We start from the raw sequence: 288,358 nt of genomic DNA, 5'->3' as shown, positions 1-288,358 counted from the left end.
CTTGGATTGGACACAACAAGCTTTACCCTTCAGGATTTGAGGATTTTCTGCCCTCTGCAGATCCTCTCAAGCTCAGTCAGGTTGTGAGGAGACCACTAGTAGTCGGCTTTTTCAGGTCTCACAAGTTGGGGTCCAGGCTGGGCAAGTCAAGGACATTCCCAGAGTTTGAGCCTAAGCTTCTCCTAGGCTGCCTTTGCTTTGTGTCCTTTGCCTGAGGTCCAGAGAGTTCTGAGCAGCCTTTCATTAAGGAAGTCTCTGGACTTGAGTCTCTTCATCAATGTTGACTAGTCGTCCAGTCCCTACTGCTGAAAAACAACCTCACGACATAATGACACCACCACGGTTCACCACAGGAATGGCTATGCTCTTGTGATGAGTGGTGCCTGCTTTCCTCCAGACCTGGCACTTTGAATTGATAACAGATGGTGCCATCTTGGTTTTGTAACACCACAGAATCTTTTTTTCTGCCAGTCTGTGAGTTCTTCAGTGTCTTTTTGCAAACTCCAAGTGGGCTTTCTGCCATAAAGTCCAATTCGAGGGAGGGTCCCAGTGATGGTCATCTTTCTGGAAGTTTCTTCCATTTCCAATTGTGCAAGTAATCAGGGTCAATGGCAGTAGTTATCGCTGGACATTGACCTATAGGGAAAAGCAGAAGGGCTAAACTGGACCAAAACCAGCAGGCCTGGAGTCTGCAAGAACCCAAACATCATGTAAATGGTTTTGAAAAGACGGGCCAATCGTTGAACACAGTTGTCAGCATTTAGGGTGGACGTTACTTAGATCACCTAGCAGCTCTACACAATGCAGAAAAACTCCTCCTTTTAAGATGTGAAAACAATTTCAATTTTCCACAGACACCATGTTAAAAAAAACTTTTCTTAACATTTTGAAGATTGTGGATTCAGAATCTGAACTTAACTTGATTGAGCCCATCATCGCGTTTCTGTTTACATCAGTGGTTCTCAACCTGTGGGGTGCCTAGGGGGGCGTGAAGTAACAAAACGGGGGGCGCGAAGATGTGAATAAAAGAAAACAAGAATCAAAAATATGAAAAAAAAAAAAACATCTGTCGAAACCAAAACAAATGAACGTAAACTACATTCTGATACTAGAAAAATAAATACAGAGTTAGATAAATGTCGATAAAAGTTAAGTAGGTATAATAAAATATGAACCTACATTTCAAAAAAATGTTAGGGGGGGGGCGCAATTAAAACTGTTATGAAAACTCGGCTCGCAGATACTTAAAGGTTGAGAAACGCTGATCTTCATAGAAGTAAATACAAAGCCAAGAAACAGGAATCACTACCAGAAAGCACAAAGCCAAAGCCCCCCTTTAGGTAGTAGCTGGGGTCAGAAGTCCAAGTGTATGATGAGGGGGGTCCCGCCTCCTTAGGCTCTACAGCAAGGACACACGGCAGATGATGGAATAAACCATATAAATTAGTAACACACCACAAAAGTACACCATAATTAATAAAGATCGCAATATTATAAACTCAATAAAGACAAATAACAAATCCAAAAGCAGAATTAACAACTAAATATTCAAAGACAAAAGAAACTTTGTATGAAAGAAAGACACGAGAAGCCGAGCAGAGCAGCAACTTGTCGTTCATTTGGACTAAGCTTGTACACGGTTACTAGACACGTTGCTATGCAGCACAAGCACAACCTGTGATGTCACTGAATTGAGGGTGTAAAGGTCAAGGGGCGTGCACTTTGTGATCGACACCTAAAACCACGGAGTGTGTTCGTATTGGTGGTCTTCTTGGTTAGCCGTACTTTGACTGCATCTCCACTTAGTGACTGACTGTGTAAATTTCCTAAGAGAGCGAGCTCTGGTTATAATGGTGTCGGTTAATCGGATGCATCAGAAGTGCTTTTCGGTGTATGATATTTTCTATTTTATTTATTTTTACCAGGGGCTTATGTATTATTTGCTCAGAGGAACTCTTTAATCTTGACTATGCTGCATACAATTGCACAAGTAAAACATTCCTCCCACAGGTCAATTCCTGCTTTTCCTAAGGATTTTACTTTTGTTGATGGTCACCGGAAAACACCAAAGGGCGCTGTGTTCTCTTGAAGTCAAACAGGGAGTTAGTAGGAATAATGGGAATTTTGGATATCAATATAATGTGGGGTTTTTGACCTCTTTTGAGACCCTCGCCAACTGGGCTGCACACCAAAACTCAATTGAGCGTCTGTTGAGGGTTGCTTGGCCATTGCCAAGGCAGCCACAGGTTTGTAGCGCCACCAAGGCAAGTACAAGTTCACAGCCTCGCCGTGTAACACGTCTGTCATCCAATGGGTGATAAGGAGACATTCTAACCCTTCCCTGTGCCCATCCCTGCTTGTCTGTGTGTATTGGAGTGGCAGCTCCCGTCTGCATAAATAGCCTGACTGTTCCTGTTTTGATTGGAATAAAGTTGGCCCTCTTGATGCCTTTGGACTCAGCGTCTGCTCTCGGGTGCAGGACAGCGACTCACACGGCACAGCAATTTCTCATGTAAAAATGGCTGCTTCAGTCAGATTTGAGTGTTACGCTGTAAAGATCTGTAATCTTGTTCTGTTATTGGAGGATTCCGATGCACACTGACTGGTGGTTTCCTTCAGCTCATCACATAGAGAATTGATGGTTCCAGGCTGCAGACATGGAACGACCTGAACGTTTTAACCACTGAACAGATAAGAAAACAAGTAATGTGGTGAACTACGTGCAATGTCCACCTCCTCTAGGGTGTGTTTGTGGAGGACAATACAATACCATTTCTTTTTGTGTAGCCCAAAATCACACAAGGGGAACTGCAATGGCCTTTAACAGGCCCTGTCTGTTGTCAGCCCCCAGCCTTGACTCTCTAAGATGACAAGGAAGACACCTTGGGAAGGGCAGTTCAAAGAGAGACCCCTTTCCAGGTAGGTCGTCACAGAAAGACCAGAAATGTGTAACAACAACAACTTTTGTTTCTACAGTATAGCACATTTTCATACAAATAATGTCGCTTTATATGATGAAGAAAAGAGAAATTAAAGAAAAACTAAGAATTAGAATTATAGACAACACTAATTAACATAGAATAGGAGTAAGGTGGTCCAATGGCCATGGAGGACAGAAAAAACAAAAAGAAAAACTCTAGATGGCTGGAGAGAAAAAATAAAATCTGTAGGGGGTCCAGGCCACGAGACCACCCAGTCCCCTCTGGGCATTCTACCTAACATAAATGAAACAGTCCTCTTTGTAGTTAGGGAGCTCTTGGAAGGACTTGAAGAAGACTTCTGACTTTTAATCCATCAATGTAGGACATCACGGTGCTTTGATTAGGTGGTGATGGTCGCCACCACAGAAAACCGGAAAAAGAAACAGAAGAGAGAGTGGGGGTCCGTACGGATTTTAGAGCCACCATGAATAGTTATGATGATGAATTGAACATACAGAGTATCAGGATTAAGTTAAAGTGAAGTTATGAGAAGGCCATGTTACAGTAATGAGTTCTTATTAGTGTTTTAAAGTGCTCTACTGTATCAGCCTGGTGAATTCCTATTGGCAGGCAATTCCAGATTTGAGGTGCATAGCAGCAGAAGGCCACCCACCTGCCTCACCACTTCTTTTAAGTTTAGCTCTTGGAATTTGAGGATCTGAGGTTACAGTTTGGAATATAAGGTGTCAGACATTCCGATATATAAGATGGAGCAGATTATTTAAGGCTTTGAAAACCATAAGCAGGATTTTAAAGTCAATTCTGAATGACACCGGCAACCAGTGTAGTGACGCTAAGACTGGCGTGATGTGCTCGGATTTTCTTTTTCTTAGTTAAGATTCTAGCAGCTCCATTCTGCACTCGTTGTAACTGATTGATGTCTTTTTTAGGTGGTCCTGAGAGGAGTGCATTACAGTAATCTAGTCGACTGAAAACAAACGCGTGAACTCATTTCTCAGCATCTTTCAGTGATATAAGAGGTCTAACTTTACTTATGTTTCTTATGTGAAAAATGCTGTCCTAGTGATCTGATGAATATGCGATTTAAAATTCAGGTTACAGTCAACAGTTACCCCTAAGTTCTTCACCTCCGTCTTGAGTTTTAATCCTAATGCATCAAGTTTATTTCTGATAACCTCATTGTCTTCATTATTGCCAATCAGTAAAATGTCAGTTTTCTCTTTATTTAGGTTGAGAAAATTACTATTCATCCAATTTGAAACACAAGTCAGACATTGTGTTAGTGAATCGAGAGAGTCGGGGTCATCAGGTGCTATTGGTAAGTACAGCTGTGTGTCATCAGCATAGCTGTGGTAGCTCACGTTGTGGTTCGAGATAATCTGACCTAACAGAGGCATGTAAATCAGAAGAGAGCAGCGGACCCAGCCTTGTGGACCACCATATAGAATATCAGGGGTCTTTGAGTTATAATTACCACAACTCACAAAGAATTTTCTCCCTGCCAGGTAGGATTCAAACCAATTTAAGACCCTGCCAGAGAGGCCCACCCATTGACTAAGGTGATTTCTATGAATATTGTGATCAATGGTGTCAAATGCAGCACTCAGATCAAGGAGGATGAGAACGGATAGACGGCCTCTGTCTGCATTGACCCGCAAGTCATTGACGACTTTAACAAGTGCAGTTTCTGTGCTGTGATTTGTTCTGAAACTTATCAAGAACAGCAGGTTTATTGAGGTGGTCATTTAACTGCATAATGACTGCCTTCTCTAGAATTTTACTTAAGAAGGGCAGGTTAGAGATGGGTCTAAAATTTTCAAAAGCAGAGGAGTCGAGATTATATTTCTTGAGCTGGGGTTTAACTATAGCAGTCTTAAGACAGGCAGGAAGACCCCCGTATCTAATGACGAATTTACTATGTCCAGAATATTATCAATTAGCACGCCTGATACTACTTTGAAAAAACTGGTTGATATTGGGTGAAGGATGCAAGTGGAGGGTTTCAGTTGAGAAATTATTTTATGTAAATCGGGTAAATCTATCCTGGTGAAAGAATTGAATTTGTTTATAACGGAGTACTGGGGCTCAGGAGGATCCGCAGTGTTGGGGAGATATACTATATTATCTCTAATATCATTGATTTTTGATTGAAAAATACAGCAATAGCCTTACAGTTTAGGAGGCATTCCTTTGAGTTACCTGGTTTAGCAGACGATCAGTCGTCGAGAATAAGACTCTGGGATTCCTAGCATTGTTATTTCTAATCGTAGAGAAATAGCAGTGCCTCTCAAGACGGACTGTGTTGTTGTATTCTGTTATTTTAACCTTCGATATCTCATACTGGATAGTTTAGTCTTCCTCCATTGACGCTCAGCTCTACGGCATGTTCTCTTTAAATCAGACACTCTTTGGGTCTTCCATGGTATAACAATGCTAGAAGATTTTTTAACTGTCTTTTCAGGTGCGACTCTGTCAGCAGCAGCTCTCACTTTAGTATTAAATCTTTCCACCTTACTATTTACATTATCCTCACTATTGTAGTTGGCACTATACACGGACTGATTACTTAAAATGTTTGTAAGTTTTAAAGCTGCTGATGAATCAAAGAAGCGTTTTTTTAACAATATGCTTCTCACGAATGTTTTCTATCATTATTTCAATTTTAAATAGTAAAAGAAAATGGTCTGATAGACGAAAATCAATGATCTGCTTCACATCAACTTTTAGTCCTTTGGTAATTACTAAGTTCAACGAATGACCTGCTTTATGTGTGTAAATCTCTGCTATGGGATGTAAACAGTTTGGCAGCCATAGGCGATGTGTGTTTAAATAGGAAATGGGAAGTAAACCGAGACACGAGGAGGAAAGAGAGAGCCTGAAGGAAACAGTAAACTGGGTATCTCTATGGGCTATTAGGTGGAGGTGGTCGCCCGAGTGTCCTGCCTGTGTCAGTGCATTGGCCGATGTGTGCTGTGATTCTGGCCTTGACTTACACCCCAATCCTTCTTCCACCTTCGTCTGCTATCTGCAGCTCTGTTCAAGGCCTATGGTGTCTCCCTTGCGACGCCTTCTCTCTATGCTCCTCATTTCTCTAAGAATGTGTTTTCTTGTGAAATTGTTTTATCGTGACCTACTGTTACTTCTTCACAAAAAGCACCCCTTTAAGCCTCTTAGGTTCTTCTGTGTTAACCCCTAAACAGAAACCTCAGCCTTTTAACCCCGTGTTAATGCAAACCCTGCAATGCTCATCCCTCTGAACCTCAACGTGCGTCTGAGGCTACGACTTACAATCATTCACCCCGTTGTCCACCACTGTGAGGACTGCCCCAAAGCGTCCCCTTGTATCCCTGTGGGACCTAGATTAACTACGAAAGTGACCCCTAACTCCTCGGCGATTGCAATTGTCAGTGAACCTAAGGTTGTCTCTGTTATTCAATTTATTAATTTCTGTGTAGCCCAAAATCACACAAGGAGAGCCGCAGTGGGCTTTAACAGGCCCTGCCTTTTGACAGCCCCCCAGCCTTGACTCTCTAAGAAGACAAGGAAAAAACACCCAAAAATAATGGATGAAAACTTGGGAAAGGCAGTTCAAAGAGAGACCCCTTTCCAGGTAGGTTGGGCATGCAGTGGGTGCCAAAAATAACGGGGTCAATACAACACAATACAATACACAGAAGAGAACACAAGTCAACCTCAATACAATATTACAAGTACAGAGCAGAATTCAGCAGTAGATGATATCCCATAATACAATGTGGATTTGTGCAGGACGTCTTTAGTGAGCTGTGCCAGCGTTTAAGCTGCTCAGGACGTGCCGTCTCTCCTGGCTGGCATTGCACCCGGGGCTTAGACTGGACTGATATGCCATACCGGCAGTTCTCTGTTTCTGACCTCCAAGTGGGCACCCCAGTTCACTGCAGTATTGCGTGTGTTTAACTGCCAACTCTTTACCCTTCTTTGAAGTTTATATACATAAGACCACTCGACAATGCTGTCCATCCAACCAACTGGTATGTGTTTTAGCACTTTGTGTGGAGTAAGAAGAAGCCAACATAACAGCAGGGAGGCCACACGTCTTCTTTGAGTTTCACGTGACTTTTCTTTGTCCCTTCACATCTCATTATGCACACAGTTTGCCATCCCGTCTCTTTTTCCTGTGCGGGGCGGTTGCCCTTCTTCACTCGCCGCCAGCTCCGTTTCTCTGCATGATTGCAGCATCAGCTTGTAGAGCGGCACATGAACTGAGACAAAGAAGGACGCGGGGCCTAAGAATACCCCGCTTGTTACAGCTTTATTATCGACAGATATCGAGAAATAATCTAAAAAAAGCACCAGATCCATCAAAGTGTTTTTGACGTTTTTGGGGTATTTTGTGTTTCTCTTGTAGAGGCGTTTTACCCAAAATATTAATATATCAAAATGTCCCAACTTAGTGGATATCTACTGACCTAATTGTGCCATCCTGCCAAATTTCAGCTTTTTAACTAAACAGGAAATGAGTGAGTAGAGATTTGACTGGAACAACAAATAAGACGGATTCCCAGCTGTGACCTTCGCTCATTCTGTGTGCTGTTTAAAAATCTCATTGCCTCTTCCCTGTTATGGCATCACAGGATTGGCCCACCTTACTCAGTCTGACTTTCATTATATTTGAACAAAGGAGTGAATGATGCTAACCTTATGGTGGGCTGGCAGCAAATCCAGGGACGGCTTCAACCCTGAGCTCCAGTCCTCAGTGATTTCATATTGCAATATTCAGGTTGAGAAATGAGCGAGTGAAGACCTGAATATGTGAATTAGTGAACTCGGTACCTGCTCAGTGTTTGGTTAGTAACTCTTTAACATGGCGACGCTCCTGCTTGGTGTCTCATGCTGGGGGGGTTGGCTCCAGCCCCCGGCCATTCTGTATTGGAACAGGCAAGTCCAGATGAAGGAATGAAGCACAGTTCTCACCACTGCAGCCTCACAGCTCCAGCATCCTGGGTTTCAGTCTTGGCCACTGGGGTATTATGGGAGATCATTTATAAATCTTTGCATGGATTTAAGCATAAACATTATGTATATACCAGGAAAAAAAAAGAAATCTGATTCATAGAACGTGGTGTGTTCACATTTGTACACAAGTTGCCCTTTGAAAATCACAATCATATTGCAAATATGCACACATGGACGTGCCTTGCTCTGTTGCCACCCTGAAATGGCCATATATGGACTATGCTAATCAACCTCATACATATGCAATTACGACACTGCAGACCTTCATTGGCTGGTAGTGCAGCCATCACAGACCCCCGTCACTAAGTCACCTGCCAACACGACTTTGCCTCAAATTAGATACACGATTCATGAGTTGACTCAGGCCACTGGGCCATGACGTTTGTCTGCCTCGTCCCGGCACCACGGGTGACTTGTGTGTCATTGCTTAAGGTTAACAGTGGGACTCTCGCTAGGTGCCCATATTGCTATGAGTGTGGCCAGGCGCCCCTAATTATGGTAGGAAATTCAGACACTGAATGTGAAGGTAGCACCTCGTCAGTCAGTTGAAGGCTTCCAGCACAGCGGGCATGATGGAGCTGCAGCTGGGCCTGTGATATTCTTGACCTGTCTGGCAGTTTCCTCTGGTGGGTTCCTGTTGTCAGAAAGCCAACCATTTTTAAGACCTACATATGATTTGGGGCAGTCAGGCTTTCTGATGCCGGGGCCAACTCAGTACAAAGTTCACACAGCAGATCTCTTGAAAGTCTAAATTGTCTTATCATCATGGGCAAAAAATCTGACTGGTCCCTAAAAGCTCGTTCCCTTCGCATGTGGCCATTTGTCTTCATGTAACGTCAAACATGCTGTGCTGCGGCAAACCATCAGCATATGAAGAGGCCTTTAGGACAAGAGGGTTAGAACCTTCAGTATGCCAGGAGTGACTTGCGCCCGTGTTTTTATTGCGCTTGAGAAGTGACAACAGGTACAGCTGGCACCACAGCCAGGTCCATGCTCTTTGACTTTACCAGCACCTTTAACACCATTCTGCCTCATTGGCTGGGGACGAAGCTCAAGGTTTTAAATCTTAATGTCCTCACGATTCTCTGCATCATAGACCACCTGACCAACAGACAGCAGGTTGTGAGGCTGAGGGACTGTGCGTAGCAGAAATGGTGGTGTGTGATTCTGGAGCACCTCAAGGAACTCTCCTGTCTCCCTTCTTGTTCTCCCTCCACACAATGGACCTCCAGCACAATACCAGCACCTGCCATCTGCAGGAATTCTCAGACAACTCATCCTTCATCGGCAAGCATTATTGATTTAGACGAGTCGGAGTACAGGAGGCTTGTGGTGCAGGGAGAGCCACCAGAACTCAACATCAGCAAGACAGTAGAGCTGGTGGTGGACTTCTGATGTGACAAGGAGCCTCTGAGACCAGGGAGGATGTGGAAGTGGTGCAGCGCTACAAGGACCTGGGGGTCCAGAGGAACGACAAACTGGTCTGGTCTGAGCACACACTGGGTCAGAGCAGACTGGACTTGCTGAGGAGACCCTCAGCTCTTTGGATGTGTGCAGCAAGCTGCTGGAAATGTTCTACCAGTCCGTAGTAGCCAGTGTGGTGCTCAATGCTGTTGTCTCCTCTGGAAGCAACCTGAGCTCAAAAGAAGCACAATGTCTGAACAAACGTAACAAGAAAGTCTGCACCGGCACTGGGTGAGCATTGGACACACTGGAAGCTGTAGTGGAAAAGAAGATGATGGCAACGTTTAATGCCATCATGAAAAATCCCCTCCATCTCTTGCAGGAGGCGCACTCTCGGTGCACTTTCAGTCCTGGGTTTATTTCACCACCATGGGCTAAGAAGAACATCTAGGGGTCTTTTCTGCCCTCTGCTATCAGTCATTTTACAGTAATGCTTCTAACCGATGTACTCATTAAGTTTACTTATTTATTTACAGCATCGATTGATTCATTGATTGATTGTCTGTATTATCTGTCCAGTGAGTCTGTATTCTTGTTTTTATGTTTCTGCTGCTGTATGCATTTCAGTTTCCTCCTGGCATTAATAAAGTTTATCTAATCTCACCTAAAATACTCTTTGGTGTAAAGACGCAGCCTTGGCCCTCTTCACAGACTTTGTCCGTCACATTCATCCCTTTGGACGTTTGTCACATCAAAACACGTGATCGTGACAGCTCGGTGACAGCTCGGTTGGCTGCATTTCCCTACGGGATCGAGGGTGACGTCATTTCCCAGAGTCTCTGAAATGCTGCATAGAGATGGGTCACAGAAGTTCTACCTTCACGTTTTCTTCTTATAAATCCCGACTTTTGTGTGTGGAGTTGCATACGGACATCTCAGGCCTCTTTTTGCGTCTTCTAAATCCGTCCCCAGGTCTCTGCCTGTGCCCACGTGTCCCTTTTCTGCAGTTTCCCACTCGAAGACACACCAGTAATGAGGTTAGCTGGTGGGCCCAGTATGCCCTGTCTAGGGTCAGGTCCTGATCTGTGTGGTCAGAATGAGCCCCAGTCCTCGTCACCCTGAACAACATTCTCCAAGCTGGGCAGTAAAGTGATGTCTGAATGGATGATCCCCATACCAGTGTGGCTCTGAACTTGTGCCTCATGCTACTGTGGTTTGACGGATGCCCACACAAGCTCAGATAAATGAGACATGGCAGAGTTGTTGCCCAGGGTTGGTTCCTGCCTGGTGCTCAATGCTGCCATTTCAGGTTCTGCTGCTGGTATTCAATATGGCAGTATGAGTGCATGACGTTCTTGACTAGTGATGGACTGCCTCTCGATGTCTTTGGTGTCTTTGGTTTTCCTCCCACATCCATAAAGATGTTCTAATCTGGTTAACTGGCAAATGTAAATTATATGCCATGTGAAGGACTGGCACCCCATCCAGTGCTGTTTCCTGTCTGCCAATAAGCCACTTTAGAAAATGACCAGGTGAGTGTCATTCTTGATGGCTGGCATCTATTCAGGATTGGCTCCTGCTTTGTGCCCGATGTTGCCAGGGTACATGCAAACTTTTATTGGTCAGATAACAACCAGATGGATGGATGCCCCAGCACTTCCAACTTTACATTCAAGATGGCGTTCTTTCCTTCACATCAGAATAATTCCCATTTTTGTTTCACTGCTGAGTTTTGCTCTTACACTTCCAGCTGTTGTTGGCTGTCCAGCCCGCAAACTAAGAGACCCCAGTGTGGGCTTCAATATCCAGCCAGGCAGCCAGCCGCACCAGTTGATTTAGTGGGCGCTGCGCTAGTTGGCACAATGCCGCCCTTGAAAGTTGTGCTCTCCGGAGGGAAGCCACATTACTGCTCGCTCAGTAAAAACCGCATCATTAAGCACGGTGGCATTTGAAATAAATAGCTCGCGGTCATTTTCATTAGTGCTCTGCCATTAATATTTCATGTGTTGTGGTAGGCATTTGGCAGACGCGGACATCGTGAGGTTTGCTTCTCTGGTGTGGCTCTGGCTGAACTGGCCTGTCAGTGCCAACTGCCGGTAAGGTGGCACACAGTCACAAACTGTGATTAAAACATGCGCCCGCACCTAGGAGATTCACTCGACTAATCTTTGAGATCAGCATGCATTAGGATTAAAAAGATAAAAGACAAGAACATGTCGAATCCGCATGCCGTGGTACGAAGGAGGCCGACTGTAGTAATCCTCAGAGGCGGCGTGTTTGAGGATGGAGGACTGAATAATGAATAAGGTGGCGGCACATCGCAGGAGTGCCGGGGGAGCCGTAAACACCATGACTGGCACGGCGAGGAGTTGGGAGGGCCGCGTGAAGACTGCATGTCCCCTCTTTAGCTGTTAATGTGGAACGAGATTTGAAGAAAGACGGGGAAAACTGGTAAGGGGGTGAGAATAAGACGAGGTAACGGGAGCTTCAGCGCGTAATCAGGATCTCAAGTTCCTTGGAACTGACATTCACTTCACTTTACTTTTTATGGCGTCCTTCAGTGAGTGCAGGCTGTGAAAAGAACACAAGACAGAAATAAAGTATTGGCGCACCGCAGGGTGAACCCCGGCTATTTGGCTGCTTGATGATGCCAAAGATAATCTCGTATTCATAGTCGCTTGTAGCGATTACCCAAAGCTCATTAATGATAAACTTGTTGAGCTCTTATTAGCACACTGGACCCGCTTGTTCTGCCGCTTCTCCTCTCAGGCAAAGACAGAAAACAAAAGGAAACAGTTATGGAGCAACGCAAGAGAAACATTTACATATGCAATACGTATATTGTAATGAACCAATGACACAACAGCACCAGCAAAATAAAGCCCCCTGTAACTGTCTCTCAGGCCCATCCCATATCCATAGACACGCCCACTTCCCGTTAGAAAGGACGGCCAGTCCCAACAAAGCCCACATACCGTGTATACGTATGTTTATATATATTGTCGCACACACACACACGATTAGGAAGTGGCCATCAAATCCTAAGGTGAGGTGTTGGTTGTGTGCACTGATGTCTCTTTCTCTTTCTCTTTCTCTAGAAAACTAAGAATTCACCTGCCTTGCTTCCAGGTTCACAAAATGGCTGGGACATCACCACACTTCTGGCCATTCCTGATGACATCACTTCTGGCTCGGCCACAATGATGTCACTTCCGGCCATTCCCGATGACATCATTTCCTTCCACCATTTTGTTTGATTGCACATAAAAATGCCATAAAAACAAATGTATTTTGTCTTCTGTGATCCAATCTTTGATCATTTTGACCTCAATGTTCATCTTTGTCTGTCGGACGATATACGGGGATACTCTGTTTTGAGCATTTTGTGGCTCATTTTACCACAATAAATACACACAAATATCCCCAAAGCTAACCCTAACCCTAACCCTAACCCTGTTCAGGTGAGGCACATGGAGACAGACAGTGCTGTGCAAGTTCACACCTCCCAAGAACTCGCTCAAAGTTCACTTCACGCAGACTCGAATGAATGAATTCTTTCACGTTCGTAGTTCACCATTTCGATTTTGAACTAGTAGTTCATGTTCAGTTTATTTTGTATTTTTTTTACGGAGCCGTGAGTTTACTTTTGTCAATAGAAGCAGCAGCCCGTCACTACCATTTACCTTTTAGCAAAGGCCTAACTGTTGTGGATATCGGGTACAAAGTTATGTGTTGTACAAGTGGAAGTAAAAGAATGGCGTACATAGTTATTAGGTCAAGTTTAATGTATTCGTTTTCACATGGAGCCCATATGTGCGTCAATTCAAACAGACAACGACAGCAACAACAACATTTATTTATTTAGCACATCTTCATACAAACAGTCGCTCAAAGACTACTAGCTACTCATATATGGAAAAGGCAGCTAATTACAGGTAGGCCTGTTCTGCCTTGCAATGAAATGAATTTAATTCAAATAGAATATTGAATAAAATAGTTTCCTCCACATATGGAAACAATATGTAGACAGAAGGCACAAAAGAAGAATTGTTTCATTTTGTTTTATTTGTCTGTTGCGTCGATACTGCTCATCTTGAAAATTATTTTATTTTAGAAACGTATCATAAAACCCTAAGCAATACTGTCAGTGTAACAGGTGGCCATACACTCTATTTACCAACCATGTGGCACAAATGGTGAGAGTGGACCCCATGTGTAGATGAACTGACCTAATACTCAAAACCACATGTCCAACGTGGCCTGGCAAAGTCCAACATTTTCCTAAAAGCGAAAAGCGGAGCTTCACCGCGTGCTCGTGTCATTGAGGGTGCAGCTTAAGCACAAGCAGGCAGACACAGACAGACAGGGCCGATTTGATGTTACGTTATTTTTTCCGAATTCAAATAAATTGCAAAAAATACCTACAGAATGAATATTGGTAAAACTCCCCTATTTGTGCTTATCTGAATACTGTATTGGGATTTGACTCCACTCCTACATGACGTTTCATGTGGACCTAAAGCACATCCAGAATGTCTCCTAAAACTGAACAAGCTCACGTTCAAGTTCTTCACTTGCAAATATGTTACATTCTTAGGAAAACGAGCTCGTTCAATGAAGGCGCCTCTTTTGAACTCGTTCATGCACTGAAACACTGGAGACAGATATAAATAGTAATACGGCCGACCTTGAAATAGTCTAAACCGACATCCCCCATGCTTGTGCTTCACTCTCAGCGAGTGGTTCATAGAGCGCTAGGACCACCGGTACAAACTCAAATATCCAAAACATGAGCATATTCATCATCAGGAACCTCACAATAGCATCAAATGATACTCTGCATGGCAACAGGGCCAGTCCCCACTTTTAGGACGTTTTGTGACCACTCATATCTCATTATGGGGTGAACCCCTGGCTTTCACAACTTCAAGTCCTTCTGGTCAGTTTTGCTGAAGACGCCTGCTGATTTGCTTTTTGTCATAAGGGTGTCATTCCATGCACAGCATATGGCCTACAAATAAGGGATTGTGTTTAGGTCTAGAGGGGCAAAAAAGAGGAGAACCCCCCCCAAATGTTCAACAAAACTAAACGTCAAGACGAGTCAGGTAGCATGTCACATGTTGGGTTCTCAGAGCCAGGAGGCTCCAGAAAAAAAATGTAAAATGGAAGTTGAGAAGCCATTCTTATGAAGACAATGGATACTGGCTTCAGCAGCATGCTGGTCTTTCCAGTAACATCCTAAGCAGACTCGAGTCATGGACTGACTACAGATTTCCAGCAGTGTTGGTTTTTATATTACTATTATTAAACTACTGCGGTGGGCTGGCGCCCTGCCCGGGGTTGGTTTCCTGCCTTGCGCCCTGTGTTGGCTGGGATTGGCTCCAGCAGACCCCCGTGACCCTGTAGTGAGGATATAGCGGGTTGAATGATGGATGGATGGATAGATGGATATTATTAAACTAGGTTCAGATTTCTCGTTCATGTCTGTTTTATTTGTTTTCATGTTAATATTGTTCATTATTTACATTCTACATGTTGATGTATCTTCTGCTTTCACTTATTTTGTACTTGAAATGCTTTTAAAATTGTTCACCGGGGTTACATCCGCCTACAGTAAGTTCTTCACATTCCAAAACTGAATACATTAACACCAGAAAAAACAGCCAGGGCTGATGATGGTCCCCATTCTGGCATGGCATTTTTACAGAGGCCCAAACTGTGCACATTTATGGGGGGCACAGTTGGTAGCACTGCGACGTCACCTCTTCAAGGACCTTTTGGGCCGATTCCTATCTGGTTTGTCATCTAAATGGAGTTTGAATGTCCACATTGGACTCTTCTACACTTTTAAAATGGGGGTGCTAGTTTGACTGGTAGCAGCAACCTGGCTTTGTCTGGGAGAAGGTGCCCGGCAGGGGACTGCAGATACAATCACAACTGTCTGAAAGCGTCTGAGAGTGAACTGCAGATACGAACAACCTACTGAGATCAGTCTGCGAGGTCACATACTACTGGTGTGGCGTGGACGTTTGGATAAATATGTTGTGTGTCTTTATTTGTAACTAATTACAAACTATTGTAATATTAGTGTTATATCATTGATAAGAACAGCAATGGTTTGATGCTGAAGAAGGCCAGTCTATAGGACTGAGTCTTTGTAATTTTAGAACAGGGCCAGTGGAGGGCCTCAAACCAGTCTGGCCAGTGATTCTCTGCAGGACCCTCTCAATCAGCCCCTGCATGGAGGCCAACTCCCTAGCTGGCAAGCTTCACCTTAACAAATGGTATTGGGGGCAGGTGTGAAGTTGGTCTGATGCTGCCCGTTTGCTTTTAAATCAGAAGTCGTTAAGTACCACGACGCCCAATTGGCTGTAGGGTTTGGACGGAGGGTCTGTGAGTGGGCTTGCTCTACCCCTCCCTCTCTCTCTCTCTCTCTCACACCATGAGCTGAAAAGGACAACACAGTGAAGAGCACAGCTCGGCAGCCATATTGAGACAGGCATGCGGCCTGTTCTGAAGAAAAAAAGATGAACCCCCCCACCACCCAGTCTTTGTAATTTCGGGACAGGGAAGGGCCTCAAACCAGTTTGGCCAGTGATTCTCTGCCGGAACCCCTCAATCAACAACCCCCACAGGAAAGCCAGACTCCCTAGCTAGCATGCGTTACCTTAACAAATGGTATTGGGGGGGCTGGTGTTGAAACCATTGTGTCGCACCAGAGTTCTATTGGTCTAAAGTTGCCTGTTTGGTTTTAAATCAGACTCCATTAAATACCATGGTGCCCTTTTGGATTAGGCTTCAGACAGAGGGTCTATAAGTTTACCCCTCCTTCTCTCTCTCACACCATCACCATGAAGGGGCATCTCACACAGAAGACACACTGAGGAGCACAACTTGGCAGCCATATTGAGGCAGGCATGCGGCCTGTTCTAAAGAAAGCCATAAAATGAGGACTTAACTCGAGACAATAAAGTAACAGCAAGTCTGTCTGCCACCTGAAACTACACATCAGCGTTTATCAGGTTTTATGGTTGCTGATATTCACTTGTACTTTGCTTATTGTTTATGAATATTATCAATAATACATTCATATTTAAAGTGTAACTTAACTCCTGCTTGTCTTTTACTACACCTAATTACCTGAGGTTAGAAATTGTAAGAAATGGCCGGCAGCTCATCCCAGCCAGAACGCCCCATGATGGAAGGATGAGGGAAGACGCCAGCTCCCCTGGACTGCAGCGGTACCCATGGTACCCAGCAGGGCCGTGGTATTACCTGACCAGTCCAGGGGAGCTGCCATCTAGCATTTTGGGGAGGCAGTGTCCCTGAAAAGCTTCCTTTCCCCCATCCTTACATCACAGGGGCGTCTCTTACAAAATGTAGAAGGGAAGGTGAGGAGACATTATAGAGTAGAATACGTTATAAACAGTGCTAAGTCTGGGAGATCTGAGTCATTCTGACAAAGGCTACACATTAATAATATAAAAGGGGGAAAGTAGAGGAATAGAGAAAACAACTACAACATGGAGTCTGTGACCGTGGTCTAAAAACGAACTGGCGCTAAGGAACTTGAGGAGACCAGAAAGGTAATGAAAGATCGTTTCAAAAAAAGCCACAAGCAAGGAGACGTTTCTTAGCAGTTCTGGTCATCACACTACAAGTAAGACAGAGCAGCACTTGAGGCTGTGCCGAGGACAGCAACCAGGTGCATCCCAGGGGCTTAGGGACATGTCCTACCGGGGCAGGCTCAGAGAATTCAATGTGTTTATTTCTGAGCAGAGGAGACTGCATGGGGACGTCATCCAGGTCTTCAGTATTCTCAAAGGTATCAATCTCTGGCTGAGTTCTTTCATTGTTACGGTCGAGGACACCAGTGGAAGTTAAGGAGTTGTGTGTTTAAGACTGGAGCCAGGAAGCTCTTCTTTGTGCAAAGAGTGGTGGGAATCTGAAACAAACTACTGAGTCGTGGAGTTGAAGCAGGAACCTGGACAACCTTTCAGAAGGATCTGGAGGGGATACAGGAACAAACTTAGCTATGAGCTAAACAGACTGAATGGTCTCCTCTCGTTTCTCAAATTTCTTATGTTCTGGGAAGATCATGTAGAGTGCCCACCCGACTTCTGACGTGGTTTTCTTCTCCCCGACTTCCAAGGCCCTGTTTTCTGTAATTCCGGGGCTCCTCTTCTCTTCTTCTTTGCCGGATGAGGTTCTGCATGTACTTCTCTCCCGACTTTAAGCTCTTCTGACCAAGGAGATGAAGCTGATTCTGGTGCCAAGTTCATCTCTACTCCCACAGAAGAGTCAGAGACAAGTCACGGCCTACGGATGTTCTGGTCCAACACTGAGGGTGGTCCTTTATGGAAAATCTTCTACTGAGGACTGGCACCTTGGGTCACAGATTCTAATTCTGACATTTGTTTTTAATTTGTTCGTTTACTTTAATTGTGGTCAAATATTTTGGGCTTCCTTAGCTACCATTTTGTTTTCTCACAATTGCCGCCATTTTGAGCTGCCGTCATTATTTCAGAATGCCGCATTGTCAGGCTCATATTCTGTGTGTGATGCCACATCTTTCTTAGAAGGTTGTTAAAGGAGCCGTCAGATCTCAAAACCCTTAACAATAAATAATCCTTTGTTAACGCTTTGACGATGCACTGATCTTCCCCTCTGACAACCCATAGGTTTCCTCCTAGCTCTCCAGATGACTCACTGCCATCTCATCCACTGGAGTGAGGCTCATCACCTTAAACGTAACCCTTCAAAGTCAGATGTTGTGCACTTGCCTTCTGTTTCTCCTTCCTCAGATCCAGAGAAGTGATGCGTGCTTCTCAATGTTCTGCGCCCACTGGCACAGTACTTGGCTTGGCAGGCTGGACCTCCGCTTTCAGGTCCACAAAGAGAAGACACTGTCAGAGCTTTCAGCCCACCAAAGAGGGAACGGCTCTTCAGCTACCGATTTCAGAGAGAGGTTTTTACAGAGTGAGTCTCTAGGGAGTTTATTGTGAGGAGGGTCCCGCTCTCCCTCTCTTTGAGACTCTCAATAGGATTATGGGTGCTGCTAGTTTACTGTATGAGGAATGTCTCCCCTCTCGTGACTGGATTTAAAGTCACTTGCAGTTACAAGGTCAGTGTCATCACAGGGCTGTCCATCACTGTTGTCATTCATTGCTCTTTGCTTTGGCTTGAGTCCATTTTGGTTCCCAAAGTTTGATGAGGGGCCTCTGCAAAGACGTCTTTCTTGTCAACTCTGATTGACACCTTTGTGGGCAGATGGTGGCACATGGGGTGGGGGTTTTGTGCAGCTTGGCAGGCCTGGTGTGCCCCTGAATGACAAGCAGAATGGCCACTTTGTCCTGCGAGGCTTGTCTGCAGCGATGGACCGACTCACTTCACATCATCGAGCAGATGAAAGTCCTCCTGGTGCCCGGAGAAATGTCTAGCGCTCTGAATGTTCCTCACTTCTCTGTTTACTGTTTGGGTGCTAAGATTTGCTGCACCTCAAAGTCCTGCCCTGGCACGCATCCCATTTACTCCAATCTAAACACACACGTCCAGGAATTGTCAGCACAGCAAGCAGCCACTTCACGCATGAGCAGAGGGGAGCGCACGCATTCCAGAGCTCCTCGCAGGTTTCATTTCCGAACGTGTGCGTGATAATCAATCTGCATTATTACACAGCTTGTCAGCGCTGGAGTATCAAACGTTTCCTGCAAACAGGATGACAATAAAGGTCAAATGTTGTCAAAAAATAAGTATTTTGACCTTTTCGTACATCAGGCATTTAACAGATAGATGATATTTGCATTCACTGGACACGTCAAAGAGGGTCTCCTGTGAATCAGAAAATGTTATTGAGGCAACCCGAGCAGCTTGTTGTTTCTAATGAACATTTTGTGGCTTGTTTCAAAGTAAATACACAAATGAAACCACCGGCTGCTTCCGCTGTGGGCACCGAGCGGTGGACCGATCGAGGAACGGCGTCAGATCTGACAGAACCCGCCAGAGTGAAGCATATTAGATTTTTCGATTCCCTCTATAATTCTTAGCCTCTCCTTCTCCTTTCTCGTGTAAATTCACACGTTGTGTGTGCGCGAGGACAAACTTACGTCACCGGTAATTAATGCCTAGCCTTGATTGGTTCACATTTTACAAAGCATTTTGAATTTGCTGGGTTCGCCCACCAATGACCTCGTTTAATCAATTTTTCATTTTAAACTCGCCATGCAGTAAGCTTAGACAATTTTTTTTTTCCCCAGCACCCCATGACTAACAGAGATGGAGATGCCCGATCTGCACTTCCTGCCTTATTGATGTCGCACATGCGCCAGTGTATCGCAGGTGTCCTCCACCCCACACGTTACAATCTCCTCCACTGGAGTGAGGCTCACCACCTTAAAGGTAACCCTTCAAAGCCAGATATCGCCCACTGGCCTTCTGTTTCTCCTTCCTCAGATCCAGAGAAGCGGCGCCTGCATCTCAATGTTCAGCGCCCACTGGCACAGTGCTTGGCTTGACAGGTCCACAAAGAGAAGACACTGTCAGAGCTTTCAGCCCCCAAAGAGGGAACGGCTCCTCAGCGTCCTGATTTCAGAGAGAGGATTTTAAGACAGTGAGTGCCCAATTTTTCCCAAAGATGGAGTCTCAGGGAAGTTTATTGTGAGGAGGGTCCCACTGCCCCTCTCTTAGAGTCCCTCAGTAGGATTATGGGTGCAGTTAGGTTACTTTATGAGGAATGTCTCTCCTCTTTTGACTGAGATAAAGTCACTTCCGGTTACAAGATCAGCGTCACCCACCAGTGTCTTGTTGTGTCCATCACAGTTGTCACTCATTGATGTTCAGCGAGATGTTGGAACTCCAACTGGGTTTGCAGACAAGACCAAAATCTTCACTCAAGATGACACTTCATGGCGCAGTCCGACCAGAACTGGGCATGCAGGCACACGCAAGGTAATGAGAACATCATGAAGTAGCCTGACGCCTCTGCATTGATTCATTGCTGGATTAAGTGTGTTATGCTCATCACTATGTAGCGCAGATCAGGTGGTGACATGGACAGCCCCCCCGAGTGGGGAACGCTGATCTCATAGGCTTGGTGGGTGATAGTCAACCGTGGTGACAGGAGCTCAGGAGACGTAAGAGAGAGAGAGAACTCGGAGGATTGTGGGGGTGTCTCAGTGTGATTTTACCTCGGGGTGGGACACAGTGGTTCACAAAGCTCCGGTCACATTGGTGGCCCAAATAATCGGAGTTGGCAGACCCTGCCCCAGCCCACAGGGACACTTACAAGACAACTTCATTACAGTCCTCTTCAAAACTTGTTCAGCTTCTCCTTCCCCATCAGCTTCAAGTCGAGTCTACAAATCTGATGAAACTCCTAAAGGTTTTTATGTTTTAGCTGAACTTGAGGTGAAGCAAATTCAGTTGGAGCGAAACGATTTATGGCGAAACTCGGTGATTCCCTTTGCAAAATAAAAATCAGGAAATAACTAGCGGTGGCTAACAGGAATGGTCCCCAATGCCACCCACCTCATGGTTTGACATGTTGTGCATTCTGAGATGTTCTTCTGAGTGGTCAGCTCAGCCTGTCTGTCAGCTCTGGCCGTTCGACTCTGACGTCTGTCATCAATAAGGAGCTTCCATCTGCAGAACTGCCTGCTGGTGGAGGCTTTTTGTGTTTCGCACCATTCGTGTGAGAAGATCCCAGGAGATCATCATGTACAGAAATACTCAAAGCAGCCCAACAGTCCTGTCATTGTCAAAATGACCAAGGTGACATTTTCCTCATTCTGGTGATTAATGTGTGGACACGAACTGAAGCTCCTGACCTGATCCTGATCTGCCCGCTTTCATGCATTACGCTGCTGCCATGTGATTGGACACGCAGGTGTACAGGTGTTCCTGATCATTTGCTTGGTGAGTGTACACACACACACACACACACTCACACACTCATATGTATAGCGCCTTTTCCCCACTTTTTTAAGTAGCTTGGTCACAAACTTTATCATTTGTGTTCTACCTGTAAACGTGTGGCCATGCTGTAGAAATGTAAATTGAATTCAGTTGAACTGAATCAGACTCACAGACCACTTTGACCAGTGACGGCAGGAGTCGTCCCCTCAAGACCATATAAGACTTGACAGCACTTGGAAGAGTTTGAAGTCGTCTCCAGCTAGTCGGCCACTGGACGTCTTGAGATGCGAGGAGATCTGAGGAAAAGGCTCCATGGCTGGAAGGAGAAATGCCAGCGTCACCCAAGGGAGTAGCACTGATGGCAACAGCCGAGCCACTGGAGGGACAGGGGTCTCCACAGGCCAGCACAGTTCAGCTCTTCCTCTTTTTATGTCCTCCCTGTTGTGGAACAGAGTGACTTGCGAGGTCCTAAAAATAGCTGGGGGGCCAACCTGTCAACCCTGTTTATCTGCAACAACAAAAAGACAATAAACTTTAAAGAAATGAAGAGACACTGGGGTGGGGGGGAGGCTCAATAATGCACAACAAAGGTACCACCGGCCAGCCTGCCTCTGTTTCAGTGGGTCTGACCTGTCAGAGGCTCGATCACAAGTGACGTGCCTCATTCTGATAGGCTACAGACCGGGAGGGGCGGGACCTTATGGAGTGACGGGGCGTGGCCAGTCACGCTGCAGAGGGAAGAGACAAGACAGTTAGTGACGGCGCCCCCTCTCGTCCTGGGGTGGTATCGCATACCTGATCAGAGCCAGCCAGGTGACCCTCAGACGTGCACGCGTGACACTGTGATGAGTGCGTATTTTACCTTCAAATAAATCACTTGGGCTTTGGCATCATTCCAGCCAGAAAGGGGTCTTCCAGGGTGCCGTTTGCGTGCTGCTCTTTTTGTGCCTTCCGCGTCAGGCCTGGTGGGTCGACTTTGTGGTGTCAGTCCTTGAGGAAGGAAGAGCCGGCAGCAGGCCGGAGATAAAGAGAATGAAGCCGGAGGGGCCCATAAAGAGTTAAGCTCATACGGTTTAACGTTTATGTAAAAAGTAGATTTGTATATTCATCAGCCTTGGCTTGATTGTATTTATTTGTTTCTTTTCTATTTATTTGTTTAGCTCTTGCAGTCTCAGTGCGTTGCTTTTAAGCCATAACTATTGGCAGCTAGAAAAATAATTCTGCTTTTCTTCTATGCAGAAAATTGGCAAGCTCGACTTCCTCCCGGGCTTCTTGGCTCTTTGTTAAGTGGAGCTCAATAAGAAAATCGTTGTGTTCAGCCAAGGGTTTTGTCAAGATAGAAAAATGCAACACACCACGGGCATTCGGCGGACACGAGTCTTATTAGCAGCTCATTCTCCACGGCCAGAGCTGCTTTCAGGATGGCAGCTTTTCACGTCCACTTGGCGCTCAGTCCAAAATGAATCTTCACGTCACTCGAGTCCCGCCGGTCCTGAGTCCTCTTCAGACGCCCCTCCCCCCAGTCCACGGGTCGCTCACCCCCCTCTGTGGTGACGCCGTCCACTCAGTAAGTGATCTCTGGTGGCCATCTGAAGCCCTTTGTCATTCCAGTCCGTGGCTTTGGTGGGAATGCCACCTACACGACTCTGCACAAAGACACAGAAAGTACAAGCTGCAAGAAGGCCGCTGTCCCCGTTCCATTAAGAGCTGAAGGAAATGGCCTCTAATGGCTTCAACGCATGGCTGACTAGCAGATAAGAGCCGAGACGAGCCTGGCGTTAGTAGAGGGAAACGAGATTGACATTTCAGTTTAGTAATTAACATCTAACCAAGTGTGCATGCCATTCAGAGGCAGGAGACTGAGAAACAAGATGGCCCCCCACCATACACGACATCCAAAAATCGAGCTTTTAACTGGAACAAAGAAGAACAACAATGTTGGGGCACCTGGGTAAAGCTGCATGTGTCGTAAAACCAGGGAGAAGCACATGTGAACATGCAGCGCTGCGTGAAATACCTCGTGGAAATCAGGTGGCGCCGTGTGGACTGCACACTCAAATCGTACTCTGGTGCTCTCAGAAGATCTTAGAGAAGCTGAGTCTGCTCGGCCACCACACACTGATCTACAACTGGACCTGAACCCCCGACATCAGAAGGACCATCTCCAGCACCATCATGCCAGGTACTGAGCTCGCCTCTGCTCAGTCTGCTGACTCCCCTCAAACACCATCATTAAGTCTGGTGAGTCAGCTCACGGAATGGAGGTCCGGCGAGTGGTGGACTAGCGCAGGTGCAACCATCTGTCCCTTGAAAGAGACGATCGTAAGGCCCATGCTGCCCACATGCCGCGGTACATTGAGGACTCTGTGGTGGAACGGGTCAAGAGCACTCTTGGTGTGCACCTGCCAGCTGACCTCACCTGGACAATTAACTTCACCGCCACAGCCAAGAAGGCACAACAGAGTCTCCACTTCCATCACGTGCCCAATGGAAGGCAAGCCTGTCTCCCCTCCATCCTCACCACTTTCTACAGGGGCACCACAGAGAGCATCCTGACCTGGGAATGGCAGCGTCTGTGACCACAAGATCCCAGGTCATTAGAACCTCTCTGCCCCCATTAAAGACGTCTTTATTAAGCACTGAGGAGGACCACTACCTCTGGTCCCTTTGGCTGTTTGTCCCACTTCCACCTGGCAGAAGCTACCATAGCATCTGAACCTGATCTGCCAGCTTCTGCAGCAGCTTCTCCCCCATGGTGGTCCAGACTCTGAACTTCCCTCAGATCTGCTGCTCGGGGCTTATTTACATGCAGCACATTTGTTACACTTGTCACTGCTGTTGTGATCCTTGTGATTTATTTATGTATTAATTTTTTATCACTATATATTCATTACCGATTAGGTATTTATTTATCCTTGATCTGTTCTACCACATAAGACGGCTTGAAGTCTGAGTACTCAAAGTAGACGTTGACCACCGCGTTAAACGTATGCCGCGCGCTGTGTCCGCCCAGCTGTAATGTCTCTGCTATGCACCATTTGGTACAGGATTTGTAAAATCAGGCTAATGTTTGTGATGCGCCATCTGTTGGAAAGCAGAGACATAGCAACCAGACAGACGTACAGACACTTGTCCTTTTATTAAGGTGGATAGTTGGCCCTTTGTCCTGTATTTATGTATAGACTGCACGTTATTTCGTGTCACTGTACGGTGCAATGTGGTGTACAGACGGTGTGACAATAAAGCCATTTGACTTAACTTCACTTGAATTGTAATGTAATAAATAATACTATAATTACATAAATGATCTATTCAGTTACTTAGGATGAGCCTGTCTTAGGCCAATGAATTGCTTCACACAAGGATATGCCCCCTGCAAGTGCAAACTACGCCACCTTGGACTTGTGACCAGCCTCAGGTAGAGCAGCCACTTGCAGCAATGTGCCACATACACACCTGACCCCTGTGTGTTGTGTGTGACAGACTGGTGAAGTGTGAAGTCTTCTCAGATCAGCCCATTTACGTGCCTACTGACTGCTGCCCTCTCCGTAGCCCCACTGCAGGGTCTTCACAATGACAGGCTTGTCTACCGAACAACGATTAACAGCCACACAATACTGTCAGAGCTAACGAGACCTTAATGACAATGGTGACACTACAGTCCTGCCTTGGTAGGTCATGGGAGACAACACAGCCAGAAACAAGCCAGCCCAGCCTGAGCTCTGTTGGTGTCACAGTTGTCATCGTCACCGAGGTGGGCACTAACACCTGAGTGCGGCTCCCATTTAAGTGTCTGCCATGAAATTCTTAGGCCTTAACCCTAACCCTAACCCTAACCCTCGATGTTGCCACTCGATCATCTCAGCCCACAGACGCGTCACACTCCGTGTTTCACGAGTCCACACTTGTCACGCTGCCACACATTTCCTGTGTTAAGTCAATCTGGGGGTCCACTTCATCGTCATTTCTTCAGCCTTTAATCACTCCATCAGATTTCCAGTGGGTTTCCACTCACATTGCTGGCATTTGGTGACCCTTAGGGTCACCTTCCAGAAGCTTCTCTCAATACGTGCCAGGACTTTTTGCCCATTCCTCCTGACAGAACTGGTGTACATCAGTTAAGTTTGCTCGGACGTACTTTGTAAGCTTGTGATGGCCACTCCAACACGCCCACCTTATTGTCTTTAAGACATCTTGTTAGAACTTTGGAGGTAAGCTCAGCGTCATCGCCCAGCTGGAAGTTAAGATTCTTACTTAACTTACTTACTTAAATGCTTTACACTTTGCTTTGAGGGTCTTTGAGACCCAGGACTCCAGTGGGCACATTCTTTATCTGCATGTACCTTTATGTAAAAATGATTTGTGTTCTCCTGCAGTGCCCTTTTGATTTTTTTTGGGTTCCACCACCCCAGCGGCTGCTAAGCAGGATGATCGAGAGCAAGTCATGTGATCCACCCATCTAAGTGATGCCCAGATAATCAGAAATGAAAGGCGCTATATAACGGATAGATTGGATCTGCAATTAAAGGGGCTGTCTGGTCATATGTGTGGGCCGTCTATTAACCCAATGACCCCTGTCATGCCCTGCACCTGCTCTGGTGCCACCTTAGTGCCCATTTTGGCCCGGGCGCCCCCTCCCTACAGCTGGCGCGACTCACACATTTCTTCTCTATGTGAAAATTCCTGCTGTGCTTGGGCTTTATAACCATTTTCCTGTTCAGCTGGTCACGTCTTTGGCTCTGTGTGTGGAAATATTAAATAAAGTCAAAGCTGGTAAAAGCAAGGCATGAAAAAGCTGGGGGTTCAAGAGGTGACGCCCACCTGAGCACATAATTCAAGGACGAGTAATTCACGGCGAGTAAGTTTATTACCCTGAGTGCCGATGTCAGCTGGTGATGGACGATTTCAAGCCGATCTGCAGAAAGTGCGCACTTCGAACTACGGGTGACTGCCTGGCACTGTGCAGAATGTGCAACTCCTGCCAAGGAGTTGGCAAGAAAACACAATGACATAGTGGGCGCTCTGAGGTTCGATTAAATCATGGGAATGACGGGAGGCAAGGGCTCACATTACAGCGCTGATGAATATGGCTGAGCGGATCTAAACACAACCGCGTGGTGGGCAGATGAACATCAACATCCAAAACTAGAACAGGACTTCGCTTTAACTAACGACAACCCAGACCTGGGAGCACCGTGAAGCATTCACTCCAGTCGCCAGATGACGTCACTCCAGTCTCACAGGCAGCCATTTTCTGAACTTGTTCTTTTTTTGTTGGTTTTAAGTCACAGGGAGTCGAAGTCAATCCCAGTAGAAGCAAAGCGTTGGGCGGGATGCCAGTTTATCAGGAGGTACACTCAGCCACACACGGCCAAATGAGAGCTAAATGCCAACCTAGTGCCACCATCTTTGGGAAGAAACTCATGTGGACACTGGGAGAAGTGGACTTGAACTGGGGGCCTTGGAGCTGTGAGGCAGAAGTGCTAACCACTGTGCCACCTCACAGTCCTAATGCCAACCAAGATTATGGATTTAAAAAACAGCTGCTTGGGAATGCCAATGGCTTATCTTAATTATCCTTTATTGTTTGGACCATTGCCCATCATAACATTTAATGATGAGCTCACCCACCCATCTGTCCAACCATTTTAGGAATTCATCCATTCCTTTCAGGAATCCATTTGTTCCCAGATTTGGTCCCATGTGGTAGGTGGCCATTTTAGCAACATCCGTCCATCCATCCATCAATCCATCCCTCCTTATCCTGAGGAGGGATGCAGGGCAGCTGGAGCCCATCCACCAATCAGCAAGTGTGAGGGAGGAAGAACACCTGGAGGGGGCGCCAGTCCATGACAGGATGAAATGCGCACACACACGACTCACCTAACCAGCAGGTCTTTGGACTGTGGGACCTGTCAGGTACAAAATGTAAGACGGAGAGCACGTCATGCTATCAGCAAAAACCAAAACCTGGCGGGATGAGACACAAGATCGAGGGCCAGCCCTGGATAGGACACTGGACTGTGACAGGGCCCACTCACTCGGTCCCCCCCACCGGCGCTGAGCCCATTTAAAGCCTCAGTGGATCCTCTATGGAGAAACAAGAGCAGCTATTCAAAGGCAGGGAGGCCATTTTAAGATATGATACCCATCGATCCCTTCGTCATTCCAGCCATCCACTGTCTAACCAATCTGTCCAGGCAAAGGTGGTGGGCAAGTCTGTTACGTAAAACGACACTAGCTGCGCTAAATCTTCCTCAGGTGGGGCGCTCTGGCGGCAGAGCATTCCCGATTGTCTCCAAACATATGAGCTGGCACTCCATCATTCAAATGAGCAGCTTCAGTGCCAGCTTCAGGGGAGCTCATAAAAACCGCAAGCCTGCCAATCCGGCACAACTTCCAGCTAGCGTGGCAATGGCGCGCCGTCCTTCTCAGGATGGCAAGCAAAACCTCAAAGTGTGAGAAGCCATTGGGCGAGCATCAGCCGGGTACCACCATATCCTAGAAGGTCATCCAGCCACCCATCTTCTAACCCACCTAAGCGGTTCATGGAAGGGTTGGGGTCTGGGAGTAAAGGGTGAGCCGTCAAGTCCACCAGAGTGCGTACTCGCCCACAGGGAGCTCTTGTCAGAATTCAGATTTAAGTGAATGCTGGGTGTTCATCTGTGGCCTGGTGAAGCTACATGGAGTTTTGCTTCTACCGTTTAACTTGAGTTTGTTGATTCCATGTTCTACTTCTGCCCCCCATTCCACTGCGTCTCATAAAAACCTGACCTGCTAGACTGAGTGGAACGTATGGAGACGGTTATGACCGGTGTGCTCTGTCAGAGGCGCCGTATAAAATCATGAGACGCTGAAGGTGATTGGCATTGCCATGGCTAGCTAGATCGAGCCTTTGGTTGTGACTGAGTTCTATTCCAGTTCTTATCCTCTTTAGCTGGGAAGTGGACTGGAATTGATGGCGCATTCCCAGTTCAATTCATGAATGGCCCTAATCCTGGTGCCAAGGGTACCTAAGCTTGAGACGAGGGGACCCCCTCATCTGGGGGGAGTGAGGTGGTGAGGGTAGAGAACTGGAAGTGGACAGATTCTTGTGCTCGTCCCCACTCTACCCTCTGCACCCTGCTGACCCCGCTGACGCTGACATTTTCACACCACCATCTAATCAGCACAACGCTCGGCTCTGAGCTTCTCCTGCTCCTCACGTGAATCTAGAAAATGAAAGGTTCAGAAATGAAGCCGAAACACTCCATGGGAATCTATTTTTTCCCATAACATTGGCAAGAAGAGGAACAAATGCAATTCTCAAACGTTATTTCCATTTACTGTTTCTGTAGCCCACCACACAGCTGTGCTCCCCATCTGCTCTTCAATGAGGAAAGAAACACAAATTGTCTTTTCTTTTTTTTTTTTTTAGATACAAGGATTGGATTCTGGAAAGTGGAAAGCATTCCGAGGACGCCATCCAAAACGCTCCACGCGCTCCTGTTCTGTGGACTGATGAGGGGGACATGTTCATACATTTACTATTACGTCATTTAGGAACATTAACATCGTAATGGAGATTTAAGAAGCATGTAACAAGGCACCACTCTGACACCTTCATTCTACAACTAAAAATCAGTCTCTGCCCCCAACTACAGTACATACAGACTTAGGGGGCCGCAGCGCCTCGGGGCGTCCATGTGGAGCGACACGGGGTACACTGGAGAGAGCAGCACGCAGGCAGGTGGCCTTTACAAGGGGTCTGCCAGGAGGGTCACTGATGTCACTTGGCCAATGGACACTCAAATTCCTACTTGTGTGTGCAAATCCACAGGCAACACATCACTAGTGCCCAGTGCCAGGATTAGTGAGATAGAGATGTGAAAGGCGCTATAAGAAGATGAGATAAGAGGGGAGCAGAAATGCCATCTCAATGAAAGGAGCCCCAAGGCGCCTGCTAATAGCTACCAGAGTGGGCAAACGGAGCTTTACAAGGGACTCTGACGCGTCTCGAGTTCAAGTCTCAAACGCGGCTCTTCTTCTGTTCTGCTAACCATTTAGAAACCATAGATAGATAGATAGATAGATAGATAGATAGATAGATAGATAGATGAAAGGCAGAATAAAATAGATAGATAGATAGATAGATAGATAGATAGATAGATAGATAGATATGTGAAAGGCACTATATAATAGATAGATAGATAGATAGATAGATAGATAGATAGATAGATAGATAGATAGATAGATAGATAGATAGATAGATAGATAGATAGATAGATAGATAGATGTGGGACAGGCACTATATAACAGATAGATAGATAGATACTGTTGTTGAGCCCCCTTTCATTTGTAGTAAGCCTAGTCTCCTTCTGCAGGTGGTCCGGCGGCAGGCTCAGGATCCCTCGATGGATTTTTTTTCCTGTTAGCTATAAGTCCACGGTGTCCCCGGGTGAGGAGTCTGCCGTCGTTTTGACCCCGAGACTTTGGTGTTCACTCCTGCTTGCCGTTTTGTTTTTGTCACCTGAATGGACTTTTGTGACTCTGCTGATTTTGGATTCTGTGCGTTCCTGACGAGATATCAGCCTCCTGCCCCATGTCCTGGTTACCCTTTAGAGTGCCCTTTATGTCGTATTTGTCTGTGTTGGCGTTTGTAATGCTGAGGATTCCATTTCTGTTATTATTTTCACATTTTGCTTTGTAATTTCTAAGTGAGCTTTCCTTACCGTCTTCGTTTTCTTTGTTGGCGTGACACCACAGTGAAGGTCATGTGACTTGTGCATTGATGACTTCTTCAGAAACATGGTGCTGTTCCTCAGTGGATGAATAACCCGGTCATCTTCATCTCAGTAGATACTTTTAATTCCAAGGAGGACGTAGCGTTGGGGTTTTGTATTTTGGTGTTGCCCTTCTTCTGAACCTGACTTTCAATTTTTGTTTTGCCTTTCGATTCTGGACTCTTCCTTCCATGTTGGCTTCTCACTGTCTTTTTGACCCTGACTTCTCAACTCTCCGTCATCTCCTGGTTGTCTTATGCTCATGATAATCCTCGGCGCTAAGCCTCTTGTAATATCTTAACATTTCTATTGGATTTCAAGTCTGCTTTGCTTTATCTCGACTATTTTGGACAATCTCGCCGAACAGGATGGTTGGGCTGAATGGCCTCTTCTCCTCACCTTTTTTCTGATGTCGGCTCGAATACGTTTGGACTCGGACCTGTTGCCGTTGCTTTGGTTGAACTTCTTGGCCCTTTTAGTCCCCCCCCGCCTTTTTAAAACGACTGTCCCTTGGTTTGTCCTTCTGATTTTTCACCTCCTTGTCTTCCTGCTCCGGTCCATCTGGACTGGCCCTTTTCCTGTCTATCCCGGCCATAACGCCTGAGACCTGTATTGTGACATTCCATGGATTTCCTGCCACCTAATCTGCGGGGCCGTGATGTTCTTCTTGTCCTGTCCGTGATCCCCCGTTGCTGGGGCAGCTGCTAACGCCGGATCTTTGTTAATCAAAATGAAGTCCCAGCGTGTGATTTGGCCTCGCTGTTTTCTGCTCTGCTCTCGTCTCTTTCTGCTCACGCATTCGTTTTCGCCGCGCACTTTTCAATTTCGCCTTTACAGTAATCTCTTTCTATTGGTTTTTGATATCCACTGAGCCTGAGCGCTGAAGTGATTTGCTTGAAATCAAAGCCTCGGGACTCTCACTGAGTTACCCGACTTCATCATTTGTTTTATACTGACTTCTCATGGTGGGCATCAATAAATGATTAAAGCCATGGTATATTAATTCAATACCAGAAAAATAAAAATAATAATAATAATACCTCAGATGGAATATCGAATGGGTTGAGTTTAATAACCAGACAGACTACACTGAGAGCAGGGGCTCCCATACTGTGTGCTTCCTGAGTTAATGAAACAATTACCAGCCCAGCATGGGTCAGCTCTGAGGATACAAGAGGCGCCCGGCCACACGAGTGTGGCAACAGAACGAGGACAAGGAGACCTCAGTGGCCTTGAAAGAGGGCCGAGCCATCACGAGAAACTGGGAAGAGGACTCGGTGACAGTGTTGACAGCGACATCTGCAGCTCTTTCACGACATCTACGGTTAGGGCAGCCATGTTGAATACGGAGAGAGAAGCAAATCATCAGCCGTGTGGCCACAAGGCCAAGCACATGGGTCATCGTGATGCCCACGCGTCATCTTAACGGGATTTTCATTAGAGGGCTTCACGAGGAAGTGCAGTCCATCGGGAGCTTCACAGAGGAGTCGGCGCCCACTTGTCACTTCTGATGACAAACCGAGGAGGTCTGGAGTGACAACAGCACTAACCGTGACCGTGATTGTGCCATCACTATAGACATTCACTAGAAATGAGAAGGGGGGCAGGTCAAGGTTACCTGTGTGACCTGCGATGGCCACAAGAAGAAAAGAAATGGCTTTTTAAGAAGAAGAGGCAAAGAGTGAAACTGGGAATTGGGAATGGAAATCGACAAAAGGATGGACGGACGGGCGACTGCTGGTGTGCCTTTACTGTAATTGATGCCTGTCTCGTTCGTTCTTACTGTCGAAGTTTAGGGGCCAACTGACTCACAGGAGATGTTAAAAGAATGAAATGAAAAATGACCAGCAGAGTCAAAGACAGAAAACCGGGGAGAGAACCCAATCGAACGCCAAAGCCAAATCTCAAGAGTAGAAATTCAGCAACCGAGAAAACAAAGTTCATTAGCAAAGCGAAACTAGGGTCAACATACACCAAAAAGTGGCTGAGGGTGACCTCCGATGACGACACCAACAAGTGTGCCAACAGGAAAACAGCAAATACAAAAGCTCTAAAATGGCGGCGCTCTTTGGGAAAACAAAATGGTGGCACGGTAAAACAAACCAAACTCCTATAAAATATGTCAGATTGGCAGTTTGGACGTGGATTGTCTGGACTGCACTCACCAATGGCGTCAATCACTTATGAACCCCATGCGTCTGAACCAGTCCTGATTGGGTAGTGCCCACTGTCATAATCGATGTCCTTGGGTCGTTTGTTGTTTCTCTCGGACTTTTGACATTTTTCAGACCCAAGGATTTCAGTCCATGAAGTCTAATCGCTTCTTAATACCGTTTTCTGTTCTGGCTGCAGACATCATTTGCATTGTTGTAACCGTGGCGATTTATCCCATGATGCCTTCCCAGGTCATCAGAGGTTGGTTAAACTTTGTGGTGCTGCAGCTCTTATTAATGTGACTCCAGGTGAAAGAATTCAGTTCTGGAGTTTGACTTTGACGACAACGATGTGGTCAAAGAACAAAGTGAGGGTCAAACGTACTCTTCAGTCTGGCGTTTCCTTACAGAAGTTCTTATCGATTGTATCGTCGTGATCATCTGATGCCAACCTCCAGAGGGCAGTCGGCGAGCAGGACGAGCTTCCACTTCTGTCTGTCCTCCATTCTTCTGCCAGTTGTCCATTCTCTGATGTCATCTGTCCTTCTCCTTCTCCATCTTGCCCTACTTCTCCTTTCGTCCCAGGATCCCTGAATAATGTCCTTCTCTAAACACAATTATGTCCTCGTCCCATGACCCTGATGCTCTACTGTCACTCTCTGCCTCTTCGGCTGCTGCTGTCTGCCCTGCTGTCCTCATTTGAAAGCCCACCCATTTGTTTTGTGTTCCATCCAAGGAGCCCCCAGGCCCCTCCAATAGTACAGCACATCTCAAAAGCCTCTCGCCACCCTTGGACATCCTTCCGTTTGACTCGACCGATTTGCAGTCATTACTAAACTCCATTGTCTGTTTCGGATTTTCTTCATTGGCGTCTAATCGAAGTTCTCTGCAGCCGCCTGTGATGTCAGAATGAATGTGGACGCTCCAGCGATTGATGAGACCTCAGTGAAGAATGACTTGAGAGCTTTGGCGGGCTGGCCGATCATTTAGCCCTCGAACCCGTGCGGGTTTATTTTCAACATCTTCATCTCGCCGGCTGGAGGTTTTCATTTTTGTTACCTCCCTGGCCATCTGACCAGAGCAGTGGTCTCATCGTTATAATCTTTAGAGACCTAAAAAACGAGTTTAGCAATTTAATTCGTGATTAAGGACTCCACCATTTCTGTTGCTTACTTGCTTGCTCCATCCATCCCTTTTCCAACCCGCTGAATCCAAACACAGGGTCACGGGGGTCTGCTGGAGCCAATCCCAGCCAACACAGGGCACAAGGCAGGAACGAATCCTGGGCAGGGTGCCAACCAAACGCAGGACACACACAAACACACCCACACACCCACACACCAAGCACACACTAGGGCCAATCTAGAATCGCCAATCCACCTAACCTGCATGTCTTTTTGGATGGTGGAAGGAAACCGGAGTGCCCGGAAGAAACCCATGCAGACACGGGGAGAACATGCAAACTCCACGCAGGGAGGACCCGGGAAGCGAACCCGGGTCTCCTAACTGCGAGGCAGCAGCGCTACCACTGCGCCACCGTGCTGCCCTATCTGTATTATGCACGTTTTAATTTATTCATGTATTTATTATGTTTTGTCATTTATTTATTTATGTTCATTTATTCTTTGTTGTGGTCATTTTTTTCTTTAAGTTCTTGCAAAGCAGCTGAAGCAACTTGTTTCATATTAAATGCGCTATAGAAATTGTGTCCTGTAGGGGGCGTCACATAAACATTTTATTAAATAAAATAACTTATCAAAGGTTTCCTTTGCAGTTCCTCACAAGCACCAATCTTTTCCTTTCTGTCCTTTCCTTCTTTCCTCCTCCTCTCCTTCCAAGGTAAGCGCCATCCTTCTCCTCTCCGGGGAGACTTCCAGGTCAGGTGGGACTGTTATAAAGTAAAGGGGTCCTCCCTCAGCAGTGCCCCCTGGTGGCACCTGAGGAGCCCCGAGGGACTGCATTGGATCTGTTGTCTTGGACGGCAGCCCTGTTGGGTTCCTCAGGTGCCACTAGGGGGTACTGCAGTTATCCAAAGCAAAGAGCCACTCCAGAAGAGCACTGGCACCTAGTGTATGGGGGGAATAACTCTAAACGGCAGGCAGCCAATCTCGTCCATTATATGTTATAAGAAGCATCCCAATCAGGATACACATCCATGTGCCCCGTCCATCCATGATGGCATCCTTCTCATTCAGAATGCCAGCCAATCTGTTATGTCCACCACAACATAAATGTCATTGATTTCTGTGCCTTGGCTAGTCATTGACTGTGCCGAGTCTGCCGTGACCCCTTGGGCTTTTCATGAGATATACTTTCCATTGTCAGACCCCTCCGTCATGTAATTATATTTAATACGTTCTGTTGTCACACACTCGAGATTTCTCTGTGTCTTCTGGTGTCCCATACAAAGAGTACATGGAGGAAGGATCTGAGGGCTGCATCACGACTGTCCTGCAGTTCCACCCACAGCCAGGAACATCTGAACCAACCAGAAGACACCTGGTATCATCCAAGCCCCACCCCTCACACACTTACCAGTTTGTACCGGTGTCACAGCAGCTTAGACGAGCAAAGCTCACACGTGTCCATCTACCACGACCACTGCAGCCGAGACACTTCTACAGAACTGCAGTTTCGATGTACCCTCATAAATTAGTTTCATCATCAGATGGTTATTCTAAATGACCAGCCGACGCACTACCAGCAGAGTGCGAGTGTGGAGGGGCTGCAGCGTTTCGTGAGCTTCCTTCTCCATCCTGACAGGCAGTAGAATCCCAAAATGAAATTGTTTCAAGTTGAACTGAAGCAGGCGGCCTTACCTCCTCCTGACGGGCTGGGAATCGACAGCTGAAGGCATTAAATTTGTTTTGCTTATTATTTGTACAGGGAGCGATAAAGCAAAGTTCATTTAGAAGCTGACTTTTCTGTGTTTTTAAAAAAGTGATTTAGCAAAGGTTCTGACAGCTCCAGCTTTCTCTGGCTTAATGACTGATTTAAATTGGAGCAGGGAGATGAAAGAAATTCTTTAGTGATGCCTCAGTTGTCAGCGATTGCTATGAGCAATTTCAACAAAGTTCAAGATTTGAATTACCAGTTCTGTGCTAAAAAGGAGCGTAAGAGAGGAGAGGAGAAGATGAGATAAGAGGGGAGCAGAAATGCCATCTCAATGAAAGGAGCCCCAAGGCGCCTGCTAATAGCTACCAGAGTGGGCAAACGGGGCTTTACAAGGGACTCTGACGCGTCTTGAGTTCAAGTCTCAAACGCGGCTCTTCTTCTGTTCTGCTAACCATTTAGAAACCATAGATAGATAGATAGATAGATAGATAGATAGATAGATAGATAGATAGATAGATAGATAGATAGATAGATAGATAGATAGATAGATAGATAGATAGACATAAATGAGAGGCACTATATAATAAATCTGTTTTAAAAATATATTAAGCTGTCATTGAAGATATCGTTCAGTAGATAATCTCTCTGGTGTTTGTGATATTGAGGTACACCAAATCACAGCACAAATAATACGCCTAATAAATTAAAAAATATATTGTAATACTTTTCTAAATTGTATCTTATAGTAAATGTTTCCCAGTATTTTAAAATGTGTATTAGGAAATACATTTTTATATTTTGAGAAACATTCTGCAATACAGTATACAAAAATGCCAATAATTCAGAGAATGTACTGCCCATTTCAGTCCACTGCAGGCTATTGTAATATTCTGTATTTACCATATCCTTTGATCAATTTCATATCTCTATCTACAGTATATTAATGTAAGATACATTAATATAGATAGTAATCTATTTTTAAAATACATTTCAGATGATTTTTATTTTTGTATCGGTAAAAGGATAAGCCATGAATGATCTGCCATGGACGTACAAACCACTGCATATCAATATGTTTGTAAATGTGTTTGTTTCGGTATATTAAGTGATGTCTGCGTTTTCATTTGTTTCAGATTTCATCTTAAAATGATGCATTTGAACTCCATGTATGTTACTTGAGGGTTCTTGGCGTTGAGTGCTTCACCTTCTCTCCATCGTTGTTCCATCTGGCCAAATAGTTTCCTCCAGAAAACGTTTCCTTTGTGGATGTGATCAGCCATGAACTTACGTCGAAGTTGAAGGTGTTCCTTTTGGAGCAGGGGTCTCTTCCTTGGACAGCAGCCTCTCTTCACTTTGGACGGTGACACCGGTGGTCCAGCAGCTCCCAGTTTATGGCAGACCCATTTCTTGATGGTTCTTGGATTGCATTTGACCATCTGCAGCACTTTCTTCTTAGCTGAAGGATGGCAGTTTGGGTCTTCTTTTGGGCCATGGCAAAGTGCTTAGAGTGCCACCGAGCTTGCACTTAGGAACACTTGTTTGAACGGATGATCATTTAGAAATGGCTGCAAGAGACATTCCTGACTTGTGTCAGTCTACGGTCCCCTTGGTCATGTCTGCACTCCTTTCTCATTGTATTGTTGGTTGGCCAGTAGTGTGGGGGGTCAAACGAGTGTCATGGAGAAGTGACCTGCCTGGTGGGGGTCAGTCCTGGTCTCTAACAGGCAGTTATGAGGCTCCAAGTTCAAGCTCATTTTGGAACTTCTAGCACCACCACCTCATTCATGATCTTAGTGGAGGGATGGACATATCTGCCCCTTTTTGTGTCATTTGTGTCACCTTATGCACTAGATCTCTCTTTTTTATTGTAATAAAGAAGTACGAGGTGTGACATATTAAGTGCTGTAGTGGCCGTGTCACAGTGCAGGAGGAATCAGGTGGTCCTACGTGTGTCTCAGCTAGCGCATGTGTGAACCGCAGAGCAGCAGCCTCAACAGCGACAACAACAACGAGGATGACGATTTACTTTTGTAGCCCAAAGGAAGGCCTCAATGGGATTTAACAGGCCCTGTTTTTTGACAGCCCCCCAGCTGTGACTCCCTAAGAAGACAAGAAAAAAACTCCTTGCAGGAAAAACTGGAAGAAATCTTGGGAAGACAATGGGTGTAAAAAAAAAACCCAAAACCATTAGAACAATCTCAACGAGAAGAGGCCATTCAGACCAACTAGGGGCAAATCCAACACACCAGCCAGAATGCAAGTCACCCTCCTCTCCGAGTCTCGGTGGGTGCGCTTAGGCATAAAGATGAGTAACACAACTATCGAGTAGCGCATTAACATCCAGCTCTGTGTGAAGATCGGTAAAAGTGCCATGGAAACGCTGGAGCTCTTCAAAGTGGTGCACGCTGAGGGTGCTGTGAGAAAGTCAAGAGCGTCTGAGTGCCATAAGAAGTTCAACGAAGGGCTGAGAAGATGTGAACCACAATGCCACAAGTGGACAGCCACAAACACAAAAGGCACACATGAAGAATACGGGATTCTGTTCAACTGACAAGTGCATCATCCGTCATGGCAGCCCCCAAGTCATGATGTGCTAAGTCTTAAGAACTCAATGACCAAGATGGACCATCCATGCTCTTCACTTGACTTCGCCCCTTGTGATTTCTGGCTCTTCTCAAACATACAAACTACCAAAAGTTTTCAGACATTTCTGACATCCTGTGCAAAGTGACAAAGGGACTTTGAGGTGCTTCTGGAAGCAGAGTGTCCACGTGTGTGTCCAGCAATAGCAGCGTCGTCTGAGTAAATGCATAGCTATGGAAGAAAATGACTTTGAAGGTGACGCTGGCCGCTAGCACACGGGTACGCACATGCGTTTCTTCTACAGGCTCCTTCCTGGTTTTAAATGGTCCCACCTCACATGTTGTTCAATCTTTCTGAAGCCACAGAGAAAGTAGAGTTGTAGAAATCAAATGACATTCATGGCCGTCTGATGAGGAGATGGAGACTTTCCACCACGCCAGCTACCTCTGACCTCTAAAGGAGATGGCAGGTCTGGCTTTTCGTGTGATTTTGGAGGTTTCTATTCCTCTTTTTGTGTTTTTGAGGGGTGGGATAGCCAGTGACAAAACTCACCACCACACCTGCAGGTTCAAATGTGCGGCTTGTGGCCACCAGGGGGTGCTTCAGCTGCCCAAACCCCGACACAGACAGACGCAGACACAAGTCTCGCCACACAACACGGCTCTGTTACTGGGGCGCTTTGTCTCATTCCTCAGCACATGGCACAGTTCAAGCACCAATAACGCATGGCACCACAGTCCTTCTTTCTTCCTTTCTCTTCCTCATTCCACCTCCACTCCTCCTCTGGCAAGCGTCGTCCCTCTTCCTCCCGACTCTGACTCCCCGAGTGAAGTGCTGATCCTGGGACTCTCCGGGTGGACTCACTCCCAGGTGGGGTGGAAGCCCGATGTAGGGCTCTGCAGCTCCCCCTGGTGGCCCCCACAGAACCCAGCAGGGCTGTCCTGAACTCCAACTCCCATGAAGCCCTGCAGGAATCCATGGAGCCACAGCAAACCAGGGGGGCCTGCCCTCTAGCACTCGGGGGAGGGAGTGTCCTATGTACATCTGCCCCCCAGTTCCTTCCGGAATATCGGCCTCCCGACTGGGCAGGGGCCACGGTCGTCTGTCACAGGCTGCCTTTCTGCCGTCAGTTCGGTGAAACTCAAATGATTATTCTTCCAAGAGCCACACGCTCAGAACAAACGCCTGTCGATGGAGGAGTGAAGCACTGCAATGATATCCTCAGCTTTGAATTTCAGTCACCGTGTTGCAGCCGGAGTTTCTGCTCGCTGCTCTGCAGCTCGGCGTCTCTGTTTATGCCAGCGTCAGGTGTAATCCCTTTACACCTCCCACGCACAATGGCAGATCACCAGAGATACGGCGTCAGTGCCAGACCCTGGGCAAAAATTACGAATGAAATGCAGAGATGCAGCCCTCGTAGTTCCATAAATAAATAAGTGAAATTCAATCATCAGTCGCTTACAAGTCATAAACATCAAGAAGATAATCAAATCCTGAGAGGCGAGATAATAACAAAATAAAATAAAAAGAGAGAGTCCATCGAGGCAGCTGATCAGATTGGAGTTAATTACGAGCAATAATTAAAGACCCAAATCTTTCGACCAGCACTGACTGAGCGTTTATAGCTGAAGGGTAACCTCCTGTGACTCACAGTCCACACGTCGTGACGTCGTGATTATAACTGGACTCCCTGGTAGACCTTCTCACCTTCTCTGAGTGGCTTTCTCACTGCCTGCCCTCCAAGGTGCCCTCTGGACTTTCTCTAGTGCTGCTTTGTCATTTTTCTAATATGGAAACCGAAACTGAAGAGAGATCTCCAGATGACACCCCATTAGTGAATTACCTCCAGTATGGCTTGGAACAATAATAAGTAACAGCTGGGATTCAATGTGCTCATTTGCTTCATCATATTGAGACCATCATGGCGTTAATGTCCCCTCTTGATCTCTGTTAAACTGTAAAAGGTTTGACTCCTCAAGCGCTCCTCACCTCCTCTCCATGGTCCTCAATCAGTTGCCCAGTTGCTCTTCTCTGGACTTCCTCACGTGTTGCTGTGTCTTTTTGTGTCATGGAGATCATACAGGATACTTTGCGAGCTCTCACTAGTTGTTATATTGTTATATGGCACAAGTGCTGTCTCCATTATATCTTGCAACATTAAGTAACCGCTGACATCCACCACCCTCGTTCCCCTAGTAATGTTAAACACGTCAGTCCTGTCACCTCCACCTTCAGTCGAGCTTACAACATTAAGTAACATTAGAACACTCTAGACGAGAACAGGCCATTCAGCCCAATAAAGCTCGCCAGGTGACATCCATGTCAGTCCTGTCACCTCTTAAGGCTCCTTCAGTCTTAGCTCCTTGCTTGCCCTCCATGGTCCTCAATCAGTTGCCCAGTTGCTCTTCTCTGGACTTCCTCACGTGTTGCTGTGTCCTCAGCAGTGTGATATAAAGCTTAAGCATAACCTACTTTGACTTGTAGTCCACACATTCATGACGCCATATAAACAGCTCCTAATGACTTCCTCACGGCCTGTTCTTCGTATTCCTGAATGGGCCCATTTGCCCTAATAAGTAACAGCTGGGACCCCCTGCACTAATTCCATTCATGGTGTCAAGAACGCCACATCAGTCACGTCCCCCGTTTATCTCTGTTTGCTTAAATTGTTTAAGGTTCAGCCCTTTCATTCGGTCCTCCTTGTTTGCTCTCCGTGGTTCTGAATCCACCCAGTTGCTCTCCACTGGACTCTCTTCTGCTCTGCTGTGTCTTTCTTGTAAAATATGGCAACCAAAACAGCCTGCAGGAAATGACCATTCCAAGCAATCCTTCTCCACAGCAGACACAAGTTTCAGGGAATGGACATATTTACGTGGCACTTTCTTTAAATTCGCAACATGTAGAATGTCTGGAGCGGCCCCTTCTTGGCAGACGCTCCCCTCGGGTCCTTTCTGATTCACACTAAGCAGCAGCTCAGTTTCAATCAGAATGGCCGCTCTGGCAGTTTCTAAAATTACAACTTAAAAAATGACAAATATTTGAATCTGGACAAAAGTGACTGAATAGGTCCACTTTGCTATTTGTAGATGAGCCCACCACAAACCCCCCATCACTATATGGTGAATATAAGAGCAGCTCGGGGGCCACTGGCGGTGGCACAAGGTGCCCCAAAGCCTCTGTAGGAAGTAAGCGAGTGGCACAGAGGGCCTTCTGTTGTGGTCCGCCGCTTCATTAAGAGCCACAGTGACGCCCCCTTCATTCAGCTCCATTTTTTTTCCCTCTGCGTTTTTGTTATTTACTCTGAAAGAAAGGTTGTGGTTGTCATGGTAACACATGCTATATATCACCTCCGGCTTTCTTTGACTCGCACGCTCGTGTGCCCAGCAGACGAGAAACCTTTAGAGCTATTATTAGTATTATTATGATTATGATTATGATTATTATAGACGGAGCTGTAACATCACTTAATAGGGGGAGAAAAAAATACTCGGGTCACAACGAGGCCCCTCCGGACAATCGCTGCCTTCACGTCCTCCTTTCTTTGCCTGCATGTTCAGGCCCATTTAAGCGGTTAAATCGAGCAGCTCGTACCCGACTGCATGAGACAACAAATCCTACACGACATTTTCAGCTGCCACGTCACTTAAGTGCATTTCATGTGAAGCTGAAAGGGCTTAGCAACAGTTTAGCAACCAGTTGAAAGCGCAGGAAAATCACAGCCTGGCACACCGGGCGGCTCGGCGAATTACGATGCTGCATGGGGTGCAGACGTCTGCTTTTAGAAGACGCCACTTTACACCAAATGGCTTCCATTAAAGGACAGAAGCCGGGGTGCGTTTCTCACATTGCCTCTCCTGATCAGGTCCATCGATTTTCATGGTCGGCTGTCTCTTAGCTGTCCAGCCATATTCTGAAGCACCTCATTCCAAAATAAAAATGTCCAGGGCCTTGCCTCCATTTGCATGTGTGCCTCCCTCCCTCAGTCCCTCAGTGGTGTTTATCTGATGAATATCCTCACACTGACTGTATTTTGGCTTCCCTGTCCGGCAGGTCTGGGTGGCACACAGTGGTGTGACACACGTCTACACATTGGACATCGTGCGTCTCTGTCAGGTTTGCTGATGGCACAGCTCTAACAGCAATGAGCAGGCTCACCGGGATGGGGTGCAGAGGATGTCACCCCGGTGTCTACTCCTGAATGTCAGCAAGGCAAAGGAGCTGACTGTGGACTTTGGGAGAAGACACCAGGGGTCCACCACCCCCTCAATATTAACAGCACTCAGGTGGAGAAGGTGGAGAGCTTCGGGAGCCTCAGTGTCCACATCAGAGAGGACCTGACCCGGTCCAAACACATGAGCACCCTGGTGAAGAAGGCACAACAAGGTTCTTTCCCAACTCTGAAGCCTCAGGGATGCCAGGCTGCCCTCCCACTTACTAAAGAACTTTGATATATCCACCATGACAGGAAGCAGCACCACCTGGTATGGAAACCTCAAGGCTCTGCAGAGAGTGGCGTAGTCGGGGAGCCATTACTGAGTACACACTCTATAACCTCAAAGCGATGTCGGATCAGGGCAAAGAAAATGATCAGAGACACCAGGCACCCCATCAATGGCCATAAATATTCTTAAGCAGAATAAAAACAACAATACATTCAACAAATCAACTAAATATTAGCGTCTGGACAGGACACTGCGAGCGGAAACGATTGTAACAAAGACACAGGACTGTCTCTGAGTAGAACAGCCGGTGTGACCTCTTGGATTGGACTCCATTTGGTTTTCTCACTCAGTCTTTTGCTTTTTTGGGCCTTTAAATTCCCTCAACACTCGACATTCCACAATGGCAAAGCAAAGACTGGAGTTTAGGAATTTTTGCAAATGTATTAAAACTAAAAAGCTGAAATATCCCGTTGGCACAATGATTTAGAGCCCTTCACTCAGCAGTTCACTGAAGCCCCCTTAACAGCCATTCCTGCCTGGACTCTCGGTGGGATAGATGTGACAAGCTTCACACACCTGGATTTGAGGCTCTTCTGCAGGTTCTCTCAAGTCCGGTCAGATTGGACAGAGACCATCAGTGGTCGGCTGTGTTCAGGTCTCTCCAGAGATGTTTGATTGGGTTCAAGTCTGGGCCACACGAGGACATTCCCAGAGTTGTCCCAAAACCCCTCCTGTGCTGTCTTTGCTTTGGGGACCTTCAGCCCACTCTGATTAGGTCTTCATTAAGGACGTCTCTCTGTTCAGCTTACCCTCAACCCTGAGTGGTCTCCCGGTCTCTGATGATACCACCACCATGCCCCACCACTGGAATGCCATTGTGCAGATGATGAGCGGACCCTTGTTAGAATTTGGGTCAAACAGCTCAATCTTGGTTTCAGCAGACCCCAGATTCTTGTTTCTTATAGTCTGAGAATCCTTGAGGACCTTTTTGCAAACTCTAAGCAGACATTCATGTGGCCACTCTGCCAGATTAGTGGAGTGCTGCAGTGATGGTTGTCCCTTCTGGAAGTTTCTCCCATATCCACACAGACTGTCTGGAGCTCAGCCACAGTGACAGATAGCTTTTTGGTCACCTGTCTTACCAAGGACCTTCATTCATGATTGCTCACTTTGGCCGGGTGGCCGCTGCTCCAAACTTACTCCATTTAAGAATTGTGGAGGCCACTGCGCTCTTGGGATCCGTCAACATTGCAGCCTTCCCCAGATCTGCGCCCGACACAATCGTGTCTGTAATACTCGTGCCATTCTGACTTTTCAGGGTTTTTTGTTTTAATCATCAGGTACAAACTCCTAAATTCTTATTTTATTTTGCTCATTCTGGGGTATTGAGTGTTGTTTGATGAGGAAAAAACGAATTTAAATGATTTTAGCACAAAAGATACAACTTCAAAAATGTGTAAAAAAAGTGCAAAGGGGGCTAAAGACTTTGTGAAGGTGCTGTGCGCCTTCTACTTCATATCTAAGCCCCCCATTTCTTATTTTGCAGTCACTTCAGCTTGTTGACAGCTGGAGCTGCGGCCCTCAGTGAAAGTTTAGCGAAGTGCACTATGAGATGAGTAAAGGAATCCATGGGAATGTAAGAGAACGCCATTTCAGGGTCACCAGCTGGGAAGAGTGGGCATAACACAGGAAGCAGCCCAGGAGCGGGTACCTATGCAGTCCCAGAGTATTCAACCCAATAATACCCTGTAGGCGGTTTGTGAAACTGAGAGACTCAACCACCGCTTATGTACGTGGGTGCTGGACTTCCTCACTGGCACAACACAGGCAGTGACGGTTGGTAACTGTGTTTCCAACACCATCACCATCAACACAGGAGCTCCACAGGGGTGTGTTCTTAGCCCCCTGCTGTACTCCCTCTACACCCACCACTGCACGGCTACGTATTCCTTCAACACTATCGTGAAGTTTGCAGATGACATGGTGGTACTGGGCTTCATCGCGAACAACGATGAGACGGCCTACATGGATGAAGCTGCGAACCTGACGTTGTGGTGTCAGGAAAACTGCCTCCAGTTCAACGTCAGCAAAACCAAGGAGCTAGTGGTGGACTTCAGCAGGAGACAGCAGCAGGACTATAAACAGTTTTAAATACCTGGGGGTTCACATCTCTGAGGACCTGACACATCCAAGTTCAGACCAAAAGGGCAAAGCAGAGACTCTACCATCTCAGACAGCTTAGGAACTTGGGGCTTTCTTCAGGGATTCTAAAGACTTTCTATTCTGGTGCTGTGGAAAGTATCCTGACACAGAACATCACATCCTGGTTTGGAAACTGCTGTGTTCAGGACCGTAAAGCACCTACAGAGAGTGATCTGTCCAGCGATACGCTTCTGCAGGTCAGCTCTATCATCTCTGCAGGGCATTTACACCAGAAGACACAGGACCAGAGCTCTCAGGATTATCAAAGACTCCTCTCATCCCAGCAAGAGTCTGTTTCATCTGTTAAAATCAGGCCAAAGGTTTTGTAGCATCCAGGCCAGGACAGAGAGACTCAGAAGGAGATTCTATCCTCAAGCCATAAGGCTGTTAAATCAGAAGATGCCATCTCATCCATGACCCTCCTCATACCTAGACTGGACTGGAAGTTGTACCCTGATGTCTACCCTTAACTTGGTTTGGAATTGGTCAGTCATTTAACTATGACACCTGTCTAACTTTGGTTTTGTTCAATAATCACTGCACTATTGCACCTTGACATTTAATTCACATCATTTTACTTATTTATTATGCTCCACTATACTGTTATCTCTCAATCTAGGACTTTTTGTTGATCTAACCGATATCCTTCAGTTTTTGATAAGCGGATTAGGATGCATTTCACTGCGTGTTGTCCTGTATAACTATGCATATGACAAATAAAGAATCTTGAACTCTTGAATCTTGGAGTGGGCACCTGTGTAGTCCTGGAGTGGGCACCTGTGCAGCTCTGGAGTGGGCACCTGTGTAGTCCCTGAGTGGGCACCTGTGCACTCCCGGAATGAGCACCTGTGTAGTCCCTGTGTAGTCTGGGCACCTGTGTAGTCCTGGAGTGAGCGCCTGTGTAGTCCTGGAGTGGGCACCTGTGTAGTCCCGGACTGAGTGCCTGTGTAGTCCCGGAGTGGGCATCTGTGTAGTCTGGGCACCTTTGTAGTCCCGGAGTGGGCACCTGTGTAGTCCCAGAGTGAGCACCTGTGTAGTCCTGGAGTGAGCGCCTGTGTAGTCCCGGAGTGGGCACCTGTGTAGTCCCAGAGTGGGCACCTGTGTAGTCCCGGAGTGGGCACCTGTGTAGTCCCGGAGTGGGCACCTGTGTAGTCTCGGAGTGAGCGCCTGTGTAGTCTGGGCACCTGTGTAGTCCTGGAGTGGGCACCTGTGTAGTCCTGGTTTGAGCGCCTGTGCACTGCAGGGCCTAATTCAGAACCCAACCAGCACATCTTTGGGGGGCATGGAAGGGGACAGTAAAGGAAAGAAAGTGCCTGCCTGTTAAACCAGGACATCCTGACTTCATTTGCACCTGCGTGTTTTTCTTTATAAAACGCGTTTATAATTAACACTTGATTCTGTTTTTAATAGCACTTTACAATTGGATAGCACTTTACAAACAAGAGGTCTTATTTCTTGTACTTTGGTCTTTTAGCGTGTTTAACTAGTTTGGGACTTAACGCAGTACTTAATGCAGAGGTGGGCATTTACCATTTGCCTAAAGCTGATTGGTGGAATTTAAGATATATTCAAATGTGATATGTAAATGAACCCAGCTGACAAAAGGAAGCGCTCTGTCGATTTCTTCAGCCTGCCAGGCTGCATTAACAGGAGCGCATGGGACTCCACCTGTAGGTGTTAATAGAGGACATCCATGTTTGGCGGTCATTTATAACGATGACTCAAGTCTCTTGTTCATTTACTAAGTATTTTCCATAATAGGAAGCTACAGAAACACAGGGAGGACGTGTATCCGTCACGCAGACATTGAGAAGGTGTAAGATTTGAACCCGGGGGCCTGCATCTGCGAGGCTTTGGCCCTAACTACTGTGCTCCTATAATAGCAGCAGCCTCCTTTTGAATGTATGAGTTTGGAACAGACATCCACACGTCCATTTGTGATGCCGCTCTGATCACCTCATGATAATATGTGGTACATACTTGAAGCAGAATGAAAACTTTGATGTTATTAAACTTAATTTATTAGAGCGCCTTCAATTCTAAATTCTAAAAACAGGATACTGAGACTCTGATAGGAAGCCATGAGCCACATGAGACTGGGCCTTGGCACCACAGTAGGCATCACCATCTTTAACGAACATCTGTTGAGTTATAACTCCTGCCGTCAGAGATTCCTCCAGCCAAGTGTTACACTGAAGCCTTCAAAGACATGAAGCGTCTGCTGGCAATGGACGTGGCAAATGTTAACTTCACTTTAGCGGTGATCAGCCAAAGGCCTGCAGCTCCACAACACTTGCAGCATGTAACTGAAGCTTTGAAATCCATGAAACGCTGCTGTATGTAATCTTCATTTCGTGCAGGATGGTGCTTAGGCTCGAGTCGCACGGCTCTTAGACGCTCTTCAGATGGCGTTCAGACTGTCACAGGATCTCGGGTTACACTGGGGGACGTTCTGCACGGTACAACAGCCGGCCACGCATTCTTATTTTTGATTTCTGTCACTCCTTTGGCCAATGAATTCCAAACACTGGGATTAATAACCCAAGGAAACAATTCATCTTTATTTTATATAGTCCCACTGAGAAGAACCTTCAAAAGATGGCTTACTAGCCAAGTAGTGGCGCTGCACTAGAAGAGCAAGCAGGGACTAAGAGCACATCATCTCCCAGATATGTGAGCGCCCAGAATTGAACAAAGCACTAAGACCAGGCCCCGTATTCATCAAGCGCCTCGGAGTGACTCCTGGGACCTGCACCAGACATCACACTAGGATGAATATGCGTCCTACCTCAGTGTAGAACATGACAAGTGAGGCGAGGAGGAGAAATTTATAATTAATAACGTCAACCCTTTCCATGAGTTGACAATAATGATGGAGTTTCGTAGTTTCCTGGTATTAATGTAGAGGCTTCACCACAAAGACGATAAGAATAATCATAATAATCATCATCATCATCATCATCATCATCATCATCATCCAAGTGGTAATAGAAGAAGAAGGAAAACATAATAAAGAAGGATATCATGCTAAGCTGCCCAGAATTGTTGCCACATTTCAAAATCGACCTCAATTAAAGGACAAGTGTCTGTGTGTCTGTCCGGCTGCTGTCATTCCAACAGATGGCATATCACAAACACTCGTGGTAATGCTTTTTATTCCTGTTAAAGTCTGTGATGTGTTGTGACTAAAAATGGCATGCTGTACGGCCACCCTAAAACCTCTCGCCCTTGGAATGTCCTCTCAGCAGCTCTGACAAGCTGGCCGGCCCCCTGGATGTGACGTGTGGTACCAACAGGAGAAGGTGCCATCTTTCAACCCCAAGTGCCGTTGATTGGTGTGCGCTGCCTCTGCTCTCCCTCTGTTTAAACTCGTCTTATAGTAAATTTAAGAAGTCAGTCTGGTTTGGTGTGAACTTGGTCCATGGGGGTCTGGTTTCATTTGGGCTTTAGACAGCACCATTCAAGGGCAGCGCCTCCAGAACGTCTTCAGTCCCCTTCGCTTTTGTCACATTTTGTTCTCTTCCAGCCTTGTACTAAAGTCATTTCCATTCATTTTTTTCCCTCATCCAAAAACACTCAGCACTCCACAATGACAAAGCGAAGACAGGATTTGAGGAATTTTTGCAAATATCTAAAAAATAAAAAAAACTGGAATATCTGATTGACAGAAACATTCAGTGCCTTCCCCTCATTATGTGGTTGAAGGACCTTTGGTGGCCACTTCAGCCTGAAGTCTTCTTGTTGTTTCACATGGCAAACTCCACACACCTGCATTTGGGGATTTCCTGCCATTCTTCTCTGCAGATCCTCTGTCAGCGGAGATGTTTGACTGGTTTCACGTCTCAGTTCTGGTTTTGCCACACAAGAACATTCACAGAGTTCCCTGTAAGGCACTCCTGTGTTGTCTTTGTGATCCATCTGCGCAATGTGAGGTGCAGAGCATTCTGGGGAAGGTTTCCATTAAGGGGGTCTCTGTACTTTCGCTCCATTGAGCTTTCCCTCGATTCTGACTAGCCTCCCAGTCCCTGATGCCGCCACCACCGTACTTCACCGTTGGACTGGTACTGCACAGGTGATGACGTGTGCCTCGTTTCCACCAGACATGATGCTAACCTTGGATTCAACGGACTGTCTTTCTGTGTTTCTCACAGTCTGAGAGTCTTTTAGGTGCCTTTTTGCAAACTCCAAGTGAGCTTTCATGAGCTGTCTGGCCATAAAGCCTGGACTGGTGGAGTGTTGTCCTTCTGGAAGTTTCTGCCCATCTCCACGCAGGTTCTCTGTAGCTCAGGCAGAGTGACCTTTTGGTTCTTCATCAACTCTCTTATCAGGGCCTTCTCTCCAGATCTGTTAGTTTGGCTGGTGGTTTTCTCTTGAATAAGTTGTGATTATTATTATAACGTATTCCATTTAAAAAGACGGAGGCCACTGTACTCTCGGGAGACTTTGATGTGGCAGCCTTCCCCAGACCTGAGCCTCTTCACAACGCTGTCTCCAAGCTGTGCAGGCAATTCCTCGGACCTCTTGGCTTTGGCTTTTGGTCAGCTTTGGGCACCTTGACTAAACAGCCCCGTCAAGTGAATTGACCAAACAAGGTTTCCAGGCATCTCAATGATGACCAAAAGAACTTGAGCCAAACTCCAAGAAACGCTCTAAAGATGCGTTTCAAGCGGAGAATTCAGGTTTTTATTTTTCATAGATTTACAATATTTTCCTAATATCCTCTTCTCGCTTGGTCATTCAGGGGTAACGAGTCTTGGCTCAAGATGGAGCCAACAAATCGAAAAGGATTTTAGCACAAGGCTGCTTAACTTAACAAGATGCAGAAGACGAGAAGGAGTCTGAAGACTTCGTGAATCCACCGCATGCCGGTAAACTCCACGAAATGAAACCCAACCAGGAAAACAAAGCAAAGCATTTCAAATTACTCAAAGAAAAAACAAAGCTAAAAAACGACTCCGTCCGCCATCCACGCACACCTTCAGTCCTTTATTTAATAAACGCAGCCTGGGCCGATGTTTTCTGGATGTTTCTGCCCGCGCTCTCTAATTAAAGGCGGCGACATATTACTGTAGCCATCCTCCATCTTTGCACTTGTCAATAACTGTAAGCTACAGTGTGGACTGTTAGAGGAGCAGAACGTCCGCCAGATTCTTCACTAACAGATAATTAGATGCTGCTGACGTTAAATGAAAGCTCATCTCAAAAAGGTGACGTGGCCGCAATGTCTGTATTGCCAGGGGACATCAAATTCAAAGGGGTATTCAACTTTCAGATGATCTGCCGTGAAACTGCACCGAACGTGACCTCAAAAAGCCGCTTGTCTCGTGTCTTGAAGAAGGAGGGCCTTTCAGCCCAGCCAGCCTCACCTTTCTTACTTATTTTGGGTATAACTGCAGATTGAGGGTCTGCCAGTGACAGGGCAGGACAACAGCATTGCTTGGAGACGTAATGTCCTGAAGGCTCACAGGGTGCAGTCGGCTTGGAGTGAGAAGAAGCCTCCTCGTGTGTTGATTCTGGAGGCCCCCCTTAAGGGGTTTGTGTTGCACATTTTCAATATTCCCAATAGTGTCTGTGTGGCACGAAATGAACCATGAAAGTTTAAACAGGGTAATAAACTCATCAGGGAATTTCTTATGTCATAGAAGACGCGTCACAGACGTGGGAGTGGGAGACAACTTGAGGGCTCTGATATTGGTCATTCCACCCCAAACCATGGGTTGGCGCCATCACTTACCGTCCCTCCTGAGGTCTGAATATCGACAGAGTGATGACGTCACTTCAGCCCCCAGGGACTTGGACCCGCCCCTTCATTCTCAAATGTCACCACACGTCCATCCAGTCAGCCTGGCTCACGTCTCTGATTGTCTAACTGCTGTTGATGTTCTCTTCTTCTTTTGGCAGTGTTACGGGATTCGCCTCCCCAATGCTTTATCTTGTACACCGTTTCTCGTCACAGACTCTAGCACCTGATTCAGATGAGTAAATGGTTTATCAGAAGAAATGAAAGAAGAACGTGCAAAGTTTGATTTCCAAGAGCTGTGTACCGTGAGGAAGGCCGGTACAACGTGTGAGGAACACGGGAAACGGGAAGCGAGAGAGTCGTCAATAAATAATCCCACGTTTACCTCTTCAGTGTCAGAACAGCAAGAACCAAAGGAGACTGGGAAACGTAGCCTAAGTGGCCAGGAACATCACCATAAAGCAAACCCAGAACTTTATCGTGATGGAGCGGGGCATTTAGTAGCTGCCTGTCCTGACTGGCACTTAAGGATTACCAGTGGGACAAGTGCTTGTAAGCAAACCTATTTAATAAAGAATCGCCTTTTCCTGCTTTACTAAATAATACGGAGACTACGGTGGAGTCTTTGTTGGTTCTGATGCTGCCCACAGAAAGTTATCGATGTCTCTTCATATTGTGGGGATTGATGGCGGTCCGATGGGAGAAGGCCTGACTAAGTCCATTACGTCTTACACTAAACTGATGATGAGAAGTCTTCACAAGGGACCGGTTTCGAACTTCCTGCTACCAACTTGTTATCTGCTTATTGCTTTGGGTGTTCCTTGACTGATGGGGAGAAGTAAGAAGTCGTGGCACGGAGTCCTCATCGTTTTGGGGTATTTCTAATCTTAATTGTTTATTGGGAGTTTTTCTTTAGAATAAGACAAGTAAAAGTAAGTAAGTAAAAAATGAATTTATAAAGACAAAACTAACAAAACGCTGAACGATAAAATGGAGAACAAAATGAAATATCAAAACTACATAAGACACAAGGACAACAGGAAAGTCACCAGCAGACGGCAGAGCTCCCCAAAGGCCTGTCTTGACACTCGAACGCCTCGGCGTCCGTCAGTGGTAGACCAGACCGTAACCTCGGAGCCGTCTGGACGATGATCTGAAAGGAGATGTGACTGAGCAGACCTCAGTGCATGGCCAGTGGTGCGATGCCAAAGGAGGTCCGTGATATATTGGGGCGCTCGACCATGCAGAGCTCTGTTAGTGAGTACCAGAATTTCGAAACTGGTTCCTAAATTGCACTGGGATCCAATGTAAGGAGAATAAAAGTGGGGAGATGTGAGTCCATTTGAGTGAACTTGTGAAAAGCCTGTGAGCGGGCAACAAGGGGGCTTGACTTGGCACTCGCACGATGGGCACACAAACCTGACAATCACCCAGTGAGAGGGTCTTCTTGTCTATCTGAGAATGACATAAACAGCTGTGAATCTGCTGTAACTAAGAAATGAGCTGCCTGGACAGGGAATGAGGGTATGGTGAAGTGCGTTATGGGGTCCGTGGTGTTGTGCAGTTTTTATTAAAAACACAGGCTTGTGGTACCATGGCGCTCCGCTGTCAAGCTGCTGGGTGTTCAGTGGCAGAGGTGAGCTGCTTGATCAGCTGTTCCTCATTGACATTCTGCAGGTCATCAGGTGAAGAAGGTAGAAGAGGAGCCTGAGTAGGACGATCGAGAGATCCAGGAGAAAGCAAGGCGAGAAAGAATGAGCCAGAGGTTAAAATGGAAAGAAAGGAGAGGCGGGATGGAAGCAGGCAGTGGAGTGGAGAAATTTGGAAGTGGCCCCTGGTGGAGTAGGTGGATAGCATGCATGGTTGCTCCTGTCGAACACCCAAGGAGTGACCAGCCGGTCCAAGTGACTCCCGCTGAGTACCGAGGGATGACGGCAGGGACACAAGCCAGATTGAAGGGTGGCTTGTCTCCTCTTCCTGAAGAGACCTGAAAGGGTGAGCAGAGCAGACGTTTGAAGAACTCATGACGGTTTTTAATGGCTGGATCCTGACTGCGTTTTATACTGAGGGTCTTCACAGCACTTTGTGATTGGATTTTAACGTCACATTCACTCCGTTCTTATGGACTATTTATTGATGAAGTCACTTTGAACTCTGTTTGGACTGTTTTAATAAAAGAAGAAGGTTCTTCTACACCAATGTCCTCATTGCACTGCCTCATCCTAGGCACATGACTACCGAGCACCCTGGTTGAAGCGGGTGATGGCAGCTGGGGCCAACCTGGGCATCACTGAAGGTCATCTTAAAGCTGCTGCAGCTACAAGAGTGCAGGGTGTACACTTTCTGTAGTGTTTCTGCGTATGGTATCACACTTGGCGACGATTTGTTAATCTGCTGTGCTCAGCAGCTTCTAATTCCAGGTCAGTGGAGGTCAGAGGAGATGCTCCCAATAGACAGTCAGCACCGTTTGAGCAAGGAGGCACCTTACTGGCTATAAGTGACAATGGTGAGTCCGGGTCAAAGTGTTTTGAGTGCCTGCTCTGGCATAACAAGGGGTTAAGGCCAATGTGAAAGGCATTATGACTAACGTCCTCTGTCCGCTGTCTGAAGGTAGGCAGTGACCAGTCCACTACGACTCAATAGGTGGGCCACTTGTCTGCTCAAATCTAACCTTTTTACTTTCCGCGTGTAACATTTTATATTCACTTTAAATTGGTGCACGTGTGTCCAGGTTCACCCTTGTGATGTGCCAGGTTGGCTCCGTAGTCCTTGGCAGTTTGAACCTGGGACCGTTGATAACTAAACTGAGGATGAGCTGGGCAAATTGGGGCACATAGAGTCAGCAAGAGTTGGTGTAAAGTGTTTCAAGTGCTTTTATTAAATCAAACAAAGTGTTCAAAAAGTGCAGTGCAACGATCCTCAGTAAATAAATAATCCCCTTAAAAACAAGAGTACAAGTGGAGGTTAAAATGTCCAATAAATGATCCATAAAAATGAGGTTCAAACTCCAGGCAGGTCTTCTTTTATCAAAACACGAGCTCCAGTGCCTCATCTCCTCTGCTTATCCTGTCACGGCCTTGACACCCCGAGGAGATGCCCACCGACGGGTGCAGTCAACCATGACAACCCCGACTTTGCTGCCATTCCCTGACTTTACATGGAGGTCTCCGACAGCTCTGCTCCCACTCCCACCTCCATTCCCAATGTGTGAGCGCATAGGTTGCTCCCGCTCGGTGAGGTGCTCAGCAGGAGCGACCCTATCAAGCCCTGGCCACGCGCTCCTCTCTCCGAGGCTCAAACCCGACCATCCTGCGTCTCCGTCTCTCTTTCCTTTAACCTCCGATCCTTTTGAAATCCTCCATTGTCCTCCCCCTTTGACGCCATGCAGGCTCCCTTTTTAAACTGCGTCTGGGTGCAGGTGCTGCAATCATCCGCTCCGAGGTGTGAATGAAGCACTTGGCCGATCCGCTTGCGTTTGCATGTGGATGTGCGATCAGCCTCAGGATGGCACCTGCACATTCCCACGTGTACCTGCACCCGCATGGAGCCTCCACTTTCATGTATTTCATTAAAATGTGCAGTGCCACAAAGCTCTGTCTTCACAACCTGAGGTGGCCAGAATTTGAGCACAATGTGATAGACACAGTAAACTAACACATCATTTGAAAAACACAAAGAGAGCGTTTCGTGACTTGTAAGTGGCTGTCATGATGGACCTGCATTTGAAATTTCTCCTCTCTTTTTTTTTTTCTATTCATTTCTCCTGGTTTTGGAGGTTTTGTTTTGTCAGAACATTTTCACACTCTTTTTAACTCTGTTTATTAAGAATTTCAAAAACAAATGACATCACTCTTCTACATAGTCGACTTCATTTGCGATACAATTTTCCCAGCGTCGTACCAACTTTTTAATGCCTCCTCCCACCGTCACGGCTTCCAAAAAAAATATCAAAGTGAGGAAGCTTTTTGAAGGTCCCTCGTATGTAGAATTAGTTTCTGTCCTTCTTGTTTTTATTTGCATAAGAGTGAAGTACGTTGATTTTGCTTTGTGCCTTTTCTCTGGACATTGCGATGTCGGATTTCTAGGGAGCTTATTCCAGCAGTAATGCATTACGCCATCAGTAGAGTGATGGTTTATATACAGGAACATCTCTGTCTGATAAACTAAACAGACAGACAGCCCTCCAGGCGTGTGGTGGGTGTAGTGGTGTTATTTAGAGTTCCCAGTCCTGACTTGTGACTCTCTTTCCCACTTTGACTTTCATTGGGAGTTTCCACTTACTGGTGAGTTTAACGTTTCCTCTCCTGGTCATTCCCTTTTGCTCTGTTTGGCTTTCCTAGCGTCAGGCATGACACAGATTTACATTTCTGACCCTGCTCGCTGCGTAATGGTTAGTGTGTATGATATGGCAGCACGACAGAGTTATTATTTAGGACCACAGGCCTATATACACACAAAATAAATGCCTGAATAGTTAAAACCCAAAAACCGAAAGGAGAACTGCCAAAATAAGCAAGGAAAAACAATAGATTAATTAAAGAAAGGAAAAAAATGCAACAAAATATTCCAAAATGTAAAAATTTTAAAGAAAGCAAATAAAACAACTCGAATGGGTCAATAGTACGGGAGTAGGTTGTAGTCCTCGACTTTAAAATTCTGCTTATGGTTTATAAAGCCTTAAACAATCTGCTCCATCTTATATATCGGAATGTCTGACATCTTATATTCCAAACCATAACCTTAGATCTTCAAATGAGTGTCTCCTTAGAATTCCAAGAACAAAACTTAAAAGAAGTGGTGAGGCGGGCAGGCGGCCTTCTGCTGTTATGCACCTCAAATCTGGAATAGCCTGCCAATAGGAATTCACCAGGCTGATACAGCAGAGCACTTTAAAACACTGCTGAGAACACATTACTGTAACATGGCCTTCTCCTAACTTCACTTTAACTTAATCCTGATACTCTGTATGTTCAAATCATCATAATAACTATTCATGGTGGCTCTAACATCCGTACGGACTCCAACTCTCTCTTCTGTTTCTTTTTCCTGCGCCACCTCCACCTACTCAAAGCATCCTGATGCCCAACATTGATGGACTGAAAGCCAGAAGTCTACGTGACCATCATCATCATCATCATCAAGTCCTTCCGTGAGAACCCTAACTACAAACAGGACTGTTTCATTTATGTGAGGTTGAATGCCCAGAGGGTTCTGGGTGGTCTCATCGTCTGGACCCCCTACAGATTTTATTTTTTTTTCTCCAGCCATCTGGAGTTTTTTTGTTTTTTCTGTCCACCCTGGCCATTGGACCTTACTTATTCTATGTTAATTAATGTTGACTTATTTTATTTTCTTACTGTGTCTTTTATTTTTCTATTCTTCATTTTGTAAAGCACTTTGAGCTACTGTTTGTATGAAAATGTGCTATAGAAATAAATGTTGTTGTTGTTGTTGTATACGCCGCTCAGTCTGGTTAATCAATCCGCTGAGTGCCAATCGTGCTGAGATAATCGAGTGTGTGTCCCTGCCATTGACTCTACAATCATACAGGTGACTTCAGAGATTTTTATTTTCTCCCAGCCACCATGTCAGATTTTCAAGAGGCAACGATGATCACATTTTTTGATACTGATGGACTTGTTCAAAGTGAGTTTGTTCCCCATGGACAGCCTGTTAGTCTGCGACATCATTGCAAACTCCTGAGGTCTAGAGAAGTGGGGCACCATAAACTGGATCTCACACCACAGCCGTACATCTTGTCAGCTGAAGACCTTTTGACCAAAAACGACATGCTTGGTGCTTTGGTTCCTCACCAGATCTCCCTCCCCGGGACTTCTTTTTGTTCCTAAAATTAAAATGGAGACTAAAGGGAAGAAGATTTGCTACTGTGGAAGGCTCTAGACATGCTAACAAAAGAGGAGTACAGGAAATGGGAGGAGTGGACTGCAGCGCAAGGAGAGGACTTTGAAGGTGACTAAAAGGGAATCCCTCTACGTTTTAAAATAAGTTTGTTTTTGTAACAATTTCTGAAGCTTTTGGATCCCCACTTGTATTCTTCAAAAATAACAAATGTAAATAATTAATATTAAACCAACAATAAAAGGCAATCAGAAAATAACCAAGACAAGTCTGCAACAGAAGAGAAAATCAAAAAGTCGAGAGCTGAAGAGCAAATGAAAATGGCCAAAAGACCAACGAAACTTACAAGAGGAGCAGGAAGACCAAAATGGAACCAAAGACAAGAGTCAAAATGGCCGAATAAAGTGACAGTGAGGGGCTGCCACAATTGGGAGGTTTATAAAGTTACTCGAGGTGACACCTGAAGGCCTCAATTGAACAGCAGTGGAGGAGAAAGAACAAACATTACAAGAAACATGAAGAGAGAACAGACAAGGGAGAGGTCGAAATTTATAAAACTGAGTTAAAATGCCATGAAACAAAGATGGCACCTCAGCATTGTATCATGGAACTGGGAAGCGGTGCTGCAGTGCCATTATTTGTATACTCTTCAATAAATTTTTGTATGGTTGTTACAATTTTTTCTACATTCTGGGTATTATGGAGTTCTTAGCTTCCCTTTTGCTTTGACTGACAGTTTCTCTAAGGGAAAGTATTGCTCATTTAGTAAAAGCTGAACGCAAAGACAAATACTCGGCCATCAGTCACAATGGTGTTCCATCTTCAGATGTTGCTCAAAGTTGACTCCATCTTGCTGGTCAGAGGTGGTCTCACAAGTCCTCTGTGTCTGTGTGAAAACTGTCACAATGCAGTGGACCCTCAGTATCCTCCTCTGGTGAAAAAAGGGCAGAGAATGTTAAAAAAAAAAAAAAGGGACCAGGAATTGTTTTATTCAAAATAAAATGAAGAAGTCAAAACCTGGAAGTTGTTGGGCGCAGCCACCACTAGAATTATTTTGAGAAGGCTGGCATCAAGGAAAGAGGAGTCCTTTTTTTTTGTTTTTGATCTTTTATTGATTTTATTAAACGCATATAACATTGAATACAATCAAGTCAAACTTAACAAAACTAAAATCAAATCAAAGTAAACCCCCTCCATGAAAAAGAGAGGAAGGCCAAGAACCAGAGCAAAACTACTGAGAGTAGTAGAGAGAGAAAGGCGTCTTTGTCCGCAACTGTAAAATATTATCGATGAGATCCTGCCAGCTTTCATAAACGTTTTGCACAGATCCTCGGAGTGAGAATCTGATTTTTTCCAATTTCAAATAGTAAAGAACATCAGTTACCCACGGACTTAAGAATGGTGGTTTAGGATTCTTCCAGTTGAGCAAGACAAGCCTACGTGCTAATAGTGAAGTAAAGGCAATGGCAGTTTGTTTGTCCTTAATAATAATAAATAATACATTTTATTGATATAGCGCCTTTCCTTCACAGAGCCTTAGAAAAGAAAACAGCAGGGTATATGTAACACTGGATACAAATGTTTTCCTGAATAGAACAATGAAACAGATAACAAAGCATTAGCATTAAATAGAATAAAGCACAATAAACCGGAATAAAAGAGTAAATTCAATCCTAAAAGAAAAGCCTAACAAATCACCTCATCTGTGATATAACAGACACACAAATGATCCTGAGCACCTGGACAGAGAGGTGAACTGAAAGAAAGGGCAGACGGAATGTTAAGTGAAGTCCTAAACAGATGAGTTTGAAGTTGTTTTTTAAAAGAATCCATGGAGTCCGCTGATCTCATTAATTTCGGGATGTCATTCCAAAGTCTGGGTGCTATGGAGCTGAAGGCCCAGCTGTCACCCATGGAGTGCAGGTTAGTGTGAGGCACAACAAGATTACCAGAATCAGAGGACCTTAGCAGGTGGACAGGAGCAGAGTGATGGAGAAGGTCACTGATGTAGTCCGGTGTGAGGCCATTTAAAGCTTTGTAGATCATTAGTAGAATTTGATATTCAATCCTGTATGACACAGGGGGACACTGAAGACGGAGCAGGATGGTTGTGATGTGCTCGCTGCTGCTGGTTCGTGTCAGGGCTCTTGCAGCAGAGTTTTGAATCAACTGGAGCTGTGATAGAAGATCAGAAGGGGGACCTGCCAGCAGCGAGTTACAGTAATCGATGTGGGATGCGATAAAAGCAGGACGAGTGCCTCAGTGTTAGAAAAGGAGAGGAAGGAGCGAACACGGGATACGTGACGGAGGTGAAAGTAAGAAAGTTTCTTAATGTGATTTATGTGGGCGGAATAAGAAAGGGAGGAATCACAAATGACACTGAGACAGTAGAGGCAGGTCTGATGAGATCACCGCCAAGATGGACTCAGAAGGAGCTCATTTTATTAAGTAGCGCTTCAGTCCCGATTTGCAGGAGTTCAGTTTTGTTGCAATTTAATTTTAAAGAGTTCTGCTCCATCCAGGTTTTAATTTCACTGAGGCAGGTTGTGAGCTGAGAAAGCTCTGATGAAGTTCCACTTTTAACACTGAACTAGAGTTGAGTGTCATCTGCATAAAAATGATAACCCAGTCCATAGCTACGAATAATATGGCTGAGGGGAAGCACATAAATACAGGAGAGAAGAGGGCCGAGGACAGAGCCCTGAGGAGCTCCTTGTGTGACTGGCGCCGAGCTGGACTTGCTGTTGCCAAGACTAACGAACTCTTGCCTATCAGTCAGATAGGACTTGAACCACTGGTGGGCAGTGCCAGAGATACCCAGCATGTTCTCCGTTCTGGATATTCTGGTCCTTCTCCACTTGAAGCCCCTCTGTGAGCCCACCAAACACAGCTGTCAGTGGATTAGGAAGGATTGTGACACTAAGGCTGTCTGCTAAGCTTGCAAAAATTTTGGTTCAGAATGATGTCAACTTGTTACGCACCCAGAACATGTGGCCCAGTGAGGCTGGGGCTCGATTGCAACGTTCACAGGTTGGATTTTATTCTAGAAACATTTTAGACAATTTTAATCGAGATAACAGATTTTAAGTTGAATGACTGAATGCTTTGCACATATGGAAGTCAAGTGTATTCTGTGCATGGCTGCCTTCCACTCCTTTTCTGAGATGTTGAGTCAGAGATCCTTTTCCCACCGTCTTCTGAGATCTTTAAAAGGAAGGGACTTTAAAATATTTATATATTATAGAGATGCTGTCTGAGTCCCCCACACTGATCAGTATCTCTTCTGGAATAGAACTAGCTGGGAGGTGAGGAAAACTGGGCCGATTGTGTTTAGCAAAGTTTCTGATTTGGAGATAGTGGAAAAATTGCGTTGATGGGAGATTACATTTAGAGTGTAATTGTTCATAGGATGATGCAGAGACATTATTTATATACAAATCTCTAAATGGTTTAATCCCGTATGTTTTCTAAACATTAAAAACTGTGTATGTTTGAGAGGGTGGAAAAAAAGTGCTCATCATGTAGTGGTGCCACCGATAAAAGCTTCTCTAACTTGAAGTGCTTCCAACATATTCGGAGTGAATGAAAGACATCTGCTTTGTCAGTATATTGGTTATGACTTGCGTTTATTGGGGTACAAAACAAGGAATATAATGAAGTGCTGCAGGATTTTCCTTCTATTGCAGACCAAGCTTGTGTCTGCCCGTCTATTGGTGTCAATGTCCAGGTTTTAATAGCTTTGTATGTTTGCCGCCCAGTAATAAAATTGAAAATTAGGTAGTGCCATGCCACCCTCTGATTTAGGTCTTTAAAGGGAGAAGGAAAATTCAAGAAGAGGTGCAGAACAACAGGTCAAAAATCAAAGTCATAGGATGAGAAGAATTCATAACCAGGGAACAGAGCAGGACTAGTGATGACTCAAAAGAACCCAAAGAAAACGTAAAGAGTTAGAAAGTATTAAAAAGTAAGACACCCAGGCTGCCATGAGACCACCTTACATAGTTAAGGCATGGGTCACATCAACACCAGCCCCATGGTGGCCACCATAATCTAATGACCAGTGCACAGCATGGCCTCCAGAAAACATGGCGTAATAGCATCAGAAATGGCAAAACGGGCTCATGAAACAGCAATGAAATGACTTCACCGCCATTACCATGAAATTGAAGTGCACGGAATGAATATTAGCGACAAAAAAACACACGCAAACCAGATAGAATACCAAAATGATATGATTGTGACAAAGGCACCAAACATTAAACAAACTGAAAGTTAAAACATTCCTTCAACCCGACTCCCTTTTTATGTGAAATAATAACCTTGAATATCTGATGCAGTGGGCCGCCATTTGGAAAATGACGTCACATGGTGCCGCTTCCGAGGGTCACATGGTGTCCTGATTGGTGTTTTTCCTAATTATTTTCTGCCTTATCCTGAATGAATTCTGCCTAATTACGTGTAGGACTCTTCTTGAAGTTTGTGGATTCAGTTTCAGGTTTAATGTGCTGTTCAGAACTTGTCATGTGTTACCGTTTGGCCGCTACGTTGTTTTGTTTTTTTTATTAGGTGCTGCCATTTTGTGGATTCTGTTGTCATCATGCAGGGTCAGCACTTTGAGGGGTGAATTAGTGAAAAGTTCAAATGTTTTTTCATTGGCCATTTTGTAGCCGAGTATGCAGATAACAAGACTTCTTTTGCAATTTTAACTTTTGATTTCCTGGTTCTCAGATTTCTTGCTCTTTATGTTAGCTCTCGTTTTGACTACGTTAATAGATCAGGAGCTCATGTATAAACAGTGTGTATGCACAGAAATGTTGCGTAAGAACTTTTCCACGTTTAAATCGCGATGTATAAAACCTACACTTGGCGTAAAGCCACGCACTTTTCCACGGTACCTCATACCTTGTCGTACGCAAGTTCTCCGCTCGGTTTTACAGACTGGCGGCACCCAGCGTCAAAGCAGTGCTACTCTTCCTGTGTGGTTACTCTTTTATTTTCATGACGCGGCTTTATAAATACACAGAAACTAACCGCATATTGTTTATTAGTGTAATGCATCTGATTGTAATGAACTCGTAACAATATAATGGTCCAGGGAACAGCCATAGTAGTCCAAATACCAGACGTGCTTTAGCGTTGTTACTCTCACGTCTTCTTCTTCTTCTTCTTCTTCTTCTTTCAGCTCCACCTGTTAGGAGTTGCCACAGCGGATCATCTTTTTCCATATTACTCTCACTGCACCACTCAGAGTATTTATATCACTGTATCTGAGTGTGAATCACAGCAGCAGCTGATCGGAAAGAGAATTATCAGTATACAGCATTAAGGACATGCTGTCTCAGCCACTGCAAAATGTTTTAAAGCCTTTCCTGTACGGACCTTGTGGCTCAGAAACAGTTTCATCCCAAGAACTTTAAATGCACTCAATCAAGTGCTCCTTGTAGAACTGTTAGGACTTATAAGTACAATCACCTCACTGTAAACTTGCACTATAGTTATAATATTACACAACCTGAGCCACTTTATAAAGCGCGTATTTACATATGATGACGATATCATTTTTAAGATGAAATGCAGCAAAATATGTTTATTATATTATACAGATAAAACTTTAACTTCATTTAAATAATCTATATTCTTCACTGGGAGTGTCGTGAAGGATAGAATAATTAAACATGTACTACGAAGATATTTCAATGTTCTTTAAACGTTTTGAAGAATCGGCGCTAAGCTTACAGATGGCTTAACGTCTATTACAGAGCTGATTGTGTGGCGATCGGTTACTTGGGGAAAGAAAAGCAAGGACTCTTGGGGCGGCCACGCCAATATATATTCAATATAAAACAGAAAGAGAAAATAACAACACAGCTAAAAACACAGCAACAAATTTCGGCAAAAGATAAATGCTTGTGTCATGAGCACGAGGCGGCTATGCAGTGACTGCAACGGACGTGGCCATCCACCCTGATAAGCTACTTTACTGACATTGGAGGGCGAAGGAGCCACCAGTTCTTCCTCTGCCCAGTGCCACCACAAGCTTAGAGCCGCCCCTGAGTACTGCTGCAATAAATTATTTCATCGAAGTGAAACTCATGTTTAATAACGTGCTTTAACTCCTTCATCATGAAAATGACATCACGTATACATCTCAGTATTTTAGTTATTCAGAGAGCTGTAATATCACGAATGTCATGGACTCTGTGACCAGTTGGAGGAAGAGAGCCGGTTTAAGAAGCAAGTAGTGATTCACACACACAGATCACATACGAGTAGAAGATCAAATACAAAACAAAGCATTTAATGTGCTACTTTAATTACGATGTGATTTGAGAAACTGGTTAATTAAACAATTTTAAGATGAAGTTTATGATGTTCTACTTTAATGACAAAATAAACTACGTGATTAAAGTGGAAATGTCGAGATTGAAGTTGACATTTCGTGCTTTTTCCCCACCGTGTGCCTTTTTTCTCTGTACCCTAATAAACTTTCATATGACACTCAGACAGTGGCTTACAACTCTTCTTTTCACGGCGACTTTGATATGCGACTTCTTTTTTATTTCCGGCACTGTGCAATTTTGTGAATGTGAGCTTTCAAGTTTCTCCAACACGCTATGTCACTCGATCAACTTCCTTTTGTTGATTACACCACAGTTTAATTAAACAATCAGTACGTTTTTCCTTTGCCTCCACTTGGTATTCACTGAAATTCTTCTATTTTCCCCCGTGCTTTTCCCATTGTCTTTTCACAGAAGGCGGAGCTTAAGGGCGGTTTATATTGATTTGCATATTCAAATAGGCGTAATTCTGGGAAGAGTTGGGCGTTACATAAAGCGCGTGCACGAGCGTTAGTTTTCACGGTGATTGGAATTTATGTAGCGGAAGAATGTAGAAGTTGGAGAACATTTCGGCTTTTGTGCTTACGCCATGTTATAGTGCGAGTTCTACGCACGCCGTTATACATGAGGCCCCTGGTGGACTTTCAGTTTTGAGTCCAGTTATCTTTGGACTTCTTAAATCTCCTGCTCTTGTTTGTAAAAAAAAATGGAACGTGCTTCTTTAACTCAGTAGGCAATGGGTCCCTGTTGCTAGCTATAGAGCAGACATAATGACTGCCGCATAGTGTCAGTCCCCAAAGCAAACACAAAGAGTAGGCCTGAAGGCTCCTGGATTAAAGTAGACCTTAGCCCAACTCAAGAGGCAGACTTTGTGGCCTGGTTTAGAGTATCCTTCTATCTGTAATGTAAGGAAGACGACAAACACTTACCAAGAGTCAGGACATTGATGACTTAACAAAACTGAGTTGCCCAAACTATTCGATAACATTTTAGTAATTATTCACCACTCTGATGCTGATCTTTCTGATCCTAAAACAGATCATTATGATAGCAACTGATGAGAAGAATTCCTAATGAATTACAGAATTCTGGTATTTGTGGGTTCCTCTTTCTCTCGCATGATTTGGCTCAAAAAACAACCAGCACATCATCATCATCTCATGACAGGCTGAAGTTTCGACTTTGGTCATTTTCCTTCCAGCTATTTTAGCCCTCGAAACTGTGACACACACACAGACAGACAGACAGACAGACAGACACAGACTGACAGACACGCACACACACCCATCATCGAGATATCAATGTTTTTGGTATCATTGAACCCTAAAATGTTGAGATCCGCCAAAAATTGGAGACCAAAATGTTTGACGAAGCTGAAGCGTTCACTCCTCCCCCGTTAGACGATAGGTGGGGGAGGGTGCAAAGCGAAAATGAAGAAAAACAAAGAAAAAATGTTACATGCAACAACAACAACAACAACAACAAAAACAACAACAACAACAACATTTATTTCTATAGCACATTTTCATACAAACAGTAGCTCAAAGTTCTTTACATAATAAAGAATAGAAAAATAAAAGACACAATAAGAAGATAAAATAAATCAACATTAAATAACATCGAATAAGAGTAAGGTCCAATGGCCAGGGGGGACAGAAAAAACAAAAAAACTCCAGACGGCTGGAGAAAAATAAAATCTGTAGGGATTCCAGACCATGAGACCACCTGACCAGTCCCCTCTGGGCATTCTACCTAACATAAATGAAACAGTCCTCTTTGGATTTAGGGTTCATGCGTTACGAGTATCCAAATACGGTGAATATACGTACGTAAATAAAATCGAAATATTATATATCCACTCATGTGATAACTGTCAAGTATAGAAAAAGAAAAGATAGAAAGGTATTTTGGCTTAGTTAACACTGAAACACAAAAACAACGCACACACACACACGCACACACACTCGCGCACACACACACGCGCACAGTCCGTGGGTTTTTTTCCAATCATCTTGGTTTAGCCAGAGTGTCCTTTGAATGGCCAACATCCACCGTTCTCCTGTGTAATGAGGCGCTCTTCCCGTATAACTTGTATCATACACGTCTCCCCGCTACGGAGTAGAATCCGGTATTTAAAGCAGCTGACTGTTGGTGAGGTTCAACAAGCAGCTGAAGTTGAATTCCGCATCTCTCACTTTCAGCAGTGGCAGATTTTTGCTTTATTTAGAGATCTGCAGTAGCAACACAAAATGGACGACATCCAGCAGTCTACCACACCACACCAACAGCTTCAAACTGCACGTGTTACCAAGCCTGATGGCTTCAGCACTCTCGTTTCTTTAAGTTGGGTTCTTTAAACACAACCTGATGTTGCTCTCCCTGTTTCTTCTCCATCTAAATTAGCACGCCATTCTTTGAAAGAGGAGGCAGCCCCTCTCGGGCCCACAGGCACAGAAGTGGCAGTGTAACGACTCAGGTCGAGAAAGTCTGTTTTTTTATGACGAGAAAGGGATCAGGAGACAGAAACGTAGTTGCGAGTTTGTGGCAGACTCGTTATCAAGGAACGCAGGCCAATCATTCGTGAAGTACAAATTGCACCAGCATAGGGTCTGACAATGGGTCCAAGGATTTCATCCTGAAACCTAATGGCAGCCAAGGTGCCTTTGTCAAGCCTGTAGCGGTCTGTGTGACCCTCCATGGATATGCCTCCCCAGACAATCATTAACCCACCACCAAACTGCTCATGCTGAATGATGTTACAGGCAGCATAATGTTCTCCATGGCTTCTCCAGACCCTTTCACTTCTGTCACGTGCTCAGGGTGAACCTGCTGTCATCTGTAAAAAGCACAGGGCACCAGTGGTGCATCTGCCAATTCTGGTATTCTATGGCGAATGCCAATTGAGCTGCATGCTGCTGGGCAGTGAGCTCAGGGCCCATTAGAGGACATGGGGCCCTTGGGTCACCCTCATGAAGTCTTTCTGGTTGTTTGGTCAGAGACATTCACACCAGTGGCCTGCTGGAGGTCATTTTGTAGGGCTCTGGCAGTGCTCATCCTGTTCCTCCTTGCCCAAAGGAGCAGATACTGGTCCTGCTGATGGGTTATGGACCTTCTATGGCCCTCTCCAGCTCTCCTAGAGTAACTGCTTGTCTCCTAGAATCTCCTCAATGCCCTTGAGACTGTGCAGGGACACACAGCAAACCTCTGGCAATGACACGTATTGATGTGCCATCCTGGAGAAGTTGGACTACCTGTGCCACCAACCTCTGTAGGGTCCAGGTATCACCTCATGCTACCAGTAGTGACACTGACTGTAGCCAAATGCAAAACTAGTGAAGAAACAGTCAGAAAAGATGAGGAGGGAAAAATGTCAGTGGCCTCCACCTGTTAAACCCTTCATTCCTGTTTTGGGGGTCATCTCATTGTTGCCCCTCTAGTGCATCTGTTGTTGATTTCATTAACACCACAGCAGCTGAAACTGATTAACAACCCCCTCTGCTACTTAACTGACCAGATTAACATCCCAGAAGTTTCATTGACTTTATGCTATACTCTCATTAAAAAGTGTTCCTTTAATTCTTTTGGGCAGTATATTTGCAAATATTGTGAATATTTTCTACTTTTTCGCTTCACCATAAAATTAAAAATCAATGTTATATTTAGATTCCTTAATGTTCAAAACAATAAACTACCAAAGACAGCTAATCGTAACAACTGAAGATGCTAAATACCAAAACACTGGAAATTCCTTTTAAAGAGTAAAGGTGACAGGGACAGAAAAAACAGATGAAGTACGTGGAATCTGCTCCACTGCCAAGGCCAAACAAAAAGGCTTTGAGAGATCAAAAACTTGGAATGGGCGAGGAGAACCATAAAAGCCCTGGCTCATGATAACACACCAATGTCCTGTGTTGGTAGAGAACGTCTTTACAGAATGAATGTTCACACAAAAAGCAAGAAAGCAGCAAAAGAGGTCACAGCTGTTAGGATTTGGATTCCCTTCTTCTTTAATCAGACTTCATTTTGCATCTTTTTCCATCTTTTTAATGACAGGGTTTTGACAAATTCAGAATCCATTTCTGCCCTTTACATTTTTTGAAGCGTATTTAATGATGTTAATATATTTTCATTTCTTTTCCGCCACCATGTTTTGGTCACTATTGTTTTCAGTGCCCTTTCGCTCTTAGACATTTTTCATTTTGATCTGAGATTTTGGTGTAAGGAGTGAAATCGATTGGGATGTCGGGAGATGGCAGGTGGAGGTGGAAGACACCTATAAAAGATGGCGACACCACCAGTCACGACACCCTTACAGCTGCTTGTGGAGGAGCTGGACAATATAAAGCAGAGATTCATTAATGTGCCCGATGCCCAGTCCACCACCAGACCCGTCGCTTTAATACACTGACTGCTAAATAAACGAGTAACATTCTCGTAACAGGCGATCAACAGACAGTCACAGAATATTTCACTTACTGTTCATTTTTTTCTTATTAGCCACATTTTGTTTTTCACAAACTGAATGTACCTACTGTGTGTAGAAACACAACCATATGAATATTAGCGTCTCAACACGATGAAGTTGAAATGGAAACTGTGACATTCACATTGGCTACAGTAGACATGACACTAAATGTACTTGTGACAATGTAGTGAGTAGTGACAATGTACTCAGTCTTCATAGGCTAGTGGGTTTAAAAGGAGGATGAAATCGCTGACTCAGGAGACGCAACTCCCTTCCTGAATGTTGGGAATAATAACAGAAAATTTGACCGGAGTAATATGGACATATTTATGGCAACTCTGACCCACCCATGCAGCAGATTTTGGGCAAACCGGGAAATTATGAGACCCATGATAAGGTAGAGAAATGCAATCAAATCAGCTAAACGACGACTCGCACACATAATTCTTATAATAAAATGACAAACATATTATACCGTAAAAACGATGACTACGATGTACCGCTGTATTTCTGTTCCCTTTTCAGAGGGCCAATGTTGTGTCTTTCTACTAAGAACAAACAAGCACACTGCAGGCACTTCTGGGAAGGACCTCCTTGGAGATGTTCATAACAACAGATTGTCACAATGAAATGTAGACAAACGTAGTAAGATACAAAAAACAGACCTTCAATGCAGGTTCTCCATCTATCAAACCCCCATATTCCATATATAACCAACCTAAAGTTCCATCAGGAGTTGTACAGAAAATGTCACATTTCCAAAGATCATAACAACAGATGATGGCAACGGCCTATGAAGGCATGCATATGATGATTTCTGGTCACAGCTCAAGCAACCATAAAAAAGTCTTATCAACGACACGCCATACGCACCGTGAAAGGCTGTGGGAGCGCGTCTCTGCAGCAGGCCCCCAAAGGCTTATGAGGGGAAAAGTGAATGCAGCAGAATACGGAGAAATCCTGGAAGGAAACCTGATGAGAAACCTGTGCCTGGAGAGAAGACAACCAGTTTAAGCATAAAGGCAAAGCTACACAGGAATGGCTTCAAAACAACAATGTGAATGTCCTGGCGTGGCCGAGTCAGAGCCCACATCTCAATCTGATGGAGGATTTGTGGCCGGGCTTGACAAAGGCTGTTCACTCTGGACCACCGTGATACCTGAGAGAGCAAAGACAAATGATAGAGAGAGACCTGAGCACACTGACACGAGGCTCTCATTTCTGCCATCTCCACAATACTGACCTGAAGGGGGTGAATACTCATTAGAACATTAGAACCATCTCGACAAGAGCAGGCCATTCAGCCCAACAAAGCTCACCAGTCCTCTCCACTTATTTCTTCCAAAAAGACATCAAGTCGAGTTTTGAAAGTCCCTAACGTCTTACTGTCCACCACACGACTTGGTCACTTATTCCAAGTGTCTGTCATTCCTTGTGTAAAGAAAAACTTCCTAATGTTGGTGTGAAATTTCCCCTTCACAAGTTTCCAACTGTGTCCCTGTGTTCTTGATGAACTCATTTTAATGTCACCCTCTTGATCCACTGCACTAACTCTCTTCATCATTTTAAACACTTCAGTCAAGTCTCCTCTTCATCGCTGTAAACGCTCTTCACTCCTAACTCATCCCCTGTAGCCCTGAATCAGCCTCGTCGCTCTTCTCTGGACCTTCTCTTGTGCTGTTATGTCTTTATGGAGACCCAAACTACACCCAGGACTCCAGATGAGTACTGTTACAAATCTCCCCAGTGAGCAGTGACATCCTAAAATATGTGTCAAGGGTTTATATCTGAACTCACTGGCCTCCTTAAGAAATCTGTGATAAGTATTATCTGATCCTGGTGATTTGTGTGATTTCATCTTATTTAATCTGAGCAGCACTTCTCTCTCTACAGTCCCTCAGTACCTCCTTAGTAGTCCCTGTTACTGCTCTGAGGTTATCCACGTGCTCACTTGTAAACACCTCAGAATGATGTAAGTTTAGGGGGTCCGCTGTTTCCCTGTCTGTATCTTTTAATCCTCCTTTACTATTTCTGATGTACTTCACCTCCTCCTTGACTGTTCTCTTACTATTTAAAGAATCTCTTGGGTCGTCTTTCACCTTTTCTGTTCTATTCCTCTTCAACTGTCTTTTAGCCTCCCTGATATCTTCCTTAATGGTTGCCCTCATGTTCTCATACGCTCTACGATTCACCTTGCAGTCTGTTTGTCTGTTTTTTCCTTTGCAGCTTCTTTTTTAGTACTAGGGTGTTGTACCGTGTCAGCCATTATGAATGTGGACAAAAGTCAAGCAAAATGACACCTTTTATCGGCTAACTAAAAAGATTACAATAAGCAAGCTTTCGAGGCAACTCAGGCCCCTTCTTCAGGCAAAATGAAAACCAGGGACCTGAGATGCCTTGAAAGCTTGCATATTGTAATCTTTTTAGTTAGCCGATAAAAGGTGTCATTTTGCTTGACTTTTCTCTCGCTTCTTTTTTAAATCTTTATTAATCCACTGTGGAGTTTTTTTAAATTTCCTATTAATTCCAATTTTAGGTACGTACCTGTCCTGTATTACATGTAAAACAATGTTATGTGATGCGTCATTTTGTGTTTTATATTTGGAATTAGCTTAGACCACTTTGCAGAGATCTGTTTTCACTTTGACATTAAAGAGTCTTGTCCCATTGATTGGTGTTAATAAAGTCAAGTTAAACCCACACGGAGAGGAGGTGAATACGTTTTAGATGAACTTGCACTTCCAAATCATCAATTCAATTCACTAGGCTCAAAGGATATTTAAGAAAATGGTCCTCAAGCATAAAGGGTTGGGAGATGGTGGTCCACTCTGATAAACCGAGTGTTGAGATGAAGGCTTGTTGCTGCTTTACACAAAGAGAACGGCTTTGCTGAGGGCCAAGAGACCACGGAAGAAACAAGAAAGAGCAGATGATGGAGCTTCACATCTTCAGGATGACCACGGGTGGAGGTAAAAGAAGGAAGAAGAGAAACTCCGGAACTCAGCAGCAGGAGAATTACGGATTTCCCTATTAAATCTTTTGTTTAAATTGTGTTCATTCAAGGAAAAAATGAGACATCCTCCTTAATGTGTGGGACATGTAACCAAAACCCCTAGTGGCCTCACTTTTACTCCATGCAGAAACTGATGACACATTATTATTAAACTGTTCGTCCATTGAAAGAAACTGCCTAATGAAAATGGCCATAATAGCATGTAAATGAGATCTTTAGGGAGGTTTATAGGAAGTGAAGAGTCCTCTGATGAAACGGCAAAATCCACACATTTACAGAGAACACCAGCTGGGCACACGAGACCAAAGAGGACAGTGTTTGTCAAGCATGGCCTGCAGTGATGACAATGTGGCCATTTCAAGGATCAAAGTCACCATGTAATAACAAGGGCCTGGCCCCTCCTTCATTATCTGTTGCTAGGCAACACAGATTATACTGCAGTCACATAATATTGGAGGGGCCAGGACCTGTTGTGGTACAGCCAGGGTCCCCATGGACTGGCGTTCAAATTCACGTTTTAGGTGTCTTTTGTTCATTTCTGTTTTTTGTATTTTTGTTAATATTACTTTTGTTGATTGTTTTCTTCTTAATTTTTGATTGTTTTTATGTTTGTAATCTTCTTAGGTTATGCCCTGTGTGTTGTGTGGGTATCCCCCCAAGGGGTGGGGCCACCTGTCAATCACCATCAGGAACTGCCCTCCACCCACTAAATCTGACGGGTCTGCCACAGTTCCTGGCAGCTCATTTTGATGGCGTTAAGTGTGGTGCTAAGTTCTTGTGTTTTTCCTGTGCTTCTGCGGTTTCATTTCTCTGGATTTGTCCCCTCTGTGCTCTGTGTGTTTTGGGGCTTAACCTGGGAATTACCATATTGGGACTCTGCTTGCCTGGGATTGCCTTGCAATTTTTGGCAACTCCATTTTGCCAATGTGCTCTATTCCCCTCTAGTGGGCATTATTGGAAGTGCAACTTTTAGGGACTTGCGTGTTTTGGGACTCCTTAGTCAAAACAGGTTAGAAGCCCCTTTCCAAAATAGTTGGGATGCAGTGTAAAATGTGAATAAAAATAGAATGTAATGATCTGCAAAGCCCTCTAATAACTGAAAGCAGAACAAAAACAACACATCAAAGGCTGAAACTGAAAAATTAGATAGATAGATAGATAGATAGATAGATAGATAGATAGATAGATAGATAGATAGATAGATAGATAGATAGATGTGAAAGGCACTATATAATAGATAGATAGATATGAAAGGCACTGTATAATAGATAGATAGATAGATAGATAGATAGATATGAAAGGCACTATATAATAGATAGATAGATATGAAAGGCACTATATAATAGATAGATAGATAGATAGATAGATAGATAGATAGAAAGGCACTATATAATAGATAGATAGATATGAAAGGCAGATAGATAGATAGATAGATAGATAGATAGATAGATAGATAGATTTGTGTCCAGAGGGAAGTTTGGCTTTTTACAGAATCTCTTTCAATCTATAACTAGGTAGATAAGTAATTGCATTATTTCCTCTCATTTTGAAGTTGATGCCATAGCCTACCCTGGCAGATGTTGGAGCAAACGGAGCCACCTCTGGGTCAGAAGAGCAGTCAGTCAGTCGCTCACACAGTCTGGGATCCTCAGCAGGCTTGTGAACAATTTGCGGCCTGAAGGAGGATCTGCACCTCCTGGTTGGAGGCCTTGGCTCTTTCTCAGGCCAACAACAGACTGGAGATCTTGTGTAATGCTAAAAGAACACCACCTGGTGGAACATCTCATGACCAGTAAGGTTAACTGGCCAGAGGTCAGCACTCTGTGAAAGGCAAACAGTGCAGCCATTTCAGAAGAGCAATCCTGAATGTAAAATTAGAAAGAATTTGTGGATTTCATCATCTACGGTACATAACATCATTAAAAGATTCTGAGAATCTGGAGAAATCTCTGTACACAAGGGACAAGGCTGAAAAGCAATACTCGATGGCGGTGACCTTTGGGTCCTCAGGTGGCCCTGCATTAAAAACAAACTCCATTCTGTAGTGGAAATCACTGCTTGGGCTCAGGTCAACAAGTCATGGCTGCCATCTACTAAATGCTGACTTGAAGGGGTGACTGCTTATTAAAATCAATTCTTTTGCGTTTCATGCTGTATTTTAAATGTGTCTTGGTCACTTTGCAGAGGTCTCTAATCTGTTGGACAGTAAAGAGCCTTTTTCTGTTGATGGGTGTCAGAAAAGCCAACTTAAACAACAACAACAACATTTCTCGCTTTAGCACATTTTCATACAAGCAATGAAGCTCAAAGTGCTTTACAGAACAACAAAAAGGACGTTATATGAAATGAAAAACAAATAAGATTAGGCAATAATATTAAAGAATAAGTAACAAAGGTGAAAGGTACGGTCAGATGAGCAGGAGGACAGAAACAAAACAAACCAACAACACTCCAATTAGAAAAAACAAAATCTGCAGGGGTTCAAGGGGGCAAAAAACCAGCCAGCCGGCCCCCACTGGACATTCCACCTAAGATAAACGTTCCCACCTCAGTCCTCTGATAGTAATTAATGATGTTAGTCTCATGGACAGCTGAGACCCCCGCCTTTGTTCCACCATCTCGGGGGGCTGCACGGTGCCTTGATCAGATGGTGGTGGTGCAGATTTTCACCACAGAAGAACCGGAAAAGGCAGCCGAGAATAGTGGGGATTAGTGGAGATTGCAGACCCCTGAAGAATACGAGAATTCTACCTACCTATACCCATATAATCTATCAGGAGGACAACTAAAATGCAGCCACGTAAACGGCATATTAAAATGATGAGGTTTTCAACAGCTTTTTAAAATGATCCACAGTACCAGCCTGGTGAAATTGCCTTGTAAAGTACTCCAGATTTGGGGTTCATAACAGCGTAAAAGCCTCCTCACCACTTCTATTATGCTTGGCTCTTGGAATTATAAGCAGACCACCATTATAAAAAGGTCCGAGGTTATGACTTGGAGTGTAGGGGGGCACAGACATCCCTAAACAAAGGAAGGGGCAGATTATTTTAACCATTCGCAGTATTTTAATGTCAATTCTGAACGACACCGGTAACCAGTGTAATGATGCCAAGACTGGTGTGATGGGCTCGGATTTCCTTTTCCTAGTTAAGATTCTGGCTGCTGCAGTCGATTGATGTCTTTCTTAGGTGTCCACTGATATTCAGTGCTATATAACAAAAGCTTCTTAAACTGGGGGTCACAACCTATTTTCAATCGCACGTTGTCCGAATTTGGGTCACGCAAAGTTGTGACTCACAATATTACTGAAGAGAAAAAGTCGTGAATGGTGCGCAGAATGTCTTGCGACGGGTCGCCGGGGCAGCTAAAACAAACGTCATAGCTCGGCTCCGACTCGCATCTGTGATTCTCCACGGGGGGGAAATGGGATGATGATCACTGGTGATTCTCTAAGGAGGACACAGGGAAGATGATTAGCGACGATTCTGGGGGACTTCATCCTCCAAGGATGGCGATGATTTTCGATTTTTCCCTGGTATTTCAGTCTGTGGCAAAACTGACTTGAGAGAAAAAAAAGTTTTAAGAGGCGCTGGTGTGGAACAAGACGTATATGGACCCTTCCACAGGGCGAGTAGATTTTACACTGGGGGGACTGTGGGGACTGTGGGTCTGCGTACAGGTGAAGGTCACCTGGGTGTCTCCCATAAGGCATCCCGAGGGTGTAGGCCGGGAGATCTTAGGGAGCCACAGACAGAGGAAAGCACTGCAGGGGACTCGTATTCAGTCCAAAATAAAAGTGAAGAAATTTCAAATCAATATATCGACCCACCAATTACTGAATTATTCCCAGTTGTTACGATCGACAAAATATCCTCTGGTACCAGAGTCCTGACATGGACCAAGCGTAGTGGACGGCGTTCTGTGTGTGTGTGTGTGTCTGTGTGGTGTTGAAAGAAAGGCAGAGATCCGACGGACGCTTTGTTTATGGCACTTCATTTCTGGTGTAGAACAAAGAAACAAAGAGGAGCTTCTCACCAGAACACCAACATCCTCTCCAGCTTCCCTTCAGGGTTCACACTGCAGGCCTCACTTCTGTAAAGTACACCTTACACTTTATTCTGACACCGACTGCACTCCTCTACAGCTTTGTGGACGGATGAACAACAAACAGACCCACTTTGTCCAGAATATTTCCTACAGGGTATCATGTCAGCCATGAACAAGAAGCAGAAGAACGCACTGCTCTGCAGCTCCTACTGAAATACATCTCCACTTGTCTTCCGAGACCACTTTTCCTAGGGAGGATTGCGGTGGCAGTAGGCCAAGCAGGGAAGCCCAGAGTTCCCTGTCTCCAGACACAGATCCCTGCTCTTCTTGCCAAATTCACAGGCGTTCCCAAGCCAGCCGAGACATATAATCCCTCCAGTGTGCCCTGGGTCTGTTGAAGGGTCTCCTCCACCCAGTTGGACGTGTCTGGAGCAACTCCAGGTGCAGACACCAGTGAGGCGTCCTCATGACGTGCCCAAACTACCCCAAATGGCTCCTCTTGATCTGGAGGAGCCGCGACTCTACTCTGAGGTTCTCCCAAATCACCGACCCTCTCAGCCTATCAGGGGGTTCAACCAGAACCCTGCAAAGAAACCTCAGATATGCTGCTAGTACTTGTGATCTCCTGCTTTCCATCGTTACCCAGAGCTTCTGACCACAGGTGAGGACAAGGATGATGGATTGACCGGTAAACCGTGAGTTTTGTCTTCACCACTGCAGAAGAACTGCTACAGCCACCCCAATCCACTTGTCAATCTCACATTCTCTTCTTGTGTCACTTGTGAACAAACTCCCGAGATACTTGAACTCTCCGCAATGGGCAGTTGTCACTACCGTCACCTGGAGAGAGACATCCACTCTTTTCTGATAGAGACTTGGAGGTACTGACCCTCGTCCCTGCAGCAAATCGCCCTAATGTGTCCCAAAGGTCACAGTCAATGAGGGAAAAGAGGACAACATCATCCACATAACTACACCCTCACGTCCTTGGCTGTGCCCTGAAAGCCACAAACAGGAGCGGTGACAAGACATGACCCTGACAGAGGCCGACACCTGCAACCAATGAACTTAACGCCGAGTAGTCAAACACAACAAAGAGAGGCCCAGTTACACCATATACCTGCTGCGCCATCCACAACACATGCCGAGGGACACGCCTGGACTCTTTATCCAAATCTACAAAACACACGTTGACCGGGTTATCAGACTCCTATGCACCCTCCAGCAACTGTGTCAGGGAGAAGAAGGAGCTGGTCTGTTGTTCAATGGCCAGGAACGGAATCCACGTTGTTCCTCCTGTATCTCAGGCTGAACAATCGGATGGAGTCTCCCACCTTGCACCCTGGCATAGGTCTTACCTAGGAAGCAGAGGAGTTCAAACCCTGTGTGGTGGGAATACGCCTTCTGGTCACCTTTCTGAAATATGGGGACCACCACACCAATTGGAAATTCCATAGATTCTTTACCTGACCTCCATGCAACACTGAATAGACACGTTAACTTTGCTATCCCAACGATGTCCAGTGCTTCCAGTGACATCTCTGTTCAGATCTCATTGACCACATTAGCATCACCACTATGGAGTCCCACTGGAGTACGATTGGGGCCATTAGGGGGTGTCACTGAGACACAATTGGAGGAACAACAAAGTTCTGGGTGCAGCAAAGAGAGAGCTTTATTAACGGAGCTCCTTTACGGGGGGCCCTTCACGTGCCACTGTCTCACTATTTCTCTCTCTTTTGTTTTCCCCTACATCTCCCAGGTGAGCGTCGTTCAGGTCCCCCTCCCGACTCTGACTCCCTGGGTGAATGGAGGTGACCCCTTTTAATGCTGGACCCAGGAGTACTTCTGGTGTTAGGACATTACAATACAATACAATACAATACAATACAATTTATTTTTTTATAGCCCAAAATCACACAAGAAGTGCCACAATGGGCAGCCCCCCAGCCTTGACTCTCTAAGAAGACAAAGAAAAACTACCAAAAAAAAAAAAAAACTTGCAAGGAAAAAATGGAAGAAATCTCTGGAAAGGCAGTTCAAAGAGAGACCCCTCACCAGGTAGGTTGGGCGTGCAGTGGGGGTCAAAAAGAAAAAGTTAGCCAATAAAATACAATACAGTACAATACACAGAACAGAACAAATCCTCAATACAGTATTAAAATAAAAATTGTAGAAGTATGGAGTAGAATTTAACAGTAGATGACATCCCATAATATGATTTGGATCTGTTTAGAGTCCTGGAGACCTCAGCCATCAAGCTGCCTTCCCCTGTTGGCCAATCCACAGCTGAGTTGGCACTGGGCCAGCCAATCCGATGAAAGGACCCCTCTACCCCACGATTCCTGTGATCCTCCATCAGGGATGACTTTACCATAGGCAGGCAAAACAACTTGGCAGGTGGGCCGTGGCACGAGTGGCACATTTGAGTACCGAGAAGAGAAACAGAACAGGTGAGGGTTAGTGTCAAATTAGAACTATCATGTTACTAATGTTTTAGTGCTAATGACTGACAACAGAGATGCAGTCTGTACAGTAAATCAGCAGCTCTAGTCAGGGTGAGCTAAACTGAAGTAGTGAGTCTTCAGCCGGGATTTGAAAGCTGAGACCGAAGGGGCATCTCTTATAGTAGCAGGAAGACCAGTCCACAGTTTAGGGGGTCCTGTAACTAAAAGCTCGACCTCCCACTGTTATTTTATTAATCCTTGGAATCCTAAGCAGACCGGCATCTTGAGATCTTAATGTGCGCTCAGGTTTGTAAGTCATGATAAGTTCAGACAAGTAAGCCACACCTTGGCCATTTAATGCTTTATATGTTAGAAGGAGGATTTTGAAATCTGCCCTAAACTTAACTGGGAGCCAGTGTAAAGATTTAAGAACTGGAGTTATGTGTTCGTATTTTCTAGTTCTTGTAATAATTCTTGCAGCAGCATTACAGGGAGGAAGCATGCCCAGGTCAGGTAGGAGCTCCCCTATAGGACTGCAACTCCCAGCATGCCCTGCAGGCACATGAACAGGCATACCAAAATGAGAGTGTTGGGGAGCATGCACTCGAGAGGATGTCTGCCCCTGTCCATCCACTATCCCGAGACAGACGCCAGTCTGTCCCCACCCCCGTCCATCACACAATTCAAATTAAATATTTCACATCGAAAGAATTAAAATAGAAGACCATAGAGAGATGTGAGGCTACGCCGTTAACCCAAGTCATGTCCATCAAGACGCCGTGGAGTAACAAATAATGCACAGACTTGATGAAAATCACCATGTAAATTAAATACCGTGTGCCTCTTTAATAAAATTACAGAAATGCTCCAATGAAACAGAAAGTGTATAAAGTTTGAGAGAACCGCGACTTACCTCTTCAGCATTGACAGCGCATCTGCCGCCTTAAAAGAGCATTAGAACAAGTGTGGGGAGAACAAGCCATTGAACCTGACGAGCCCACCACGGCTCACGACGTGAAATGGAGACCACGCAAATAAAAAAAAGAACAAACAAACAAAAAGTCGAAACTTCACAAACATGAGGAGCCCATCAATGGGCCGGGCTGTGAAGGCTCGCCTTTGCTGTCTTGACTTTGGATTGTGTGAGTGTGTCTGTGTGTGGGGGTCCTCTGTTGGCTCCTACTACCTTATCCCCAATGTTGTGTTGGGTAAGTGGATTACAAGATGGAGGGGTCTACGCTGTGCTGATCCCGATTCTGTCCCACTGTAAAATCTCCTAAATCTGGTCGATTCGTCTTTGTTCATGAAGGCTCCTTTAAGGTGCACTGTAGCCTGTCCCTGTGAATCGTGTGGTTTGCTTTGTGAAGGAAGGACATGCACAGAATGTATAAAGAGGTGTGCCACGTGGCACGACTGGCTGGTCACTTACCGAGCTGCTCTGAAGTTTCAGCCTCTGCTCAGATCGCTTTCCTATCACATGAATAGAGGCAGGAGTGACTGATCAAGTATTCAGTTGCCAGCACTTGGCTTTACCATGGAGGTGCTGTGCCATGCCAGCCTGCCCAGGATTGCTGCTTCTCTTAAACTGACCACTACGGCGCCCCCTCAGAATGCTTGGCACAGAGGCCCATGTTTCTTCGATTTGCCCCTCTGCTCCACAGTTGAAAATTACAAATCCAACAATTCAAACACCGTCATTAAAGTGCACATCGCAGACTCGGATTTAAGGCCATTCGCAGACATTTTGGTCACAGTGTGCAGACATCCCACAAACACTGGATCACAACATGACCCCCTAGTAGTGTACCTGACTCTTCATCCAGGCATTTCAAAGCAGGGGCACAAGGCAGAAACCAAACATGCCAACGAGCAGACAACATCAGCGAGTGAGCAGGGGTTCAAAGCCAAAGCTGCGAGGTGGCGACCCGCCAGCCCTGTGACCACTCGAGCGCTCAATGGACCCTTCAGGGTTAAACCCGAGCCGATGCAAAGCCCCTCGTTGTGGAAATGCATTGTGGTGCGTGGGGTCTTCACAGCAGGGTGGGCCTCACCGCCTTCATGCACTTTACCACACCAGTATCACAATATCGTGGTTATTAGAAAGAAACGACGACTCCAAAGTCACCCCACTTGGGTTTAAATACAATAAAAACCAATACAATACATAAAGGAAAATAAAACAGAATTGTGATCTCTTTAAATACAAAAAAGAAAAAAGAGAACAGTTTATTATAGACCAAAATAAAAAATGGTTTTGTTCTGTTCTTTAAGATAACAAACCCAATAAAGTATGACATATACTATCAAAGAAGATCCAACAATGAGCACAGCAAACGGACCTAAAGGCCTCTTGAAATCCTGGAGAGCAACGCCATTGATTTCTGCAGCGCATTCCATACACAGGATGGGCGTCAAAAGACGGCAAAGAAAAGAAACACAAGTTGAACAAATCACAAAAATAAATCAATACAACCTTACATAACCTAAACGTACACAGTAATTAATAGAAACGTATCTAATCAAGTCTAGAAAACACAAAGAAGTTTAATAAAAAGAGAACTTTTATTATGAAACAAAATCACAAAAGAAGAATTTAAAATTCACCCGCTAACTTTTTAAATACAGCAAAACGACAAAGATACTCAATTCTATCGCACATTTTCATACGCAGGACGAGCTCAAAGGGCTTTACAAGATGTCCGAAAAGAAAGAAAATAGTTATAAAGAAAAAGAAAAGAAACACAAGTGAAACCTGGCAAGTATAACAAAAAATATATCATTATAAATATAGTGTATAATTAGCAATAGGCAGAGTCTAATGAAAGATAACTTATTATAAAAGAAAATGAAAGCCGTGAATTTCAAATGAAATACCACAAAACCGAGAATATGTCACATTTATAATAAACGCATTTCAAAAGGGGGCCGATACGAAGACCCCCACGCTAGTGAATACGACACGGGCGCCCGTGCCGGACAAGCAAAATTGGAAAATGGAGAATTTCAAATGCAAACACCGGCTCCTTCAGATTTGATTAGACACACTTTATTAACTGGTATTCAACTAAACCAATAAAATGCAACTTTTACTCTAAACGAACATTGAAAAACTGACCGTTCAAAATGTACCCCCGGCTCCTTCAAACTCCACAAAACCAAGACAATGTTCATTCTTATTCTAAAACTGAAATTCAAAATTCTCCCCACTGGCTTTTTCTAAAACAGCCACACCAGGCCACGTAATGTGGGCCGCCAGCCAGCGTTATGGCTGCCATGCCCTGGCTAAGCAAATTAAGAAAAGGGATGGAAAAGATGGCAGGGTAGGCTTAACATATAACAAAAGAAACATTTATATTAATATATACTATATATATATATATATAACCCTATATATTATATATATGATATATTATATATAGAATAATAGCCATATAATATAAAATAATAACCAACTGACCTTCCCCATACCTGCAAACCTGACCTAAGTGACACACGCTGCCCAGAGGGGCTGTCAGAAGGAATGGTGCCATGTGGACAGGTCATCCAGGAAAGGAGCCCATTCACAGTGCGGCGGAGGTGGGCTGCATTGGGGACGCCCACCGGGGATACAGCAGCGCCCCTTGTCATTCACTAAACTTCTTGGCACAAGGTCCCTGTGGGTTCCTGAAGGTGGCGGGGAGGAAGAGACGGCCGTTATGTGCGGGCAGTTGGTGAGAGCGAGGCTGGGTTTGCCCACAGAACAGCCAACAGTCCTCGTACAGACCACCCAGAAATAACATTATCGGAGTGCCAGTCCGTTCCCCAGTCCCATCCTCCATCGTTACACAATAAAATGTGCTTGGCAGTGTGGCGTACTGGTTAAAGGTTGGCATTGTGTACTTCAGAGGTTGTGGGTTCAAATCCCAGCAGCCATAGCACTTGCACTTGATAAGTGAACCCTAAAAGTCGACTCTTTCAGTAAGTAACTGCGTCCATTTTCATTTAAGCAGGCTTTTGAACATAGCTGAGTAGTCTCTGCTTGGACTTCTTGTTTATTTTTAGTTTGTATGTTCTTGTTATTCTCTTTTCTTTTTTCCCGTTTTGTTATTTTTGGATGGCACTTTTAGGTGTGTGTTTGGTATTTTTTTTTTGTGATGTCATGTCTGTGAAAGGCGCTTTATAAATGAATTAAAAAAACAATCCTGTTTGGACCCAACCAGCACTTAGATGAGATACCATTTAGGAAAAGCTTGGGCTGGAGGAGGCATTGGCGAGGCCATCAGGGGGCACCTAAAATGTGCTCTGTGTGTGGGTCCTAATGCCACAGTTCAGTGACACTGTGACACTCTTCGGATGAGACAAAGTCGAGGTCCTGACTCTCTGGTGTCATCAAAGATCCATTGAAAAGTGTAGGGTGTATCGTGATGGCCACTCTAAAATGCCCACCTCAGCCTTGTCCTTTCTGCTCCCCACCGTGTCTGACTGGCTACTGTCTCTGTCACCCCTTCATCCCTTAATGGCTAATGTGTGGTGAGCTCACTGGCACAAGAATGGCTGTCCTCCCATCATGCAGGTTGGTGGTCTACATTGGTGGTGGTTGACGTGGCCCCCCACTCTTGATGCAAAGCACTTTGAGTGGTCAGAAAACCGCGCAACATGAATTGAATGAATTACTATTATTACTGACACTGTGTGACCATGAGCAAGTCACTTCACCTGCCTGTACTCCCATTGGAAACACAAAAGAAATGTAACTAATAAACGAATGGAATCTTAAAAGCTTTAAAGGCGTCAGCCAAATAAGTAAATATGACAAGATGTCATTTTAATGGTCAAACAAAAATCAAAAAGTTGAAAATTCGCCACACCGGGTTCTGCAGCTAAACCAATAAATTCTTATTTGTATGTTAAGAGAAAATTCAAAAGGCACCGCCACAGGTCCAGAGGTGCTCCCGAGTATCAGACTGAGTGCCATGAAACTCCTGCTGCCCACTGCTGCCCACCTGGCCAACAAAGGGAACCAGGTGCCCTTGCGCACATCTGGACTTCTCTCTTTTCACATTTGCACGATCGCATTGTGACCCGTTTGCTAAAAGCCGCTGACGAGTCGTGTTACTTCGGACCTTCCGAATCTCTCGCCCCACGAATGAAAGTACCTGCCACCTCCAAGGTGTTCAGCGAGAGGATGCCATGAAGTTCCTGCCCAGGCTCGCGGCTTTTTTTTTTTTTTAGACTAGCCCCGCCTCCGCCCTCGTTCATTCGCACTCACCCTCACGTCAGCCCGCTCCCTGCCGCTGCACTGGCTATCCCCGCTGTCCCTCAGGCCCCGGCCACGCCCCCTTCCTCGCTCGCCATTCTCTCCTGTTTTCGGTGACAGCGCGCATGCTGGGTTGAGCCGTGTTGCTGGGCTATGTGACCTTTGACTCGCCGACTGGCGTGTGCGAGGCGATCGGCTCCCAGGAATTGTCCGGAATGATGAGAAAGCAGGAGCGGCCGCCGTCGCTGTTCCCAGAAAAGCGCACAAAGCCGCCCGAGCCGTAGCGAGCCAGCCGCCAGACACAGGCGTGCTCGAGAAGCCGTAACACACGCCGAAACAACTCTCGTCTGTCCCACTTCTCTGCCTCCCCCCTCCCTCCTCTTGTTTTCTCCCCCTCAGCCCCCCACCTTCCCCACTATCTCTGACACATTCAGCTTTCCCCAGCACCATCCACCTACATATCGGATTAAGAGCTGCTCCTGCTGCTTTTGCATTATTATTTTGATACCCGGTTCGCGCAAAAAAAAAAAAAAATCAAGCCAAATATTTTTTTAATAAATCTAGCAAACATGATGGCGGCAGCTCCCATCCAGCAGAACGGGACTCACACGGGGGTGCCCATAGACCTGGACCCGCCGGATTCCAGAAAGAGACCGCTGGAAGCCCCTCCTGAAGCAGGCAGCACCAAGAGGACAAACACTGGTGGTGGGTACTTCGAGTTTATCGCTGCGAGACTCGTGCGATGCCAGGAGGAGCAGTGAGCGAAATTAAAGAAACACAAAAGGCGAATGGAACATGGCGACCAATAAAATATATCGATATACTTACATTTATTAGGACACTTTATTCTAAAACAAAAGCGGGCTCTTGGACGTGATGGCTAGCGAAATGAGGTGTTACGGCTCGGTCAAGTCGCACCGGCGTGCCCGTCCGCGCTCGTTATATAGCGTCCGGTCATATGCGCCATCACTTGTCAAAGCGTGCAAGTAAACTTCGCATTCGTGGATCCGCTCCATTGTCTGCTTGGATAGTCGTTAATAAAAAAAAAAGTCTCGAGCCCGGCAACGGCGTTTTTCCTTTCCTTTCGGTTTACGTACAGCACGTCTGTTTTTGGTGGTCGCTCGAGCAGATGCGCGATCGGCGAGCGAGGAGACTGGCCGAGGGTGTCTGTCGTTTACTCGTCTTGTCCATCTCCGCTGGGCTCGTGCTCGCTGCTGTTGTCGCCGTCGCCAGTGCTGGTGGCAGGTCCGCGATGCTTAGGCGAGATAACCTGCGGAGGGGCTGCTCACTCCGCTTCACGGCCACCTGAGATGGGCGCCCTTCTCTGACGAGCTCAAGTGCATTCGCTAACCGCTATCGTCGGATGCTCCATGTCGCACTCGCTGCACACTTGTTTCCTCGTACCTGCCTGGCACACCTGCATGCGTCTGTCATCATGCTGAACGGTAACTCTTAATGCTCTTAATGATAATACTAATAATAATAATAATAAATGAAAAACCACGCGGGTCCTTCAGGCTTTATGTATTAGAAGATCGTTTCATTATAATGAGCTTTGATGTGATCACCGCCGCCGCCGCCTAAGAAGAAGAAGGAAAAAAAGAGAGAGAGTGAGAGAGCGAGAGAGAGAGAGAGAGACACGGCATGACTCGGACGGTGCGCTTGAACCTAACGTGACTTGTGGGTCTGGTGATGGGGGGCACGACTGAGCATTTTGGGTTGCCGAGCCGCAGCGGCTGCGGGGAGCGTGCCGGTGGAGCCCAGGCTTGTCTTACACTTGGTGGACGTTCACGTGTGTTTGCTAATTGAACTTATTGTTTGTACTGTAACGGTAAACGGCCATTTCCTGCGATGATCACCTTCAGACAGGACCCTCGGTGTTAACGTTGTTCATTTGTTGCATTTTGCCGGCGATTGTCTCTCTCTCGGCGTGAAGGCGTTGTTGTTGCTGCTGCTGTCCGTGGCACAACATTGCATCAATTAGAAATTCATGACAAATCACGGGGACCTCAGTTGTCATCTGCTTCCACTTTAGACTCCGGCGACAATGCTCCCTACCAAGGAAACGGGAATACAGTATCCAAGTAAAGGAAGACGAATACCGGTTTCTGTCGGGGGGCTTCTTTTGCGGATCATTCCATTCACGACTTGGCCGATACATTTGCAGCCCCTTTTCTCCCTCTTTTCAGTAACCTTCCCTCATTCCCCCGACTGCGGTGTATTCACTGAACGCGCGGGCCATCATCGTTCTTTTTTTTTTTTTTAGAACCACTTGTTTGTTTGTTTGTTTTCTTTTTTTCATTTTATAATAATGACACACTTTGAACGTTTTCATTCTTTCTCTTTCTCCCTCTCTTTTTGCAGAAGACGGTCAGTTTTTCCTAAAAGTCCTCATACCAAGTTATGCTGCTGGATCTATCATTGGGAAAGGGGGGCAGACGATTGTCCAGTTACAGAAGGAAACTGGGGCCACCATCAAACTGTCCAAATCCAAAGATTTTTACCCAGGTAGGTGCCGTTTCTATTTTTGGGTGCTTTTCTCGCTGACGTGGAGGAGCGGGCTCTTGCTCAGGCTTGACGCTCATTCATTGCCGTTCTCATTCCGAGGGGGTCTTCAGCGCCTGCCTGTCTGCCTTCGCGTCCGTTTGCATCAAATGGGGGGGGCGCAAGTCGGCCTGACGAGAACTCGGCGAGCGACGGACGCGGGCACGCTTGGGGCTCGCTCGGGTTCACTCCAAGGCGGCCGCCGTGATTCGGGGACTGGGGAGGGGGCGGCACCGCCGACCCTCGGGTGGACTTGTGAGGCGTCTGCGGAAAAGAAGCTTTGGAGACTGAAGATGCGCTGTCTCGTTTGTTCACGTCTTGTCAAAGTGCTGGCAAAACTTTGGGTTAGCGAAGGTGTTTGGTGCCATTGGATGGGCTCTCGAGAAGACGCTTAAGATATGGACGCTGTGTATCCGTGCTTGCCAGGCAGGTGGTCGTCGGGTGGTTAGGTTTTTAATTCTGGCCACGCTGAGAAAAAAAAAAAAAATGAATTGTCGGTTAATCGAGGATATGGCTGATGATCGGCAATCGTGTGTTTGTTTATTTGTGTTATTATTATTATTATTATTATTATTATTATTATTATTATTATTATTATTGTAGCTATTTTACTTGTCACATACACACACATATGTATATATATATATATATATATATATATATATATATATATATACATGTACACACACACATATGATAAATATATGTATGTGTCCGTATATATATATATATATATATATATATGTGTGTGTGTGTGTGTGTAATTCAGTGTTTATTTGTATCTGTCGGTGTGTATATATATATATATATATATATATAATGGATGCGTGTACACATGGTATTGTTATTTCATTTGCATATATATAATGATACCGACTGATATCTCTGAAATGCTGGACTAAATCAACAGTTTAGCGATTGGACATTTAGACAGTCACTGTGCACGTAGACATCCCGCAGTCCTCCTGGAAACAGGTAGCTTTGTAAGCTGAAATCCATAGCCAGTTTAAGCCCAGTTGTGTGTACATCTGCACATAATTCACATGCACTTCTATACGTATGTGTGCTCAGGTGTACACTTATATTTTGTGTGTATATATATATATATATATTGTGCTAAACAAACATGTCTAGAGAGTTCCATGCATATGCTGTATACAGGTAGATATGCATACCATACAGTATATAATAATTGATGTATTCAGCACACATGTGTATATATATGTTTATCTTTATATTTGATTGCACTTCTACATGTGTATGTACACAGATGTATTGATATATATTTTATATGCTTTTGTATATATGTGTTTGTTTCTGGATTTAGTAAATGTACGTATAAAGAGAAAGAGTATATTATTACACACTTTAAACAGAGAGAGAGAGGCAGGTACAGATATGTAGGTAAATCTGTATGGAGGCAGAGACGCGTGAAAGTTATGTATGGACTCGTATATAAATGTACATATATAGGAATTTACAGATAGAGACATTGATTTCTTGGTAAATATGTAGACATTCTCCAATATATATATATATATAAAATATGCTGTATAATATGCTATAAATGTATTTCTGTGTATATACAGTATATATAGACACCCCGCGCGTAGACTGATTCCCGTTGTGTCTGCCTGTCTGCCTGTCTGTCTGTCTGTCTGTCTCTGCACAGTATATTCCTGATTTAGATTTACTTGTGCCGTGATTCCGAATACATACAAGTGTCTGCGTGATGATCTTTGTGTCTCTTGCTCGTGAGTGTACGTCCATTAAGATGTGCCGTAGCGTTCATCGTGTCTCTTCAGGCGGTTCACGCACACACGCACACACACACACACACACACACGTGCACACACATATTCAATCCCGATTCATTCCGATTCCCACTGGCCTCTGCGCTGCTTTTCCCAGTCCAGTTGGTGTCTGGGAGTCTCCCTGTAATGGAGCAGATGGGTTTTCGACTTTGGAGGTTAAGTACGTCGACTTGAGCGAGTTCCGTGGAGCGGCCTGAGCAGCTGTTGTGTCAGGCAGACATTTGGAATATTTCATTTTCATATCCACAGTGAATTGTGGTGGGGTGCGTGTTTGGGAGCTTCAAACGGTTGATTAAAGAGAAAGGGGAGAAGAGCCCCCCGATGGAGCGTCAGGTGAATAAGCGCCAGCCACGTGTGGAAGGCAGTGGCGCTCGAGTGTAAAGTCTTGGCCCAAGTTGTCCTCGTTGCGTGTGCAGTTTGGACCCCGACGTTCTCCTCGCTCCACCATCCTTTGGTCGTCACTGCGCGCCAGTCAGCTGTCCTGCCGTAGGTGGCATGTGGCTGAGCGGCTCAATTTCTCGCTCTGCTCGGGCCTTCAGGAGAACACGACGTGGCTTTTCAAGGGGCAGTAAATCTTGCTGCATATCAGGGATGTCGTGCAGTTAACTGGATGCGTGTCTGCTGTGGCTTTGACATCTGGAATGTGGCGCTGGAGAACCTGAAATGCTTTGAAGAGTTTGAGTTTCAAGCAAATCATCCCCAGTATTCCTAACTTTAGAAGTTAAACAAACAAAGCACCCGGCAGAGACGGCCCGCTGGTCCTCCCCAACACAGAGGTGTCCTCCGCTGGCCTGTGTGGTTTAATTTTTTTCTTTTTCACCATGAGCCTGTGGAATTTTCGGAGGTCCTGGCATTCTCCGTGCTGCTGACTTTTGGGCTCCTTCCAGCCCTCGGCTCATTCACGCTACACGCAGGATGTGAACGTTTCGCTTCTCATAGTTAGCAGCAGAAACGAGAGGACATCGGTCTCCCGCTTTCTGAAGGCTTTGCCCTTTTGGTCTTATTGTTGATGGCTCTCGATCGTCTCCATCGTTATCGTTGTCTTTCCTCCGCACATTTCAGCGTCTTCCACGGTCGGCGCACAGGCCGGCTGAATGTCGAACCTGCACGCCTTTGGGCCTCCACATCCGTACTGAAAGGACTGGTTTGTATTGAACTCCACATCCATACTGGAAGGACTGGTTTGTATTGAACTCGGCTGGGCCTCCTTTCCACTTCTCTTGGCATGACTTTGAAAAGCAGAAAGCAAAGGCAAAGCTGCCAAGCCTTCGAAGAGGAAGACGATGGACATTCGGTCCAAAGATGTGAGATGGAGAGAGTTGTGCAGGGCTGGGCACCCAGATGTGTATGGGCATCAGACGGCACTCTTTACCTGCACGTGGTGAGCAACACGCAGGCCGTGGACACTCGACGACGCCTCACCTTGACACTTGTGTCGTCTGCCATGGAGGGTCATCTGTGGTCTTAATGAATGATAGACAGATAGTGAGAGAGAAGGAGCGGTAGATTTAATAGAACTACTGGACTGGAAGGGCACTTCACGTTCTTGTCAGGTGTGGACATGTCCGGCCAACACAGCACACCTTAGTCCCCTCTGACGCCGGGATTATCGAGCAGAAGTAGCAGACCACCAAATGCCTGTTTCCCTCACCTGAAGAATCTCACAACACATTTGGAATTTAAGAACTCCCTATATAAGAGATAGAGGAGTAGCTTGGAACGGCGCTATATAATAGGTTCTTTACTGTCATGTGTTGGCGTCCGCTGGCATTCTTACCTGCACGTGGTAAGCAACACGCAACCCGTCGACACTCGGCAGTGCCAGGATTAGGGAGCAGAGGAGCGGCACCTGCCCCTGAAGGACCTCCGACCACAACTGTCATGGGGGGTCATCAGATGTGGCTGCTAATTATGGTTAGATGGCTCAGTGGCTAGACGAGTCGCTATGTAAGACACAGACAGATAAGAATGGTACCACGCGGTGGGTTTGTAAGTCCACTACTGTCGTGTGTCCCCACTTGATTGTCCGGCCGACATGCAGCACCATTTTCATCGAGCAGAGCTCCCTGAGCGCCAGGCGTCTTGTGTCTCCCTCCCTTCCCTGGAGAATCTTACGGGGCTAACGATGCATCTGTCCATCCGTCCGTTCTGAAACCCGCGTGTCCTGAGCTGGGCCAGTGGAGCCTGTCGCAGCATGCTTCAGGCAGGACAGGGCGCCAGTCCATCGCTTCCACTGAAACGCTCACTGGGACCAGCTTAGTGACGACGACTTGCCTAACCTGCATGTCCTGGGGCTGTGGGAGGAAACCCAGGAGGGTTAATGACAGGTGACAGTTAATAAGAGTTATTTAGATGGATCAGCTGGACACCCGCCGTGTGACTCGTAGACAGAGAGAGAGAGAGACAGTGACAGTGACAGTGACAGACAGCTTGGCATGGGCCTGTACAACAGTAGCACCACACAAGAGACTGATAGACTGGAATGGCACTATAAAGAAGAGTCATTATTGTCACAGGTTCAGTGGCTTTCTTCCTGGCAGGTGCTAATCGACACCCAGCACATTGTCACCCTCTGATGTCATCATTAGTGAGTGGGACAACCTGACCTCCAAACTACTGATAATGTCCCCTGGCCTGTGCCACCTCTGGTCCTCGCATTGGTGTGTGTGTGTTCTCGTATGTGAAATGTGTGAGCTTCACTGATGGCGTAAAGCCACTTTGAGTTTGTTCATCCCAGCCAGACTGGACTTTGGTTAAGGACGTGCATGGACCTCCAGGCCCAGTCACAGTCGCTGAGTCTTTCTTTACAGAGTTGACCCTCGATGACCTGGCATCTTCGAGCTGGTGGAGGTGCCCAAGTATTTTAGACTCTTGAAGGGCCTCACTTGCAATGCAGCCATCTCTGTTTATCTCGAGAAGATCGCGATCTTTAGAGAATCACATTTGTTTGCTTAGGACATTAGAAGAACTGAGATGATACCAGACCCTTCGGGCTAACAGAGCTTGCCAGTCGTATCCACTTACACACGCGGCCAACATAATCGAGTGACATCAGTCTGGGGGCTGTTTGGGAACAGGTGTGACAGGACAAGGGGACAAAACTGAGTACCACAGGTGATGAGCTCAAAACAGAAGATGTCAGAGTGACAAACCCTAACAACAGAAATTCCCCAAGCAAGCCAAACACGAGGGGCTTCCGACACCTCAGTACACTTCTGAAGGGAGGTGGGCAGCCAGGAGCCACACATGCCAAGAGTCTGGACTGAGACTTGATAGCACGCAGAGCTTTAGTGTATAAAAATGAATGATAATATTGATAAGAGTCAAAGCGTCACCAGCGTCCTGTGACCGTCCACTAATGGCCTCCATTTGTGACTACCTTATGTGCCGGAGGGTCTGCTGAGTGCACCTTCTCCGTCAAGCTTTACCGTACAGCCTCCGTCATTTGTGCCGTTTATTAAACGCTCAGCTTAGCTCACGGCTGATCTCTCAATTTTGAAAACAAGACCCCGGCCGACCTCGGTGGTGTCGAGTTTCAAGCGCCCCTCTGTGTAAAATACCAAAGAATGCTTGGTGGAGCCCACTTGTCAAATTCTTGGCCTACAAAAAAGCATGAGACGGGCGGCGTGTTTGTCCGATTAGCAGGACGCATTGAACGAGGGTCTCCTCTGGGTTTATTTTTATCTGTCCACTTTCCATCGGTCAGGTCACCGGGGAGCAGTTTATTTTTGGGTAGAGATGGAGTGGAAAAGCTGCTTCTTCCAGCATTGGGGCAACACGAACCTGCCTGCCCCCTGGTACTGCCCGCCCGTGAGCCGCGTGTCTCTCTCGGCTGGCCGTCCGTGTTGTCCCTAAAGTGTCGAGTGCCTCGTACTGGTACATGCAGACGATGCCGGCTCATTTTATTACGATAAGCTAAAAGTGGAGGTTCTCCAGTAATAATTCTAGCTGCGGCTTGCTTCATTCACTGGACACTCCCCCGCGTAAATCTTGGTTTGCTTTTAGACCTGCCCACAAAAATCACAAAGTTCTCGGCGGTCCTCGGGAAGAAGGCCAAGAAACCTCGCGTGGCTCCAACTTTGTGCTCCCGCTATTTCTACCTTTTTTTTTTTTTGAGCTTTAGGTGTGTTGGAAAAAAAATATCAAAGGGGATTCTCTGCGTGGAGTTGCAGTTGTGATGCCTAGCATGATTGAACCGGTTGCTACGGTAACGGGCCCTGAAGATGATATCGTTTGGCGCAGTGTACATGATGTCTGTACTAAACAGCGCGCCGCCGAGTCAGGAGCGTCCCAGATAATCGCCTGCCTCCCCGCCGCCTTCAGAGCCCCCACTTGCTTCTGTGTTACCCTCAGACGGCAAAAGAAGGGGACCTTCGGGGACGAACGTCAGACACCCGGCGGGGATCGCAAAAGTTGTGTTGAGATGCAGGCGGGGTGGGGGGTTTGGGGGGCAAGGCTTATTAATAAAAAAAAAAAGCTATGCTAAAGATATGGAACACGAGTTTAATATCTGACACCACCGTACGGCCGTCGTTAGGGAATGGCGATTTAATTTTATATCACTGATAGGCAACAGGAGTGCACGTGTGTGTGTGTGTGTGTGTGTGTGTGTGTGTGTACAGTATGTCTATGCACGAATATGTGCGAAAATGTGAGTGTGCATACGTGTAAAGCGGCGTGTGGATTAATATGCGCAGTCCTCGTATTGCCGTTCTCATCTCGGGTCCTCCCTGTGTGGACTCTGCGTGGTCTCCCTCTGCCTGAGTGGGATTCCTCTGGCTGCTCTAAAGACATGCAGCTTAGGTGAGGTGGCCCTAGTGACAGTGTGTGTGTGTGTGCGCTGACCCTGCGGTGGACTGCCGTCCTGTCCAGCTGTTCTTCCTTCCTTGCGTCTGATGATTGCTGCCATAGGCTTCAGCTGCCCTGGATAAAAATGGATGGGGTGGCAATTTGTATTTTTTACTGTATATTTATGGGAATATCTCTGTGTATATGTGTGTAATTTCTGGGCACAGCCAAGGGGTGCAGGGGGTCCTGTTTGGTCAGCACAGGTTGGCCTTTCTGTAGATGCTGGGGTCCTCTTGGCTTCAGCAGGTGCACACCGTGGTGGTTTGTGGCTGGGCTGAGGGTCAGAACCTTCAAGTCCAACGTTGAAGTTCTCAGCCGTAAAAGGGAGGGGGAGGGGGTGGGGGTGAGTGCCCTCTCCAGGTCTGGGATGAGGTGCCACCTCAGTATCTCAGGGTCTTCTTCACAAGTGAGGCCGGAAGGGAGTGGGAGATCTATGGCAGTATTGTGACTGTTGTACCACCCTGTCATGATGAAGAGGGGGGCAGAGCTCTCGATCTACCAGTTGGTCTGCGTTCCTCCACTCACCTATGGCCACGAGAGCTGGGTGGTGACTGAAGGAGTTGATGACAGGTAGGAGTGGCAGACATGAGCTCCTTTGTCGGGTGTCTGGGCTCAGCATCTTGAAGTGAGGCCGCTGCTTCTTCTCATCGTAAGGAGCCAGTGGTTATTGAGCTGGTTCAGGCCTCTGGTTTGGACGTCTCCCTCTGGAGGTGTTTTTGACGTGTCCAACCGGGGGAGACCCAAATCACACTGGGGGAACTTCTCTCTATCCCCCCCCAACGGAGCTGGATGAGGAGGCAGGGAAAAGTAACACCAGGGCTGTACCTGTGACCCGGACCCCGATAGGTGGCAGAAAATTGATGGAATATATATATGTACGTGTGTGTGTGTGTGTGTGTGTGTGTTAGGAGCACTCACTGATACAGTGCTTTGCTGCACCCACCGCATGACAAACCAACTCAGGATCCCAGATTGGGACCCGCGTGTGCCATGCAATGGGTGACACCTCAGCACCACACAAGTTCAGATGGAATGGAACCAGTGGGTTGTTTTTTTTGCAGTGGCTGGAGTGCCAATTCTGCCACCAACACCCAGGCTTTCCCTGCAGATTGGAGGGCCCACGTCATCCCCAGGACGGAGCAATTGCAGGTTAAGGGCCTTGCTGAAGGGCCCAACGAAGTAGAGTCACTTTTGGCAACCTTCCGATTACCATTGCAGATCCCTAGCGTCAGAGCCACCACTCCGCCCGTGTGTGTGTATTTATATGTAAATATCATAACAGAGGAGCCGCAGAGAACGTCTGTGCGTTGGGGTGCCAACTGACTGAATTCCAACAATGGCTCATTTGTCAGTTTGAAAGGTGCATTTAAGTGAGGCGAGCTGCCCTCTGCAGGGTCAGGTCAAGGTGCGGACTGAATGCCGACTTCCTTTGGCTTCTCTGTTCGTATAGTGGAAGGGGCGGAGCTTCGGGCTGCGAGGTGGAAGTGACGTCGTGATTCGCCGGAGTCGTCATGCTCCGTTCAGTGGCCATGAGTGACTGTGCTTCGCCGTTAGCCTTCCCCGTCTGTGCGTGTGACAGCATTGATGTGTGTATTTGTGTGCGTATGTTAAGAGTTTGGTCCTTGTCTCTAATTTAAAACGAGTTCCTCTATCAGTTCAGTTTTTTTACACTCATTTTGTGTTTTTGGCCCATTGATTCGAATTCCTTTTCATTTTAAATATCAAATATTTTTTTGGACCATTTCATCCTCCATTTTGTCATTTCCTAATCGCTGCCATTTTGGCTTCCCGTTGTTAGGGCTAATGCACCGGTTGTTAGGGGCGTGTCCTCTAAGGTGTGATTAACTTCCTCGTCTGAGCTGCGGATACAAAACCTGAATCTCTCATCACTTTTGCTCTCTTTTTTGATTTTTGATATTTTTGTCCTTTTGCTTCAGCTTTTTGTCCCTGAATTTTGTCTCTTGCTTGGGCTTAGTCGCGTGCTCTTTTGGATCTCCTGGTTGGGATCCTTTCTCCTGGCTTACTCTCAGCCGTAACGGCTTATGTGAGAACGTATCTGTCGTAAGAGAACCAGACCGGACAAGGTAAATGGTGGGGGCAGCCCGTGTAATGGGCCCGCCAATTAAATGAAATGTAAGTGAGGTGACGCTGGGCCTCGGAGGTCCATTCTTCTCAAAATGATTCGCTCGTGGAGTCCGAGGCCTGTTCTGCCAGTTGTGGCTCCCTAACTGAACTCCAGCATCTGCTGGCGGCTCTTCTTATATTCAGTTCTGGGCAGAAGAGGCGGGAGCTTTCTGATGTCACAGGAAATGATGTCAATGCTGAATGTTTCGTTCTGAGGGTATATGGGGAGAAGGAGTTAGTGAGAGCGCCGAGCCTCTTGGTCAGGAGGTGAATGGCCGCTCCTCTGACGTGTCTGACACTGTAGGTATAAATGCATTTATTTAGCACACGTGTACAGTAGGTGTGTGTGTTTAGATTTATAGGGGTAAATTAACGTACCCCTTTAGTACGATCTCTCTGCATGTGAGTGAATACAAGTGAATGCACAGTAAACGTTCATGCGAGTGTATCCTGAGTGTGTGTACTGTGGAGTTTGGGAGACCCTCAAGAGATCCTCCAACATTCAGGCAACTTGAAAGTTACAACAAAAATAAGAAGAGGAACTGTACTCAGAAACAAAGGGACAACTACAGGCAGCACACAAAGGGTGGGGACCACTGTGGGACGAAGCCATCGGGGCCAAAGTGAGCAGAGAAGGACCCGGCCTGCTCCGTAGAGGGCCACTCAAGTAACCCTTCCAGCTTCTCACGTCTGAGCTCCTCCCGTGAGTTGAGTTGTTGTCCAACTGCTACCTCCCTGGACTGAGGTAAAGAAGGTGGTCCCACAGTCAGGACTTCCAGGGTCCTTCCATGGTGTCCTTCTATCTGTACTACGAGTAGAGAGTTCTGGAAAAGATCAGATTGTCTGCCCTCTAGCAGCCTGGAGAACCTCCAACACACTCCTACTGGTAAAATAGGCTCCTGTGGTCACCCATTAATGTCCCTTAAGGACTAAACTGTCCTCTTTTTTTACACACATATTCAGATCACGTCCATCAATCCGTCCACCCATTTTCCATTTTTTTTCCAGCAAGCTTTGTTGGTTCAGAGCTGCAAGGAAACTGGGTCTAACCTGGCAGTATTGGGGGGCACAAGACCATCACAGCATGCAACATGTGGCACATGTAAGATCAAATTGATAATGCCCCAAATGTCCTCTTTGATGACACTTGGTGGGTCACCCGTGGTAGTTTGGGAGGCTGGCATTGTGTTGCGTGTTTTCTAATAACGTCACTTGAACGTTTGGGACCAGAATGTCCTCCTTGACTCAAGGATGAGTACTCCCGGACGGCAGAAGAGTTTACTTGACGCTCATCGTACTTACATGTGAGTGACCCCCTGCTTGGTGTTCGCCCAAACCCCCGTTGAACTCTAAGGCTGTTGCTACCCAGATAAGCTTTACAGGATACGTATATAAATAAGCACAGCATATGCGTATTCACACGCAGGCACAAACACATTGACATAAACATCAAATCGGTTCTGAAGAGAAGAATCGGAGAGGACCAGCTGGGCAGCCCATTTAATGAAGGTAAAATAAGCAAAACCGTCAATGAGAAATCACCGATGTCTCACCTCCAGGACAGCCTGGGCTCGCCATTGCCTAGTCAGCCACTCAGTCTGCTCCTCACATTCTTCAGACGCAGCTTCCCAAGTGAACGCTGACTTCTAGCGCCATTGATTTTAAAATCGTCCCTGGGGCGGAAGGGGTGAGGCCTTCAGTTGTCAGGGTCCATCTTGGGACTCGTCCTCCAGTCTGCGGAGAAAGGAGAAGAAGGAGTTAGTGGCTCTGCATCCTCAGGTTCTGGGGACGGGTGGCTTACCTCTATAGAGCTCTGCAGATGTCCCCTGTGCACACACATGTGACACAATATATTTATATACTGTACATGTACACATGGACCATATACAGTATATATTTGTCTGTGTGTATATATGTATGTGAAATATCAAAATGTGTGTATTGAATATGTGCGTTTATTGGTGTAATTGATGTCTGACAAGCTGGACTTTATATTGTAGTCCCGTCCCATAACTCCAGATTTAAAACACAGTGGTTACCTGTCAGCGGCCTACGTGAGGGCTACATGTTCTCCCCGTGTCTGTTTGGTTTTTTCCTTCAGGTCCTTTTACTTTTCCTCGCACGTCATTAGGTCGTCGATTCTAAAGTGGCCCGATGTGAGAGGATGTCCCCTCCTGTAGGCCGGAGTCCCAGCCTTGCCTTCAATGTTACTGACCGCTGAGTGAAGACAGCAGAGTGTAAAGTGTCTGCTTAGGGTAAACCCCAGTCAACCTGAGCTCTTGTACTTATGAACTAGCTGTCAGGCTGACATTTCAGAAATCAATGTAGACCTCAGTGTTAACCATGTCATGCGTACGTCTCTGTTATGTGGCATTTGGCATGCGGCTCGTAAAAGCAGTGCTAATGTTTGTGATGCGCCATCTGTTGAAATGATAAGAGACATACAGTAGCAACCGGACAGACAGACAGACAGACAGACAGACAGACAGACACTTCTCTTTTTATTAAGAAGGATTCCTCAGGACTGAACCCGTGGCTTTGTAGATCCAACCCAAATCATTCTTGTTAAACGTAGAGAAGCTAAAAGGGATTGTAAATAGACAGCCGTCAAGTAAAGCCAGTTCAGTGAAATGCGTCCCGGAGTCCCCGTCCATTCCCCACACCCCAAACTGGCCCACTGCAGCACAGCAAACCCACGGCTAGCAAGTGAGCAGCAGTTGTAAAATCAAGCCAAGGAGACAAATGTAATGTTAGGCGAGATGTGTGACCGAGCAGAGCTCATTGTGTTTCGGTGAACGGAAGGAGTCCGGTGTCGGGTGTCTGACCGTCGATTAGCCTCCCTTAAAGTCTAAACCTTCCCTTCATACTTAAAGAGGACTGATGGTGCAGACTTCACGTTGGCTGAGGAGAGCTCTTACGGTGTGCTACGACAAGGCTCTTGGGTGTCTTCAGGGCTCAACATGGGATGTCACACGGCTGGTCCGGAGTGATTGTCTCCTCAGACCTAAACCTTCCGAATTGTCGACATCGGTCACTCCATTTTCTTTTTGTTTTTCTGGTTGGCTTTGTCAGTTCCAAGCTGTAAGGTGTCCTGCTGGGCCAGGCAGGAGACGATTCTGGATGACCATCACAGCATGTGACATGTGGAGTTGTGTGTCTCATATGTCCTGCTTGGGGACCCCTGGTGGCTCACCCGGGGTGGGTTGGGAGGCTGGCATTGTGTTCCGTGTTTTCTGTTAACATCACGTAAGTGTCAAGGACGTGTAACACCAGAGGACAGAAGCGTTTACTTGACGGTCATTGAACACTTCCCAGTATTCATAACTAAATCCAAAGTTTTTGAATGGCATACTTTTTAAAGAAATTTGTCCAATATAATAACAGCAGGGCGGGACGGTTAGGAGTTAGGAGACCCGTCTGGGTTTGCTTCCCAGGTCCTCCCTGCGTGGAGTTTGTATGTTCTCCCTGTGTTTGTGTGGGTTTCCTCCCACATTCCTGAGACATGCAGGTTAGGTGACTTGGTGATCTTAAATTGTCCCTGGTGTGTGCTTGGTGTGTGTGGGTGCCCTGCAGTGGGCTGGCACCCTGCCCGGGGTTTGTTTCCTGCCTTGCGCCCTGTGTTGGCTGAGATTGGCTCCAGCAGACCCCCGCGACCCTGTAGTTAGGATATAGTGGGTTGACAAATGGATGGATGGATAATAGCAGCAAGTTTACACACACACAACAATTTTAATAGACTTGTCCTCTTGACGTCCTGAACCCGTGGGAGAAACATCTCCATTCAAAGCGCTGGTAGTGTTAGGCTGTCATTCCCTGTTTGATAGGCGTACATTTTCTTTTCTTCTTTTTGTTTTGGCCAAAGAAATTGGAGGTGACTGTGTGAATAAAAATATTGGAGGACTGTGGGTGTCGTGTCGTGTCTGCTATTTAACATGCAAGGGATGTCTACACCTTTGCAAGGTTAAAGTCTAAAGCCCGAAGTGATGATGTTTTATTACTCGCTGACAAGTAATTGAATTCACACGCTGGGTCGCCAACGCCGCCTCAGTGTGTGGTAAAATCACAAGGCCCGAGTCCATACTGTTGGCGCGGGTGCGGTCAAGGGGCTCACCATCATCCAGCCCCTCATCTTCTGTTCTGGTCAAAGCCATCAGGTGTCTGTTGCCCCTCACAGGGGCTTATGCCCACCTTTTCTGCTTTGAATACTTCATTTCAAATAAAAAGAATAAGAAGACATTGTCAGCCATTCAGGGTCACTGCGAACCACAGCTAGGAACGTCAGGCGCAGTTCCAGAACTGGCCCTGCAGGAAGCGCTCACACACAATTTGGAATACCTGGGATGTGAGTGTGGGGCAAAACATGGAGACCACCAAGCTCATGATTTGACCCCAGGACTCTGGATTGGCGAGGCCTCAGTGCTATCCATTATGGCGCTGTGCTCCTTCCCTTTCTAATACAATGCAGCATATGAGAGAAGTTTAATGCAGCGCAGTGTTGGGGGTCCAGCGGTGCTGGGTGCAAGGCCGGGAGAGACGCTCAGTTTGAATCCCACGTCTGCTTGTTTTCTGGGTTTTGCTTGTCCTCCATTCTCCCCCTTGCTTGTCTTTTAGGAGGGTTGGTGAGTTCTAAATTGCCCCTAAAGGTGACGCTAGCCACTGTGCCACCCTGCTGTCCCACAATCAGAAAGCTCATTACAGGATCAGCCATGCAGTTGAAGAACAAGCATCATGGCGCCTTTGCCTCACTCAGTCTTGGACTCTGTGGTCCTTAAGGATATGTGTTGATGTACAACAATCCACCTTCTTCTCCGTCTGAGATCACAACCCTGAAGCTTTAGGTGGAAGGCCGAGTGGGCAGCAGACACCCTGCCACAAACACGGACTGACTCTGCTTTATGAACTCTGGCCTGTCTTGGTGGCACGAGGCACAAGACAGAAGACAAGTGTGGCCAGGCTGTCACTCCATCACGGTGTCCTCTCACTCACATCAGGCTGGAAACCCACCGGTGGGCCACAGAAGCACTGAACACTGTGCTGCTTGTCATTTTGAGACCCACTTCATCTAAGTTGGGGTTGTGAGGTGCTGAGTTCTGGGTTTTGTGGCTGTGTGACACAGAGGTGGACATAATTTGTATCTGGTCGCCTGGAATCCTGTATTATGAGAAACTGAAAAGGTGGGCCCTCTGACTGCCAGGGACTCTGAATTCACCCGAGCGTCCACCCATTTGTTTTTAGGCCCTCCTGCCGTCCCTGCAGTGTCAGTCAGAAGGACAGAAGCCCACTGGGTGTGTTATCAGTCTGTCATTTATGGACCCTCTTTGAGTGACTGGTAACCTAACCAATCAGTTAGCGCCGGCGTCACTGCTGTCACGTTACAAAGTGCAAAGCGCTGAGAGAGAAGATCAATCATGAGGTCTCAATAGAAGACAATGGACTGAGAGAGAGAGTCCATTGAAGTTGGCTTAGACCACTCAGACAAAGGCTTCTGCTGAGAGGTTCATCTTCAAAATCCGGTGACAATAAAAGGCTCAGTGCAGGGGCGGCTGCTCCTTTAATATTTAGAAATGGTTCTGGGTGAGAATATAAAGAACTGGCAGGTTCAGTCTGACCGAGATACCACATGAGATGGACTGGCAGATCACGCAGAGTCACTGCAGATGGACCTGGACAGCACTGTGAATAAATGTGAACTATTACACCCAGGAAATGCAAATGTGAGATTGGAACACACAAAGCATGGCGCCGTAGTGGACTGGTCACTCTCCACGTCAAGGCAGTGGACAGAAGTGGTAGATTATATAGCACCTTTCACGTGTGCAGTAGAGTGTAAATCACACTTAAGTAGCAGCAGCAGCAGCAAATGAAAGACAAGAAAAAGACAACGCAGCACGAGAGAAAGTCCAGGGGAGAGCAAGTGGGCAACGTTGGTCAGTGAGGAGCAGCAAAACGAGATTTGGCAGTGAAAGTGTTTAAAAGGGATTTAGGCCTGGAAAAACTCCTCAACAGGAGCCCAGAGATGAACGCCCATTGAGTGTGAACGTGGCACACACGGAGAGCCACAAGCACCTGGAATAAGCGCAGTGGTGGAGCGTTAGAGACGTGATGATGTTTTGGCCAATGGCATTGCAGGGCTCTGCTGGGCTGAGTGGCTCGTAGTCTGCTGTTCGAGGAGCTTCTCCCAACATGCACTTTGTGCATATACAATGTGTGTGTGTGTGTGTGTGTGTCTGGGGCTCAGAGTTGCACAAATCAAACGGGATTCTCTTTTCAATCACACTTTCTTCTTGAACTTGTACAAACAATATTGACGTCTTTGAAAAGCAAACCGCTAACTTAATAAACTTCAAGAGACGTTTGACTCCATTTCAGTCTTCCTGGAATTAAAAGACCTCCAGGCCGTCATCCTTCTGAGCTGTCGAGCTGCAGTGTGCCGAGTCCCCAAGCTCCATGAGTGGCTTGCGTGCCACAAGATCCCCAGCCCAGGGCAGGACCGCTGGCTTTAGGTGCGCCGGGCACCCGTAAAATGTCCAGAGCTGCAGGTGGTCCAGGGATACTGGCCTGTATGGGAGTGGGGGGGATAGGGCTCTGTGACTGAAGTGGCACAGCCAGATACATAGCACTGTGTGTGTGTGTGTGTGTGTGTGTGTGTGTGATTGACAGTCTGCAGTACAGAAAGACCCCTAAAGAACAAGGGATGAATGGAGAAATTACCAAAGTGAAGGTCAGCTTAACAGTTCCTCCTCCTCCTCCTTATATCTAAATTTGTATTTTTGTCCTTTTTATTCATTTTTCAGTTTTGTTCCTTTCTTCTGATTCTTTCTATTATTATTTTTCTATGATTTATTAGTTTTGGTATTTTTGGTACCCTCTGTTAATCCAAGTGGTCTTTTTGGGTGGCAGATGACTTCATGTAGGATTGTTTTTGTTCTGCCCCGTATTGTCAAATGTCATTGTGTTCTCTGTGTTTTGGGGGAGGTAGAAGCCAAGAGACGGGACCACCCTGTCCATCCCTGATAGCCCTGCACCCATAAGAGAGTCCCATGCAGTTCATGTGGAGGCACGCTGATGAGGTTTGGTGGTCTTATTGTAAGTTTTGTATTTAGTTTCTGGCTTTGGATTTTTTCCGATTTTTCTTCTGGATTGGGTTTTTGAGGAGTGAGGTGTGTCTGTGGTGCGTGTGTGTCTGTGTGTGTGTCTGTCTGTGTGGTGTCTGTGTGTGTCTGTGGTGTGTCTGTGGTGCGTGTGCGCAGGCCGGAGGGTACGAAGCAGCAGATGAGCCGGTCGGGGGTGGGGAGTGCTCCGCTATCGAGATGTTTCGGTTGTCATCGATGACAAAATGAAAAGTGTAGAGTGGAGGCGACAGCGGTCGTAGATGATAACGACGGCATGATAAAGCGCTCCATGCCTAACTGAGCTCCTCTCGTGGACCCTTCGCTATTCCCTCGCCATTAGCGTGAGGTAGACGCGGCCCTCATAGAGGGGTTCACATCGAGGATGAAGGCTTTTGAACTTGAGGCGAGTGTTTCGTTTCATTTTCATGTGTTTTCTCTCGTTTCTAACTTGTGTAGTTTGGTTTTTTCTTGCTTTGTGTAGTTCATGAGCTTTTATATCGTAAGGCGCCGTCGACACTCACTATGTAAATGAACGCTGCAATCCTCTGTGAATTCACATTCATTATCCTTTTTAAGTTGCACTGTGAATTATCGTGTTTTCATTTTTTAAAATTCTGTGAAGTCATTTGTTTTCCAATTACGGTTGCCACCATTTTGTGACTTCCTAACTATAACGTGATGGCTGCCTGCTCGGAGTTGAATCAGATGCTAAGCCGCTCCGCTGCGTCCTCACGTCTCCTAACCGACGATTGAGTAGAAGCAAACTGTCTGCGCAACGATGAATACGTGGGTGCCCCGTCAATGTTTTCATCCAAGATTGCGGACCCTCTCCTGGGACAGCGTGTATAAAACAAGATTACACTTGGAGATGTGTGCGAGCCGTTTCTTTACCAAACGTTGGGATTTATAAAACACAAACTTGCCATGGAGATTGGCCTAAAGTGATAGGAAGTTTCCACCACCCGTAAATCCTACACAAACTTTTGGTGTTGACATTTTAGCGACTCCTGGTGGCAGGAAAATGAAGTCAGCTGAAGATCTCGTGTTTCAATGGCGTGTCAGTTACATTCTGATGTCCGTCCATCTGGCGCTCCATCGATTTTTCTCTTTCTGCTTGTTCTAAGCCTGTGGCCAACGCGGGCGTTGTGTGTTTTCGGTGTGATGGTCTCCGTAATGTCGGCTCCAGTTCAGCACACAACTTCTAGAGGGCGGCACAGACGTCTCAATTTTGTATAAGTCAGTCGTCATCACGAGAAAAGACACAAAATACCATTTGTGATATTTAAATGACAGAAACTGTTGTGTTTTTTAGTTTGTTGGTCTATGAATTTTGATTGCGGCAAGATAATCCCCTTCTTACTTTAAGGAGTTATCAAATGTACCCATAGAGTACGTCATATTTGGGTGGGATTGACGTAACCGATCTGACACTTGGGGTTTGTTGTTTATTTACTTCATCAGAGTGACGGATGTCACGTTTTTATTTGAAATTGTTTTGTCACAGTTTGGCGTGTAAAGATTTGCTCAGACCGCCGCGCCGCGCTCAGTACAGACGGACACACACGCCGGGCACTCACCCTACCACTTCAGTCGCTCATGCCACCTACTGGTGACCAGTTTGCTGACAGGAACGTCCGTCGGGCTTCTAAATGAGGAAGATACTGGAGAGAAAGTTGAAATCACCGCATGAGCCAAATCGGAAACAGCAACTGAAACTCTTCCGAGGATTTCTCAGACTCTTTTAAGGATTGGCGACGTGCAGCTAAGAGTTGCTTTGGGCAGAACAGATTATGGAATTCGTTATCTAGGGCAGGATCAGGGGGCAGCTGGAGCAAAGAACAGGCACTGTTGGGACCTCTGGATGTGGCGCCAGCATATGATTGAGTGAGCGGGCACACACGCACACGCACACGCACACTCACACACACTCACTCACACACACACACTCACGCACACACACACACTCTCGTACATCAGACGACGATGTAGCGTTGCCAGTTCACCTAAACCATTTTGGATTGAGGGAGGAGAGTGACCTGAGCAAACCCATGTGACCTGAGACGTGACCCCCAGACTCCTTACTACGAGGCCGCATTGCATTAAGTCCCCTTTTTTTAAGACTTATTTTAGCGACATGAGGGAGAGCAGGCCCCCCAGCAACTCTTTAAAATCCCCCAATTGTCGGTAAGACCTCAAGTTCACATTCGCTGAAGCTTCTGTGTTCCCCTAAGACGTCACTCAGGAATCCGGCCAGGTGTGTATGGTGATTAGGTCATGCATATTCAAGAGGGGCGTCAGGTGACTGGGAGTGGCTAAAAGCGCACACACGGCCGCATAGTCGCAACTTCTTCTTAACGGAGCTTGGCGTACGCGCGCTTTTGTCAATACGACTTTATTGTTTGTGTGCAGGCTGCGCTTGCCTTTCTAGACGAACCAATATTTTAGCATGGAGTCTACGTGAGGTTTTCAAAGTGAGGCCCCCAGGACCGACGTCTTGCTTTTGATTTTGGATTGTCATCTTGGCTTTGTTTGTCTTTTTAGTAGCAACTGCCTCGTTTCTTTCTGGCTCCGTTACGTCTTCTCTTATTGGCTGCTAAATTTTCCCCCAGTGGTCGTGCTCCAGCATTTGAAGTTGCCAGTCCTGAGTGTGACTTACGTGACGTCACCGTCATGGCCGGCGTGACCTGTCTGTTTGTGTGACCCGTCATTCCTCTCCATTACCCAGCTGTATGGTCTCAGGGGGGTGTTGAGTGACCGTCATGGGGTGTGTGTCCTCACATCTTGGTTTGAATGGTTCTCTGTTGATTTGCACCAACTCCGCACTGGCGTATACGAGTATGTAGTCAACTCAAACAACAAAACGGAGTGTCTTGCTAGTTGCCTAAACTGGTAAATTGACCCCCCTTGTCTTTTTGACCCCCACTGCACACCCAGCCTACCTGGGAAGGGGTCTCTCTTTGAACTGCCTTTCCCGAGGTTTCTTCCGTTTTTTTGGGAGTTTTTCTTGTCTTCTCAGAGAGCCGAGGCTGGGGGGCTGTCGAGGGGCAGGGCCTGTTAAAGCCCATTGAGGCCCTCCTTGGGTGATTTTGGGCTACACAAAAATAAACAGTATTGTATTGTATTGTATTGCATTGTAAAGCGCACATATGAAGGGGTCGTCCCGGGTATCTCGATCGGTGAGCGGAGGGTCTGCTACCCCCACCTGAGCGCCTGCTACTTTTTCGTGAGTAGAAGAGCACATGTCGGAGTTCACCTTTTACTTGATTGATTTACTTTGCACTTGAACCACAAGGACACCATCAGAAAACACTTCTGTCACTTCACGAGTTCGGCGGGACATTCCCAGGGAACAAATGAACGTGTGATTGGCACCGATTGTAGAAGTTTAGGGGACTGGCAGAAGAAGAGTAGAAGATGCTGCTAGGAATGAAATCTTTCCCGGCGGTATGCAAGTCATCGAGGTGTCGTTTCCGGGACTTTGTACTCGGGACATTCAATGCCGTTGTTATTTTCTCCATTGGAGCCTAGTTTACAAGTTGAGTTTCATTTAACGTCTTTTCACACACAATTTTTTGTTTATTTTTGATGATTTTAATATGCAAATTCCATCGTCATGATGCAGGTCCTTGTTGCTAGGGGAGTGGCCTCTAGGGTCACAATATCACAGGGACATTGGCATATGGGTAAAAAATCGTCTTGACAGCCATTTATTATCTGAAATTTGGGTAGAATTTTATGATTTCAGGTTGTGCTTCACCTGTGGCTCTTGAAACTCCTTAACATTGATGACTGGTGTGATGCCAGGTGTAATCCAGAGTCTCTTTGACTTCTGGTCTTCACCTTTGCTTTGTTGTTCCTCACTTTACCTTCTTCTTTGACTGCTTTGTTCGGCCATTATGGATGTTAGCAGAGCTGACACGTGGTCTTCACTAGATACCCTCTTTCTTACTATTAAGGTGGTCACAAATTGAAAGGGGAGACAAAACGAGTGAAGATCACATCAGGCTGTTGATCTACTGGTGCCAGTAGATCACGTTGGTGTCACCAAAATCTGGAACTGTTTTAATACACTTGCAGCTAATAAGAAATGTGTAGGCGTAGGTTCTGAAAGACATAATTGCTAATTTTCCTTTTGCACGTTCAAACTTGTCCTTTTGATACTCCGTGAGAATCTAAAGATAAGCCAGAGATCAAAGTTCATCCAATGGGACACAGTGAGGCCACATAAACATCAGAAAGGTTACGTTAACATCAGCACGGTGCGGTGTCAAGAAATACAAAGGGTGTAGCAACGCAGTCTGTTCTGACTCCACTTTAAGACACGCAGAGGGTTTGCAAGTAATCAGCAGGAGTTGGGACACCTGAGCAAACTGTTTACTTCAATTTGCGAGGCTTCATTTGCTTGAACTGCTGCAGAAGATCTGTACCTTCTAGCCCATTAGTTGTTCCCTGAAGAAGGCCCATTTGTCAGATTCTGAAATGTCCTTTTGTCAGTTTTTGCTAAACTGAACTTTAGATTTAAACCTCTGGTGGTTTACTGCTTAGCTTTTCACCATTTTAGGTCATTGATTGATTACATCTGAAGAAAAACTGGAAACCGGAGGTGTTGTAAAACCTTTGACGGGTCGTATCTGTATGTCTGTCTGTATGTGTGTGTGTGTAGTGATCAGTGGACAGACTGGCCCACCAGAAGAGCCGGGTCATTGGGTGGGCTAGCTCCTTAAATCTTTGTGTCAAGGCCAGCTCCTTGTTTTTTAGAGCAATCTGGACGAGAACAGGCCGTTCAGCTCAACGAAGCTCGCCAGACGTGTCCACATAAATCTCCCAACATAACATCAATCCTACTGTTGAATATTCTACAGTCCACCACGCTACGTGTGTATGGGTCTCTGTGCGAAGTAAAACTTCTTAATGTTTGTGTGACATGTCCCCTTCACACGTGTCCAGTTGTGTCCCCTGTGTGTTCCTGATGAACTCATTTTCAAGTCACCGTCTCAATCCACTCGACTAACTCCGTTCATCATTCTAATATTTAATACTCACTGCGGGCAAACTGCCCCCCCACACACCAAGGTACCCCCAGAGTCTAAATGTTGGCTTCACCAGTTGGCATGGGGGTCTCTTCCTGACAAACGTGTGTAAAACAGAGTACAGGAAAGTTCTGACTTGAATGACTGACTATATGATAGATAGATGAAAGACGCTATATAATAGATAGATAGATAGATAGATATGAAAGGCACTATATAATAGATAGGAGTAGAAGGTGCTATATAATAGACGTGAAGTGAATTGAATAGACTGGTAGAAGTGAATGGAGCTATATGATAGATGGATAGACAAATAGAAATGGAGGGCGCTATATAATAGATAGAAGAGGTCAATAAGATAGATAGATGTAAAAGAAGGGCACTATATAAGAGATAGATATGAAAGGTGCTATGAATTAGGTATTATTGATGAATTTCATAGATAGATAGATGGTAAAGGAATTATATACTAGTTAGATATAAATGAAGGGCACTATATACTAGTTAAATATGTAATAAATGATATGAATGGCACTATAGAATAGACAGCTTGAAAGACTCTATCTATCAGACAGATAAAAAACACACTACACTATACTATATTACAAATAGATAAGAAAGGCAGTATAGTGTAGATACATAAATGGGAAAGGTACTTACTATACTACTCAAGAGATGGATAGAGAGATGTGAAAGGCGCTATATAGAAATCTAAGGTGCTATGTAAGAGAAGAATCTGATTGATAAACAGACCGCCCCTAAACCTGCAACATTTCCAAGTGCCCTTTTCGGGGTCGCCCCGGCTCAGTGCGAGGCTCGGAGTCTTACCCACGGAAGGCTGGCACAGGGGCCTCTCCCTGCCAGTTTTCTGTTTTCCCCCAGTGCTGTAATTTTTCCATTAGGTCTCCTCTAAATAAGACGGCTTTAATTACTGTGCTGCACGCTAATAGCAGCCTCTCTGCTTTTTCTCGGCACAGTGGAGACGGCTTTGTTTTCCGTGCTGCTCGTGGCTCTGAGTGGCGGTCCGAGGAAGGGCCTGGCACGGCTAGCGGGGAGACGGCAGCACATTTAATGGCTGAGCCGCAGTGGCAGCAGGGCCTTCTTCTTGTGTTGCCGAGTGCGCTCAGTGTCCATTTTCAGAGCAGGATGAGACGGTGGTATTTAAGAGCGGGATGAAGGCCGGGGGTCTTTTTCGAAGGTGTTATCAAGCCTGTGTGTGTGTGTGTGTGTGTCCGTTTGAAGGCCCGCTCCTTCATGTCCATGTTTGGGTACGGCTCTCACTTTAACTAGAGCAACATCTGCAGAGATCTGACTGACAAACATCTCTCTGGGACTCATCAACGGCAGCCACAGCAGGTGCACCGGCCTCTCCGGACCCCCACACACACCCCCCACCCCCCTCCATTTGTATTTTTTCCACTTGAAAGACGCTGAAGTCTGATTCAAAAAATCCATCAAGGGACTGTTGCAGCTCTGGCACGAGGAGCGGAGAGAAGATGTCAGTTGTCCAGTGCCGGAATGCCGCAGGTAATTGGGCAAGACGGGTGGGACCCGTGGTGTGTGTGTGTCTCACGTTGCACTGCAGCTGCCGCGGAGCTTACTTAATGAATGTGACCCTCGGAGGCTGCGGCGTCACGGTACACGACACACACAAATGGACAGGCTGAGAGCGTCTGAGGCACGGCTTCGTTACGCGGCTCCTCTTTTAACTTCCACGTGTGTGTCGGCCTGCGCTCGCCCAGCTGCCGTTCTGTGACAACGGGGAGACCCGGCAGAATAAAGGAAAGGCGAGGAGAGCGGGGTGACACTTCGAAAGGCCGCGTCTGGAGTGTTGAAACCGGAGCGGCCCTGGCACTGGACTGCTAAATAAATGTAAGGCTGCTGCCGAGAAGAACCCCAAGTGAGACGTGATTCGAAAATCACTTTGGATAGAAAACGCAGGGTGTGCCATCTGCTAAAAAGCCGTCGTCGACCTCACTCCGTTTGCTGCTGCCAGTTGGCCCCCATGCAGCGTCCCAAAGCAAACAGAGTTTAGTCACGGCGGTTCAAGTTTCAGGCCACAGTGTGTGTGCGTGGGTGGCTGGGTGTGTGTGTGTCCTCAACAGCTGAGCTGACATCAGGTACCAGCTGGGAAAATCAAAGTCGAGGCATTCAGCGCCTCCGCCATCACCCCCTGCAATTAAGTGTCGTGATTTCACAATGATGACCCCACGAACAAGGTCAAATGGCGGCTAAAGGAGCGCAAGTGGGGCCTCCGTGCAGGGCGGCGGGGGGCAACCTGCTCCAATGTCACTTTACTCAAGTTTGGAACTGTTAGGTGACATCTCGGGCGTGAGCCCACCTGCCGACGCCTGCACGGGGCAATTGACTTGTTTTGAGTTCACTGGCTTCATTTGATTTGTTTGTAGAATGAACTGGAAATGGAAACCTTTCTGGACTTCCGCAGTTGATCCTCAATAGCCGAGAAAATAATTTAATATGAAACTTCAGAGCTGAGCAGACATCTGTGGCCGACTGAGCGCCTTGGACATCTGGCCAGTGAGCGTTGTTTGCTCATAAAAACACAAAATGACTTTCAAATGAGCGCAAATGAGCACACGTCGGAGAGGCGCACACATGTCTTGTGTTCCCCAACACTTCCCGATACCTCATGAGACGGCAACAGCAACGCGGGTCTCGTTTCCCAAACTTCTCCTCGAGTCGCCCCGGCCAGTCCACGGATTTGTTCAGTTCCACAAAGCTGAATTAGGTACGGCTGTCAGAAGGTCAGTACCCGAGCATCCCGCCAACATGCAATATGTCACCATGACAGACAGAAAAGGCGCTATATACAGAATAGGCTGATGAGAATGGCACTGGAAGGGGCACTATAGACGTACGTCGACGGACGTAAAAGGCACTAAACAGACAACCAGCAGCACTCTTTGTATCCTCACATCACCGAGTCCAGGGCAATTCTTATTAACATGGCTGACCAACGTATTACTGGGCTGCTGTGCCTTCATAGACAATACAGAGGAAGATAGAAAAAGACACAATATAATAAATAGAAAGGCCCTGTGTAGTAGACAGAGAACAATGAAAGGCGCTATATAGACAACGTAGTGTTATCTTATTACAGTGCACTGTGTAGTTCTATCTATCTATCTATCTATCTATCTATCTATCTATCTATCTATCTATCTATCTAATTTGGGCTGTAAATGATGTTTTATGCTCCTTGGAAGATGAATGTCTGGTACTAAAGTATGAGTAGGAAAAGTGTGTTATTAAATGTTGTTCTAATATTTGCCTTTCACTCTATCTATCTATCTAGCTATCTATCTATCTATCTATCTATCTATCTATCTATCTAATCTATAAATGCAAATATCTGTTATAATTGTTAATGAAGGTCTGTTTAAAATTAAAAAAAATTATCTATCTATCTATCTATCTATCTATCTATCTATAGTGCCTTTCACTCTATCTATCGATCTATCTATCTCTCTATCTATCTATCTATCTATCTATCTATCTATCTATCTATTATCATATAGTGCCTTTCACTCTATCTATCTATCTATCTATCTATCTATCTATCTATCTATCTATCTATCTATCTATCTTATATAGTGCCTTTCAATCTTCCTGTTTACCTCTCTGTCTATTCTATGGTTGTATACTTCTTTGTATACACAGTGAATATTGTAAGGAAAATGTCAACAGGAGATGACAAAGTGTTGGGGACCAGCCAGGCCCCCGTTCATTGTGTATAAAAATGATTTGAAAGAAGGCATTAAAGTGACAAAGTAGCCGTGGCCATTGGTTGCCCCAGTTTCTGTGTCTCTCTCTGCTGTGGAGCTGCAGTCTCTTCTGTCTCTGGTTCAGAAATGAATGCCAACCGGCGGCCATGTTGTTCTTTAAATAGCCTGTGGGTCTAAAGGGGTGGGACCTCGGGGGTGTCATCGTGGCACCTGCCCTCAGGTCCACAGGTGAGGGAGGAGCCTCCTCAGGTGACCCCACCACATCGATTATGGCACCCAGATATCTCTCCCTGTTTTTACAGCGGGTTCGTTTGTATCTGTAAGGATGAGTTGAAGTTGCGCCGTCTGCCACTCGCCTGTCGGAGTCTCATTGGCCAGGACACAGCAGAATGTTCCAGAAACAGACAAAGCAGCACAAGAGAAGGTCCAGAGAGGAGCAGGCAGGCTGAAGAACGGAGATCTGTGAGGGAGTCGCACGTTTCCGGTTCAGAGCTTAAGAGGGGACCTGAAAGGCGCGAGGGCCGTGGATGCGGTAAAGCTGTTACTTTACAAATAAATTCTACGGTAGGGCAGACTTGACACAAATGAGAGGAACCGACACGTGGAGTGTGGTGGGCAGCAGGACTGGTGATTAGGGTGGGGCAGCACGTTTTGGCTAACACAGCTTTTGTAATAAACCTGAATGTGAAATGACGTTAACGGGTTTAATTATTAATGACTTGCCGTGTCAAATGGCAACTCACAGTTGCCGTCCTTTGTCAGACACACAGCCAGGTCACCTCTCGTTGTTTTTCAGTATTTGCCTAATTTGATGGCTTAGAAACCTTTTGGTTACCTCAGCTGAGTAATTAATTAATTGCGTTCCTTTGAGTGGGCCCGGCTATTTCTGAAAGTGTGATTAATTTATTATCAGGATTACAAGATGCTGACTTTAAATGACGATTCATGTTAAACTAAAAACTTGAATTAATGCTGAAGAACTACAATTTGATGTCAGTGTCACACACAGCCATGGCAGTTTGATTTCGATGGCACGGCGGCACACTGGTGCCCGCTGCGTGGAGTTTGTATGTTCTCTGCGTGAGTTTCCCCCCACTGTTTTGGTGGATCGGCGATGCCACATTGGGCCTACTGAGTGTGCGTTGGCATGTAACACGGCCTGCTGGCATAGGCTCCCGCTGCCCCGCGCCTCTGCTCCGAATAAGCAGATTTGGAGAATGGATTGCCGTTTCCAGTCTTTAAATGTGCGCTCCAAAATGACGCCACGTTTGCTTGTAATTTGAGTCGGCTTATCAAATTGTTCTTTTGGCTCAAGGAGTCCGACTTAATGTCTTCAAGACGACCTGAGCCTCGCTTTGCAGATCCTGTTGGGAGAGGAGACGTCTCCAGTGAAGGTGCAGCAGGCAGGCCCGAGTGTGCGACGTCCGCGCCATCGCCATGTTGTGTGAATCACACGGATCAGGCGCTCCTGGCAGAGCTCGACTGCACACGTCGGACAGAGTGGGCTTTGGGTCCGTCGCTTTGCACGTTTGGGTTGGTTGTGCTATTGAGATTTCACACAGTTCCCGACTTTTACTTTCGTTTCTCTTACGACGACTCTCGGGGATCGTGTCGAGTATTGACGTTCAGTTGGACTCATCTTGGGTTCCATCGTTCGGGTTGGTTGTGTGTCCTCCCTAAATCTGGTGGCCTTTGACTTCAGCTGTCAGACTCGATGCTGATCTCGTCACCTGAGCGTGGCGTATTAAACGACTTGAAATCGGAGGGTGTGTCAAGTTAGATGACTGAGGACGACTCTCTGGCACGGAGTATCGGTGCCCCGCCCCTTTCTCTGACAGCCAATAGCGTGCTGCCTGATGGAGTGAAGACTTTACCGGTAGGGCGAGTTCAGCCGCAGTCTCGGCCCTCTTTTGTGTTTTCTTTATTCATTCTGTGGTGGTTAGTAAAACGTGAAACGTCAGTCAGACGAGCCTCTCCTGCGTATTTCGTGGTCACCTCAGTCCTCATATTTGCATGATACCGTATCGTCCCATTGTCACACGCACACCCGTGAGCCCACCATGATGACAACAGCGGGCGATTCACAGACTGGTCTGTCAGACTACATGACTAGGGGGTCACTGGGGGAGCCGCACGACTGTCTCCGAATCACTAAGTTTAGGAAAATGAAATCCATGGCTGAAAATCACTGGAAGAGTCGTGTCATGTGACTGAGCCCTTAGCCTACCACAAACACCAATGAGCGTCCGGTGAGGCCGTCCTTAAAGGGTCACACTGGCGACCTTCCGGGACCCTTCAGCAACCCCCATTGTGTTGCGTCATCGTCCTCATTCATCTAACTTGACACACCCTAGGATTTCGGGTCATTTAATGCGCCATGTTGAGGTGACGAGATCAGTGACACAAGCAGGATGATCATGAAGATGATGTCAAAGATCTTCAAATAAAAAATGAAAACAGCACACAAATCAGATTTTCAAAACCCGTAACAGGATTTAACGATTAACAAAAGAATAGAAGAGCAGAGCAGAAAAGCATGGGGTCCTGACGGATGCGCCCCCATTTACTGTCCACCTTGATAATAATGGAAACAAAAAGCCATAGTGCCGTCTTGAGGCCCGACCTCTCGGGAAGCTGAATGGCCACCTCCGATTGGCAGGTGGTTTAAATAGCAAAAGGGGCGGAGCTATGGTCAGGTCCCCAGAAGTGACGTCACGGTACTTCCTGTGATCAAACAGAACGGAGGTCGGGGACGGTGTGGTGCCACCTTAACCTTAGTCTTCTCTTTTTGTTTCGCTTGACACAAGCCCGTGTGACACTCCCGCGTGTGACAGAAATTTATGGGGGTCATAACAGAGCCAAAGTATGCGCTCCATTTGTCACCTCCCATCCCTTTCTCTCCTTCTGTCTGTCTCTCTGTGTTATTCTGGCTTGTCCTCCTTCCTCCAGTTGAACCAGTTGAACCAGTGCTTTTGACTTTACTCCCAACTCTGAGCTCAGTGAACTGCTGGGACAAGGGTGGCATTAGAACTCAAGCAGGGGCAACTCCTGGCACAGCTTCTGGGGTCACAAGGGCTGTGCAGAAATCCTGCCACTGTATGCCTAGAGTGGCACACCTACAGTGCCAAGGCCAACCAATGCTTACAGCGAGGGGCACAGTCTGTCCTCCTTACTGACAGGTCAGGGTCCATAAATAATATAAAGGACCCACACAGTGCCCCTTACTGGCACCCTGCCCAGGTGTTGTGCCTGTCTCATGCCCTGTTCCTGCTGGGGTCGACTCCAGCTTCCCTATGACTCTGCTCAGGATAAAGCAAGTTTAGGAAATGGATGATGCCCCATGCCCATCTGATTGGCAGCTGCCCCTCTCTGCCATTCATTAGGACCTTGTCATGTTCCAAGTCTGCCAGGGTGTGCCTCCTAGTGGACGTCATGCTGGTCACTTCCATTCCTTCCAGTAACCTTGTAAATGAATGAAAATATAAAACAGCAGGCTGCCTTAACATTAAAGCAAGAAACAAATGAAGGGGAGAAGGACAAGCGGCCAGCCAAACAACTTCTGTGTCGTCGACCTGGCATGCCAACGCCCAACATGTGACAGTCAAGGCAGCGATGGCACTTAACAGATGGGCTGTGCAAGCAGACTTGCCAGTTTCAGCTCCAGAAGAATGCCGCCTGTACCAGCTGCCTGTTGGTCGGCGCCTTTGGAGCTGCGATGAGAAAGAGGTGCCCTTTGATGCCAGATGTGCTGTGTGAACAATGGGCCGTCACAACCCGCTCATGACTGGGGACATTCAACAGCCCAGCTCTCTTTTTATTTTGTTCTTCTTGGGTAGGTGTTGAGGGCACCACTTTTAGAATTTGGTGAACTAGGAGTGAGTTACAAAGGAAGGGGGCACGGGAGTCTGAAGGGCCATGTCTGAAAATGTCGTCAGGAGGGCAGTGAGAGTCCTGAAAGTCGTGCCAATCTGTGAGAGCTACACGGGTGGAACTGTGTGTGCGTGTGTGAGTATTTGTGTGAGTGTGTGTGTGTGTGTGTGCGAGTGTGTGATTGGCACATGTGTGTGCGCGAGTGTGTGTGTGTGAGTGTGTGTATGCGTGTGCATGTTTGTGATTGTGTGTGCGAGTGTGTGTGTGTGTGTGCGTGTGCACTCATGTGCAACGTTAACTGATCACAAGGGCTGTTAAATGTCAGCTTGCAGTAATACAGTGTAGACAACAGCAGCAGTCAAAGTGACCGTCGCCATATCGTCCTGCTCTTACTTGAACGTCCGGCCAGCACGCAGCACCCTGATGCTCCGCAGAGCCACGATACTCAAGAATGGACTAAAATCCGGAGCTTCATCTTAATTAAAAGGAAGCACACATCAGCTTACCTGATGTAAAGTGTTATACAGTATAGTGTAGTGCCTTTCATATCTGTCACTCTGTGTTGCCAGTGAGTTTCGTTTATGTGTTATTAAGATCCTTTCACATCTGTCATGTTTAATCCATCCATCCATCCTTTCATCTTCCTAACCCACTTATCCATGGAAGTGTCACAAGAATGTATGATATAGCGCCTTTGGTCTCTAACTAGCACCGTGTCTTTCACAGTTACTCCCACACTGTTTGCATTGTCTATAACAGCAGTACTACTGTCACGTGTAGGATTACAGGCGTCCCCAGATTATGAGCACCCGCGTCCCCAAAGGAGTCTTTTCGTGGCCTTTCTTGAAGGTGAATTTTCATGGCGACGAAGACCGAGCCTGCGACGTTTCAAACGCACACCACGAGCGCCAACATCGGCACATCTTCACTGACATTCCAAGGACACCTGACTGCAGCAATGAGGAAATGGGGTGTGGCTTAATGTTTGAGGCGGGGCTGGATGCTGGTGATGCGTAATCGCTGTCTCAGTCCCCCTCCGAGCCGATGCTGCGCTCAGAGAGCGTCCTCACGGTGTGAAGGTTTCCCTGCTCATTACTGGTGACGCTCAGACCTCCGGTCCTTGAAGAAAGGCGGAAGCTCGGCCCCTCTTTTCTTTTCCTAAGATTGTGTTTTTCTGTCAGACGTGTCACATGGCCACACCGCTGCGTGCCATCTGAAGGACTCTGAGCCCAATGCCGTGGTGGAGTTAGCCCACAAGTCCAGTTGTTTGGTCGTGTTTGACTTTCTGCTGTGCCCAGAATGTAAGACTAGCACCTGTGAGCCTAACGGTCAGTCGTCTTGTGCAGTGTGCTTCACCGTCAGCTGAGTCTGCCGCGGTCCTTTTTCTGTCAGTAATGGCGCATCCTCCCGCCGCCGTGTGTGATCGCGGTGCCGCTTGCTGTGTGGAGGACCGCACGTCCAGTTTGTGGGTCATGTTACGGATATCACGGCATAAGCCCTCGGGGTTCAAGGCCCAGAGTCTTATGAGTGTTTGTGTCACAGACTGAGTTTTTAGCCTTTTAGATAAACAGATGAGTTTCTGAAGTACGGAGAACCTGAGGTCTGGTTTTGAGTTTTTGGCCATCTGAAAAAGGTGACACCGTGACACCATTTTGCTTTCATCACCCCCCTAAGAAAATGGTGTTGACGGTTTTTATGGAACCTCGTCTCAGCGTGCCATCAAATGAGCGACGTTATGGAGGTCATTCCCTTCAGTTCCAGGGTATCTGAACTCTTTACAGATCATCTCCACCTACGTTTGAAGTTCTCAATTGTGACCTCATTCACTCTGAGTTTTTGATTTGATTTTTAAAAGATCTTTCTGATTCCCTCTCCTCTGACTTTACCCTCAGCCCGTTCCTTGTCTCCTGGTCTTTTTCATTTTTCTCTCCTCTGTCTCACTTTAGATGGAACATTCATGGAAGCCCAACAGAGTAGAGTTGCAGTCCACAGGACACAGTCACTCGTGTCACTCTTACACACTTTGACGTCAGTCACGTTATGCCTAAAAAGTCGGTCGCAACCCACCAGTCAACACACACAATGCCGAGGCTCATCTCGCATAACGTTCTGGTGTGTTTTGGATCAGTCAGGGTCTTCTCTCAAGCTCCAGTGTATCTTAGGTTTCTTTGAACGTTTAATATTTTTGAATTTGATTTGATATTTTATGTTCCATCTGGTTTATTCATTTATTCGAGTCTAGCCCGGTGTGTCCTGTATGCTGAACCTGGAGGGGAGGGGCCACTTGATGCTTCAGCTCAGGCCCCACCCCCAGCAGTAGCATTAAGGATGACGGACTTCAGTGGCTCCTCCCACAGGGAGCTTATGCTGCTGCTCTTTGCATTTTGGCTTTGCAGTTCCGGCAGGTGCTTTTGTTGAATTTCTGGTTGGTTTTGTTCATTTTTAGCTTTGCTCTTTCCCTTTTTCTGTGCTCTTGCCTTTGCTTTTTCTTGTCAGACTTTGAACATTTATAATAAATCTGTAAACAGTAATGGAGCATTGGTTACTTTTCATGGGCTGATGGTTTCCCCCTCTCACACTTTTGAGTATTTTGTTTTTTTCATTTTAAAGCCTTTGCTCCTTTATTTGGGCCTGTCGGGCCTACAAGCCTGCACTCTTGAGTTTAGGCCTAGGCCCTGTGGACTGGTGAGGCCTACAGTTTTGGTTCAGGTCTGTGGTGGATTGTTGGTCTGGATTTCATTTTTTAGGCCTGTCTCCCCTTTTGAGTTTTGTTAACAGGTGGAATCACAACCTCTAACGCTGTGCCCAGAGTGTGGATACAATTACACAATTACAACTGGGGTTTGGGTTGAGAGCTGATCTTACTCGGTCTGCAGGTCAGATGTGTTGATCGTTTTTTAAATAAATTAACTGTTCTTAACTCGAGTTCTGATAATGATGATGTTAGCATTATTGTGTGTGACGTCGGCGGACATGTTGGACTCTCCTCGCGGCAGCTTACCGAGGAGGCCGAGCGAGATCCGCAGGCTGTGGCATGTTGCATCTGTGCCTTCACAAGCTGTGCTTCACTCCACCTGTCCTGTCACCTCTGAGCAGCAGGGCGTCATTGCAGAAAGAATGAAATGACTGGGAGATAAATGAGAGGCAGAAAACTGGGTGATCAAAAATGGAATCAAACGACAAAACCCAACTGTGTAGTAAAACTCGTAGTCGAAAAAATCAGAAATGAGTGAGAAAGTTCAGAAATGTAAATCAACAAAAGAATCGCAAACAACCTTTGTATTTCTTTGTGAAATCCTCAAAATGGACGAGGAAATGACCCCAGAGAGTGACCTTTACACCCTGTGACCCCTACAATCACTTGATTCATGACTTCTGATGTTGCTGTTAGCAACCACATGGCAACCGTCAAATAAAGCCCTCAAAATAGCATCTTGGGAAGAAAACCAAAATCTTAATTATAACCACAAGACATAAAATGACCCTCAAGATGGCAAAGTGGTATAAGGATACTCTCTCAAAGCGTCTAACGTCACCACACGTGGATCCATAAATAAATCATGAAGAACATTAGAGGCTTTGAAGGTAAAACTTGAAGTGATGAAGCGAAGGTGGAAAGCTTTATTACAGTAAAGGGCATTGGATAAAGGGCAGGGTCTTATCGGGGTCTTTATTCAACTAACTCTGTCCACTCTCGTGCATTTTGATGTTATTTGAACAAAAATGGGGGTCGCTGTTTGGGACCAGGGAATTCTTGAAAATGTTTTCCATTTACATTATGGAAATTCAGGAATGGCTTACTTTTAATGAAGCAGGGGAAGAGCCATACCGTGCGACTCTGACTTGGATGTCCAAGGAACTCACAACACATTTCTGGCGTTAAACGGCAGACTTCATTCTAAGAAAGAGACACGCACATCAGCTGATCTACCGGCGTGCGCCACTTCGTATTGACGCAGTTACGTGATGTTACAGACGGACACGCAACACTCAGAAAATGTGGATTAGCGGGTGGCACTGGATGCTGACCCTGGGGGTCTTTGGGTTGGGTCCATCTTAGAGAGATGGCACTGATCAACAACAAAATAACAAGAGCAACGACCAATTCAATAACGTGCCAAGTTTGAACTGAGCCACCGTAGGCTGACGTCAGGTGGCTGTCACCCACGGCTGGCGTGAGGGTACATTGTGCCCTTAGATAGATCCAGTTGTGAGTGCCCAAAAAGTGACTTGCAAAACAGAGCTCTTCTGTTAGTTCTGAACGTTCGTATCTGTAACTGAAGGGTGGGGGGTCCTCCTTGGCGATCGTCGCCCTGTGATTTGATGCCAGCTCTGCCCTCCGCCACCGCACTGTAGCAGGACTGAACATTCAGTTAAATTGAAAGCTTTTTCTGTTCGGCCTGGAACTGTCTGGTGGCATAGAGGACTGGAGTCCTGACCAATGAGGGCATCAGTTTAGAGGACAATCCCGTGGGAATTGTGTTCCCTGTTTATGATGTACGGTGATTTTTCCGGAGTGTGTATTTAACAAGATGTGTGCAAAAAGTGTACGTGTTTTCACGTTTTCTGCTTACGATCGGATGACGGACACGTGGATTATGCAAATGAGCGATGTAAGATTTTTCTTTTCCTATTCTTCCGTGGATGTTTTTCCCATCATTTGCCATATTATATCATAAACGTTTTTTTCATCTCCATTCTGCACAGTAAAATGAGATTAAACATTTTTTTTCGGACATGAAGGGTCATTTCTGATTGGTGGATCCTTTTAAGCTGCGGCCTCCTTGGCTCACGACTGCACCGACAAGCCCCTTGGCACAACTCCTTGGTACAGAAGGATCCCGACACGCTCGATGGTCTTATCTATAAAAGGATGTTCTGTTCTGAGCTGACGCAGGACTTGATTTTTAAATTTTAACGTTGACAGTAAAAAGAAAACGCTGGGATTTGATGAACCGCGTATTTGGCAGTCCTGCGTTTCTTAAGCCCTATTAGAATCGGAGGTGAGATGAAGACAGAGCTTGAAGTGGATCGGTGGGCACTGCCACCCCTTCCTTGTGCATCGTCACTCCATCCTTATACCGCATGAAACAGCAGGAGCCCCGAGTGCAACATACGGGGGAGTCAAACACAGGACAGGTGAAGATGAAAAACAGTGAATAGATGGCACTAATTAGAAAGAGATGGCAATAAATACTAAAGAACAACAGTAGTCCCAAATGTAAATCAGGTCTGAGGGCAGGGGGCAGCACAGAGTCCGGACCACCAGGGGCTAGAAGCTGTGGCACAGCATGGCAGAACAGCTTAAGGGGCTACAGTACCTTCTGCCAGTTGGAAGTGGCACAAAGAGACGCAGGGGTGGTGCGAGTGGTCTTGTCACAGTGCCGTAGGCTTTGTAGGTGCAGAGCTTGAGAACGAGGTCTTGAATGGAGGGGGGTGCGTCCGCCCTGCCCACACCATCATTCGTAGGACATTCTGGTCAGAGGCAGCGCAGATCCCAAACCAGACGCCGATGCAGCTGGTCAGGACACATGAAAGGCGCCGCTGCACAATGTGGTGACAATGCATTCTTCAGCCACCAAAGGAAGTGACTATGGAGGTGGTGTTTGGTGACCAGCTAAGGAATTGGGTGGTCTTTAGCTAATGTATGTGCACCGTCAGTTCAGGCCATATTAGAAACCCTTATTTATAACAACGTGTCCATTCGCACCTCCAAGGGGGTCCCACCGTCCACCCAATTTCTGATTTAATTGTGCGTATCAACTCACCTTTGGACCACCAAGAAGAAAACATCCCCGACATTCAGCACCCACCACGAGGAGTACGGCGGCAGTGGGCATGGAGTGAAGTTTTATAAAATGTTTAACCTTTACTGAGACGTGAATGTGCAGTCCATGAAAAGGCAGTGGCGGGAGTGAAATCAGAGAGCTCTGCTGGTAGTGACCACGTGGCCCTGTGCGATGAGGGCCTCATTCTAGTTTCTCTTACCGTGCAGTTGACCACAATTTCATGGACTTCATATATCGTCTGGGCTCATGGAAGTAAGCAGTGGCACTCCAGGACAGGAGGGGGCGCCGTCACTTGTCCCACAGCCCTGAGAAGCCGCCCACTGAAGGTAACTGACTCCTCCCCTTCTGGTCCCTCCACTGTAAAGCTCAGGTGCTCCTGGCATTCTGGAGAGAGCAGACCCCCAGAACGGAGCTCCAGTCTACCGAGCCTTGAACCAGCCCGATGACTTCACGTTCTTATTTGACATTTTGCCATGTTTAGCTTGTTTGGACTTGACAAAAGATGAAAAAGGGGCGACCCCCGGTGGTGCCGCCACATTCCCTCGGCCAACAATGATATATATTGTGTGACACCCAGGGCACGTACAGCCACCATGTCCCCGACACACACAGACTTTGCCACGCCGCACACGGTTTATTTATTTCAACACTGTTCTGACAGCCCAAGCCCACGCCACAGTCTTTCTGCCTCCACCTTCCTCCAGACTCCGGGTTGAGCCTCCATTCCCACAACTCGTGGCCCTGCTGCAAGCCAATGGGGCTGCCCTCTGTCAGTCCGGTCTCGAAAATACTCTCTCCCATCCTCGGGGCGTCCCAGCCGGGTAAGGGCTCCGCCACATTTGTGATAAATGAGCAGAAACCATAAGACATGTCGGGGCACCCGTTGGCAAACTCCATACAATGAAAATCTCAAAAAAGAGAAAATCAAAAACACGGGTATGAGCGTTAAGGGACGTCTTTTAAGATGGTAGTTTGGTTTCGACTGGCGGTTCTTCTAGTTATGAGGTTTCCTGGCAGGAAGAGGCGGGTCCTGGTAGATGTACACGGGAAGTGATGTCAGAGGTGGAAAAAACTGTCAATCCCTGCAGAGGGAGGAAAGGCGTCATCATAGAGCGGCAACCCCTGGAGCCCCGGAGAATTGCTGTCCCCAGAGCCCTTAAACTGTCCCCTGTGTGCACACACGTGACAAAATATACAGTATGTGTGTATACTTGTATATATAAAATGACTCTGTAGATGTAATTAGTAGGTTCTTATTTTTGATTTTTATTATTTCTACACGCATTGGCGCAGATCGGATCCGTCGGCCAGAGAGCACTTAATCATCGTAGAGACGGAGGACGGAGCTAGAAAGTTAAAGTACACAGCCTGTCACACGTTTTAGGTGAGGCTGGCAGCAGTTCTGTCCCCTCTCATAGTAACATACACTGTAGGGGTGTGCATCCAGTATGTGTAAAAATGGAGATATATCTAAAAATCACTGTCTTCACAGCATCTGTTCCTGCCATGCCACACATCTCAGATGATGTGCCAGTCAATCACAGGGCCCTGTCACCCGTGCTGGAGCCACAATTTAACTGTAACCTGTATGTCTTTGGGATGTGGGAGACGAACCGCAGACCACACGGGCACGTGGAGAACACGCAAGGTCCCCACAGGCAGAGGCCGGGTGCAGGATGCTGGGCAGTGCTAATCTGTGCGCCACCGGGCTGCCCCCTGCCTGCCTTTGGCCTTCTCTGTTGTAAGCACAGTGTGTGCCGCTGTGCCAAACGATCCCGTGAGGCCATTTCTGCTTTGCCCTCACAGAGATTGCGGTCTCCATTAATAAATAATTACATCTAAATTTTAAATGTTCTTTGGATGTTATTTTATTATTCGAAGAATACATATTTATTAAAACAGTATGTGCACGGCTTATGTATATTAAACATATGCGGTAACTTGATTATTCCCGTACCTTTAATTTGTCTGCCTCTTTCCACTGCTCCCAGTCCTGTGCTGACGTTTTATCTCCTCTGTCTGCCATTGTCGTGACGAGTAACACGCCTGTTCTTTTTCTTAATTCAATTTGAATGCAAAGGCTTTTACACGAACTCCATCTCTTAGAGGAACCTGCTTGAAACAAATGTCTGATGAACGTCAGCACAGGTGGCACAATGGCTGCCTGCCAGCTCCAGAGCCCGACATTGATGTTGTGGACTTTTCACTTCCTCTCCTCGCGTTTTCCTCTCGTGCAGCGTCTTAGTGCCAACACACGAGGAAATGGAGATCTGCTTGATTGCAAAGATGACAAAGGCGTTAGGCTGCTACCTCAGACCTTTACGATTTGGGAAAGAGATGGAGATAAATGGCGGACATGGCAGAACATCCGTTTGGCTTCACGTGGGCTGCTAGATGCCGTCGTTGTATTGTGTAGCGTCACAAAGCAGTGCTTGTCAAGGTGTGGACCAGGGGCTGACCTCGTCATGATGAGGGCACACAAAGTGGCAGTAAGACGCTGGCCACAGAGCACCCCGTCTGACCTTCTTGCAGATGATAACATGACTCCTTCACGCTCCAGTATGGCCGCTCATAGACTTTAGCTTGCAAAGCAGAAGGAGACTGAGGAGACGTGCCAGTTTAAGAGAGTCTGTGCCAGGCTTCTGTCCCCTTTCCTAGGGTGCCCTCCAAAGGCAGTACAGACACAGTCACATCGAGGAGGTGCCCAGCACGGGCGTACTAACCTGCTGGTTGAGTTTATATGCCAACTCTTCTTCTTCGTACCTCGAGTTGTTACAATGAAGTTCACCAGTACGTGTGGAAAACGGAAGCTGATAATCGTCACACAGAATTGACAGTAATGAGCGGCAGTTGGCCATTGATGGTCATCCATACCTTTGACCAAGTGCTTCAAAGCCCCAAAAAAATTTTTCAGAACAACTGTCCTTGAGGACACGGGTTGGCTGGCATTTATAATGGAAGGCTAGAAAGAGACTGCCTCTCAGGACTATGTGTCCCCCAACACCATAGGTGGCAGTAAACTCTGGCGGATCTCCCATTTGCAGTCCCGCACGGCTTTGTGGGAGCTGTAGTCACAACGGGTGGTCCTGTTGGGATGAGAGGCCTTTGGTTTAGGAAGGTTCTGTCTGCCCCAGGAGTGCTCCCCAGGTTCATTATGGTGGCATCAGAAGTACTCCCATGTCCAGCATAAAGGTAGCTGCTCTGCCTCACCCGGGCACATTGGAGTCGGGAGAGGAGGAGGAGGAGGAGAACACTCACCTGGGAAGGAGTGGAGTAGAAAAGAAGAATTGTGTTTTGTGATGAAGAAAGAAATAAACGTGTGATAAGGTATTTTGTTCATTTGAACCCGGAACTTGTGGGTTGTGGAGTTGTGTGTCTGGGATTTGGGATCTGAGGTACCCCCTGCTGGCCACAGTACCATAATAGAGAAGTACAGAGAAGAAAGGAAAGATCTGGCGACGGCCAACGACAGAGTAGCAGGACGGGAGATCTGGTGGAGACAGAAAAGTTCAACTACATGAGACCACCAAAAATGTGATAGGAGTGAGTGTGGGGGGGCACATCAGGGGTCTGCCACGAGCCCTTTAGGGTTAATTCTAATAGTAAATGAGGGCAGTAAGGATGTGAAGGGAGCGCCTCATGAGCAGTGCTATTTGAAGATCATCTTGAGTCGTGTGAAAGTACGAGGTGGAGCTGGAAATGTAACGAGAGGGACGGAGAGGGGATCTTGGGGGACAAGCAGATTCAAACTCCAGATATGTGTTTTGTAGTTTCATTGGAGAGGAGGACAGTGGAAAAGTGAAGGTAGGAGCAGATGAGTTAGAAGGTGAGAAGTCCATTGGGTCAAAGGGACAGACGGTTAGAGGTGGACATCAAGTAAAGAGTCGCAGCAGAATGGGAACAGTAGAGAAGATGTCCCAGAATACAGAAGGACAGCGGTCAGGATAACAAAGAAAATGTACAAGAGTCCAGCGAGTCCAGCAATGTTCTGTTGTACAGCAACTGTCCATAGAGCAGGTCCACAGGCCACAGCCCAGCCGACCTCCGTCAGTGACAGTGTAGAAAGTCAGGAATGGCGCGGCTGGTTAATGTGAAAAAGGACAGGAAATGCAAGCGTTTCAGAAATTGTAACAAAATTCAATATATAAAAGTTCAAGGGCCAAAGTTGTCAAAACGAGAATTGCCAGGAGTCGTTAACAAAAGGACGAGACGAGAATGTGAGCCAAACTGAGAAGTGGAGTACCGTGAATTGTTAACTAAACGCTAAGAGCTCAAGACTGACGTCGTTCAAGGTTTCAGTCCGCGATCTCGGACAAAGAGCCCGAGCACTGGGCTGAGTCCCACAGCGGAGTCTTCGTGACGTGGCACATGGTGCCCTCTGGGAGGAAGCCTTTAGCAGCTGGGCAGGGCATCCTTACTAGCAAACACTGGCGCAGCAAAATGGTGGTGTGATGTACTCAAATTAGATAACAAAAATATTGAGATCTTTATTAAACAAAATCATTTATACCAAACCCATACTGTCGGGTATGTGGGCTTCATCTTTGAGGCTGTAGCTTTCCTAATATCCGTTACACAAGAACAGTCCCAATTATAGCAGGGGCAGCTACAAGGGGGGCTGCTTCTCGTAATCCACAAGCGTCCGAAGTCCACGTGCCAGTCGTGTGGTCGAAGGGAGGGGAGGTGACACTCTGAGTGAGACTTAGTGGGGGTTCTCATGCCATCATTATGTGGTCTCCAACTCTTTGAGGTCCTGTGTCATTTTCAAATCGGCAAACTGCACACTCTCGTGGTTCATGACGTTTACTGGCACTGCCTGGTTGGCATTTTATCAATAAACCTGCAAAAATGAGCAATAACATTTTTTTTTTTCTTTAATGGAAATTTTTATTGCAAGCACCGACTTGCACGCAAAAAAACGAGTTACAAATGTCCACGTGAATGAACTGGAATGGAACCTGAGGCTGGTCTGTTTGTGGGTTTCATTTTATTATTAATAAATCAAGTTTATTTAAAAAAAAGAGAGAGAAGAAAAATACTCCGATGGATGTGCACGGAGAACAACAAGGAGAGGGGAGATGAGGGGAGCTTCATGATGAAAGTGGTGCAGTGGGAAGTGATGGGCAGACGAGGCTGGGCAGGGACAGAGACAAGCAGACAACACGCTGAGGAGGACATTGTTAACGCTGGGGAAGGAGACCACAAAACAGGAGATGGTCGGCGACCGAATGAGGCCACGTCCACACTACTGTGGTGTCGTTTTGAAATGAACACGAGGTCTGCCCACACTGGCATTGTCACCTCATTTACGACAGCAGCTCCACCCGCACTAAAGCAACTGGAAATGTTGTAATAACCACAAACCAATCAGAGCGTGAGGAGAGTCCGCCTCTTCAAAACTCCACACGGCAATGCTGGGACTTCATTGTCACAACTCGACGGCTCTCGAGAGAATTTTCAAAAGTCTCCGTTTTTGAGGGTTAAAGACGCGGATGTTGTGCGCATGAAGGGCGAAAGCAGACACCAAAGACATTGTGCTGTGTGTTCAGAACATTCTGTCTATCTATCTATTATATAGTGCCTTTCACTCTATCTATCTATCTATCTATCTATCTATCTATCTATCTATCTATCTATCTATCTATCTATCTATCTGTCTGTCTGTCTGTCGATCTAAATCTTCGTTGGTCTTCAAATCAGGTGTGTCGTCCCAGAGCCGCCATCTTTGAGTGTGTCACTCGTGTGATGACGTCACCCTGCACATGCACAGTTTGGCCCTGATTTATCGGGTAACACATAAAGCGCCAGTATGGAGCGTCACTTTGGTGTTAAATAGATTCCGATTTGTCGCGCACTTTGAGTCGATCCTCTCTGTTGTTTGCACTCTTCGATTTATTCAAATTGTTTTAAACGAGTTTCAAAATGACCAGAAACAGAGCGCCGCTCATAGTTTGTCCTTCCTGTTGGGTTCAAGTTTGAATTCTTTTGTTATTTTTGATATTTTTTATTAAATATATTTTTATATAAAGTGTTATGAGATATGTTGGGGTGATAAATGTGTTAAAGTGTCTCATACTTGTTTTATATTTTCTTTTCAATTCAAGTTTTTCTAATCGAGGCATTAATTGTAATTGTTTGAATCAATGATGTGTTAAAATTTGTCGTAATTGGATTACAAATGGAGTTTTTTCCATTTTTTTTTTCTTCTATTTCCAAATGACATTTTCCCAAATGAGGCATCAAGTTGTGTGACTGTGGAGCTCCGCTTGGCTTATAAATCCACTTCAACTTGTTCAGCTGATTCTCTTCAATTTGGGCCGCTGTTTCTCATGTCGGGCTGATTGTTTCGGTGTTTTCTGCGCCGCCTTTGCTCAAGTGTGGCACCGTCATTGGGGTTTTTGTTGCTGCAGATTACGAATCGTTTGAAATTTCCTTTAGTTTTTTTAATTTTACCAACGTCACTGCCATTTTGTTTGGTGATGATCTGCGCCATCTTGTTCATACGTTGTTAGGGTAGCTCCTGTGTTTCTAGGGGTGTGTCTTTGGAGGTCGTGACCTCTGGGTCATCACCCAACTGTCCTGCCTCCCATTTGACGGGTGAACGTTTTCACAGAAGGTACAGGAGATTCGTGTAAAAACAAAATGAAAACAAAAATAAACAATAAAAATAGTAACGGAAACCCAGGCAAGAGGAAAGACTCAAAGTCAAAAATCTGACAAGAAGTCAAAGCCAACAAAGACGCAAAGAGAAGAGCGGATGGGTGCCGACTCCTCCCGTAGCCCTAATGGTGCCTGATGTTACCGATTCCAGATTTTTCATTTATTTATTACGGTATCTGCATATCAAATCCAGAAATGAGGACCTTTTATCCTGTCACCCGATGAACCAGAGGTCACGACCCCGTAGGCCACACCCCTACAAACACGGGACGGGACCCAAAGATTGGCAGTGAAGACAGTAAAATATATCAGCTTTAATTAGAAGTGAGCACAACCCCAAAAAACAAACCTGCTGATGACACCAACGGGTTACAAGCGCTCAGAAGGCTCACATCTTCATCCGAGTCTGCGGATTCCATAACCCTTTGTGTCACGCGGGCTTATCCTTGGCGTCAACTCTTTCAGTCCTCTTTTTTATCATTTTTGACCCTCGGTTACTTTAATAAAAGTTCTCCTGCTAATATTTCCAGCGTAACACAAATTCAATGAAGTTCTTCATCCTTTCCAGCTTCTGTATTTTCCTTATAATTTGAATTTTTCTGTTTGGGGCATCAAATGTCACTGGTTGGATTATTCATGAATTCAGAGTTTTCACACTTGTTAACGTTGCACTATTTTTTCATTACAATTTTTATATTTCAACCAACCCGCTATATCCTAACTACAGGGTCCCATCCAACACAGGGCGCAAGGCAGGAAACAAACCCCGGGCAGGGCGCCAGCCCACCGCAGGGCACTCACCCTCACACATCAAGCACACGCTAGGGACAGTTTAGGATCGCCAATACACCTGACCTGCATGTCTTTGGACTGTGGAAGGAAACCCACGCAGACACGGGGAGAACATGCAAACTCCACGCAGGGAGGACCCGGAAGCGAACCCAGATGGGTCTCCAAACTGCGAGGCAGCAGCGCTACCCACTGCGCCACCGTGCCGCCCCATACTTCTTATCCCAATTTTCTAAATAAGGTGCCACGTGTAACCAGAAATGGAAGACCCCCCAGGGCTTTAAACGCATTCAAATTTCTCATATGTTATCGTGCTTCTTTGTGAGCGGGTCGTCACTGAGAGCCTAGTGAAGTGATCACGTGCCGGTGTTGTCGTCGTGCCCCTGCTACCCGGTGGGCCGGAGGTGAGTGAGGGGTCCGGCTGGCGTGGAGCTGTTGCTGCGAGCCCCGTGGATGGGTGCCGACTCCTCCTGCAGCGCTAATGGTGCCTGATGTTACCGATCGCTCTGTTCTTTCTAGGCCAGTCGGTGTCTTCAGGGATTTTCTTTCACTCCAAAGGAGGCGCGTGCAGATTCTTAATGCTTTCTTTTTTGGGATTCCTCTCTTTAGCTTCTGGCTGTCCCAGTTTGTTCAGATTGTTAACGTCTTGCGAGCTACGCAAATAGATTTAGCCTTCGGTGAAGTAGTTTTGCATTTTAACACTTCTGCAGACTTGGGATTAATTATTCTCTTGAAGTTTTGTCTTGCAGATGCACAGACAGCATGCAGGGAAGGGAAGGGAAGGGAAGGGAAGTAATTAGGAGGCTTCAGGAGTCCAAAAGCTTTGCATCTCGAAATCATCGCCACGATAAGAAATGAGTCACAGCGAGGCCTTTTGGAGTTCTCGTCTGCTGGGTGTTGAGTTTATATACCCAAGAGCTTACAACTTAGCAAGAGTTACGAGAAAAAGAGCTTCGATTGATTACAGAGGCCCGGACGCCTTGGCTTAGTCTCTATATAGCGCCTTCTGTAGTGGGCGCCGTCACGCGGCCTTCGAAGAGCAAACTTGAATACAGCGTCAGGCAGAATAACAGAGACGGGTCCAAATACCCAGAGGAACAGCGAGACCCTGGCAAGAGCCTAAAACTCGGAGTGAATGTGCTGAGGGCAGGTGGGGCAGTGCCCTCGTCCCCCATCAGGTGGCAGGCACCAGGTGGTGTGCGTGAATTTAAGTGGTAAACCTGTCTTGGGAATTGAATGTTTCGCTTACAATGTTTAACATTCAGACGCCATTAGTGTTACATCAATAAAGTCATCCGCTGTGATTGTAGTCCCATCCGAATCGCTCAGGTCAGTAGCTTCGTAGCGGCTGCGCGTTCATGTGGCACTGCAACAAGTCACCGCTTGGACTCTTTACTCTTGGTTTGTTTAGGCTTTGTCCCCTTGTTTTAATAAATTGGAATGACGTGTTTGATCTCCTGGACCCCTGAATGTCTTTGAGGGGATGAATAAAATATCTCTGTCTATCTATCTATCTATCTATCTATCTATCTATCTATCTATCTATCTATCTATCTATCTATCTATCTATCTATCTATCTATCTATAATATAGTGCCTTTCATATCTATCTATCTATCTATCTATCTGTCTATCTATCTATCTATCTATCTATCTATCTATCTAACTCCAGTTTAAAACATGACCCCGTGCCAAACGACAAGTCAGTCAACTTTCCAATGGCAGTGCCATTTCCCCGAGACCTGCTGAGGCCTCATTTGTTCTCCTCATCCCCTCTTCTGAATAGTTTTCTTTTACCACTGGGAGTCCAAGCAGATCATCCCAGACTTGTGTGTCCCCAGCTACCGATTCCAGTTCTTTCTGGTAAAATCCCAGGTGTCCCCAAGCCAGTCAAGTGATCCCTCCAGGGTGTCTTGGGTCTGCCACCTGATCTCTGGTCTCTGCCTGGTGCAGATCTCAAGGATGCCACCTGTCGGGCGTCTTTACGCCAAGCTCAAACCGCCTCTGCTGTCTCCTGTTGACTCCGAGGAGCAGCGACTCCACTCTGCGACTCTCCTGAACCCCTGAGCTCATCACCCTGTCATGGTGACTTCTGCCATTTCCGCTCATGTTTTTGGTCATTGCTTTGAGCTGATGAGTACTGGTGAGGAGAGGGACGTGGACTGAACAGTAAAATGGACAGATAGATAGATAGATAGATAGCGTAGTTGGCAGTATTAGATAGATAGATAGATAGATAGATAGATAGATAGATAGATAGATAGATACTATTAATCCCAAGGGGAAATTCACATAATCCAGCAGCAGTATACTGATACAAAGAAACAATATTAAATTAAAGAGTAATAAAAAGTGAAAAATGAAAAAAAAAAAGAGAGTTCTGTCCTTGGACTCAACACACATTGGCCGCTGCTCCAATGCGCTTGCTGATCTGACGTTCCCTTTATCCATCACTTGTGAACAAGATACTTGAGCTCCTCCACTATGGAGTGCTGGTAGAGTGCCATTCACTCTTTCTCAAGAGAGGACCACCATGACCTCAGACCTGGAGGTGCTGATTCTCCATTTTTAATGAATAACAAAAAAGCAAAAGAAGGTGGCACTGTGGCACAACATTTAAAAAAACACAACCGAGGGATTTTCCAAGCGTTTCACTGAGGAGTTCTGTCTGTCATGAGAATTTGGTCACGAATGAGATGCCACCTTCTGAGACTTTTATGGAGTCCTATCCACAAGGAGTGGGCCTTTCTTGGAGACAGAGAAGAGACAGTTAGCCCGATTGTCCCCTCTCATCGCTTGTCTTAGCTGAGTCAGAGGATGCTCCTCCGGTGGGCATTTTGTGTTGTTTTGCCAGCTCTCCATTTTTAGGGCCTGCTCTGCCGAAAGCCAGGAGGTAGTATTTGGGACCTGGCTGAGTTAAGGCCAGCTTCTTCTGGGCAGGTTAGTGCATTTCCTGGCCTGCTTCTTGTATTATTTTTGGAGGCGTCACTCCCGTTATGTCTTTGTTAAGACTCCAGTTTCAAGACAGGCGCTGGCAATAATTAGATGCTCTGGGTTTATTATGTAGAGGGAATCAGGATGACGACTAGAGCGAGAGTGTGGTGTGCATTGCCAGTAGCAAGTCTGACTCATTTCTAGCGGGCGTGGACCTCTGCCAGTGCCACCGTTTGTCACTGAGCCTGTTCATAATTTTATAGTTTGGGGGTCTCCTCTCTGCCCTTTGCAGATGATGTGGTCCTGTTGCCATCCTCAGCCTGTGACCTTAGACACACACACCGGGTGGTTTGCGGCCAAGTATGTAGTGGCCCAACTCTGGGGTCACGGTTCTCAACAGGACAAGGGTGGCAGGCCCGCTGCAGGTTGGGGAGGTCGTGCTACGTCAAGAGAAGGAGTTTACGTGTCTCAGGGTCCTGTTCAACAACAGGCAGACTGGAGCGATCAGTACTGGTGAAGAGAGAGCTGCCAGTTTAGCAGTTGGTCGGAATTCCCATCCTCAGCTGTGGTCGTGAGCTTTGGGTCGTGACTGAGAGAACGCGATCACAGATAGAGGTGGTGGAAATGAGCTTCCTTCACAGACATGCAGGAGGAACTCCTCTGCATTGAAGAGAGCCATTTGAGGAGCTTTGGGCATTTGATTAAGACGCCTCCTGTGTCGTCCCGTGGGGAGGTGGTCATACCAGGAGGTGACAATGGGGAAGACCCCGGACACGCCAGAGAGATTATGTCTCGCGGGTAGCCTGGGAAATGCCTTCCTATGCACACAAGTAGTTGGAGGAGGCAGGCAAGGAAAAGGGACATCTGGGCATCTTTGTTCAGACTGCAGCCCCCTCGAACTGGGCCGGCATAGGGGGCAGAAAATGAATGGATGGATGGATGGATTTGGAACAACATGAAGAAGGAAAGTTCAAATTGGAGCTATCAGATTGAAAAGGTTAGGAGACGATGGGAACGTTAATGTTGAAGGACTGTCTCTGGCCAACGTGGTCAATAAATAAGCACTTGACGTCACAAGACAGACACCGGAGCCGTGGGAGTCGTCCAGATGATTTGTGCAAAGAATTAGGAACAAATGAAATGTGCCGAGCGAAAGCAGGGAATTAGGCAATGGAATGGGCATCACTTGGTAAGACGCGTCTCAGGCCAGTAAGTCGATGAGACCACAGCAGTGACACTGGAGAGCTCTTGGGCAGTGTCGGGGGCATCAGGGTGATTTCTACAAACAGGGACAAATAGTTCTGGAGGTTTCGGAAGAAGAATGTTACAGTGGATGGGGAATAAGCGCATGATGAAACCAGGGACACCGGGGTCGTGTTGTGTTGACTCCTGGCTTATGCGTGTTTTCCCTTTTTTGCTCTTTCTGAATTCTTATTTGTCATGCAGATTTGGTTGTGATGTCATGTTTGTGAATTTTTTTTTTGTACTATTTGCTATTTACGTATTGTGCACTTAAGCTGTCTGAAGATGTCCTTTGTCATTTGTGGGTGGAGCCCACAACAGGCGGTGCTTTGCTGATGTCACTCTTGGCGGACCGCCCCCCACCTGTACTGTATATTGAGGGCTGTGTAGATGGTGTCGGTGGTTGAGGGGTGCGTAAAGGTGACCACCGATGTCTGGACTTCTGTTTTGGGTTTCCATTTCTGGATCGAGGATTGCACTTGTTTGCAGTGGATTGCCATTTTAAGTGTCCCTTTTTGCTTTTTCTTTGTCTTTCTTTCATAAGTGATTCTGTTTTGAATACATTTTTGATTTATAAAGATTCTTTGTTGGCCTTGTCCTTTAAGCCAGGGGTTTATATGGGTTCCTCTCCCTTTCAGGGCATGTTTAAAAAAGCTGTTTTTGGGGCCTGAGTAGGCCTTGAAGCCTGCCTGTTGAATTTTGGGACAGGCCTGGCAGACTGGTGAAGGCCCTGGTTTGGCTTCCGTCTATTTTTGTGTCCTTGTACCCTTTATGCCATTTTGTGTTGCTGTGTCACAACGGTCAGGGCGCCGGGCACAACAGATGGTTGAGGACCCTACAGACACGCATTCTTCCTCGTATTCTTGTTTAAGGTTTCATTTTTGGACTTGTTTGTGTCATCACTTTGCCTGCCATTTTAGATCCTTTGTTACTGGCAGTGCCACCTGCTGCCTTCAGAGGACGTCTGGAAGCTTTTAAGGTGGTGGCATCAGACTACAATCATCTGCTTTTCTGTAGTCACTTCTACCCAGTTTTACAACGGCTCGTTTTTATACCATTTGGGGGTTTGAATGATTGTGTGTTTCTGTGACTAATAATAATACTAATAACGTTATGTATATAGTGCCTTTCACAAACGCAAAGACAATTTACAAATTATATAAAAACAAAACCAATACAAACACCTAAACAGAGCAAAGAACAGAAGAGGCAGTAAGGTTACATTTTATGAGAGTCACACATGTAAGACCGAAGAAGAAGATGAAGAAGAAGAAGAAGAAGAAGAATACTCATTAAACAACAGAAAGGCTTCTAGTTTAAAGTGGCAGAGCGTTTATCGTACGCAGTACTGTCGGGTATCAAGTTAATTATATGCTGAATTATCTTCTTATGGACGTGTCGAACCGAAGGGGGCGGGCCCCCCGATGCCGCTGCTGCACTGGCCCCGCCTCTCACCTTTCCTAAGCCTGATGGCACTTCGGCATCGCGCTTCTCTTTAGAATTTCCTGGGTTTTGGTCCTGCTCTGACTGAGGCTGCGTCCGCACGACTGTATGTTTTTGTTTAAAGACGCATGCTTTGGTCTTCGTTTTCGACTTTTCCTCCACGCTAGCCTCGCATATGTAAACCCTGGTGGAGAAGACTTTTGAAAATGGCGCTGCACTGTGAATGGGTGGAAACCAGCGTTTTAGAAATAGGAGACTCTAATCCGATTGGTTTGTGCCTTTTACGATAATCTTCATTACTTGTCTCATTCCCTGAATCGGGAGAAAAACAAAATGGCGGACTCTGAAGAGTTGCTTTCCATGGCGCTTGTTGTGTTGCTTGGTGATGTGCATCTAAATGACATTTTGTCCGCCGCGTCCTTGTGGGAAAGCGAAACGATTTACCAGTTGCTACAGTTTTCCACTAAATCTCGTGGCCAGGATTTGGGTAAGACCTGAACAGAGCAGTGCTTTGTGGGTCAGTTTTGCCCTCCTCATCGTCAGTCCATCTGATTTTTTTTTTGTGTGTGTGTGCCGCTGCAAACGAAGGTCTAGCGTGTTAGTCGCTTACTTTTCGTAAATGATGTGAGAACGCCAGCGTGGGTGATGCTTGGTTTATGAAGATTCCCTGCGTGAGCGTTCATTGCGTGTTGTGTTTTTTGTCTCTCTGAGTTTCGTGTATTTTGAGGTCGTGCGGAGTTTAAAATCGGGCCTTTGTGTTCGTGTAGGCCACTGAGCCCCCCATTGTGGTTTCAAGGCCTCAGGGGAGCCTGAGACTGGATTTTGAGGGTAAGCCTCACGGTGAGCTCTGAGCTGGACAGGGCGGTGAATCATCGAGACAATGACCTTTCACCCCAGTCGTAAGAAACGTGACAAACGAGAGGAGACCATTCAGTCCCAGCGTCTGCCGTCCCCTCGGGAGTGAAATGTGTACAATAAAAAGCTCATCGAGTCGTTGTGATCAAATTGCATTTGGGGTGACAGGATGCCCGTTCAATACGTTTGGGTTTTCTTTATTTCACATCCGGAGCAGGAAGGTGAAAGGTCACAAGTCGGAGCTGCAGGTGAACTCCACAAAAATGACCGCAAACCGTACGACTGCCGCCGGGCCGAGTAACACAGACTGTGATGAAAAAGAAAAATTCAGTCCAAGATGGCGCGGCAGAAATGCAATGAACGTAGCAAATACAAAATGCACACGGGGTGAAAACGAGTGCCAGCTGCGCGGTTCTAAAGGCCAAACCGCCGATGGCGCCACAAAGAGATGTTACTAAGATGAGTAACCAATAAAACAAAACGACAAACACAAAACCCCGAATTCTGAGGCCTGCCTGTTGAGTTTCAGCGAGTGACAGATCCGTGTGTTTCGGGAGCTCTGAATGGACGTTTTCCTCCTCAGGGTCCACTGAATGCCCACATACTGCCAGTCGCTGTCTCATAGGCTGCAGCTCATCCTGGGCACTGGTCAGGTCGGCAGGCCACACTGAGTCGGCAGGACCCCCAGAACCCCACAGCCCTCTTATGATGGCCGGTGATTTGGCTGCTGCTCCTCTTGAGCCATCAGCACAGCCCCTCAGATTGGCATCACTGCCTTCTGCCACAGCGTCTCATGTGTCTCCACGCCGGCTCCTTCCATGCCTGCTCGGTGTCATCGTCGTTTCTGTTACTGCATTGCAGCAAAATCACTCTGGCGCTTCCAAATGGAATATTGTTAACTTCAGCAAAATTTTAAATTGTGAACTTTGAAAGATGCAAATTTTCTGCCACCTTTTAATGGTCATCTAACGCCGGAGCCGTGCCCGGCCCTTTATACTTGTCGAGCTTGCAGAAAACAGAAGTGACTGCGTCAGATGCGTGAAAGGTCAGGCCGGCTCTCTACCACGCTCCGCTTTTGTTTTAGGTTTTCTCTTTCATTCCTGTCTGGTGCCAGTGCTGCCAGTCAGGATCTCCAGGTCGGCTGCGTTTTCTGAGGGGTCTCAGGCAGGGGCCTAGCTAGGAGATGAGAGGGTACAGGAATCGTATGTCTTGGGTGTGGCAGTACCACCACCACTGCAGAGCTGAGTGTGATTGTGCCCTGTGGTGCACTGGTACCCCATTCATCATGTGCTTGTGCCCCATGCTCCCTGCCACCCTGAGCTGGACTTAGTGGGCTAGAGAATGTCTTGGTGAACTATGTCATAGCTGTTGTGCAAGGCACTATATTCATCCATACATCCAATTCACTGGGAGGCAGTGCCAATCCCAGCAACATCAAGTGCAAAGCAGAAGCCTGTCCTGGCAGAGCACCAGTGCACCACTGAGCCTGCCAGGGCACAGAAGCGAGTCAACAGCAGGGAAAGTCCAATATGGCGACGAGGAGAGGAAAAGGAAAAGGAAAGCAAAGCAAAGGAGGGCCGTGAGCTCTGGGCAGGCGTCCAAAATCAAAACAAGGCGTTTAACATCGCTGTGGCAGGAGGAAAACCAAAGGAAGTAATACAAGGCCGCGGGTTTGGGTCTTTGTGGCTTTGTGAGAGGACGCCGCACATCTGGCACAACTTGTCGAATGCCACTTAAGTGCTCTTCTTGAAAGACCACCAGCCGGAACGAGGCTGTGGAAAACCAGAACTGCGTGTGGCCGAGGAATCCTGGAGTCGTCGCTCTGTGGCTGCACGCCGTACGTTAGGCACTCTGGGTCTGGAAACGCGGGCGAGCTGTGCCATGCTGTGCCATGGGGGGGTGCCTGAAGAGGAACGGCTAGGGAGATGGGGGGGGCACGTCTGTCTATCTATTATATAGTGCCTTTCACTCTATCTATCTATCTATCTATCTATCTATCTATCTATCTATCTATCTATCTATCTATCTATCTATCTATTTATCTATCTATCTATCTATTTTTTTTGATCTCCTACAGTGCCATTCCCATCAATGCCTGTGACGCTGATCCATCTCCCCCACCCCGGTACCTGAAATTGTGTTTGTTTTTGAAAGGCGCTATATAAAATGGAGGCTGTCTGCTCCTCTAGCTGCTCCTCCGTACTTTGAGAAGTGAACCGATGAGGAGCAATGAGTGGTGGTCAGCTTGAACCCTTGAAGCCTCACGTGTTTTTGTCCTGGGTGGGCTGCGGGTCCCTTGTGATTTCTCAAGTGGCGCCTCACAAGCTCTCCCTGCCAATAGGAACGTAAGGACAGCTGTAATGTCCTCTTTCATGTTGTGGATGTTTGCCCCTCCATCCGTCCACCTCCTAATCCGCTCACGCAGGTCAGGAGAGGCTGCTGCTGTGCCAGTGGCCCTGGGCGTGAGGTGGCAGCCCACCTGAACCTCCTGAGGGCCGTTTATTTTCTTATCGGTCCGTGATGTGTTTTGTGAAGTTGGCACCCAGTTGATGCCATCTTTTAAAGTTTCAGCCCCCCAAAGGGTCGCCTAGAGACGGAGAGGCCGACTTTCACAGAATTTCGCCTGCCTCGGCTCTCCTGCTCGTTTGTCTTGGACGCCGTCCCAAGAGCCGTGAGTGCCAGGGGTTCAAGATGCCCCGCGCGGTGACGCCATTGGTGTCGGTGGCCTGGTTTTTGTGCCACTTCAGATGTGCTTGGTGCTCATGAAATGAGGATGCGCCTGAATAGGCGGCCCTGTCAGTTTAAGGGAAAATTTCCTTTTTTAAAATGCCAGAAATAACTCGGCCTACATACTGGAGATGATGCGCCTGGCCTCATTTCACAGAACTGGGTTACACTTCGGTGGCGGCGGCTGCTGCTGCCGCTTCTGCTTCTTGGTCTTTAATAAGATAAGAGAGCGCGGTGGGTCGCTGGTGTCGTGGCTCCATTATGGGGGGATTTGGGCCGTCATCTGCCACTTGCGCCATCGTGGAAAGCACCATTTTATGTTCACATGCTTTGTTCGGGTTTCGAGGGGGCTGGAGCCCATCAAGGCAACGGTGGGTGTAAGGCAGGAGCCCACCCTGGGGGGAAGGCAGTCCATTCCAGGGCTCATTCACGCCCACATCATCGTCATCGTCATCGTCTTTTAGTATCAGGCCTACTCATGAGGGGGTGAAGCCGATCCCAGCAGCATTAGACATGAGGAGGGGTCATCCAGCCATTGCAAGGCCCCTTCCCTCCCATGTTCTTGTCATTTGTCTGTTACCACTCGGCCCAGTAGAGGGTCCTTCAGTCTGGAGATTCTTTTGGTGACATCAGAGAGGGAAATGCCAGTCCATCGCCAGGCCTGCCCTCTTCACACATCTTCACCCGCTCTGCACTGCAGTACTCGTTTGTGGGGCTGGGGTGGCGTCGGGTTAAAGCTTGGAGATCAGCCACCTGTAAAGTGGGTGTTTGTGCCTGCGCTCAGTGAAGGGCGCTATATAATTGAACTGAGACTGAACCCCACTGCCCTGCTCACTTTGAACATGACCCGCACTTTATCATCATCATCATCATCATCATTCCTCCATTCTCAGCCCTGCTTCATCCAGTTCAGGCTCACCAGGGTCAGAGTCTCCAAAGCCCTGGCATCAAGTCAGGCATCAACACGGGGTGGGGTGCCAGTCTGCAGGAGGGTCCACTTCACTACCACGACACATCCAGATATCTGGAGGAAAAGCCCACCGGCTACAATGAGAGCATTCAGAGCAGGCCCGGGATTTATGCCCAGGACGATGGGCACCACATGTGGCAGTCATTACTATGGTGGAGGGAAAGGTCACGATCCAGGGATGTGCCAAGAAGCTTTTAGTTTGCAGTCACCGTTTTGGGTGCCCACTTTTCTTTATTTCTGCACTTTAACATTTGAGTGCCACGGTGGTGCAGCGGTGGGCTCTGGTGACCCGGGATCAGTCAATGGCCACATTTGTCTCGGGTGGGGCCCTCGTTAGGCTCCACCCAGAATGGCCGTTTTCTCCAGTTGGGTGTGTATGTGTGTCATGAAGTCAGTTGGGGTCTCGTCACTTTGTCACACTTGGAGAAAGCTGTGGGGTCACAAACCCACAGCCCCCAAGTCAAAAGTGGGAGCTTAGCAAGGTGAGCAGTAGGAAGACAAAGCAGGCCGCTGTGTGGCGCAGAGGGTCCGAGTTCATAGCCACCTGTTGCCTGGGGGGGGCAAGTGCAGTGGACAGAGAGAGAGTGAGACCCCTGATTGGTTCTCCTTTAGCACCGCGGCTCGTCGAGGTCACTCTCGGTCACCGCCGCCATTTCTGTCTGTGGACTTAAACCTGGGCAGAGGCAGTGTGAGTGTGTGCCCAGGGTGGGCTCCTGCCCAGTGCTAGTAGGCGCCATCTCCCAGCAGCCATAGTGGAAACGGCAGGTTTAGAAGATGGAGGCCTGGGCAGATTGTGTCAGATGTGCTCTGCTGTAGTTTGGCCTGGCGTGGTGACATCAGAAATCTGGACATGGTGTCCTTGACGCTCCGCTTTTGAAAGGAAATTGAACCAGAAATGTCATCTGCTTGGCTTCTGTGGTCAGTCCTCGCTTATGGTATTAGAAATACAATCAAACAGCAGTGGTGGCAGTGGTTGAGTGGCGCAATGTGGAACGCCAGCCCTTGGCACTAGAGCTTGCGGAATGTGTCACCACAGTGAAGCTCGATGACACTTGGATGTCCCAGTGGAGGCCATGCCAGCCTCTCTAGTTAGGTTGCCTTGGAAGAGCCTGGCCTGGGAATTTTGTGGAGTCCTCCTCCTCCTACTCTGTGGTGGCCGATGGCCGCTGATGGGCGACTTGGTTCTGATTTGAACCCTCAAGTCTGCCACACTAAGGGGCGGGCATTGCCCACTCAAAAGGATCATCATGTTACCCAATGAAAAAAAAATCAGTAACAAATGAAGTTGTGGCTTACTTTGGCATTGCATTGCCCACCCTACACACCCCAATGCCCACCCCTGCGTACTCCGAGATGTAAATAAATGAACGTGAAGTGCGCACCTCGCTGATGTTGGCAGTAAGCAGAAGAAAAAGTCAAAATCAGAAAATCTGCCGCGAGAATCAAAATCAAACACCGAGAGCGACTGGGACTGGGCTGACGCCCCAAGGATGAGCCTGTAAAGCCATTGTTCTCACTCAGCAGGAGTCACAGAAACAATTGAATTAGCGGCTCGGGGGTCACATGTGAGGGTCCAAACCAGAGAGAAAGAAAAAAACAAACGGAAAACATTTGACAAAACTCAGAAGTGCGAAAATCACTCGCCAAACTCGGAAACGGAAAAGAAGCCAGTGCCGATGATCTGTGGACGGGTCGCGCGGATGACGTCACGTGTCGCACATTCCCTGGGAATCCCGAGAAATCGCAGCGCCTGCAGAAAATGACACGCAAACAAGGTGACAGGAAATGACAAAATCCAAGTCCATGTGGGCACAAGCCTCAGTTTACCTGCAATAAAGAAAAATAATAAAATAAAATAAAATATGCCAATCGTAGCATCCAAAGGTCATGACCTCTGAGGGCACGCCCCTGCCCTGACGACGGGACGACAAATTAGCGCCGATTGTGAGCAAATCAAAATGGCAGCTTACAAAAGTACGCAGATAATGAAAAATGAAGTTTTAAGGCATGAGACCCCCATTGTGAAATTTGTAAAAAAAACAATCTGTTAAGGGGCCAATCGTAACGCGGAGGTAAGTGTGAGCCCACCGGATCAGGTGTTGTCGTGGCAGTGTGGACATGCAGAGGCAATGACAAGACCCCCAGCCTGCACCGCGGACACTCTCCGAAAAAACAAAGAAGCCAACATAAGGCCTTCACAAGAACACATGGAGGACACGAGGAGGACACGAAGAGAACATGCTGAGGACATGAGGAGGACACGAGGAGGACACGCTGAGGACACAAGGAGGACACGAGGAGGACACGAGGAGGACATGCTGAGGACACGCTGAGGACATGAGGAGGACACAAGGAGAGCACGAGGAGAACACGTTGACCCACACCGTCTACACAGCCTCAGAAACGTAAACGGTCAGCGGCGCCTCCTTCAGGCGTCTTTGTTGCTCGTCCGTCTCTTGGCCCTCAGTTCCCATTACCTGCGGTCGAGATGGTTGATTTATTTATTATTTATTTGTGTTATCTCGGTCACCAGTTTGCAGTTTAATATCACAGACGCTGCTGGCAGCTGATCGTTTTGTTCTTTTTATCTAATCAGCTTTTTCACGTCGTGCCTTTGGTGGCGGATTAGCGTCTGACTGCTAATGAATTTGTGTGTCACCTCTGTTTGTCATTGTACCTGCTTGTGGTGGTCTGCCCTCCGTCCCAAATGAGTACACAGACCACCAGCTTCTCCCATCATGCTTTTCCCTCTATTCTCCCTTAGACTGTGCAGGCAGTGGGCACACTGGGCACATTGGGCACGTACCCCGGTTGCAGGAGTTTTCAGAGTTTCTCGGTTATGTTTAATACATTATTTTAAAATATAGCCATTTCAATTAAAATTTGCTCAGACAAGACCCCGGTCCCAGATTTGAGTGAGAATGGGGGTCCTAACTGAGGATTTGGACTTTTTGCAAAAATAATTGAATGCCATTGAAAAGAAAGAAGCTTTTGGCACCTGTCTGAGTGGAGTGGCACTGGCCTTGCGCATTTGTGCCCAGGGGACCTTCAAGGGGCGAGACGTGGCCGTGGTGTCTGCGAGGCAGACTCTTAAATGACAGTGGGCTCTCTGTCTCTCAGCCTGGCACTGCCCACCCCTACCGTTACAGCCTCTCCTCCCCTAAGCGGCCCCCTTTGTTTCAGCTCAGGCCCCTCTTAGCTGCTCATCTTATTTGAGACGGCGGTAGTGGGACTCAAACTTGGGGACCTTCAGACTAATAAAACCACAAAATGACGCCAATAACTCATATAAGTGGCACAGGGAGAGACCCCAGCTGAAACGTAACATATGGGACATGTGGCGCACTGGCAGCTGTGGCTGGGGGAGTCCCGGTGTAAATCCCGCATTGTATATAGCGCCTTCACGTGATCAAATCCACTCGACTCAGGGCGACGGCATCAGATACGGGACAGCCATCCACTCACTCACACATCATCGTTACTCACTGATACTTCTTAATCCTCGACATGTCGGCCGGTGCCAGCTCTAGCAGCATTGGGCACAAGACAGGAGCCAGCTGTAGTTGGGATGGCGCTCTAACAGAGGGTGCCTCACATGTTACTTCAGCTCAGCTGCCAGCCTTCACCCCGCTAGTAGGCTGCAGTCTGTAAAGAGACCCTCATCGGTCACTTGACCCCAGAACGATGCCTGCCAAGGTTATATGAGGACAGGAGGTGAAGGAGGTACGACTCGCGATGCGGGACCTCCAGATTTATCATCCATAGTCCTAATGTCGGGTTTAGCCCACTGAAAGGCAGTTTGTGGAAGCCCCTTGTCGTTTGGGGTACAGCTGGCTGATCGAGTGCCGCTGGCGGTCTCTCTGGGTGCCAACGCTCACGTTGTATTCCTTCTGATCCTGCGCTCCACAGAGGTTTGTTCCACTATGGGTGGGGGTGTGGCCTGTTTGGGGGCGTGGCTTTAAGCAGCACTTCTCACCTTCACGTCAAATGTCAGCCCGTAAGCCCAGCAGCCAAACCTAACATGGAGTTAATCAAATGAGCGGCAGGTGGCCTGGTGGTCTCGCCCTTCGTTTTCTCGTTGCGTTTGACTCTCGTGAACTTATCTGCCATTTGCTTCCCAGTCTAAGGTTGGTCAGTAATGGCGACGTAGCTGTGGCAACTTGAAACAAGAAACCCAACCAAGCTGAACCATAAAACAGCGGAGACCCTCAAACAGCATGGCGGCACATCTGCGGCTAGCCGGACCCCTCTGAGTTTGAGGGCTGTTGTCCATAGGGATTGATGTTTTTGGGGCCGCACCTGCCGTTTGTGCATTTAGTCTTTCAAAAGTTCCACTTTAACACTGCAGCCGGCGCCGCCATATCGGCGTTTGTATCGGCAGCCTGCCCACCGGACCAGGCAAGAAACAGAAGGTCCCTTTGTACATTTCGACTCGCGTGGTCTTGTGCTTCTGTTGGGAATGCTCTGTGTGACAAGTGGCCCTGCTGCTCCCTACACGACTCGTGAGGGCGACATGTGGCACATAATTCATGTCAGTGACACTGCTGCTTGTAATAACCACACGTTCCCATAATGCACCTCATCTTTCCTTTGGCCATTTTGGTTTTCTTCGTGGCCTCCTTTTAAACTTCACGCAGGGTCAGTGGGCCGATGCCCGTATACGCCTTTCTTTTTCTGCTTTTTGTTCCTGTGATATGTTTGTATGTCTACGTGACGTAATGATGCCACACGGCCAATGCGGACTGGGGGGTCTTGATTTGGAGGTAGATTGGATTGAATGGCCTGTTCCCATCAAGATGTTCAGCTAAACTGATTAAGTTGGACCGATGGCCCAGTTTCTCCTTCTGCTTTGGGCCCCCAAGTCAGTCACATTCAAGTTGGCATTGCCAGTGGCGCCTCGAGGACAAGGAGAGCAGGCCCCAGGAGTCCATTTGCTGATGTCGCCATCGGCTTCGTCTGACTGTTTGGCGTGAGATTACGTTGCTGAGCAGAGTTAAGGAGGCCACCTGTGGGCAGCGAGTGCCACCTGGCATGAAGAGTAAATCGAGTGGCGCCACGTCGTGACGGATCCTCGTTGAAGTCAATGCGTTCTCTTGTGCTGCTTCAGGGCGCCACGTGGGTTCCCGCCGTTTCTGATTTGTAGACGGCAGACTTAGAAATGAGAGAATTAGAGCTCTGAAAATCAAGGCGCGCTAGCAAAGGTGCGACAGCAGGGGGCCCGCTTCTGCAGAATCTGAAAATCAAAGCAGATTCAGTTACGGGGATTAGAAGTTTAATTGAAGTCGTGTTGGAATTCTCCATCTTGTGGTGTTGTCAGCAGATAAACGGGAGTGTGGATCAATGGAGACAAATGGCGAGCGCCTCCTCCCTTGGCCTTCCTGTTGGCATTCAACGTGTGCCACCTTATGGATCGCCCAGCTGCTGCCCTTCGCTGCTTTGGGAAATTTCATTTGTGTCTGGGTTGTTCGTTGTTGCTGTTGATGATGATGATCTCCGCCGCCTTGCTGAAGTGCGAACGCCATCACTCCTCTTCATCACGAGGCCTGTGCCAAGCCATGATTGTTGAGTGGGGGAAGTGTCGTGGGGGCTTACAGGAGCCCACCTGTCAGCAAACCAAATTTTAATAAAATACTTTCCAGCTGCAGATTTAATTTGCTTCATAAAGTTCCTTCTCTTAATGCTTGACCTGCAAGGTGGCAGAAAACGTCTATATAGCGCCTTTCATGATAGTTCAGCTCAAAGTCATGTGCAGACTGCCGAGAGTGTGGGAGTGACATTTGTAGGTGACATCTGAGTGACAGCATGGGCACTGGGGACAGCAAACCTGACTGCAGACGGAGGGCCTTGGGCACGAGGATTGGCAGCACAAGGTGTTGAGCTGTCCTGCGGGCAGATGCCAGTGAAACCCGAACAGGACTGACTGGCCGACATGTCACACACCTGCTGTCATTGGGGCCACCGAAGGCAGACAGGAAAAGGCAGCATATGAGAGACAGAGGGAAGCCATCGGGAAATCTCCCTTTACAAATCCTTGTTAGCGGAATGTTGATGTGGTACGTGTCCGTGTTCTGTCCTCTCATGTGGTACTTTAAGTGGCATCTGTGATAGTTTTTGTTTTCCTGCGGTTTGCAAATGCATTTCATCTTGGGATCAATAAAGTAGAGCTAAGAATTGAATCTAAAGGACAGACAGATGAAAGGCACTATATACAGTAAGAGGCTGATTGGTGGATCGCTATATATCTGATAAGACAATCGAAAGAGAGTGTAAGGCACTATATGATAGAGTATGAAAGGCACTATATAATTCCTATTTAGCTAGGCAGTACCTCTCCAGATCCGTAGGTCGGTGACCAAGAAGTGTGTTGGGCCCCAAGTTCGACGTGATGTGATGCTGAGGTGACCAGGACCCGGCAGGCTTGTTAGGGTCAAAGTGGTCCCGATGTTGTGCCCAGAGGCGATCGAGATGCCAGTGAGGTGTTGGGTTGAGTAAAGTCAGTGGAGGTCCAGTCACCTGAGGGTCTCATCTGGGACCCTTTTGCAGTTTTGTTCTCCATCGTACAAGAAAGGATTAAAGTGTCAAGGAGAGTCATGGAGAACTACGAAGGGTGAGGATTGGTGGGCCAAACGGAGATTGAGGCTCCATCCACTTTAGTGAGTTGTAGTTTCACATGGCAGCCCTTTGTCTCCGTTGTCGTCTTTCGCCCACACTGCCCTGGCATATTTAGCCACTAGTCGCCCATTCCTGATTGGATTCTGCTCATTAGAGTTTCTCATTCCCAGTTTGATCACCTTTCACAGAAGAAAGCCGCATTCCAACATGGCGGATGGGTTTCCTCCAGTGGCGCGTGTTCTGTCGCTTACTTGAATGTTTCTGAATTGCGCTTTGCAGTTTCAATTCTGCACAGAAGAACTGACGACAAGTCGCTTACTGGTCGCTTCAGTTCGGCGATGAATCCTGTGGCTGGTGGTGAGACCCTCTCCCCTCGTGGAGGACATATTTCCTCTTTGTGTGATGCCCAGTGTAGGTGAATGGCAGGCCCTCTTAGTGTCTGTGTGAAGGCGCTAGCGTTGACGGGGGTCTCTCTCTCGTTTCTGGATGCCATTTTTAAATGAAAGTGCAGTCGTGTGATGTTGCCTAAGAGGCGACTTGACTGAGGAGTTGAAACTTCAGATGAGATTCAGTCCCGTGGATTTTGACCGTCACCTTAAATTCTTTAACAAGAACCCGGGGACACGGATGGCAGCTCACTAAGGGGGGGCTCTGAGGTGACACGAGTGACCGAGCGGCGTGGTGAGCCAACTTGAGCTGAGTGGATCTGCGAGTCTGTGAGGGTGAGTGGCCCGTGTTCTGCTCTTTTCGTCAAAGCTGTCCTAATGTTGTGTCCTGATGCCAGTGGGTTGAGGACTCCTTCAGCTCCAAACAACACAAGTGACAGATCCGAGGTGGGAGCCTAAAGTGTGGACCACAAGGGTGTGAGGACAGTGACAGTTGTGGGACGTTCCTCTGAACAACTCAGACGTGCCGGTGGTCCAGTTGGGGTTCATAATGAGCCGGCTGACCAGCAGCTGACTAATTAATGTTCCTGTCGCCTGCCTTTTCCTTTCGTATTGCAGATCTCTGGCGAGGTCTTCCAAAGTCCCCCGGTTGTGCCAGTGCGCCCGGGTGTTGGCTGTGATAACACTGATATCTGCAGATCTGTAATCTTCAGGCCGTCTGCCTCTTCGGCGCTTTGTCTTTTAATTGACTGGGCTAATGAAGGCTGCTGGGCTTATCCTAAATCAGCCAAGCTTGGAATTGACAAGTGTTAAGAATGGATATCGGGCACAGCGCGGTGGCAGCCGGGGCACACACAGGCGTCTTTCCCAATGTTTATGGTAAGCATTTTCGTGGCGAAATTAAAAATCTATCTTTTCGCTGCTTTCTGCTTCCTTCTGCAGGGCTGCGCTGTAACCCACTGCTGTGGCCTACTGGGCACAGTGTTGTCATGTAAACTATGGGTGGCATGGTGGGTTCATCGCCCGGGCTGGGTCTCTGTGCCATTTGCCCCATCTGGCCCACTTCTCTTCAGCATTTCAGTTTTCACTTCCATCACCACTAGTGACTCCAGATGGTTTTTTTATGAATGAGAGTGCCACTTGTTGGACTGGCACACTGTCAGGGTGGGTTCCTGATGCTGCTGTTGCTGTAATAGGTGTTAAGCCCACTCAGCTCTTTATGGGACTAAGTGACTTTGGGTAATGAATGAATGAAATGTGGCACCAGGTGCCATCTGACAAACTGGCATTTTATTGAAATTTCACTCTTGCCTGTCCTGGAATGACCACTGGGTTAGTCGTCCCCCTCACCCACTTAACCAGTTTAGCCAGACAGCCACCTCTAGACGAGTCGTGATGGTCCAGTTGCATTGAGGCGAGTCTGTCTGGAAAATAAACGAACGATCGGTGAAACTGTGCCCTGTTATGCATTGGCATCTCATTGAAGGCTTTGAGCACAGTGCCACTGCAATGGGAAGTAGAGGAATGAGTGTGGAATTATGTGTGTCCATCATACTGTGGCCTGGACCGGACCACCCCAATGGGTTAAGTCCAAACCCATAACCACTGGGGGGTCCACTCCCCCCACGTTCATTTGGATTGGCTAAAGCAAGTGAATGTCTACATCCTGCCTTCAGAGTTCACCTGGCAATGCCCCAGATGGCACAGTGATGGCAGCCACGTCCCCTCCCAGTTTGAGTTCATGCCCAGAAGAGGTGGGCTAGGAGTGAAACAAACAGTAAACATTAAAACGTCAAACACTAAACTCTGCCATTGGGAGCCTTTGCCCAGTACCCACCTTGGGCAGCCATTCCAGCCTAGAGCCCTCCTGGGTCTGACACACCCGCCTTTGGGGGTGGTCCGCCTTTCTTCTCTGTAGACCCTCAGTGGAGGGCTGCTGTTCCATTGGGTTCTGGGTGGGACACATTCATCGCGTTGTCCTTTAGCCACTCCTGTGGCGTCTTGGCTTTGTCCTTCTGGAAGTGACCACTTGGCCCAGCCTTAGAGAACAGAGAGCTCTGATCCTTCTGGAAGCTTCTCCCATCTCCACAAAGGTTCTGCGGAGCTTAGCCAGAGTGGCCATCACCTGAGGTGCCCAGTTTGGCCGGGTGGTCAGCTCTAGGAGTGTTGTGGTTTTTCTAAACTTCTTCCGTTGATGAATTATGGAGGCTGCTGTGGTCTTAAGAAGCTTCTCGGGGGGAGAGCACAGGTGGGCTCCAGACAAGGTGTAGCGATGATGAACGCACCTGAGCCCGATGTCGAGGGTCTCTGCTGAGGCGATGCAGATGGGATGTTGAGCTTTTCATTTCTAATCATTTTGTAAGAATCTCTGAAGTCCTCTGTCCGCTTTGTCATTCTGGAGCTTCAAGTCATGTTTGAAGAAAAGAAGAATTGAAATGATTTGAACGAAATGTGTGTGCGTGTGCAGATATACACTGAAGTATTTATATGTATACACACACACGGGGCGATCATTGGATACAAGTGAGAAATCTGCCCTCATTATCTAGAAGTTCAGTGCCGCCATTAGTGCCCGCCTCGCCCCCAGCCTCTTGACAAATGAGCGCCAGGCTGCCCTCTATGTTAAATGAGCTGCGAAATCGGCGGGAGCCCCCAAGGTTTCCTCCGTCTGCGCAGCCCGGCGGCCTCTGACAGCTCTCGTTTAATTGATTCCAGGCGGCGTTCTAATTACCGCGTGGCGTTTCTAAGGTGGACTCTCATTCGGCGGTCCGGTGTTTTGGGCGTCTGTCCATCCAGATGCTCTGCTCTTTTCTCATTCGTGTGGCGGGTATCACATATGCAAGCCCACCCAAGTCTTTTCCATGACCTGCCACACTTACTAAATAAAGTAATGTCACTTCTCATTATACCAATATTGATATAGCGCCTTTCCCATTCTCCAAGCGCTTACATAGGGAGCCCTGAGCTCCATCCACCATTTTCAGGGGCCGCAGTCTGAGCAAAGACCTCCAGATGTCTCCTCCTCTAGGTGGATACCAAGGCGTCCTGCGTGAACTTTGGGGTCACAGGGGGCCGCAGCCAAACCACTGCAGGATCAGATGCAAGGCAGGGAACAAAAGGGCCAACACAGAGCTGCCAATCTTTGAGGATGTGAAAGGATGGCGAAAAGTCAACACGGGCACAGGGAGAATGCAAAAAAAAAAATCGAACCAGAAGCTTAGGAAGTGGGATTGTAGTACGTGAAGCTGCCAGGCAGCAGCACTAAGCACTGCGCCACCGTGTCAGCGTGTACACCCTGCTGTACTAACTGAAGATGGCGCCAGAGAGCGGTGACGTGCGGCATGTTGACTTCGGCAGATTATCAACAAGTCCACCGGACACCTACTATATAGTGCCTTTCACATGTCTGCCTTTTCATTCTTTCTCTTCTCGTCATACACTGTGGTGCCTTTCCTGTGTATGTGGCATTTATGAATAGTCGCGTCCCTTCGTGTTCTGAGGGCAGGCGGTCCTGCTCACTAGTGCTGGCGTGCTGCATGTCGAGTTCCACACACACGTCAGCCTTTCCTGGCACTGCCCACCCTGTAGTCCTCCATTTGTGACGTAACTCTGGAGTGGTCCAGCACCACCAGAGCCAGTGGGCCGCTGACCGCTGCGGTTGTGTTTATTTATGTGGGCCCAGTTTTGAGTCTCGTCTCCACCAAGCACACACACACACACACACACACACACCTTTTCTGGACTCTGGGCCTGCTGAGCGCTGTGCCACCACGCTGGTCCTTGACTTTTTGTTGCTTGAAGGTCCTTTTTTTCAAAGTCAGCCGTTTTCCTGTTCCCTTCGAGTCGTTTGGCTCGTTTTCCGTCTGTGTGTCAGTTCAGCCCGCTATTGAGAGCGCAGGGAACGTTGAAACAGAAAGCGGAGTAAATAAGACAATAAAGACGCCCGCCCGCCTGCAAGGCATCTTTTCCCAGCTCTTCTGTCACATTTAGCTGTCACCTCTAAATCGTGCAAAGCGCCCTGGGATCACAGATTTGCAGACTTGACGGTACGGGGAGTTGGGAAACACCGGAGCGCATAAAAAGATTTAATTAAAAAGCACAAAGTGGAAGCCCAGGAAGTGAAGTGATGAGGGCAGGCGAGAAGGGAGAAATCCCAGCGACGCCTCGACCAGCGTGGCCATCCTGGCACTGCAGGACTTCGCCATCTGTCCCGTGAACCCAAAGGCTTCTGTCTTTTGCTTACCAGCCCGATTTTGGGGTCTGTCCTGGTGGTGTTGCTTTATGAAGCCCAGTGGTAGAGTCGATGGCTAACATGGCACCCCATGTCCTGAGCTCAAATCTCTCACCCTCTGCGTGGCATCTCTGCCACCTCTCCTGTGCCCGTGTGGGTTCATGTCATGTGTAGATATATTGCATGAGTGGGTCTGGTGCAGCACTGGCATGGCTTCTAGGGCTGGCACTGGGCCGACACACAGCAAAGTGAAATCATCACCTGGCACCGCTGAGCCTGAGTAAGGAGACTTCAGAGTCATCGTGGTGGGGCGACCAGGAAACGTCTTTGCTTTACTCTGAGGGGTTTGTTTCCAGCCTTGGATTTCGTGCTGCCAGGGTTGGCCCCAGTAGTCCCGTAAATGGATGAAGTGAACGTCAGGCAGCAATGTGGGAGTGGTTTGGAGTTCTGACCCTGCCCCTTCATGTATCCGGGCCCCTCCTCTGCTATCTGTTGCTGGGCAACACTAATAGTCACATGATGCGAGGGGCCAGGGAAATAAAAGAGGCAGTCTGGCTGAAGGCCTTCATCTGGGAGTTGTGCCCGTGCGTGTGAGCCTTCAGCTCCCTCGGTCTTCTTCAACAGAAATGAGCTGGCAGACAGACAGACATGAAAGGCACAATCTGACATAGATGGGCAGACAGACATGGAGGGCACTAGAGAATAGAGGAAGACAGACTGATTGATGGGCACGGATGACAGATAAGCAGACATGAGAGGCGCTATATAACAGACAACTAAGGAGAGCGGGCAGATTGAGAGACGGACGCTTTGTGTAACGCAGACAGACGGGCAGACATTTTCAGTCGTGAGTCAGTCCTGCTTGGTTTTGGACTTGGCTGCGTTCCTTTGACTTTGGTTTACTGTTTTCCGGCCTTCTCCCATTCCTCGACGTTGAGTTTGCGTGACATGTTTTGGATTTGGGTTCCCTGCTCTTGATTCCTGACCGCCTGGTCGGTTTCTAATTCTGTCCATTTGCGGCTTCATTGCTACAGAGGGGGTGCATCTCAGGTGCGTCGTCCGCCCCCCCAGTAATCCAACATTCCCCTTGAATTGTCACTTAAAACCGCCCAAGATGTCACCGCTGTCAGCCCAGGCTCCGCTCCCACGTCCAGATACAGCAGTGAAGATTTTTCATTTTTTTTATTTCTCTCCTACAAAGTCGCCAATGTTCTTCACTAAATGTGACGCAGATTAGCGCTGGCATGCTGGTGGAGGGTCTCGCTCATCCTGGGTGGCTTTCTGTACACTCATGGCGATACTGGAGAGCTTGCAGAATGCTTTTGGATATTCATAACTTTAAGCAGCGTTGAGATGCACAGACTAGAGTCTCGTCGAGAGACTGGCTTCCTGCGAACGTCTGCCCGCCGCGGTGACCGCCTGTGATCTGCGCTCTGCGCTCTGTCTGGTGTCTGCTTTAGGGTTTTGTGCTGTAAAAGTAACGAAACCCCCCAATTTTTCAAACGGTAGGGTGCCAGCATTTCTTCCATTTTGGTACCGCAAGTGAACGTCACTTTTCAAAGACCTTGTGCTGAGCTCTTTGTCAAATTCACCCGCCACCACCCTTGAGCGCACAGGACGATTCAAAGGGGAGTGTGGCGAGGCAGGGGGCTGGCGTGAGATTTCTCCGTTATTTGCTTTGGGATCGTTTCGCTGTCGGTACTGAGGTCTGAATACCAAAGTCAAGTCTGCTGCTCTTGCTCGTGTCTCTCATCACCCCTTTGGATTGGAGCAGAGAGACGGCTTAACGACGACTGCCCACCGTCATCGCTTACCCATAAGATGGTGCATTGAAAAGAGCAAAGACCTCCCGTTGCGATGGCAGCTCTAGGTGGCGAGTGGAAGTTCATTAACCGCATTGACGGGCACACAATTATGTTTTATATTTCTATTTTCTGACAGTAGTCGGGGTTTAGTCAGCTTAGGTCTGGCAGGCTGTGATTGGGAGCTTCATGCCCTTCACTTCTGGACCTAAGATAAGATTCCAGGTGTTGGGGAGATGAAGCCTAATCCTGATGCAACAAGCACAAGGCAGGAACCCCACCCGTCACCGGAGCCAGAGCCCCAGTCCAACGTGGAAGAACCCGCTAGAGTGCAGGATTTGAAGCCAGGATTGGTGAGGCGGCAGCGCTAACCACTGCGCCGCCACGGCGCTCTGTGCTTGTGTGACTGCCTCAAGTTCTGCGGCCCGACTGAGCGGCACACTTCCTGGGGTCTTTTCCGAGCCCCGGCCACCGTATTTAAACCTGAATTTGATTTGCGGGCGACATGCGCAAGGACTCGGTTGGCATATAAACCTTACGTGACCAGAAATCTGTTCTTCCAGCGCATAGCTACTTTTCTTGATTAATGAATTCTCTAAGAACATTTCAAGGACTCCTTTGATTAGACTGGCTAAGCCTTATGAATATTTATCTGCGGAAAACTATTTATGAGCCCTCACTTAATTTAATTCTGAGGTACTCTTACAAAGTTAAGAAAGAAATTATGAAGGAAAAAAATGGAATCTGCTTTCAGCGTGGAGACGCGGCCCAAACGAGAGTGGGCTGGAAAGACGGCTGTACGGCGGTCTCTCGGCACGTCCGACTTCGTCAAACATGTCGAGCAGAGCCCTCCTATTGGCCGTTTGTCCGGACGCCATACATTTTTTAAAAAAGGCTTTCAGTTTGCCGCGTAACTACGCTGTCAGGATACCGACAGCGGCGCCCCCTAGAGACAGCAGGGTGGCACTTCCCACTATTTGAGTACAATGTGAATGGAGCCCAAGACGCACAAATTAGACTCTCTGAGAGACCAGCGTCCATGAGACCCTCCGTGACGTCATCTCGGCGCAGACGTGTCGCTCTTCTGCCATGCCTAAGATGACCGCATGCACCCTGCTTCGTGCCTTTCTGATCAGCAGATTTTGACCCACGCGCAGTCCCTTCTGTCAGTGGAGCGCTCCGACTTAGTGTTTGAAACGCGTTCTTAAGATTCACAAAGCAAACAAACACTTCTTCATTATTCCGCTCACTTCATGTGTTCTGACATTGGAGCTTGGAGCATCACCAGCTAATGGTGCGGTGTAAACTCCAGCCGTCTGTCCGTCCATCTCCCAGTCCTGCTTCTCCTGGGCCGTCCATCAGGGTTTGTAACTCCCAGTAGTGTCTCACGTTGCGTGACCGAGGCCCGCCTTTGTCATAATCACATTTGGATTTCTTTCCCATTTCCATGATGGGCTCCTGTTTCTGGGTTGCATGGGCAGGCCCCTGGGCCCCACTGATCTTTCACATGAACTCGTCAGGCCGAGGCCATTCAAGTGGCCATCGTTTGAATTTTCCATGACGCCACTGCAGGGCTGCTTGAACCTAAACATCTCGCAGCAGACACAGCAGTCGTCACTAACGTTCTGGGGTTTGCTGCTGACCTTGTTGACCACCGAGAGGACGTTCTGAAATGACAGAGGAAGCCCCTCAGAGTATACAGGCTCGGTGGGGTTTAGTTAGTCGTAGGCACAGAGAGTGACAATTGTTCCTCGGGGGTTAGCGCTGCCACCTCTCGGCTCAGGTCACATTTACGGCCACAATGAGCAGCCCTCGGGGACGCCTCAGTAGCAGCTCAGGTTCTCCTTCCCATCGAGTTCAGTGCATTTCTCCGAGTTTGCCCAAATTCTCAAACATTTCTACATTTTTCACTGAACTCGGGACAAAGCGAATTCTGCAGGGTTTGCCAAATTATTAAGAAGAAGGCAGCAACTGAAAGCAGGAAATGAGCTCAGCGTGGAAAACAAAATGAAACCCGTTACCGAGAGGACAGGGAGATGGAAAGCGACCGAGCGGACACGCAAAGCAAACTCAAAGTCAAAAGGGCGCACCAGAATAAAGAGGCGCAAGATGAATCAAAAGTCTTCCTTTGTTAATCCAAACACCGATAACGAGATGCCATCACGACGATGACATCACACATTTGCCCTGACAATCAGCTGGCGACTTGACAACCAAAAAAGCATGGCGCGCATCAAACAACTCAAGAGCGGTGTACACAGAGCTGTAATCACGGTAGCTTCACAACACACTAGGCGCCGTCACGTCCGCTACGGAAGTTCGGTACGTTTTAGGATTTTGCTTATTGGATAAAAGCTGGAATTGAAATGTTTGGGATGAAGAATGATCTGAAACTGCGAGCGTGTGGAACGTTGACGGCCTGTGCAGTCCTAGCTGTGTGGTGCGCCACTCGCTGTGTTTCTCTTCGAAGTCCGCTCTTACTCGTGCCAGTAGTCTAGCACAATGTGAAATGCGATCATCTGTCGCGCCTTCTGTTCTGTTCTCTCTTCTCTGCCTCGTCCACTGCCTGCACACTCGCACCGCTCACTTGTGGCCAAAGACGACGCCATCGGCACTCTGTGAGCTGAGCCCAGTAAGGAGGCCTCCTGAGAGTCGCCCTCCGGTGGCAGTGGAAGTCTTCCTCCCAGGTCACGCCTTCTGCATGACTCCTCCTCACAGTGGCCCCGCCCCTTCTCACAGTCCGCAGACACAAAGCCCGCCCAGAACGCTAATATGCCATCCTTTGCATAACCCAAATGCTATGATTCTGTTTTTGCTCTTAAATCTTTTCAGCCTGCTCTTTAATCAGGGTGTGGATTTTGAGGATTTCAGATATTTAGTGGTTACAATGGAATTTCACGTTGCTGAAAACGTTTAGGGCCACTCTAACACTGGCACTGCCATTGCTTTTGTGAGTCCGTCATCGAGACGTGGCTTCCCGGCTGCTGGTCTCCGGGGTCCCAAGACGTCATCAGCCACTGACACATTAAAAGGTCGATGCTTTACCGTCCACGTTTGCAGACGACTTCCTAAAGGAGTCGTGCGATTCTTCCTTCTCGTGTTTTTTGGCTTGTTGACCCTGCGCTTTGGCCTTTAGTTCTGATCTCTGTGGGTATCTGTGACTGCGTCTCATTTTGTGGTCCTCTTCGCTCAAACATTCGAGATACTTGCCTCTTGTCTTCGATCCTTTGACTAAATAATCTTCAGTGGCCGTGTTATCTGCGATGATGCCAGTCACGTCACATGTGCTCACGTGGCATCGCCCGTTACTAATCCTGATGTCCACGTGGCTGGAGATTTCAAAGCAGTATTTGTGGTGGTAGTTTTTGTCATTTCTGACTAGGGGCTTAGTTTGGAATGTCTGCCCGTTTTTTTTGGTTCAACTTTTTGGGATGTGGCAACTGAGATTTTCTACCTTTCTGCTGTTTGTCTCCTTGTCTCCTGGTCCCGTGACATTTTGACAAATCCTGCACCCACCTGGCTGGCCAGTGTTAAGTGTGGTCTGTCATTGCCTCTGCGTGTCTGTGGATCTGTGTGTGTCCGTCTTGGATGCGATGTCTTTGTCATTCCAACAGATGGTGCATCACAAACCTTAGCACTGCTATGCCCAGCCCGATACCACATGGCATAAGACAGAGGCAGATGTGTCACGTTTCATTCCAACACATGGCACATCACAAACATTGTAGATACGCATTTTATTACTCCACGTGGTTATGATGCTCGATGCAATGCACTTTATTAGTACATGAATTACAACGTACATTCCAACAGGTGGCGCACTGCAAACACTAATACTGAGGTGTACGCTGATTAGATTTGCACCTGTCTTACACGGGTAGCACGGCCAGAGTGAATCATTAATTTCCTCTTGAGCAGTGGAGGTCCATGCTAAGGATCTGAATTTGAATTTGAAAGATTCGCTTTGTCTTCTCGCACTTTCTGTTTACCTTTTAACTTTTGTCTCTTGATGTTTTTCTGCCCATTCAGCGCATATCGGCTTTTATAAATCTAAAAGGCTGCCGGCTATTGACTTATTTTCTAGTTATTGCATTATTTATCACGTATTGACTCCACTTCCAACTGTAGGCACCGACATTTTAATAAATGAAAGTAAATGTCAGGGCCGACCTCTGTTGGGAACTCTGTTTGGATTCTTGAATGTTCATTTACATGGAAGGAAGGCAGGAAGAAGGAAGGAAGGAAGGAAGGAAGGACAGAAGGACGGCACTGCAAATGGAAAGAAACTTTGGAGGCCAGTCCATCTGGTGGCCACCATTGGATGCTCGTGGGTGTGCATTGTGTGTTGAGCCGTGGGGTTCCCCCTGTGCCTAAGGGAATTTCCCTTTGGTTTTCCTCTCACATTCCAAATATTCTGTGGATTCAGAAAGTCTTCAGGGCTCCTTCACTTTATTGTGTTGCAGATGTGACTTTAAATTTGCCATTTCTGCCTGTCAATCTGCACTCAACACAAAGACACGAGTGACCAGAAAGATATTAGAAATAGCAAAGTGACGTCTTCAGACCCTTCGCTGTGGCACTCCAAAGTGTGGCAGGTCCATTCTGTTTGCTTTGATCTTCCTTGAGATGTTTCCACAGTAGAACCTGACTGGAGTCCCTCTGTGGCAAACACAACTGGACCTGCCTAGAGAAAGTCCCACAATTCACGGTGCACGTCAGGACAAAAAACAAACCCTGGAGTCCAAGGAACTGCCTGCAGACCCCCGTGATCACATTGTGGCGAGACACTGATGAGGGCAGAGGGCATCCAACCATTTGTAAAGCTTTCAGTGTCTCCAGGGGCACAGCGGCCTCAAGAAGCCGATAGAGGAGCACCCATGAAAACATTGGCAGAAATTGACCGATGAAGGTCGAGAGTTGAACGCTTTGACCGCAGACACTCCGTGTGCCCACATCTGCGTGAGGAAAGCCAGACAGCCAACCCACAGAACTTGGTCAGTCGCAAAAGTGTGGAGATTTACTGAGGTGCCCTCGTAGAAAGGCGACCTCTCTCAAGGCAGATTTGAAAAATGTGCTTTTCAGTGTCAACAGTTTGTGCGGCGCACTCGATTCGAAACATCTCGACCAAAACTGGTCTTCGTTTACTGCCATTTGAAATGTGTGCTTAGTTACTTCATCACGTTGGCTGACATCACTGTTTCTTAATACCAGTGAGTCGTCTTCAAAGGTAACAACGAGAACAGACGTGTCAGTGGAGTCTGTCAGCCCCGCGTCTTGCAGGAGGCGTTTACAACTAAAAACAGCCTTACTGGACGGCAGGAGTGACGTGTGACAGGACATCGACCGCCGTCCTCCTGTCCTGCTGTCGGCTCTCTAATCGCACTTCACATTCCTTAAAGACTCCAAAGAAGAACCAGATGGGACGTAAAGGCCGTCCACCTGCAAACAACAATCTGACATGACGGCGACGGAAAAACAATTACAGTACGTACGTGACATGCCGACTGGCATTAGGGGCTCGAGTCAGGAAGGCAAGCGCATTTTAATGGACAGAAATATAAATAACAAATTATATTAAATAACATCCATCCCGCTATATCCGAACTACAGGGTCTGCTGGAGCCAATCCCAGCCAACACAGGACGCAAGGCAGGAAACAAACCCCGGGCAGAACGCCAGCCCACCGCAGAATATAAATAACAAATAATACATAAATCGAATGGAAATGACATTAAAAGAATTAAATGACAAAACAGCAATAAAACAATAAACAAGTACATGAAAGAAAAAAACCTCTGGTTGTAACATAGATAGATAGATAGATAGGAGTGAAAGGCACTATATAATAGATAGATAGGCACTATATAATAGATAGATAGATAGATGTGAAAGGCACTATATAATAGATAGATAGATAGATAGATAGAGTGAAAGGCACTATATAATAGATAGATAGATAGATAGATAGACACTATATAATAGATAGATAGATAGAGTGAAAGGCACTATATAATAGATAGAGGGAAAGGCACTATAAAACAGATAGATAGATGGATAGATAGATAGATGTGAAAGGCACTATATAGACATAGTGGATAGATCAACGTGAAAGGCGCCATATAATCGATGCACAGATAGATCTGTAGATACACGTGAAGGGCACTATAATGAATGATACGTACATAATAGATAGATATGAAAGGCACTATATAACAGATAGATAAATCGCTGATATTCAATGTAACTAGATAACTAAAGATGAAAGGCACTATATCTCAGGTATACGGTCACCCAGGAGGCAGGTGACACGTGACATGTTGGTCAGACATGCAAGTCATATTTTGCTGTCCCACTTAAGACGGTACAAACCCCTTCCTTTAGTAGATTTTGGCCTCGGTGTCATGATTTGGTTTTGGGGTCTGCTCTGGGATGCCCCCCGAGTGTGTTTTGCCCCGTTTATTACTGAACTCTTGTGTCCTCAGACATGCCAGAGGCCTTCCGTTGTCAGACGTGGCGGTGATGGCTGAAGCTGCTGATCTGAAGATGGGCTCGTCGGTGACGAGATGATTTTATTTGGCCGTTTGATTTCTTTCTTTCTTTCTTTCTTTCTTTCTTTCTTTCTTTCTTTCTTTCTTTCTTTTCCTTCACATTTCTTCTCCTCTGCAGTTTTTCCTCTCCCGTCTGCTCTGACATGTTGCCGGTCAGATGGCGCTCAAGATGGTGTCATTTCAGATGAAGCCAGTGCTGCTTGTGTGTGACTTTGCACTTTCATGTTGTTTTCCTTCACCCAGACGACTCGGCCCATGAAGACGTCTCGCTCGTGTTGTGATGCTGAGCTTTTGAGCCGAGGACTTTATTGCGTTTTGGGTCGCTGTTCAGATTGCGTGTCATCTCCTTTACCGTTGTGTCCGTGACATCTTTACTGAGTGTTTTTATGTGGGATGGTGACCTCTCTGTGCTGTATTCTCTAAGGCTGCGGTCTCGTTGTTTACGGTCACCGTGCCCATTGCTAGTCACATGACAGCGAGGTCACATGATATTTGAGTCATCATTCTTCTCCACACAGCAGCTTCTTATCCAAGCCTTGGATGGATTCCCTAAAGAAGCAAAGAACTCCAGCGTTCCTCGTTAGAATGAGGAGTGTGTGCTGCCTTTCCTGTCTGCGACTTTCCTTGTGTCCCTTTTGGCTCAGCTGACCTTCTTGTTGACAAACTCTTGGCCGCCGCTGACGTTGATTTGTTACCAGACCTTTGACTCTCTTAATTTCCTGGTCATTTCTGTCCAAACTTTAAAAATTCTGCCCAGGCCACCTCACAGTAGTCTTCATGATGTCACCCTCATCAGTTGTGCTCACCGTTTTCAGAAGCCCTGGTGTTGTGATTTCAGGTGTATTTGTTACAATAAAATGTGCAAAAAAAAACAAAACCCAAAAGGCCTCCAGCCCAAACACTCAAAAGGGCCGCCAAAGTCACCCCCAGGCCAAAAAGAGTTACAAACTACAGTAGACCTGCGAGTTAACAGACAGAAGGAAACGTTTACCACCGTGAAGTGAGCATGTGCCACCTCCTTGACCAGGTCTGTGGAGCTCAAAAGACAAAGCAGTTCCTAAGTTCCTATGCTGTCTTCCATTAATTCTCCGTCTGTGTCTCGACTCTGATTGCAGTTCAGGGTGTTGGCTTTGTTGCTCAGTGAGTCGCTTTTTTATTTTGGTCACCCATTGATCTCTCGGTCTTTTCACTGCTGTGAGTCTCCACTCTGATCAGGTTAGCCGTGAAAGTCCTGAACAGAGAATTACATGGAAAGGGGGCGGAGCGAAATAACAAATGAAAGGGGCGGAGTTAATAACAAAAGAAAGGGGGCGGAGCGAAATAACAAATGAAAGGGGCGGAGTAAATAACAAAAGAAAGGGGGCGGAGCGAAATAACAAATGAAAGGGGCGGAGTGAAATAACAAATGAAAGGGGGCGAAGTAATTAACAAATGAAAGGGGCGGAGTGAAATAACAAATGAAAGGGGGCGGAGTAAAATAGCAAATGAAAGGGGGCGGAGTAATTAACAAATGAAAGGGGGCGGAGTGAAATAACAAATGAAAGGGGGAGTGAAATAACAAATGAAAGGGGTCGGAGTAAATAACAAGTGAAAGGGGGCGGAGTGAAATAACAAATGAAGCAATAAAAACACAAACAGAATCAACCAGGGAAAGGGGGAGAGGCCATCGATGCTGAGGACACGGCCTTCAAGCGAATACGAAGCTCTGCAGTTGTGGTTGTGTCACACGTTCAGATTCCTGGTGTCCTTGTCATCAAGTCCTCGTTTGTGTGAATCTACTTCTGCTAGTCAGCGGACTCCACCGCCTTCCAGAAGGACTTCAGAAGGTTTGTTTCTCTCTCATTCTCTTGGTTGGATCTTCTGCCCGTCTTCATGTTAAAGTTCGTTTGGCTGGCGTTCGCCTTTGTGAACTTCTTGGGTGATGATGGCCACCTTTGGCTGTTTTCTCCCTTTTTGGATTTCATTGAGGCTTCATACTTACGACTTTGTGCTTTGAGGTCCTTACGTCTTTCTGTTGATTTCTCTCCGATCCCCAGAGCCACATAAAGTGGACTTGCCGTACACGACACCAGAATCAGCCACCACCACTGCCACCACCTGTCTGTCTTTTCATTGGCTGCACGGTGTGCGTCTTCACCTTTTGAATGAAAAACAAAACCTGCAAGCCCACCAAAGAAACAACATGTTTTGTTTTTTTGTTTTCTTTTTTTTAAACAGCACTTGAAGTGCTAATTGCTTTTTCTGTTTTCTCCAAGTCACTGATGCGCTCTTTGTTCTTCCTTAGCTGTATTAGTTCATTTCTCCTCGTGCCTCAAGTTGTTATTAATTTCACATTTTGCTGCGCTACCCACACACAATTCATTATGTCGCCATTTTTCGGCTCAGCCTTCTAGGGAATGTCTGCAAGTGACAAACACTCGTCAGCGGTGAAGCCTTCACAGTTCATCTCACAGACGCCCCCTTGTTTCCTGGTGGGCTTTTCTAACATCCACTCAGGAATTCCTTGGTCTGATGAAAAGGTCCCTAATTGAAAAGGGGCACAACTCAATCGGTGACCAAAAGTGCAAGGTCATGGCCCACGGTGATGACAGTTGTGTCCCTTGCTACAACCCTCCTTTTGTGTCATCTTGACAAAAGGGACTGAGTCACCTCACAGGTCAGGAGACCACCTGAATGGGGAAAAAATGGAAAGCAGACGTGTGTGGGAGTCAGCCAGACAGATGTGGGATTTGGCAGTTTGTCTTCTTAGAGAGTCAAGGCTGGGGGGCTGTCAAGAGGCAGGGCCTGTTAAAGCCCACAGTGGCACTTCTGTCAATTTGGGCTACTATACAACAAATAAATGGTATTGTGTAATTGTATTGTATTGTATTGTATTGTATTGTATGTGTCTGCTAGACAGTAAAGCCCTCCTGTGAACTGGTGTGGGCTTCAGAAACAAGATGAGGGTCCAAACTGGTCTATCTATCTATCTATCTATCTATCTATCTATCTATCTATCTATCTATCTATCTATCATATAGCGCCTTTCATATCTATCTATCTATCTATCTATCTATCTATCTATCTATCTATCATATAGCACCTTTCATATCTATCTATCTATCTATCTATCAATCTATCTATCTATTATATAGCGCCTTTCATATCTATCTATCTATCTATCTATCTATCTATCTATCTATTATATAGCGCCTTTCATATCTATCTATCTATCTATCTATCTATCTATCTATCTATCTATCTATCTATCTATCATATAGCGCCTTTCATATCTATCTATCTATCTATCTATCTTTCATATAGCGCCTTTCATATCTATCTATCTATCTATCTATCTATCTATCTATCATATAGCCTTATCATAGCACCTATCTATCTATCTATCTATCTATCTATCTATCTATCTATCTATCTATTATATAGCACCTTTCATATCTATCTATCTATCTATCTATCTCTATCTATCTATCTATCTATCTATCTATCATATAGCCTTTCATATCTATCTATCTATCATATAGCCTTTCATATCTATCTATCTATCTATCTATCTATCTATCTATCTATTATATAGTGCCTTTCACTCACTCTATCTATCTATCTATCTATCTATCTATCTATCTATCTATCTATTATATAGTGCCTTTCACTCACTCTATCTATCTATCTATCTATCTATCTATCTATCTATCTATCTATCTATCTATCTATCTATCTATTATATAGTGCCTCTCATATTTTTTCTATCCATCTATCATATTGAGTCTTTCACATTTTCTGTCTATCCCTTATATAGTGCCTTTCCTCTCTACATTTGTCTGCTTATTCCAGTCCAGCTCACCGGCCCATCGGTGGGCACACTCACAGCTGGCCACAAAGGTGACAGTCGCCAGTTTTCTTTTCCTGCCCATTCAGGGTATCGGTGGCAGGTGGAGGGTCCGGCTCGGCTCTTACCTTTTCTTTCATTGCTTTAGAGAGTTTAAAGGCGTCTTTTTCAATTGCTTCTCCAAACAGCGTTAAATAATTCACTTCAAGATAAAAGAGCAGGCTTGGCAAGGTGGAGGTTGCAGTGCCCGTGGATGCCGGTAGGACTCCTGGCAAGGGGGCCTAATCCGCGGAGTCTCCGTTTGTCTTGACCTCGGGCTGCGTCTCACTGGACAGGAAGGAGAGGAGAATTTATTCCAGTTGGCAGAGTGGCGCCGCTGTCGTGCCACTCTGTCACAGCGCTCGTATTTTAAATGTGCCTGAACAACTCGCCCACTCCGTGCCGGAGCTCGGCCTAAAAGCCATTACAGTGTATTGATCGGGTGCCGCGTGTTGGAAATGAACCTGCGGGTTGTCGATATTACTCTGCCAGCCGGTGTATATTTTAGGGACTCTTATTTTTAGAAAGTCACTCCTTTGAAGTTCAGCATTCCCAATCGAGTGCCCCTGTGTGTTTGTCGCTCATCAGGCCTTGGGCGGGTGTGCAGTCGTGTAACGTTTTCAGCGCCGCACACACCCCCACTCCATTTCAGGTTATTCATTTGGGATACTGAAATCCTCCAAAGGCCGGCGTGCAGTGACGATCAGGGAAATGGAGAACTGGACGCCAGGGGGCCTTAAAAAGCGCCTCCTTAATGAATCCTTCAAACAAATCAGTGAGCCGTGAATCGGCGAATGACCGCCTACCTACGGGATGTATGCACACACGCTATATACGACACTCCACATACAGTACGTAGCTGTATCGCGTGTACAGTATTTACATGTACATTTATACAGTACATACGCAGTGCGTGTGTAACGCCGATGTGGTGTGTAGTAACTGCCCTCTGCAGACTCGCACTGCTTCTGAGATTTACCAGTTTTGAGGCGATGCCCGTCTACTCACTCACAATGGCAGCGCACGTCACTCCAAACGTGAAAAGCAAACCTGGCCACTCACTGGCCGCCATGACAAAACGTCACATGAGGTCCCACTGGAGACTAAAGGTTAATGACAGGCGAGTTGAGACCTCGGGCTGGCGGACAGTCGGCCTCGTGTTTGTGCCACGTGACTCGATACTCATCTGGGTCGCTGATTTGAGGTCTTTGCCATCACTTCAGATGTGTCTCCATTGAAGCCAATTGAATTTTGGGGTCTCCATTTTCCATAAAACCTCACTACAAACAAAGCATGGTGGGGTGCAACATTCCCACGCAGAGCGCAGTGATCTTCGGGTGGGTGCCCATTGATGCCAGTCTGATCTTTTATCCATGGTGGCTTTTGTCACTTACCTGTCCCTTTAGTCCATCTGCAGCACGTTGGTGGCGGCCGCCTCCCCAGCCCACTCGTTCTCACCACGAGGCTCATCAGGCTCTCCAGATCCACGGCAGCCAAGCTTCTCGTCGATGTGCCCGGAGTCTTTTTGACAGGCTTTCCTTGTTGACGCAAAAAGGAAGCAATTCGGACTGAAAAAGTGGCAGTCAGTGCCCTGCAGGGTGCCCATTGAACCCAAGAATTGAGGCTGCTAATGAAAATCTCCAACTCTCGAGTTCTTGTGGCCATCCTGGTACTTTACCAGTCCACACAAGTTGGCAGTGCCCACTTTGTTTCCCATTCATTAATGCCTAGTTCTTGAAAGGTGCATGAAGTGGCACTGGGACGGCTCGGAAATTCATGAGCGCTCCTTCTGGCACCGGTGCACATAAACAACAGAGGAGCCACACGACCCGCGCACATCGCCCTGGAAACTCGTTGTTTTGCTTTTCTTTATTATGTGAGGCTCAGCTGTCGGAAAAAGTGACTTAGAGGGGCTGCTGAGTGGATTATTGTTTGCAGCTGAGTCCGCCCGGCCACTGGCACCCCGCTAATTTAAAGCAGAGGGCCGGCGGAGGAGGCGAGTGACTGAGCTGTATAGCACCTTTCATTCGCTACGTCGGTCACCGGACTGACACTGCGCCTTATTCTGCTTAAGCTCTGTGTCGTGGCACTATACAGAAGTAAGAGGGTCCGAGTGGCACCCGTCCCAGGTTTACTCCTGCCAGAGGTCACAAGGTGTCAGGTCCTTGTGCTGTGTTTCCAAGTGACTCGCAGGCTCCGTTTGGATTTACTTTCTGGAAGGAACTTTCTCTTCCTGATTAGAAGTTATAAATTGCAGCCATGATGGGGAAGGAACTTAATGAGCTCATCTCTGAAGCGGCAGCCAAGCAGCAGGGACCCCCACACAACTGCAGCATTGCTCCGTGGGTAGCAGGAATGGCCGTGCGATTCATATAGCGCCTTTCACAGGTGAAGTGAGGAGCAGTGGTCCGACTGGTCCTATATGGGGTCTTTCAGGCCACGGAGAAGCTAATTTTACACAGTGGCAGGGTGACATATATAGGGACGAGGGGGGGGATAATCCTGTGACACGGCAACGTTACACAGTCACAGGTAAACCAAAGTGACCGCCATAGCTTTGTGGTGTGAGTCGACTCTCACAGGGCTAAGCAGGGGATTTAGTTTTAAACCGTAATGTTATATAGCGCCTTGGATATTAAAGCCCACTTTACTGGTCCGCTACCATCTGGTGGTGAAGGGTCTCAAACACTGAGGTGTCTTAGTGTGATATAGTGCCTTTGATGTTGAAGACCACCTCTGGGCTCTTTACCAGTAAACAGAGTAGCATTTGTAATGTAAAGTGACTCTGACAAATGTAGTTATGGGGGTCTACCCCACCACAGAGTAATGTTATATAGCGCCTTTCAAGGTCCTTCACACCTAAGTCCAGTTACTTCTATGGCTTTATAATACAAATTTGGGGCATCTTTTGGTCATTTAAGTGACCACTTGGAAGGAGAGGATGAGGAGAAGCAGGTTCAGGACCTCAGTGACCAGGCAGTTGTCCTCCACTGTCTTGAAGAAGCACAGTGACCCTTAACCTCGACGTGCTGCCCCCCAGTCTGCACTCCATGGGGTCCGGTCTCTCTCATTTTGCCTCATGCATTAGTCGTCTGCTCTCCGTGTTGTGACGATGCCACCTTGGTGACGGGCCTGAAGCTGTCCCAATGGGGGCTGGGGGCGGCCTGCCCGAGTTCCTGCTTTCTTTGGCACGTTGCTTTATTCCATCTGTGATGCCATGAAAAGACTTTGCATCTGCTGACCTTCACACGCCCGCTCGGTACCAAGCTTGGCTGTCACCCGAGTGCCGGTGCTGTCAGAGGTGGCAATGGACTCAACATCTGCTCATCCTGCCCAGTCAATGGCAGGAGGTTTTTTATTTCCAAAGTCTTGAATCCCTGGACATTTACTGGGACCAAATAACGAGAAGCACATGCAGCCTGTTGGGTTTTGTCATCTCATTGTGTGCAATTAAGAAAACAGAGCAGTCGGACCTTCAGATGGGCGTGCAAGCAGCTGGGTGACGTAACTCGGCCGCTCGGTGCGCCTGCGTCTCCGACAGCCCGGGCCAGGCCAGGCCAGCAGGGATAGCCAGCACGGCGCGGACGGTGCACTCCTTGGGGCTTTGTGCTCTGACTTCATGGAGCGTTGGATTATCAGAAACAGGATGCGGCGCTCGCTGTGCTCCCCGAACGGCCCGAGCCACCTGACATCACACGGAAAGTATGCGAAATTTGGAAAGCTTCAGCGGGGAACCGAGAGGAACTGAGGGGCAGTCGGCAGCAAGGAGGACCACGGGGGCTTCTAGAAAAATGGATTTACGAATAGCCATGTGTGTGTGTGTGTGTGTGTGAGAAACCGAGAGAGAGCATCACACGTACAGTCGGAGAGGAAGGAAGAGAAAATAAATAAATAGGAAGAGAAAGAATGACTGGCAGGGAAACAAATAAGCAAATAAAGAAAGAGAAAGGCCGGCAGACAGACAGAGAGAGAGAGAAAGAAAGACAAAAAACAAAACTAAAGATAACTAAAGAGAAAGGAACAGAGAGACAGAGAGAAATACAAAAGAAGACCAACAGACGAGGAGTAACGAAACTGACAGACAGACAGACAGACAGACAGACAGACAGACAGACGGCTCATTGACTTTGTGCCTCACCTCAGGAAGTCTAACTGGCATCCCTGGATGGACAGCCCAGTGCCCCATTGGTGCCCGTGTCGATGGCTCCCGGTTCCCTGAGGTGTTCAAGTCCAAGTTCAGGTTGTTGGTCTCCCATTTTGCATTTCCACTTAATGTTCTTTTCGTCCTCACAACGCGTTTGTCTGCCTTCGCCTTCACCTTCCAAGTATTGAGAGGGTGACAGGGTGGCACAGTAGTTAGCACTGCCACCTCATGGACCCAGCCTTGTGGGGATTCTGCATGTTCTCCCCGTGTCCATGCATGTTTTCCTCCCCACCTCCACAATGGCGGGCAGGTTCACCTAACCAGTGATTCCAAATGGGCCCCGGTGTGTGGGTGAGTTTGCCCTGTGATGGGCCGTGCCCAGAGCCCTTTCCTTGCATGGTGCCAGCTGATGCGGGTGAAGCAGGTTTGAGGATGCCATGTTCTGTGTTGTTTAGGGAGCATGTCTGTGTGGCCAGTGTGGGTAGACTGGCGCCCTGCCCATGGTTGCTTCCTGCCTTGTGACTGGCATTGGCCCTCCTGTTCCTGAATCAGATGAGCAGTTTAGACTGTTGACAGTTGGGGTCTTGTTTTTTTTGGATACTGGCCCGTGTGTTTTGCTGCCCTTTGTCCTACTTAACATAAATCAGCACCCCGTGCACAGAGTTCTGAGGGACACACTGGTCACCCAATTATTACCCAGTTATTACCAGACGCTGCCCAGGTGTGCCCTCAGGCAGTCCCTCCATATTGCTCCCTTATGTTTTTATGCTCATTTAGCTGTTTTATGACTTCAGGGCCGACTCGCAGGTGCCGGGGGCGTTTTTACGAGATGGTGGGTTATCCGATTTCACAAAAAAAAAAATGGCCAGTTTAGAAAACGACTCGGAGGAAAGCTGAAACTTCTTGGATTGTGTTTCCAGGGCCTCCAGCTGCTGCCGTCATTTTCTGGTTCTCCGTGCAGCCCACTTATCGGATTAGCTCATTTTAAACGCTCCATCCACTCAGCTACTGAATCCATCACAGGGTCAATCCCAGCAGTCCTTGGGGCAGGGCGGGGCAGGGCAGGGCAGACCCCCACCCAGCGAGCAGGCCTGTCCATCGCATACCCAAACACACTTATAGTGAGGGGCACACAAGAACCCCGACCCTGCCAAGTGCCGAGTCCAGGCCCTAACCTCTGAGCCACACTGCTCTCCCTATGCTTTGTACCCATCCCGGTGCCCCTCTGTTAGACCCTCTGTTACTGCCAATTCATTTTGGTTCCACGATCTTGGGTTCAAATCTTCTCGGTTTTCTCATTCCTGTTTGTTTCATTGGCAAGCCGAAATCCAGCCGGTGCTAATGAATGTGCCCTGCATTCGACTGGCATCCAGCCCAGACTTGGCTCCTGCCTTCTGCTTGATGCCGCCTGAACAGGCCTCATCTCCTTAGTGCTTTGAAGGTGGCATGCAGGTGTCTCACCACGTTTGACATCAGTGTGACATTTGCATGCCCCCCCTTGCAAGCTGAGGATGTGGGTGTGTGTGCCCTGTGGAGGACTGGCACCCTCGCCACCCCAAGACGCTGCCTCCATGTCCTGCCCTGCTTGTCACTTTCTCCAGGTTGTCACCAGAGTCCCCAAATCATGCTGAACAGTGTGAACAGGTTTGCCCGGTGACAGACTGGCGTCCCAATCACGACTGGCTCCTGCCTTGTCCTGAATGCTGCTGAATGGCAAAGACCCCGCGTGACTCCTGGCCCGCACAAAGCTAAGTTGGCTCACAAAATAAATAAATGGATGGGTGGATAAGAAATACAAAATTAGAAATGGGGTGGGTGGGGAGGTTTAGAGCCTGGAAATAAAAATAAAGAAGACCACCCAGCTCAAGTTAAATCAGATAAAGCCGTCATAACTCAGCCGCACTTGCATTTATTTTAGGGGCTTGGGGATGGCGGCTGGAGCTGGCAGTTCATCGTTGGTTTCATTTGTCGCGTGTGGTCCGTGAGCCCAATGAGTGAGTCGACGTTTGAGACAAAGTGGGCTGAAGTCACTAAAGAGGACTGCGCTCATGTGACACTCTGGGAAGAACTGCGGGGGTCCGGGATTTGTCGCTTCCTGTGCTCCAACATGGCCACTTTAGGGCTAAAATGAAGAACGAAGAGTCAGAAGAGTCAGAAGAGAGAGAGTGAGCAGCGGAGAGTGAGCCGGGCCAGGAGAGGGGAATAACGTGAGAAAACCTGCATCTGTCCGACAAACGTACCGTATATAGCGCCTTTACTGTCCGTCTGTCTCTTATAGTTTATAGTGCCTCATCCTCTTCATTATATACTGTCTTTCCTATCTGTCTGTCTACTGCTTTATATAGTGCCTTTCAATGCCACCAGTTACACCTGTTGCGTCCCTTTAACATATTTGCTATCCTTGGCCCTACGTGTACCTTCAGTGCCTTTCCTCGCATTCCGTGTGGGCCTGAGCCTCTCCTGGTGGGCGCGCCTGCCCTCGAGCCCACTCCCCTAAAGCCCGCTCGTTATCTCTCGACTGTCAGCGTGCCACCTACGCCGGTGTCCTCGTTCAGCCGCCAGACCCACACAGATGGCAGTGTTTCGTGATACTGTAGATGTTTTCGGTATCACCGTATCTTCTATGTGTCTAGCTCTCAGTCTATCTGTTGTCTAGTGCCTTTGCTCCGTCTGTTTCATATAGCGCCTTTCGTACTGATCCGTCTATTGTAAAACCTCTTCCATGCTTTACTTGAGTCTTTCATGCCCATCTATTACACAAAGCCTTTTGTACCAATCGATCTTATGCTGTAGCTATTCATTGAAGAGTGTTTTCAAATCTATAGATGAGTATATAGTGTCTATCTTATACATTGTGCCTATTGTATAGTGCCTTTGCTATGTCTTTTAGCGATTGCCATTCATATCTTATATAATGCCTGTCTTCTGTCAACCTATTTATTGTCCAGTGCTTTACAAATCTGTCTCTCCGCGCAAGCCGCCGTCTGCTTTGCCGCACGTCATGTTAATGGAATGATGGCGCGGCTGTTTGTCGCTTGTGCTCCGCGGGCCGCGCGCTGTAACCGAATCCTATGGCAACTGCTGGGTTTTGGACGCTTGGTGACGGACGACTCTGTCGCCTGCCTTCCGCCGGCCGCACTGATTCATGACGCCGTTGGCCTTGGCGCGCGCTGCGCGTGCCCGAGGGCTGTCGAGTGGCGCGGTGGTATCACGTGCACGGCTTTTATTGCCGTTTATTTGCTTTATTAATGCTTGACCTTATCTGGTAGGATGCTTAATTGCTGCAGTTAATCTTTTGTTTTTAATTTTAATTCCTGAATCAACGGCTTTAATTGTCTTATTTAATAAATGTTTATAATAACAATTGGAGTTATTAGAGGAGATTTTGTTGATGGCAATTTTTCTTTTCCATAAAGCCTCCGACAGCCCTCATCAGTTCTGGGGGGCATTTTAAATGGCCACTGTCAGTAAAGACGCCTCATAGTCCTGCATGCTCACCGGTGTGACATCCCACTCACGTCCAAATTCAAAACTAGTGCAATGTTTCCTGATTCAGGGGAGCAGGGGGCTTTGTTTCTGACTTATAACTTTAGGGGAGTCTACACTAAGAGTTTATGAGGATTTCAGATTTGTCAGAAACTTTAAAATAACCAACACCTCCTTCAGGGCCCTGGCACACGTTCAGCTACATCACATTTTCTCAATTCGGAGGCGCCATGCGTTGGAGCACAAGGCCAGAGACCACCTTGGACAGGAGGCCAGTCCATCATAAGGTCCACACACACACACGCGTGCCTTTAAGGATGTGGAAGGACAGCCAGACAATTCGATGCAGACAAGGGGACAGGTGTAGAGCTGCCGACAAACGTAATATGTGTATCTCCAAGTTGGGCACAGGAAGCACATGCTCTGTCCACACAGGATGGATGGCATTTGGCTTTTTGAGGCCCATGCTGAACTGTTTCTTAACTTTTTTTTTGTCTCTTTCTGTCCCTTATAATGTGAAATTCCTTCAAGTTTTGCTGGAGCAAATCTTAGAGCCAGCGTTGACATTTGCATAGAAAAAGCCCACAAGTGCCAGTGTGAGGCGCTCCACAGGTGCTGCTTCAGCTTTTGTGTGTCTTTTAAACCCCAACGAGGGGGCTGCACACACATCGACTCCAGAAGGAGCTCCTCAGATATGACAGCCGCTCGGCGGTGGCACTCAGCTGGACGCCAACAGACAGCTAGCTGCCTGTCACTGGGCCACTTGTCCTGGGGGTGCGAGTCACGAGTGGCGTATCTGTCACCGGTCCCTGGCCCCTCGGGCATGCAGCACACGGCTTGTTAATGGGCCTCAAGACAGATTCTTGTCCTCAGTCAGGCTTAGAAAGTTTTCTTTTTGTGACAACGTCAGCGCCACTCAACAACTCGACTGAAGGCTTTGAATGTTGCAGAACTGAAACATTTACTTCATCAGAATCAATCATCGCGTTTATGCTATAAAATATGATCGATAGATAGATAGATACTTTATTAATCCCAAGGGGAAATTCACAAATTTAAACTACTACTATAAACTACTGCAACATTGAATTCTATGAAAAAATAATCGGGGTGTGTTGGGGTCTTTGGGAGGAAAACCTGGTGGGGCCAAACAGACTGATGGGGGAGCCTGAGAGAAAGAGTTCTGGAAGAAGGGGCGGAGCTGGGAAGATACCACATTGTAGTTGCTGTCAGAAGAGGTGGAGCCTGAGAGGCAGCGCTGTCAGAAAGGGCGGGGCTTGAGAACAGCGCCATTAGAGGGGGCGACCTGGCGATTGTGCTGCACGTAAGATGATCGCAACGTTTAAAACAAGACAGATCTACAGCAGCTCACCGCTTTGAACAGGATGTTTTACGTGAAACTCGTTTTAGTGTTTCTTGAGTTTTTATTTGACTTCATTTTGTCTTCTTTAGAGTTTTGTGAAGTTACTTCTGTGTGAAATGTGCTGCTGCCTCACAGTAAAGGGGCTCATGTGTTCTCTGCGTGGGGTTTGCGTCTTCTACCCGTATCCTTGTGTGTTCACTCCCATAGTCACACAGGACTGGCATTTCTACACTGGGCCCTGCTTTGTGTCTGTGGTCAGCCTGTGGTGGACTGGCACCCGTCCAGGGTTTGTTCCTGCCTTGTGCTGGGATTGGCTGCAGCAGTCCGCCCAGTGACCCTGCACTGGATAAGTGGGTTAGGAAGATGGAATGGAAGACTGTTAAATACAAAATGGTGGGCCCTCGTTGCTCCGCCTTCACTTTAGACCAGCCATATTCTACTGAAGATCCCCACATGTGGGACATCTGGTGCCCTCCTGTTTGCAATGTGCCAGCCTGTGACCCTCTGGGTCAAGGGAGTCCGTCCGTGTGGTCCTCATACTGCATGGCGCTCCGCAGCGGCCATTCTTCATTGCCTTTGATTGGAGAACGAGTGCGGCCGGTTTCCATAGCAACACTCGCTTTGGAGGGCCACTTACTTGGGCGGTGAATTCAATAGCCATCACCATTAACGGTCTTAATCATGTCGAGATGATGGTGATTGTGCTTAGTTAAAAACCATTCTGTGGATTGCAAACAAGACTCTCGCCGCCATCTCATGGCTTTTTGGGCCACAGAAACTCGCCCAGCTGCCATTAGCGCCGATGTGCAGGACGAGCCGATTGAAAGTGCTCAGGGTTCAAGGGAGCAGCGTGGATTGACATTTTACCAGTTTCCTCGGTGAGCTCCCGGCGAGATTGTTTGCCTTTTTCTTTTCCTTTTTTGTCTTTGACACATTTAGGAAAGAAATGAAGACGTCCGTCATTTCAGCGTCTGTCGGTCAAACTTTGATGATGAGGCGCCGAGGTGTGCAATGAAAGAAAATGAATCAATACAAGCAGACATTCCTGAACACGTTCTTAAGAACAACTCTGACAGATGAACTTGAGGGAAGGGAAGGGTTGGATAAGCGGGGGAAACCTAAGGAATAGTTGGGGCGCCCCTTTACACAGATAGTAGGCTCTCCCACTGGGCGTCTGGTTCAAGTGGTCGTCCTCAAGGAGATGCCACTGTTTCTTCACGCCTTGTTCTTCACGGTGCTGCGCCGAGCACAAGTGCATGATGAGTGGCGTCCTCGCCGTGCTGCACTTCCAGGCTGTCCAGGATTGTGGACTTTACATGTGCTTGTCCTTGTAGCCTTTGGCTCACTGGAGCTTTGCTGCTACGTCTGACTTTGGTGCTTCAGTTTCTGTCCTCCCGCTCCTCGATTCTGTTACCTGATTTTCTGCTCAGAGTGAGATTTTAGGGGTTCGGAAACCTGGGAAGATAGAGTTTATCATCAGATTCCTTGTAGGTTTCTTCTGCGATGTGTTCATTTTTATTAATCTTATTGTCTGTGTCACCACTTTACTACGGTGTGATGTCACACTGTCTCTGGGCGTGGTGGCAGTCAGTGATGCCAGCCTGGCGATGCGATGTAAGCTGGTGCTGCATGACGGATCACGATTTCAGCTTATGCGGACTGTTCTTGGTTATTTGACTTCTCGCAGAGTTCTTGGTGTGTAATTATTTTTCACATCAGTGGTTTGGACTCCTGCTTTGTTATTGACTATGTTGTTTCCTCGTCTGGTCATGAACCCTATGACTCCACCCCCAAACAATTAGACCTCAAAACGGTGACATCCATCATCAACAAAATGGTGGAGGAAATCCAAAACCAGACATTGCCATGCCATCAAAAAACAAAAGTGGAAATTCTTAGAAGCACAGAATTGAAATAATAATAATAAGAATAGATAATAATAAGCAAAAACAAGCTGAGCCAACACTAAAAGCACCTTTGCCGTGGGGGGTCTGCCACTTTTCATCTCCAGGCACAGCAGAAGTGTTTTCCCTTGGTCTCCACGAGGTGTCCTTGACTTTGAGGTTCTCTGTTTAACTGAATGACCCGAGACTCTTAAGTCTATTGGCTCCGCAGACCCCAAAATGTTAAAGTTGACTGAATGATTGCATTTAAATGTTGGCTGCTTAAATGGTGACACACTGGAGGGGCACATGTCACATGTAAGGCCATGGCATCCACTCATTGTGTCCGAGAACACAGACGGCATCCCTGCCAGCTGGCGTGACAAAGACCCTCGACAGAGCACAACGTGGCTCAGCCCGGAGCCGTGCCCTCCAAGTGACGCGTGTCCTAAAGTCGTCTCGCTGTTGTGCGTCATGACACAAAGAACGCGGCGCAGATGAGAGGCCCTCGTGCACCTACACTTCTTGAATTTGCACAGAAATGCTTCAGAGCCATTTGGGGAAATGCTAATTGCTTTCTAATGGCCTTTTAATGATTTGTTGTATAATTAAAGGCGATGGGATACATCTGTTGGTTTGCAGAACAAGATGTGCACCGCTGAAAGTTACATGTGACCTTTTCATGTGAATGATAACGGCAGACATATCTGGGCTGATGCTTTGGGTTGTTGCTTCTTTCTTGTTGTTTTCGTTTTCCTTTCCTTTTACCATTTCTGACCAAATTCCTTATCCTTATGTTGGGGGCCTGCAATTCATCTGCTGGACAAATCAATTAATTGGCATCAAGTGAGCCTGGGGCACTATATAATATGCACAAAGAACACTTTAGAACAGTTAAATAGACATGACAGGCACTACAGAAGAGAAAGACTTGAAAGACAAACAAGTAAGAAAGGCAAAATGTCATTAGATAGATAGATCTGAAAGGCACTATATGATAGATAGATAGATAGATAGATAGACCAATACTGTAGATAGACTACTATATGACATAACTACATGGATTTGAACATTAGAAACAAGTCTGGGCCCACTTTCCACATTTCCATGTTCTGCACTGGCACAGCAGGTCACTTGCCGAAGGTCACTCAAGGGGTCCGTGATGCGGACTGAGCCTTCAGTCCCATGTCTTGCACTCTAATGCCCTGGCCACTAGAGGGCCATACTGCCACGTGTCTATTTGCCTATCCGGGCCAAACCATCAGGGTGCAACTTGGTGGGGTGGCGTCCTTATTTCTATCATTGTTTGTCTGCCCAATGACGTGACCCTCGTGTGACATGACCTTCACAAGATGTGACCCTCGTGTGACGTGAAGCAGTAGCCCATTGCTTTACTTTTTAATAGCTTGTCCTCTATGAGTCACGCTGCCTCCAGTTTGTCCCGGCAACTGCACCATGCCATAGTGGCCATCTGAGGTACATCATAGTACCAACTACTACCAAAGCCCTTGCTGGCTGAGGGGCTTCACGTAGGGGGTCAGTGATATGGTTTGAATCAGCAGTCCCATGCAGACAGTGCAGTCAAGACTAGTGACCAAGTGAGACATGTCAGTCCATTCAGGTCAGGGTCATGGAGTGCGACACTTTGCTCATTGTCACGTTTTCACCGTGGTTGGCTAGTGAAGTGCCTCGCCGAGTGTCACACAAGGAGTTCATGGTATGGACTGACCTGGAGATTTCATTTTGTGCCATCTAATGTCTTGGCTGTCTCGCCTCTCCATCTCGACTTATTGAGATGTGGCCTCCTAAATCTGCACTTGTACTCCAGGCAGGTGAAGTTCTTGGCCACACTGAGAGTCAGTGATGTCCTTTAAGCCAGTAGCCACTGCTTTAATGTCTTTACTACTAGGGGGGCTACTCCTGTACCCCTGCCTCCAGTCTGTACTGGCAGTGAGGCTTTCTGCACAGGCCTGGTGAGATATGACTGTCCGTCCATCCATCCACCCACCCATCTGTTCACAAACCCTCATCACTCGGCTTAGGGATGTGGGGTCCAAGCCTGTCCTGGCAGGAGTACCCACAAAGGGGCGAAGTGACCCTGAATGTGGAGACATTTGACCTAGTTCAGTGTGGTGGGAAGGTGGGCACAAGACAGGAAATAGCCCAACAGAGGGCACCAGTCTGTTGCAGTGCCCACTCCACAGGCCAGTCATTTCCCGCAGGGTTACCCAGGATCAGATGGCGACTAGTCTGGCACTTCCACATTTTTGCCTTTTGTTATTTCTTGTCCTCCACACCTTCACTTCTGCTCTTGAGGCTGGTTTGAGTAATTCTGCTGTTGGTATGACTGATCACAGTATCTTAACTGTACTTTTTAGCTCTGTTTTCTGACTTGATTTGGTGTGTTTTGTTAATAGTTGACAAGCAGAACAGATTGCGACACCTGCTGGACAAGTGCAGCACACTGCGAGAATTCACACTTATTACATATAGGAAGCGGCCCCCCGCAGCCTCAATTTGCACTTGAGTAAGTTCAAGTGATTGTAACGGGGCTTTAATTATGGCCAGGCTCCCAATTAACCCCCTCTGCATTTGCTGTTTCTCTTTCTGCCGACAACATAAGAAATCCCAGTGCTTCGAAATAATGAACTGGAATTGTTCTGCCAGTCTGCACGGGTGACGCCACAGGAGACATTAATAACATTCCTGATTAAAGCGCCCCAACACACACACACACACACACACACACACACACACACGTCTGCACATTTCCTCAGATCTGTGAGTGCTAAAGACGTCTCAGCCACTAGGTGGGACACGGCTACACAAGAATCTTATTTGACCCAGGTGGGCATGGGGCAAGAAGCCAGTCCTGAATGGGGTCTCTCATCAGCCATGCTGGCATCCAGTAGAAACTCAGAAGGCCACATACAGACTCCCCAGCGACACAACGCCACTCATCTAATTTTACAACATGTGGCATCCCACCCGGACTCGGCTCCTATCACCGACCCAGCCCATGTGACACTGAAGTGGGTTAGAAAATAAATGGATGAATACGTCGAGTTATTGGTATTGTTCACCCAGGGTCACATTGGGGGTCAGTGGTAGGGGTCTGAACTGCAGCCTTGTCTTTATATAGTGCCTTTCACATGTGCCTATATACAATATGTGTCTGTTTATTATATACTGTAGCTCCTTTCATCTCTACCTACCATTTTAATCATGTTACATGTTGATTCACTCAGTTTCTCTCTACGGTATGTACTGTATAGTGCTTTTTACACCAATCTATTATATAGTGCCTTTTATCTACCACTACCTGTCAAAGACAAGTAACAGAATGATTTGAAAATATTTTGCTGCCTCCATCCCTACCTTCAGTGCCTTTCCTCGGTATTTGTGTGTGTCTGTGGAGTGAATACCCATAAGGCCTGAGGTGGCTTCCTCATCTCCGGTCTGTTTTTATACTGTGACACCTGTCTCTCCGTGTGCCTTTACTCCTCCTCGTGCATCTCACACACTTCCTTTTTAAAGCCAAACTGACCAATGAGAGTGTTCTGAGGGACACACACCTTAGTGTTTTATTATATTATAAATAAAGTGCTTTTTTACCTATCGGTCTATCTGTCTACCTACCTACCTGCCCACCTACCTTCAACATTCGAGATCCAGTTGGTGACATTTCTTTCGTTTTTCCAATCAGAGCACAGGCAGGTGAAGTGACTTGCTCGGGGTCACACAGTGTCACTAGCAGGATTTAAGCCCACAGCTCCCAGGTTTGAAATCCTAAGCCTCGTAACCACTACAGTAGACTGCCTGACAATATCTCGATTTTCTGTTTTTTCAATCAAAATTGCAAATGAGGAAGAGAGGAATTGCAAAACCCCTGGCCCAATGACCCCTAAGAGGAGACATTTGAAAGCTCTTAGCAGCACATGCTTTTTGAAGATGCCACTCAGTGTCAAAGTACAGAGTTCTGAAATGGCAGACTCTAATCGCGCTCTGATTGGTCCTAACTCGGAGATGTCTCGACTTTTCCTCACGGATTATCTCCATTATTTTTTACCCACAATGCAAGCTGACTGGCCTATTCTAAGATGGCACAGTGATTCGCGCTGCCATTTCATGCCCTCAGCAAACTGGATTAAAATTCCAGGCTGCTGACCATGTGAGTCTTCCACGTGTCTGCAGATTCTCCGGCATCCGAAGATGAGTAAATCCCCTTGATCAATATGACCCCATCATGGCTCCCTCCACCCTGATTTGGACCAAGCAGTCCAGAAGGAGAAGGATAAGGAGTAAAGATTGTGTGCCCTCTGCTGAATGTGGCATCCTCTTCACAGATGTTTCCTGCTCCAGTGACCCCGAGTTGTGACAGACAGCTGTGATAATGGATGGTTGGATGGAATCTGTTGTGTGATCCGAGGCTCATTCTGTTTTCTAAGTATAACACTTGTTTCCATTTCTGCCCGCAGTGTAATTCTAGCTTTCACAGTACGAGCTTGTAAGAGGGACCCGCTGCCAACACAAGGAGAAGAGCAAACAGTACAACGGCAGGCTCTTTAGGCCTGGACTGACTCCAAGGCCCAGGAGCGGTGAGACAGCATGGTATCAGCGCATTTTAGGATCACTGTAAAAGAGCCAGCGTCGTACACCAAAGTGTCACACCTCGTCACTTCCACAAACCAGGGCTTCTTTTCTTTTTTTGTCTGACCCCGATGAACACACCCAGGGTGCAAAGAAAAATCCAAGCGGGCTTTAAAGTAGATATATCAAAGTACATCAATGCCCACGCGGCCTTCATGGCAGTTAACTTCTGTAAGATAAGCCATCTGCAGTTACCGTCTGCACTCTGCATTGCTTGCGGCTTTAGGGACGATGAACACAAGTGTTTTTGGAAAGGCCATGAGCACTAATGATGGAAGTGACCTCAGTGGAGACTCATTAAGAACGCTGGATTGGCAGGACTCTCAAATCTGGTCACTGCCGGTGTGCAGTTGGCATACTCTGCCCAAGTCCGTGTCAGTTCTCCTCTGCCTGGTTCTCCCCAATGTGGTTCACATTGCAAAGACCCCCCACTTTACTGTAGGACACTTGGACATCCTCGAGGGTCCGTGTCTGAAAGTGTGTGCATTATGAAAGGAGGGTCACTCTTGTAAAGTATAAAGGCCAACAGAATTACTGAAGAGCTCCGTCACATCCATTCGATTCAGAACCAGTTTGTATGTAAATGTCATACGGTGACCAAACTGTGTGTGTATGAGAGCCTGTGCCGAGTGAGCAGATTATACTGGAAATAATAAGCAATTGTATATGCCGAGCTGGGCAAAAGTCTTCACCCCCAGGACTCTGATGTCAGCTTTCTCGGCTACTTCTCGTCTCTGGTATTAGTGTGCCTTTCAAAGTTACGGCTGCATTTCTGTGTTTTATTAAAGGAAGTAACCTACTAAGCAAGTGAGCACTTTTCAGATCAAAGCTTGCTGACCAACGACATGATGAACTGACTGAAATGACCAAGGTGAGGAACTGAAACTGGGCAAAGATGAGAGGGTGGAGGACAAACAGGACAGTTGAACCTTCAGCTCATCAATTCAGCACTAAGCAGACACAAAGTGGTTCTCCTATGACATCATCGAGCTATCGCCTGTGCAGAATCTCAGTGAGTGGTCAGCCACAGAAAGCATGAGGCAAGAGGGTCATCAAACTGGCGTCCAAGTCCAGCATCACTATAAGCTTTGAACTCTGTATCCTTCGACAGTCTGGGGAAGTCTTGTCAGAAATGGTCTTCATGGAAGAGCTGCCACTGTGGGTGGAAATAAAACCAGAAGAGTCACAAAAACAGACACACAGACTCGTGTGCTCTGGACTGACGAGTTTGAAGTTGAGGCAGTTTGACTGTAAAACAGTTGGAGAGCACAACATAGAAGAGTGGCTGTGACCAGCAAGGAAGCGTGTAACAGATGACCTGCACTCTTGGAGTTGGTGATCTTCTCAGAATGAATGGAGCCTTCAATGCTGAAAAGTCCAAGCAGGTTGTCATCCCTCTGGGAGGTGTCTGATCTGTCCCATCTTCAATTATAGGTCATTGAGAACTTGGGAAGAAGAACAAGGAGTTCTGCACCATATGATATGGCCTTCACATAGGCCTGGTCTTCATATAAAAGAGGCTGTCTGGGATGGCCTGGTGAGACAGAAGATGGTGAGATGATGGCTAAAGAAGAACTGGGGTGAGTGGAACAACAGGCTCTTCACAAATGACAGACAGACAGTGGGCATGGAGAACTGAGCCTGCTGGAAAGGCAAATCCACTGTTGGTTTAACAGCGTTTTGCTTTTTTTCTCTCTTTCTTTAAGCAAGTTTTTTGATATTTGGAAGTTTTTCATCTCATTATTTTAACGAGCATCTTTCTTACCTAGAATGATTCCCCTGCACACTCCTGGATGTGTGTCACACTCTCTGTAGATCTTTTTCGTGCATTCGTCCTGAGATGCCCTTAAGAGTTTCATTGTGCTGTGGCCACAGGATGATAAACTTGAACCTGAACTCGCTCTAGACGGATGCGTGTGTTTTTAATTAGGCTCTTCTTGCTCATAGTTGTGATATTAGAAATACATTCTAATAGTCGCTATATTTAGCTGAGGCCAGCTGGCAATTAAAGAGAAACTAAAGCCTTCAAAGATTCCAGAATAAGTAGGGTAAACCTCCAGGGCTCACGGTCCTCAGGAAATAGCAAGTGAAACTTCATCTGCCCTTGGCCAGCTGTCCATTCAGTGTGTCCCCGGACACTCTGCCTTGTACTCGAGCCAAACGACTCGCCCTGGCGTTGGTCTGTCAGTGGCCTTGCCAACGTCTCCTCTCTGCTCTGAGGTCCAAGTGTTATAATTACACATACGTTTTGTTTTATTGGATCTGCAATGAGTCCCCCCTTTGTCTTTGCATTGACACGTTCTGTAATGTCCTGTGCAAGGAGGGTCCAGAAACAGCATCAGGGGGTTGGGGTGCCAAAGAGGAAGCCCCATTTAAAAACTAATAAGGAACAAAGTGCAACCATAAAAAAAGGAGGAAGAAACCGCCCTTCAACCATGAAGCTGGGAGGCCTTTAATTGGAGCGATGTGTCCTCTGTGTGATCAGGGTGAACGACACCTCCCAAGGGCTTTGAGGTTTATAGAGGGCATGGGGTGGAAGTGGTGGAACTTCAGTCCGCAGGGCAGAAGTGTCGTTAACTGTTTGCCTGAAAAGACCCCTCCACCGTAGAGGAAGCATCACAGCGGTGCTTATTGATTGTGTCTCCCTATTATCCTTCCTCAGCTTTACCTGCTAAAAGCCTGCAAGCCACTCCAACAGCTTACATGTCAGGTCAGGTCGAGGAGCATTCAATGGTACAGCACGTTGCCACACCCACCACCCGACAAAACAGTTCAGGATCCCAGTTGGTAACCCCCCAGAGAGACACATGGTCCAGTACTACCCTCCGGGAATGAACTTCTATCTGTCACAGCCAGGTGTTATGTATGCGTCCCCTTGGCCTGGTCCAGCCGCTTGCGTCTTCCACAATGAGGGTCCAGTGAGCCAGATCACCCTCAGGGAATTATGGCCGTAGGTGCTGTAACTGACTCTCCTTCACCATGCAAGTAACGTACCTCATTTTGGACTCTGTGAGCAACCACTGATACCCCACAAAGTTAGATTAGTGGCACCCAAGGATTCTCCATACAGACGCACATGAAGGAGTCCAGTCTTCATCTCAGGTCACTGGATAGCATCCATGTCTAACAAACAGGAAGCACCAGGACTCTAAAGACTTGGACCTTCATCCTTTGGCAGATATCAGGAGCACCACACACCCCTTTTCAGTGACCTCATGACAAATGCTCTCCCCCCCACCCCCCCATGCTCTCCCAATCCATCTACTGACTTCATAGAAGAGTCACCAGGGTCACATGAATGTCACTGCCAAGGTAAGTAAACCTCTCGACAAGGTCGACACTCTCTCTGCAGACAGACACATCGCTGTGCCCAAGAGGTCATTAAATGCCTGGCTCTTGGTTTTTATCAGGACACTTTCAAGCCCAGACACTCAGACCCCTCGCTCAGTCTCTGGAGAGCCCCCATCAGAGCCTCCACTGACTCTGAGAAGATCACAGCATCCTCAGCAAAGTCCAGATCAGTGAATCTTTCTTTGCCAACAGATGCACCACAGCCGCTGGACCCCACGACCCTGACCAACACCCAGTCCATGTAATCATTGAACAGAGTAGGAGCAGAATAGACCCCGAATGAACCCCAGAATCAACTAGGAAAAACACAGAGGGTCTGCCAACCCCGCCCAGCACTCACAGTACCAGTGGACCGGCCGGCCATGATGTCCAGCAACCTTGAGGGGATCCCAAGGAGTCTCAGGAAGAAAACTGACAAAGGCCTGCAAAGAAACTCTGCCAATATTTGCATTTGCGCTGCATGAGAACCCCTAGTGCCAGAATGTGGTCGATGGTAGACTTCTTAGGTGTAAAACCAGACTGCACCAGTAGCTGGTAAGTGAGCAAGTGATCACAGATCCTATTGAGGATGACCCTAGCAAGGACCTCACCCGGCACCGAGAGCAGTGGTATCCCCCTGTAGTTACCACAATCCAGGCAATCGCCTTCCCTTTCCCGATAGGGATGACAAATCCCGTTTTCTAGTCAGTTGGGATGACGCCCATCTCAAAAATAGAAGCAAAGATTGCTTGCAGTGCCAGAAGAACATGCCTTACCACCAGCCTGGAGAAGTTCACCCCGGATACCACAGATCTCTGCAGCCTTTCCTACCCTCAGCTGGTTCACCGTCTGTGCAATCTCAGTGAGCCTGGGTGGTTCACAGCTAATTGGAAGATCAGATGAAGAACCATGGACCAGAGATATCCAATGTCCTAGCCAGAGGATCAGCTTTAAACAGCTGCTCAATGTATCCAGCCCAGCAGGTCACAACTGCAGTGTCATCCATAAGGACCGTTTCACACTCACCCTGACTGCAGCTCTCTGAGGAACAGACTTAGATGTGCATAAGATTCGATTCCTCTGTAAGCAGGATGTGGGTCACTAGACCATAGATGGCGTGTCACCTGCTCACAAATTCCCCTAACAAACGCCTCATCTGCCCTCGGAGCACCTGCAGCCATCCTTCTCAGTTCCCAGTACAGAGTACAGTTTTCATCAAGCCGTGCAATGCAACTCCTAGATGATATCAAAGGTGCCCTGAGAGATGAAACACCTCCTTCTGAGAACACCGGCAACACCAACACAGCCCTCAGCAACCTTCAGGGTCTTGTCACAGAGGGTCTCCGACATCACATTAGGATCGGCAGTGACACCCAAGTCTGCATGTTCCTCACACAAACTGCATGCAAACTCATTAGAAACAGCCTGGCCAGTCCAGTCTCATTCTCCTAGTAAGTGGTAAACTACTGGACCTGAGCTCTCAGCTGGCTCATCAGAGTAGCAACAACCAGTCTGTGTTCAGAATTCACAAACTGGGCACTTGTGTAGATCCTGCAGTTCTGTAGGAGCCTCCAGCATCTGCCCACAAGGATGTGTTATCGAACTCCAGTGCCAGTGGTCGCATTGAAGTCACCCATGACCAGAGGTGTGTCGGCTCTTGGGCATTCATCAACCACCAAGCAAAAACAATGTCTCCCTCACCAAGACATCCCTCACTACAGTCAGAGCACAAAGTACATTGAGACAGGAGACCAGGCACCCAGAGAGTATCTTAACCCGAGTCTCATAATACGCCTATTGAAAGGAGTGACATTGAGGTGATCCACCACAGCAACAGCTACTTCCTGAGCATGACAGCCATCAGAGTGACTAGACCAATAAAAGGTTTACCCACCCACCTACAGAAATCTGACACCTAAATATAATTTTCTGTATTTTGGAGTAACTGAAATCATTTTACACCATTACTTACTAGGAAACACTCAAAGCTCCGGTTCTCGAAAGAAGGTAGTTCATGTGATTCTCATGAAACACAGCACCCCAGGTCACTCTGCTGAGGGTGCTGCTGCATTTATAGTGCCCTAATGGTGTGTATGACCATCTGTTGTACTCAGGGTTTATGACTTGTGTTTGAAATGAAAACTGTCAGTTGGCCTGTGCAGTGTGCTTCACTGTCAGCAGAGGTCGCCACGGTTGCCATGCCACGGTTTGCTGTTAGAAGGACCTGCAGCCTAATTACATGGGCGAGGTGGCCCACACCTCCAATTCTTGCATCGTGTTATGTATATCACATCATAAGTTCTTGATTTAGACCTAGATGAAGGTTCATGGCCCAGTGGTTCATGAGTTTTTGTGCAACAGACAGATACCCTTAGCATTTTATATAATTTTAACACCATCATTTTCCATTTCCCAAAACTCTCTGGTTGTCCAAAATTGTGGATTTCAAAACCAATCTCACAGTGTTGTTAGTGTTATATTTTTTATATTTTTAAGGGATTTATTGGTCTGGTACAACAAACTTCGACTTCTCTTGGTGTTGACCCAACATTCTAGCTTTTGACCTTGACTTGATTTTGAGCTCATCTCCTGCTGCTGTCCCTTCTCTACTACATCATTCCCTGAAATGGCTGACAGAACGCTTTACCTACCTGTCAGTGATTGCAGGAGTCAGATAATGTGAAAGACTTGGTAGTAGCCAGGCACGATGATACAACATAAGCAGGGACTTTGGTGTCTCAGAAGCAATGGCTTGAAGAGCTGTGTAAACACAAAGAGGCAGGAGCGCCCGCAGTTACACACAGTGCGGGATCTGCCACCCGCTTTTCCTGTAACAGTGGAGGTGTTACATTTATTGGATGTGTTTATGGAGTGTCTGCATTACAAAGGCATGTACAGTAAGGCCGACGTGGCAGCCCTCATGAAGACACCGGAAGGCGGCCCCTTTCTCTTCATTTGCGGTTGACATGTTTCCTACTTCAGAAAAGGAATTGGCCGATTTGATTTGAAGTTACAAGCTAAATTTATGCAAATGTGTCAGCATTTGGCCTTCTCGTAAAAGAGAGTTCGATTTGGCTTATTGCTGCAAATAAAATCCACTGGCTGCTTCCTACTTCTTTTGGAGAGAAAGCAATAGACATGTGTCAAGCTGAAAATAAAAATGAAGTGGCTTCCAGCATATTGGTTGTCACAGATTTTGAGTTACATCGGAGACAACGTCAGAGAAATGTGTGCTGGGTGTACAGGGCAGCAGCTGGTTTTTAATTGGAATTACAATCGGGAGCCGAGTTGAAGCCAAAATCACAAGGTCACAGTTGCAACCAGAAAGTTGAGAGATAAATAATAACCAATACACAACAAAATAACAAAACAAAAAACAGAACATAACAAAATCTGAGTCGGGTGGAAATTTTAAAACCAGGGAATGCACACATAATCTTAAATCTAATTCAAGAAACAGATCTATAATTTTATTAATTTTAGGGTGAATCTACAATTTGGAGGTGCATAGCGCTGAACTTTATACCTTTGACTTAGTGATGTCATACACCACACACTTCTAGTTGACCCTGCCCGGCAACAGCATAGCAACTGTCAACAAACAACTTTCAAAATGGCTGCTCCGTGTTAGCAACACAAACAGTGGGAGTGGCTGCGTGGCTCTGTAATGGAAGGTACTGAGGAGGATAACAGTGTTACACCCATTATGAAGCAAGAGTCCCGAAACATTAGATACTCCCAAAAATGCCCACTAGAGGGGGAAATACCATGAACCCCAGCTAGATATGAGGGCAAATACAAGATCTTAATAAAATACAAAGACTTATTTTATGAAAATGTTCTTTAACAAGAATGAAGGTTTGTGAATCACAAAGGACAAAAATAAGTTGCCTAAAACAATAAGGCAGCCCAATAAAAGCAAGACCCCCAATACAGTAATCCAGAGAAAAACAGAACAGAAGATGAAAAACTCCTGAAATAACACAAAACCACAGTAAACTCACCAACTACTGAGCGCGTTCAACTGAACTGCCAGGAATTGTAGGAAACCCTTACCTTTATAAAGCTGAGCGCAGTCCGTGGTGGTCCCTGGGCAGGTGCTCCCATCTCTTGGGAAACCACCCACAAAACACAAGGCACATAATGGCTCCATAAACACGCCGATATCAAATAAATAACATTAACATAGACAGATGAATCAAAATTAAACAAACGAGAAATAAAACAAGACTGTCCATAAGGTTTCCCTCAGAATGGGGGGGACAATGGGGGATTTTTGAGGATATCAGTGACATGACCTCGAGCTCCCTGGCTCCAGCTCTGCTGTTTCTGCTTCAGGACCCAGAAAGGAAGAGACATGAGCAGAGGTTGAGTGTCACTGTAGACTCTAGTCTTCTGAAAGGAGAAACATTCGATAGAAGAGTGGCAATTTGAGGACCCTAAAGAACAGACCGTTGTTCCTATCTTCTGTTTTCTTAAGTGTCCACGTAGGGCCAGATTTTGTTGTTGAGTAAACAGGGTGCTGCCAAACACCCCAAATTGTGTAAATTGCTTCTTTGATTGCCTTCTCCAGCCCATAAGGAAAAGCAGCATGGGATTACAGAAGAAATTAACTTATTTTTAAGATTGTTAAAAATGTATCGTGCACAAACACAAATGTTACCACAAGTTTCTAAAGTCTTCATATTTTTTAAGGTGAGGGAAATTAATGAACAAAATCAAAAACACAATCCTGATCATGACACAGAGTGGCTCAAAAAAACTTGTGCGGAGTTGCATTGCTTAATCCAGTTCATTTGTACGTCAAGACAATATGGTCAGGATTTTCTCTGGCTCGCCCTGAGCCTGTGAAATGCAAATCTTGACAGTGCTTGAATGGATTCGGGGGAATGGTGGTGCCAAAATGATTTGAAAAATATTAGGAAAAACACTGTCATAAAAATGTTTTACATGGTGGCCGGACTGGTAAACTGGGGTGCGACTAAAGCTAAATTAAATATTGGACTGTCCAATCAGGGTGGAGCTGCGTGTGACGTGACCAGAGTTATGGAGTGATGGGATGAGAGGTCCATGGGGCCTACTGCCCCTTAGCTATTCAATGGACCCAGGACCATTTTAGGGAGGCCCACAGAAGTTGGCTAGCGATTAAAATGCACAGCTCATGTCAAGGGTCTGACTTCCATAAGCATAAGTCAAGACTTAGTCTGCATCTGAATGATATACAGTAGTAATAAACCAAGATGTATCTTGGATTTAAAGTCCATAATAAATTAACGAGTCCTGTGAAAGAGCTAGAAAAAAAAATTAGCAGGCCACAAGGGCAACATTAAAAAAGAAGAACCAAGGGAGGAAAATAAAGTTGAAACTAAAAGGAGGATGTGCCAAGGTGGAAAAATGGCAAACAGAGCAACTGGAAGTTCATTATCAGATCCCAAGGGAGCACCGAGTACTTAAAACACTGCTAAACATTTTTAGGGAAATTCTGCAATCCTGGACAAAGCGTCGTCCACAACACCAGCCTGATTATTATGGTGGTGCTGATGGTGTCATCACATACATCTTCTCTGACTACTCCTCCCATCAAAAGATCATCGTGTCATAGAAAATAGAGAGGCCCATTGACAATAAAAAGAGACAATTCAGAAACATGTTAAATAGCTGTAACAAAGTGAGGAATTAATAATGTAACATTTCAGTTTCTCAAATAAAAATTATTTAGGCAAACAGAAAAGTTAGAACACTAAGAAAAACAATTAATGATTCACAATATCCAAACTACGACAGCACAGAATCAAAACACAATGGCAGAATTCAAAATGTACCAACAAAAGCTTTAGAAAGTGTATCCACAAACTCATACCGCTGATAACAGGCCATGCCACTTTAAACAGTGCGATCCATGATGTTACATAACGTGATTTTGTGTCTTAACAAAGAGGTTACAAAACAGTCTCATGAAATAACATAAAAAAGGTCTTTAAACGAAGTTGGGGAAGCAAGTAAGAGCAGCGTTTAGAACACTGGGAAAACTTAAGGATTCAAAGAAAACAATTCCTATGGCTCAGGAAAAGTGTAACAACATCATAAAATAAAGGCTTAATGTTGAGTTTGACGTAGGTTGTGATCTGCCTATTATGGTTTTAGTTACTCTTTATTTTTTATTTTTTTTTTTTGTTTTTCTCTGTGGACTCCTGAGATTTGATATTCGTTTTTGTGTTTCTTGAGTCATCTCAACTGGAATCTGACGTTTATTTTCAGAAAATTCAATCACTTTAAAATGTTTTGTCCGCCATTTATTTTCATGATTGCAGTCATTAGGACTGTTTTATGCGTTTGTTGGGTGAGCCCTTTGAGGTTGCAATCTTTGGGTAACACAACAACAGGATTAAAGGTCATGCAAGATTTCACTTCATTATCCTTGAGCATCCATTTTTCTATACGACACTCATGTTGTCTTCTCCTCTGGTTTTTGTCCCCAGTTTCTGTCTGTTGTTTTGGCCTTGACAGTCGTGCTTTTCCTCTCGTGGTTTTGACTCTTTTTCTGTTTGCTCATCTCTCTTCTGGTTCGCTCTTACACTCTGGCTGTGCGCAGATGTATCACTGGTGAGAATTAAATTGATACTGACTAGTAACTAATAACAGGTTGAAATTTATCTCGGGCTTGACTTGCATAGGAATATATAGAGATTTACGTTAGATTTACATTCTGTAGTAGGCCGGTGGTCTTCAATCACGCTCCTGGAGGGCCACAGTGGCTGCAGGTTTTTCACTTTCTTAATTAGAACTCATTTATTTGCTGCCTGCTAAAGCAATACATTTTTAAGGTGATTTTTTTTTTTTTTTTAAGTTGACCCACTTGTTCCAATTCAAAGCCCTTAATTGCATTTTCTATTTTTTAACAGCTCCATTTAATTTTTAATGGTTTCCTATTTTCCTACTCAGCCACCGGGTAATAATGAGGTGCAAACGACAAAGGGCCCAGCAGCTCTCTGGTCTGCTAACTTGTTTTTATTTAACACTGTGCACTCATCATAAATGAGGGAGAAAAAGGAAGGACCAAGAAGTACAAATCTGTTTTGTCCCATTAAACTTGTCAATAATGTTCTCAAAAAAGGAAAATCTTGTGTATTTTAAGAATAAAAGTGCTAGCAGGCCACATAATATAATCACATCCAGACCATCGCTGAGGACCCTGCAGAAGTCTACTAAGACGTGTCTTATATTTAAACTTTCCAGAATGATCTTGGGTTGAAATCGTTTAGTAATCTGTCAGGGATCACCTTGATAGTGAACCACATTGGCATCTTCAAGGTTTATCTTGGATCTGTCACTAATGTGGGATTTCAATTCTACAGTAAAGAGTTATCAAGCTTTATGTTGCATTTCAACTTTACAGTAAATTGTCGGGTTTGAATTGAGTAGTGATTTGTCAAGAATGACCTTGATGTTGGATTATATTGCCACCTTATGTTTTATTTGACTTGTGAGTCTGAGACTCATCGGGAGTTTGAAGTATGAGGTAGAATATTGAAATTTATTTTTGTTTTTTATGTTGCTAATTTATGGTGTTGTTGAGGGGCTTCAGTTATACAAGACAAGCATTCCTCCAGCCATCATGTCCAAAAAATAAATGACTCTCATGTTTGCTCAGATGACACCAGAATGAGTTTCATAATAACACTGGTCATAACCCAAACCTGAATGAGACATTTTCTCTTCGTTATAAGAAGGCCCTTCACCACACTTTATCATGCCACATTCAAGAGTGCAGCCCTTTTGGTCATTTTTGGGCTTTTCTATTTCATAGCCATTTCAGGTGCCATTATGTGAACAAATATGGGAACAGCACATGTGACAACTTGACTGAGCTCACCTGTTAGGATAACCAAGATGGAGACTGTGTGTCACCAACATGCAGCTGCTCTCCATGTCAAGATGATCTGGTGTCACCTACTTGTCCCCAATTGTTTCTGAGTCTGGGTTCAGTCCTTATCAGGTCCTTTGACGTTTCCTAAAAGCAACCCAAACTGGCCTGAAGTTAAAGGTGAACATCACAAGCTCACTTACCTGCCAAGTGGAGACCACACTGAAGCAGCAATGCCAATCTGCCTAGAAACATTCTCTGTCCCAGAACAGGGAGGATGGCAAAAAAAAAAAGTCAAATTTCAATAATAGTCCTGATTGAAACATGACGTTCTCTCATTTCAGTTACAAGTGTATTTTCTGAGGCTGACCCCGGGAGCAGGTCAGGCCGTGGCAGATTGAGGAGCTCTTCTTGAAATATCGCAGGCCACCTCAAATGTGGATGTGGCCTCCTAATGATGAAGTCAAGTGCTTTTTAGCCTCTGGTGAGCGTCACTTTGCTGTTTTCCAGAACCTCTGCTCCTTCCCTCATTCAGAGCCACTTGCGATGTGCTTCGAGGTCTGCCTGTCACAGACACCTTGGCTCAAGCTGTTGATGGATTATCATCTGCCAGCTCCACGGTAGCTGGTGAGACATGGTGCCCACTTATATAAGAATAAGAGGAGCTCATTCACTTCCTCTACTCTGATCCCACAGTGCACTGTGAAAGATCCATTTAGGCACTGAAATTTGGCCGTCTGCTCTTGGATTTACTTATGGACTTTGAGGAATTCCCTCCACCTTACATCATCTCTACTGATTTCAAATAAAACACATTTCTTTAGGTTAGCAGCAGAACACATAAAAAGGTCAAAGTCATGGTGGCAAAGTGGTTAGTGCTGCTGCCTCATGGACCTGGTGCCCTGGTTTGAATCCTGCACACTGTTGCTGTCTCCATGAGATTTTTTTTCTGGATTCTCCAGTTTTAATCTCCCCTCCCAAAGACTTCCAAATTAGGAGGACTGGAAACTTTAAAGCATCCCCTCTTGAGTGTGTGGGGCATATAGTGTGGGCTGAGCCTTAGACCTTGTGCCTTGCTGTAGTGAACGTCACTCCAAGGTTCTTGAACAGGATGGTGTAGTGGCTTCCATTTAAGTCTAAAGTAGGAGTTGAGGCTTGAATGTGCGACTTTGTGATTTTATTTAGTGCCTGAAGAGCTAACTAGTGTGCCACCACAACACAGCCATGATGCACACAGCAAGGCCAACACCTGTGCCACTTTACGAAGGTGCATGACTGAGCCAGCAATCTGAACTGCATCCCTGGAGTGATAACACAGCGGCATTAATCATCATGCCACTTCCCCCAGACGGTGACCAGACAGCCACCAGGCCGCTGGCACTGTCCTGGCCGTACTTCTGTAGATGTAAAGCAGTGAGGTCAACCACTGTGCCACTATCACCAGTGCCCAGGCCATGACCACGCCACAGACAGTGACCCCAGATTGAATCTAAGAAACCAGAGCCTTGGTGCCATCCAGTACCATTTCAAATTCATCCTCAAGCATCATAAATATTTAAGTCCGCCAGTCACTCTTCGTGGGCTTTTCAAACAATGCTAATTTTCAAACGTGAATTTCATTTTTACATCAAAGGGTTTTTTTTCTTCTTCAATTATACAGCTCCACTGCCTTTGCATAATTGGAATAATCAAGTGGTTTATGTTTTTTTTCACTGTCTCTAGTGATTAATTTTGGAAATCTAATGCAGAGTAATGAAAGCTTTCACACTTCTTCCACCTGACATCTCCTTTAATGAGTAGCCCGGGTGGTTACTTGTGACAGCGGATTCAGTCAAACTCTCGTTGTGCAAACCAGTCCTTCTGTGAGGTCCACCTCTGTGGTTGGCAGGCTATGAATGGTTGGCCTTGAAACCCTGATCTCGACGTTTCCAGTCTTACCTCCACCTTCTATCACGTTTCAGCATGTTAACATTTTAATGCCCTTAAAGCAGAGCTGAAAATGTTTCTCTCTTTCCTTTAAACTCTTTTGACATGCAAACATGTAACTACTGTTAACGCAAATGGAAAACATTTTAAGCAATCCCTGCTCCCAAAAAGCTACCCTCCATGTTTGCTCAAATAACACCAAAAAACCCAAAAAACGACAGAGTTGGGTTAACAATAACGATCATCAAAACTGCTTGGATTGTGCTTGTATTTACATTTTCACAATATTTTGGTTATCCCCCAGATCAGGGGTTTATTTTTTTTCTACCCTTTGTATTGTCAATGAGACCCCTTCCTTGCTGCCTTGTCTATTGGTAATTTAGGATGCTTGTCAAAGCAATGTCAATTGCATAATCAACCTGTGGCAACCCAGCACAACCCACTTTGCCCACCCTCTCAACCCATTACCATTAAATACAACAGCAAACTGCAAACCAATGCCCGCAGCCTGCGACACACAGCTTAAGAAACCCTAAATGAGGTAATGACCCTGATGTTAGTCCGGTGACTGGCAGCTTGACTTTGATTGTATGAGCCATTTTCACCACCATCTTTTCTTATTACCGTGAATATGAACACATGCCAGGCTGTCAGGGGTGTGTCCTTGGAGGTCATGACCTTTGGAAACAATGCAAAACAAAAGGGTTTAAAAAGATGGATGAAAAAGTTCACTTCCTATCCCAGTTTGTGGATTCAAATAACAACCCTTTTGTGCCTTAAAATTTAAATCCTCGTAACTCTTTCCTGGTTTTCAACTTGTGTTTGTACGTTTTAGACTTGAATTTTTTATCATATTTTGCTTTGGTAGCACTGCAGCTTTCGTTTGTGATTTTTGACTGTGCCTTTTCATGTGGTTATTCCTTGCTGGTTTTCCAAGCATAATTAAAGCAATCCTTAAGTTTAATAAGGCTATCTACCTCTTCAGATTTCACAATTAAAGGAATGACCCTACTGTCTTTCTTGGGTCACTCTTTTTCTGTCTATGATGTTTATAATAATACATGAAGACAGAAGTGACAGGCTGACTGACCAAAGTGTGCTGCCATAGAAGAAAAAAGGCAAAGAAAAATAAAGTAAATGATGAGCGAGCAGTTTAGCTGGACCACAGCATGAGATGAATGCAAAGAGGCAGACGCAAACAACAATCTTGGTGGAAGATGAGCGAGTGGCACCAAGTCTCATCCTGATGACATCATATAGCAGTGTGACTTTTGGGATGCCCCCAGCAACCACTCAGTGTCTCTTGGCAATGGAATTTACAACATGGCAGCACACATTATAAAACAAAGCCCCCTTGCAGTAAAACCAAAATAGAATCTCTAGAGATAGTAACTTCTAAAGTTAACCGTACAGGGCCACCCCATGATGTCTACAACCCTCTAAATTGTTAAGTAGCCCTGAGACAGATTTTAATAGAGAGCAGCAACACAATATTTTCTCAGATGTGAGAATGGCTGACACTGGCATTGGGCATCACTAACCTCCAGCCCCACCCAATTTCTAAAAGGATAGTTAGGATTACTTGTAACAAATGCAAAGACTGTAAACTGACAAAAATTCGGCTTCATTGTGTGGCCATTGATTTACAGAACCATAATAGCCCCCCTGCCTCCCACAAATCATCGACATGCCTGCCTTTTCTGTTTTTTTCTCATTAAAACCTTTAGCCTTTTGTGCTGGCTGAATTATTGGAGTAGGGTGTGTTTATGCCAGGGATGTGTATTTGATTATTCATTCTAGGGTGGCACTGCGGTTAGTGCCAGGTTTGACTCCCAACATGACTACTCTCTGTTTTCAATGCTTTCCCAATGTCTGTGGAGGGTTGTGAAGTTAATGGACCCCACGATCGACTGGTGCCTTGTTCTACTCTGGTTCCTGCCTTGCACCCAATGCCACTAAGGTAGACCTTGGCACTACACACCCCTCAACTGGATTAAGTGGCTTTAAGATGCTGCCTACCTACAGTACTGCATGTGTTCCTTTTGTACCCTTTTGAATATCTGCGAAGCACTTTGGCCATGGAAAGGTATGATTTAAGTAAAATGTGCTATTACTATTATCATCCCCTTGGCTTAAATTCCATCTTGTATTTCACAGGAATTATTTGTATAAAAGATTCTTCCTGTGTGACTTGCATTTATGAAGTATTTTGTGCGCACCACTTCTGAAACAGACATCTGCAGTGTTGTTTGGCCAAATAAGGTCACAGACCGAAGGAACTGCACTGCTGTGCTCCATCTCAGAAGCAGGTTCATATTTGAGTTGGACCACACAAGGAATTTCTCACAAAGCTCCATTTTTGGTTGCAATTATAATTCCAGATTTTTATTACTTAAGAAAGCAAGCATTAAGTCACCCGCATCAGGCATCAGTTTTTCGAAGGAGATAAAGTCAGGATCACAGAAAGCAGGTGAGAACATACAAGCCAATTTGATGCAGACATGTCAATCTGCTCAATCTCTGTTCACCTACCTTTCAGGTGTTATCATCCAGTCGACTTTTGAAGGTCCTCAAAGTGCTACTTTCCATCCCCCAACTTGGTCATTTACTGCACATACCTACGATCCTTTCCCCTTGACCAGCTTCTGTCTGTGTCCCCATAGTCTTGTTGAAGAGCTCAGCTGCTGCATTCCACCATGCTAATTCCTTTTCCAATTTCAAACATTTCAGACATCTCTCCTTTTAGCCCCAATTTCCTTGAATGGAAAACCACTTTAAATATCATCAGGAAAATGCAGGGGGAATGCCAAGCAAATGGCCATTCCAGAAACTTACAAATGCATGCTCCCAATCCCTTATCTGAAATCCTTTGGGGCAGATGTGTGCCAGAATCTGGATTTTTTTTTCCATAATGGAATGGTTCAAACTGCGGAGGTAACTATATGTGTATTTCTGTACTGCTTGATTAGCAGGTCCTTAAAGCCCAGCACATCTGTAGAGCTTTCTCCTGGAGTTTTCCCACTGCAATTTGTTTTAAATTTTACTTAAAAATCAGTCACCTGCTATAATGACAAGATGCCAAGTGCCTGGGCCCGCTTTAAATAAGGGAAGGACCGAGAGATGGGGAGACCAGCCAAAAAGCAAGTATGGAGAGAATTGTGTGTAGACACACGAGGGTCAAAAAGCCAGGAAAGCTTCATTTGAAGAAGCAACTAAAGAGAACAAAGCACAAAAGGCCACTGCAAAGGTCTCTGCCCCTAACTTGAAGACCCTTTCCCAATCTCAGGGGTGTCAAATGTACAGTAGATCCTGTAGGGCCACAGTGACTTCAGCTCTTTGTTCTGTCGCTTTCTCAGTTCCGTAGCTGTCAGTTTAAGATGCTTCTTCTGCCTTAATAATACTTGACACAAACACTTGATTGGTTTCTTGCGCTTGGATGAGATCAGTTGGCAGAGCACGCCAACAGAGGTCAGTGATCTAGAGGGAGACCATTATCACTCCAGCCAGTCTCCTATTCAGCTGTAAATGAAAGTCGTTACTTCATTCTGCGACTCATCAGTGTCCTCATTCTGCCACACCAGACATTCCCAAATCGGATTTGTCTTTTTTCAAAGATCACTACTGAAATGCTTTGCAGCTCAATATTTTGTTTTTTTTCTTCACGTTTTTAAGGCAGATAGTTTAAAAGACTCTGATGCAAAGCGCATCTTAGTTAACTTGCTCGTCTGTTGGCTTACTTTGCCTGCTGGTTAACAAAGAAATGAAACAATTAAAATGCAAGTCAGTTAAAGCCAAGTCAACAGTGTCTGCTGCCTGAGCATTACTGATTGGTCAATAATGGAGAAAGTGGCCGATTACAAAGAGTCACCCAAATGCTTGCACTTCAAAAAGAAGGCACCTGGGTGCCAGTCATATTCTTTGTCAACTGTCTCATCCTCTGTAGTGCCCCACAGTCCTGGACTCTGTGGGTGCCATCCTAGGAGTGGGTGGACTTGACTGTATACCTGTGCAAGTTATTGAGAAAAGATGGAGAAATGTGAGTTTATCTCAAGAAAGTAAGACATTGTTGAGTCTCCATGACAGCAGCAGACAAGTGTTGTGTCCCCTTCAGTTCATCAGTCATGGTCACCCCAAAAAAATGGAAAGCTGCTCACCATCTGCACAGTGTAGATGGCGGTTTACTCTGCCTTCTTTTTGCTAAACCAGCTTCTTGGTTTTGCAGGGTCAGATTGATGTCCAGGGACCAGGCTTCTCTGTAAGCCATCTTCTCATCATTGGTGTTTAGATCTGCGATTGTGGTGGTGTCCTCAGCTAATTTAGTGCCTGAGTTGGAGCCGAGTCTGGACACTCAGTCATAGTTGAAACTCTGTGCAGCACCCATTGTTGAGGGTCAGCATCGGCGATGTGATATTCGTGTGTAGATGTCTACCAGTTAGGAAGCCCAAAATCCAGTTACAGAGAGGGGCACAACGTCCTAAATGAAGGAGCTCTGTGTGATTAGTTTTGAAAATCCCAACAATGTTAAGTGCTGAACTGGCCTCCGCCATAGCAGCTTGTATTATCCAGATGTGCTAGGATAGAATGAAACACAAGGGATATGGCATCATCTTTGGATCTGACTTTATGGAAACTGGGGGTGTTTCAGATGATCTGGAATATTCTGTTTACAATAATAATGTGTGTTAAGGTGTTGAATACATGCAGAGAAAGAATTCATGTTCTTCAGCAGGCAAAAAGGGGTCCTACGTGCCATCGGGGAAGTGGACAGGAAAAGAACTAGCAGGATGCCTCACCTGGTCTCTTCATCCAAATTCCAAATGTTAACAGCTGCTTTTCTATTCTAAATCATTTTTATTGCAAGGCGTAACGTGTCCTCCCCAATACACGGTGAGCCAAAATGCAGAGTGTGTGTTCTCTTTGTGTTTGTTTGTATCATAATCCCATTTTTCATGATATAGTCAGAGCAACTTCTTATCTTAAATAGATTTCTTTTTGAAGTAATGGAAATTTTCCTTGTGCCAGTTGTCCATTTCCAAGATGCAGACCCTCAGGGTTGTGCTTTACCGTTGCTCAGGTGTGCGCCTGGGAAGCTTCCAATTTTTCAGGTCAGCTGTGAGACTTCACCTCTACAGCAAAGTTTCTCAACCTTTCTGATGTCACATTTTCATATGTCCTCCTTAGTGAATCGAAGATGACCATCCAAGTGGGTCTGGTGGGCTTTACCCTTGGTGAATTGAGTGCATTAGAGCTGTCAATTTAAATATATTTAGGGCAACCTGTCGCAGCCTACCATGAGCCAATACCATTATGAAGAATTGGAACACATGTTGAGAAAATGGTCTACAGCCCTTGAAGGAGACCCAGACTTGTACATCTCATTGTATTGAAGCAGTTGCCATCATCCTCATGAATTGTGTTCATTACTTATTCACAATATGAAATACCACTTTGATCATTGAAAAAAACCTGGAAATTTCTGAATATTCATTGTCATTAAGTGTTTGATGTTAACATATCTTTTAATCCAGTCCTTTGGAAGTTGTACTGAATGACAGTATGTCAATAGATCTTCATTTTGTAGAACTTTTCCCAGGATTTTTTGGTAGATATATTATCATCACTGATGTCAGCGGCACTTTGTCAAAAGTAGTGTTTGCTTTCTGTGCCCTCATAGTGCCATCTCTTTCCCCAGCCACACTCCATGCTGCAGCTCCGATCTTCCATGGCTCCTTTCTTTGCTGTGTCCACTGCCTGCACATTCATGTCATCAGATTCACATCACATCGATCACTTACTGCCAAAGGCAACACTATCTGCACTGTGATTCCCCCACTCCATAACCTAATCTAAGCCAGGATCCTTTCTGAGGCTTACTGGTGACCACCTGCCCAGGCTGAAGGATTTGAGCCAAGGCGTGGATCTCCTCAGTTCTGACTTTAAAAGCTTTGTCAATTCTTACTCTTTTTTAATTGCACTTTTAGAAAACAACATTCCATACAGTCAAGTCTAGCTTATACAGTAAAGAAAACCGCATTTCTTACAATCCATCCACCCCTTCTGACAGCAGCTTTCTCTCTCTCTCTCTCTCACTCTCTCTCTCTCTCTCTCTCGGTCAGGCTCCACCCCTTCTGACAGCAGCTTTCTTTCTCAGTCAGGCTCCACCCCTTCTGACCATCTCTCTCGCCCCCTGGTTCTTGTGGCCACACCTGAAGTTTCATTCCAGTAACATCACTGTGCAGTGTACCTCATATGAATTTACCAGTAGAACAGAGAGTGGCTATGGATGTGAGGCACAACTGCTCACTTCCTTGTCTGTGAGGTCTTCCAGGATGCACAATTGTCTGTCACCATTTCTGATTTCCTCATTCCAGTAAAGCAGCTTCACTTGGAGAAGGCAATGCAGTACAGGCGATTGTGCCTGATGAGCACGTGACTCGAGCGTGCTGCTCCGACCAATCTATCTGCTGAACATCTGCTTGCAAATGGAAGCATTTGGTAATAGCTGTAAGCAGTTTTGCTGTTGTTACACTCAGTTTTCAGTAAATATTGATATTTCTTCTGCATTTAGATAATGAAAATTGGTAGCAAAGTCATTCATAAGCAAATTAAAGGAACTAAAGCATTCAGCACTGACATATGGTTTACTGCATTTTAGCTGGTCTTTAATTCGGTGTTGTGCTGTTCAGTTTAGCAGTCAATATTGAGCTGTAAGCAGGGCTTTAAAAATAAAACAGATGCATCAAATTGTTCAAAACATGCATTGTCTGGGGGGTTTGTCCCTAACTGATAGTGCAGAAAGAGAACACAAAGAGATGTAGTTGCGGAGCCAGTGGAGACACCTCCATATATTATGGCTTAAAACGGGTGACAAACAGGGACACAGGGTGTAACACTCAGGTGCCCGGAGGGGCTGAGTAACTGTTGTCAAAGTTGAGACACGTTTAATTGTGTCTGTGTGTTTCCTTTCAACATTAAACAGACAAATAAAATCCAAATTATAAGACAACCTCTCTCAAGGTAAATTAGTCTTTAATTGAGGTTGCACTCAGCCTTTCTCTCTTCTAAAGAATTCTGAAGATTTGCCAATGCTTTTTAAGTGGGAATTTGTGAAATTCCATAAATTAGTACAGCACACTCTAATTGAGATATCTAAATGAGATAAATTTCCTATAATTGTGCCAAATTTCATCAAAATGGATCCACCAGGAGTTGTGCTGTCTTTACGCAGACATGATGAAGATATGAGGTGTTTCACTTCTGTTAGTCGCTCCTTGCTCAGGTCACACCAGTGTCCCATCTTCAGGCACTGGTTGTCATTGCTGACCTCTTCTGGGCTTTATGTCCTGGAGACTGAAAGGGGTAGATAGAGCCACCAGAATGTAGGAGCTCTTCCAGGATTTTGCTGCTATGATTTGATTTCACTTTCATTTTTATCTTGGTTTTTCTAAGCATTTTTTCCAATTTTTGCTTCAATTTTTGTTTTTGTTTTATTGATATGACAGAATTTGAATACTGATACAGTTATATCTCCAGTGTTGCACAGAAGGTGTCTAAATGTTCTTTTAGATACTCTGATTGCTGTGATCAAGCTCTTTATGGTTTTTGCCTTGTTGTCACGCGGAACAAAGCAGATAAATAATCGAGACCTTCTCACGTCTGCTTTCATAATTAGTTTTCTGGCTACTAAACTTTCAGAGTTGTATTCCTGCCACAGGTTAGTCTTTGGTATTTTGATTAACTGATTTTCTGTTAGAGATTTGTTCTTGGTCTGCTTTTTTACCACATCTCCTTATCTCCTTGTCCCTTGCTGCCATGTTTTCTAGCTGTAGCACTACTTTTGTCCCTGACTATAGAAATGGTCACTACCCGATCTAAGTCCCACACCCAGTTTGTACACAGCATGACATTTGACACTGTTGAGTTTTATGCTTCCTGTTGCTGGTCATGATTTGGTGGTTTTGGAAATCAGTTCTGCACTTGCTTTTGATGTATGATGTTGTGGTGATTTGTTACAATTTCTGGCCTTCACTTTTGTAAACTACCACCATACTGCACCACCATTTTGCATGTCTTCAATCTTAGGGACTGTGATTTTTGAGCATATTTCAATGGCTGGCGGTGATGCACATGACAGATGCATTTAAGATGGCAGCACACTGCTCCTGATCTCCAAGTCTCTTGATTCTGTAAGAATCTTTCGCAGTGTGTTTAGCTTTTTCAGATGAATTTATTGAGTCAGGAACTTGTGTGATGTTCTTCAGCTTGAGGTTTCATTTGAATATTATTTGTTAATTTTACCTCTCCAGTCTTTTTGGCTTTCAACCCCAGCGGGCTTCTAGCTCCGTGTCTCTGTTCAGAAATTCACTCTAAGGTGATGCAGCTCGGTGTTCTCTACCATTTGTTTATTGGAAACCTTAGGATTACAAAGATGTGAGAACGAGACTCCAGTACTCTGTGGACTTCTAAGCTGCAGTCATTGTGTGTGACATCAGGCTTGCTTCTCTTCTCCTGGTCTTAGTGAATGCCTTTTCCAACGTGGCAGAACACCACTGCTGTCAAGTATGATCTATTGTTTATGCCCAAATCCCGTTACTACCCCATATTCAGCACCACCTTCTAATCATTTCCACTAACGTTTACCACCATGGTGTGTCTTTGTAAAGGTTCACAGGGGCATTTCTTTCACATGTACAAAGTACACTGAAATTCTTTCTTGCAAGTATTTTGTCTCTACTGTTTTGTCATAAAGATCACGTTATTTAGATTCATTATTTCAAATTATTAAATATGAAAACCAATAAAGCTGCCCCCATTCCAGAGTGTTATGTTGCTGTGTTTCGGCTTCTACCATTGGCTGACAGTTCTGACATGTGGTGCTTGTACTAATTTGAACGCATGACGGACATTTCTGGTTAAAAGTGTCTCTCCTTTTGGTTTTCTGGGGAAATTAAGCTGAAAACAGATCTGATTCTTATATATATATATATATATATATATATATATATATATATATATATATATATATATATATATATATTGTGGAACTTGACCCGGACACAGACAGACCCAACACACGTTTATTTATAATATTTACAAGTTCAGTGCACGTCCCCAGTGCCTCCAGCACCGATCCCCCAAAGTCCAGGCCTCACAGTCCAAATGCCTTTCTCCTGGCCGCCTCCAGTCCTCTCTCCAGCTCCGTCCTTCTTCCACCCGACTTAAGTTACTGAATGAAGGCAGGCGGCCCCTTATATAGGAACCCGGATGGGCTCCAGATGCTTCCCGTCATTCCTCCGCAGACACGCCCCAGTGTGGCGGAAGTGCCGGCTGCGCACCCGGAAGCCCTTCGGGTGTACCTGCTCCTCTTCCCCCCAGCACTTCCTGGTGTGGCGGAAGTGCTGAGGTCCAGGGTTGTTCAGGTACCGGGGCGCTGCCTGGCGCTTCCAAGCCCTCTACCTGTGGCCCCCAATACAACCAGGGCGGTCGCCCCTCGCGGTCTGGAGGAGGTACAAGCCCTCCTCTGGTCCTCCTGGGCGCCCCGGCTGGGCTCCACCCCCAGCCGCATGCGACAATATATATATTTATATATATATATATCTCTATAAAGCAGACAATCACAATTAAAGACTCATTGAGGCTAAAAGCCCTGGCGAAAGTGTCAGGGATGATGAGCACTAAGAGCTCTGTTTAGTTGCTGTTAGACAGGCGAGTCCCACTGCTCCTTTTCTGTGGCCATTTTCTCGGACAGACTTATTGCTGTGATTGATTTTGACTTAACAGAGTTTAGAAACAGATTGTGATGGCCAGCTGACACGTGGACATCTACAAGTCTTCCAGAAGATCTACTTCATTACAACTTGTCTTATTTTTTGTGCATTATCAATGCTGTTTTGTTTTTCTCAGATTGGAGGCCATTTCATTGTCTTTGATTCTGGTGCTTCTAGCTGAGATTGCAATTAAAATTTGAATTTTAATCATGAGAGGCATAGAATTTGGAGATAAACCAGATGATCCTGTGTACTAGATGAAATTCTTCTTGCACTATGGATTTTGAAAAATAAAATTACCAGTATGCTAAAAATGCATGTAAACTTATTTAAACGTAAAAGAAGTTCTATTGCAAAATGTGTACATGTGCTAAAGGAAACATAAAATGTGTTTTTTTTTTTTTTCTGCCAGGCCTTAGTATCTTTAGAGTAAGTGTGTAACAACTGAGCCCACCCTTTTGTCCAGAGTGCTGTGCTGACAGCGTTACTCTTGACAGTCTGGAGGGTAAATGGGGTACCTGCTCACGGCTCACATCTTATAAGCTGCACAATTCATTGGCCAGTCGCCTGTCCTCCGTGTCTGCAGGTGGAATTAGAGTGGGCCATAAACGGGCTGATCCCGTATACCAGACGACACTCTTGTATCAGCAAAGACTTCAAAAAACATGTCTTACCGGTATACTAAAAATTAGCTGAAAATCTACAAACACATTTAAACACAAAACAAACCTCTGCAATTAAAAATGTGATTTTTTTGGTCGGTGTATTAGTGTCTAAAGTAAGAAAACTTGACACTAAAATTGACTTTGCATTTGTTTTTGCAATTTGCAAAACCTACTAAAAGTAGTTTTTGTTGGTGGAAAGCTAAGAATATGGCACCCTGAGTCAGCAGTAGCTGCGTAACGCAGGTGACCCGCAGCACAACATGCAGATCCAATCTATTTATGGCTGCCATTCATATCACCACAGAGGTGTGCAGCATATTTTTAATAAAGTGACATGCTGTATATTTTCTAGACGAAGACGCACCAAATTGAACCGTCGGTTTTCCGTCCATTAATCCGCTCTACATAGGAACACATTCCTTTCTGTTACCTAGCAACCGCTGTTTCCTGTTTGCAGATTCCTGCAGAAGAGGCTGTGGACATGCACACTCCAAGCGCCATGGAGGAATGCACCAAGTTCCAGTTCTGTCTCTGCAAGCCTTGTTCATATTGCAGTCACCAAGATTGTCATCGTAATTGGCACAACAGGCAGTGTACTACCAGAGCAAACACCAACAGACGTCTGCAAGTGACACAAAAGGAGTTTTTTTTTTTTTTATTTCATTCACTAGAGAAATTTATTTAAACACTACACGACAGACAAACACTGCGGTGAGCTGGCGCCCTGCCCGGGGTTTGTTTCCTGCTTCGCACCCTGTGTTGGCTGGGATTGGCTCTAGCAGACCCCTGTGACCCTGTAGTTAGGATATAGTGGGTTGGATAATGGATGGATGACAGACAGACACGTGGAATTGTAAAAGGAAACGTTTCCAGGCAGTAACTAAACGTTTCATTGCAATTTCAATTTTGTGCAAATTGCTGGCTGATCACTACTGTCTAGTAATGTCTTTGTGTTGGAGTAAGGATGTGACTTGTGTATTAAGTGGGCCAACTCCTATTAGAATTTAACCTCAAGTTCTGTGTGGTTCAGACTGGTTGGCGAATCAATGCTGTCTCCTCTCCTTTTAGTTCTGCATGCATTAATTGGATTTAACAATGCATGGCTGTTTAAAACTGGTCTTGGAAATTAATACCATTTCCACTTCTCCAGAATGTTAGAGAGCTTGCTGACTAAAATAGCTGGGCAACACTGTGCAAACAATGTGTATGTTAACAGTTAGCACACAGGAATAAATCCATAGACATTGTCTATTTGGAGTTTCCACGTTCTCTCAGTATTGCCCCATGTTGGTGAGAAGGCCCTGTGATGGACAACTGCTTAGGTCACGGTTGGTTTCTGCCTTATGTCCAGTGCTGCCAGCACAGACTCCAGGCCTTTAATATCCTGAAATGGATGAGATGGGTTTGTAAATGCACTGCTGTTGACGTGGAAAGACTAGTTTGTCATTTCATCACACAGCATTCTCTGCTCCACATACCAGTTTGCTTTCCACTGTGAACCAGAAATGCACTGCCAGCAGCAAAGGCTGCCGTTCTGTTCTCTCAGGTTGCATTAGTGAAATAAAATCAGAGCGAAAGGTTAAGCACTTTCTTTCCAGGGCTTTTCCATAGCGACCCACTCTTCCCAGACCAGACGAGCTCCAGTTGCAGCTCAGTAACTCAATCCCTGATTTGTTTAACTGTGTTGTGTCTTCTGACCTGGAAAAAAAGCCCGCATTAGTCGCACTGATCAATCTCTATCACTTCTCATCATTTAGCAGACAATTAATACTGCTTGGTAAAGGCTCCCCAAGGCCTCGCCGTGAAACACAATCTCCTTTCAATGATAAAACCACATAGGAAGTTGTGCACCGTTTACAGACAGAAAAAATAAGTGCCATACACTTTAGGAGTAAATAAAACGGTGACAGTTATTGGATTTTCAGACACCTTTTAAAAGGCTGGCGGTGGTGTAAAGCTCGTGCTTAGCATCGGGGCACCCTTTTGATTTCTCAGTTTGGGCAGCTTTATGAACGTATTTCAGTTTGTGGAGTGAATTCACAACTCATGGAGACTGGGCTCTAATCTCAGCCTGGTCAATGTGGAGCGTGCCTGTGCTCCCTGGTTTCAGTTTTGTTATTCCTCCCCATTTCAAGTCATGTCTGGTAAATGGAACAAGCCTGGTGTGTGTGAGTTTAAGTGTGTGCACCAAAGTGCCCCTTATCTATCTATCTATCTATCTATCTATCTATCTATCTATCTATCTATCTATCTATCTATCTATCTATCTTACAGCAGCTTTCCCATTTATTAATTCAGCTTATAGCGCCTTCCTATTGAACTGTCAGTCACTCAGATTAATGAGGGTTATGAGCGAAAAGGGTCAAAAATCATCATAAATTACAACCAAAGCAATGCTAGTCAATAAGTGACACAAAATGCTGGCCCTTGTCTTGGTGGTCTTTCCTCCCACGCCCCAAAGGTGGGCCTCTTAGGTTAATTGTACCCTCTAAACAGGCCTGGTGTGTGAGTGACTGTGTGATTATCAGTGTATCCAGCAATGGACTGGCACCCAAGTCTTTGCCCCACAATGCAGCCCTCTGCCTGGATGGTTTAAAGATGCCAGGGAATTCATTTTAGCTAACCAAGATGCAGGTGAGCGCTTTCCCAGTGCAGTTTTATTATTCATGATTTTTAAAATCCCTCAGCCCTGAATTACAATAAGCTGCCTGGGTAATGGATGCATTTTTATTATATTCTTCACCTTCGAGAAGTAAGCTGCTGCATACAGTGTTTATTGAGGAAGAAGCAGAAGATCACTAACTGCTCTCAAGAATTACTGTGGCAACTCTTTTGAGCTCTGACATATCCCTTCATGTGTCACAGATGAAACTTTTAGTATACAACTACTTTTCTGAACCCTCACAGTTTCTAAATATTACTCTTGTTTTTTATGATCACACAATGGTCAGCCCTGCTGCTTTATGGATCCTGCAGTTTGGATTCCATTGTTATCTGTGTGGAGCTGCCATGTTCTCCCTTTGTCAGTGTGGGTTTGCTCCAGACACTGCACTTGTACCCCCACATCTCAGAGACGTACATCTTAGGTTACTGGTGACCCTACAGTGGCTCAGTGTGGATGAGTGGGTCCTACAGAACACGTGCCTCCCATCAGTGTGGGTCCCTGCCTCTGCCTTCCTGCACTCTTCAACTGGATTAAGTGGATTGGAGATGGTTAAGATATTTTCTTTAGCAGATCTTTATCCAAGCTGACTAAGCGTTTTGCATACAATTATGTTTTAATGACTGTGTAGCAGGGCTACATAGGTAGTGTTGTCAAATGTCAGTACTGAGTGTGTCTCGTTTCCATTGTCCCGTTTGCTGTTTATGTGTGTGTATCAGTAAATGATAATGGAAGAAGACCACAGCCTCAAACCTGGAAAACACCTGTTCACTATTAATCAATTACAGCCGTCACAGGACTACTTAAGCCATTAGGGGAGAAGAGAAGAGAAGGAGACTTTTTCATTTCACGACCACAATCCATCTATACCTGCCGTATTCCACCTCGCGCATTTCATCCAGTTTGTTTTTCAATTCGCCGGACTGACTTCAATATCTTCATCACGAGAGACCCCGGGGTCGGACTTCATCATCCACCATGCACCGAGGATCCACGGTGAGGCTGTTCTATTTTGTTCTGGGAAAATCAAACGACTCCTTTACCATTAGTTCAGTCAACCGTATTCAGGACAGTTTTTATAACCGGACTCAAGCTCATGATCATTTCCGTATCTCATTCATTTTTGTTATTTGTGTTGTTTGTTATATGTTACAGGGGCAAGGGAGGGTTTTGTTGTATTTATATATGGTGGTGTCTCGTTGTTGATGTGGTGGAGGGATATTTATATTTAAGTTTCTTTCTATTTTTGCATCTGTCTTGTTGTTTCATTTAATACATTTAATCAGTATAATTTTACATATCTGCTTTTGTGAGTTTATATTTACACCGTCGATTGTTGCGGAAAGTGTACTTTGTTAGAGGTACGGCTTGATAGTTAGATTCATCTCAGTAAATTATCCAGGCCACAGGTCTTGGAGGTGTAGCTGCTGGCTGGGTAAGGAAAGTCTGTTAAGAGTCATATGCTGTACAAAACTGATAAATGCAACAGTCAATACAACCACCTGATTAAAAGTGACATCTATAAATTAGTTTTAAAAGTAACAACTGTAGAAGGCTGTTGCATGTAAAGAGTCAGAAGTTTCCATAACTTGGAGGCTGCAGGCACACCTGATGAAGGATTCATAGCCGAAACGCCAACTCTTTACCCTTTTTTCCTTTCCCGCACGGGTCAGTGGCGCTCCCTCCTATGCCTGCACACTCTGCCTGTTGTGTTGGCCTCTTGGACGTTTTCTGGCAGCACACATTTAGTTCATCCATCTGCCTTCCCTTCTCTGTCAAAGTGATTGGTGATTTGTGAATGTTACCTCCTTTTTCACGTACATGAGCAAATCGATTCAACAGCGTTCAACACTATTAAGAGGGGCAGATGTTGTCAGTGTTTTCTGTTTTGCAAGTAGACATTTTGAGTGCACTGCACATCTTTTCTTATGATCTGATGATTCTCTGAGCATGTCTGTATTAAAATGATTATAGTCGAATTGTGTTTTTGTCATTTTCATTAAACTCTATTGTACTGTAAGATCCCCTGGCCTAAACTGAGACAGAAATGACAGTCAAGTATTAATCTGGCCTGAGACAAACCCTACTGTCTAATGGACACTGTAGCTAGTCAGGCTTTGAATGACTCAGGCTCGGCTTGGCCCATGAATCTTGGAATAAGGCTGAAGATGAGGCACATGAGAAGGTGAAGCTGGGTAACACGACTAGCATATTGTATATAATATCATTTGCTGTAAGCCAATTTTTTCTATCTGTCTTGTTTGTTTCTGTTGGCATTTTACTACTGTCGACTGTTCTGAGGAAATACGCAAGTAAGAATTTCATTGCCGTATCTCCACATTACTGTAAACTTGAAGCTGACTTAACTTAAATATCTGATACCTGGTCATACAGTAGCTCTTCTCCTGATTTCCTGGAGAGTTTAGAAATGATTTCCTGTTGAACAAAAATTGTACCCCATTGTTTGGTCAAGAGATTAAAATTTATCAGAAAAATGGTGGAACTGCTACACTCTTAGCTAGCTATTACGATAATAAAAGACCCTGAATTGTCAGTTGATGTCTTCAAAATGGAACATTGGACTGTTTGGTGTTATGGGATGTACAGAGGTTCAGTGGTTGGTGCTTGTTAACTGTAGCTCCAGAGACCCGAGTTCAGTTCCAGACTGGTTAAATGGTTTAAACCAGTCTGCACTCTGAGTCTTATCCTATTCTGTTTTAAATGTCTTTGCATATCATTTACTGTATATTGACTTAATGAAGGAAAAAAAAAACTGGGCTGGGAATTTCAACCCACTTGACAAATACTGTTAACTAGATTTTGACTGTTTAGTCTGTCCATCTCTCTGTCTACTTGTCTTCTAAAAGCTGCTCATTGTAAAACATAAAGCGCTCGTCACCAGTGCTGTCTGCAAGAGCACACACAGTCAAGCCAGCGCAAAAGTATTCATGTCGCTATTGTGAAGCTAATTATATCTTTATATGTAGAATACTTTGAATTTGTTTTTTGCCTTGCATGACTAGTTTTACTTTTGTTGCACTTTTTTTCACGCCCTTTTTCTAATTCTTTGCGCAGGTACCACAGAACGGGTCTGTCTTATCCAGGGCACAGTGGAAGCTCTGAATGCAGTTCACGGCTTCATTGCCGAGAAGATTCGGGAAATGCCGCAGAATGTGGCAAAAGCCGAGCCAGTCAGCATCCTGCAGCCCCAGACCACAGTCAACCCCGACCGCATCAAGCAGGTCAGTTCAGAGCTGTGCGCTTACAGACGGGATTTGAGCCCGGTGTCCTTTTACAATTCATTTTGCTGTACTTATGAGTGAGACTATGATGGATTCAGTGACAAATAATATGGTGGCCTTTAAAGTGAGACTTAAATAGTCTACCTTACTTGATAGAAATGTGTAAGTCTGTATAGAAAATCTAATTTACTTTTTGAAACCATTATCATTAACTGAGATGAATTTGTGTTGGCATTTTACACATTTTTCCTGCACTATAAATATTTTTGCACTTTACTCTTTTAAATCTGTTAATATTAGAAACATGATTTGGAGGATATTTTGACCACATCTAATGAGAGATTGAGAGCACCATACTATCAGCCAGTGCTACTGGTAAATGATTTTGTTCTCTGTTTTCACTGACATCTTTTAAACAGCAAATGATGATGCCTGTGAATTGTACTTTATGTGACTTATTTCAATCACCGTCAATAATGTAGGGTCTTCATTTGTGCTGTTGCCATGTTTACTAAACTCATTTATTTGGTTTTGAGACTCCAAAGCTCCATACGATCAGGACAAGCCTTCAATCTACGATTTACACAAAGAACCATAGACACTTGGAATAAGCGACCAAGTAGTGTGGTAGACAGTAAGACATTGGGGACTTTCAAAACTCGACTCCATGTTTTTATGGAAGAAATAAGTCGATAGGACTGGCGAGCTTTGTTGGGTTGAATGGCCTGTTGGCGTCTACAGTGTTCAAATGTTCTAAGCTGTGTCAATGCATATGACAGAAGAAAATTCTGTGTGACACATCTGTACTGCCAGGCTGCCTAATTCAACACTGCGGCCTGTAACCTTACGCTGCCAGTCTGTAGTAGATGAGCATCTACAGCCCCCAGGCATGCCATCTTTAAACTTTGGTGGATTTAAACTTGTACTCGTACTGTGATCACAGTTGTTCCTGCTTTTTTTACTTAAAAAAAATGACAGATGTCAATATGACATGTAAATTAGGCATAAAGAGAGACATTCATCTTCATGGTGGTGCGTGGTGGATAATCTAGCGACTTGAACATGGTGCAGGCCCAATACGGTATTGTGTCAGTATGTATTAAGACATGTACTGTGCATAGGATTATCTCTCTCTTTAGATATATATATATATATATATATATATATATATATATATATATATATATATATATATATATATAAAATCCTAAGCCTAAAAGTGCAATGATTGTGTGCAACCATTTTATGTCACGTTTTTTGTCATGCGTTAAATCTGGCATATTTTAAAACCTACATACAGTATACTGTATATGTTTGGTATCATTCTTTTCACAATTTATTGAACTTTAATGTGATTTTTTTAGATTTTAAAGGATAAACTAAAATATTAAGAAAGTCATGGTTTTTGTCAGTTGAAACGAATGGATCATTTATTTAGTCTCATATAAATGCTCATCGAGCATAATGGACCTCAGTTTAACAGGAATACTCCAATCGGTAAGAGAGTAAATATTTTATTCTCATTTCATGATTTTTACTCCATTAAATAGTAATTAATTTTTCTTTTACATATTTATAGAATTGGGCGGCACGGTGGCACAGTGGGTAGTACTTTTGCCTCGCAGTTAGGAGACCTGTCTGGGTTCGATTCCTGTGTCCTCCGTGCGTGGAGTTGGCATGTTCTCCCCGTGTCTGCGTGGGTTTCCTCCCCCAGTCCAAAGACATGCAGGTCAGGTGCAATGGCGATTCTAAATTGTCCCTAGTGTGTGTGCTTGGTGTGTGTGTGTGTGTGCACCCTGCATCCTGCCCGGGGTTTGTTTCCTGCCTTGTGCCCCGTGTTGGCTGGGATTGGCTCCAGCAGATCCCCCGTGCCCCTGTGTTAAGCTATAATGGGTTGGATAATGGATGGATGGATGGATATTTATAGAGTTTCATGATTTTGATTCCAATACATAATCATTTTTCTTTTGTACATTTACAGATTTTATTAATATTCTGGCTGCAACTGGGGGTTTATATATAATTAAAAATTAATTATTTCCTGTTTAGTTAAAAAGCTCAAATTTGGCAAGAAGTATTTGCTAAGAAAGGACACTTCAATATATCAATATTTAGGGTTATAAATCCCTTGCAATAGAAAAGCTAAACATTTTAAAATCTCAAAAGACTTACACAGATTTGATTGAAATCTGGTGGATTTATAGAAAAAAAAAGAAACTGAACCAACAGCCAATTGTCATTTGTCCATAATATTCCTGTTCTGAGGCCATTATACTAATGTGCCGCACAGCACTGACAGAAGTACCAGCTGCTTTGTGTGTGTGCCATGCCGGTGTATGCAAATGAAGGTCTTCAGCAGATTAGTGGTCCCGACCAATAGAGTGGACTGACGAGAGAAGAAGGTGGCAGGGTCGCAGACCAGAAATAGAGCTGTGAAGTGGAAGGACGGAGGAATGTTCTGCCAAAAAACGCATTTCCATACACATCACCCATTTCAGGTTGTTTATTGGTGTTAACAAGAATCCCTTTGAATTCATAATGTATCCGTTCCACACCATATAGCACAGAGAAATGCAAATGGAAATTGTTTACTGTCGTTGTGTGAATAAAGCATCATATTGTGGTATCTGCAGTAAGATGAGGGGCAAACGTTTTTAACAGAACACCAAGGTGACATTTACAGTGATTATGTGCTGTAATGTAATGATGTTGAATGATAAGCAAAATCCCTCAACTTACGCTACCACGTGAGAATTTTTAGCTGTGTCAGAGCCACTTCTACGTGTGTTTACATAAATTGTGTGTTATTTGATAAATTTGGGGTAAGCAGTTGGCCCGTTAAGTCTGCACTGCTAAGGGGCCTTATGCAGAGGTCATTTTAGAATTCTCTTATTACTAAAAACTGGTTACATCATAGTCTTTTGCTTACCTGATATACAGTAATCCGCTAATCGCTATATCGCACTTCGACTTTCGCGGCTTCACTCTATCGCGGATTTTAAATGTAAGCACATCTAAATATATATCACGGATTTTTCGCAGGTTCGCGGATTTCTGTGGACAATGGCTCTTTTAATTTATGGTGCACGCTTCCTCAGTTTGATTGCCCAGTTGATTTCATACAAGGGACGCTATTGGCGGATGGCTTAGAAGCTACCCAATCAGAGCATGTATTACATATTAACTAAAACTCCTCAATGCTATAAGATATGCATCCCGCGCGGAGCTTGATTGTTTGCTTGTCTCTGCCTCTCTCTCACCCTCTCTGACATTTTCTGCGCCTGACGGAGGAGATGTGAGCCGAGGTACTGTTTGCACAGAGGCTGTTTGCTTAAGATACTGACGCTCCTCTGAAAAATGCCACTTTATTGCGGTGCTTCGGCAAACTTAAAAGGACACGTATTGATTTTTTGATTGTTTGCTTTTCTTTGCAAGCGCTCGCTCTCTCTCTCTTAAATTCTCTTCTCCTGATGCAGACACTCCTTTGAAGAAAAGATATATTTGCATTCTTTTAATTGTGACAGGGAGCACAGTTTAAACTTTTGACTAAAGGGTGTTATTTCATGTCTAGAGGGCTCTAATAATGTTAACAGTGTGGGAGAGTTTATAAGGGCTTAAATATATAAAAACAACTATACTAACAGATGGTTTCTACTTCGCGGATTTTCATCTATCGCGGTGGGTTCTGGAACGCAACCCCCGCGATCGAGGAGGGATTACTGTACCTAAATTATCTAGAAAATATACTAATAAACCAGGAAAGCACAAGGCATCATACTAAATATACAAGCAATATTATTAGACAAAATCAATTAGAAAAATCTGCAGCTAAATATGCACATAAAAATCAAGACAGCAACAGCCTTGCGTTTGTTAAATATACACATAAACATTCAGAAAATCAGAGCTGCTGTTCCTAAATAAACCTTAAAACAGAGAAACTTCTGTTTGGCAGGTAAATCAAAAACGATACTTGCCTTGACTAAAAAACTGCAATGATGGTTTAATGATAATTTACACATTGATTATGAATCTAATAAAGAAATTGTTACAGTGTCCATGAATGTTAATTGTCTGTATTGATGAACCGCCTTGCTGATCAAATGATCGCCGACATGTTCATATTCAGGTGATATAAGGAAATATAATCATGCTTTTCAAATAACATCATTTGGAGCAAAAAGAATAATCAAAGGCAGTTTCGTGCCACATTTCAAGTATAAGGACAGCTGTATCACCATTGTTTTATAGGGTCTTTACTACCTACATGTGCTAACACTCTCTGGCACCGTCAGGGGGGTATTATGACCTTGTGCTGAAACTTCCATCTTCCTTATCTATATACTAAAATGCAAAGAGGTCTAATTTTAACACAAAGTGTGCGTACTTACGGTCAATCAGAATTTGATAAAACTACATTATTTGAAAACCTTATCCTCTGAAACAACCTGAGCTGCTTTCATTCTCTTTTGACATCTGCACTTCATGTGCTGGTGACTGTGAAAATGACAACATTTAAATAACTCGACCACGAAGTGAAGTCAAAACCAGGACAAGTCTAGCAGATGGGCATTGGGAATGAACAGGGGTGCAATATGCAGTTACAATACAAATAAAGCCCACCCAATTTATGACTGTGAGTGCATAAGGAGCAGATTACAGCAAACAGAAGTTCATCCTGCACAATGCAGGGCCACAGAATTGCATTACAACAGGGCATAACGCTCAAACTTGCATCGATGGCACAAGGAGTTTTTGATTTTCATTTGCTTTTTCAGTATTTCTTGCAAGTTCATTTGTAATTGTATTCCCTCTACTGAAGGAGTTTCTATGTGGCACAGCCAAGAAGACCCTGCTTTACTTGTTCAGTTGTCTTCTCTAGCCATAATTTTAATGTGCTTAGGTGAAACTCGACAGCCAGTATTGTGATTCTAAAGAGAAATCTCCACCAGATTCACACTAGTATATAAAGCAAAAAGGTTAAAGTGAAGGAAGCGCTCAACTATGAAGAAAAAACTGACATTCCAAGGAGACCGAATATATGAAATTTTACAAAGCTTTAAAACATACACCAAACCTCAGTGAAGTTCAGAACGAATGCAACAACTGGGAATGTGCCCAGAAATGGCCATCCTCTAAAACAGAGCCATGGAAGTGGACGCCACCAAGAGGACTCCAAAGGAGCCACGCTCCTCCGTAACAGAGATGAGAGAAACGATGGATAAGACAACAGTAGCATGCAGTCTTCATAAACGTGGGGTATACAGAAGAGCACGAGCCAGCAGGACTGCGGAGCTAGAGTCGGTAAAAATGTTCAAACTTTGACTTGGATTAAATGTAAATTGAAACACAGTGTTTTAAAATGTATAGTTTCACAATGTGACCACAAGGGGGCACCAGTGGGCCTCAAACCCAAGACACAGTAATAGAGCACACGCTGATGTGTTAAAGTAAAGGATATTCACTTAAGGCGTTTCAGTCACAATAACATTACACCATCATTACAATTCACCCTCCATGCTACCTCTGCTGAGTGTTTCCTGCCGTCTCCTGACTCTGACTCACCAATGTCAGACAGCGGGCTCCAGACCCAGGAATGCATCCAGTGTGGCACTACGATCTTGAGGAAGAACTTCTGGGCCACACAAAAAGTATGGTGGTCTTCCCTCGACAGCGACCACTATTGATCCCTAGGAACTCTGACAGGGCTGCACGTCCGGAGAACTCCATCTCCCAAGCACCCCTGCGGGTGTCCCAACTGGATTCCCATATGAGGACCATTGCCACCTGGCACATGGGGGATGGATCCACTCCCAATCCTCAGCTTTTCTCACTTCTCCTGCTCTAGTATACCAGTTGCATGCACACTTATTTCCTTGTTCCTCCAGCCAATTTCCCTTCATCATCGCATCGGCCTCCTGTCTGAGTAATGACATATCCTTTGTTCCGGCTGGGATGGCTGTTCTCCTCCTACAACTTATACTAATTTGATTAGACTATTTTTTCTTCTAAGGTTTTCATAAAATGTATTGCCTCCTGTTTCATTTTGAGTTTGTCTAAATTTTAATGATACTTAATGTTTTTAACTTCTTAAATAAGCAATATAAAAAAAGCCAAAAGAGCACTGCGACAGTCTTTAAACCCAAACTTTAACAGCTTAGAAAAGAAGCCCGCTGATTCCCATTGGGAGTGATGAAGTGCCTTGTATCTTGTATGCTGTATGCTGTCAATCGACAAAGTTAACAGATGAATTACAAATGGAGGAGTTGGAGTCGGTGGTACCAGAATTTGAGGAACTACAGCCATGGTGCCAAGAAGAAAACCAAAAAACAAAAGTTACATCAACAACATTTATTTATGTAGCACATTTTCATACAACCTAAAACAGCACAGCTCACTGAGAACACTGACTCTACAGAGTGGCCCTGCAATTACAGAATCATGCTTTGGGGATGAAGCTACGTCCAGGAAAATCTGATACAGTTGACAAGAACATCAAGACATGGACTTGTTTCATCTGCTGAAAGAACAATGCTCCTATCCGGCCACTCAGGTCTGCTAATGAATGGCGTCTGGCTAGACCACCTCTATGTGGCAAGGAAATTCAGTCCCGACTCTCTTGACATGTAGCCCCTTGTTGGTGGAATGAGTTGCACATGTATGTTCAGGAAGCGTTTGAAAACTCTCTTCTTTTATGAAGAACTCCCTGATTGGTGATGGTTTCGAGGCAAGGTCCTTCGGTGGCTATGCAGTGGCTATGGCTAGCAAGTGGTGAGCTTTCATTTGTTTAATGTTTGCTTAATTACAGTATAAGCTCCACTTGACTTAAAACACCTTTTTTTTTTTTAAACAGACCCCTGGCTGATGTTGTACTTTATTTTACTGACCTCATCTCTATGTCACATTGGAGAAAAGCATCTGTTAAATGAATCAATGAAAACTGAAAGGGCTCATGTCTGGGGGTGGCTAACTCTAAGCCCAGAACTCGGTCTAATTCATCATCTGTGGAACAACTTAAAAACTGTGGCTCTCAAACAGTCCCCATCCAACTTGATGAAGCCAAAAAGAATTGGCTAAGGTCGTAATATTAAGATGTGCAGTGCTGATAGAAACTCTCACCGAAAGAGACTCACAACTGTCCCTGATGCCAGAGGAGTTCCTACCAGATATTAACTTGGCAGTAAATGCCTATAAGCGATCGCTTGTATTGTTTTGTCAATTCTTCACATTGACCCTAAAGAGTATTCTGCATTGATTAGTAGCAAAACAAATCGCAGTTAAGTATCAACATGGTTTCATGCTGTAATAAAATAAAATGTGAGAAATCCAAAGGGGATAAATACTTTTAATGACAAACTTTATTATAGAAAATTTAAAAGAACACATCTTTACTCTACCACTTTAATACCATAATCAAAAGACAAGGTTTAGCTAACACCAACAGCATTTGTGCTACTAGTGCTTTACGGTGGCATTTTTGGTATGAAAAATCTCTTGGGGCCACACAGACCTGTGACAGAGGGACGCTGTCAGAAGTAGCTGAACGATCCTCGGGGGCCCTGGAGAAGGTGTGTGTGTGTGTGTGTGTGACTGAGGGAAGTGACACAGCAGGACTTCCAACACCTGCCCGCATGCTTAAATCCTTTGGCCTTGGTATGTGGCCATCTCTAAGTTTTGGATCAGCTCATGACGGTGCAGAGTGTGAGAACAGATGGTAAACATGCAGTATGAGTGCGCAGAAAGTGAATACTGCTGAGAAAAGATGGCTGGAGCTGCATGATGGGAGCTGTGGAAGATCAGAGCAGTGGCCTCCAGTACACCTCAGCATGAGGACATGAGGGAGATGCACTGCATTTGACATGTGTTAGGCTACAGCACCAACGATGATTAAATGTCACTCGCAAATCAAAAAAATAAAACACAACATCAAGATCTATCAACGCGTTCTAACACAGTAGAGGATTAAAAGATGTCAACATCAACAAAGCAGACACTCGAATGAATATTCATACAATTCCAATTTCTGTTCAGTGGTAAAATGCTGAATTATATTGTACATAAGCAGTCGACTTGGTGCATGATAATGATGACCACTACACCAAATGAGCAAGATATACAACTTTATGTACCCTTTAAATTGTCTCACAAAATATCAAACAATGGGTCACTTAAAAGGGGCTGTTAACTTTCAAGGCCAAAGGTGGAAATGAAATGTTGAGGCTGCAACACTGAAGGTCCTGGCCATGCAACCCAGAAGCAGGTGGGCAGCAGCAAGCACAAAGAAAATGTCACACACTCCAAACAGAAATATATTCCTAGAAAACAAATTTAATTGAAAATATCATAGAAAAAATAAAACAATTTAATTATGATGATAAAGAAAAAAAAAAGCTGTATAAAAGTGTTTTAAGATGAATAACTCCCAAGGTGAATGGTAGGGTGTATGAGAAAATGAGAGTAACCATTAAGAAGGATATCAGGGAGGCTAAAAGACAGCTAGAGAGGAATATAGCAGATAAGGCGAAAGACAACCCTAAGAGATTCTTTAAATAGTAAGAGAACAGTCAAGGAGGAGGTGAAGTTCATCAGAAATAGTGAAGAGGAATTAAAAGATACAGACAGGGAAACAGCAGACACCCTAAACTTATATTTTTCTGAGGTCTTCGCAAGTTAGGAAGTGGATAACCTCCCAGAGGTAACAGGGACTACTAAGGAGGTACTGAGAGAATTGGAAATTGTAGAGAGAAAGAATACTCACCACTGAGTTCTTAAGGAGGCCAGCAAGTACAGATAGAAACCCTCAACACGTATGTTTAGGAAGTCACTGACCACTGGAGAGATTCTGAAGGACTGGAAAATGGCAAATATGATCCCATTATATAAAAAGGGTGAACAGGAAGATCCAGCCACTATAGGCCAGTAAGATTAACAGGCATCACAAAAATATCAATGGAAGGAATTATTAAGGAGAAGATTGAGAAGTACATGGCAAGAACAGGAGTTTCTCTGAACAGTCAGCAAGGGTTCAGAAGACGGAGGTCGTGTTTTACCAGCATGCTAGAATTCTATGAGGAGGCAACATAAGGATATGAGCAGATGAGATATAAGAAGATGAGATTATTTATCTTGACTTTTAGAAAGCATTTGATGAGGTGCCACATGAGAGGTTGGGCATCAAACTAAAAGAAATTGGAGTTCAGGGTGATGTCTGTAGATGGGTGTAGAATTGGCTCAAACAAGGAAAGCAGAGGGTAATGGTGTGAGGAACCTCATCAGAACTGGCTGATGTTAAGAGTGGTGACCAGCAGAGGGCAGTGCTGGGGCCGCTGCCATTTTTAATATATATAAACAACTTAGATAGGAATATAAGTAACAAGATGGTTAGGTTTACAGATGACACCAAGATAGGTGGATTAGCAGATCATTTGGAATCCATTTTATCATTACAGAAGGACTTGGACAGCAAACAGGCTTGGGCAGCTTAGTGGCAGATGAAATTTAATGTCAGTAAATGTAAAGAATTACACATAGGAAGTAAAAATGTGAGATCTGAATACACAGTGGGAGGTCTGAAAATCGAGAGTCCACCTTATGCGAAAAGTTTAGGAGTTGTAGTGGACTCTAAGCTATCGACTTCCAGACAGTGTTCAGAAGCCATTAAGAAGGCTAACAGAGTGTCAGGTTATATAGTGCCTTGACGTGTGGAGTACAAGTCACAGGAGGTTCTGCTCAAGCTTTATAACACACTGGTGAGGCCTCATCTGGAGTCCTGGGTGTAGTCTGGGTCTCCATAAAGACATAGCAGCACAAGAAAAGGTCCAGAGAAGAGTGTCGAGGCTGATTCAGGGCTACAGGGGATGAGTTATGAGGGAAGATTAAAAGAGCCGAGCCTTTACAGTGATGAAGAGGAGACCTGACTGAAGTGTTTAAAATGATGAAGGAAATTAGTCCAGCAGATCGAGACGGTGACTTTAAAATGAGTTCATCAAGAACACGGGGACACAGTTGGAAACTTGTGAAGGGTAAATTTCACACAAACATTAGGAAGTTTTTCTTTACACAAAGAACCGATAGACACTTGGAATAAACGACCAAGTAGTGTGGTAGACAGTAAGAGTTCGGGGGCTTTCAAAACTTGACTTGATGATTTTTTAAAAGAATTAAGTGGATAGGACTGGCGAGCTTTGTTGAGCTGAATGACCTGTTCTTGTCCAGATTGGTCTAATGTTCTAATGACTAAGGTAAGTTTGCTATAGCCATTTTAACAATGCCTTAAATTACTGAGGCGAGCTTACTACTTATTTCATTTTTGCATCGCAGCACCATCTGCTGGGAGATGAGGGCAGTGCCCATCCTACCCTTATGCAGAGATGCCATTGGTACTTTACCTCATGGGCACATAAATTGTCACACAATACCATGCCATGAATCGGTTCATTTTCTACTGCACAGCCGCTGCGTAATTGTTTTGATTCGGACAGCCCAGTTATGTATGGACGCAATTCAATAATGGCGATGCACATCAACAACAACAACATTTATTTATATAGCACATTTTCATACAAACAGTAGCTCAAAGTGCTTTACATATTAAAGAATAGAAAAATGAAAGACATAATTATAAAAAATAAATCAACATTAACATCGAATAAGAGTAAGGTTCAATGGCCAGGGGACAGAAAAAACAAAAAAACTCCAGACGGCTGGAGAAAAAATAAAATCTGTAGGGATTCCAGACCATGATACCGCCCAGTCCCCAGATTCTCTTTCACACTTATAGTATTAGCTAACAAATAAGCTGAATAAACTGAATGGTACCCTCCTGCTTGTCAAAGTTCTGTTTTATGTTCATTATGGAACAGTTTTCTGTGATAAGTCTCATCACGTCTGGACTACTGCAACTCACTTCTGACAAGAGTACTCACGTGTGCTATCAAGTCACTGCAGATGGTCCAGAATGCAGCAGCCCATCTTGTATTTAACCAGTCAAGACGGGCACATATCACTCCTCTCTTCAGGTCACTACATTGGTAGACCTGTATTTGTGCACATTAAGGTCAAATCCCTGATGTTTACCTACAGAGTAGTCAGTGAGTCAGAACCTGAGTATATGGAGACACTGGTGAAGCCCTGTGCTCCTTCTCACCCATTCAGGTCTGATGGGGCACAGTGTCTGGTGATGCCAGCTCTGCAGGGTATCAAGTCTCAATCCAGACTTTTCTCCTGTGTAGTTCCTAGTTGGTGAAACAAGCTGCCCACCTCCATCTGACCTGCTGACTCCCTCAATGTATTTAAGAAGCAATTGCAGACCCAACTGTCCTGCGAATATCTGTCTAATTGATTAAAAAAAAAAACTTTGTTATATTTTACATTGTTTATTTCATGGTTAGATTAAGTTCAGTTGCTTTAGTGATTGTAACCTATGATTGTAAATTAATTAGTTATTACATCTTTTCACTTGTGGCAACAGACTTTTGTTTCTTATCCTACTACACTTGCCTGAACAAACAGGCCTCAGGCCTAATGTCGATTTGGATAAAAGCATCTGCCAAGCAAATAAATGTAAATGATGAGGGAGATAAATCCTTACATGGGAAGTGCATTCAGGACTAAATCCATGAAGTACTTTTTCATGCAAAGATTTGTGGGAATCTGGAACAAGCTACTGAGACACGGAGATAAAGCAGAAACCTTAACCTTAAATGTAGCTAAATAAGCAAGTGACAAATGGACTGAAAGGTCTTCACTCATTTCTCAAATGTATGTCCTTATAGCAGTTTGGAATAATGTCATTGTCTTTTGTCATAGCGGTGGGCAAGGTGAGGCTTATTACATTCTCAAGTCCAGTTAGGGGCCATGGACATTAAGATGAGGCAGAATCCAACATCGGTCTAGAGACCCCCTTACAAGTTTACACACACCTACAGTATATTTGGCATACAGTAGGGAAAAAGTCGTGAAGGTTTTCACAGTGAACCATTCATTATTTTGCATTAGAGTTGTGTGCGTGTTGTGGATTATACAGGCTTTCCTCAAAATTACAAATGACTTCTTTTACAAAAACACATTATTTTACCACCATTGTAATTCTTCAGTTTCTTTTACAGATGTTGTCATTTTGGGTAGCTGTTCCTAAGACGTGATTCCTGGTTGCTTGGCCATACCCTGAAGTTGTGTCACTTGTCACTCAGTAGGGTGACAGTGGCTTGAATAAGTTTCTTGTCCAAGACTGTTGCATTTCTTCTGGATTTTTAAGAAAGACTACCTGTTAGAATGACTTTTGGTCTGGGGTCAATTTAACTTTGAATGCTGGTTCATATATTGGGCTGCGCTGAAAGACTGTTTGTTTATTGTGTTATGAGCCCTGCTAGTATGACTTGTGTTCATCTCATGGCCATTCTGATTCGTTCTTATACCCTGTTAGCTCCACCTGTGGCAGAGCATTATGAGAGTAATAAGGTCTAGGCCACACGACATGCATGGATCAACGTAAAAACACAGCAGCAGTCACGTATGAAGGAGTTTTTCAGAGAGCTTATGGGTGCCCATCTGTGAGGTAAACCTTGGAAACTTGAAAGTATGCAGTGAAAATGAGCTTTATGCCTGGGCCTACTGGGATTTTATGTTTTCAAGCAAACAGAAAGCTGAAGCTCTGCATGTGTGTGTGGTTTGTAACGGGCAAGCATTTATCAATGATTTACTAACCCCTTGCGTCTGTGAAAACTGAGATAATAAACACAGCGTTGTTCTTGACGGTGCCATGTGTTTTATGCTGTTATGTCCGCCTATGTTAGTAAAATGCGACACTGCATGTTTTAGTTCTATTCAGCATTTATTCCACATTAAAACTGTTTAAAAGTGTACTGTTGAAGTGAGGACTGACTTGTACCACAAAATACATCTTCAAGACCTTATCTACTGTTTATATATATATATATATACAGGGAGGCACAGAAAAACGGGAACTTTTTGAAAAACCCAATAAAAAATAGAAGAAATCCAACAAAAAAAATTTTATTGACAGCAATTGAACAACTACAACTTGCCTTTTAAGAGACAGTAATCCAAATTATCAATGTCTGAAAATTGAATCCTGTAGATGGCGTCCTCCTGTACGTATGCATTCTTCTGCTGTTAAGGTTCCCCATTGATCGCTGCAACATCTCTGCTGGGATACCACGAATTTCATCTTGAATTCTTTGTTTCAATTCATTCAGTGTCCTTGGCCGAGTCGTGTAGTCCCGACTCTTAAGGTAGCCCCACAAGAAAAAATCACAAACGGACAATCCGGTGATCTTGAGAGCCAGGGAATGTCACCGAATCTTGAGATGACACGGTTACTGAACAATTCTCGCACAGCTGCCATTGATTGCCTTGCAATTGATTACTAAATTACTAACTGGCGAGACTGTTTACAGCTTAAGGTCCCTGTTCTGCAGTGCTGCCAACTGTACATGGCTGCCACTACGCATTTCAAAAGTTCCCGTTTTTCTGTGTCACCCAATAAATATACAGTATATATATATCCATCCATCCATCGTCTAACCCGCTGAATCCGAATAGGGTCACGGGGGTCTGCTGGAGCCAATCCCAGCAAACACAGGGCACAAGGCAGGAACCAATCCTGGGCAGGGTGCCAACCCACCGCAGCAGTATATATATATATACAGTCCTAATTTGCATGTTCTCCACTTAACCCAGTGTCACAGCAGCATGGCACAGACATCAACTTGTTGTTATCTAACTCTAATCTAATAATATAATAAGTGCACAGCTTTGGATCTAAAGGATTAGTTTTATCACAGTGCTTCAAATGTTAGTCCTTTCAAAAATTAGATGAAGAGGAAAGAGCTAAATCTTTCCAAACTGAAGTGTGCGACTCTCATCAATGTGGTCATTATATCTGCAAAATCAGCTCCTAAAACATCATTTTGTTTATTATGGTTTCTCTTTTTAATGTTTTTACATTTCTTACTTGTGTACTCATTTTTAAATTTATGTTTATATTATATCTGCCAAGGCCACACATTTTGGTTTTTTTCTTTACTTTAGAACTTTATAGTACAAAGTTTGTAAAGACTGATTATTTTGCTCCTGAACTGCTTTGTTCCCAGACATTGCCATCCTCCCCAACTACCACCAAGTCCTCTCCATCCGATCCCATGACCACCTCCAGAGCCAATCAGGTAACGTATCATCCTGCCATCTACACCATGTCTTCCACAGGTGACCACTTGACAGCAGAACTACAGGTATAGACTCGGGGACATTTTTATTCTTTATCATTTGGGAATAAATCCCTTACACTTTGAAAATAAATGTTATCTTTCTGATTTGTAGTTAATTGATTTAAGCAAAAAAGAATAAAGCATGAGTCCAAGGAGGTCATTTAAAAAGACACCTTTTGTAATGTTAATAGAAAGGGTGTGCATACATTTGTAGAGTATGATCAATGTTATGCAGCTATTTCCCTGCATATGCTTTCTAGAAGAATCTGTGCCTGCCTTACTCACACTTTAGACTTTTACTACAACTACAGGACTTGTAGGTCCAGAGGATCAGCACTGCCCCGTGTACAGAGGCCAGTGAGTCTCTTACTTAAAACAGGTCAGCACTCTGTAGCGCCAGAGTATTAGTGGGCAGAGTGAAAGCCTAAAACAAATCTCACATTATATTTGTAATATGGGGAAAATTAGACATGGCTATTAGTAAATGATAGATAGATAGATAGATAGATAGATAGATAGATAGATAGATAGATAGATAGATAGATAGATAGATAGATAGAGATAAAGCTTCTGTTTAATTGGTGTGTGGTGTCATTTCTGTCCCATGCAATGCCAATCCCGTATTCCACAATTATGGAGTTTAACTGTCACCTCACCTATTAAATCTCCAGCTTTCCAATGACATAGTGTAACAGTTTCCCTCATGGCTGTCCTGGGGGCTCTTGACTTTAGTATTGTCATGGCTACTGGGTAAATCTGTGGCCTGACACTCAATCTTTACACAAGTGTCTATTTTAAGTAAACATTTTCAAAGTGTAATATCATGATTTCACAAGATTTCCCCATAGCACATTTTCTCATTTTCCTTTTTATTTGAATCATTTTATAGTTTGTATGTCAAGGTTTTGAAAATGTACTGTATTACCATCTCTATGAAAACCTAAAAATGTAGTGTGCTCCTCCAAGTTGCTGGAGTTTTACCTTTATACACTGTTCAATACCGTAATGTGGGCAGCAAAGGACTGCAGTGGTTAGCTCGGGAGATTGGATTTGATTGCTGGCATGGCTGCTGGGTGGTGTTTGCACTTTTCACCAGTTGCCTATTTGGATTTCCCTCTGGGTACCCCTACTTTCCCAAAAATGTGCCTGTTTAGGCTAACTTGTTGCTCTAAACTGGCATGCTGTGAGTGAGTGTGGGGAGATGTATACTAATGCCCTTCAATGGCCTGGTGGCCCCTCCAGGGTTTGTTCTTGCCTTGTGCCCAATGCATCTACAATCAGGTCTGACCCTGTGACCTGAAGTTGAGTTAAAATCATGTTTAATGATTAACAGACAGATGGGATTCCCCAGTTGTTGAACAGAATTAGATGGGTAGACGATTTTCTTCCAAAATCTCAAAGCAATGTCATTCTAATTGGACACTCTAAATGGATTTGCGCATAGGTGTCCCATCAGGGGTTAGCTCACGTCCTGCACCCAGTGCTCCAAGACAGGGTTTGTTTCTCCAGAACATTGATCTGGATAAGCAGGGTGGTGAGGTAGGTAGATAGACAGAATATCACAGTGGCCTGCAGTGAGAGTACTGCTCTGCACGTCAGAGGTGTAGCCAGCAAGTCATTTCAGGGTTGGATGTGGGGATGAAGAAGTAAATGAATACTCCATCTGTGACCAATCAGTTGAAACTGCAGTAAATTGTATTTCTTTTAAACCTGAAAAGACTACACCTACAATGCATGGTGACAGTGACCAGACCAGGGTTTGAAGCAGGGAGTTAACAGGGCTACTAACCTCTGTTGTCCTTGAAATAAAAAAATCACGCTTTGATCTGGTAAGTCCCGTGGCAGTTACAAGTGATCTTTTGCTTGGTTGTTTTTTGCAACAGTATTTGCGTAAGACTAGATAACTGTGTGTATGTAATTTTGCCCATTAACAACAAAGGGAAGGTGATTTACAGGACCTGGCAGAGCTGCTGTGTTCCCCAGAATGGGCGAGGGCAGTGCACAGTTTATGGCTGTGAACAGGACCAAAGAGCTTCCCTAGCATGAATGCTAAATTCATTTTCAATTAAATTACTGTGAAGCACAAGCAAAGTTGCCAGTTTTTAAAGCAGCCACCTGCTTTTGGTAGGACATGACGGGTCACACTTGCTCCAAGTCCATCTGGAGCCTCAAGTCAACTTAATGGCATGCCACTGTGTCGCAGGAGAAAATGGCTTTGAAGGTGGAGAGGACATGCTTGGCACAAGTGGCAGGACAGGATCTTTGGACTGTGTGGTGTCTGTACATGTATGTGAATTTCCCCTTGGGATTAATAAAGTATCTATCTATCTATCTATCTATCTATCTATCTATCTATCTATCTATCTATCTATCTATCTATCTATCTATCTATCTATCTATCTATCTATCTATCTATCTATCTATCTATCTATCTATCTATCTATCTATCTATCTATCTATCTATCTATCTATCTATCTATCTATCTATCTACAAACCCGCTCAGCCACAGCGCCGATCACAGAATCCGTTGAACTGTCACTGACACATCTCACTACTCTAACTGAGTAACTTGGAAGCCTGTAATGTTTAAAAGTCTGATTTTCTTCCTGCTCGGTCCTTTCCTTGAAGCTTTCATATTAATAGATGTTACTAAAGGAGGATGATTCACAGACACTGCACGTGTGAAGTGCTCAGTGGGAGTGAGAACTTTGAGATGGATCTGTTCTTTTGTTGCAGTCCCTGACAAATGGTGGAGGGCAATTGTTTCTGAAGCATAATGGTGATTAACATTCAGCTTCAGTATATCGTGTGTGTATCTGCAATGCGGTTGTTAAGCTAGAAAGAGTTCCTGTGCAGTAATCTCTGAGCTGTCAATGGTTCTATAAGCGAGTAACACAAGAAGATTTGCAGAACCGCACAGATCATCACCATTGTGTTTGAACAAAGATTAGCCTTATCTGAAGGAAGAGATGGGAGGAATGAAGGCATAATATACACGTTCCTTGTAGCCAAGGAAAAAGCCTTCCTTTTGTTTGTGCTGAGGGGAAAAAAATCAATTTTGCCTTTCATTATCACTTGAAGGGTACTGCAGAGTCGAAATAAATGTGCCGTCTTTGATTTTGAAGAGGGATGGTAGCTGTCCTCAATGCAGAATTCTTGATTTGAAGAATCTTTATGTGCAAGATCCGAGGGATTGGACTCCTTACAGGGTGTCTGAGTTGTGTCTGCTTTGAAACACAATGTTCTCATTTCAGTGTAGCCGTAATTTACCTCACAATGAAAAATTCAGATATGTCTGCTTGAAAGCTGGCTTTGGTTTTCCTTCTCAATTAAAGGTGTTAGGCAGTAGAAATCCACTTGTGTCATACAGCAAGTTATGAGATAAAACTGATGGGCCACAATGATAGGCACTGGCAAATGAGCTAGTTGGGGTCAAACAAGGATGCTGACACGTTGGCTGCACCTGCTTTACGTTTTGCTGCAGTGTCTGCCATATGTCTAGTGAGACATATTAGATCTGCTCTCATCCATCCATTTACTGAGGTCATATAGTTAAATTATTGGATGTAGGGTGACAGAGTCCATCATGACAGCATTGTGATTTATATTGTTTCGGATACTGAACATACAAGGAGTGGCCTGGTGTGCAGTGGTCCAAACTTGTGAATCTGGACCTCTCCCAAGCACAGCTAGTGTGGAATCGTAGGTTCTTTCTCGTGTGTGTGTGCATTGTTTTATTTTTTATTCATTTTTTTTTTCAGGATATGACAAAACTGAGAGAAACCAAAAGGTGCATCAGCAGTTAGTCAACATGACTTTGGACCTTATAGATTGTGTTTCGCTAAAATTATGTAATTCAATGACAAAAGCAGACAATCAGAGAAGTGCAGATAATATGATTTATCTTGATTTACAAAAGGCTTTTAGTAAGGTTCCCCATGAGAGACTAGAAGTCAAACTAAAAGTCATGGGAATTCGGTACACAGCGTGTGGACGGGTATAAAATTGGCTTCAACATTGAAAGCAATGGGTTACGTGGAAAGGAACATCTTCAGAACTGGGTGTTTTTAACAGAGGCATCCATCAGGGCTAGTTCTGAAGCCTCTGCTCTTTTAATATACGTACATGATCTGTTTAGAATTTAAAGAACAAACTGGTCAAGTTTACCAATGATACCTAACTGGGAAGACTGGGCAGATAAGGTAATATCATTACAGAGGGAACTGCACAGAACACAGTCTTGGGCAGAAATAAGTATAACTCATAGGAAGTAAAATGTTAGATTTAGTTAAACAATGGCAGGTCTGAAACTTAATAGGAGGACTCTGTTGGGTTGAGTACAAGTCAAGGGAGGTTATTCTTAAGCTATAGATCTCATTAGTGAGGCCTCATCTGGGGCCTCATGTATAACGACATGTGTAGAACTCACACAATAACATGGCGTAAGTACAAAAGTGGGAATGTGCGTACGCACAGAAAAATCCAGATGCAGGAATCTGTGCGTACGCAAACTTCCACGTTCTTCCGCTACATAAATCCCGATCAGCGTGAAATGTAACGCACGTGAACGCGCATGCTGCCCCTCCCCGACTCCTCCCAGAATTACGCCTCTTTGAATATGTAAATCAATATAAATAGCCCTTAAGCTCAGCGTTCTGTGAAAAGAAATGGCAAAACTACAAGGAAAAATAGTACAATTCCAGCCAATACCAAGTGGAGGCAAAGAAAACCGTACTATTTGTTAGTTTAAACAGTGATATAAACAAGAAAAGGAAGCTGATCGAGTGACACAGCGTGTCGGACAAACTCGAAAGATCAAGTTCACAAAGTCACACAGTGCCCGAAATAAAAAAGAAGTCGCATATCAAAGTCTCCGCGAAAGGCTTATTAGGGTACAGAAAAAAAAAAAGGCACACAGTAGGGAAAAAGCACGAAATGTTAACTTTAATCTGGAAATTTCCACTTTAATCACATAGTTTATTTTGTCATTAAAGTAGAACATCATAAACTTAATCTTAAAATCATTTAATTTACTAGTTTCTCAAATCGCATTGTAACTAAATGCTTTGTTTTGTATTTGATCTTCTTTGTGCTCTGTGTGTGTAAATCACTACGTGCTTCTTAAACCGCCGTTCTCTTCCTCCGACAGGACACAGAATCCATTACATTCGTGATATTACAGCTCTCTGAATAACTGAAATACTGAGATGTATATGTGATATCATTTTCATGATGATAGGAGTTAAAGCATGTTATTAAACATGGGAACATGGTGGCGCAGTGATTGTGCGCGACCTTCGATGAAATAATTTATTGCAGCAGTGCTGTCTCTTTCACACGTACTAACCTCCAATTCCTGTCCTTCCTTTTCTTTCTCCAAATACCCAATTGCCACACAATCAGCTCTGTAACAGATATTAAGCCATCTGTAAGCTGTGAACGCCGATTCTTCAGAACTTTTAAGGAACATTGAAATATCTTCGTAGTACGTGTTTAATTATTCTATCCTTCACGCCAGACCCATTGAAGCATACAGTACAAAGCAGGAACAATCCGTGAACAGAGTGCCAGATCCTTGCTACCGTAGAGACACCGTGTCCTTTAATTATTAACCATATATATTACTTAAATGAAATTAAAATTTTATCTGTATAATATAATAATCATATTTTGCTGCATTTCATCTTGTCATCATATGTAAATAAGTGCTTTATAAAGTGGCTCAGGTTGTATCTCAAGTTTACAGTGAGGTGATTGTACTTATAAGTACTAACAGATCTACAAGGAGCACTTGATGGAGCGATTGACTGTGTTTAGAGCTTTGGAGATAAAACTCTTTCTGAACCGCGAGGTCCGTACAGGAAAGGTTTGAAGCATTTGCAGTGTGAGAAGCAGTTCAACAGACAGCATGGCTGAGGCAGCGTGTGCTTGATGCTGTATATCGATCATTCTCTTTCCGATCAGCTGCTCTGAGTGGTGCAGTGAGAGGAATCTGGAAAAAGATGATCTGCTGTGGCAACCCCTAACCGGAGCAGCTGAAAGAAGAAGAAGTAGAAGAAGGTGCAGTGAGAGTAACAACGTTAAAGCAGCTATGGTGTTTAGAATAGTTTGGCCATCCTGTGGACCATTATATTGTTACAGGTTAATTACAATCAGATGCATTAAACTAATAAACAATATGCGGTTAATTTCAGTGTATTTATAAAGCCGTGTCAGGGATGTGGATCTGAAAAAGAAAGATAAACCACACAGGAACAGTAGCATTGCTTTGACGCTGGGTGCCACCAGTCTGCAAAACCGAGTGGAGAACTTGCATACAACAGGGTATGAGGTACCGTGGAAATATGCGTGGCTTTACACCAAGTTAAGTTTTATACATCGCGATTTGAACGTGGAAACAGGAGTACGTGACATTTCTGTGCGTATGCTCCATTTATACATGAGGCCCCTGGAGTGCCACATGAAATTTTCTTCTTGATATTACCAAAGAGACAGAGCACTGCTAGACAAAGTCCAGAGAAGAGCAACCAGATGGATTCCAGGGCTGAGAATTATGGTGTAGGAGGAGAAGCTGATGGAGCTGAAACATTTTAGTTTAAGCAAACAGAGATTAAGAGCTGGCATGAGCAAAGTATTTCAAATTATGAAGGCAATCAGAGCATGGGTACAGAGTTTTAAACTTGTTAAGGGTAAATTTTACACAAATATTAGAAGTTTTTCTTCATATAAAGAATCACAGACACATAGAGTAAATTACCAAGTAGAGAGTAGGACTTTAGGGACCTTTATATTTCGACTCAATATAATTTTCAGGTTTCTGGAATCGACACATTTTTTGGGCAGAATTGACTGTTCTTGTCATTTTTCCAGACTACACAAAGAAAACCAAAGAAGATAAGCATGCAGATTCCACCCAGAAAATGACTAAAACACTATAACACTGCACCACTATGCTTCTCCGCCAACAATGTTACTTTAGAGCAATTATTTTGTATTTAAATATAGTCAAAGCAGTTCACCAGATACAAGACACAGGCTCAGACTTGAAAAGGAGTCAATGCTTAAAATATTCACAGAGAGAGAAGAAACTGTATAAAACCACTCACCCAAAAGAATAAAACCAAAATGTTCCTTATAATAAGTTTATTACAAAAAAAAACAATATACCAAAAACAAAACCATAAAAAGGATTTTATAAGATCAAAATAGTGCTTAAGAAAGCAATCAGAAATAAAAAGAGTTCAAAAGCCAAAGCTAAAAAATCCTAACAACAGCAGATTGGTAATAAACAAGAGCGGGAAACCCAAACGATGAACACAAGGAGGTAAGCAAATGTTTTAGCACTGAACATATAAATAAAAAAGAAACAAAGGCCTTATTTAACCTTAACCAAAGCTAAAGATCAAAAAGAGGAGAGCACTGACAGCAGGTATGAGGCAACATTTCATGGTACAATATGCTGCCGATATGAAATGTGGCCTTCTATTGTGTATCTGTGATATTACCATGTGACTGAAATGAAGCACAAAGCTAAAGTCTCTTTTGTCAAAGGCAGATGATTTAAGCATCTGATTGAAAAACACTCACTAAAGCACATCACGACAAACCACACTGTGGCAGAACCATAATGTTTAATTGTGTGAAGGTGACGATTCTCAGTGTGCAACAGACATCACTGTTCGTGAAAGTGGCCTGCACACTTGAGAAGTCGCATCCTCTAACATGTAGGGCAAATTGCAGCATAGGTTTACAAATTAACCAGTGCATTTGCTGGTTTGATTTCATTTCAAAACCATCTGGAAACAGAAAAGAACCAACTTTCTATCATATTGGAATAGTCCTCAAGGCTGAGGAGCAGAACTGACAAGGTGGTCTTCTCTGAAATTCTGCCTGTGCCACGCGCCAGTTCAGGTAAGACAGAAGAGATTAGAAGGCTTAACGTGTGGCTCAAATCTTGGTGCAGGGTAGAAGAGTTCAGGTTTATGGGGCACTGGGACTCCTTTTGGAACAGATGGGACCTGTTCCACCGCAACAGGTTACATCTAAACTGGAGGGGCACCAATGTATTGGGGAGGCATATGTGTAGGCTAGTCAAAGATTGGGGGTTCAGGGAGTTTAGTACAGGCCAAGTTTAGTTCTATACGAGGAGGAACAAACAACAGTGTAGAAATAAAAATGCATAGTAATGTAAATTCTAAGCCAACATTCACAGGTAGAAGAAGTAACACATAAAAAATAGCTTGTAATGCTAGAAGTATCAAAAATAAGGTAAGTGAGTTGAAGCTGTATGTACTAGAGCCTAATTATGATATTATAGCAGTAACGGAAACCTGGCTAAATAACAAAGATGGGGGTGAGTGTAACATAGAGGGGTAGACATTTTTTAGGAAGGATAGACAGAACAGAAAAGGAGGTGGGGTTGCTGTTTATGTCAAAAAGAATTTAAATGCAAGTCCTCTTCAGTTGGACAATGAGCCCATCTTACTGAGGTAATGTGGCTTCACCTGGAAAACATTAGGGAAAGAGGTCTTATTTTAGGAGTGTGTTATAGACCACCCAATTCAGACAGCAACTTCAATACACATCTTTTTAGTAATATCAAAAAGGCAAGTTTACAGGGAGATATTATAGTCCTGGGGGACTTTAATTACCCAAATATTAACTGGGGTAACCTTGCAAATGAAGGAGCACAAGAGCAGGAGTCTTTAGAAGTAATCAGTGACTGTTTGTTAACACAGCATGTTAAAGAGCCAACACGGGGTGAAGCCTGTCTGGATTTAGTATTCTGTAATAATTAGGATAGAATCGACAATGTACAGGTGATTGGGCCACTACGGTCATGTGAACATAATATAATATCAGTGTTTGTTTTGTAAGAGTGCAGATGCAAAGGCTAAAATTGTTAAGTTTAAATTTCTTAAGAACATTTTGAACAGATGTGTCAAAGTCAAAGTAGGATACACTGGGATAAGCATTTAAGTGTAGAGACAGTCGAGGAGCAGTGGACCAGGTTTAAAAATGTTTTAAAAGTAATGCAAGACAGATACAGACCTACATTTGGAATTCATAGGATTTTTTTTTTAACTCCACAGTGGATTAATAAAGATTTAAAAAATAAGCTACAAAGTAAAAAAACGATGAATAAGATGTATAAGACTAATGACTCCAAAGTGAATCATAGGGCATATGAGAACATGAGGGAAACCATTAAGAAGGATATCAGGGAGGCTAAAAGACAGTTGGAGAGGAATAGAGCAGAAAAGGTGAAAGACGACCTGAAGAGACTCTTTTAGTATTTTTGTAGTAAAAGAACAGTCAAGGAGGATGTCAAGTGCATCAGAAATAGAAAAAGGGAATTAAAAGATACAGACAATGAAATAGTGGACACTCTAAAATTGTATTTTACTGAGAACTTCACAGGTGAGGAAGTGGATAACCTCCAGAGGTAACAGGGACTACTAAGGAGGTACTGAGGAATTTGGAAACTGTAGAGAGAGAAGAGCTGCTCACATTAATTAGGCTGAAATCAAACAAATCACCAGGACCAGATAATATTTACCACAGAGTTCTTAAGGAGGCCAGCGAGTACAGATAGAAACCCTTGACACATATTGTTAGGATGTCACTGTTCACTGGGGAGATTCTGAAGGACTGGAAAATGGCAAATGTCATCCCATTATATAAAAAGGGTGAACTGGCAGATCCAAGCAATTATAAGCCAGTAAGCTTAAGATGCATCACAGGAAAATTAATGGAAGGAATTATCTATCTATCTATCTATCTATCTATCTATCTATCTATCTATCTATCTATCTATCTATCTATCTATCTATCTATCTATCTATCTATATATATATATATATATATATATATATATATATATATATATATATATAAAATCCTAAGCCTAAAAGTGCAACGATTTTGTGCAACGATTTTATGTGATATTTTTATGTCACTTTTTTGTCACGCTTTAAATTGGGCTTATTTTAAAAACTACATATACGAGGGGGGACCCAAAAATAACCAGAAATTTGTTGTTGTTAGGTTGGTACATGTAGTACGTGGTTGGGCCGCTAGGGCGATCTAGTTACACTCCTCACAAGTCATTCTGCCATGTGCCATCAGTCAGGAAGGTTGTGCTTGTGTTCAGTGAATTTTGTAAAAGTAGTTTTGTGCAAACATCGTTTTTTTACGATGGCCGATTATCGTGAGCAACGCGCGGCAGTGAAATTTTGTTTTCTTCTTGAAAAAAAGTGTTGCAGAAACTATTGTTATTAAAACGGTATGACAACCCTGAACCACCCACCCTACTCACCGGATTTAGCTCTGTGTGATTTCTTTTTGTTCCCTTGGATGAAAAAAGACTTGAAAGGAAGGTGTTTTGCTGACGTCAAAGAGGTAAAACAAGAAACGACCAGAGCATTAATGGACATTACTTCAGACGAATTTAAAAAATGTTTCGAACAATGGAACAAACGGTTAGATAGAAAGTGTATTTCCGCCAATGGAGAGTACTTTGAAGGAGACTAATTGTAGTTTGTACAGAAAATTAAATTAAACACGTTTTAAAAATATTTCTGGTTATTTTTGGGTCTCCCCTCGTATATTTTTGGCATCATTCTTTTCAGAATTTATCAAACTTTAATGTGATGTTGTTAGATTTACAGATTCTTACTCTAAAAATATGAGACTTAAGACAAAGAGCATGACAGCTGCTGTACAGGCTTTTAAATGTTCGAAGTGCCATGTGAGATGCAGATCATGCGGCACAGCAGCACAGCAGCATGCCAGCAGCTGATCGAGCAAAGAGGAGGTAAAAATAAAAACTGTATTTGTTTCCCATTGTATAACCGTTTAAGAAGAGGTTTAGGAGGAGTGACCGCAACTCCTTGGGGTGCATTCAGTCCCCATCTTCACAATGTGAGGCAGACTGGCCGCAACTGGGGGCTGGGCACCGAAGGTGCCAGAGGGGCTTGCCCCCCTAGGGTGTATATGATAGATAGATAGATACTTTATTAATCACAAGGGGAAATTCACATAATCCAGCAGCAGTATACTTATACAAAAAAAATATTAAATTAAAGAGAATAAAAATGCAGGTAAAAACAGACAATAACTTTGAATAATGTTAGCGTTTAATCCAAAGGGTGGAATTGAAGAGTCGCATAGTGTGGGGTCTCCTCAGTCCATCAGTGGAGCAGGATAGTGATAGCAGTCTGTCCCTGAAGCTGCTCCTCTGTCTGGAGATGATCCCGTTCAGTGGATGCAGTGGATTCTCCATGATTGACAGGAGTCTGCTCAGTGCCCGTCGCTCTGCCACAGATGTCAAACTGTCCAGCTCCGTGCCTACAATAGAGCCTGCCTTCCTCACCAGTTTGTCCCTCTTCTTTATGCTGCCTCCCCAGCACACCACTGCGTAGAAGAGGGCACTCGCCACAACCGTCTGGTAGAACATCTGCAGCACCTTATTGCAGATTTTGAAGGACGCCAACCTTCTAAGGCAGTATAGTCGGCTCTGACCTTTCTTGCACAGATCATCAGTATTGGCAGTCCAGTCCAATTTATCATCCAGCTGCACTCCCAGGTATTTCTAGGTCTGTACCCTCTGCACACAGTCACCTCTGATGATCACGAGGTCCATGAGGGGCCTGGGCCTCCTAAAATCCACCACCAGCTCCTTGGTTTTGCTGGTGTTCAGCTGTAAGTGGTTTGAGTCGCACCATTTAACAAAGTCCTTGATTAGCTTCCTATACTCCTCCTCCTGCCCACTCCTGAATGCAGCCCACCATAGCAGTGTCATCACGTGGCAGGATTCCGAGTTGTATTGGAAATCTAATGTATGTTGGCTGAACAGGACCAGAGAAACTACAGTCCCCTGCGGCGCTCCTGTGCTGCTGACCACAATGTCTGACCTGCAGTTCCCAAGATGCACATACTGAGGTCTGTCTGTAAGATAGTCCATGATCCATGCCACCAGGTGTGAATCTACTCCCATCTCAGTCAGCTTATTCCTAAGGAGCAGAGGTTGGATGGTGTTGAAGGCGCTAGAGAAGTCCAGAAACATAATTCTTACTGCACAACTGCCTCTGTCCACGTGGGAGAGGGATTGGTGTAGCATATAGATGATGGCATCCTCCGCTCCCACCTTCTCCTGGTATGCGAATTGCAGAGGGTTGAGGGCGCGGTGGACCTGTGGCCTCAGGTGGTGAATATATATATACACACACACACACACACACACACACTAGGGGGCTCTGCCCCCTGCTCGCTTCGCTTGCCAACATCTACCCCTGTTCCCCTACTGTGCTACGCACTCTTGTGAAGAGGGAGGCTGAATGCACCCCATGAAGACTGGAAACAATTATTATTCTAGAAGCAAAACTTTACATTTAAATCCATCAGCATAATTACAATTCTATGTATATATTTTTTATATATCTAATAAAATACCACATATAACATTAATATATATAGATATATATATACAGTGGAACCTCGGTTCACAACCATAATTCGTTCCAAAACGATTTGGTTGTGAACCAAAGTAATTTCCTCCATAGGATTGTATGTAAATACAATTAATCTGTTCCGGACCATACAAACTGTATGTAAATATATTTTTTTAAAGATTTTTAAGCACAAATATAGATAACTATACCATAGAATGCATAGTGTAATAGTAAACTAAATGTAAAAACATTGAATAACACTGAGAAAACCTTGAACAACAGAGAAAACTAACACTGCAAGAGTTTGTGCTATAGCGCTACCAACCGCTTGCTAAAAACACTTTTTTAATGAGTTTTAAGCACAGGTGAAAAAATAAACATTTGAAAAATCTGTAATTTAATAAACCACCAAGAAAAGTAACATTGCAACAATGCACGCTACAAACCGATCGCTGTAAACAGAAGTGAAGTGGAGGTTAAAATCCAACAGAAAAAAGTCTTCATTAAATACAACGAGGTTAAAACAATGCTCGGATCTGTCTCTTTAAAAACAAGCCCGGTGCATTCTTTAACTGCCATCTCGGCCTTACGTGTCCAGCTGTCTCTCTCTCTCTTGCTCGCACGCAGGCATGTGTGTCTCTCTCTCGTGCTCGCTCGCGCGCGTGTGTTTCTCTCGCATGTGTGAGTGTGTGTCTCTCGCGTGTATGAGTGTGTGTGTCTCGCGTGTGTGTGTGTCTCTCTCTCTCGCTCGCTCGCTCGCTCACTGCACAGGGAATGCACAGGGAGAGACTGAACATGTGCGGAATCATTGGTGCGCACAAACCAAAAGGGAAACTGGCTTGTTTGTATACCGAGTGTGTGGTCATGAACAGATGCAAAAGTTTGGTGTACTTTTTTGTAAACCAATTTGTACGTGTTTTGAGACGTTCGTTAACCGAGGTTCCACTGTATATAAATATATATACTATATATACATACACATACATATACACACATATACACACATATATACACATATACAAATACACACATACACACATTTATAGACATACACACACCTTTTTGTTTGTCATGTGTAATTTTGAGGGATTTGCGTATACATATATGCTTCTGCATTTACATTCGTTTTTATTAAGTTCAAAATAAGCCATTCATTTTATATTTCTACTAGCCAACCCGCGGCGTAGCATACACCACATAATCAGGCCGCTTTTTAAATGATTTTTAAGCACAGAGGAAAAAATAAACATTTGAAAAATCCGTAATTTAATAAACCACTAAGAAAAGTAACATTGCAACAATGCACGCTACGAACCAACATACAATTGTCCGTGACTGAAAACCGGAGGAGTGCCGTCGCGCTTCCTCCTTCCAAAGTGAAGGACGGGGTTGAACGGCGCTTGTTCAGTACGCACTGCCCGCTTATGTGCCCGTCCCCAACTCCCTACCTGAGTCGCTTTCGTCTGTGTACAGTCCACACGCACCTGTGAGTCACGTTGACTGTTAATTTTCCAAACACCGCCTCAGTTGGTTTCCACGTTGATTTTTCATTGTTCTTTGCGGTTCTGGCTGCTTTTTTTTATATATAATCCACCAAGTCACCCGACCATAGGGGGCTTTACAAAGGGCAGGGACGTAATCAGTGCGAGAGTATGACCCGCACGTACTGGGAATTTCTCGTTCGTGGGGAACAATTAGAAGCCACGGTCTCCATCACGAATGGGGTTCAACGGCTTACCCACGCCTCCCTGCGCCGGGTAGACACACGTTGATCCATTCAGTCTAGCGCGCGTGCAGTACCGGACATACAAGTACATCACAGACCTGTTAATGCTCAAGCTCACGTGGCTGAAAGCCACTTGTCTCTCTAAGAATTTGGACGCCGACCACTGTTGGGTCATGTAACTATTTAGCAGGCGGGAGTCTCGTTCGTTTTTGGAAATAACCAGCCAAATCGCTCCACCAACTAAGAACTGCCATTCACCACCACCCAAAGAATTGAGAAAGAGCTATCAATCTGTCAATCCTGTCCGTGTCCGGGCCGGGTGAGGTTTCCTGTGTTGAGTCAAATGAAGCGAAAGGTTCCACACCTGGTGGTGCCCTTCCGTCAATTCCTTTAAGTTTCAGCTTTGTAACCATACTCCCCCCTGAACCCAAAGACTTTGGTTACCCGGTTGGATCGCCTGTTGCGGGGCCTGCATTGGTGAAGCAGGTGAGGCGGTAATGAAACAGAGGCACAGGGCTTATTGGTTTTTAAAGACTGCTTGCTTCATTGGGTTTTAACCAATGCACGGAACGAACCAACACACAATCGTCCATGTGGCGCTCAGGGTGGATCGGGAGGAGAGGAGAAGGACATCCACTCCGCTCCCTCCGTCATGCTAGTCTGCTGATTTCTCGCTCAGTATACACTGCCTGCTCATGTGTCCACCTCCAACTCGTCACTCGAGTCGTTGTCGTCTTTGTACAGTCCAGATGCACCTGTGACTCACGTAGACTTTTCATTGCTCTGTGCGGTTTTGGCTGCCTTTCTATATATAATCCACCAAGACACCTGACCACGGTGGGAGGGGGGTGTGTACAAAGTGCAGGAGTATCTAAGAAGACGCATGTTTGTCGCGGATGCGAATTGCTGTATGTAGCGTGTAAAACAGTTTGCTGTAGTGCACGCGGTCGTGCGTCGTAACCGAAAACTCGCTTTTTAAAGACTGCTCACTTCATTGTGTTTTAACCTCAGTTGTAAAGGAACGTTTTAAGGATCCCATGGGATACCCCTCGCAAACAGTTTTACACGCCACATATGGCGATTCACCTCCGCGAGAAACATGCCTCTATTAACAGTCAACGTGCATGTGACCTCTACGGCAGACGAATATAAATGACGCCGGTTTTTCTGTGTCGTCGCATCGAGTTGGTGGGCGTGGCTCTGTGAGTTGTCGCATCCGATGGTCTTGGAGTTGGTGGGCGTGGCTCCTTCCTGCGTGCGCCACAGGTGTCTCACTTGTCGGCAGCTTAGTGAATCCACACCCCTTCTGGCGTGCTTTCCATGGTTGTCTTGCCTTAGTAAATTATATATATAGATTTTTCACTACCTTTAAAGCTTCTGCTTCTTTGCCCTCTATAAATTGAATTATATTCTGACCTGGTTAATGAATCGTTCAACAGAATGACTTCGACCGTGCATTGGCAATTCCATTAAATGCCACCCGCTTTCCATTGCACTGACGTGCCGAGTATGCTTGAACTTCGTCCTGAGACTGTTCTTTGGATAAAGCTATGCATACTCTATTGTGCCCTTTATGAATGTACTTGTAGATGTACTTAATACTCATTTCCAATGCAAAATACTCAACATCAATATGACAATCGAATCATTTGAGCAAATATGCGTTATATGGTACAATCATTGAAATATCGAGCATCACAATTTTACCATCTTTCTTTCCATGATAAGTGTGTTGTTCGTGACGATTATCTCTTCGGCGATAATCTGAAAAGCCAGCCTTAGTCTTATCTGCCGATTGAATGAACACTTTAGGAAATTTCTTTTAACACTTTTTGTCTTTTGAGTCCCAGCGTACTGAATCTTTTTAATGAGGTCAGTGAGACATGTGTTTAATGACTTTGTACCATAATTCAACATAGGTTTCTCTGTTTGGAATTTCAGCACAGACAAAGCGATCTACATCATCGGCAGTTAATAATTTATTTTGCAAAGTAACCAATAAATGCATGTGAGGTAAACCCCATTTTTGAAATTCAATCGTGTAAATGTATGCTCTGATTTTACTGAACACCGTTTCAATTCTATGTGGCATCGCTTCTCTGTTATCATAAATATACACCTGCCCGAATTGTGGTGTCTTTGAAATTAAGTTTGTCGTCGCTTTTATTGTTGCGGGACCACAGATTCTCATAGCGTATGGTCCTGAATCGTGTTAATCTACATTATGAGCATTGAATGATGCGAACACGAAAAGATTATTGTAGATTTGGATATTTTGCCTGTAGTGTTTGTGGATTTCACTTTCACCAAACAACAAATCTTTAAATTCTCGTGGATATGCCTCTTCATTGGGAGGCAACACTACTTTTCCCTGATGGCAGCAGGAATTAGACTATCTACAAGTCTCTGAATTAAACTTTAAAGCCTTACATACTTCTGACATATTACCTATGTCCATATAGTCAATCATTTTTTGCTGTTCCATTATTTCACTGAGTAATAATTTCCGTTTGTTTGTGCTAATGCAATTTTTACTTTTTCTTATACTTTCAAATTTTATTGCTTTCATATTCTTTAACTTGCTCTGCATGTGTATCGCGCCAGCGTTTTTTTGAGCCTTTCGAATTCCACTGCTTTCATAATCTGTAACCTGCTCTACATGTGTATCGTGCCATTTTCTAACGTCATTCTGAAACCTTTTATTTCTGACCCCGATTGGACATAGAGCTTTTCAATTCCACTTGGTCCGGGCTGATTATTACTTTACTTATTTTCTGAATTAGCACATAGAATATTATTGTTCTCTTGTGCATCCTTTTTTGCTTTGTTTTCTCTCCAGCACTTGTCTCTTTTCAACGCATTCTTCGCTTAGTTGTTCACGTGCCATCTAGAACATATAACATTTTTAAGAGCTGGAACAGCTAGTTAAGGATAAGATTGAGCAGCACATGGCAAGGACAGGAGTTTTTCTGAACAGTCAGCATGGATTCAGAGGTTATGTTTTACAAACGTGCTGGAATTCTATGAGGAAGCAACAAAAGGATACGATCAAAGTGGAGCAGATGAGATTATTTATCTGGACTTTCAGAAAGCATTTGATAAGGTGCCACATGAGAGGTTGGGCATCAGATTAAAAGAAGTGGGAGTTCAGGGCGATGATTTGAGATGGGTGCAGAATTGGCTCAAACACGGGAAGCAGAGGGTGATGGTATGAGGAACCTCATGAGAATTGGCTGATGTCAAGGGTGATGTTCCACAGGGGTCAGCGCTAGGGTCGCTGGTTATTTATAATATCTATAAATAATTTAGATAGGAATATAAGGAACAAGCTGGTTAAGTTTACAGATGATACCAAGATAGGTTAATTGGGAGGTCTGAAAATCGAGAGTGCATCTTATGAAAAGGATTTAGGATTCATAGTGGACTCTGCACTATCAACTTCCCGACAGTGTTAGAAGCCATTAAGGAGGCTAACAGAATGATAAGTTCTATAGCATGATGTGTGGAGTACAAGTCCAAGGAGATTATGGTCAAGTTTTATAACACACTGGTGAGGCCTCATTTTGAGTCCTGTGCGCAGTTTCAGTCTCCAGACTACAAAAAGGACAAAGCAGCAGTAGAAAAGGTCCAGAGAAGAGTGACAAGGCTGAGTCCAGGGCTACAGGGGATGAGTTAGGAGGAAAGATTAAAAGAGATGAGCCTTTACATTTAAACAAAAGGAGATTAAGAGGTGACATGACTGACATGCTTATGATTTTGAAGGGAATTAGTCCAGTGGACCGAGACGGTGGCTTTAAAATGAGTTCATCGAGAACATGGGGACACAGTTAGAAACTTGTTAAGGGCAAATTTCACACAAGTTTTTCTTTACACAGAGAACCATAGACACTTGGAATAAATGACCAAGTTGCGTGGTAAGCAGTAAGACTTTAGGGACTTTTAAAACTCGACTTGATGTTTTTTAGAAGAATTATGTGGATAGGACTGGCGAGCTTTGTTAGGCTGAATGGCCTGTTCTCATCCAGATTGTTCTAATGTTCTAATGTATCAAAAAGGCTGCAGGAAGTTTCGCTCCCACAAGCTCCCAATGTGAGCACAACTGTTTTGAGACAGTGATTCACCTGTCACTAATACTGATTCAGAAATGAGATAGGTTACAGCAAGAAGGAATTACACAGCAGTGGATCTTTCATTGCTCTTAACAGCATACCTTAAGCACGGAGGAGAGAGAAAGCAGCCAAATTCCCAATGTTTGCTTTTCTGCTCAAATAATATGTCTGTACGCAGTGAGCAAGTGAGTGTTTTCATCTGCAAGGTGCTCAGTCGTATGCAGACTATTAAAGTTCCCATTTTTTCTTAAAAGACAATATAACATGGTTAGTTTTTCAAAGATCCATTTGGGACCCACAGCTAACAGGAGATAAATGGAGCAATGTTTTATGTTAATTCAGAAAGCAAAAGATAAGATTAAGTGTGAATTGTTTTGTGGTGGACTAATTTTATATTATAGTTTTATAGGCCCATTATTGACACATGTACAGGGCACAGTGAAATTATTAATTATTATTAAGTATTATGCTGGCATAGTGCAAATATGTTATGGTAATATTGTAGCAGTCGGCAGATTACCCTGAAAATGGGCGTGGCAGGTACAAGTATTCACGGTACAGTTTAAAAATCTGGGAAGGTTCTAGAATACAGGTAGGAATGGAGCACTGGATAAACAGATGCCCTTGCAGAAGATAAGTGGTCTTCAGTGGATTTCGGGGAGAGACAGCAGACGACAGTGACAGATGATCGAGGCCAAGAATATCTGTGGCTAGTTGTCAGTTGGTGTGTCGTACTTTATGAGGTGCTTCCCACGGACATAATAGCAGGAAGGGGCAACTTCTCACAGCACAATTATTATTGAGTTGAGTTCTTGGGATAAGCTGTCATTTGGTGTGTGTTTTACTGACTCAGTGTATTCATTATAATATTTAAGATTAATTTTATTTTAAAAGAAAAGCCTTACAAAAAACTGATCTGAATTTGTTTTGTAATGTTAAAATTAATAAATTGATGTCTGATAATCTCATAAAACTATGAGTAAAACTAAACACACATTTATTTGATGAAGATTTAATGTTGTGAAAGTTGAATCGCAATGTCAACTCTATCGTGGATAAGTGTATCGTCTTATGTCTGCCTAACGACAGTCAAAATTCAGAAATCCAATGAACAAAGAAAAGATGAAAGCTTACATGACGTTACAGCGGCAGCACTAAGGCTGTTACAGGCTTATATAGGCCTGGGGACCGTCCCAGGGCTGCAGTATCACATGGCCCACCTCCTTAGGCTCAAAATGAAAAGAACAAGGTTCATAAAACAAAACGCTAACAAGTTCTTAACATAAGGCAACAAAGCAATACTCAATAAATAATAGTAAAATACAAAGAAAAAGAAAGCAATAGTATACTGAATGACAAAATAAATGAAGGACAAAAAAATAAATAAGAAGAAAAGAAACAAGGCTGGGATAAACACGAAACAGACTTCATCTCTCTAGGTTCAAATCTTCGGCCAGCCCTTCTCTGTACAGTGCGTCTATGCCATCCCAGTGTCCTCTTGCCTTTTTTCTGTGTTCTCTAATTTGTCTTGTGTGCACATTGGGCTGCCCCACACTGCACCAGCTTCTTTCTTTCTTTCTTTCTTTCTTTCTTTCTTTCTTTCTTTCTTTCTTTCTTTCTTTCTTTCTTTCTTTCTTTCTTTCTTTCTAATAAACAATTATGCTATCTCAACCTGCCAGCCCTAAGCTAAGCCTTTCTAAACGTTTCAGCTTGTATATGTGATCACTTCTGGATTCCAAAATTCCCTGAGGCCAAAATGTGAAAATTAATAATGTAATTGAAATGTGTGGATGGACATTTTATATTTAAAAGCATGAACTAAAAGCCTAAAAAAATACATTTCTACACTGCTTGAAATTAATACGTTTTTAGTTTTACCGTGACATCCATATTGCAGTGAAGGCAAAAAATGAAGCACTTTGATGTTAGTTGAGTCCACTTTAAAATTCTGTTTCATTTTAGTATTAAAATAATTTAGTGTTGCCTTTCATAGAGCGGTGCCTGTAAAACTATTTGCACCGCGGTTTCTTCCCTTGCGTTCTAATTATACTGCAGTTTTGTTTTAGTGTTTTGAGTTTTGGCTCACTGGTTCCTACTTATGCCTCGCAGCTGAAACATTACAGGTTCAAATTCTGTCGGTGTAGGTCTTACTTGATCTTCCCCTGTTTTATGGCTTTTCCTCATTCATGGCCGTGTGTGTGTGTGTGTGTGTGTGTGTGTGTCAGGTGCCCTTCCTCAATGCTAGTTTCTGTATTGAGCCTCAGGCTGCCAGGATAGTCTCGATGACCCTGTACTGGATAAGCAAATTAAATAAAAACCTGAGTATCAGTGCATTTTCAATAGCTTTAAAATTTGCTACAGCATTACACTTAACCAGTGTGCTTTCCTCACAGCGTTATACTTTTTAAGCGCATTCTCCACCCCGTCAAATATTATTTGCTGTTGATCATCTAACTCAGAAGAGCTCAGGTCATATACCGCAATGCCTTTTTGTTTTCTGCTATTCATTTTTAAACAATGTCAACCACCCAGCGATTCTATCTGGCTCACTACAACATGACTCACCTACAATAGTAGTAATGTGTGCAGCAGGGTCACACGCACCCTGGACAGAGTGCACCAAAATGAAATTGCAGACTGTGAGCCATTGATGAACCAGGCGAGGTGAAATAAGTAAATACTGAGAGCCTTTGTGTTCTGTTTCTACAGATGTCTGTATCCTGATTTTGATTGTAAGTTGTAAGCTGCAAGGAAAATATCCATTAATGGAAAAGCAGCAAAAACACCTAATGCTTTATTATTTATTTAAAGGAAAAAGTTTCAAGCATTTCTAAAATTAAAGTGAAGCAATAGTACTGTGTTCAAAACACAAAAACTAAAATGAGCCACATGTTGTGTATGGTATAATGAAATATACAGACTTGGAAAATCCATATTGATGGCGTGGAAGCCCACTAACTGATGATGGTTCCCTCAGCAGAGACAGATAATCTGTAAAGAGGTATGGCTTCGTGTGTCACCTTCTGCTCCCAGCAGCTCTACTCCCTGACACAACACAGTGAGTACAATGTGAACGTCGGACATCAGAAAATACGGACAGCAGCTTCCAGCTGCCGACTGATCTGCTTATCTGTGACCAAGCATACTGTGCAGCAGTTCCTGGTAACACGTGTACATGAAAGAAGACAATTACTGAAATCAGTGAGAGTCTGTACTGTGCAGTTTTATTGCTTACTGTCAGTGATGGCTGTTAGTTGTTCATTGCCATCAAAAATAGTTTGCTTCAGTCATAAGAAAAAACAGAGAAAAAATTAAGTGTAAATTTGTTTGAATTAAACATTTGGGGGTTTTATGGTCTCCTTCCTATATGTAGAATTTCCATACGTTGAGACCACAACGTGAGGCTCCCCTATATTTGAAAAAAAACTTAATCCATTAAGCAAAGTCCAAAAAACTAGCAAGAAGTCATATCTAAGTAAGTCAAATGTAAATGGCAAAATCCAAAAGCAGACATAAATACAACAGAAAACACTTGGCTGTTTCACATATCAGAACAACTGTGACGTGAACAGGCAAAGCCTGCCAGTGCTAATTTGGGAAGAGTTTGATTTTGGACTGCTGTGCATGAACACCGCCAGATTAAATTGCAGTCACAAAGTACTTTTTCAAGTGGTGAATGATGGACTTGAAAGTTTAGGTTTTTGTGGCGTTTGCAGTGCCTCCATACCTTCCAAGTGGCGTTTTGGGGTAGGGCAGGGGTTTGCCACTCTTCCATGAGACCCTATTTGTGCAATGCCTTGGAGATTGTTGAGCCATGACTGTCCACTCCAGTCACAGTCACTGACTTGAATGTCATTTGGTGGCCATTCCTGACCTCGGCAATGTGGCTGCACTTTCCTATTTTTTTTAGTTATACATGATGGAGTCCACTATGGCCTGTTCAGTGCCTTTGAGGTGCACTTGTGCTCTTTTTCTGGTTCTATACTTCTCTTCAATTTCACCCCTGATTTGCTTTGACTGCTCTTTTGTCTTCATTTTATTTTGCTTTGGGGAAATCTCGACCAATATTTCTCGACCTTGCTGAGAAGGAGAGGGGGATTTATCCTCATCAAGTAACTGGAAACAGGTGAGCCACCAGGTGAAGACCACCAACAAAATGCATGCCACCTGAGCAAAGGCAGTCCGAGAATGACAAAGGAAAGAAGACTTTTGAAATCTCACCACTTTAGCAAATTTTAGAAAGGATTCTAGTTTGCTCTTTTGGATTTGGCTGGAAAGGTTTTTATATTAATATACTGTAATTTTAGAATTTGAGACAATAAAATGTGAAAACACTGTTGGGAGTGTGGGGTGAATATTTTTTCTAGGCACTACAAATTTAAGCAAGCACCCCAAAACACTGAGTCTTTATAAGAATACATGGCTTCAGAAGGTTATTTTATTTTGCATTAGGACAAGTGTTCAAAAAAGTAAAAAAAAATGATGGCCTGTAAACGTGAAATTATCTGTCTCACTCCTGCTTTAATTTTTTCAAACTCTAATGAATTATTATTTTTTCAGAAATCAAACAAAAACCATTCATGTCTCATAGTCAAATTAGAAATGCTCCAAAGCCCTTCCTGCTTCTATAAGTTATAATTAAAATTGGGAAAAAACATACATTTAAATGTATTTTTTAATTGCAAGCTTTGACAAGTAATTATTGTATGCCCCCTACCAGTGACTATGTAAAATGCAGGCCTTCATTTCCATCTGTCCTTAAAAGCTTCTGCTTTGTGAAGCATGCACCAGATTAGCGCCAGTTGTGAAACTGAACTGTGATTAATGTCATTCTTTGGTGAATGAGTCCAGTCAGCCATAGCTGACTTCTTCAAAGGCTTCCACACACTGCTGCCTTTTTAGAATGCAAAGCAGCCAGAAAGAACACTGTTGCAGAAGCCACTCAAGTCACTTTACGATTCCTATTGATTAGAATTTGGGTTTGGTGTCCAGCAATTGAATAAAATCGCAGGACGTGTGCCACATGCGTTAATAATTCAGAGTCAACCTTGAAAAGGGGGACTTCTGCTGAGTCTGTCAAACAAATTGCTTGATTAAAGGGAAGGGGAGTACGCTGCATGTTACTCGCAGGTTCCAAAATGGATTCATCCCAAAGGATACTCTTTTTTATTTGTGCTGTGATCATTATTGCTGTCTTTTGGTATTCACTTATACTTAACGCTATCTGATAATCTGTCTTTGACCAAACTGTGTTGATTTCTAAGAGAGGTCTTTAATTTCAAACGGCATTGGGTTAGCGTTTATGGCTCACTGCTGCACTAACCTGTTTTAGAAAGCTGGATTTTGCTAATTTTTGTAAGGTTTAACCTCCTTTTTCACTGTGTGATCGGATTTTCCATCTACATTCTTTATAATTAGCACCCATTGTTCTTGCGCACAACGTTCACATATCCTGAGAGTGGGCCAGCAGCTGAAACCAGTTCAGTAGATTAAGATGGATGTGAGACCCCGTTTGCTCACTTTATTGTGTTGGAGATTTCATTTTAAATTGATAAAGTTTGCCATTTCTGCCCATCAGTCTATACTCAATAACCGATAATAAGAAAGTGACATGTTTTCAGAAAAGTTTGCAATATTTTTGAAAACCAAAAGCTGACATTTCTCCTTCTTATTAGCAAGTAGAGCCTTTGTTGTTGTCAATCCAGTTTGTGCTTTCATTCTCTTTGAGATGTGCTGAAAACGTGATTGGAGTCCAAACCTGTGGCAAACCGTATCGAGTACAAAAGCACACGTCTACCTGTGTGTATAAAGACCCGCAATTCACCCTGCACGGCAGGACGAAAACCAAGCCATGAAGGCAGAGGAGCTCTCTGTAGACCCACATGATCAAACTGTGGTGAGGCTTCAAGTGTCCCCTGGAGCACGATGGCCTTAGGAATTGTGAAATGGAAGAAGTCTGAAAGCACCAGGACTCTTCCTAGAGGTGGCTTCCCAGCCAAACTGAATAACTGGACAAGAAGAGCCTTGGTCAGGAAGAAGTTACTTAATGGTCACTCTAAAAGAGCTTCAGAGGCCCTCTGCTAAGATGGGAGAACCCATTGAAAAAAATGACCATCTCAGCAGCACTCCATCAATCGATGTTTTTAGTAGAGAGGCTGGGCAGGGGCCACTACTGAGTAAAGGGCATATGACAGGCCACGTGTACTGCAAACGGACTCTCTTGTCTGATGAAACAAAAATGGAACTTTTTGGTGCAGACCTCCAAGCACTGCGTCTGGAGAAGACCAAGCCCTGCTCCCCACCTGCCTAATATAATCCCTACGGTGAAGTATGGCGATGGCCGTGTTGGCAGCATCATACTATGGGGTCGTGGAGATGGGTCAGAATACCCAAAAGGATGAATACAGCCAAATACAGAGAGGGCCCCTAAAGTGCCTCCACAAAGCACACCACCCTAGTTAATGACCCCAAGATTGCAAGCAAGACAGCACTGGTGTGGCCTCTGGACAAGTCTCTCACTGTCCTTGAGTGGCCCAGCCAAAGCCCAGACTTAAACCCATGTGAGAAGCACTCTGAAGATGGCAGTTTACAGACACTTCCCATCTAATGTAGCAGAGGCAGAGAAAATCTGCCAAGAGGAGCAGGATAGACTGCCTAAATCCAGGTGTACAAAGCTCGTGGAGACATACCAAGAAGACTGAAAGCTGGAATTGCTGCCAAAGGGGTTTCTCAAAGCACTTCATTAAGGGCCTGAATACTTCTAGGAATGAGAGATTTCAGTTTTGTTCAGTTTGGCAAAAGCATCCAATTAAAATTAAACTTGCAACACAATAAAGTGTGCAGAACATGAAAGGATCTGAATACTTCCTGAATCCACCTATGTGATAAAGACTTCATCCCTGTGTTATGTCACTTCCCAGAAGCTAAACACCCGTCCATACATTTGAGACCTGCTTAACACGCCACTGTGTGGCTCACCTCAAACCCAAATGAGTTCAGTTACTTTCTGCTAGGTTAGAGTGCCGTAATTTTGCTTAATTTCTTTTATGTGTAATGTGATAAACCAGAGCATGCTGAGAAGGCCCCCACTGACACAGGGAAAACTTCAGAGAGCACCTGGGGCAGGATTTCAAATCTGGAAATGTGAGGCAGCAGAACCTTTACAAGCAATTTGTCATGGAACAGGCCAGCTAGTTATAAAATATAAAGTAACCAAGACAGCAATCGAAAAATACTTCTATAAAAGTCAAATGCCAGAGAGACAGCAAGACAGCAGGCACTGCCTACAAATTGTACTGGCATTGAAGTGGTACGTCCGAGTCAGTGGACCTTAAGGGGGCAGCAAGGTGGTTTACTTGGGGGCAGGAGACCTACAATACAGTACAGCAGAGAAAAAGTTCTTCTTCATGTGCAGTTTAAATATCGAGATAAACGAAATGTCCTCCACAGACCTGCACAGAGAGTCCATCAGAGGAACAGACTCAAACTTTATTCTCCATTGCAGAAAGACGATTGATTTTTCTTGTAAGTTTATATGAACCGTTGGAACTTATAAAGTGTGCCCGTTAGGTTAACTGAACACTCTGGCTGGCCTGATATGCGTGAATGTGGGCCTGTACATCACACTGAACTGTGGAGGAGTGTTATCTCGTCAAGGGTGGTTCCTGTTTGGTGTCACACACTGCCAAGACAGGCTTTGACCGCCATAGCCCCAAAACAGCATGAGCATAAACAGTTTAGAGACTGGCTGAATGGACACATCATTGATACCCAGGTCAGAATAGAGCATTAAAGCAGCTGACACATAAAAGCTTTACTGAATACCCTGGACAGAATAAATTGAAAAATAAATAGGTATAAATACCATCATTTTCATAATTACTTTATAATCAATATATTCAAATGACGGTGGCCCAGTGGGGCAGTGGTAGCTCTGCTGTGTTGCAGTAAGGAGTTAGGGGTTTGTGTCCCAAGTGCTCCCTGTTTTCTGTGTATCACGGGTGCTCCGGATTACTCCAACAGTCCAAAGACATGCGGTCTGGAAATGCTAACTTGCCCGCTGATGTGTGTGTGTGTGTGTGTGTGTGTGTGTATGAGTGAGGAGGGTCTTCCTGCAATGGGCTGCCACCCCGTCAAAGAATTGTTCTTGCCATGCATTCCATGCTTGCTGGGATTGTTTTCAGCTTCCCTGCTTTGAATAAGTGGGTTTGGAAGTTGGATGGATGGATGGATGGACTACACTACAATAAGCTAGAGGGTTTTTTTAACACATTTCTCCAGTACTGCCTCCTGAAGCACTACGGTAGAGTTCATCCTGTGCTGAAGGTGTTCTGCTCTGTAGGATACCCAGAATGTCTAGCAGTGGACGTGAGATACTGCGCATGATCAACATCATAATGCAGAAATGTTCTGCCTGTATCAAAGAACTCCCCTGAATTTTGAACCCAGGCCTTCATATTTAAGTTCTTTTTTTCTTTGGGCACTCTGGTTTTCTGTCTACATCCTTAATGATGGGGTAGCATGCAATATTTTGGTACACAAAGTTCTCGTAGTCTATGTATGGGTTAGCATTTGTCAGGTCAATGAATTTATGCCACTCTTCCCAGAAACAAAACATCCATCAATGTATTGTCAAACCTGCTTAACATGCCACTGTCTTAATCTTCCAAAAAACCAAAAAGACTTAATTAAAATCAAAGGACAGCCTTTCATTTTTCCTTTGTGAGCTCCTCCTGTAATATAAATATGAATACTTGTATACAGCACTACAATCTGTTTCAAATTCACACACTCGAATTGAAGAAAAACAGCAGAGGTGGTGTTATAACAAGTAGCAGAAGCTGGTGATGAAGCTCTCCTGCTGCACTTTGATAAGCGCTGAACGTTGACCAGCAAGTCCTTCAGAGGGTGTAAAACATTGTGGTGAGTCCAAGAAGCTGGAGCGCCCATACAATATCCTGTCATGTCTGGCTTCCTTTTGTACATGGATGGCCTCGGTGTTTGCAGCCCAGTCCACATTTCTGTCCATTTCTGGCTCACGCACCTGAACCACACCATCCTCTACTCCCTGTGATTTGAACTCAGGTCTCCAGAGATGCAGAGCAACAATATTAACCACTGCGCCACCACATCACCCCCTTGTCTCGCTTGGTGCTACAAAATCAGGCTGCTAACAATACCTTATAGTGTTCGGCAAAATGGTGAAAAATTAATTACTGGAAATAACAACCCAAGTATGTTTTGTTTTCAGATTTGTCTGAATAATCAGAAGTCTTCATCAGAATATTAGATTAGCTGATTTATATGGAAGTATAAAAGTAGGCAAATCGTGTGAGAGACCCAACCTTTGCATCAAATGAACCTCCATCATTATCTTAATTAAACTGCAGTTACTTAGAAAAATGCTGCATTAATAAAAAAAATGAATACAAAAACTATCAATTGTATCTCATCCTCATGTTGGAATTTGCTGTTCAACTAAATTTTGTTGAGATGTGTCGATGTTATTTGCAGTTTCTTTTTTTTGAATCGCACTTGCTGTTAATTTCCCTTTTCAAGCAAAAAAATGCGGCACTTAAATCAATAATGACGCATCATTAACTTCAATGGCTATCGAACTCCCTGGACTTCAAAAACACTGCCACCTTCTAAATGATGAATTTCCTTCAATTTGCATTTTTGAGCAGTGGTCGCATGTTAATTATGTTCTATTCTACTTTGACTAGTGACAAGAAAGCTTTTGGTTTGGAAAGAAACGCACATTTAACGGTGCCACTTCACAGCTGACCTCACCCCTTTAGTCGAACGATCAAAGCACATATTTTAATCCTTTGTGTTTCTCTGTTTCTTTACAAGTCTGACATGCAGCCTTTTTATTAAAGTATCATTTTTACCTTCATCCTGGGAATACAGCACTTCCTCAGTGAGAACTTTAAGTTTATAAAAAAAAAGGTATGTCAGTAAAATAAGAGACTGAAAGCAACATTAACGGCCTCCAATATTCATATTTTCTCTTTATTTGTGTTTTTTCCAAATTATGTTGAGTATATAAATGCCCCACTGTAAATATATGTGAATTCTTTTGTAGTCATAAAAAAATGACCACTGAGTAGTGCTGGATCAATAAAATGTTGACTTTCAGACCTCAGTACTGGCACCAAATGGTTCAAAAGCAGACAAAGCCCCCATTACTCCAGCCTTTTAGGTGTGCCATAACAACACACAATAATTATGATTAAGATTAGATATGCTCTTCTTTTACATAACCCATATAAAGAGATGATTGTTTTGAACTGTGAAAATGTAAAAGTGACTTAGCTCACAAGCTCATATGGTCTCCAGAGTTAATAAGGCTGCCTAAGTAGCATTTGGGAGAACTGAAGGCAGGACTGATCAGCGAGCTTCCTTATCAACATCTACCTGCCGTGCACAGTGGGTCAGTTGAAATCAAATATGGTAAAAAGGTGACAAGACTACAAGGCATGACAATAGAAACCCTGGGTGCTTTATTAGAGAACAGTAAAGCACCGCTTGTGACTTTCACTGCTTCTAAGGCAAGAGTTACAGTTGGAAATCCAATTGATTTTTATTGATCTGGAACCCAATGATGACACTGCACCACTAATTGTATTTAATTGTCTATGCAGACTGTGAGCACAGCATTTCAATTAGCAGGCTTGAGGCATCAGGGACAGTTATTATGGTATGCACAGTTCATGCTCTGTCAAGTGCTCTTTCTGGCATTACCTACTGTACATATACATGACTTGAAGAGTGCTACATTGTATGTTATGTACTGTATGTACCGTACATGCCTACTGTAAAATAATCAGATTTGAGACTTGTGGTAGGACGACAGGTTTTATTAATGTTACTTAGCATCTATAGTGCTTCTGACCTTACTAAGCCCATGTGAATCTTCACTGGAAAATTAAGTATAAGATTTACAGAAATAAAATTAGTTTTGCAGCAAACCACAATTCATAGAACAGTAACAGTAATTAGCGGTAATTCAATTATAATATGGCAATGTTACAGAGTGTGTTACAGAGTGTGTTACAGAGTGTGTTGAATACCCCACGGTCACAATGTACAAATGACAGTCAACGCTGACTTTTAAAAGCAATTACCGGACTTGGCAACCAGACATCAACGTTTGGTTGCTGAAACTGTAAATATGGTTGCCAGTTTTAACAGCTTTTATTTGGAGTAACTAAGATGCAAGGCATTTTTTAACATCATCTAGCTTTACCTGCCACTTTACAGCATTTCAATTTGACTGTGCAAATATTCAAAGGTTGCCTAAGAGGATTGGGATGGTATAATTCTGTTTCACGGAGTAATTATTCATAAACATTTTCACAGCCTAAACACCTTTTAATTAGCACTTGAAGTGCAATATGATTGTTTTCAAAAGATTTACCGAATACTTCCTTCATTTACTTGTACAATTTTGCTTTCATGTAATACTGCATACCAGCAAAAGACACTGAACTGCTTAAACATGCGATATAAAAACTGTTGTTGTCATTGTTGGCACACATGCCTGAACTGCCAGAGATGGTGTCAGTAGCCCATCCCAAACACAATAAAATGAAAAAGTGTCCCTTCTTTTGGTACAAAAACAACAGATTACAATGAAATATGCAACAGCATAAGGATTCCTTACAGCTTGCAATAAATGATTAGTGTTTAAATATTTTTGAAAATGCATGGTGGTGTGCATGATTCCTCCCACAATCCACAAGCCACTCAAGTTAGGTGTTAACCCTGTGATGGACTGCTGCCCGTTCTGGGGACGGTTTCTGCCTTGTGCCTGATGCTTGCTGGGATAGGAAACGGAAAGAGATTTGGAAATAAACTAAGTACAATGTTAGATACTTTAAAAGATTTCATTTTATCTATAAACACATTCTGCACAGCAAGCGTCATATAAACAAAAATATGAAACAATCCTCCCCACATTTTAATGTGCATTAAAATAGCAGACGCTTGTGCATGTCATCTCTAACTGCACACCTTTTTCTAAAATATTAAGCAGCATTTCTCTTACTTATTCTTTTTGTGGGTTTCTAAAGTATTAAGTGTTGTATCTTGTATTTGAATCAAAAGAAATTATTATTACTAGCATATTGGTGCTTAATGAATTTTACTGACATTGCAGCACTAAAAAGAAACAATCAAAAACAAGAGGACAAGTGTGTCAGAAGATCTTAAATGCACGTGCTCCAGTTAGTACTTTGTATATCTTTATACACTTGAATGGACTTTCACACAGCAGACATATTCTAGAGGCCATAGCTCCTGTGGGATTTCTCAGCTCTTTCAGCTCAAGAAGACTTTTAACATTCCTGTTATGTGCACAACTGGCTCGCACACACTTGCACCGCGGGCAAACCCAGAAAGACCTTTCTGATTTTTAACTTGGTTTACCTGCACAACGGAAAGCCAGGAAGGATACAGCACAGGATGTCATTTTAATCATAAAACCGACTTGCGACTGGCAAGGTACATGCTGATCACACATAATGAACAAAAAATGGCCATTTTGGATCCACTGCCAAAAACACAATTCATCACTAAAGTGCTTGACATTCTTGGCCACCAGGACCCAAAAAGTTGCCAACCATAAACCTAACTGCCTCAAAACAGCAGCCAAGAATGACCTCACAACCATTAATTTCGAGCCCTGGAATATGACCTTTTTTGTTCATCATAAAATTTAGCAAAGAGGAAACAGATTTTTTGAAACGATCAACCACTAAATAAATATTACACAGCAAATGTAAAAATCTTGATCTTTTTCAACAAGCTTAAATATTTCAAAATTCTCTATTGGCATTGTTCTTTTACACAATCATTTCTAATTATGTTGAAGTAAGATAATGAGGTCACCAGGCACAAAGGTCCAGCTAAAATAGTATCTTTAAGTGACTCCCTCTTTTTTTTTGTTCTACATATTTTGTTAGCCTGTATTCAGAGTTAGACTACACTGAAAATAACTATAAAGTTTCATAGAAATAGACGAGGTGTTGTTGGTGTGATGTTCAAAATGGCAGAAATTCAATTATATCACCAGCCGCATTGCCTGTTGAGCACAGATAATAAAATACATTTAAAAAATAACTTGACATCTCTTGCTGTGTGTTTCCCTTTGGTGCCCTTACACTTTATCTGAACTTCATTTTTTTCTAGATATTTTTACATAGAAAATCACAAATGTTATTAGCCTAAACCAGAAATAACAGCAAAGGTTTGTAGAAGTAGGTGCTATCTATGATTTTAGTGTAAAGCTCTAACAGACAGACAAAAACTCAAATATATGTGTACCTTTTGGTAGTTTCCAAATTTTCGTATTGAATAAAAGTTTGTTTTATTTATTTTTGAGGCTCTGATCAACAAAAAATGCCCTTTAATGTCAAAGTGAAAACAGATCTCTGCAAAGTTGTCTAAATAAATTACAAATATAAAACACAAGATAATGGATCAAATAAAGTATTCAGCCACATTAATATGGCACACCTAAATGATCGCTAGTACAACGGAGTGGTTTTAGAAGTCACGTTATTTGTTCAGTGCAGGTCATCTGTCCGGACACTTCTTGATGTCTTTCATAACCCGAGGGTTAACGATATTTCAGAATCGAGTGGTGTTAGATACCATTTGGAGGGACAGGAAAGCCATTACTCAGTAAGCAAAAAGAAGGTTTTATAAGATGCTTTCCACCACACTTGTACAAATGTATATCTTCTGAATATCCATTTTCTTAGCTACTTATCCATTTTAGAACCACAAGGTGCAAATCATTCACACACCCACACACCGTTAAGTGGGCCAGTCAACCTAATCTGCACAGAGGAACACCAACACATGCACTGGACGTTCATGCAGACTCCGCCTGAGCAGGACCTTGGTCAGGATTTGGAAGCAGGGTTCTGAATTTGGTGGGCACTCAGTAACGCAAACCACCACTTCACCATTCTAGTTTCTTTTGTTGTTATTCTTACTTTTTAATTAGCTCCTGGTTTGGTGAGAAGTAGCCTTCATTATGGTAGCAACAAGTTGCTTGTGGCTATTATAAAGCATTTATTGTATTTATTATTTAAATTGGTTCTTTAAAATGTCAAGCAAAAGTGTACTTAAAGTACTGATTTTTCAGGTTGTGTTCAATATCAGTTCAAGTTTAATCTAGTCTGATGTGCTGCTTTAATGTTCTTTTTATTCAAGACAACAAATCTTTAAATATACATGTACTGTAAAGTCCTATGTGCAGATTTCCTTGAAATCTTTGGAGGAATTTGGTTTGGTAAGTATTATTTTCAATCATATGCAATCATTTATTAAAAATCCAGAAAAACAATAGATACAAATACATTTTACCAAAATACTGATATCCATTTAGCCTTCAGTATAACATAAAGGCATTTTCCTATTAGCAAAGTTAAACTTTTGTGAGAAAGTTTAATTTATTAGAAATAAAAATGTTGGATATTTTTTTCCTGCTCTACAGCAGGGGTGTCAAACTCAACTTTATTGAGGTCCTGTTGTGATGTAAGATTTTGCATATAACTTGATGAATATTTTGTATGTCTTTGTAATTTAGGCAAAGCAATGTAATTTAGTGTTACATTAGTGAGAAGCATTCATATTTACATACACCAGGAATGGGTCTCTTTGAATTTTAAGACAGAGTTGGGGGAGCGTTTGCCTTAACCAGTTTGACAAGTGTTTCTCTGCTTTTTTTGAAGTTTTTCAACCCCCACAAGAAAGCCAGGCTGCCTAACTGCCAAGCTTTTCTTTAACACATGGTCTTGGTGGGGGCAGGTGTTCAGATGTTCTATTCCCTAATTGATCTGAAGTATGGCTGTTTGGAATTGGCTTGGATCAGAAGCTTTGAAGTACCATGGCGTCCTATTGGCTTTAGGGGTTGGACAGAACATCTATAAATTTACTTGCTCAACCTCACACTGTCTCACTCTTACTAACATATGATGAAGAAGCATCTCACACCATGAACTGACAAGAACAACACAATGAAGAGTACAGCTCGGCAGCCATATTAGAACAGGAATACGGCCTGTTCTGAAGAAAGCTGAGCACCAATGATGTCTTAACTAGAGACATTTTAAATAACTAACAAGTCTGTGTGCCGTCTGAACTACACATCACCATTTAATCAGGTTGTATGGTTGCCAATATTCAAATGTACTTTGCATATTGTTATTATTTACGAATATTACTAATAATACATTGTTTAATTTGTAACTTAACTCTTGCTTATCTTTTATTATACCTAATTGCCTGAGGTTATAGATATAGAAGGGAAGGTGGGGAAAAGTTATATACAATAATACCTTATAAACAGTCTGTGGGATTTGAAAGCATTCTAACAGAGGCTACATCTTAATAATACAAAGGGGAAAGCAGAGCAATATATTACTCTACCAAGACAAAACAGGTTCATAATGAACACTTTATATAATACATCAACATACAACTCCCACCACGTGATCCTTACATATGGACGCCTCTCTTCAAACCGCATTCCTTCTTTCTACGCTTTTCTGTTCTTGCACTTTTCAGCGGCTCAGGAAAACTAAGAGCAGACATGGGACTGGAATCAGAACTGAGTAAAAAATATAACCCATGCATGAAGTCAATTAAAAGCAGTAGTCGGAACACATGGGAGAACCGCCACTTACACCTGCATTAACTTCCATTACACTTAACCACATTAAAACAATGGGTGTAAATGAAGCACAGAGTCCATACTCCGAGCTGGTCAGAAATGGACAGTGATGACATTCAGCACTCCACATACAGCAACCAACTCAGCAGAGAAGACAAAAGAATTTCGTAGAGTTGAGACTGTGGTGAGATAAGCCACAGAAAGGGGGGCCATCCTTAACACGTCAGCTTTAAAAACTGAGTGCAGTGTGAGAAGTCAAACTACCATCAAGCGAATACAATCAAATTCATTATGGCAGTGTGGCAAGACATCTCTTCCTTGTAGCTGTGGTTCACAGCTTACCTTGAGCGGACACTGGCGACACATTTTAATACCAGGTGTACTATAAATGTAGTTTAGTTAAGTTATACACGGATGCAATCTACACATTAAATGTGGTCTTGGAGAAAGTATGTAGCATGGTATGAATACTGTAAGGAAGATGTGGGCCACTTTAACAAAGGTTCGAGGGCTGGGCCTGGCCCACAGGCCTTGAGTTTGACACCCCAGTCTAGAGCGTGTTTAGCGTGTGTTTAGGTAGCCCTGTTTTGAAATGAAAACTGTAAAAGTAGCCAATGTCAGAACTTGGATACTTTTATAAAAAGGATACTACACATACTGAATATTTTAGAAACTGTTTCATAAAAGTATACTTTCTTTTTTTGTTTAATTGCCTGTAAATTATTGTTCATGAAATTGCACCTGTTTGCTGTACCAGTGAGGTGTGCTCAGTCCAGTATGATGTAAATTAGACTGCCTGTCTGTGTTATGACTTGTCATCATTGTGTGTGTAAACTACGCACTAATAGCTTATAGTATATGAACTCATTTGTGCTTTGTTTCTATCAAAGAAATTACTTCCATGATGTATAATACTCCTATTACGTTTCTAGAAAATTCAGACTTGTTACATGCATGAGGCTAATATAATCTTCATTTGTTTTTATGTTTTTCCATTGAACAATGGTAGACAGAATAAAAATAAAATTAGCAGTGTGATAAATGCAGATGAAATGGAAATATAGAGACAGAGAAATAGGAAAGGCACTACATAATCAATAGACAGATAGGAAAAGTCCTATATGATATCATAATGATACGCTAATCGACACACAAGACGTCTCCAGCACCAGGATTAGTAAAGAGAACTACCGGACCTTGAAACTTCCGTCTTCTTTGCCTGGAAAATCTCACAAAATATTTGTCATATAGGGAAAAACTGATGCGGCTATTAATAAATGACAGAAATTAGATACTTAATGAGACACTTTATAACAGAAAGAAAGGCACTATAAGAGAGTTCAATTGACCAGTTGATTAACTGATACTCCACCATTCTGTGGTAAGACAGCTTTGTTTTCATCATGTTGCACCAGTAGGGCACTCTGCTGCCTTCATACTGTAAGACTATGCCGTGCTATGATGCTGCATTTCCACAGAACCTCTGTGTAAGACAGCTTAACTTGCTGAATCTTCAAGAATGATGCCAGCTAAGGTAGAATCGTAATTGAAATCCAAAACAAAAGAGTTATAGCTTAACCCAAGTGTAGTTTAGGTGCACACGCTAAGCTACCGCAAACCTCACCCTCCCTTCCATTAACAAAGTGGCAGACGTACGTATCTGTTGTACAAATCAACGGAACACTGTATTGGTCCCAAAGTGTTGATGTCCCCATCATAATGTGAGCCACGTTTAGCTGAATTGCTTTGGGTGCAGTTAATCTACTGAGGGCACTCTGATTTAATGGTGCCGAGCAGCTATCCTCACTAGTGAGCTTCAGCCTTCATATCCTGCATATTTGAAGATAATAATGAGGCAGATGTTAAGAATCCCGACCCTATCGAGTGTTTACTACTGTGCAGCCAGAAGATGATTGAATGATGCGGTGCCTGATAATCTGCTGCTGCCCCATAAGTGACACCTAACATTTGTGCTTGTTTGTTTTTTTTTTGACCAACTGTAAATAAAATTGAGATCTTTATTGTGTGTTGACTATTCAAGTCAGAATGGTCAGATTTCTGTCTAAGTGACACTTGCTTGTATTCCATGTAGATTTTTTTTTTTTTTTTACATTTGTCTTCTGTATAAAACAACATGATTTTGGAGTGCTGGGTTACATAAATAGCTTTATTTGTTAACCTGTTTACTGTTATTTTCTTTATTCAGAAACAATGTTTTAATATTTATGTGCTTGCCAATTCCAACTTGCATTTCATTTTTCACTGGAAACACTGGTTGTTTCCACTGATTGTATTACTTGTTGTTATGTAATCCTTCCACTTTTGAAGTCAGTAAGTGGCGACTCCCACTTGTGTTCACTGTCCCACTTAGGGTTCTTACTCCTGATGCACTCCGGATAGACTTCACCCTCTGCAGTGGAACAAGTGGTGTAAGAATACGGATGGTTGGCTGGGTAGAGCCATCAGCTGCCTTTTGTTAAATGTCACACATCAATAGAAATGTCTGAATTTTTACCATGAATTGACATTTACAATATATGGCATCAAGTTCATGTGTTTTTCTTCTTTTTCATTTTTTTCTCCTCTTCACAGGTAAAGATTATAGTTCCGAACAGTACAGCAGGTCTGATCATTGGAAAGGGTGGTGCAACTGTGAAAGCTATAATGGAACAGTCCGGGGCGTGGGTACAGCTCTCCCAGAAACCTGACGGGATTAACCTTCAGGAGAGAGTAGTCACAGTGAGCGGGGAACCAGAACAGAATCGCAAAGCTGTGGAACTCATCATCCAAAAGATACAAGAGGACCCCCAGAGTGGCAGCTGTCTGAATATTAGTTATGCCAACGTCACAGGCCCAGTGGCCAATTCTAACCCGACTGGATCTCCTTACGCCAACACTGCTGAAGTATTACCCACGGCTGCAGCTGCTGCAGGACTGCTTGGACACGCTAACCTTGCAGGAGTTGCAGCTTTCCCAGCCGTCCTGTCTGGCTTCACCGGGAACGACCTGGTTGCCATCACCTCTGCACTCAACACTTTAGCCAGCTACGGATATAACCTCAACACTTTAGGGTTGGGCTTAAGCCAGGCTGCCGCCACTGGTGCTCTGGCCGCAGCTGCAGCAAGCGCCAACCCGGCGGCGGCAGCAGCAGCCAACTTGCTAGCCACCTATGCGAGTGAAGCCTCTGCTAGCGGTAGCACTGCTGGGGGCACAGCTGGCACATTCGCATTAGGCAGCTTGGCAGCTGCCACTGCTGCTACTAACGGATATTTTGGTGCTGCTTCTCCTCTCGCAGCTAGTGCCATTTTGGGGACGGAGAAGACGACGGACGGATCAAAGGATGTAGTTGAAATCGCAGTGCCAGAAAACCTAGTCGGTGCAATCCTTGGGAAAGGAGGAAAAACGTTAGTAGAGTACCAGGAATTGACTGGTGCAAGGATACAGATTTCCAAAAAGGGCGAATTTGTACCTGGCACACGGAACCGGAAGGTGACGATTACGGGAACGCCGGCTGCTACGCAAGCTGCTCAGTATTTAATAACACAACGGATCACGTATGAGCAAGGAGTTCGGGCTGCTAACCCCCAAAAAGTGGGTTAATGCCGAAACTTTGTTTCTTTTAATCCCTCCTTTGCTGTTTTTAAGAAGGATGTACTGTATTTTGCAGAAGTGAAGTTTTTTTTTTTTTTGGTTAATATATATAATATGCAAATGAATGCGATTATGTTGAACATGTGTATATGTAAATAATGTGTTTTAACAGATGTTTCATAGAAGGAAATTTTTCTTGATCTGTTTTAGTTCTATACTTTGCTTGTGTATATTTGTCAGAATTGTTTCTAGTGTGAGGAAATCTTAGCCTGCCATTTTACCAGCATTATTGTAGTTATATATTAAAAAAAAAAACAATTACTAATAATGATTGAATGTAGACAGGGGTATGCGTATAGTTTTCATTATCTGTTGAAATAGCAAATGCTAAAATAACTACTGTTAGTTAGGGGTCTGATTGGGGTTTTAGTGACCGAAAAATGAATGGAGTGAGGCCAAAGCACTGTCATGACAGTCTTACTTCTTGCGTAGGGCATAGAGAAGTAGGAGTTCATATTTTCTGAAAAAAGAAAAAAAACTATATATCTATCTATCTATCTATATATATATATATATATATATATATATATATATATATATATATATATATATATATATATATATATATATATATATAAATATATATATATATATAGATATATATTAAAGAAATTTAAAAAAAAAAGAAACAAAAAGCAATATAGTTGCAAAAGCACTGTAAACTATTTTAAGGTTAAAACTGTGGATATTGTAATGGTAAGTTTACAAATCAACAAAAGCACCTGTTCTCCATCTGAACTAGGCAATGGAAATAATGCTGCATGCTGGCCATGGCTCCATTCTTCACCATTTGTCTTTGGAAAAGTCCAACAGAAGTACTCATCCCCAGTGCCACCCTCCTGGGAGGTTTTGCATATTTGTTTTTTAAAGCACTAAATTCACTACTGATCCCATCGCCTGGCCAGTAGAACAGTCATTACTCCATGAACATCCTCACTGTCTAGACACATAGCTGCTGTTTATACAGTGTATTTGGGGGTTTTCTAAATCAGATGCTAATAATCGAAAAAAGTGAAAGTGCCAACTAAATGATAAAAGCTGATAAACATTGTTTTGATTACCTGCAACCGCCTGATGCAGTAGGTTGCATTTTAAGTGCTTATTCTTCAGTGTGTATAATTTGTTAACACTAGAAACATTATTAGTATTGTGAATGTAGATTTTACTGTGAAGCTCTCTGTGATTCTAGCTGTGTGCTCCAACATCGGAGTCTTTGCAGCATGGTGTTAGCAGCCAGTGCAGTTTATTCTACTCAGTAATTTGCATGTATGTGGAGCATTTTATGTCACCAGTCAGACAGTATTTTCCTGCATGCTTTTTAGAGGCAGTTTAACTCAAGAGGTAGTGCAATCTACCTTTCCCGAGCTTTTGAACAGGTCATTGTTCCTGAGACCCAACAACTCTTTGTCACCCTCTTCTGTACCTCTCCTGAGTGCCAACTGCCCAGGCCATTGACCCACCATCTGTTAACCTCTGAGTTTGCCCACTGCCGGCCACTCATAGGGGCATCCACCATATCCAAGCACCTCCTCATGCTGTGCATGCAGTCTTAAATTCAATGGACAAAAAAAATAATAAAAAAAAATAAAAAAAAAAAAATAAAAATAAAAAAATTTATAATAACATGCTGGCTACCTCTGGATCATCTGGCTGAGCAATTGAATTTTTAAAGAGAATTACTTCCCATCTCAACTTCAACCCATTGATTACGTCCATCCTGCCCAGCTAAATGGCATCCCAGCTGCTCCTTTTTGTGCAACCAATCAAAGAACAATGAGTGTTGATGCTCCACGTCTGAATTTCGTCCAGCTTCTTTCCGAACTGTGATCTTTGTCCTCATGAACTTTCCCTTTTGTTCATTGAACTATATGGACTCTTCATTTCATATTGATTTTTACTGTGCAATTTTGCTTTTGGACATTGAGAACTTGAAACAATTCCCTGATCACGCCCCTTTTCACTATTAATAATTCATTTTTTTATTTTATGTTTCTTGTTTTGTTTTGTTTTTTTGTTTTTTTGTTCTTTTTTTTGTCAAATTGTAAGAGTAGAGCCATTTTTGAGTTTTCTAACATTGGATTGTTACTTCATTTAGATCTATCCGTCTCTAAATAATAATTTAGAGAATGATTAAAAGGGAATGATTTGCTTGTTTAATGAAAGAGAAAAGCTGTAGTAAATTGTGTTACTTGGTAATGACTATTTATCGTCAAAAATATTCTGTAGCTGTGCAAGTTTTGACAAATAGTGTATCTCGTGAAATCAGTGGTTAGCATTGCCGCTATTATATTTACTCATTTTATCATTATAAATGTGCTTAGTTCATCATGTAGCATCACTTGTCTCCCGTCTCATTTTTTCCTTGCATGTCACAAGTCTCAGATCATTTATAATACATTAACAGTAAATAATATCTGTAAGATTCTATCGCCATGCTGTCTGAAAGTCGGCAGTGAACAAAGCCATGGGGCCATTCCGTAGGCTGAGGAGGTGAAAACATGAGCAGTCTGATCAAATTGGGGACTTTTATTTCTGCACTTATTTTATTTTCCTTCATTTGATTTAATTTGATTGATTTATTTATTTAGTTTCAATTCCTTATCCAGCCTCTCTTAAACAAAACCAAGATTTACTTAAAGCTTTAAAGCCCCGACTTGATAAACGTAAGAAATGCAGATTGGTTGCTCAGTGCATTTATTCATTTGGGGGTTAAGTGCATTAGAAATGAATGTTTAAAACGTTCAGTGAAAGCGAACAGAATGAAAGGGTACCTCTTGACTGGTGTGAGGAATAACACTTAAATTGTCAATAGAGCTGAAGGTATGGCACTTAATCACAGCTTAGACAATTAAAAACAGCATGGAAATGGGCCGCCATAGGCGTGCAGGGAAAAGCAATTTAAATGTTAGAGTGGAAAGAAAGCGGGGAGACTGCTTAAGATCCACTGGACAACAAGGATATGAATGGTAACTATTTATAGGCTCAAGTTGCCATATGGAGGCTGGTGAATGCACTGAATACGAATGACTTCAAGTCCTGCAACATTCTGTGTCTTTTAATGCATTCTGTTTCAGGGTCACTTTCAATCAATATTTCATTTACTTACTGAAATTGAATGGGCGCTCTGAGTCAGAGCGTGCTGTTTATCATACAGATTGGGCACCTCATTCTAGATTCAAGATCTCGTCCTCGGTACTGGGAGCTGTCCTTTCAGCACCACAAATATTACAATTAGATCTAATTGCGCACTTTCTCTTGCTTCATCACCGGGAGCTTCCCTGTCAGCTCTAGAGTCTGTTTCAAGGCGAGCTCCCCATTTTGAGTTACTTGTTTTGTTTGTTTATTTCTTTCTTTCTTTCTTTCTTTCTTTTAAAACCACAGCCTTATAATTTGAAGATCCCTCCCTGCTGCCGTCGTCTCCCCACCCCCACCTTCCCCACTTCTCCAGCACCATATATTTAATGTGGGATCCATTTCTCTCATTAACCCAAAGTCCAAAACAAGGACAACTCTAACCTTTTTAACGGCTCATTCCGATTCATTGCTCACAACAGGTCTAAGCTCTTTTCTGCTTATTTGATTCCTTTTCAGCTTCCCATCACATCTGTAACAACCCTTAAAAAGAAATTTGCCACGCAACCATGCACAAGGTTACTTTGCCGTTGAGTCAGACAGTTCCATCACATTCAGATGGTTAACAGAGGTCACAGCCTCTTGTATTATATTTATCTCGCTTTCTAAGAAAGCACTTTCAAATTAATGTTTACCTTAAGCTTGTGTAAACGGTGCTAAAGAGAAGCGGCTAAAGAGCCCGGGGTTTTTATTGCTTTCCTTTTCCTTTGGTTTTCTTGTTTTCTTTTCTTTTTTAAATTATGAGTTTGATTTTTATTGTTTTGTTTTGTCTATGGCTTTGAATGTACAAGATTTATTTTTTTACCTAAAATAAAAAGACGTTGAAAGTATAAAGATGGTAGATTTTAGTAATTTTAACAATGCTTTGATTACTTATGTGCAGCAGTCTTGATTTTGTAGAAACTGTCAGGGTTAAATAAGTGCTTTTGCAGATTAAGGGAAAAAAATGCCTAAAATCGGATTTACATTTTATATTAATTGTATTTAGCAGATACAATGACAACAGAACCGCACTTGTGAAGTATGCAGTAAAAACATTGAATTGTATACTTTTGATGAATGTGTAATGTACGTTCTACTTGATTTTTTCTTTTATTTTCTTTTTCTTTTTTCTTTTCCTTTTTCTTTTATAGAACCTAGATCGTTCACAGTTGCAGTTAATAATACTGAAGTTAGCCTTAAAAAGGAAAAAAAAAAAAAATTGGCCAAAATTCATCCGGAGGAGTTCTTTTCATTCCAGTGGATTGATTCATTGAGTTATTTTGTTCTTCTTCCAGAAATTGATTGTAATAAGCAGCTAATTAGAAAGACGTCTGTGCCACATGGTTCTCTTGTTTTGCCAAAGGATTGCCTGATGCAGAATGAACTAAACTGCATTCTGAAGTCGTCCTGTTTGCACTTCTCTCAAGGATGGTTCATTGTTCTGGTGCAAAGTATGACTTGTGCTCTTTTTATCTAATTTAGCAATCTTGTACAAAATAAGGCAATACATAACAGTACAAAATGTATCAAATGAACTTTTATTTGCTTCGTTATGTTTTTTGTTTGTATTTCTATTTATCATATGGATAGGTGAGTACATGCATTATAAAGACAAAGTAAAGAAAGGTCATTTTTTATTGTTTGGGAAAAGAGCTTTTCGCAAAATGACTTAAATACTGATTTTGTCTAAAAAGCTGTACACTCAAAGCGAGAATTCTTAGATGGGGATTGTTTCGAAGGTTGAATTCAGAAATGTTTTCAAAACTAGACTACATACTGTCAAATCTGCCAATAAACATTAGACTTAAAACAGCAGGAGACGTTCAAGTAATGATAACCCTAAACTGAACACCTGGGAACTTTAACTTTAACGTTAAACCCTTGACAGACTGAAAAAGTCTTCCAGAGAAGACAATAATTTGGCCTTATAAGTCGACTGCATTTCGTCCTAGCAATGATTATTTATTATTATTTTTAAATATTTATTTGGATTTTCCATTGGTGTACTGCACACAACATACGTTCCTCTGATTTTAGGGTTATGTTTTGTTCAGATTGTTTAAAGGCAAGGGCCAAGAAAAAAATTACATTGTCTTATAGTAACAGAGTTAAACAGAAATAAATAAAGCAATCTCAAGGGTGAACATCATTAATGGACTTTTTCATCAAGACTACTGGTCATTCAGCGTGCCTCATGTGTTTCTCTTATGATTGATTTTTTTCAATACCCTATTGCAATTGGCTCTTCATTTACAAACTATTAATCTATAACTCATCGAAGCAAAACTCCTTAGAGCAGGACAACAGCAGGTTCTGAATAAAAGAGTCACCTCAATTGCTTGTTTGTTTCTGTAGCAGGATTTTCCAGAAGTTTATTTAGCCTTTGCAAGCTTCCCCACCTTTGGTGATATTACAGACAAGGACAGCAACATTTGTCAATTTACCTTAATGGTGATGTAGCTAGATCATTTTCTTATACCCCTGAATCTATTCAGATGTCTGTGAGAATGAGCGTATATCCACAGTTACAATACAATTATATACACTTACTGTAGGTCCATCAACACTGAACTGAAGGGTTTTAAGGACATTATAAATAATGAGAAAAAAACATGACTTTTGGTGTTTGTATAATAATGTATTTTCAATAAAATAATCTAAAAACATTTCCACCATGCAGCATATTGGTCTTAACACTCAACGTTAAAATAACATTACATGGAACAGCAATAATAAGCAGCACTCTAATTGATAAACGTGTTACTGTAAAAGAGAAGACAAGGACGATGACAGTGTTCATGGGTTCTTGATACAAATTCTCTGTTTAGAACTTGCAACACATTTGAAGTCTTCAAAAAACTTCCAGATATCACTCCATATACCGTAAGAGTTGGTTTGTAATAATATTCATTTATAGGTGATTTGCAAATAAAAAAATGAAAAATACAAAGTATGTCACAGATGAAGTCAGAACGTGAAACACCAAAAGCCATTCAAACGTACTTCTACACATCTCATGACTGAGCAATGAAAGAACTGGCTTCAGAGGTTTTAAAATAACTTCCCAACCAAGTAAATTATTTGGCCAATACCAAATACCTTGGAGCAACAAAGAAAATTGTTGGCACTTTAAGTGCATATTTAATGTCTGTTTCTATTTTTTAAATAATCAACCAATGAATTGTAACTATTGGTATTACTGGTTAGTGCTGCTGCCTCTCAGCTTTAAAGCCCTGGGTTTAAACCCTGCTTCTAGCGATGTCAGCTTCTCACCTTCCTCTTTCCAAGTGGATTTTCCTACAGTCACTCTAAGCCTATCCCATCCCTTAATACAAAACCCAACATGTGTGCATCAGTGTTTGCAAAGCTGCGTGAATGTTGGTGCGACTGCATAAGTGGGCTCATATAAGGAACTGGCATCCCTCCTAGGGTTGTTTTCTGCTGTGTGCTCACTGCTGCTGCACCAATAACTCTAAAGCAGGTTTGAGAATGTTAAATTATGCAGATTATTTTTCATTTAGGAGACTCTTTTACCCAAGGTGACTTACAAACACCCATATACAGTGGTTTCAGATTTCACTTTCTGCATACTTTATTCTTTTGTAGATTTAATTTAAAATGGGTGAATTTGCCATTTTTGTACATCACTCTACACTCAATAACCCATAATGACAAAGTGAAAACGTTTTCTGAAAAGCTTGCAAATTTATTAATAAACAAACTGAAATTTCTCAAAGAAGTATTCAGTCCGTTAATTCAGTACATACTAGAAGCCATTCTGTCATCAATTACAGTTATGTGTGTTCATAGGTAAGTCTATGTATCCTATTCTTCCTGGTATATCCTCTCCTCAAGCTCCATTAGACTGGACAGAAGCTTCTGTAAACTGCCATCTTCAGGTCTCTCCACACATGTTCTGTGGGTTTGGATGGGCCAATCAAGGACACTCAGAGACTTGTCCAGAAGCCACTCCAGCGTTGTCTTGGTTGTATACTTCGGGCCATTGTTGTGCTGAAAAATGAGACATTATGCACTCTCGCACAGGTTTTCTTCAAATTCTCTCTGCATTTAACTGCAATTGTTCTTCACTCAATTCTGACCAGTCTCCCTGTCCCTGCATCCCCATTGCAAGACACTGCCACCACTATGCTTCACTATAGGAATTAGATTAGGCAGGTAATGAGCTGTGCCTAGTCTTGGCCTTACTCAGTACTTGGAGCTCTGCCCAAAGAATTGAGTTTTTGTCACAGCAGACCAGAGTCATTTAAATGTTCTTCAGAAAACTCCAAGTGGACTGTTGTATGTCTGTTATTTAAAAATGTCCTCCGCCTATCCACACATGTAATAGATGGAGTACTGCTAAAGTGGACATCCTTCCAACAGATTCTCCCATCTCAGCAAAGGATTTCTTTTAGAACGACCATTGCTTAGAAGGCTTCAGAAATTATTTTCTACCCTTTCCCTGATCTGTACTTAGCCACAATTTAATCGTGGAGATCTGCAGAGAGTTCCTAGGACTATGAATTGTGGGAACTTACATACAATGGTGTATTCCTGTAGTCCAATCACTTAAGTTTGCCACAGGTGGATTACACTCAAGTTCTAGACTACTTTCAAGTATAACTAAAGGACACAAGAAGCACTTTTATTACAATTTGAATTTGTAAAAAGTGTAAATGCTAATTTGAAGGAGAGATTTCAGTTTTTGATTTTTAATGGATTTTCAAGCCATTCTGAAAATAAATTTTCACTTTGTCATTATGGGTTACAAAGTTTAGATTGAAGAGAAGAAAATGTATCCAATTAAAATAAAGTCTAAAACATTAGTATTGCTTTCTGAATCCATTGTACATGTAACACAATGTGGGCGTTTGGGAATGAGAAGAAGATGAATAAGAAGAACAGCATTTCAAGGATGAGATGACAAATTAGTGCTAAAGCAAAAGCAGAACAATAGAAAGCCTAACCAGTCCCGAGGTGTATTGTGAATGGGGGAACTTCAGAAGGCACTGGGAGCAGTGCAGAGGTTTGATCCACAACATAGGCAGCGTACATTTTTTATTATGTCTGGAGGCTACAGGTTTAACGTTCCTTTAAATTTTATGGTGTACCTCTCTTACATAACAATGCTTATAAATCCAGTTTCTGAGTATCCATGGCTATGGGGTTCAGTAAGTAAATATTTGACTCTTATTCTAATTTGTCCTTAATGTTTCACATCTAAATGCATCCCTGGGATCCCCACTGTATAAGATTTATAGTGACTTTAAGGGAAAAAAGAATGCACAATTGGCACGTATTTAACATTTTTATATTAAATTATTTAAAAGTACAATATCTGCATTAAAACAGCACCTACTTATATGAAGTACTCAGCAAATATATTGTAGTTGAATGGGAAAAATAAGCTAGTAGACAGTGAAAACAGCTGCAAACTTGCATTTATTTTGAAGCAAACCGTAGTACGGCTCCACATACCCACCGTCCACAGCATCTACCATCAGTTTCTAAATCCAAAAAGTGCCAGTTCTAAGCCAGTCACATACAAGCATGGTACAAGGTGACCTTCTGTCCAATAAGAGAAAATCCAGGGTTTACATGACACATCAGCAAAATAGAGTCACTCTGCACCAATGTTGCCAGGTACATGGTATTTTTGATCGATTTCCAGGAGGGAGAAAGGGTTTTTGTGGACTGCATTGTTGGGCTTCTTTTGCAAAAACAATGTGGCATTTTGGGCCTTTCAAAAATAAAAATGACTTCACTATGGTTGTGCTAAGCTCAGTTTTCATACCATTAGAAACTTTGGGACTGAAATTGAAAAAAACAAAATAAAAACAATACACGGTGAGTACAAAGCCCCAGCCACTCCCTCAACTGGGTGAAGGGTTGGGTCCTTAATCTAACTAACAGGCACATTGGCTTCATCTAAACCTTACTCATTACAACAAGTGGATATAGTGGGTCTGCGTAGTTACAGGTTAAAGTAAATACAAGCAGACACGAAACAAAATGAACGGCTTTTAAAATAACTAAACAGCTCAAGGACTCGATTAGTGTAATAATAAGGTATAGAAAAAGAAAGAAAAAAATAACTAGTTAGTTAGGTCCAGTACCACTTAGTAAGGTTGCTAGATATTCAAAGGGATGCTATAAAAATGGGATAAGGAAAAAATAAAGTTACAGAAATATCTTGAGTTTTAATTGAAAAATAAAACTGCCAACATGTTAAAATATTTACAGCATTAAGGAATTTTAGCACATAGTAATTTTTCATGAAGTAGCTGGCTTTTACGTGAAGGCAATAACTGCAGTAAAGGTAAGCAATAACCAGTAGATTTATAGAGTCCTTACTGTCTCCTGTTTAGACTACGGTGAAACTCTTACTTGCCTGTGCAAATCAACATGCAGCATACCACCACTCTGTGTATATAAATGCATTGTAAGACTGCAGTCTCACTGTAGGAGAGAAGCTCAAAAGTGTACTCTGGAGCATCTCTATGTTTTAGTACTGTATACGAATACAAAACTGGTGACACTACTGTCTCTTTCAGCTAAGCTGCTTTTGGGCTACTTTTACTCTGTCCTTCACAAAGCAAACACCCAGAACTAAAATACAACTCCAGCAGCATTGACAAGTGACACTGCAGCTCTGTCAGGTTAGATACAAATTTTCAAGGCTAAGGTTATCAAACAAATACATCCAAACAGATGTCTTATTATTTCAGTATCACCTTAGTTACATACAAAAATCTAATGCAGGGTCAAAATAAATGGCACTTTTAGTTTATTTTAGAGTATTTCTCGATCCCTACACAGATTGTTATAATGTGCCCACTTATCTGTGTCCTTTATCAATCTGAGTCGAGCGAGTCCACAGATTCTTCTAGTAATTTCATCCTCTCAGTACTCCATTGTTAAACTGAGCAGGGAAGAGCCTGTAAACACAGCAAGTACATTTGTCTTTTAAAACTAAGTGAAATAAATTCTTCAACATTATCTAATCAAATATTAAAACATGAACTTGCCCATCACTTCCATAAACCTTTTACGCTATCTGACTACTTTTTTCTTCCCTTTTCAAGTCATCACACAATGTAGTTATCGCAAAATGCAACTCATGCTGTGATTCGGGCTTCACAAACAATGCTCCCACAACATGCACTTTTAATAAAAGAAATGTACTGCACGATTAGTGTTACTTACTATACTGGTCTGCACCAAAATGCTCCCAAGCAAAAAAAAAAAAATCAGTGCACTTTTTAGATTTACGTGAATCCATTTCTCTACCACAGACCAAGTGAGACATCGGATTAATCATGAGGGGTCATTTTTTAAAAAATTGTCTATTTTTAAAAAATAAGTTATGTTTGATTAATGGCATGAGTATTGTTCAAGCTCAGAATATGATACATTCTGAGTTAAAAATGTTAGTCTTCCTTGTTGTTAACATTAGTTAAACTGGAAACAATCCAAAATCAAATATTTGCTACAAATTGTTTGCTATCAATCAGTATTTTATTGTCTCTTTTCATTCCTTCAAAATAGCCAGGAATTTGTGTTTACTACCTAGAACACAAAATTTGTTGTTTAATTTTTTTCTTCCAGACATATGCAAGGTTGGGTTGATCCATCCATTGTCTTGACCAGGTAACAGGTAAGCAAATGGTAAAAGAATACACAGCCATCCTTTACTGAGATGGCACAAGTTACTGCCTTTTATGGATTTTTCAGAGGGGTAGATAAAATACAAAAGGAAGTGGAAGGGAAACCCACTAGCGAACCAAACCTTCCCTTTCACTCCCCAGGATCAGTAGCACCTCACAGTGAAGGTCTTTTTATTTTTAAAGTTGTGCTTTTGTTGAAGTGAATACAAATTTCAGGGGAATACAAAGGCAGAAAACTACGAGGAACTTGTTGAGGAGTTTCTCTCTTCTTTGCTTCCACTTGAAAGCAACAGGTCTTTAAACATCCATTTCCTACACTCTCATTTGGATTTTTCCCCCTAAGAACATAGGAGTGGCCTCTGATGAATATGGGGAGAGGTTCCAACCGCACATCGCTCAAATGGACGAGACATTAAAGTGGAAAGCAGAGTGAGTCTATGTTAGCAGACATCTGCTGGTCATTCTACCATGAAACACCTTCAGAGGATTATAAGAGGAAAAAAAAACTACCAAGTGTCAACTTTTTGTAAGTAATAAATATATTTAAACCAATTATAAGTGTCATTTATAATTTTTAAGACAAATCTTTAAAAACATTCTCAAATATAGCCTTTTCCCCATTTTAAACCCTTGTTACTCAAAAGCTGGATGGATGTCATACCGCAATTCCGTTACCGGATTTAGGATTCAGCTCCCCCAAATCTGTAAGAATGATTAAAATGTTTGACGGGAGCAAAAAAAAAAAAGTACTTTTAGATAGTCATAAAGAAAAACTGCAAAATATATTCTAATCAGTGTGCAATTACACAGGTTTTAGTTCAGTAAGCTTTTTCCTTTGTACTAAAATAAAATTATAAAATCTGTGAACTACAGTAACACAAAACAAGTTGAATACTGAATAACATATGAAAGTAACTTCACTGTACTCAGTACACATGACAAAATGACTCTATGATCGTATAATATAAAGTTACGGCAGTGCAAAACCCTCCACATTTAAAAGTATCTTTCTGTTGTCTGGGTTAACTTCAATCTTTGCTCCAACAATTGCTGTACTTTCAATTGTTTTGTTTTTTTTTTTTTTGTTTTTTTTTTGCATGAATGCCTTACTAGTCCTTAGATGTACTGTAGGCCCTGACTGGGTCTATGAAGAACACACACTCAAGAGTTTTGATTTCCTTTAAATAAAATTGAGAGTGCGAACACTCGGCCTGAAGCAGAGACCCCTTGGCTGTCACAATACCCCCTGCAGCTGAAAACAAGCAGTCGCTATTGACGTGGCAGGGACACACACACACACTCGGTATGAGTTGACCTGAAAAGCAATTGGTCTACTTTCGGTTTGCACTGTGCTATGGAGGACTTGTTTGGCGAGCGATATACGATGCACTGCCGTAAACAGTAGGGTTACATGTGGGGTCGATGTCACGAACACACGCCTCACATCGGTGCTGGCACAGCTTGCCCAGTGACGTATGAGTCAATCGTGAGGACGGCCCGATTACGATAGCAGGTATGTGTCTTGCAGGTCCAAACAGAGCTCGATTTTAAAACCAGCTCGTGGATTAAGGAAGCAGCGGCGCCGTTCGCCAAACTCAACGGAGGATGAGATTCACAATTTTAGCGTGTGTGTGAAGCACTAAACCGGCGGTCCAAGCCCACTTTTACGAACGGTATCGTCAGTGTTGTGCGCCGACATCTTCATTCCATTGGACGAAGGCGAATAACGGCCCTGCCGATAGGCACTCGCTTCATCCTGTTGTACATTAATTCTTCTTCAACGTACTTCTTTACTCCTTTCAATCAGATTGTGAAACCCCACAATACTCGGTAACAAAGGCTACATTTCTTATGGACAGTATTTGGGATCGTCAATTTCGGTACAACCAAATGCCTCCTATCTGCTCTCTTCGTAAGCTCGCGCTAGCAACACTCCTCCCGCCTGCCTTGCTGGGGGTGCGACGCGTACTCGTTCAAACTCGACGTAACTTGTATGCGCTCACTTTAACGTTTCACAATGTATTAACATAGTAATAAGCTCACAATCACCAGACGCTGGTTTACATTCACTCTTTTTCTTTCAAATAAACCCTTACCTCACCCTGGTCTATTTAATCCCGCTACTCGAAGGTTGCAAGGCCGCGGCTCTTTCTTTTTTTTTTCTTTCGCGCGCGTCTCCTTCTGCTTGTGTTTGCGGCTGCGCAGGAGTCTTCGCGGTTCTTTTGCCGCTCACTCTCGAGGAAGATCCATCTCCTCCAATGGCAGGCACGCTAGTTTTCTCTCCCTCATAGATAGATAGATAGATAGATAGATAGATAGATAGATAGATAGATAGATAGATAGATAGATAGATAGATAGATATGAAAGGCACTATATGATAGATAGATAGATAGATAGATAGATAGATAGATAGATAGATAGATAGATAGATATGAAAGGCACTATATAACAGATAGATAGATAGATAGATAGATAGATAGATAGATAGATAGATAGATAGATAGATAGATATGAAAGGCACTATATAACAGATAGATAGATAGCTAGATCTAAAAGGCACTATATGATAGATAGATAGATAGATAGATAGATAGATAGATAGATAGATAGATATGAAAGGCACTATATAACAGATAGATAGATAGATAGATAGATAGATAGATAGATAGATAGATAGATAGATAGATAGATAGATAGATAGATAGATAGATAGATAGATATGAAAGGCACTATATAACAGATAGATAGATAGTGTCACAAAACGAGTCAAAGACAGAAAAAGGTTTGGGGCAGCCACCCATGTAATTTGGTATCCTGGCTGCAACTTCGTTTTCTTTCAAATACCAGCACTGAAGTGCTTACAACAGAGTCCAAAACAAGACTGACACAGAAGGGAAAAGGGAAGGCTTTTAAAGGGGGAGACAGGAAGTGAGGTCATAAGGGTCGGGCACGTGTTCATTGTTCATTGGTTTAGTCCCGGATGTGACATCAGGGGCCGGAGCTGGCAAGGTCTGTCTCCATTGGCTCGGTCCCAGAAGTGACGTCCAGAGAGACAGGTGGAACCTCCCGGGTTAGGTCTACAGGGAAGTGAGAAAGAGAGTTAGTGCGCTCTGCCACATCCCGGCATGGCTCAGAACTGCCTTCACTCGAGCCCTTTAGCTGCCTCCCATGCGCGCGTGTGTGACAAGGCCCCCTCAGCCCAGACCCGTCGGGTCGGGCGACCTTAACCGAGAGGTCGTAAACCCGAGAGAGCATCGGCTTGGCATGGAGAGCACCCGGCGATGAACGAGCGAAAACTTGTACGCCTGCAGGTCAAGAAACCCACCGGGGGACCCGCGGATTCGACTCCTGGTGCAGGGCCATCCACTGTAGAGGTGCATGGTCCGTGACAAGGGTGAACTCACGGCCCAACAGGTAGTACCTCAGCTGAGTGATCGCCCATTTAATCGCCAGAGCCTCCCTCTCCACCGCCGCATACCTGGTCTCCGGTCCAACAGTTTCCGCTCAGGAACATGACGGGTGTTGACACCATCGACACTTTGGCTCAGCACGGCTCCCAGGCCTGTGTCCGGCGTCCGCCTGGAGGATGAAAGGCAAAGAAAAGTTAGGTGCCATCAAAATAGGTGCGGACGTAAGGGCCTTCTTCAAGTCACCAAATGCAGCGTCTGTTTTGCAGTCCATACCACAATGTTCGGGCCCTCTTCTTTGTTAAATCAGTCAAGGCCGCTTTCTCCAAAACCGGGTACAAACCGGCGGTAGTACCCGCTAACCCGAAAGGCTTGGACCTGCCGCTTGGTTCATGGACGGGCCATTTCAGAATGGCATCAATTTTGGAGCACTGTGGCCTTACGGTACCCGACCCACCAGGTAGCCTAAATATTTGGCCTCGCTTAATCCAAAGAAACATTTCTTGGGATTAATCCGAGCCCGCCTCACCAAGTGTCCGTAATACCGCTTGGACATGCTGTAGGTGTTCCTTCCATGTGCTGGAATAGATGACCACGCCATCTAGGTAGGCAGCACTGTATGAGTTATGAGGCGAAGCACTTTGTCCACCAGACGCTGAAAGGTTGCTGGAGCCCGTGTAACCCAAATGGAAGGACACGATACTGCCAGTGTCCGCTAGGGGTACTAAACGCGTTTTTCCTTCGGAGTCCGTTAAAGGAACCTGCCAGTACCCTTTGTCATGTCAAGTGTGGTCAGGTATTGAGCCTGTCCAAGCCTCTCGAGGAGGTCGCCCACGCGTGGCATTGGATAGGCATCAAATTGGGAGACTTGGTTAAGCCGACGGAAGTCATTGCAGAACCTCCAACTCCGCCAGGCTTACCGACGAGCACAATGGGGCTGGACCAGGGACTATAACTCTCCTCAATTACACCTAGTTCCAGCATGCGCTTGATCTCAGTTCCACTTCAGCCTTTTTGCCTCGGGAAGACGGTGCGGGCGTTCTCGGACAACAACCCCGGGCTCTGTCACAATGTTGTGCTCAATCAGAGAGGTCCTTCCGGGGTGTTCACTGACTACCTCTCGAACGGTCCGGATAACTGTTTCCAGCTCCTGCCGCTGCCTGGGTCTCAAGTCTGCGCCAAAGTTAAGGTCGTGTGTGTGAGCGAAGAGTGAGCGGGCTGGCCGGAGGAGGGATCAGGGTCCCTGTCCTTCCACGGTTTCAGCAGGTTCACATGATATACCGCTCCTTTGGCCGACGATTGGGTTGACTCACCAAATAGTCGACCAGTCCCTTCCTCTCCTTAACTTCGAGGGGCCCTGCCAGTGGGCAAGCAACTTAGAGTGGGAGGTAGGCACTAGGACCATGACCCGATCTCCGGGTGGAACTCCCAAGAGACGTGCGCGGTTGTAGTAGCGAACCTGTGCTGCTTGAGCCTCCTCCATGTGACTTTTAAGGACAGGCGAATCTTTCCAAATCTATCGCGTAACGCGCGATATACTCCAGTATGTTAGTGGTGGGAAGAGCCTCTTCTTCCCAGCCTTCTTTCAAAATATCCAATATGCCCCGAGGTTGTCGCCCATACAGTAGTTCAAAGGGGAGAACCCGTGGAGGCTTGTGGGACTTCCCGATAGGCAAAAAGGACGAGGGGGAGGAGCTGATCCCAGTTCCTTCCATCCTCGCTGACCACCTTACGTAGCATTTGCTTGAGAGTCTGATTAAACCTCTCTACTAATCCGTCGGTTTGAGGATGATACACCGAGGTTTTAAATGCTTTATTTTCAGTAATCTGGCAGTCTCCTTGAACGTCTCCGAGGTGAAGGGGTCCCCTGGTCTGTCAAGACTTCTTTGGGGATCCCCACGCGCGCGAATACCCCTAGTAATTCCCGCGCGATGGCTTTAGAGGTAGCTGAGCGCAACGGAACAGCTTCGGGGTATCGTGTAGCATAATCCACGAGGACTAAAATGTACTTGTGTCCTCGGGCTGAGGGCTCTAGAGGTCCCACCAGGTCGACCCGATTCTGTGGAAGGGAACGTCAATCAAGGGAATAGGAACAAGAGGAGCACGGTCCCTCCTAGGAATCTGTCGCAGTTGACACTCCGGGCAGGAAGCGCAAAGCGGCGAACCTCCTCATTAATTCCTGGCCAGTAAAACCGGAGCTTGATCCGCTCCAGAGTTTTTTCGGTGCCCAGGTGGCCACCTAGGAGGTGGGCGTGTGCTAGCTCGCAGACCTGCCGCCGGAAGGTACGCGGCACTAGCAGCAGCCTCGCCTCCTGCCCGTCATGCATTGCTACACGGTAAAGGAGGTCATTATCTAACACAAAGTAGGGGCCCTGTGGCATCGACTGACTAGTGCGTTGGCCATTGACAAGGACCACTGCATTTTTTACAAACTTCAGGGAGTCGTCATTCCATTGCTCCCTTTGAAAGAAGCCGGCGTCTTTTAAATTGAAACCGCAACACGGAGAGAGGGTCAGCGCCGACCTCAATGGGCGTGGTTTCCTCCCGCTCCGCGCGGCGTTGGTGGATGACGTGTCAGCCTGCGACGGCCCGGAGTTGCCACGCCAGCCAGGACGGCTGCTTCACTCTCTCTGCCGGCTGATTACACGGCGTGGAGGCAGCTTGAGACGGTTCATCTCCGCCCATAACGAGGCCCAACTTAACCCCGGGAGTGGTATGTGTCTCGCCGCTTTTAATGTCAGACCAGTCCCGCCCTAGTATCACCGGGTGCGGAGGATCAGGAAGGATTGCCACGGTTACTTTCTGGACTGATCCTCCGTAGCTAATGACACAGCGGCGGTGCTGTACCAGCGGGTTTCCCCGTGGACACAGGTTATACTGGTCTTGAATTTTAGCCATTGTCGCGGTAGCACAAAACGGCGGGCAACAATGGAAATGTTGCTGCCGGAATCGAGCAGAGCGGAAGTTTTAAACCCGTTAACGATCACCACGTCTGTATGCGGGACCGTCAACGGGTTTGTCAGAGCACACCAAGCCCTCCTCCCTCCACCTGCATTCCTCCTCGCCTCCAAGCGGTTTTGCGTGCCAGCGCGCGGACGCCATGCAAGCTCCGGGTTATACAGGGAGGGGCTAGGTCTTGGGACATACCCCGGCTGAGTTTGGCAGAAGGACGGTTCCGCTCTCCCAGAGTGTGAGGCCGCCCTCTGTGTTTCCAGAAGCTCTATGAGCTCAGACATGTTCTTAAACTGCACGCCCCAGACCGGCTGGGTGAAGCCCTGGGGAAGTGCTTTCAGGAGCAGATAGCACGCTACCTGCTCAATGACCTGGTGGGGCTTGTTTTCCAAGGGCCGTAGCCACTGCCATACTTTTGCCCATAAGGACCAGGCTTGTTTACTGGTGGCCTCTCAGGGTCCAACCTCCACTTCGTTATTTTACTCACCTGCCAGTCTGGGGCACCCCAAGGTGGTAAAGGGGCTGTGGTTTCACTGGGGGCAGGCACTCTCCCCAAGAGAGCATACTGAGTCCCTCTTGTCTCCCTCCAGGGCAGCCCATTCGGTGAGCCCCACCGCACACTCCCTGGCCTCTCTAGGCGGCCTAGTTCTGCGTGCTGGGAGCGGAGCCCGCACCGGTCTCGCCAACCACGGGCACCCTCCCGCCTGAATACTCGGCCCCGGTACGCTCCCACCTGGGTGTTTTGCAGGTCCTGTCCCCTTCTCTTCTGGGACTTCTCCATCCTGCCGACTACGCCACTGTCACAAAACGAGTCAAAGACAGAAAAAGGTTTGGGGCAGCCACCCATGTAATTTGGTATCCTGGCTGCAACTTCGTTTTCTTTCAAATACCAGCACTGAAGTGCTTACAACAGAGTCCAAAACAAGACTGACACAGAAGGGAAAAGGGAAGGCTTTTAAAGGGGGAGACAGGAAGTGAGGTCATAAGGGTCGGGCACGTGTTCATTGTTCATTGGTTTAGTCCCGGATGTGACATCAGGGGCCGGAGCTGGCAAGGTCTGTCTCCATTGGCTCGGTCCCAGAAGTGACGTCCAGAGAGACAGGTGGAACCTCCCGGGTTAGGTCTACAGGGAAGTGAGAAAGAGAGTTAGTGCGCTCTGCCACATCCCGGCATGGCTCAGAACTGCCTTCACTCGAGCCCTTTAGCTGCCTCCCATGCGCGCGTGTGTGACAATAGCTAGATCTAAAAGGCACTATATGATAGATAGATAGATAGATAGATAGATAGATAGATAGATAGATAGATAGATAGATCTAAAAGGCATTATATAACAGATAGATAGATAGATAGATAGATAGATAGATAGATAGATAGATAGATAGATAGATAGATAGATAGATAGATATGAAAGGCACTATATAACAGATAGATAGATAGATATGAAAGGCACTATATAACAGATAGATAGATAGATAGATAGATAGATAGATAGATAGATAGATAGATAGATAGATAGATAGATAGATAGATAGATAGATAGATAGATAGATAGCATCCATTTTGTAGACTTTAAGAAACAAAACTACACACTTTGGCTTGATTGGAACTTCACACAGAAATGTCCTCCCTCACCCATTGTTTAAGAGGACTGCGACTTCATGGCTATCGAGAGGGAAGTGGTATGTAGTGAGGTGGTGCAATGGCGCTGTGCTGGAGTGGTGGCTGGAGTAAAAAGGGTTTTTGGAGTTATCTGGTACTTGTTTTGGTACCTGTACTGAGATCCCAAAGTTGGTATTAATACCCAAGTCAATATTTTAGGACCAAATCATCATTACTCTGGAGCAGGTTTTTTTTTTTCCAAGTCTTTGTATTTGTCTGCTTTTGTCCTTCCCTCTGTTCTGACCAGTCTCCCCGTCCCTGCCGCTGAGAAGCACCCCGATAGAATGATGCTGCCACCACCATGTTTCACAGTAGGAATGCTATTAGGCAGGTGATGAGCAGTGCCTGGTCTTCACCATTAATAGTGCTTGGAGTCATAAGACCAGAGACGCTTCCGTCTGGCCTCTCTACTGTAAACGCCTGATTGATGGAGTGCTGCTGGGATAGCTGTTCTCCTGACATTTCAGCAGATGACTTCTGAAGCTCTATTAGAGTGACCAATGAGATCTTGGTCATCTCCCTAACCAAGGCCGTTCCTGCCCAGTTACTCAGATTGGTCTGACAGTCAGCTCTAGGGAGAGTCCTGATGGTTTCAAACCTTTTCAGTTTCATAACTCTTGTGCCTTTCAAAATGATGCTCAGTCATTTCACTTTGCCACTGGTAAATTCCAATCAAGTTCTAAACGCATCTCATGTAGAATTAAGGCAAACAGGACCATCAGGACACAGCTTGGAGGGTCACAGTAAAGGGTCTGAATTCTTCTAGGAATAAGAGATTTGAGTTTTTGTTTTTTAGTACATTTTCAAACCTTTCTGAAAACATGTTGTCACTTTGTCTTCATGGGTATTTTGAGTGTAGATTGAGGGGCACAAATATAAAATGTATCCATTTAAAATGAAATACCAGAAAGTGTGCAGAAAGTGAATGGGGCTGAAAACTTTTTGAATCCACCATATTTAGGCAGTAGAATTCCTACATTATGAAAAGAAGAAAGTCCAGAAGAGAGCATCTCAGCTGATTCCAGGACTAAGAGGTCTAAGTTATGAGGAGAGACACTGAAGGAGTTAACCCTAAACAGCAGTTAGGAGGTGACTTGACCGGACTGTTTAAAATGATCAGAGGAGTTCATACAGCAGATCCCAGGTCTTACCCTAAAGTGACCTTTTCAGCAGAGCTTGGGGACATGGTTGGAAGCTTTTCAAGGGAAAATTTGTCACAAATGTTTAAAACTTTTTTCTTCACAGCCAAGGATTTTGGAGAACATTGCAAGGTCAACTGGTCCACCGCCTCAGCCAGAAACAGGCTCAAAGACAATTTTACAGATGTTTTAAATAATGTTATAATGTTATAAACAATAATATTAAGAAACAAAAATGTTTAAGAAGACAAAGCTGAGAGCTCTTAGAATCATTTTAATATGAAGTGAAATAACTTACTGTATTTTGCACAATGCCTGGTGGGATCCGTGCCTCTCTGCAAAGACCCCACTTATATTTTTAAAAGTCAATGTATGTGTAATTCCTATCAAGTGTTTATGGTATTGAATTTTTGTGATGTGGGTTCAGAGTTTAAATCTTCTGTCTTCTATACTAGTTCTTATCTGGAGGTCCTTCACAATCATTTCCTCCAGGTGCCTTATAACCTCAACAGCTCTTTGAATGAAATCTTACTGTATGTACCAGCTAAGTTACATGATCACAGACAGTGTAACTCATACAGTATAACCTAAATGAATTCAACTCGGCAGCTACCGACAATTACTAGACGTGTAAAGTGTGTTATTTAAAGAATATATGAAGAGTTTCATTTGAAAAAGATCATCGTCCATCTAATTAGAGTGAAATGATGGCTAAAATGTCTCACGAGAGTCGAAATTGCTGTGGATAATCTCTGAAGCTGATAGAAACCAGAGATCCACACGTTCAGAACAAGTGGGTTATGGACATACTGCATGTTCCACATAAACCAGAATACAAGGTGTATATCATACATTCAGAAATTGCTTAGTTCAGCGCTTCTCAGCCTTTAAGTATTTGCCACCCGAGTTTTCATAACAGTTTTAATTGCGCCCCCCCTAACAATTTTTTGAAATGTAGATGCATATTTTATTATACCTACTTAACTTTTATCGACATTATTTATCTAACTCTATATTTATTGTTCTCGTATCAGAATGTAGTTAAGTTCATTTGTTTTGGTTTCAGCAGTTTTTTTTTTCATATTTTTGATTCTTGTTTTCTTTTTCTCACATCTTCGCGCCCCCCGTTTTGTTACTTCGCGCCCCACAGGTTGAGAACCACTGGCTTAGTTATATCATCTGTTTCACAAATCTCATAATTCTGTTAACCGTCTATCTCTGTAATGTTGTGAGCCTTAAGAAACACATTTTATTTTTTCTTTCTTAGATGAGATTATCATTATTAACCCTCAAGAGAAATTTGATGTGTACAGTGACAGAAACGTAAAAAACCAAAGCTACACGTCAGTGTTGTTGGACCTCCATTTTTGGGGCGCTGAAGCTTGGATGCTTGTAGGGGGCCCCTTCTCAACCAGAAACAAGGACTGGGTAATTTCTTCTTCTTCTTCTTCTTCTTCTTCTTCTTCTTCTTCTTCTTCTTCTTCTTCTTCTCTTCTCCTTCTTGGGGCATTGTCCTACAGCAGCTCGTCAGAATTTTGCTAGTTTTAATTTCACCGCCTTATCTCAGATTTTAATTAAAGTTGCTGTACGTGATTATCTCACATATCAAAGTCACTGATACCTTATAGTTTTTGAGTTACGAAGGAGTGACAATTAGGGAAGTGTTATATACGTGCAATAATAAAATAAGACATAGAAAAGCCTGCATTTTGTATAATCTTTTATTTCAGACACCTGAAATGTCTTCTACAGTAACTGCAAGCAACACAATATACTTTCATTTCTTCAGCTAAGCCTAAGATACATAATTTAAATAAAAATGTAATTTCTGCCATACTTAATTACAACCCCAATTCCAAAAAAGTTGAGATGCTGTGTAAAATGTAAATAAAAACAGAATGCAATGATTTGCAATCTCATAAGCTCATATTTTATTCACAGTAGGACGTATCAAATGCTGAAAGTGAGACATTTTACTATTTCATGAAGAATATTTGCTCATTTTGAATTTGACAGCAGCAACACGTCTCACAAAAGTTGGGATGGGGGCAACAAAAGTCTGGAAAAGTAAGTGGTACTAAAAAGAAACAGCTGGAGGAACATTTTGCAACTACTGCGCTTAACTGGCAACAGGTCAGTAACATAGAATGGGTATAAAAAGAGCATCTTAGAGAGGCAGCGTCTCCCAGAAGTAAATATGAGCCGAGGTTCACCAGTCTGCACAAAACCGAATGGTGGAACGATTTCAGAATCATTTTCCTCAATGTAAAATTTTGAAGACTTTGAATATCTCATCATCAACAGTACATAATATCATCAAAAGATTACAAGAATCTGCAGAAATCTCGGTGCACAAGGGACAAGGTCAAAAATCAGTATTGGATGCCCATGATCTTCAGGCCTTCAGGTGGCACTGAATGAAAAACAGGAAAGCACTGCCTGGGCTGAGGAACACTTCCAGAAATCAATGTCTGTGAACAGAGTCCTCCCCGCCATCCACAAGAGCAGGTTAAAGCTCTATTCTGCAAAGAAGAAGCCGTATGCGAACAGGATCCAGAAACGCTGCCGTCTTCTCTGCACCAAAGTTCATTTAAAATGGACTGAGGCAAAGTGGAAAACCGTTCTGTGGTCAGACAAATCAAAATTTCGAAATTCTTTTTGGAAAAACGTAAGTGGAAAAAGAGGTGAGGGACCCTCGGGCGTGTTATGTGCTCTCAGTTCAAAAGCCTGCATTTCTAATGGTATGGAGGTGCGTTACTGCCTATGGATGTGGCAGCTTGCACATCTGGAAGGTCACACCATCGGTGCTGAAAGGTACTGCATGTAAAGGTTTTAGAGGACCGTATGTTCCCATCCAGATGACAGGGAAGGCCTTGCATATTTCTGCAAGACAATGCTAAACCACATGCTACATGTAGTAGAAGAGTCTGGGTGCTCAAGTGGCCCGCCTGCAGTTGGAATTGAAAACATTTGGTGTGTCATCAAATACAAAACACGATAAAGAAGACCCAGGACTGTCGAGCAGCTAGAAGTCCAGACCTGGTCTCCTCAGTTCCCAGACGTTTATAGATTGTTTAATGGGAGGCGTTACAAAGTGGTAAACATGGCCTCGTCCCATCTTTTTTGAGACATGTTGCTGCCGTCAAATTCAAAATGACCTCATTCCTTTTTTTAAAATGGTACTTTTTCTCAGTTTAAGCATTTGATAATGTTTTCTGTGTTCTAATGTGAACAAAATATGAGTGTATGAGATTTGAAAATCATTGCGTTCTGTTTTATTTACATTTTACACAGCTCCCCCGTTGTTTTTGAATTGGGGTTGTATGTCATTGATGAACAGTTGAATTATGGCATACCATACCGGTGTATATTAAACCAGAGTGTATTTTATGAATAGCTAAATTCCAGCCCTTTTCTGAAATTTTAATTGAGAGATCCTTTTTCCCATTGTTTCTTACGTAAGAAGTTGGTTTCTTAAAGTTTTCTTGAGACAACCTGGAAATGCTGTCTGAATCTTCATCCACACTGGCCAAATATCACCTCACAGAGAGACAGAGGTAAAAAACGAGACAAGCCGGGCTGGACGTTTCTCATCTGAATATCGAAGATAAACTGTAGAAGTCACTGGAAGATTACATTTGGACCTTCATTTATATTCAAAACATGCAAATACAAGATCAATATTGACATCCCTAAGTGTCACAATCCTGAGCAATTTCCAAAAATTGACTACTGCAGAAAGACTGAGATATGTGATTACTGCTCATGGGGAAACTGACAAGAACGTCTCTGTCTTTAAGTGTGTCCTCCACGGGGTCCATGCCTTCAGTAAATAGCGAATTGAGAACAACATAAACGGTCTGACCCACTTAAGTTAATTTGGGATCACATGGAAGATCCAAACAGGAAATTAAAAACAACCATAACAAGGAGGGCCTCAGGAAGGGAATTAGAGATTCATTCCTCCAGAAACCAACACCAGTCCACCTTAAGTAGTGATGACCGAAATGATTCTTGCAAAATTGAATTTGCAGCAAAACACGTGTTTCGGTTTGATGTATAAAAACCTGGGCAAATAAAAGGTGTTTCTCTTCCAGCAGAATTTGTACAACTGATACAAGAAGAAGCTGTTTAGATCTGTTTAAAAATAATTACATGAATTTATTCCTCATACATCTGGCATTCATGTAGTATTTAAATAAAGATGTTTAGTGGGAAAAAAATATTTGGCTGTTGTACTGGCAGATGTGTTCTTGTAGTGCAGTCCCCGCTTTGTTAATTACGCTGATAATCTTTGTGATCTCAATCCTAAAGATGCATCAGAGACAGAAGAGAAACTTGAAGCTCCATGGCACTTAGAAAGTGCAGATCCTCGGCTTCTTCTTCAGAAATCAAGAAACAGGAAAGCGCAGTTGCTGGATACAAATGCAGGAGTGGGGCAGTTTACTGTGTAGTGGGAAGTGTTTCCAGTGAAGAAAAGAAAACACAGTAATGTCCAGGATGGTGTGCTTTAGTGTGTCTTTCTATGGGAAAAAATGCAACATGTCACATTTTTTAAAAAAATCATTGCACTCCTCTGCAGTGATGTGAATGTGAGGCAAAACTACAGTACAGTTGGTTTTACTGATGTAATGCTCACAAAACCAAAAACAAGCAGCTGGTGGTGGATTTTAGGAGGCCCAGGCCGTCATGGACCTCGTGGTCATCAGAGGTGACTGTGCAGAGGGTACAGACCTATAAACATCTGGGAGTGCAGCTGGGTGATAAACTGGACTGGACGGTCAACACTGATGATCTGTGTAAGAGAGGACAGAGACGACTATACTTCATTAGAAGGCTGGCGTCCTTCAACATCTGCAATAAGATGATGCTGATGTTCTATCAGATGGTTGTGGTGAGCGGTGGTGTGCTGGGGAGGCAGCATTAAGAAGAGGGACAAACTGGTGAGGAAGGCAGGCTCTATTGTAGACACGGAGCTGGACAGTTTGACATCCGTGGCAGAGCGACGGGCACTGAGCAGACTCCTGTTAATCATGGAGAATCCACTGCATCCACTGAACAGGATCATCTCCAGACAGAGGAGCAGCTTCAGCGACAGACTGCTGTCACCATCCTGCTCCACTGACAGACTGAGGAGATCGTTCCTCCCTCACACTATGATAGATAGATAGATAGATAGATAGATAGATAGATAGATAGATAGATAGATAGATAGATAGATAGATAGATAGATAGATAGATAGATAGATAGATAGATACTTTATTAATCCCAAGGGGAAATTCACATGCTCCAGCAGCAGCATACTGATCAAGAACAATATTAAATTAAAGAGTGATAACAATGAAGGTATAACAGACAGACAATAATAATTTTGTATAATATTAACGTTTACACCACACCAAACCCCCCGCTCCGGGTGGAGTTGAAGAGTCACATAGTCGCAACTCTTCAATTCTACCCCGGGGATAAACGTTACCATTACACAAGATTACAGACTGTTATACCTGCCTGGCACTCACCTCCTTGCATTTTTTAACTTGCAGTGCTTTTTTTATTGCTCTTTAATTTAATATTGTTTTTAATAAGTATGCTGTTGCTGGAGTATGTGAATTTCCCCTTAACATTAATAAAGTATCTATCTATCTATCTATCTATCTATCTATCTATCTATCTATCTATCTATCTATCTATCTATCTATCTATCTATCTATCTATCTATCTATTTAAAAAAGGACATTTTACAGGAAGTGACTGCCTCTTCCTGTGGGAGGAGCCAGGAGTGAAGCAGGAAGCTTCTAAATTATGCAGAGAGAAAAGGTGTCAGGCCCTTTGACTGAATGGACAAGGAAGTCTTCACTGACCTGGTCAGGCAGCAGCCTGAGGTGTGTCACCCAGGTCATACTTTTCTAGCAACAGAACCCAATAAGAGTGTCTAGTTTGGACCCTGTACTGTCTGTCTCAGGTACGTTGATGATCAGGAATTCCCAATTATGTATTTAAACCATAAACTGTTGCCCTTCTCGCATGATTATTCCACTATTTAAAGGTGTAAAAGATAGCCCTGCCACCTCCACTCCTGTCTCGCAAGGTCCGTCCTTCTTCCACCCGACTCCGGCTCCCTGATTGGAGTGAGGCGGCCCCTTTTACCCTGTCCTGGATGTGCTCCAGGTGCCTGATGATGGACCAGTGTGGCGGAAGTGCTGCCCTTGCACCCGCAAGCACTCTGGGTATAAACCATCCCTGGTCTGTCAGCACTTGGGGTCCTTCAGGGATCAAGGACTGGCCAGGTGCCCAAGGAAAAGAAGTGCCGCTCTCCCGGTTCCTCCTTCCTCCAGGCATCCCGGTGGGGCAGGCTTTCTGGCTGTCTATCAAAGAGGAATGTCTGCTGATAAAGTGAGCGGTTGAAGCACCCTGATGTTATCTTTAGGGTTGTAGGTTCACATTGATAACTAACCATGCCTTACTGCAATGGCTAACAGACAAAAAGACACAAATTCAAGACTCGCTAGATGGTTTGTTCATTTCTAGAATTTTAATTCAATCTTTTAAAACAGACGTCCTTTCCCAACTCGCTAAGTTGGTGTTAAAAAGTCGGTTTGTTAAACAGGTGGACGAAGCTGAGGAGGAGGGTGTGACGTGTCGGGCTGAGGTTTCTTGACTTCTCGAGTCAGTCAGTTACAGAGAAAACAGACACAATTCGGAGAAATGCTGGATCAGTTGTGGTCACGCACGAGTCTCTTATGTGACAGTAGTAAAACCTTTATAAATGATCGATTGTGTAAAGCCGTGCTGCGTTTCTTTAGTCTTGCGGAGCACTTACAGAGTTTCAGGACCCTCCATTCTGCAGCCCGACTGCTCTGAAAATGACATTTTGAATTCTTTTAATTCCTTGGAAAACAGGACCAGAGTCAAACGTCTCTTGAAGTCTATTAAGGTTGCTGTTTGCTTTTGAAACACTGCAGCCTTGTTTGTACAAATTCAGTAGTGAAGTGGGATTAGAAGGACGATTCAAAGTTTTATTTGTGTGACTCTGAACCTGACACATGACAAATACCTGCACTTCAGTACTGGGATGGCCACCATTAAAAGCTTTAAAGTCATCAACCACATTCTGGAGACCCAAAAGTCACCTCTCAACCCACAAAAGTCACCCAGTAGATGAGGTCAGTCATATTTTCCTTGCAAAACGGTTCTTTAAAAATGCTTTAGAATTCATGCTCTGAGAAGACAACATTGCTGTAAACGTACAATGCTGAAATGTGAAGTAAAAAGCAGTAATCACAGGGCACACCATTGGGCACTGCCAGTCAGTCTGAGCAGCTTGTCTTCTGGGATGCAGGAGAAGGGAGAGTCCGGACTCAGGTTCAAACCCAGAGCGCTGGACCTGTGGGGCGGCCGCAGTAGGTGCTGTGCCAGCTCTCTCTTTGTTCGTTTGAATTCATTCTTATTAAGTGCGCCTATTGAGCCCAGTGCCCTTCACGATACACGTGCAAAGTGTCAGCTTTCATTAAAACTCAAACGGATCAGCAACATTTTGATATCAATAGATCTGTATTACATTTTCATACATGACTGTAGCTCACAGTGTTTTTTTACAACAGTAGTAGCTAAACAGAGCTAGAAAAATCAAATTAGAAACTAAACAAAAGAAAGTAAAGTGCATTTATTCCTAAAAGGTTCTTTTGTCTTTTACAGAAGCTCTCTCTCTCTCATCTCTCAGTTTCTTCTGTTTTTTATGTTTATTAACCAATTTATTTATTGACCAGCCGTGCCGTGGACCTCAGCTCTCATGTTTGTAGTGCACCATGAACTGCGCATGTCTCCACTATCTGCCATTTGGTATGGGATTCGTAAAAACTGTGTTCATGTTTGTGATGCACCATTTGTTGGAATGACAAACACAATGCATGTGATGTGCCATCTTTTGGAATGACCGAGACATAGCAACTGTATGGACACAAAGACATTTATTTTATTTATGAAGGTGGATTATTAATATTAAGATTAAGATTTGGCCTTGGGCTTGTTACTGTTAATCTTAAATGAGTTTTTTAACTCAAATGTATGCTGCTGTCATTGCAGACGCAGACCCAAGATGGGAACTTGAAAGCTGTCACAGGGTGAATGAAGAGGATCAGAAGAATCTGATGGCTACCTTAACTCTATCAGATCTGAGAAAGAGCAACTCGTCTCAAGTATTGGAGTGAGGATTAAAGTAAGGTGGAAAGGACGCAGAACTGGCCTGGCTTCATAAATGTGGAATGTCTGATCGCTTTTAAAATAACTTGAATTAACCTTTACATAGCGAGTCACAGCAGAGTTCAGGCGCTGTGGCATTTGTTTATTGCAGAGAATCAGCTTAAGCTTCTTATTTCAGATGCTGTTTTAATGCTGGAGGGTTTTCACCTGACATGAACAAAGGGAGTGACAAAGGCAGGAGAGTGACTGGAAATGAGTGAATGAGCAATGGCCACAAAGGGAACACATTACAATTAAACTAAGCAGTGTCATCTAGTCATTGGAATATCAACTGAATGTGTTCATGTCACTGCCTACAGGGGTGACAGACCTCATCCTGGTTACTGCTTATTAACTCAGGAGCAGAAGTCATTCACTCTGCTCTAATATTCTAATGAATGAATCATTCTGACCCCAGAACTTCACCAGGGGGACATTGGAATGAACAAACTGCAGTTAGCTTATTGGATTTGTGGACCCAACAAGCTGGACCTGCTTGATTAGAATGTCAGTGCCTTTAAATGTAAACCTGTGGCACAACTGGGCAGATCTCACCCTGTCTTACTGCCACCTACAGGCCTGTACTGCAGCTCTCTTATTTATTGTAACCACTAGGGGGCACTACAGATCCCCAGATCCTAGACTCAGTCCCACCCAGCACAGTCACAAGTTCAATTACAGTCTGTTTATCACACACAATGCCTTCATTTAGCAAAAAGCACAATTAAAGTACCACAAACACAGATAATCCAAGGTCTCCCCTTCTCCTCCACTCCTACCAGTGATTCTTTGGTCTTTCGCCCTCCTGATGCTGACTCCTTAGCTGAGGCAGAGTGGCTCCTTTTTGTCCAAAGTACTTCTGGTGCCAAGGCATAATCCATTGGAAGCACTTCCAGGTCAAGTGGAAGTCTGAGGAAGTAAGTGGGGATCATGAATCTCTCTAGTACCCCCTGGCGGCACCCACGGAACCTTATAGGGCCTCTTCCCAGCATACCCTGCGGGTGTCTATATGGGTGTTGAAGCCCAGGGATTCTGCCATCTAACATACTGGGGGAGCTGGAAGTCCAAGCCGACTGCCTCCCCTATCTCTCTGCTATCTCTCTATCTTACTGGTGTCCTCGCCGGGTAAGGATGTTCGATCCATTCCAGCCAGGAAAACAAAGAAAACACTTAGACAAGGGCATCTGCTGCCTGCTTCCTGGCCGAGGCGGGCCTTCCATGTCCTTCTGTTTGTGCCTCTGATGGGATGGTGACTCATCCCAGTAAGGAACTTCAACCCATCGTTGTATTTTACTTGGGCTTTTGAAAAGTTTTAATTTCCCTATCTATCTATCTATCTATCTATCTATCTATCTATCTATCTATCTATCTATCTATCTATCTATCTATCTATCTATCGTGCCTTTCAGTTCTATCTATCTATCTATCTATCTATCTATCTATCTATCTATTATATAGTGCCTTTCATTTCTATCTATCTATCTATCTATCTATCTATCTATCTATCTATTATATAGTGCCTTTCACATCTATCTATCTATCTATCTATCTATCTATCTATCTATCTATCTATCTATCTATCTATCTATCTATCTATTATATAGTGCCTTTCACTCTATCTATCTATCTATCTATCTATCTATCTATCTATCTATCTATCTATCTATCTATCTATCTATCTATCTATCTATTATGTAGTGCCCTTTCATCTATCTATCTATCTATCTATCTATCTATCTATCTATCTATCTATCTATCTATCTATCTATCTATCTATTATATAGTGCCTTTCACATCTATCTATCTATCTATCTATCTATCTATCTATCTATCTATCTATCTATCTATCTATCTATCTATCTATCCATGAAGCAGTAAGAATGAAGATGGACCTCGCCTCTGTGCCTGGAGAGAGTCCTTGTGCACTTTGCATGCACTCCCTGTGTCTCTGTAGATTTTTCCTCCCACGTTCCCAAAGATGAATTATCGATTCCCATTTGGCCCTCGCACATGAGTGTAGGTTTTGAGCCCTTTGATGGACTGGCGTCCAGTCCGGGGCTGCTTTCTGCAGTGTGCCCTAAATTGGTTTCAGAATGAGGTTAGAGACAGGCGGCTGGATCTGCTCCAGGTCTCATAACATTGTGAAAATGTTGTACAATTTTAGAAATGTCTGACACAGCAGAAAAGAGAGCCGTAGCTGGCCTGAGAATGAAGAGAGCAGAAAGAAGTGACTGGTAATTAAGAAACCTGCAGCCGTCCAGAAACTGAATTTAATTCCTCACACTTGCTTATGTGCGGCTGCTTCTTTCTTTTTCCTCCACCAACTTCTCTTCCTTTTTTCACTTCTGGTTTACCTGAGACGGGACACAAACTCTGCCAATTGTTTTAGACCTTTTTCTTTCTGATTTTGGAGAGCGATTTTGTTGTTTCCCCTTTTGTTTTGACAATAGAGAGCATTGCCTTCTGGGTAGTAAACTTTTCCGTCTCTGACTTTGTTTTCTGCTGTGGTGCTTTTCAAGAATCCTTCTGTCTCGTTCTGACAGTAAGAGTGCTGCTGCTCTTCATCTCGGTGGTATAAAGTGGAGTGGCTGCTTCTTCACAGCTGCAGTAGTTCTGAGTTGGCCTCTCCGCCCAGTCAGTCTCTTCACATGTGCACACGGCTGGTTCACCTCTCCATAGTGCCAGGCTCGCTGCCAGGGTGGAGTGAATTTGTCTCCACATCTCTGACCGGGTCCCTGTCTGCACGTCCACCCCAGAACTACATTATGGCCCCCTTCTGCTTCCTGGTGGGCACATTCACCCTATGCCTACATCGTCACAGCCGCTGTGCCCCCCGGTTCTCTGCGTATCGGTGTCCCCAGTACGCCTTCTGCTGCTATTTTGGTCGCCTCTCGCATCTCAAGGACGTGCAGGTCGGGCCGAGGACCCGGTGTGTTGCGCTGGCGTCCCATCCAGGGTTGGTTCCTGCCCTCCCAGCAGCTTCACATTTAGAAATATGAATGAGTAAATTTATGAAGGCATCCAGGCTGAAAAAGCTTTGTAAAGCGACTTCCACGACTCGTTGAAACATTTCTGGTGATATGACTTCTCATTGTACTTCATTTTAATGCCTTCCTGAAATTGCTTCATAAAAAGTCAAGCTGATACATTTAATTACAGAACAAAATGCATTCGGCAAAGCTTTTTTAATTAAACGTTGACAGCTAAAAATGTTAAAAGTGGTGGAAACAGTTTACAAGCACGCTGGAAGGAAGAGTTCCATTAAAAGGCCTCCCCGCTTTAGTAGCGTCGTGCAGCCTGGCTTGCACCCGAGTTTTAATAAGGAATTTAATCAGCATGGGGCAGAGGCGATAATGGAGGTGCCACAAAGAAAAGCGTGTGCGTTTGTGGTACCCAGCACTGTTTACACAGATGTGTTACGCTCACACAATTAGAGCCAAGATGGGTGCCAGCTGACGGCATGTGGCACTCGGCCTCGCTGAGACAGCTGGTCGTTATTTTCCACGATTTCAGCCTTAATAACACACAACTTTGCCAGTTTTTTTTTTTTTTTTTAATAGTTTTGATTTAATGGAAATATGCAAAGGCAGAAGATAACCTTCATCAAAGGAAATATACAAGAGAAACATCAATGAGTCCAGCAACTGGCCGAGGCTCGTCCTCCCTGGAATGTTTCCCTCTTTCTGGCTTTCTAACTTTGAAACAACGTTGTGCTTAATTGTTGTTAGCAGAAGGGAGCCTCTGCCGTCTGCACTTGAGAGAAATCAATCAGCCTGGCATTTGGAAGTCGAGCTGTGACACCAGGCTTTTCAGATGACACGGGGACAAATGAAGACAGTTTCATGCAGCAAATTGATGGATGTTCTATTATAACAGATAATTAAAATTTAACTTCAGCAATAAAATCACACAGCAGATCCTGAGATGGTGCCCGGCTGGCACACACCAACACAGGGAAGGCTAAAGTCCCAAAAAGGAGCCTCCAGACAGAAGAATGTCACACTACCAATGTCGTCAGTCGCAG

At 44.6% G+C, this 288,358-nt stretch overlaps 1 protein-coding gene across 5 annotated transcripts; it reads left to right on the top strand.

The window, feature by feature from the left end:
- Positions 1-81,775: 81,775 nt before the first annotated feature.
- Positions 81,776-256,638, top strand: LOC120518265 (RNA-binding protein Nova-1). 5 transcript variants are annotated; one of them, XM_039740930.1, is made up of 5 exons: positions 81,776-82,084; positions 83,744-83,887; positions 204,135-204,301; positions 218,416-218,487; positions 255,098-256,636. In XM_039740930.1, exons 1-5 carry the CDS (start codon positions 81,949-81,951, stop codon positions 256,103-256,105), a joined length of 1,527 nt encoding a protein of 508 aa, XP_039596864.1. In that variant the 5' UTR covers positions 81,776-81,948; the 3' UTR covers positions 256,106-256,636. The 5 variants fall into 5 exon arrangements, with proteins under 5 accessions (XP_039596864.1, XP_039596868.1, XP_039596867.1 ...); XM_039740933.1 differs by lacking the exon at positions 81,776-82,084 and adding an exon at positions 82,493-82,824 and having other exon boundaries at positions 255,098-256,635; XM_039740932.1 differs by lacking the exon at positions 81,776-82,084 and adding an exon at positions 82,838-83,171 and having other exon boundaries at positions 255,098-256,635.
- The last annotated feature ends 31,720 nt before the right edge of the window (positions 256,639-288,358 follow it).

This window comes from Polypterus senegalus, chromosome 18 (genome assembly GCF_016835505.1).
Source record: "Polypterus senegalus isolate Bchr_013 chromosome 18, ASM1683550v1, whole genome shotgun sequence".
NCBI lineage: Eukaryota > Metazoa > Chordata > Cladistia > Polypteriformes > Polypteridae > Polypterus > Polypterus senegalus.
This window is presented reverse-complemented; position numbering and strand designations above follow the sequence as displayed.

Coding starts and splice junctions, on each gene's coding strand:
- LOC120518265 (XM_039740930.1), top strand. CDS start 81,949: ATGATGGCGGCAGCTCCCATCCAGCAGAACGGGACTCACACGGGGGTG. Junction 82,085..83,743: donor CAAGAGGACAAACACTGGTG/GTGGGTACTTCG, acceptor CTCTTTTTGCAG/AAGACGGTCAGTTTTTCCTA. Junction 218,488..255,097: donor CCACCTCCAGAGCCAATCAG/GTAACGTATCAT, acceptor TCCTCTTCACAG/GTAAAGATTATAGTTCCGAA.